The sequence below is a fragment of the Loxodonta africana genome, chromosome 19, assembly GCF_030014295.1.
Source record: "Loxodonta africana isolate mLoxAfr1 chromosome 19, mLoxAfr1.hap2, whole genome shotgun sequence".
NCBI lineage: Eukaryota > Metazoa > Chordata > Mammalia > Proboscidea > Elephantidae > Loxodonta > Loxodonta africana.
The window spans coordinates 26,310,844-26,588,910 of record NC_087360.1 but is presented as its reverse complement, the minus strand read 5'-3'; the positions used below and the strand labels follow the sequence as shown (position 1 = coordinate 26,588,910).

The following is a 278,067-nucleotide window of genomic DNA, read 5'->3' as shown; positions in this document are numbered from 1 at the left end:
GGAAAATCCAAGTTTGGTATCCAAGACAGCCTTCTCAGAACGGCAGGCTTCGACCCAACCCTCTCAGTCATCGTTTTACATCAGATAAAGGTGTAAGCTACAGTAAAGTAATTTCAACAAGTCGAAAGCATAAACATGATGTTGAACGAAAAGAAGGCAGACAAAAACAGTACCGGCTGCAATTCCATTTTTTAGGAAGTTATAGAACAGGCAAAACTAACGAGTGGTGATAGGGGTTAGGATGTTAGGATGATGGTTATTTCAGAGACCTGAGTGGCAGGGGCCACTGGTGAGGCTGGGAACGTTGTGTCTTCGCCGTTGTGGTGGCTGCACAGATGTGTTCACTTTGGAAAATTCATCAAACTGTACACCTATGATTTGTGAGGTTTTTTTGTATGTATACAATATTTATAGTTTTTTTTTTTTTTCTTTAAATCAAAATGGTCGAGTACAGCTGTCTCGAGAGCAGTTTTCCACAGAATACTTCAGGGTAGTGGTGTAGGGTGAGTAGTTCCCAAGCCTGGGAGTGCATCAGCATCATCCCTGAAAACTAGTTAAAAATACACACCCTAGTGTCTGGCACAGTAAAGGTTCAAAAATACTGACTGTTATCATTAGGGTGTTACAAAAACCCCTAATAGGTCACACAATCCACATCTGGGGGAGAGGCTTGTGGGAGGGGTCATGAAATATTATTGAGCACCTGCCTATGTCAGGCCCTGCTATCTGCCCTGAGGCTGCAAGGAGAGATGAGGTCAGTTCCTATCCTCAAGAAGTTTACAGGCTGCCCCAGGACAGGAACCATTCCCAAAGCCAGCTCTTCAGACATGGATTGGACTGGACAATGGGTTAGAGAGGTATGCTGGTGAGGAGTGAGCTTCTTGGATCAGGTGGACACTTGAGACTATGTTGGCATCTCTTCCCTGGAGGGGAAATGAGAGGGTAGAGGGGGTTAGAAGCTGGCGAAATTGACACGCAAAGAGAGAGTGGAGGGAGAGAGTAATTGGGCGTGTGTAGTAGTTAAGTGCTACGGCTGCTAACCCAAGGGTCAGCAGTTCAAATCTGCCAGGCGCTCCTTGGAAACTCTATGGGGCAGTTCTACTCTATCCTATAGGGTCGCTATGAGTCGGAATCGACTCGGCGGCACTGGGTTTGGTTTTTTTGTTTGTTTAGCAAGGTGTATATGGGTTTTTGTGTGAGAGACTGACTTGATAACTTTCACTTAAAGCACAATAAAAATTATATAAAAGAAAAAAAGACGTTTACAGGCAAGGAGGCTGCAAGAAACCAAACAGCTATGGTACAGGATACTGAGGAAATACGTGGGTAGGCTCTGAACCAGAAATGGGATGGAAGGGGGTGGATACTGTATTAGTTATTTATGGCTGCGTAACAAATTGCCACAGACCGTGTGGCTTAAAACAACACGCATTTATTATCTCACAGTTTCTGCCAGTCAGGGTCTCCCACAGGCTGCAGTCAAGGCTTCAGCCAGGGCTGGGGTTTCATAGCCCAACTGAAGAAGGGTTCACTTCCAAGCTCAAGTGGCTGTTGGTAGAATTCAGTACTTTGAGGGTTGCTGGAATGAGGGTCTCAGTTCCTAGCTGGATTTTGGCCGTAGGCTGTCCGTAGTTCCTTGTCATGGGGACTTCTCCAATGTGGCAGCCTGCTTCATAAAAGCAGGCAAGCTGAGACAGCAGTAGGGGAAGTCTGCAGCAAGACAGAAGTCACAATCTTATGTAATCTAGTCCTGCCCATACTCAGAGAAAGTGGATCACACAAGGGCATAAACACAGAAGGAGGGGATCATTGGGCCACTTTGGAGTCCGCTGGCCACAGAGACTTAGAGAGCATGAGAAGGGCACACATGGACCGCAGGTCTGCAGCAGAGTAAAAGCTATCATGAGAGAAATGGCTACATTTGTTAGCCGCTTGCTCCATTTCAGGCACTGGACTCAGCATTTGATATATATAATCTTGGCTTTTTACAACAACTGTGTGAAGTAGAAACTATTACTACTATTCTACTTTATAGAGAGATTTAGAGAAGGTCACAGAGCTGGTAAGTGGATAGAGTGGGAATTAGAATTCCGCCCTGTCTGACTCCAGAGCCTGCCTTCATAACCTCTCCATGAAGTCCTTCTCAAGCCCCATGACACGAGCTTCAGGGTGTCAAGTCCAGGAGGAACTCTACGGCCAAGTGCTGCAAGCTTTGTCAGAACAGTAGATGCTTCCTTCTATTGCTTTAATTTTTCAGACAAATTTGATCTTCCACTAACATGGAAGGAACACAAAAAAGTGCCTGAAACTCCATTTTTTCCCCCACTGGTACCATACACATTGGGCATACAGGAAATACTATACTACCTGTATCTTGACAACTGGCAAAAGGAAACCATGTGTAGCAGCCTTGAATACTGAGAAAACTTAAAACTGGACTTCTGGCAAAAATATATGTATTGGCATGATGAACATAATCAATGTCACTGAATTGTATGTGTAAAAATTGTTGAAATGGAAAATGTTTTGTTATATATATTTTCACTACAATATAAAAAAAGTATTATTGGTTTCATATTTTCCTACAGATACAAAGGTATTCATATCACAGAGGTTTTGAGTGAAATAATATGACTGAAAAAAGCCAAAAACATCCAATAATATATCTAACTTCTCCAAGCATATCTCAGTTTCTTTATCTGTTAAAAGAGGCTGTTAATACCCCCTTCACTGACATTAAGATTAAATGAGATAATATAGATAATGCCAAGCACATAGTGGAAACCCTGGTGGCACAGTGGTTAAGTGCTACGGCTGCTAAGCAAAAGGTCGGCAGTTTGAATCTGCCAGGTGCTCCTTGAAAACTCTTTGGGGCAGTTCTACTCTGTCCTATATGGTCGCTATGAGTCAGAATCTACTCGACGGCACTGGCTTTGGGTTTTTTTGGTAAGCACATAGTAGGTACTCAAGAAACCTTAGTGGGGAGAGAAAGGAGGAAGGAAAGAAGAAAACAAGAGAAGTAGGAAAGGTAGGAAGGAAAGAATGAAGAAGAGTGTCAGAGTGTTAACCCATACACTTCTTCCATCTTTATTTTCCCTACTTTGCCTGATGAGATTAATGAGGAATATGAGCTTCCAAAGAAGACATCCTTGGCTGAACTAACATGTGTCCCACTGAAATTAAAAAGCCGTTTTAAGAAGAGAAACCTCAAACTATACACTGGTCACATACAGATACAGAGGAATTTCTTGGGCCTTTACCCTCTTCTAGATTAAATGAAAAATAACAACAGCAAATTTACTTTAAGAACAAATATTTGGGTTGGCTAAAGAGGGAAGTATTTATGGTACTGACAAGTAACCGTAATTATAAATCTAGGAATTAAAAAAAAAACCCAAACCTGTTGCCGTTGATTCCGACCCATGGCGACACCATGTAATACAGAGTAGATCTACCCCATGGGGTTTTCTTGGCTGTAATCTTTAGGGAAGTAGATCACCAGGCCTTTCTTAAGTGGTGCCTCTCGGTGGGTTCATACTGCCAACCTCAGGTTAGTACTCTAGCACAAATCATTTGCACTACCAAGGAACCATAACTAGGGGAAAAAATTGTCAGTAGTTGAAGCTAGAAAATTAGCATAGGAATATCTGAGTCCGAGTCCTGCCTGGCTCAGACACTCTGAGTCACCCAGATGAATCAGTGTGCCTTCCTTTGCATTTCCAATCTTCCAGCAAGCTTATGTTAAGGGAGCACTCGTTGTTGTGGGTCACTGTTGTGTGGCCTGCTCACTGTTCATTTCCTCAATTTTTCCACCGACGGCAACTTGATTACTCCCACTTTAGTCCACGTGGATTGGGGCTGAATGCTGACCCAAAGTTTAGAGGTAAGCAATTTTATTAGTTATTTTTTTACCGCTAGACTTTTCTCATTCTTGTTTTGCTTTAGCCATTTTGAGTTGGGCTTCTGCCCTAACACAACTACTAGATGGCCAGTCCTTCTCATGTCTAGTCAACCAGCCTTTTCTAAAGATTATGACATCTACTGAGGCAAGAGGAATGAGGTTACTAATTGCTCTAGTGCATGACCAGAAAGAATTGCTGGTATTACAAGTCACTACATAGGGATAGGGAGATGCCAGCTTGGAGACAAACCAAGTACATCTCGGGTGCCCACCAACTGGTATTGTTTAACTAGACCAAGAGGTTCTGGTAAGGTGCAGATGTGAACGTGGGAAATGGATTGGTCATGGAGTCTGTAGACCTGGGTATGGGTCCCAGTTATATCCCCTACTCACTGGGCAACCTTGGACAAGTTGCTTAGCTTTTCTGAGCCTCCATTTCCTTATCTTCAAAATGGGAATGGTTGCTCAATCTACTGTGTTGACTCAGCAAACACTTTTCCAGCATCTGTTATGTGTCAGGAAACCCTGGTAGCATAGTGGTTAAGAGCTACAGCTGCTAACCAAAAGGTTGGCAGTTCAAATCCACCAGGCGCACCTTGGAAACTCTATGGGGCAGTTCTACTCTGTCCTGCAGGGTTGCTATTAGTTGCAATTGACTCTACAGTAGTGGGTTTGGTTTTGGGGGGGGGGGTTATTATGTGCCAGGTGTCATCAATAAAGCAATAAAAGGCTTAGTTCCAGCTTTTAAGGTGCTCACAGTCTTGTCAGAAATATGCATGCAACATGAATGACAACATGGTCTGAGAAATGGTCTTCAAGGTCGTAAGAGGAAAAAGCATCCCAAATGCTGTAATCCGGATAGACTTTCGAGGAACTTTGCTGGTGCAGTGGTTAAGCACTTGGCTGCTCACTAAAAGATCAGCTGTTTGAACCCACCAGGTGCTCCACAGGAGAAAGACATGCCAGTCTTCTTCCATAAAGATTACAGCCTTGGAAATCCTATGGTGTAGTTCTACTCTGTCCAACAGGGTTCCTGTGTATTGGGATCAACTGGACAGCAACAGGTTTGGGTTTGGTGGATAGACTTTCTGAAAGGGATGCTGTTTAATATGAGTTTTGAGAAAACATAGGAACAGATATATTGGAAGAGCATAGCAGGCAAAGAGCACAGTTGGGCAAAGACCCAGAAATCTAAAAGAGGGTAGACCATTTGGAAAATTGCAATTAGATATGTCTGGCTGAAGCCCAGATTTTGGAAGGCTTTGTACCACACTGAGTAGTTTGGACTTCCTCCTGTTTATGTTGAGGAAGGCATGGATGATTTGAATAGAGCCAAGAAATTTTAGGAAGATAAATCTAGACATACACAGAACACTCAACAGCATCCAAGTATACTTCCTTTTCCAATGCACATGGAACATTCTCTAGAATAGACCACATATTAGGACATAAAGCAAGCTGTAACAGGATCCAAAACATGAAAATATTACAAAGCATCTTCTCTGACTATAAAGCCATAAAACTAGAAGTCAGTAACAGAAAAATCAGGGAAAAGAAATCAAACACATGCAAACTGAACAACACTTTGCTAAAAAATGACTGGATTATGGAAGAAATTAAGGATAGAATAAAGAAATTCATACAGTCCAATGAGAATGAAAACACTTCCTATCAGAACCTTTGGGATACAGCCAAAGCAGTGCTCAGAGGTCAACTTATATCAATAAATGCACACATACAAGTGGGATTCATACCAGATATGCAGGGATGGTTCAACATTAGAGAAATAATCAATGTAATCCATCGCATAAATGAAACAAAAGGCAAGAACTGCATGATCTTATGAATTGATGCAGAAAGGCATTTGACAAAGTCCGACACCCATCCATGATAAAAACTCTCAGCAAAATAGGAATAGAAGGAAAATTCCTCAACATAATAAAGGGCATTTATACAAAGCTAACAGCCAACATCGCCCAAAATGGAGAGACACTGAAAGCATTCCCCTTGAGAACAGGAACCAGGCAAGGATGCCCTTTATCACTACTCTTATTCAACATTGTGCTGGAGGTCCTAGCCAGAGCAATTAGGCTAGATAAAGAAATAAAGGGCATCCAGACTGGTAACGAAGAAGTAAAAGTATCTCTATTTGCAGATGGCATGATCTTATACACAGAAAACCTTAAAGAATTCTCCCCAAAACTACTGAAACTAATAGAAGAGTTCAGCAGAGTATCAGGATACAAGATAAACATTAAAAAATTGATTGGATTTGTCTACACCAACAAAAAGAATATCGAGGAGGAAATCACCAAATCAATACCATGTACAATAGCCCCTAAGAAGATAAAATACTTAGGAATAAATCTAACCAGAGATGTAAAAGACCTACACAAAGAAAACTATGAGACACTACTGCAAGAAACCAAAAGAGACCTACATAAGTGGAAAAACATACCTTGCTAGTGGGTAGGAAGACTTAACCTTGTAAAAATGTCTATTCTACCCGAAGTGTTCTATAGATACAATGCAATCTTGACCCAAATACCAGTGACATTTTTTAATGAGATAGAGAAACAAATCACCAACTTCATATGTAAGGGAAAGAGGCCCCAGATAAGTAAAGCATTACTGAAAAAGAAAAACGAAGTGGGAGGCCTCACTCTACCTGATTTTAGAACATACTATACCGCCAGAGTGGTCAAAACAGCCCGGTACAGGTACAACAATAGATACATAGACCGATGGAACAGAATTGAGAATCTAGACATAAATCCATCTACATATGAGCAGTTGATATTTGACAAAGGCCCAAAGTCAGTTAAATGGGGAAAAGACAGTCTCTTTAACAAATGGTGCTGACATAACTGGATATCCATCTGCAAAAAAATGAAACAAGACCCATACCTCACACCATGCACAAAAACCAACTCAAAATGGATCAAAGACCTAAATACAAAATCTGAAACGATAAAGATCAAGGAAGAAAAAATAGAGAAAACACTAGGAGCCCTAATACATGGCATAAACAGTATACAAAACATTACTAACGATGCACAAACACCAGAAGAGAAACTAGATAACCGGGAGCTCCTAAAAAATCAAATACCTATGCTCATTAAAGAGTTCACCAAAAGAGTAAAAAGATTAGCTACAGATTGGGAAAAAGTTTTTAGCTATGACATTTCCAATCAGCATTCGATCTCTAAAACCTACATGATACTGCAAAAACTCAACAGCAAAAAGACAAATAACCCAATTAAAAAACGGACAAAGTATACCAACAGGCACTTTACCAAAGAAGACATTCAGACTGCTGACAGATACATGAGGAAATGCTCAAGATCATTAGCTACCAGAGAAATGCAAATTAAAACTACAATGAGATTCCATCTCACCCCAACAAGGCTGGCATTAATCCAAAAAGCACAAAATAATAAATGTTGGAGAGGTTGTGGAGAGACTGGAATACTTCTACACTGCTGGTGGGAATGTAAATTGTTACAGCCACTTTGGAAATCAATTTGGCACTTCCTTAAAAAGCTAGAAATAGAACTACCGTATGACACAGCAAGTCCACTCCTTGGAATATACCCTAAAGAAACAAGAACCTTCACATGAACAGATACATGCACACCCATGTTCATTGCAGCACTGTTCACAGTAGCAAAAAGATGGAAGCAACCAAGGTGCCCATCAATGTATGAATGGATTAATTATGATATATTCACACGATGGAATACTATGCAACGATTAAGAACAATGATGAATCTGTGAAATATTTCATAACATGAAGGAATCTGGAAGGCATTATGCTGAGTGAAATTAGCTGCAAAAGGACAGATACTGTATGAGACCACTATTACGAGAACTCTAGATAAAGTTTAAACACAGAAGAAGATATTCTTTGATGGTTACAAGGGCAGGGAGGGAGGGAGAGGTGTATTCACTAGCTACGTAGTAGACAAAAATTTTTTTAGGTGAAGGGAAGGGCAACACATAACACAGTGTTAGTAAAAAAAAAAATTTTTTTTTTTTTTTACAACTGGACTAAACAGAAAGCAAAGAAGTTTCCTGAAACAACCAAATGCTTCGAAGGCCAGCGTAGCAGGAATGGGGGCCTGGAGACCATGGTTTCAGCGGACATCTAGGTCAACTGGCATAACAAAATGTATTAAGAAAACACTCTGCATTCCACATTGGTGAGAGGTGTCTGGGGTCTTAAATGCTAGCAAGTGACCATCTAAGATGCATAAATTGGTCTCGACCTATCTGGAGCAAAGGAGAATGAAGAACACCAAAGACATAAGGTAAATATGAGCCCAGGAGACAGAAAGTGCCACATTAACCAGAGACTCCATCAGCCTGAGACCGGAAGAACTAGATGGTGCCCGGCTACCACCAATCACTACCCTGGTAGGGAACATAACAGAGAATCCCTGATGGAGCAGGAGAACAATGGGATGCAGATCTTAAATTCTCGTAAAAATACCAGGCACAATGGTCTGGCAGAGATCGGAGGGACACTGATGGTCATGGTCCTTGGACCCTTTGATAGCCCAAGATTGGAACCGTTCCCGAAACCAACTCTACAGACAGGTATTGGCTTGGACTATAAGATAGACAACGATACTGGTGAGGAGTGAACTTCGTGGCTCAAGTAGACACATGAAACTATGTGGGTGACTCCTGTGTGGTGGTGAGATGAGAAGGAAGAGGGGACAGGAGCTGACTGAATGGATGAAGGGAATACAGGGTGGAGAGGAGGAATGTGCTGTCTCATTACGGGGAGAGCAGCTGGGAGTACACAGTGGGGTGTGCATGGTTTTTTGTACGAGAGACTGACTTGATTTGTAAACTTTCACCTAAAGCACAATAAATAAATTAAAAAAAAAGATAAATCTAGCAGCCATGGGAGTGGAGAGTATGGACGGTAGCAAAAGTAGAGGTAGGCCCCTCTGTTGCAGTTATCTGTTGCTGTATAACAAATTACTTCAAACTTACTGGCTTACAAAGATTATTTTTCATGATTGTGTGAATTGGCTGGGCTCAGCTGAGCAGTTCTTCTGCTCTACAGTCTGTCAACTGGGGTTATCATTTGGTAACATTCAATTAGATGCTGGAACATCCAAGGTAGCTTCACTCATATGTCTGGTGGCTCAGCTAGGGTGGATGGAACAGCAAGCAGATGGCTGGAAATCTCTTACCATGTGGTCTCTCATTATTCAGTTATCTAGTCCAGTGGTTTTCAAGTGGGGGCAATTTTGCCCTCCAGGGGACACTTGAGAATCTGGAGGCATTTTTTGCCTGTTATAGCTGGAAAGGAGGTGCTTCTGGTATCTAGTGGGTAGAGGCCAGGAATGTTGCTAAACATCCTACAACACACAGTGTGGCCCCCCACAACAAAGAACTCTCTGGCCCAAAATGTCAATAAGTGCCAAGGTCGAGAAACCCTGGACTAACCCAAGCTTCTTTACATGGCAGCTGGGTCCCAAGAGAGCAAAAGTGGAAGCTGCAGATCTCTAAGGGCTAGGCCTAGAAATCACACAGCAGCACTTATACCACATTCTGTAGGTCAAAGCAAGTCACAAGGCCAGCTCAGGCTCAAGGAAAGGGAAAATAGACTCTACTAGCCATGGGCAACCACTAATCTACTCTCTGTCTATACAGGGTTTTGGTGGCCATTTTTATAGGCAATCTACCCCAGCAAGGGAGACCACACAGTGAGAGAGGTCTGTGTGAGAGATGAGAGTGGTTTGAGCTCAGGCCGTGGCAAAGTATCCTCATGAGAAAACGAAACAACGGCAATGAAATCTCTTTGCAACTGGGGTGGTGTTACATAAATATACTAATTTCATAATCCATGTGGTCCCCAGCCAAGAGCTGCTGTCCCAGCAGTTTTCATATTAAGCCAGGCTCTCTCTGAATAGGCCTCCAATCCATGTCTGTCCAGTCCTTTTGCCCTCTGTCGAGTTCATCAAAGCTTCTGCTGACTCAAGAAGAATTTAGAGAATGATCATTGCAGTGAAAGTTTCAAATCATCCCCCAAGGCCCCTAAAAACAAAACATCTGCTTGTCATTCTCCTATCCCTGTCAGTTTTTAGTGAGAAAACAGTGTTAAATGACGATAAGGATAAACAACTAAAAAACCAGGTCTCCTGGCTTCCAAGAAGGGAGGTTTAATTTGAAGACAGCTAATTATCCACCCGTTATAACTTTCAAATAATGGTTGTCTTGTCATCCAACCCTGGCCTGTGAATGACAGTTGGAAAGATGGAAAAAAAGTGTCTAAGTTAACATATTTTAGAAATCAGACAACAGAGAATCCCCAAGTCAAAGGAAGAATCTTAGAGAACATGTAGTCCAAACCTCTAATTTTATGGACATGGAAACTGAGGCCCAGAGGGCAGATGGGACTTGCCCAGAGTCTCCCAGCAGCTGGCAGGTGACAGAGTGGGTATGGTGACCGAAGTATCCCTGCTGGCTCCAGCCTAAAGCCCCACCCAGGGAGATGAAAGGGTGGTTCTGTCTGCCCCACGCAGCCTGGAGACTCAGCACTCAGACCACCCATCAAAGTGGCAATTGAAGTGCCTGGGTCTCTCCGTAATCATCAGTATGGGATAATGGAGCCACAGAACAAGGAGGTGGAAGCAATTCTTTGAGGGCTGGGACAGGGTTTAAATTGCAGAGGGAGCAGGGCATGGAGAAATCTTCAAGATCAAACATTTTTTATTTGAAAAAAAAAAATTGAAAGCATCTTGTATTTTTCATGTAGGATCTGAGAGAAAGGCTTTCAAAAGATACTCCCAGAAAGGAAGACAATGCTTAGGCGACACTACACTGAACTTCCGTTAAGGGTGATGGAAAAATTCAGGAACGGTTGATGGTTGAACAACATAAGGAGCATAATTAATGTCACTGAACTGCATATGTGAAGATTGTTGAAACAGAAGATGTTTTGTTACCTCTATAAACCAAACCCATTGCCGTCGAATTGATCCTGACTCATAGCGACCCTATAGGACAGAGTAGAACTGCTCCATAGGGTTTCCAAGGCTGTAATGCTTATGAAAGCAGATTGTCACATCTTTCTCCCATGGAGTAACTGATGGGTTTGAACCATTAATATTTCAGTTAACAACCAAGCGCTTAACTGCTGTGCCACCAGGGCTCCTGTTAACTACATATTTACCACAATTTAAAAAAAAAAAGACACCCTCAGCTTATCCTGGTGATAGGAAAGGGTTGATGCTTGATGTTTTTATCCATTAAAGTGAGATTTCAATCCAGTGAAATATTGCCAGCTCTTTAACTTTTCTTGGGAAGGCATTGGAAGAAGGAACTGAGAAGATAGCCTTTTTAACTCCCTGGGTGTCTCCTCCCTGGGCCACATCATATAGGTCCCCAGGGTACTCTAGAATATAATCTCTCTGACCTGCTAATTCCTCCGTGGGCCTTCACACCTCAGGGCACTAGCCCATGCTGCTTCTTCTGTCTGAAATGCCCCCATGCTCCCTTTGTCAAGGTAAAGTCTCCTCTTCATCACACCTTTCCCCAGGTGAAAATACATAGGCGCCAAGCTAGCTCCCTGCACTTTCCCCAAGTAGCACTGATCACAGCTTATCATTTTGTATTTGTTGTGTGATAATTTAATCAATGACTGCATCCCTACAGTGTTTTGACAAGTTAGGGACCTCAGCACCAACCCTATACTCTGTCCCTACCTTGGTGCCTGGCACCTAAGACTGTTGTTGCTAGTTGCAGTCAAATTGGTTCCAAATCATGGTGATCCCGTATATAACAGAACAAAATGTTGCCTAGTCCTGCACCATCTTCATGATCACTGGTATGCTCAAGTCCATTGTTGCAGCCACCGTGTATTTTGAGTGCCTTCCTACCTAGAGGGCTTATCTTCCAGCACTATACCAAACAATATTCTGTTGTGGTCCACAGGGTTTCCATTGGTTAATTTTCGGAAGTAGTTCACCAGACCTCTTTTCCTTGTGTGTCTTAATCTGAAAGCTTGTTGAAACCTGTCTACCATGGGTAACACTTCTGGTATTTGAAATACCAGTGGAATAACCTCCAGTATCACAGCAACGCACAATTCACCATAGCATGACAAACTGAGGCACCTAAGAAGGGCACAGTAACTTTTTGCTGAACGAATGAATCAATCAAAGCTCTAAAATAATCTAGACCAACTCTCCCAATTTTAAGTAAAGAAACCAAGCCCCAGAGATGGACAATGACTTGCTCAGTGTAACACAGCTGAAGCACTTAATAGCTCCTTGCTAATTATTCACTTCCCTAAAATAAATATCCTGGAGCCTGGGATTGGGCCATTTTAAGGAGGTACGAAACTGAGGGACTGAGCTGTTTTCTATGCCCCAGACAATCCTAGCCCCTCTCTTTACTGTACCCTCTCTTCCCTTGTATCTAGAAAACATAGCCCAGTGTGGGACTGTAGGGCTGTGGGGCTGTGGGGCAGTCAGTGGTCAGAACAAAGTGGGTAACACATGGGGTCAGAGAGAAAGACGTTTTCAGCTTCAGGTAGCTGGGGCTATCAGGGAAAGCCTCCTGGAGTAAATGCCAAGGTTTGGGAGGCTAGAAGTGAGGTAGGGAAGGAGATAGAGTCCAATTTCCTTCTGGCGGCCCCAACGCCCTCATCAAGTCCCAATGTCCTCAACTCCTCAATGTTCTCATCAACTCCCCAATGTCCTTGTCAAATCTCTATGTCCTCCTCAACTCCCCAATGTCCTCATCAACTCCCCGACATCCTCTTCAGCTCCCCAACGTCCTTATCAGCTCTCTGTAGCCAAAAGCGGGGCCTGTTTAAACCATTCATCTTAGGAGTCATGTTGACCCAGACACAAGCTTGGCTGTAGAGTCTCTTTTCCCCTTTCACTTTAGAAGGCAACTTGGGCTGTTTTTGTGACATCACCCATCACCAGCAGCCCTTTGTCCCCTCCATTGAATTATTCATCCTCCAAGACGAATTATTTAATTTTCAATTTTGTATAGCAAATGCCAGGCAGACAGGTGGAAATGGAGTTGGGACCTTGGGCATGGAGCCACAGGCCTCCCAGGTCCTCTGAAGCACAGGCTACCAGGGCCGAGAAATTATGCAGAACTCTGCAGGGGGCTCACTCTGGAATGCACTTGACTTAGGATAAAGTTGGCACAAGATCATGGTGCCCCTGAAGTGGTCAGGCACTGCTATCCTCCAGCTTCAGACCTCTTGTTTTTCTAGGCTCTGGCTGTGGCTCTCCTGACTGGCTCTGGTATAGGGCTGCATGGCATGTCCAGAATGGGCTCAAGCTGCACTCAGCAGAGGGACTTGGGTTTGAATCTGAGTCTAGAATTCAAGTGACCTTGGTAAATCTGTAGAGTGGGTCAGACATTTCTGTTACCACCTCAGAGCCTCTTGGCCTCACTTTTTACTCCAGCCATTGCCACCAGTGATCAGTGCTTTCAGCTCTACTTGACAGCACCTACCCTCTCCTACTCCATGCCACAGGGGTATGGGGTATCTGCTAGGCTTGGTACACACTAATGTGCAACCTGAAAAGTGGGATGTTAATGCCCTATGGGGCAATCCTTGGCCAATGGGACGGAGCTGATGGAAAAGTGCTTCCGCCTTTATTTCTCAGTGTGGACACTTACCAAATATATTTCCTTAGGTATCTCAGAAGGTCCCGAAAGACTGAGCCACCAGTCACTCATATCAGGGTCACTCACCACCCATCCTTGTCCTGATTCTGACTCCTTGCCTAGCCTTCTTCACCCTTGCTCCCTGGGACCACTTCCTAAATAAACTACCCACATATAAGCCTTTGTCTCGGAATCTGCTTTTGAGAGAGCCCGCGATAAGTCAAAGGCTTTAGCTGATCTGAGATTTAGATTTAAGTCCTTGTATATTTCAGACAGCGTGTGCCTTTAAATCGGCCCCTTGCCTGTTGATCAGAGCTGGGTCCAGAGGACACCGTATCCAAGGGCTGAAAGTCAAGACTCAGGAACCCAGGGAGGCTCAGGTCTTCCCTGGCAGGAGGCAACAGCCTGACAGCTGCCGTGCCTTGGGTGGGCGAACAGCAGGAGTGTCCCAAGATGAACTGCTGCCCAGAGAAGCTGTCAGGGGCTGACTGCAGGCCTAGAGAGCTTTATCAAGATGTCACTAGCCAAGCTGGGAAGGCTGCCTCCAGGCGAGTCTCTGTGATTCTGACTGATGTGTCTGGACACTGACATGTCCCTGACTCCAAAGGGACATCAAGTGTTCACCTGGGGTGGCCTACTGGTGACAAGGCACAAAGCAGCTTTTGCAGAGATAATGAGAGGAGGCTGGAGAATGGGCTGTCTCCTGTCTCCAGCAGTCTTGCCTTTCTCCACCCATAATAGACATATGCCACTATTCTGATTCCTGCTCCCCTGGGCTTGGTTTCCTCTGCCAACACCCGCTAGCAATCCCTGATGCTGTTCCCATGAATGCCTCATTTTTTCACCCCTCTTGCCCATACCCATGCACCCAATGTGTCCCCTTCCTGATAGGACCCTAGGTCACTTCCCCTGGGCTCAAGATTTGCTCCTTGCTGAATGCCAATGAGGCCAGCGGGCCCAATACTTCTTGCCTTTTGACAATTCTGTAGCTCCCCAGCAGAAAACCACAGCCGTGCCAAGAGAACACAATGTCAGCCCAGTTCGTACATAGTTGGCAATAGCTCAGTTCATGCCAGGCATTATCTTGGGGATCTGGAGCAATAAATGGTTATTGATTAGCCCCAATCTGACTGTATCACTCCCCAGCTTGATATTTTTCAGTGACTCCTGATGGCAGTTCAAGGTCCCACTTGGGGCATTCAAGCCTCTTAAATGCTGTCTCATCTCACCCATGACTTCCCACCACTGAGCTAATTGCAGCTCCGTGACCATCCCGTGCTCTCTCCAGCTCAGATACGTGTGCCCAACTAGTCCTAGTGCGTAGGATGCTTTTCCCATCCTGTTCTCCTTTTGCCTGGTTAAATTTGAATCATCTTTTATATCTCAGCTCAGTGCCACCTCCTCCAGGAAGCCTTCTTTACCTTCTCAAATGACTAAAGTTCCTCCTGAAAGCTCCCAAGTTGCATAACTCTTAGCATGATGCCTCGTACCTGTCCATTTGCGTATTTGTTTCCCGCAGCAGGCAATGAACTCCCACACATTCAGGCACCCTCTCTAGTTCACTGTCATATCCTTAGTGCCAAGCACGGTGTCTGGTATAAAGATGCTCACTAAGTATTTACTGATTAAATACTTAAAAAAAAAAAAATTTTTTTTTTTTAGGAGACTTCAAATTGTCAAAACATTCAGGTTAAGGGTATATTCAGAGGAAATCAAATCTCAGGTTTTATATAATATATAAAAGTAGAAAGAGAATGAATTCACATGCTAATATGGTACATTAATATTATCAAGTTATATTAACATGTCAAATATATATTTGTATAGACAAATATTTTAAAGTATACATAACCACAAATTCAAAAAATATTGTTAGAAACAGAAAGAAAATAAATAAGCAAAACCCTAACAACACAAGCATTGTGTGTTTTCCTCCAGTCCTTGCCAACTCTATTTTCCCCAGTTGCAGCTCGTGTTATTTCTACCCTTTCACTTAACATTACATCATCAACATTTTTTTCATGCTGGAATCATGGCCTTTGGAGCCAAAAGGAATTTTAGAAACAATCCCATCTGTATTAGTTAGGGTTTTCCAAAGAAACAAAACAAGTATATATATATATATATGCACACACACACCCAGAGAGAGACACACATATACATACACGTACACCCACACCCACACACGTACACCCACACCCGTACACGTACACCCACACCCACACCCACACACCACACTGGACGAAAGAAAGGAGAGAGAGAAATTTATTTTAAGGCATTGGCCCAGGCAATTGTGGGGACTGGCAAGTGCAAAACCTGCAGGTCAGTCAGTGGGCTAGAAACTCTGGCAGGATATCTATGTTACAGTCTTGAGGCCAAATCTGCTCTGCTCTTGGAAACCTCAGTTTTTGCTCTTAAGGTTTTCGGCTGATTGGATGAGGCCAACCCACATCACCTAGAGTAATCTCCTTTATTTAGAGTTAACTGATGGTAAATGGAAACCCAGGCAGTTGTACTCTGTCCTACACAGTCGCTATGAGTCTGAATTGACTCAACAGCAGTGGGTTTTTTTTTTGTTGTTGTTGTTGGTAAATGTTAATCACATCAACAAAATACCTTCAAAGCAAAACCTAGACTAGTGGTTGACTGAACACCTGGGCACCATAACCTAGCCAAATTGACATATGAAATTCACCATCATGTCATCCATCTGCTTCATTTTCAGAGACAAGAAAACTGAGGCTCAAAGTTATCCAGCAAAAATGACAACTGTGGTCTTTTATCGACTCGACAGCACTGGGCTGGGCTGGGTGGTCTTTTAGCTTCCTGAGACCCACAGCCTTTGAGATCTCCTCACTCTCCCCACTTTTGGCTCTAAGCAGGTAAACACTTTGAAATTGACTCTGATGGCAACGGGTTTGGTTTGGTTTCTTGGCTTCCAGTGGAGCTCGCACACCTGCTGGTGGAGGGTATATTACACCAGTACAGCCACTTGGCAAACTTGTTGGGAGTATTTACCAAAGCTGAGCATCCATCTACCCTACCCTGTCCAAGGTACTGCCATCAGAAATGAGTGCTGACTTCCACCAAAAGACATGTACAAAAACGTTCACAGCAGCCTTATTTCTCCTAACCAAAACCAAACCCAGCGCTGTCGAGTCGATTCCAACTCATAGCAACCCTGTAGGACAGAGTAGAACTGCCCCATACAGTTTCCAAGGAGTGCCTGGCAGATTTGCACCACCGACCCTTTGGTTAGCAGCCGTAGCACTTAACCACTATGCCACCAGGGTTTCCAGCCTTATTTATAATAGTAGCTGAAAATTAGACACAGCACCATAAAGCATGTTGAAATGGCAAATGTTTTGTTATATGTAAGGTCCCTGGGTGGTGCAAATGGTTTGCGCTAGGCTTTACTAACCTGAAGCTTGCCAGTTTGAGCCTACCCGGTGGCACTGCAGAAGAAATGCCTGCTTCTGTAAAGATTACAGCCAGGAAAACCCTATGGAGTAATTCTACTCTGTAATATATGGCAACTCCATGAGTCATAATTTGATGGCAACAGGTTTTGTTACACATATATTTACCACACACGCACAAATTATACAAACCAGACTGGCATACCTAAGTCTTGTTTTTAATAAATATCACATTCTGGCATCACAAAACACAAGATATACACCTATGAAATTGATAGTTCCAATCAGGTACAATGAATGCTATGAGATCATTTTCATTTTCAGGGATTATATAAACATTCAATTAAATTTTATTTCTATATACAGCATATGTGTATATTTTTAAACTATTTTAAAGGCTGAAATAAACTCCAACATGCATACTCAAAAGAAAAAAAAAATGAGCACAACCCAAATGTACACCCAGATCTGCCCTGGATAAATAAATGTGGTATATTCATACAATAAAATACTACATAATGGTAAAAAGCAATGAACCTCTGCTACCTGCCAAACTGTGGCTGAGTCTCATGGACATAATGTTGAGTAAAAGAAGCTAGACATTAAAGAGAGTGTACTATATGATTCTATTTGTATAAAGTTCAAGATAGGACAGAATAATCTACAGTAATAAAAGAATATTGGTTTTGGAAGTAGGTATTGGCTTGTAAAGGGGGTTAAGTGCTTGGCTGCTAACCAAAAGGTTGGTGATTCAAACCTACCAGCCACTCCAAAGCTGGAGAAAGATGTGGCAGTCTGCTTCCTAAAGATTAAAAAAAAAAAAAAAGATTACAGGCTTGGAAACCCTATGGGGTGGTTCTATCCTGTCCTAGAGGGTCATTGTGAGTCAGAATCAACTCTCCAGCAACAGGTTACTGGTTTGTAGGTGGCACGAGAGAGATTTGGAGGCTGATGGTATCTTGACAGAGGTGTTGGTTACCCAAATGTGCATATACATAAAAATTCATCAAGCTGTACACTTAAGATTTGTGTGCTTTATGTGAGCAAATTTAAAAAAAAAAAAAAAGGAAAAATGTTCCCTGAACTAGTGAAATCTGAGGAAGGTCTATCATCTTGCTTATTGTATTATACCGATCAATTTCCATTTTTTTTAATGCATTATAGTTATGTGAGATGTAATGGGTACAAGGAACCTTCCTGTATGACTTTCACAACTTCTTGAGAGTCTGTAATTATTTCAAAACATAATACAAAAATTTTAAATGTATATTACAGTCCAATTCTTTGATTTTAAAATATTAGAGTTAAAACATATTACTCTCTGGATCACACTCCTCCCCACCTTTAGCTAAATTTATGGGTAAAATAATTTTTTTTTTCTAAAAGATTTTAGATCCTTCTTCCCTTTTTTCCTTATTCCTTCCTTCCCTCCCTCACTCTCATCCTTCTTACTGCCTTTCTCCCTTCTTCCTTTCCTTCTTTTCTTTTCTTTTCCTGAGTGTCTTAGCTATCTAGTACTACTATAACAGAAATACCACAAGCGGATGGCTTTGACAAACAGAAATTTATTCTCTTGTAATTTAGGAGACTAGAAGTCTGAATTCAGGGCGCCAGCTCTAGGCGAAAGCTTTCCAGCCTTGTAGATTATGGAGGAAGGTCCTTGTCTCTTTTCAACATCTGTGGGCCCAGTGTTCCTTGGAGATCTACATGTGTCTTGGTATCGATCTTCCCCTGGATCTAGGAGGTTCTCAGCACAGGGACCCTGGGTGCAAAGGATGCACTCTGCTCCTGGTTCTTCTTTCTTGGTGGTGGTCAGGTCCCTTTCTCTACTTGTTTTTCTCTCCTTTTATGTCTTGTAAGATAAAAGGTGATGCAGGCTACACTCCAGGAAAACTTCCCTTACATCAGATCAGAGCTGTGACCTGAGTAAGGGTATTGCTTCTCACCCTAATCCGAATTAATATGACCTTTAACCTCATTAACATAACAAACAGATTCCTCCCAAATGAGACCTAATCACAGACATGGTGGCTAGGATTTATAACACATCACAAAATGGATGATAATCAGATCACAAAATGGAGGACAACCACACAATACAGGGAATCATGGCCTAGCCAAGTTGATACATACTGGGGGGTGGGGAGGGAGGCAGGACACAGTTCAATCCATAACACTGAGTATCATTGCATCTGGCCTATTTATTCCTGTTTTCTGCCCCAGTCTGTGTCATTCTATCTCAGCGAATGCTGAGATGTCTGAGAGTACATTTCAGTACACCTCAGTGCCTGAGTACATTTCCACCACAGTACCTGTATGGTCTTCCTACCTACAGCTTGGTAAGTTCGAGAGCTAGGAAGCCTAAAATTCTTAATTCCACACTCCTCCCTGCTCCAACCCCTTGTGACCTACGTCCAAGCCTCTAATTCGTAAGTCTGGGTTTACCTGTTTGGAAAATGTATTGAATCATAGATGCCTCCCTCACCAGGGTGTTGAACTTTAATTACTGTTTGCAATGTTGCCTAAGATGTCAAGATGAAAGGCAGTTATAAAAGTCCATGTTATTGGCATTAGTAATAAAGCTGAGGAATTTGTTTGCAGGTTTGCAAGGTTGTCATAACTGGGAAAGGGGAAAAAAAGGTTGATTTTATGTGGAAAAACCTTGCCCAAAAAAGCAACCACAGATCCTGGTTGGTATAAATAGCAAGAACATGTTGTACCTCAAAGTGCTTTGCAAATTTCACATTCTTCCATGACCCTGAAAAGATAGAACCCACACTTAAAAAATTGAAAACAAGGAGTTACTTGAGTTTCCAAAACCAAACCCATGGCCCTTGAATCCATTCCGACTCATAGAGACCCTGTAGGACAGAGGAGAACTGCCCCATAGGATTTCCAAAGCTATAAATCTTTACAGAAGCAGATTGCCACATCTTTCTCCCGTGGAGCTGCTGGTAGGTTTGAACCACCAACCTTTCGATTAGCAACCAAGTGCTTTAACCACAGTGCCACCAGGGCTCCTCTATTGGGGGTTATAAGGTAGAAAATTCAGGGACCGATATTTGGCTGAGACCATTTTTGGTTGGTTCTCTTCACAATTTACCAGAAAAATGCAGTTAAGCCTCAGGGCTCTTTAATTTTTACCGTCAACAATTTGCTTTTGCTTTCTGCATTCTGATCACATTTCTACCAATCTAACAGCCAACAAAGACTTTTAGCAACCCACCATTTTCTTTGAGTACTTTATAAGGAGAGGTTAGAATAATAATAAAAAAAAGGCTGAAACACAGTTCATGCCCTCAAAGCATTTACAATCAAGCCAGAGGGTAAATAGGAGCGAGTGGCCTATATTTAGAATTTATTTCATAGTGCCCTGTTATTAATAATAACTGCCCCCTTTGGAGTGTCCAAATCCCTTTGAAATGCATTACTTCATTTGATCTACCGACAATGCTGGAATTACAAGCTCTGATTTGAGGGTAAGGAGACTGAAGCTCAGACAGAAGTGACTTTTTGAAGGCCACACAGCCTGCAAGTGATGGTGTTGGGACTTAAACTTAGTCTTGAGAGTGAAATGATCTCCTGGAATCTAGATGTAGCGTTCTTCCTGCTGTGCTGCCTTGCCTGGTAGCTACTCAAAGGCTAGCCCTGAGACACCACAAAAAAAATAAATAAATAAAATCAAAGGCTAGCCTGGACTTTTGTCCCAGGTTCAAGGTCAGCCTAGGCCAAAGGTTGATGCCACTTGGTATCTAATCAAAGAGCAGGTATAGTGTAGAGGTTAAAGGTATGGGCCTTGGACTCAGAGGATTGAGTTTCATTCTTGGCTCTTAATCTTTCTGTGGATTGGGGAAAATGACTTTACTTGGATGAGCCCCAGTTTCCTTATCTATTAGATGGAGATGGAATAGTGGTGTTTCCTCCTTTGTTAGGTTCTATTAAAAGAGGTAGTCGTTCAAACAGAACAAGGAGATACTGCGTGGTTTAAAGTCGGGAAAGGTTTGCATCAGGGTTGGATCCTTTTACCATACTTATTCAATCTGTATGGTGAGGAAATAGTCCAAGAACCTAGACTATGGGGCACCAGGATTGGAGGAAGACTCGTTAACAACTTTCGATATGCACATGACACAAACTTCCTTGCTGAAAGTGAAGAAGACTTGAAGAATTTACTGATGAAGATCAAGGACCACAGCCTTCAGTATGGATTACACCTCAACATAAAGAAAACAAAAATCCTCACAACTGGACTAATAAACAACATCATGATAAATGGAGAAAAGATTGACGTCAAAGGATTCCATTTTACTTGGATTGACAATCAACACCTGTGGAAGCAGCCATCAAGAAATCAAAGGACACATTGCATTAGGCAAATCTGCTGCAAAAGACCTTTTTAAAGTGTTAAAAAGCAAAGAAAAAACCCAGCGCTGTCGAGTCGATTCCGACTCATAGCAACCCTATAGGACAGAGTAGAACTGCCCCATAGGGTTTCCAAGGAGCTCCTGGCAGATTCATCTTGAAAAATAAGATGTGCCTGACCCAAGCCAGGGTGTTTTCAATTGCCTCATATGCATGCGAAAGCCAGACACTGAATAAGGAAGACCAAAGAAGAATTGATGCCTTTGAATTGTGGTGTTGGCAAAGAATATTGAATATGCCATGAACTGCCAAAAGAATGAACAAATCTGTCTTGGAAGAAGTGTAGCCAGAATAGTCCTTAGAAGCAAGGACGGCAAGGTTTTGTCTCACATACTTTGGACATGTTATCAGAAGGAATCAGTCTCTGGAGAAGGACACTATGCTCAGAAAGAAGAGGGTCAGTGAAAAAGAGGAAGACCCTCATCAAGATGGATTGACACAGTGGCTGCGACAATGGGCTCAACCATAACAACCATCATGAGGATGGCGCAGGACCAAGCAGTACTTCATTCTATTGTACATCGGGTTGCTGTGAGTTGGAACCAGCTAGATGACAGCACCTAACAACAACAATTAAAAGAGATAATCTATGCAGAGCACTTAGCCCAGCACCCCGGGCATAAGATAGGCTTCGCTAAAGGTTAAGTGAGGTCTTAGCAGACAAACGAATGGTAAGTGCATCTTAATTTCTTAAAGGAACCATCTTGGGCCAAGAACTCAAAGGAAATAAAAAACGAAAGAATTTATTTTGAGATAATTGTTGATATACATGAAGTTGTAAGAAGTGATACAGACAGAGTCCATGTACACTTTACCCTGTTTGCCCCAACGGTAACATCTTGCATAGCTATAGTACAATATCACAACCAGGATGCATCGACGCAGTGAACCTACCATATCAGTTTTATATACACTCGTGTAAACTTACGGGGTGTGTGTTTGTGTGTGTGTGTGTTTAGTTCTATGCAATTTTTCTCATGTGCAGATTGGGTTGACCATCACCATAGTCAAGATACAGAATAGTTCTATCACAAGGATTCCTGGTGCAACTCTTACGTAATCACAGTCACATCTCTCCCCAATTCCTAATCCCTGGCAACCATAATCTGCCCTCCTTCTCTATAATTTTGTCATTTCAAGGATGTTATATTAATGCAATCATGCAGTATTAACCTTTTGAGATGGGCTTTTTTCATTCCTATTTTAAAAAATTTTGGTGAACATATACACACCAAAACACTCACTAGCAAAATTTTCACCTTTACAATTCAATGACATTCATTATATGTGCCACCATTATCACTATTCTTTTCCAAAATATTGTAAACTCAATATCCCCAAACAAAAACTCTCCTTTCCCCTCCTTCCCACCCCTGGTAACCAATGATAGTAATTGTTTTCTATATATTTGCTTACTTCACATGAGTGAGATCATATAGTATTTGTTCTTTTGAGACTGATTTATTTCACTCAGCATAATGCTTTCAAGGTACATCCACGTTTGGCAGGCATCAGAACGTTGTTTCTCTTTACAGCTTCTTAATATTCCATTGTATATATATGCCCCATTTTTTTAATCCAGTCATCTGTTGATGGACATTTCAGTGGTTTTTTCATTCCTTTTTATTGCTGAGTAGTATTCCGTGGTGAGGATGTACTACAGTTTTTTCACATTCACCCATTGAGGGACATCTGAGTTGTTTCCAGTTTTTGGCTATTATGGATAAACATGCTGTAAGCTTTTGTGTACGAGTTTTGTATAAACATAAATTTTCATTTCTTTGAGATAAATGTCCAAGAGCACAATTACTGGGTTGTTTCTTATGGTAAATGCATGTTTAGTTTACAAGAAACTGCCATACTTTTTCCCAGAGGGTCTGTGCTGTTTTACATTCTCACCGGCAATGTCTGAGTGATCCAGTTTCCGCACATCCTTACCAGCATTTGATATTATCACTATTTTTTATTTTAGTCATTCTGATAGGTGTGTAGTAATATCTCATTGTGGTTTTAGTTTGAATTTCCCTAATGGTTATGATGCTGAACATCTTTTTCATGTGTTTATCTGTCATCTATACAGCCTCTTCAGTGAAATGTCCATTCATGTCTTTCGGCCTTTTGTAATTGTTTGGTTTTTTAAGCTGAGTTTTGAGAGTTCTTTATATATACCAGATACAAGTCCTTTGCTGAATATGTATTTTGCAATCTTTTTTCCCAGTTTCTATCTTGCCTTGTCATCTTCTTCACAGGGTCTTTTACAGAGCAAGAGTTTTTAATTTTGATGAGGTCCAATTTATCAGTTTTTCTTCTTATGCATTGCATTTTGAGTATCAAGTCTAAAAATTCTTCACCTAGCCCTGGATCTCAAATATTTTCTCCTATTTTTTTTTTCCTGAATGTTTTAAAGTTTAACATTTTTAATTTAAGTTCCTGATGCATTTTGAGTTGATTTTTGTAATAAGGCATGAGCTTTAGGTCAAAGTTCATTTTTTTTTTTTTCTGCCTAGGGAAAAAATTGCTCCAGCACTATTTGTTGAAAAGCCATCTTTCCTACATTGAATTGCTTTTGCACCTTTGTCAAAAATCATTTGCCTTACTTGCATGGGTCTATTACTGGGTCAAGAACCTAAAGGAATTTTGACTAAAATATTAAACTTGGGAGAACAACAACAAAAAAACCCTCAAGAAATCAACCCATACAGAAAATGAATGAAGATTAACATGTGAAACATTTAGCAAATAATCTAAGGCTCTGCGTAATTAAATGTGAAACTGTAAAGAATTAACTGTAAATACTCTAATCACTCAAACATTGGCTCAGCAAAATAGTCCATAGCAGCAGGGTATACTGAAATAGGCCCTCCTTTGGTATCAGGGAGATCTGCTTTTAGATTATGATCCCATTATTTATCATTGGAATGACATTGGGCAGTGAGTTAACTAACCTCCTGGACCCTCATCTTCTCCATTGTTCAGTGGAGATCATATTACCTGACTCTTAGGATTAGCATGTGAACCAACGGGACGGGAGCCTACAAAATGACTGGCTGAGCTTGGTTCACAGAAGCCACAGCAAGGGCAGATCCAAGGGATGATTTGGAGGTTTTACCCCATGTTCTCCATCAGCCCCCTCTGAAGCATCCAAAACAAACATCTGCTCTAAGTGAAAAGTGTGCTTGCTATGCAAACATGCCTTACAAGTGTAGCTTCAAGACAAGTTCCCTAGCCCTCCTCTTCCAACCAAGCTACTGCCCTTAAACCCTTTCCTTAGAGAAATTCCAGAGATGCTACAGGTCTACAATATAGGTTGCGCAACTTTCATTCTCAGCGTCGGAGCCTTATGGCTTTTACTCCAGGACTGGCATTAAAGGGTCATTTCAACCTTGTATGGCCTGCAACTCAACCTGCAAATGTGGTTCATAATTTTCTTCTATGGACATCAGCTTTTCCCTAGGATGGAGAAGAAATTCAGTGACCTCCTAAGATGGCTTAGGAGAAACAACAAATAACAAAATGCAGAATACCTGGCAGATTTCCTCGTACCTAACATGTGCCCTGGTGGTGTATCGGTTAAGAGCTTGGCTGATAACTAAAAGGTTGGTGGTTTGAACTCATCCAGATGCTCAAAGGGAGAAAGACCTGGTGATCTGCTCCTGTAAAGATTATGGCCTAGAAAACCTCTGGGGAAGTTCTACTCTATCATATGGGGTCACTATGAGTCAAAATTGACTTGATGCCACCTATCAACATTATGTGTGTTAAGCACTGTTGAGTAGGGCTTAGCAAACTATGGCGCATCCTCCTCCCCATCCGGTTCTTGTATGGCTTGAGAACTCAGAACAGTTTTTACATTTTAAAGGGTTGTAAAAACACAGAGGGTAGACTCAAGGCAACTGATTTGGTTTTTAAAAAATAAATAAAGAAAGATGTGCCACAGTGGCCATATGTGACCTTCAAAGCCTAAAACATTTACTATCTGACACTTTACAAAAAAAGTATACTGACTGATTTTTTACAAGCTAAAACAGGCTCAGAGAAGGGGGAAGGGGTGTCATATACCTGAAGTCACACAACAAGGAAATGGTCGAACTATGCCTCCATTAGCTTATCCAAATATAGACTGGGCTCTGTATCAGTTTCCTAGGGCTACCATAAAAATGTACCACAATCTGGGTACCTCAGAACAACAGGAATGTATTGCTCACAGTTCTGGAGGCTAGACGTTCTTAATCAAGGTGTCAGCAGAGCCATGCTTTCTCTGAAGGCTCTAGGGGCAGATCCTCCCTTGCCTCTTCCCAGTTTCTGGTGGTTCCTGGCAATCTTCCGTGTTCCTTGCCTTGCAGGTGCATCATTTCAGTCTCTGCTCCATCTTCCCTCTGTGTTTGTCTCTGTCTCTTCTCTTTTTATAAGGACACCAGTTATATTGGATTAGGGTCCACTGTATTCCAGTATAACATCATATTAACTAATAATGTCTTCAAAGACCCTATTTCCAGACAAGGTCAGAGTCACAGGTGCCTCAGTTTAGGACTTCAGGGTATCTTTTGGGGGGAGACATTCAACCCATAATAGAGTCCTTTATGTATAAGGGTATAAATGTTACAAAATCATGCAATAATACTAGGAAAATAAAATCCCACTTCTTGAGTTAATGCAATCTGTATAATTTATTCCACTTATCTGACACCAAATGCATTGATCAATTCAAATGAATTTATTATCAGTTCTGTTACTCTCTGTACCACTTCCAACTGCACATGCAGTACTTCTCCCTCTCAACCTAACCACCTGGAGCTAGGTCAGACCTCACAGCTTAAAGGGTACTGTCCTTCACACAGCCAAGTTTGCCCAAGACCTTAGTTGCCAACATCAAGTTCTGGGGTCCCTGTGACACCCCCACACCCTCTGATCTGCTGGTTACAAATTCAAAGTTTCTCTCTACCATCCCAGGATACCAGTTGTAAGCTCAGGGGTCCTCAGGATAGCCCACTTTTGACCTGCTGTCTCCCACTACTCCCTCGAGTTAGATAATTAGTTAGAATGATTCACAGAACTCACAGAAGGAGCTGTACTTATGATTACAATCTCATTATAGCAAAAAGGATACAAATGAAGAGACACAAAGGGACTTCCATGTATCAAGGGTTGTGCCACCTTTCCAGGTTCACTGATATCTATCAGTAACTGGAAAGCCCCCATGTCCAGAGTCTTTATTAAGGCCTCATTATGTAAGCATTAGGTTGGGCTGATATCCTGTGGTGGGTCTTTCTAGCCTACCCAGACTCCACCCAAGAGTCATCTCATTAGCATAAACCCTCAGGTATAATCTGGAACCCTTATAGATAAAAGACACTAACATCACTGGAGAAATTCCAAGGTTTTAGAGATTACCTCTTTGAAATCAAGGGCAAAGACCAGATTCTCTGGAGAAAGTTAGATCCTTTACCCCATAGGTAGTTAGTGCAGGGCTTCCCAAAGTAGTTTTCAAGGAACCTAGATCCCAGGAGTTTCCCAGAAACATATCGTCAGCTCAAATGCTGTTGTTGTTAGGTGTTGTCGAGTTGGTTCCAACTCATAGTGACCTAATGTAAAACAGCATGAAACACTGCCCAGTCCTGTGCCATCCTTACAATCCTTGTTATGAGCCCATTGTTGTAGCCACTGTGTCAATCCATCTTGATGAGGGTCTTCCTCTTTTTCACTGACCCTCTATTTTACCAACCATGATGTCCTTCTTCAGGGACTGTTCCCTCCTGGTAACATGTCTGAAGTATGTGAGACGAAGTCTTGCCATCCTTGCTTCTAAGGAGCATTTTCGTTGTACTTCTTCCAAGACAGATTTGTTTGTTCTTTTGGCAGTCCATGGTATATTCAATATTCTTTGCCAAACTCACAAATCAAAGGCATCAATTCTTCTTCGATGGCACTGGAGTTTTTTTTTTTTTTTTTTTTTTCTTCCTTATTCATTGTCCAGCTTTCACAGGCACAGGAGGTGTTTGAAAACACCGTGGCTTGGATCAGGCACACCTTAGTTTTCAAGGTGACATCTTTGCTTTTTAACACTTTAAAGAAGTCTTTTGCAGCAGCTTTGCCCAATGCAATGTGTCTTTTGATTTCTTGACAGTTGCTTCCATGGGTATGGATTGTGGATTCAAGTAAAATGAAATCCTTGACAACTTCAATCTTTCCTCTTTTTATCATGATGTTGCTTATTGGTCCAGTCGTGACATTTTTTGCTTTCTTTATGTTGAGGTGTAATCCATACTGAAGGCTGTGGTCCTTGATCTTCATCAGTAAGTGCTTCAAGTCCTCTTCACTTTCAGCAAGGAAGGCTGTGTCATCTGCATAACACAGGTTGTTAAAGAGTCTTCCTCCAATCCTGATGCCCTGTTCTTCCTGTAGTCCAACTTCTCAGATTATTTGCTCAGCGTACAGATTGAACAGGTATGTTGAAATGATACAACCCTGAAGCACACTTTTCCTGACTTTAAACCACGCAGTATCCCTTTGTTCTGTTCAAATGACTGCTTCTTGTTCTATGTACAGGTTCCTCATGACCACAATTAAGTGTTCTGGAATTCCCATTCTTCACAATGTTATCCATAATTTCGTACGATCCAGACAGTCAAATGCCTTTAGGGTAAGTATCTCTCTGGTATTCTCTGCTTTTCAGCCAGGATCCATCTGACATCAGCAATGATATCCCTCATTCCACATCCTCTTCTGAATCTGGCTTGAATTTCTGGCAGTTTCCAGTCAATGTACTTGCTCCAGCCACTTTTGAAAGATCTTCAGCAAAATTTTACTTGCATGTGGTGTTAATGATATTGTTCGATAATTTCTGCATTTGTTTGGATCACCTTTCTTTGGAATAGGCATAAATACAGATCTCTTCCAGTTTGTTGGTCAGGTAGCTGTCTTCCAAGTTTCTTGGCATAAATGACCAGGCACTTCCAGTTCTTCATCATTTGTTGAAATATCTCAATTGGTATTCCGTCAGTTCTTGGAGCCTTGTTTTTCACCAATGCACTCAGTGCAATTTGGACTTCTTCCTTCAATACCATGGGCTCCTGATTACATGCTACCTCCTGAAATGCTTAAATATTGACCAGTTCTTTTTGGTATAGTGACTGTGTACTCCTTCCATCTTCTTTTGATGCTTCCTGCATCGTTTAATATTTTTCCTGTAGAATCCTTCAGTATTGTTAACTCAAGGCTTGAATTTTTTCTTCAGTTCTTTCAGCTTGAGAAATGCCAAACATGTTCTTCCCTTTTGGTTGTCTAACTCCAGGTCTTTTTGCATGTCAGTATAATACTTAACTTTGTCTTCTTGAGCTGACCTTTGAAATCTTCTGTTCAGCTCTTTTACTTCATCATTTCTTCCATTTGCTTTAGCAACTCTATGTTCAAGAGCAAGTTTCAGAGTGTCTTCTGACATCCATTTTGGTCTTTTCCTTCTTTCTTATCTTTTTAATGATTGCTTTCTCCATGTATGATGTTCTTGATGTCATTCCATAACTGGTCTTTGGTCATTAGCGTTCAATGTGTCAAAATATTCTTGAGGTCTCTAACTTCAGGTGGGATATACTCAAGGTCGAAGCCCTGGTGGCGCAGTTGTTAAAAGCATGACTGCTAACCAAAAAGGTCAGCAGTTCGAATCTACCAGCAGCTCCTTGGAAACCCTATAGGGCAGTTCAACTCTGTTCTATAGTGTCACTATGAGTTGGAACGGACTGAATGGCAACTTGTTTATAGTCAAGGTTGTACTTCGGCTTTCATCAAATTGTTCTAATTTTTTTTCAGCTTCAGTTTGAACTTGCATATGAGCAATTGATGGTCTGTTTCACAGTCAGCCCCTGGCCTTCTTCTAACTGATGATATTGAGCTTTTGCATTATCTCTTTCTATGGACGTGGTCGATTTGATTCTTGTGTATTCCATCTGGTGAGATCCACGTGTATAGTTGCCGTTTATGTTATTAAGAAAAGATATTTGCAATGAAGAAGTTGTTGGTCTTGCAAAATTCTGTCATGCAATCTCCAGCATCGTTTCTATCACCAAGGCCATATTTCCCAACTGCCGATCCTTCTTCTTTGTTTCCAACTTTTGCGTTCCAATCACCAGTAATTATCAATGCATCCTGATTACATGTCTGATCAATTTCAGACTGCAAAAGTAGGTAAATATCTTCAGTTTCTTCATCTTTGGCGTTAATGGTTGGTGTGTGAATTTGAGTAATAGACGTATTAACTGGTCTTCCTTGTAGGCATATGGATATTATCCTATCACGGACAGCGCTGTACTTCAGGATAGATCTTGAAATGCTTTTTTTGATGATGAATGCAACATCATTCCTTTTCAAGTTGTCACTGTCGGCATAGTGGACAATCTGACTGTCTGATTAAAAATGGCCAATACTAGTCCATTTCAGCTCCCTAATTTTAATGCCTAGGGTATCGATGTTTATGCATTCCATTTCATTTTTGATGATTTCCAATTTTCCTAGATTCATATTTTGTACTTTCCAAGTTCCAATGACTAATGAATATTTACAGGTGTTTCTTCTCATTTTGAGTTGTGCCTCATCAGCAAATGAAGGTCCTGAAAGCTTGACTCCACCCACATCATTAAGGTCGACTCTGCTTGAGGGGGTAGTTCTTTCCCAGTCGTTTTCTGAGTGCCTTCCAACCTGAGGGGCTCATCTTCAGGCACTGTATCAGCTCAAATGAGTTCTGGAAACTGCAAACTACATAACCTCCTCCTGGATGGTCACTTTGTACAACAGCATATCGAGGTTCTCAGAACTCCTGCAAAGAAGAAAAAGCAGTTATCTCTGTTGAATTCAGCATGTCCCAAATTTATTCAGCTGGGGAAATTTTTTGATAATAGCTATGTAATATCATTACTCAGAAACATTTGGGAAACTCGGAAGTTATAGGCCAATCACTTGGATTTGAAAACTGGTTCGGCCACTTCTTTGCTGCAGGACCCTGATCAAGTCACCCAGCCTCTCAGAGCCTCATTGGTAGAATATAAGGCTCACTTCCATCTATATCTCTGACCCCCTGGTTCCTGCCCTTACGGCTGCATTTCCCCAGGAGCAGTCATTTGCACCCTTCTTTCCACTGAGCTGGGGGTAGAGGATGTTGGGGCTTTATTTTTCTCTTTGGTTAGATATAATTCTGCAGTTGGCCAGAGAGACTGGGGCCTTCAGGTCACGCTGCCTACCCGATGAAAGTGATGGAGTGGATCAGATTCTAGAAGATTCTACCTTAAAAAGTTAAGAATGTAGGACCCAGGGAGACAAATGGAATATGTCCAATAAAAGGACTCATCAATATCCAGAGACTTGTTGGGGCAGGGTTGATTACTTCCTAGGGGTGCTGTTGAAGGAATTTGTAATATTAAAAGAATGCAACAGTTATGGCATCTAGCCTGCATTCTATGATTAACGCAGTATTAAATCATAGAATTTCAGCAAGATTCTCCTCTTAAGAATTTGAGCTTGTCTCACAGAAAGATGCCCAAATAAACTTATACTTGTTTTTTGCCTCTGGGTTTTTGCATGTGCTGTTCCCTCTCCCTGAGTCACTTTTTTCCTTGCTTTTTTTTTTTAATTGTGGTGAAAATAAACAGACCAAAACATTCGCCGGTACAACAACTTCCACATTTACAATTCAAGGATATTGGTTACATTTTTCATGTTGTGCCACCACTGTTGTATCCTTTTCAAAAAACATTTCACCACCATGAACATAAACTCAATGCCCCCCAAACAAAAAATCCCCCTTTTCCCCCTCACTTCCACCACTGCCAACCACAAATAATTTTTGGTTTCTGTGTATTTACTTGAGGGAGAAAGATGTGGCAGTCTACTTTCATAAAGATTACAGCCTTGGAAACCCTATGGGGCAGTTCTACTCTGTCGTATACTGTCGTTACGGGTTTTATTATGGGTTTAGTTTGGTTATATATTTACTTATTTCATATAAGTGAGATCATACATTATTTATTCTTTTGCAGCTGGCTTATTTTGCTCAGCACAATGTTTTCAAGGTTATCCATGTTGTACCATGTATCAGAGCTTCATTTCTCTTTGCAGTTGCATAGTATTCCATTGTATGGATATACCACCTTTTGTTTATCAATTCATCTGTTGGATGGACATTTTGGTTGTTTTCACCTTTTGGCTATTGTGAAAAGTGTTGCAAAGAACATTGATGTACAAGATTCCTTTGCTTTTTAACATGGGAAACTCCTACCCTTCCTCCCAGTCTCTGCATTAATATTACCTCCTACTACAACCTTTCTTGGGTCCCAGTAAGTCCTGGATGGATTTTCCTACATAACTGCTGCCATAAATCCTGTATCTCCTCCATCAGGGCACTTACCTGGACTTCCGTTGGCCTTGTCTCACCAATTAAACTGTAAGCCCCAGTAGGGCAGGGACTGGGTCTGTCTTGTTCACCCTTGTATTGGCAGTGCTTGGCATGGTGTTCAACAATGGGGATGCTCAACAAACATCTTCAGACTAAATGCATGATTGACTGAGTGTGTGCTTCTCTTTGGACTCCTTAGTTCTCAGAGACATCGAGGACACCCAGGCAGCTTGGCAGGCCCCGAAGGGGTTTGGTAGGGCTGAGGGTGGAACCCAGATCCTAGGACACTAGGCAATGTGCTCTTTTTTTGTACCCCTTGACCACTTCTTAAATAACTTAATCCCTCCCTACAGACCTTCCACTGCCTCATTCTATTCTTTATTGTCGTCACTGCAGAGCTTAGGACTGTTTTGAAGAATTACTTTACAACAAATGGAATCTCGAGGTACAGGGAAATTTATCTAACTCTCAAGAGTAGGAGAAATGCGTGCCTTTGGTGACTTTGGACCTTGGATTTAAATAAGCCTACTAATTCTCTTCCCTTGCTGGGTCTTGCCTGCTTCATATTCAGCAAAGGAGAAAGCAGCCTGTGTCACCATGATTTATGCCTTGCTGTTTGCTCTCTTCCTCCAGAACATTAAACACCCTGAGCGGAGGGGGAAGAAAAGGTAATCTCAGGATGCCTGGCTGCCAGACTGGTGTCTGGGGCGAGCTCTGCTCTAGTGGGAAACAGGAGGAGGTTGAAAAAAAAAAAAAAAAAGACCCACGGGGCCTCCACATAAAAGAAACAAGGCAGTCTCTGTTTGCTCTGACCTCTGCAAAACCCATCTGCCTCTGAGCTGAGAGAACTGGGCACTTGATTTATTTGTATACTGGGTGCCATTAGGCATCAGTTTCCCCAGCTATCAAAGGATGATCTGGGTGCTTGACCTCCCCACAGCCTCATGGATCTGGAGCTAGTTTGGTGTAGTGGCTTTGCATGGAGAAAGGCAGCGTGGTACAGTGGCTAACCATGGGATTCCACTCTGGGTGGGTTCAGACTCCAGCTCCACTCCTTCTCCTTGTGTGGCCCCGGGCAAGTTCCTTGCCTCTCCAAGCCTCATTTGCACAATGGAGTTAATCACCAGGACCTTCCTCATTGGGTCGCTGGCTATGTTCTAAAGCACAGGCCATCCTAGCAGTACTGGTCACAGCCAGCACTTTACTGGGGCTTGATGTCCCTCTACCTGAGTTCCCTGCTTTGGGTCTCCCCTGTGGGGGCAGGGCGTCCCCACCAGCACTTGGATGCTCTCAGCAGAAGGGAGGAGGAGTTATTTTCAGTGGGTTCAGCTTCTATTTGTGGCTGGTGAGTTGGCCCAAGCTCCAAAAAAGTTTGGACAGAGCAAGCTGGGCACTGAGAGGAGTGTGTTGTCTTACATCCATCGGGGAGTGTGCGGAGAGGAAGAGAGGGAGGAAATGGAAGGTGTGAGGGAGAAGGACCCCTCCCCACAACCCCTCTCCATCCACCCTTTCCTTCCAAACCTCTTCTTGCTAATTTCATCTCCTCTGCCTTCCCTGCGGGAATTTCGAGGGTGGATTTAGTCAGTAACACAAAGCGATCCATCGATTCAGTTAACACATTTATTCCCATCGACAGTACTGATTTTCTCAGGCTGAGGTGGGATTTGGATCCCCAGCAGACTTGCCGGGGAATTTGTCAAGGGCAGGCCACCACAGGCTCAAGTGGCAGTCAAACCACTGAACACCTGAGCCGGGTTTTCAAAGTGAAGAGGAGGCTCCATCACTCCCCTGCTGGACCCTGGGGCAGGGCCTCAGCCAGACTCCCCCACTCCCCATGTGGCCTTGGGCCTCGTTTGCAAAATGGGGGGGGGTGCCCGGGAGACCTTTGGAACTCTGGAGTCCCTTCCAGTTGCAGTTCAGTGATTCTCTGATGTGATAAACAAGTGAGGCTGGGTTCTTTAATCAGAAGATGGTTGGAAGGATTGGGAGTCTCCAGGGAGAGGATAACATCCAACCCTGTCATTTGCTGGATGAGAAAACTGAGGCCCTGAGGGTGGGGTCAGGTCAGGCAGTGAGTCAGCAGCTCAGCTGGGTCAGGAATCCAGACCTCCTGCCTCCCACTGCAGCCGGCCTTCCCTGACGCTGAACTGCCTGGGACCTCTCCCAGGGCGGAGGACTGGGACTCATGTTGACTGAGCGCCTATTGTGCATGTGTTAACTCATGTAATCCCACAATAATCCATTTTTCAGATGAAGACCATCCACATAGGAAGGGATGTAGCAGTTCTGCCTGATTTAAAAGCCCCATCGCTATTTGAATGTTTCCAAAATCCAGTAATTTGGGCACCACCTGCATGAATTTTTGACATATCTGCTTTGTACTAATATTTATTTCATATCTTTCTTTACATCCATTCATCATTGCCCTCATACCTGCTACAGTATGAATGGACCTTGAAAACATTATGCTGAATGAAATAAGTCAGTCACAAAAGGACAAATATTGTATGCTCTGTTAAAGAGGCAATTTAATAACAGGCATCTTACTTTGATTTTAAGGTTCTTCTTTTCCAAGAATCCAAATATATTAACCATAAAAAACAAAAAATCCGTGGCCGTCGAGTCGAATCCGACTCATAGCGACCCTATAGGACAGAGTAGAACTGCCCCATAGAGTTTCCAGGGAGCGGCTGGTGGATTCCAACTGCTGACCTTTTGGTTAACAGGAGAACTCAACCACTGTGCCATCAGGGATCCAATCAGAAACTGCTGTATGGTAATGTAAATTTGTTTTATCTGGCTAGAAAATGGTAGTTACCAAATCAACTAAACCAAGCCCACTGTCCCCATAGGAGAGAGTAGAACTGCCACATAGGGCTTCCAAGGCTATAAATCTTTACACAAGCAGGCTGCAACCTCTTCCTCCTTGGAGCCGCTGGTAGATTTGAATCACTGACCTTTTGGTTAGGATTGAGTGATTTAACCATGGTGCCACCAGAGTTCCATTAGTTATCAAACCACAGTCTCCTAATTTAAATCTCAGAAAGCCTCTTGACAGCAGATGGGTAGAGGGCCAAATTAGCAGCCAGCCTGGAAAACCAAACCTGTTGTCCATCTGGTCAATTTTGACTCATCGTTACCCTATAAGACAGAGTAGAACTGCCCCATAGGGTTTTCAAGGCAGTAAATCTTTACAGAAACTGACTGCCACATTGTTCTCCCTCGTGGAACAGCTGGTGGGTTTGAATTGCCAACCTTTCATTAGCAAGCAGCTGAGAGCTTAACCATTGCACCATCAGGGCTCCTAGCCAGACCATCAGTTACCTGACATCAATTGATAGTAAAAGGGGAAGGCAGGGTTCAATCGTGAAGACTAGCAAATGGTTGATCTTCTATGTTTCTCTCTCCTCATCTCTTCAGGGAGCCCTTGGTACAGTGGTTAGATTTCAGCTGCTAACCAACCAAAAGTTTAGCAGTTTGAATCCACCAGCTGCTCTTTGGAAACCCTATGGGGCAGCTCTACTCTGTCCAGTAGGGTTGCTATGAGTCAGAATCAGCTCGAAGGCAATGGATTTTTTTTCTTCTCTTTAAAAGCCCAATCCTAACTAGTTTCTTCTAGCCATTTTTTTTTTTCCTGGAATCAAAAGGGCCTCCCCGTATGCATACAGAATAACTGCTCAGTATAAAATTTGTGGAAACCCTGGTAGCATAGTGGTTAAGAGCTATGGCTGCTAAACAGAAGTTCAGCAGTTCGAATCTACCAGGCTCTCCTTGGAAACTGGGGCAGTTCTACTCTGTCCTATAGGGTCACTATGAGTCGGAATCGACTCGACAGCAACAGGTTTGATAAAACTTATGTTCAAATTTCAGTGAGTTTTGATTATTTTTAACAGGTCTCACTTAAATGAAATAACAAGAACAGACAAGTGTATAGAGACCAAAGTTCATTAGTAGTTATCAGGGGTGGGAGGGGGAGGAAAGGGAGAACCACTGTTTAGAAAGCAGTGAGTTTCTGTTTATTGTGATGGGAAATGTGGCAATGAGTATAGATGATGGAAACACAAGATGCTTAATGTAATTGACATCCCTAAATTGTACACCTGAAAAATGTTGAATTGACAAATGCGGTGTTACATATATTTTACAACAATAAAGAAAATCGATTTATCATTTTTGCTAAATAAATTTAGCCTCATTGTAGACAATGATATCTGTGAGGTTGAGTTTGACCTGTTTGCTATATTTTTCCAAACATATTAAACATAACTATTTAAATAAAAAGCATTTGTCCAAGTACCAACTAAAAATGCTTTTGTGGTTGAGAAACCCCAAGGAATGTTCTATACCAGTGGTTCTCAGACTTTTTGGTTTCTTAAACATTATTGAGGACCTTAAAGAGCTGTTGTTTATGTAGGCTATATCCATTGATATTGACCTAGTTAAGAATTAAAACTGAGAAAATATTAAATTATTTATTAATTTATAAAAAATATTATTAAAAAGTAATATGATAAACCAATCACCCGTTAATATGAATAACATATTCTTATAAAAAATAATTCCCTTAAAAAAAAATTAGTGGGCAGAATGGCTTTGCTGTACACTTTTTCAAGTCTCTTTAAAGTCTGGCTTGAGAGAAGAATCCTGCATTCTCATACCTGCCTCTGCATTTAGTCTGTGGTGATTTGTTTTGTTTGAAGTACATGAAAATGCAGCTTTACACCATTCAGATAATTGTGGGTATTCTTCTTTGCTAATACAACAGAACTTGACAAGTGGTAGTTTCTTAAAGGTTGCTTGCAATGTGAGATCTGAAACCATATCAGCAAATTTTTTGTACTCAAACCAAAAAAACCAAACCCACTGCCGTCAAGTCGGTTCCGACTCGTAGAGACCCTATAGGACAGAGTAGAACCGCCCCATAGAGTTTCCAAGGAGCGCTTGGCAGATTTGAACTGCCAACCTATTGGTTAGGAGCCATAACACTTAACAACTACGCCACCAGGGTTTCCTTTTTGTACTCAGTTATACCAAAATCCATTTGTCTGTTTTGCATTTTGAATGGATTTTTCATTCATGCATGATTTGGCAACATCATACATTGGTCATTTGGAAAATATTGGTTCACTGGGTTATGCAGATCTTCTAAATGTTGACACATTTCATTACACAATTAAAAAAAAGAAAACTCACTTCGTTAAATATTACAACCCATCTCAGCAGAAAAGACTTTAGGTATTAGGAAGCTGTCAAGTTCATGGTGGGGCATTCAAATTTTCCAAAACTATTATTGAGCTCGAATTTTATCATTGGCAACAAATGCTGTCAGTTGTTTTGCTTGAACTGACATGCTCACTTCATACATTTCTGAGAAAATGCCTGTCAGATGCACAAGTCCAAATACCTGTAGTTTGTGAGTTGATCATTCTTTCAGGTAAAAACAGTCCTCCCTGAAAAAAGAGGCTAGTTCAGCTTACAATTCAAAACAGTTTTTCAAGTGCTTTTCCTTGAGACAACCATTCTATTTCTTTAGGCAACAAAAAGTGTTTTACACGTGGAGTGTAACTATTTAACAGGCATGGGATTTCATTTTGGAGTGATAAAAATGTTTTGGAACTGGATAGAGATGGTGGTTGCCTAACATTCTGGATGTTCTAAATGCCACTAAATTGTTCACTTTAAAATCGTTAATTTTATGTAATGTGAATTTTACCTCAATAAAAATAAATGACCGTCACACTGAAGCTGAAACCTCACTGATGGATGGATGTCTGGACCAAATTACCGTCCTTCCACCCAAGCTCTGTATCCCAGCCCTTTTATCTCCCCAGAGTCCCTCACTCTTCTACCTGCTTTGTTTAAAAACTCACATTTTTACATTATAAAAAAAGGCCTTCTTGGGGATCTTCATTACCAGATCAATATAGACTATAAGCTTATACTAAGTTCAGTGTAGCATTGGAAGCAGAATGGACAGGCCAAGGGAACAGAATGGAGAGTCTGGAAGCAAATAACAATGCTTGAAAATATTTACAATGTAATAATGGTGACAATACCGGTGGTGGAAAGGATGAAGTGTTCAATAAAAGGTACTAGTGCATTGCAGTGGATACTTGGTCAAATAGCTAGGGAAGAAAATTACTTATGACATTAAACCGAAATTAATTCCTAGTGAGTCAAAGAATTGTAGAAAATGAAACCAGAAGTATACTTGAAGGAGATATGTGAATATGTAGTCTGAAGTAAAGAATACTTGTCTAAGTACACTTTCATTGCAAAAGCCACAAAGGGAAAGGTTCACAATTGGGACTATGCAAAAATCTTAAAACATGCATGTCCAAAATTCTGAAAACGAAATGAACTTTATCCAAATGATCAAACGTACCAATCCTGGGGGAGACGGGCAGCACGTACCTCTGATGTGATAATTAATGGAGTGTTCCTACCAAAATGTTTGACCATGAGGAACAATTAGACAAACCCAAACTGAGGAGCATTATGCAAAACAATTGACCTGTCCTCTTCAAAGATATCAGTGTCATGAAAGACGAAAACGACCAGCGAACTGTTCTAGAATAAAGGAGATGAAAGAGTCATGATCATTAAATACAATGCATGATCCTCAACTGGATCTTGAGTTGGAGGTGAAGGGAGGAAGCAGTTGATAATGAAAGACGTTATTAGGGCAACTGGGGAAACTGAAATGTGGGTTGTATCATGGATTGAGTTGTACACCTCAAAAATATGTGTTGAAATCCTAACCACTGTACCTGTAAATATGACCCTGTTTGGAAATAGAGTAGTTTCTTTCGTTAAGTTAATAAGATCGTACCAGTGTAGAAAAAACCAATAGCAGTGTAGGGTGGGTCCTAAACCTAATGACGTCAGAGTCACAAAAAGAACAGAATAAATACAGAGGTACACACAGAGGCAAGAGGGAGACAGGCAACCGAGATATCTGTATCTATAAGCCCAGAAATGCCAAGGATTTTTGGTAGCCACTAGAAGCTGAACTAGACAAGGAAGACCTCTTACCCCCAAGAACTCTGCTCTGATTTCAGACTTCGAGTATCCTAAACTGTGAGAAAATAAATTTGTGTTCTTTAAAGCCAAAAAAAAAAAAAAAAAGAATAAACACTACCTTATGAATAATTTCCATTTTACCACAAAAACCAAAACCAAACCCAGTGCTACCGAGTCGATTCCAACTCATAGTGACCCTACAGGACAGAGTAGAACTGCCCCATAATTTCCAAGGAGCGCCTGGCAGATTCCAACTGCCGACCCTTTGGTTAGCAGCCGTAGCACTTAACCACTATGCCGCCAGGGTTTCCCATTTTACCACACAGAATAGTAAAAAGACTTATATTCAAGGACCTAAAATTAAACAAATTTTACCAATTTATCAAGAACATTCTTACATGAAATTGACATTTTGTTTACTAATAGTGTGTAGCTGTGAAGAATACAATGGCTACTGGTACACATGGTACCATTGACTTGATTTTTTATGCTATTGTTGTTAACTGCCGTGGAGTTGATGCTGACTCATGGCGACCCCATGTGGGCAGAGTAGAACTGTTCCACGGGGTTTCCAAGGCTGAGACCTTTCAGCAGCAGATTGCCAGACCTGTCTTCTGAGGAGCCTCTGGGTGAATTTGAACCACCCAGCCTTTTGGCTAGTAGTCAAGTGTTTAACCATTTGTACCACCCAGGGATTCCACTAATTTGTGCTAAGTTAGCAGTAATTTCACCACCACTCCTTTTGCACCATTGGTGCAAACATCAACACAGTGAAAAAGGCAAATATTTTTGTAGCATTATTATGAAAATAGTTTTGATCCATATGGTTCCACTGAAAGAACTTCAGGCCCCCCCAAGGACCTGTAAACCACACTTTGAGAACCACTGCCATATGATGAATTGGAGTTGAGCTGACACACTCCAGCAGTCGGGGAGCAGTGTGGTGTCTGGAAAATCTGGGGAGATTTTGAATCACATAAACTTGGATCAAATTCTACTTTCTGTCTGATCCTGGGCAAGCTGTTCCTCAATGTCTGAGAGACACAGTGACCCCTGTCTGCTAATGGTTTGGGAGACAGAGGTGACACTAAAGGGTTGTGAGAGTTTGGGAATAATCCATAAAAGGGCTCGCTGGATGGAGAAAATGACTTTTATCATTAAGCAGCAGAACCTAGTGTTGGGAAGGCTGCATATTTGGGGGCTGAGGGACTCCAGCCTTCCAGGGGCCCTGTGTGATCTCAGGAAGCCTCCATCCCTCCATCAGTTGGTATTTCCATCTGTTCCAGGCTACTTCAAAGAGCCCCTGAGCGGCCGAAAGAACATTTTTGCCTCAAAGATAGCAGGGGGTGCAGTGGCTAAAAGGGAGTGGGGTAGGAAGGTCAGGTGGGTAGAGGGGCCCCCTTATATGAGAAATGCCATGTCCAACTTGCCAGGCCCTAAGGATGGTGGAAAGAAGCCCTCACTGAGCCTGCTTTGGTTTCCTCATTCTGTCCTTAACTCACTGCACAAAGTTTAGGGCTTTGTCTTGAGCAAGAGCCCACAAAGACCAAATGATACCAACCATTGGTTCAGTTTTTCATATGGTACAAAATGTTTTCAAACTCATTCCCTCAAAGAACACTCACACATGTGTGTGAGGTGAGCAGGACAGTGATGACTGATCCCAAAGGGCAGATGAGAAAACTAAGGCACAGCGAAGAGAATAACCATGCGGAGGCACCAACACCCAATTTTTTTTTTTTTAATTGTGCTTGAGGTGTAAGTTTACAGCTCAAGTTAATTTCTCATACAAAAATGTATACACATATTGTTATGTGATCCTAGTTGCAATCCCTATAATGTGACAGCACACCCCCCTTTCCACCCCAGGTTTCCTGTGTCCATTCAAGCAGCTTTTATACATTTCTGCACTCTCATCATACCTCCCAACAGAAGCTGCCCATTTAGTCTTGTGTATCTACTTGAACTAAGAAGCACACTCTTCATGATTATCATTTTATGTTTTATAGTCCAGTCTAATCTTTGTGTGAAGAGTTGGCTTCAGGAATGGTTTTATTTCTGAGTTAACAGAGAGCCCGGGGCCATGTCTTCTGGGGCTGGGTTCCTCTAGTCTCAGTCAGACCATTAAGTTTGGTCTTTTTATATGAATTTGAGTTCTGCACCACACTTTTCTCCTGCTTTGTCAGGTACTCTCTGTTGTGTTCCCTGTCAGGGCAGTCACTGGTAGTAACCAGGCACCATCTAGTTCTTCTGGTCTCAGGCTGATGGAGTCTTTGTTTTATGTGGCCCTTGTATCTCTCAGGCTGATATATTCCTTGTATCTTTAGTGTTCCTCATTCTCCTGTGCTCCAAGTGGGTTGGTAAAACAATTGATGCATCTTAGATGACCGCTCACAAGCTCTGAAGACCCCAGACGCCATTCACCAAAGTGGGACGCAGAACACTTTCTTAATAAACTTTTTTATGTCAACTGACCCAGACGTGCCCCTGAAATCGTGGTCCCTAGACCCCTGCCCCTGCTACTGTGTCCCTCAAAGTGTTTGGTTGTGTTCAGGAAACTTCCTAGCATTCGGTTTAGTCCAGTTGTGCTGACTTTCCCTGTATTGTGTGTTGACCTTCCCTTCACCTAAGATAATTCTTGTCTACTACCTAATTTAGCGAATTCCCCTCTCCCTCCCTCTCCACCCTCAAAACCATCAAAGAACATTTTCTTCTGTGTTTAAACCCTTTCTTGAGTTCTTATAATGGTGGTCTCATACAATATTTGTCTTTTTGTGACCGACTAATTTTACTCAGTGTAATGCTTTCCAAATTCATCCACGTTGTAAGATGCTTTGAGGATTCATCATTGTTCTTTATTGTTGCATAGTATCCATTGTGCGAATATACCATAATTTGCTTATCCATTTGTCTGTTGATGGGCACCTAGGTTGTTTCCATCTTTGTGCTATTGTGAACAGTGCTGCAATCAACATGGGTACGCATATAGCTGTTATTTCTCTAGGATATATTCCAAGGAGTGGGATTGCTGGATCATATGATACTTCTATTTCTAGCTTTCTAAGGAAGTGCCAAATCAGTTTCCAAAGTGGTTGTACCATTCTACATTCCCACCAACAATGTAAAGTGTTCCAGTATCTCCACAACCTCTCCAGAGTTTATTATTTTGTGTTTTTTGGATTAATGCTAGCCTTGTCGGAGTGAGATGGTATCTCATTGTAGTTCTGATTTGTGTCACCCTAATGGCTAACGATTGTGAGCATTTCTCATGTATCTATTAGCCACCCCAATGTCTTCTTTGGTGAAGTGCCTATTCATATACTTTACCCATTTTTTAATTGGGTTATTCATCTTTTTGATGTTGAGATTTTGAGGATTATAGAGATTAGACCCTGAGCAGATACGTCATAGCCAATTTTTTTTCCCAGTCTGTATGTTGTCTTTTTACTCTTTTGGTGAAGTCTTTTGATGAGCATTAAGTGTTTGATTTTTAGGAGCTCCTAGTTACCTAGTTTTTCTTCTGGTGTTTGTGCACCGTTAGTTATGGTTTGTATTCTGTTTATGCCATGTATTAGGGCTCCTAGCGTAGCCCCTATTTTTTCTTTCATGATATTTTTCGTTTTAGGTTTTCCATTTAGGTCTTTGATTCATTTTGAGTTAGTTTTTGTACATGGTGTGAGGTATGGGTCTCATTTCATTTTTTTGCAGATGGATATCCAGTTATGCCCTCACCATTTGTTAGTTTGTTAGACTGTCTTTTCCCCATTTAATGAACTTTGGGCTTTTGTGAAATAACAGCTGCTCATAGGTGTATAAATTTACATCTGGATTCTCAATTCTGTTCCATTGGTCTGTATATCTGTTGTTATACCAGTACGAGGCTGTTTTGACTACCATGGCGGTACAATAGGTTCTAAAATCAGGTAGCGTGAGGCCTTCCACTTTGTTCTTCTTCAGTAATGGTTTACTTATCCAGGGCCTCTTCCTTTTCCATATGAAGTTGGTTATTTGTTTCTCCTTCTAGTTAAAAAATGTGGTTGGAATTCAAATCATGATTGCATTGTATCTGTAGATCGCTTTGGGTAGAATTGACAATTTTACAATGTTGAGTTTTCCTATCCATAAGCAAGGTACGTTTTTCCACTTATATAGGTCTCTTTTGGTTTCTTGCAGTAGTGTTTTATAGTTTTCTTTGTATAGGTCTTTTGTGTTTCTAGTTAGATATAACCCTAAGTATTTGATCTTCTTGGTATTGCTTTGGTGATTTCGACTAATTTCCGTATGTTTACCTTGCATTCTGATACTTTGCTGAACTCTTCTATTAATAGTTCCAGTAGTTTTCTTGTGGATCCTTTGGGGTTTTCTGTGTAAAGACCATATCATCTGCAAATAGGGATACTTTTACTTCTTCCTTGCCAATATGGGTACCCTTTAATTCTTTTTCATGCCTTCTGGGCTAGGACCTCTAGCACAATGTTGAATAAGAGTGGTGATAAAGGGCATCCTTGTCTGGTTCCCATTCTCAAGTGGAATGCTTTCAGATTTTCAGTTTTAGGATGATGTTGGCTGTTGGCTTTGTATTAAAAAAAAAAATTTTTTTTTTTTTTTCTGTAAATGCCCTTTATTATGTTGAGGAATTTCCCTTCTGTTCCTATTTTGCTGAGAGTTTTTATCATGAATGGGTGTTGAACTTTGTCAAATGCTTTTTCTACATTGATAAGATCACCTGGTTCTTATTTTTTGTTTTATTTATGTGATGGATTACTTTGATTGTTTTTCTAATGCTGAACCATCCCTGCATACCTGGTATGAATCCCACTTGATCATGGTGAATTATTTTTTTGATGTGTTGCTGAATTCTATTGGCTAGAATTTTGTGGAGAATTTTTGCATTTAAGTATATGAGGGATATTGGCCTGTACTTTTCTTTTTTTGTGGTGTCTTTACCTGGTTTTGGTATCAGAGTTATGCTGCCTTCTTAAAATATGCTGAGGAATATTCCATCCTTGTCTATGCTCTGAAATCACTTTAGTAGTAGTGGTGTTAACTCTTCTCTGAAAGTCTGGTAGAATTCTCCAGTGAAGCCATCAAGGCCAGGTTTTTTTTTGTTGTTGTTGTTGGGAGTTTTTAAATTACCTCTTCAATCTCTCTCTCTCTTTTTTTTTTTAAGATTTATTTAGTCATTCTACCTCTGTTTGTGTTAGCCTAGGTAGGTAGTGTGTGTGTTGAAGTCTCCTACTATTTTTGTGGAGCTCTCTATTCTCTTTTCAATGCTGTTAGAGTTTGTTTTATGTATTTTGGAGCGCTGTCGTTGAGTAGGTAAATATTTATTTTGGCTATGTCCTCCTGGGGTGCTGACCCTTTAATCATTACATAGTGTCCTTCCTTATCCTTTGTGGTGGATTTTGCTTTAAAGTCTATTTTGTGAGAGATTAATAGTGCCACTCCTGCTATTTTTTGATTATTGTTTGCTTGATATAATTTTTTCCATCCTTTGAGTTTTAGTTTGTGTCTTTGAGTCTAAGGTGTGTCTCTAATAGGCAGCATATACACGAATCATGTTTTTTTAATCCATTCTGCCACCCTCTGTCTCTTCATTGGTGCATTTAGTCTATTTACATTCAGCGTAATTATTGATAGGTAGGGAGTTTAGTGCTGTTATTTTGATGTGTTTTTTTGTGTTGTTGATAGTTTCTTTGTTTCACTTAATTTTCTGTGCTGAATCATTTTTCTTTATGTATTTTCTTTTTCATTGCTGTTGATTTTGTACTTGCTGAGTCTTTTTGTTCTTCTTGTTTTTTTTTTATTTTGATGTGTAGGATTAGTAGTTTCCTTTGTGGTTACCTTAATATTTACCCCTATTTCTCTAACTTTAAACCAATCTTTTATTTCTTGATATACCTTGACTTTCTGTCCACATGAAAATTCTATGACTACACTTTATAGTCCGTCTTTTTTGTTTTATGTTGTCATCTTTTACGTATTGATGTCTCTTTTTCTCTACTTTCAGTGTTTTAGCTTTGATATATATATATATATATATATATTTTTTTTTTCTTTTTGACTATCCTTTCTGGGTTGACATCTGGTTGTTCTGTCCTGTGTTCTAGCCTTGGGTTGTTATCTGTTGTTATTGATTTTCTAACTTGAGGACTCACTTTAGTATTTCTTGTAATTTTGGTTTGATTTTTCCAAATTCCCTTAATTCTCATCTGGAGATGCCCTAATTTTGCCATTATATTTGAGAGACAGTTTTGCTGGATATATAATTCTTGGCTGGCAATATTTTTCCTTGAAGGCTTTATATACGTCATCCCATTGCCTTCTTGCCTGCGTGGTTTCTGCTGAGTAGTCAGAGTTTAGTCTTATTGACTCTTCTTTGTACATGACTTTTCATTTATCCCTAGCTGCTCTTAAAATTCTCTCTTCATCTTTGGTTTTGGCAAGTTTGATTATAATATGTGTTGGTGACTTTCTTTTGGGATCTACCCTGTGTGGGGTTTGATGAGCTTCTTGAATAGATATCTTCTTGTCTTTCATGACATCAGTGAAGTTTTCTGCCAACAAATCTGCAACAATTCTCTGTGTATTTTCTGTTATCCCTACCCTGTTCTGGTACTCCAAGCACTCGTAGGATAGAGTCCCACATAATTTTCAGGGTTTCTTCATTTTTTTAAATTCTTTTACCTGATTTTTCCTCAAATAAGTTGGTGTCAAGTGGTTTTTCTTCAATCTCACTAATTCTGACTTCCATTGCCTCAATTCTGCTCCTGTGATTTTCTATTGAGTTGTCCAATTCTGAAATATTATTGTTAATCTTTTGAATTTCTGTTTGCTGTCTTTCTGTGGGTTCTTACAACCTGTTAAATTTGTTGTTATGCTCTTGTATAACCTTCTTAATTTCCTCTATTGCTTTTTCTGTGTGTTCCTTGGCTTGGTCTGCATTTTGCCTGATCTCCTTCCTGATCTCTTGAAGAGCTCTGTTTATTAATCTTTTGAATTCTGCCTCTGGTAATTCCAAGCTTTTATCTTCCCCTGGGAGGTTTCTTGGTTCTTTGATTTGGTTGTTTGCTGAAGGCATCATGGTCTACATCTTTATGTGATTTGATATTGACTGTTGTCTCTGAGCCATCAATAAGTTATTATGTATTTTTTATTTTATGTTTGCTTACTGTGTCCTAGCTTCTTGTTTTGTTTTGTTTTGATATGCCCAAAAAGGATACTTTGATTATTGGATTCTTTGATGCTTTCACATCCTGTCACCAGGTGCTTAGAGCTGTTACTAGGTATGTAAGCCCAGGAGTCTGTTTACTTTTCTTGTGTGGATTCGGCTCAGGTGTCCAGGTTGTCGGTCCCAAGTGTATGGTGCAGGCTCTCACGTACAGTCCTGAACAGGTAGGGCTATGTAGGGGTGATTAGAGTAGGCACAGTTATCTGGCTGCAGTAGGGGGTTATGTGCTGAGCAAGGTAGGGGGCCAATGGCTGTCCCTGAGTGCCTGGGTGGGAGGCACGTCCCTGTTCCCTAGAGCGCATAGGTCAGTGGGTTTTGCAGCTGGACTTTGGGCACCTAATGGTGTTGGTTGTAAGGACTGGGAGGCACTACTTATTCTTGGACCCCTGTCACAGGTGGCTAGATGGCATGGGTGGAGTCACCAGTCCTCAGGCCCCTGATGTGGGTAGGTCAGAACCCTGCTTAATGGCCACGGCGGTGTCAAATGTCATGAATCTGCCACTCCCCCTTAGCTGTTGCAGTGGAAAATAAGCTTCAGGTATATACTCTGTAGTATTGTGATAACAAGGGTCTATGCTGTCGAAATGGGCCATACAGGTCTAGGCCAGAGTGAAAGGTGTTCAAAGTCTGTGGATTCCTTATGCCTGTGCCTAGGCAAAGGGGCCTTGCCTGCACTGAGTTCCCGGTTTTGGGGAGCTGGCAGATTATTTTTTCCTGTTTGTTAATTTGTTCCCTCTCCAAAGCTGGGAGAAAGGCTTGGGGCACAGGACAGGTCCCACTTCTGACCCAGTGGGTGGAGCCTTGACTGAAGCCAGACTGGGGCTGGAACAGAGTGGGGAGAGGGTATGTAAATGGGAGAGAGGTATTTCCCAGAAAGGGGAAGGGTTTTTTTGATCCTGCATGATAGTTTAGGCACTGCACTTACCTTTTGCAAATTCAGCACCGCTTCTCCCTGGTTCTGGAGGCTTGAGCAGACTCTCCACCGCTCAGCCTCTCCTGGTGTAGATATGTCCCCAGCACTACTGCCTGCCTCAGCCTGTGCAGGTGGCCTATCCAGCCTGCAGGGTGCTGGCCAGGTCAGGTCTGACAAATCCTCGCTGCTTCTGAACTGTTTCTCCCTCCCCGTGCCGCTCAGTCTGACTCCTCAACTTTGTCTTTGATGTTCAGGGCTCCTAGATTGTCATATATAGTTGATTCTCTTGTTTTTTTCTGGTCTTTGTTGTAATAGGGACCACAGGAAATGTCTGACTGCTCCACCATCTTGGCCCCACCTCCCACCAAGACCCAAATTTATGTCTTCGGATTCCTAGGCTAGCTTTCTTTCCATTGTGTCTTCTTAGGCCCTTCTCCTTGAAGTGAATTTTCAAGGCCATGAAACGGTTTTCTCTTTCTCATTTAAAGATAATTTACTGAAGACTGCCTAAAAGGTGAGTAGTTGAGCAAGGATGGGGATGAGGTGTAGTATGAGTTTTACAAGGATGCTTTCAGAATCACATCATCTGGGTTTCAATCCTGACCTTTAAACCTCTACATGTATAAAATGGAGGCAGATTAACAATACCTGCTCACAGGGTTATTTTGAGGATTACAATAGATATTCAAGTGAAGCACTTACATACTGCCCTATAAAGTTCAGTCCACATTAGCTCCTACAAAAGGGCGGCACAGAAAAATTCCTTCCATGTCTCAAATACTTAAGGATTCAGTTTAAAGTTTCTTAGCCCAAGTCAAAAAGAAGCCTCTGGCTGGTGCAAATAGTTATGCCCTTGACTACTAACCTAAAGGTTGGTAGTTCGAACCCACCAGGAGGCATCTCAGAAGACAGGCCTGGCAATCTTCCAAAAGGTCACAACCATGAAAACTCTATGGAGCAATTTTACTCTGCATACAAGAATTGCCGTTTGTCAGAATCAAGTTGATGGTAACTAACAACAACAATAAAGTCCAGATTAAAAGGCAAAGAGTAATATTCTATCTAAAAATAGGTCAAAATGAAATGCTACCACACATGTGAATTCCAGGGAGTCATGGTATTGGCTGAGCTGATGCCCATTGCTCGTTGGCTGAACTCTTCCTCCCACGGCACCTCATTAGGAGCTAGCCAACCTATGTATGGGCTGTTCTGGAGTCAGGTGTTAGTTTAGGTCCAATCAGCAAATACCTACTCATGAGATCCCAGCCTTCACCCTTTCCTTGAAGGAAGGACTTTGTTGTTGTTAGGTGCCATGGAGTCAGTTCTAACTCATACCGACCCCATGTATGACAAAATGAAACACTGCCTGGTCCTTCACCATCCTCACAATCCTTGCTATGTTTGAGCCCATTGTTGCAGCCGCTGTGTCAATCAATCCCTTTGAGGATCTTCCTCTTTTTTGCTGATCCTCTACTTTACCAAGCATGATGTTCTTCTCCCAGGAACAGCCCCTCCTAATAACATGTACAAAGTACCTGAGATGAAGTCTCGCCATACTTGCTTCTAAGGAGCATTCTGGCTGCACTTCTTCCAAGACAGATTTTTTTTTTTTTATTCTCGCAGTCCACAGTATGTTTCAATTTTCTTCATCAACACATTAGTTGAAAAGCATCAATTATTCTTCAGTCTTCCTATTTGTTGTTCAGCTTTCACATGCATATGAGGAGATTGGAAACATCATGGCTTGGGTCAGGAGCACCTTAGTCCTCAAAGTGACATCTTTGCTTTTTAACACTTGAAAGAGGCCTTTTGCAGCATATTTGCCCAATGCAAAATATTTTTTGCTTTCTTGACTGCAGCTTCCATGGGTGTTGATTGTGGATTCAAGTAAACTGAAATCCTTGACAATGTCAATCTTTTCTCCATTTACGGAAATGTTGCTTATTAGTCCAGTTGTATGCACTTTTGTCTTCTTTATGTTGAGGCATAGAAGGAAGGCTACCAAACCAAAAACCAAATCCATTGCCTTGGAGTCAATTTCTACTCATAGTAGACCCTATTGGACAGAGTAGAACTGCCCCATAATGTTTCCCAGGAGCAGCTGGTGGATTTGAACTGCCAACCTTTTGGTTAGTAGCCATAGGTCTTAACCACTCCACCACCAGGGCTCCAGAAAGAAGGGCTAGGGAGGGCAGTTTCCACCCAGAGGGGGCTGTGGCTGATGGGGAGCTTAGTTTATCAGACAATAGAAAAACATGTGAGGAAAACCAGTTTTTTGTTTAAGTCATTATTCTATGTACTATTACATCTCCCATTCTATAATGGTTTTATAATTGTGTAATAGGAAGGAGAAATTAGGATGGCAAGTATAAACAAAGGTGCAAAGTTGAGGCAGGAAAACCGCCATAAATATGCGAACCTTTGGGGCCAAGAAGAGGCCACCAGTTGAGCTTCAAATTTTGCCCTGGGCTTTCTGGAAACCAGGGTGGAAAGAAAGACACAATCAGTTGCATAACACTAGCTGTCAGAAAGAAGGGAAACACCAGTTTCTAGGGAGTAAAACAAAACCTGTAACTTTAAGCTGTAAATGATTTTCTTACTTGGGTCTTTACTTTAGCCACTGTGCCATGTGGTAGGCAGTAAACCCTAGCGTGTGAGAGCTCAGTTTGTGTTGTCAGTTGGACTTGGGTTTGAATTTTGTTTTAGTGCAGCTTATTCTGAACTTTAGTTTCTTCAACTGTAAAATGGAGATAATAACAATGTCTACCTATTAAAGTTGTGAAGATTCAATTAGGTGAAGTGTATAAAGTGCGTATCACATTCTTTGAACATTGTAGGGCCTAAATAAATATTACCTATTAAGTCAGTCCTATCTTTTTATTGGGTTGCCATGAGTCAGAATCGACTAAACGGTAATGGGTTTGGTTTTTCAATTATTAGTCAGTTAATCAAAAATTTGACTTCCTACTATATGTAATGCATAGGTCCAGGCACTGGGGATATAATAATGAACAAGACAAATGAGATTCTTCAAGTATCTTTTACACTTAAGTGTAATAGACAATAAACATGAAAACTAATAAATAATTTCAGAGACTGCCGGGGAAGAAACAATACAATAATAAATACAGGCATAGATTTCGTCTGACTGATTCTCTCAGCCATTTTCCAGAAAGTCGAAGATAAAATGTTAAAAAGCATCTCAGAGGAGGTGAATCTGCTAGGGATTAAGGTAATACAGTCCCCGTATGCAGACTTCTACCGGCTAGCACAGATGGATTCCAATTTTTTTTTTTGTTTTAAAGCTCATTTCTTTCTGCTGAGCTTTTAATTAAGAGCTGAGGTTGAGGCAGTTTGAAATTGTATTTCGAGTAGAATCTTGAGTGACTTTACGCGTATTATATTAATGCATTGCGTTAAATTAGCTTTATCCTCATCAAAACTGCGGGTGAAAGACACTATTGTTCTGTTTTACTGGTAAGTAGAGTGAGGCGTTGTCTTGCCCAGGCTAAAGAATCAAGAAAAGATGCCCCCTAAAATTCTGTAGGATCAGGTTTGATTTTCTTGTTTTGATTTGTCGCCTCTCCGCTCGTTTCCCTCCTGTCCAGTCCTTCTTGCCCGCCTCTTCCCTGCCGGGGGCAGTCCCCTGGCCCGTAGCTCCGCCCACCTCCCGGGGCGTGGCCCACGGGACCTCGCCCCGCCCCGCCCGTGGCGGCCCACCCCCTTTTTCCCTGCCGCCGGCTGAGGTTCTAAGCGTGCGCGCGCGCCCCCGCTCGCGGCCCGGCTCCGCGTCGGGAGCGCGCTCTGTGTGGCCGCTGCCGCCATGTTGTTGTGGTTGTGAGAAGGCGGCGGCAGCGGCGGCGGCGGCGGCGGAGGAGCAGCCGGACGAGAAGCTCCAGCGGCCCAGGCGCTGCCCCCGCCGGCCCTGGCGGGGAGCCTCGTGGGGTGGCGGAGGAGGCCGTGCGGTGGCTGGCTTCGCCATGTCCTGCCGCCCGGTAAGAAGCCCACCCCCCTGTCTCCTCAGGGAGTGAGGAGGAGCTGGAGGAGGGGCGGGCCTAGGCCCGGGGGCTGTCACCTTCTGAGGAGGCGGTGGCTCGCGGGGTCCTGGGGGCGGGTGCGGTGTCCAGAGAGGGGCGTCCCGGGCGGCCGCCGCTGCCGCCAGAGGGAGGTGCGGGGAGTGGGAGCGCAGCGGCCGGGCTCCGCCGGACCTTCGGCGCGGAGGAGGCGGGGTCCCGGGCCTGGGAGGCTTTCCCGGACCTGGCGGGGACCGGCCAGTGGGGCCGAGGGTGTGGGGCGCACCCTGCCCGCACCCCCCGAGCGCCTGGCAAATGCCCGAGGACCCTGGGAAGGTGCGTGTGCGCCCCTCTCCCCCGGCCGGGTCGCGGGGGTTCACTGTGGCGAGGAGTCGGGGGCCGGCGGCCCCGGGACGAGCGGTGCGGGCCCAGGCCTTGTGGGAAGGAGGAGTGGCTCGCTGACTGGGCCGCAGGACATCTTGGGTGGGAAGGATGGTGCGGGGCCTTTGAGGAAGCTCGGGGAACACTGGGCAAAGAATTTCGCAGAAGGTTACAGTGTTATTTCTCAAGCAGAAACTGTGCTTCTTCAGGTATTGCATCTCGTGTGTTGTTGGGCGTACTTTGGGCTGGAAAACTTACCTCAAAATTGTAGGTTAAATATATAGCTACTTTTATCAGCGGTTCTGGGGTCTCATAATCTCGCTTGTCAGCTGTGCATAGGAGCCGCTGCTAGGTATTGATGTTCAGGTGTCTTTTCCAGACTGAGGCCAAGATTGTTACTGTTCTAGTGTGTTGCCATCCACTTTGTTATCTGACATTTTTTTTTTTTTCACAGCCGAAACCAAAAAACCAAATAAGTGTCCATACTTTTCTTGTTGAGGTTTAACTTTTCTCATAATGTGAATGGTGGTGCCATTGGAGGCCGGGGTTAAATGATACGAGGTGATTTTTTTTTTTTTTTGAATGTAAAATGTTTGTGATTTATCCATGGGGGTTTTGACGGGGACCTTCCCCTTTCAGATTCAAGGCTGTTTCAGTAGGGCAAGACACATGATCTGTGTTGTTTTTGCACCGAGACCAAGTAAGCTGTGTTGGAGGCATGCAGAAAGTCTTCCCTTCTAGGGCCCCTGACTATATTTGGAGGGTGCTAGAATTTTTAGATTGGCTGCCTTTGAAGGCCCTTTTCAGCTCGCGTTACCTCCCTCGTTTTCAAATGACCTGGAGCAGTTCAAATAACCAGCATGGTGGTGCAGCTCCACTTGTAGTTAGTTAATGACAAGCCATAGGAGAACCCAACTTTCTTAGCTCCTAGGTTCTTTAGGTCAGTGGTAGATTCTTGAGAATAGTGATTGCCAGCTAAAGGCCAGTCATTGGAAATATTATGAATATCTACAATGCTGATTTCTGGGACCCATGCAGGACCCAACCAAACCAAAACCAAACCCGTTGCTGTTGAGTCGATTCCAAATCATAGTGACCCTATAGGACAGAGTAGAACTACCCCCATGGGGTCTCCACGGAGCGGCTGGTGGATGCAAACTACCTACCTTTTGGTTTAGCAGCCGAAGTTTTAACCACCGCACCACCAGGGCTCCATACAGAACCTAGTGAATTCAAATCTCAGGGTGGGGCCTGGGAATCCAGCCTAACAAAGCTCCCTAATGATTTCGGTCAGCCAGGTTCGTGAACTGTGTTAGGTCACCTTTGATATTCCAAACAATTCCCATTAATTACTTCTGAGAGTGTTTTAATTGTTTATAGATCGTTAAGAATTTGGGAAGTACGAAAGAAAGGAAAGCCTGAGAAACTTGAAAATTGAGCATCTCTTAAACTATAATGGATGTAAGTAGGGGAACAAGTTTGTTGCCAAAAGTTATTTGTGCAAAAGTCTTGAGGAACACACTTGATAAAATTAGATGCTCCTTGACTTGGAGGTAGTATATTCAGAGATATATCACAGAATCCACAGGAAAATAGCAGAGAGGGAAAGATAGTAAGTCTGCTTCTGATTCACAAAGGGTTCCATCAAAGGTGCTTCCCCAAATCCCAGCATCTGTGTTCTCTAACCATCTGACTCAGGTTCTAGAAAAGTGCAAGACAGGGTGGACGAGTGAGCAGTCATTTGAAACTAGGGTTACTGTACCAGGAAGATTTACTCCAGATTGTGAAAGTTCTTGAAATTTTCCCCAGGCCTTGAGTGAAGTCAGTTTTTAAATCTGCTGTTGTCCTGGTTAACACCGTCTGTGGTAAAATGGAATGCTGAGTTACCAAGGGAGTATTCATGTTTCAGAGGGGTGTGGTGAGGGTTGTTAAAAGTTTGGAAGCGGCTGAAGAAAGTGTTGTTACAGTTGTGTAGTGTAGTGAAGGAGTATGGTAAATACGCTGTTAAATCATGGAGTAGTCTTTTTAGAGAACTGCATCCAGCTATCCAGTACAAGAGACAGAAAGAATGCCATATCTGTTTTGTTCCTGGGTGTTCCCAGTACCTACCAAAGTTCCCAGTGTATACTAGGTCTTCAGGTATTTGTTGACTAATGAATAGTATTGAGACGGAGAAAAGAACAGTTATGGTGATTGATAATAGCGTGAGTTATTAAAAGCTGGTTTACACCTTGCATTGGATAAAAGGGCCAGTTTTCAATACATGGGATTTAGAACTTTTGAGATTCTTTCAAGAGATTCTGTTTTCTAAAGTCTGTTATCGCACACTGTCCTCTCCGATAGTTTTTTTTGTGTTAAATGTGTCTTAGTTTTATATATGTAGTGACTTTTTTTTAAGATAACACTTTATTAAATGCAGAAGCAGTACGGAATAATGAGAAGCTCTGCTCTGGCAGGTAGACTTAGATTCTGATTCCATCTGTGTCATTAACTATGTGAGTACTGTTGGGAATGTCACTTAACTTCTCTGGGCTTCACTTTCCTCGTATGCACCATTAAGGGCCTATACTCTCCAGCCTGATTCTGTAAATCTTTAATAATTTGTAATTATGTTTTTTGGTACTCATCTCATAGGTAGATGTACCTTTTTTGTTAAAACACACACACACACATTCCGACTTGAGTTCTGCTTTTAGATTATGAATTTTAAACATTGTCCAAAAGTGCTCTGGAAATGAAGTGCATGTTGCAAGTACTGTGCAGAAACAACATGCTTATGCTGTTGTAATTCACATAGTGTTGAAATCAAATTGAGTTTCACATAGGGAACTTCATAATTTGGTGTGAAGCCACAAGACTAAGAATGGGTTGGAGGAAGTTTGTGCAATAGATGTGTCTTACAGACCACCCAATTCTGTAATTATACATGGTGAATTTATATGTACTTTTTTTTTTTTTTTATAATCAGTGAAACTTCAATTTAAGACACAGTATGAGATCAAGTCCATACTGAATTGACTACGATTCCTGGTAATTTTTAGATGCTACCAAAATTGATGACATTCATTGCTATTTTTAATGCAAATTTTATGATATCAATACCGATACGCTTATATCATCACTTAAAAAATTTTTTTTTGTTGCGTTTTAAGTGGAAGTTTACACGGCAAATTAGGTTCCCATTTAACAGTTTTTATACAAATTGTTCTGGTGCCATTGGTTACAATTTTCACAATGTGTCGGCATTCTCATTATTTCCATTCTGTTTGTTCTGTTTCCATTGATGTAGGTTTCCTTCGCCTCCTGGCCTTCTCATCTTTGCTTTTGGGCAAATGTTGGCCATTTGATCCCATATAGTTGATTGATTGTTTAAGGGAGCACATTACTCACAGGTGATATTGTTTAGTTTATAAGCCAATTTCTTATCTGGCTGAAAGGTAACCTCCAGAAATAACTTCAGTTCCAAGTTCAAAGGGTGTCTTAGGATGGTAGTTGTGGGGGTTCCTCTAGACTCTATCGGTGCAATAGGTGTGGTCTTTTTTTTTGGAATTTGAATTTTGTTAATTTTTCTTCCATTTTATCCAGGACCTTTTATTGTGTCCCTTGTTGGAACGGTTGGTAGAGGTAGCCAGGCACCATTTAGTTTTTCTAGTCTCAGGTTTGAAGAGTTTGTGGTTAGTGTGGGGTATTAGTCCTGTGGACTAGTTTCTTCTTTCAGCCTTTGATTTCCTTCATTCTCTATGTTCCATATGAGTAGAGACCTATAGTTGTATCCTAGATGGCTGCACGAGCTCTTAAGACCCCAGACACTACTCACCAAACTAGGATGTAGAACATTATCTTCATGAACTATGTTGTCCCCTAAGACTATGGTCCTCAACCTTTTAATCCAGTAAACCAGTCCTGTGAGTTGTTGGGATGTGTCTAGGAAGCCTTTGTAATTGTGGCCCGTATGTGCTTTGTAAGGAGCCCCGGTGGCTCAGTGGTTAAAAACAGCTCTGCTGCTAACCGAAAGGTCAGAGGTTTGAACCCATCAGGCGCGCTGTGGGAGAAGGATGTGGCAGCCTGCTTCTGTAAAGATTTGTAGGCTCGGAAAACCTGTGGGGCAGATCTGCCTTGTCCTGTATGGTTGCTGTGAATCATTGCTATGAGTTGAAATCAGCTCGATGGCAATGGGTTTGGATGTGCTTTGTTATATATATGGATATATATGCAGCACACACAAATGTGTGTATACATATGCCTATGGATACACCCATACATGCACGTGTGTTTACTTGCATATGCCTTCCTATACACGTATATGCATCCATATCTACCTACGTAACCACACATATTTTTTGGTTGTTGTTACTGTTGTTGCAAAATTGTATGTGTTATAGCATTTAATGGAATTGCCCCTTTTTCTTGGGTACTTTTTAATGTCTTTATTTACCTTGGTCAAGTTGTGCTGACTTCACCCATATTTGATATTGCCTTTCCCATCATCATTGCCAACTCTGTATCTTGAAACTTAATATGGCTTTTAAGTTCATTTTTGTACCAGGTGTTGAAAGTGAAAATTGTAACGTGAACATGGAAAGACTAGTAAGTTCTGGGTTCAAGCCTGGGTTGTGTTCCTCATTAGCCATGTTTCTGTCAAACCACATAACCCATCTGAGCTTCAGTTCCCTCATTAGTAAAATAAGGAAGAGCTACTTTCTCACTTATCTCACGGGCCGTCAGGTAGAATCAGATAAAACGGTGTGTATGAAAGTCAATCTTAAAATGTGAGGAGATGGTTTAAGACTTCTATTTTATTTTCTCGAAGAGTCAGATGTGTGGAATAGAGTTAAACCTAATACATGCTGTCAAATACAAAATTTGCTAATGCCAATGATACGGCAGCTGAAGAGGTTTCTACTTCTGTGCTATGCCCGCAGAGACCTTTTAGCACTTGCATCCCATCTGCCAGTAGGAATAGTCACAGTGTTGCAGGAACTTCAGAGGGATCTGAGATGCCTCACATTTGTGCCAAGGTCTGCGCTTGGAATAGACTTGTTAGTTTATTCACTCATTTTGTTATTTTGGAGTGGTGGGGGAAGGTGATAGGGTAAGGAGTTTAGCACATCGCTGTGTTAAATTTCAGGACTTTCTCTTTTTTAAATGGCAGGTGGCACCATAATAGGGTAATGAAATCGACATAGTATAGGTCATCAATTCATTACATACGGTAAAAGTAAGTATTAATTTGCGAAACTTTTGTATGCTGAAGTGTTGTGTGTGGTTGAGTCTATTCCAACTGATAGCAGCCCTGTGGGATGGAGTAGAACTGTCCCATGGGGCTTCCTAGCTATAATTTTTATGGGAGCGGATTGCCAGGTCTTTTCTCCTGTGGAGCCACTGGTGGATTCAAAGCGCTGACCTTTCGGTTAGCAGCTGAGCACTTAACCATTGCACCACCGGGGCTCCTTTGATTATTTGTAGTGGGTTGCAGTGTAAAATGTATTTTTTCTTATGGGTTATGTTAAAACTTTGAAAGCACTTGTTTAGGGACATGGTACCTGGGCTTTACAGCTAGGAATACTGTCTGTGAGATATATCAGATGCCTTTGAGTCTATTCCATTCAAACTCATGGCAACCCCATATATCTCAGAATAGAACTGTGCTTCAGAGGGTTTTCAATGGCTGATTTTTTGGAAGTTGATGGCCAGGTCTTTCTTCCAAGGTGCCTCTGTGTGGACTCCAACCTTCTGGTTAGCAGCTGAGCAAGTTAACCAGTTGCACCACCCTGGGATTCATGTCTTAAGATAAAAACGAAAACCAAACCCGTTGCTGTGAAGTTGATTTCGATTCATAATGACCTGTATGACAGTAGAACTGCTCTATAGGGTTTCCAAGTCTGTAATCTTTACGAAAGCAGACTGCCGCATCTTTCTCCCACGGAACGCCTGGTAGGTTTGAACCACCAACCTTTCAGCTGGCAGCTGAGTGCTTACCCACTGTGCCACCACGAGGAAATTGTGAGCTTGGGTTTGCATTAAAACTGCCCTGTTAAGGGTGAAATACCTCATAATTGTGTTATAAATTGTTGATTTAATGAATAAAGTTAGGACATAAACTTGTGCTATGTGTTTCAACACTTTTTCCTTTTGAGATGGACTACTTGGTAACCACAGAGGTATTGTCTTGGTGCTGACTGCTACAGAGCATTGTATCGAATATGATCAGACGTGGACCTATTATGTGCCTACTTACGTCTTCGTATAGCAGTGTTCAGAATGGTTCTCCTTATGAGAGATAGCAACATGCATTTTTTTTTTTAATAATTTTTATTGAGCTTTAAGTGAACGTTTACAACTCAAGTCAGTCTGTCACATATAAGCTTATATACACCTTACTCCATCCTCCCACTTACTCTCCTCCTAATGAGTCAGCCCTTCCAGTCTCTCCTTTCGTGACAGTTTTGCCAGTTTCTATCCCTCTCTACCCTCCTATCTCCCCTCCAGACAGGAGATACCAACACAGTCTCAAGTGTCCACCTGATACAAGTAGCTCACTCTTCATCAGCATCTTTCTCCTACCCATTGTCCAGTCCCTTCCAAGTCTGATGAGTTGTCTTTGGGAATGGTTCCTGTCCTGGGCCAACTGAAGGTTTGGGGACCATGACTGCCGGGATTCCTCTAGTCTCAGTCAGACCGTTAAGTCTGGTCTTTTTATGAGAATTTGGGGTCTGCATCCCACTGATCTCCTCCTCCATCAGGGGTTCTCTGTTGTGCTCCCTGTCAGGGCAGTCATCGGTTGTGGCCGGGCACCATCTAGTTCTTCTGGTCTCAGGATGATGTAAGTCTTTGGTTCATGTGACCCTTTCTGTCTCTTGGGCTCATAGTTATTGTGTGACCTTGGTGTTCTTCATTCTCCTTTGATCCAGGTGGGTTGAGACCAATTGATGCATCTTAGATGGCCGCTTGTTAGCATTTAAGACCCCAGACGCCACATTTCAAAGTGGGATGCAGGATGTTTTCGTAATAGAATTATTTTGCCAATTGACTTAGAAGTCCCCTTAAGCCATAGTCCCCAAACCCCCGCCCTTGCTCCGCTGACCATTGAAGCATTCATTTTATCCCGGAAACTTCTTTGCTTTTGGTCCAGTCCAGTTGAGCTGACCTGCCATGTATTGAGTGTTGTCCTTCCTTTCACCTAGTAGTTCTTATCTACTAACTAATCAGTAAATAACCCTCTCCCACCCTCCCTCCCTCCCCCCAACCACAAAAGTACGTGTTCTTCTCAGTTTATACTATTTCTCAAGATCTTATAATAGTGGTCTATACAATATTTGTTCTTTTGCCTCTGACTAATTTTGCTCATGCATTTCTGATTTTATTTCTCTGAGGTCTAATTTCTTTAGTAGCGAATACTTTTGCAGTTTAGTTGCAAAGAGAAATTTATTTAGCTCTCTGAATTATTCATAGATTGATAATCTGGCAAAATGTAAGGAAATTATAAGTGTATTGATAAATTTTGACATAATTGGAAAGAATTGGTATAAAGCCAAGATAGTTAACTTGAAATAAGATAGTTTTTATTTCTTTGTTCCATGCCTATCATTCTTATATAAGATTATCCAAATTCGTAATTGTAGTTAGACCAGTTCCTCAAACGACATGGGGTAGAATCTGTAAAGATTTTTGGTAGTACAACAGGGCAGTAACTAAGTACTTTTAACTTAATCAGCATTTAAAGATTCAAAACGTAAATGTTTATTGCTGACTATAAAAACTATAATACGTGTTCAATGTAATAAGGAAAATAAAACAGTTGAGACATCCCGGGAGAATAAAATAAAGATGACGTGTAACACCAACTAATGTTTTGGTTTATAGCCGCTTTTTTTTCTTAAACATAATCTACTGAGGTACTTAAAAAAGAACAACTTTCCATGTCAAATCTATGTTTCCTTAATGGATATTTAGTGTTCTGTGATATAGATGCATCATGGTTTACAGCAATTCCCTGTTAATTTTCATTGCCAATTTTTCTCTTAAAACAATGCGATGATAAGCTCATTCATACATTTTTATACAGTTGTGCTATTATATCTTTAGGTTAAGTTCCTAAAAGTGGACTTGTTCGGGTCAAAGGGTAGGTGTATTTTAAGTTTGGATATACTCAAGCTATCCTATAGACAGGTTGTCTTCTTTTAAACTCTCGTTAACAGCATACCCACCGACTGCTGTCGAGTTGATTGTGACTCATAGCGACCTCATAGGGTTTCCGAGGCTGTAAATCTCTGTGGAAGCAGACTGCCACATCTTTCTCTCACAGAGCCACTGGTGGTTTCGAACTGCCTACCTTTTTGGTAAGCAGTCGATCACTTTAACTACATTGCCACCAGGGCTCCTTCATTAACAGCATACACCAACACCCAGTGCCCTTGAGTCGATTCTGACTCATAGCGACCCTATAGGACGGAGTAGAACTGTCCCATAGAGTTTCCAAGGAGCGCCTGGCGGATTCGAACTGCCGACCCTTTGGTTAGCAGCCATAGCACTTAACCATTACGCCACCAGGGTTTCCATTAACAGCATATTAGTGTCCAATTCCACGTATTTTTGCTGGTGATTTACTATCTTTTAGCTTGTTGGGAGTTTAAAATAGTTTGGGAATAGCTTTTCTTTTGTTCTTTTTTCAGCATCAGGACTTACCTCTATAGCTTGACCCTGTGTAAGGGGCAGTTGAAATGAAAACAGAGTGACAGGGAGTTAGGTCACTGGTCTCCAGACTTTTTTTTTTCCATAATTTTTTTGTTGTTGTTGAGAATATACACAGCAAAGCACCAATTCAACAGTTTCTACATGTACCCTTTGGTGACACTGATTACATTCTTCAAGTTGTATAACCATTCTCACCCTCCTTTTCTGAGTTGTTTCTTCCCCGTTAACATAAATTCACTGCTTGCTAAGGTTCTTATCTAATCTTTCATGTTGCTGTTCTCAGTTTGATCCTGTATAGATAATTCTTAAAGCGCATGCTGCTCAAGGCAGGCATTTTTTACTAGTTAAGCTAAACTATTGTTTGGTTTTGAAAAGACTTCAGGGGATATTTTTGGTTTAAGGTTTAAAGATTATCTCAGGGCAGTAGTTTCAGGGGTTCATCCACTCATTATGGCTCCAGGAAGTCTGAAGTCTATGGGAATTTGAATTCTGTTCTGCATTTTCTCCCTTTTGATCAAGATTCTTCTATGGAATCTTTGATCGAAATGTTCTGTAATGGTAGCCTGGCACCATCCAGTTCTTGTGGTCTCATGTCCAAGGCAGTTAACCACACATTCCATATCCTCCTCCTCCTCTCCATATTCCTGACTCCTGACTCTCCATCTTCCTCTGCTGTTCCAGGCAAATAGAGACTGATTGTTTTGCCTTGGGTGGCAGTTTGCAAGCTTTTAAGACCCATCGAACTGGGAGGTAAAAGGGAAACACTATACATGTTATTAGGCCAATTACCTGGGATGTCCCATGAAACCATGATCCTAAACCTCCAAACCAAGAAATGAAATCTCATGAGGTTTTTGGCTGTACATAAGCAGCCTCAGCCTCTACTCTTTTTTTTTTTTTTTTGTCGTTATTGTGAATATATTTATCACACAGCTTTTGCCAGTTGGACTTTTCACAGGTGTACAACTTACTGACAGCAATTAACATTAATAGGCTGTGCAGTCCTACTCTTACTCAACATGATTGTCTTAGTTATCTAGTGCTGCTGTAACAGGAATACCACAGGTGGATGGCTTTAAGAAACAAATTTATTTTCTCACAGTTTAGGAGGCTGGAAGTCCGAATTCAGGTGCCAGCTGTAGGGGAAGCAGACTGCCACATCTTTCTTCCATGGAGAGCCTATCTCTCTGTCAGTTCTAGAGGAAGAGCCTTGTCTCATCAGCTTCTGTTTCCTGGTTCCTTGGAGATCTCCATGTGGCTTGGCACAAGTCTTCCCCCATCTCTGCCTGCTACCTTGCTTGTTTAATAATCTCTCTCTTTTTTTTTTATGTATCTGAAAAGAGATTGACTCAAGATACATAACAAAGACAGCCCAGCACATATTTTTTGAGGACACGATTCAATCCATAGCAGTGATATTTCCATAATCGTTAACCCCTCCTTTTCCCCATCCCTACTACCCCTGGAGTGGAGTTTTTTTTTTTTTTTTTTTTTTTTTACCCACCCGTGGTAAGCACTAATAAACTTTGTCCTCTCTACACTTGTTTTTTCTTGTCTTTTTGTATGCGAGGTCATATATTTGTCATATATTTGTGATTTTGTGATTGACCCATTTCACTAAGCATAATGTCTTCCAGCTCCATCAACACTGCAGCATGTATCCAGCTGTCATTTTTCCTACTGGCTGAGTAGTATTCCATTGCAGATGTGTACAAATATTTTGTTTATCCATTCATCTGTTGGTGGACGTTTAGGTGGTTTCCATGTTTTGGATATTGTGAATAGTGCTGTTTCCACGTTTTGGATATTGTGAATAGCGCTCCAGTGAACATTGGTGTACAAGTCTCTGTTTGAGTCTCTGCTTTTAAGTCTTTTGGGTATATACCTAGAAGTGGAATTTCTGGGTCATATGGTAGTTCAATTTTTAGTTTTTTGAGGAGCCGTGACATTGTTTTCTACACTGGCTCTACCATTTTGCATTCCGGTCTCCAAACTTTTTGATTGCTCACCTCATCAGTAAAAAGTTTTGAGCATTTACCCTCAATCTTTAGGTATGTATTTAATTTACAAGCAGTTTGGATAGGTAGCTGCTGTGGAGTTGACTGTGACTTACGGCGACCCTATGTACAACAAAATAAAATGTTGCCCGGTTCTGCATCAGCCTCATAATTGCCAGCACATTCGAGTCCATTGTTGCGGTTACTGTGCCAGCCCACCTCACGAAGGTCTACCTTGCCCTTGCCTACCCTCTGCTTCACCAAACATGGTATCTCTAGTAATTGGTGTTTCCTGATGATGTGTCCAAAGCAAGTGAGTCAGTAATCTGTTGTGATTCACAAGGTTTTCATTGGCTAATTTTTGGAAGTAGATTGCCAAGCCTTTCTTCTTAATCTTAGTCTGGAAGGTCTGCTGAAACCTGTTCACCATGGGTGACCCTGCTAGTCATTTGAAATACCAGTGACATAGCTTCCAGCATTACAGCAACACACAAGTCACTGCAGTAGGACAAACTGACAGGTAGGTGGTGGAATATACACATAACTGATTATTATGTATCTTATATAAACAAAGAAAATTTAACAAGGATGAGAATTAAAGATAAAGTTCAGATATTTTCTCCTTTATCTCAAGTGGAGCATTTTAGTTCTAAGGTATATTATACTCTGCTTTGGAAACTACTGCTTTAACTCTTAAGATTTGATATTGGGCTTTTATCGATGATTGTTTTGGTGTATTTCATTAGCTCTGCAGATAATCTAGTTTAGTTGGATCGTGATAGTCTTTAAAGTGTCCCATGCTGTTGAGAGTCACATCTGCAATAAGGGGAAATATAAACCTTGCATGTAAAGCATCAGTTTGATACTTTTGGTTACTGTTGAGGTAGCTAAACCTGAAAAGGGTGTATATCATACAATAGGAAACAGTCTAAATAATTAGTTTACTACTTCTAGATAGGAAGAACTGATTTTGTGTAGAATATATTTAAAAAAACAAACAAACCATGCTTTATGGAAAGCAGTTGGGTTATAATATAGCCCCTGGTGGCGTAGTGGTTAAGTGCTACAACTGCTAACCAGAAGGTCGGCAGTTTGAATCCACCAGGTACCCCTTGGAAACTGTATGGGATAGTTCTACTTTGTCCAGTGGGGTCACTAAGAGTTGGAATCGTCTCGATGGCAAGGTTTTTTTTTTTGTTTTTTTAAATGTAAGGCAGTTTGGTTATAATGTAGCACTAATTTCTAACAGTCTTAGTGACTGTGAGTGAAAGTATGAATAATTACTACTTGATTTCCTTTGCTTGCAAAGTGCCACAATTAACCTGTCCCTCTAACGCCATTTGGAAGAGCCTATAACATTTTTAAAATGCATTTTTGGCCCTAAACTTCCTATGATGACTCTTAGATTAAGAGGTAACTTTTTCTTAAGTTTGAGTAAGTTCTTTTTGATTTGACTCCCCACCCTCCTTTTTCATCCTCCCCTTCTTGTCTGTTGTGAAGTGAAGGAACAATGCTTTTTGCACTAGGACAGTGAGTCTCTGCTTTCTCCCCACATCATAGGGAACTTAATTTTAGTTACTTCATATGGGTCATTGTCAGAGAAAGATTATATTAAAATCTTAGAGATTGCAAAAAGCTAAGCAACTTGAGTGATTATTTTAGCCAATTAAAAGAAATAATTTATATCGAAGATGATTGCTGTATACAGTGCTTTGGACAAAAGATCAGGAATTCCTTTTAACCTTAGGTGGCATAATTTAGAAGGTGGTTTCCTCGACATCTTGGAGCTCTGGTGATGCTGTGGTTAAGAGCTAGGCTGCTAACCAAAAGGTCGGCAGTTCGAGTCCATCAGTCGCCCCTTGGAAACACTATGGGGCAGTTCTGCTCTGTCCTATAGGGTTGCTAGGAGTCGGAATCAGCTTGACCGCAGTGGGTTTGTTTTTTTTTTGGTTTGGTTCCCATACCTCTTAGATCTTCACAAGGATTTGAGACCATCATTTAATCAGGGATGATACGACTCCCTAGAGGTCACATGCCTAGTGGTTAATATCATATTTAAAGAGAAAGATTGTAAGCCCTTTGAAAGTAGACTGATGGCTGTTTTTTCTCCCTCTTTCCCTAGCACTTAATATCTGCCTGATACAGAGTAAGCTATCAGTATTTATGAGCACTTCCTATCTGCCTGATACAGAGTAAGCATCAGTATTTATGGACTGTTTAAACTCTTACATATTTATTTACACTTGTAAATAATAGCCTTATAGAACCAACGATTATTTTCTGTAGTTAGATTGTTCCTTCATTTTGTGCACAGAAAATATTTTAATAGCAAACCCAATGCTGTTGAGTCGATTCTGACTTATTTTAATAGAAGAGGTCATTAATTTTAGATCAACTTTCCAGATATCTCTTTACCTTCTCTTAAGGATATCAATATTTTTAAGGTGACTAAAAAATTAGTTTTGATGTAATTCCTTTTACTATGTGTATTCCTCCTCCTGACAACACTTGGTCTTTGTATATGTGTGTGTATTTATTTATATAATGGACCGCTATTTAAAAAGAAAACATTCATTAGTTGGTCTTTGGATATATAATGGTTCTTGAAACATGAACGTCACGGTTTGCCATGGGGTGAACAAAAAGGAGCAAGTATGATTTCCTTCACTTGTCTCATTCTGTCTAGTTCCCTGTACATATGGTTTTGACTCACTTAGAAAATACTGAAGAAAACTAGTCTTCCAAAGAACCGAATGCTGTCTCCCTTGTTTTGCTGTACTTGCAATCTTCTTTAGTACTAGTACGTGAACTAATATACTTTTGTACATAGGACAGTCTCTGAAAGGGCATGAATGGAAACGTTAATAGTGGTTAATTTCTGGATGGTGGGATAATATGACTATTTTCTGCTTCATAGCCTTTTGTAGTTTCTCCGTTTTCTATTATAAGCATATATTACTTCTATAATAAGGACAAATAGCTCTTTTAAAGTGTATTTTAATGACTTCAGTTTTCATTGGGAATCTTAATGAAGGTTTAAGTCACAGTCATCAGTGAGAGAGTAGATAGTTGACTGGCTCCTGTTCATGAGCCTCGTGGCAGCTGGAGGAAGTGGTATGAGAAGAATAGGCCAGGCAAGCTGTTTTGAACTTCCCATTGTAAGCTCTACTATAACTGAAGACTGACTAGGCTTTAATCACCGTTAAACGCAAGAGGACCTCCAAATAGTCTTCTCTTTCTAGTGAGCTGATTGAGAACTATGAAGGAATGATGGCTTTAAAAAAAGAATTGGGTTCCATGAAATCTGTAAATACAGGACTCAGCCTGCACTCCCAGTTCTGCTGACTTGCCACGTGGACTTACTTGAGCAAGTTCTGTAGCCTTTTTTTTTTTTTTAATTATATCAAATGGAGTTTTAGCAGCTGAGATGTGATGTGGATTCTGTACATGTAATATGAACTGGAAGATATTTAGGCAAATGATTTTTATTATGACAGTATAGTCAGTGAGTTTTGGTGTTAATACACAGTTCGGAGTTGAGCCACACCATAAGGGTCTATAGTCATCTGGTAATATTTTAGGAATATATGTAACATATTCTTTAGAGCTTAAATAAATGGTTAGAGCCTTTTTTTTTTTTTTTTTAGTGATTGAGTGGATTGTGTTTTTGTTGTTAATGTGTAGAACTATTTTAGATATTTTGGATTATTAGACCCTTATAGGATAAATGATTCCCAAAATACTTCTCCCAGTCTCTAGGCTGTGTTTTCACTTTTTTGATAAAGTTCTTTGATGCACAAAATACTTAATTTTTATGAGGTCTCATTTATCTGTTTTGCCTTTTGCTTCATGCTTTTGTTGTCATATCTAATATTCCATCTCAAAAAACTAGGTCCCACAGCCTCACCTCTACTTTTTCTTCTAAGGATTTTATAGTTTTAGTTTTTACATTTACGTCGTTGACCCATTTTCATTTTTTTTACTTGATCCATTTTGAATTGTTTTTTGTGTATGGTGTGAGCCATGGATCCTGATTTATTGTTCTGCATGTCAAAATTCAGTTTTCCCAGCACCATTTATTGAAGAGACTATTCCTTCCCTATTGGATGGACTTAGCACCCTTCTCAAAAATTAGTTGACCACAGATGTATGGATTTATTTCTGGACTCTCAATTTTATTCCACTGGTCCACATGCCTATTTTTATACCAGTACCGCGCTGTTTTAATTACTGCGACAGCTATGGTCTTTTTAGATTAATTTTAGTGGAATAGGCCACATTCCAAGGGGCAGAGGAATGAGTGGGAGATGAGACAGCACGTATAGAACCAGTGCTGTTCAATAGTACTTCCTGTGATGATGGAAATGTTCTACATCTGTGCTGTCCAGTACATATTTGAGTATTTGAAATTTGGCGAGTGTGACTAAGGAAGTAAATTTTTAAAAATTTTAATTAAATTTAGATAGTCTTGTGTGACTGGTGGCCACCACGTTGGACAACACAATTTTTAAAGTCTCTTAGAATGAAAGTGGTATACATTAGCAGTAGGAGGAGCTTATGGGATAAAATAGAATCATTTTTTAATTTAAAAAATTTGTTGCAGTGTTATCAAAATATTATTAAAATTATATATTCTAGTGTAAACCAGATTTTTACATTTAACCTGTTATAATCTTGTAGTATAAACTATAAATCATCAGAGTTATTTTTAATTAATAGGCACACAAATATGTCCTCAATGGATAAATTTGTTCATAAAACTCCTTAGTGCATAATTTCATATTTTATGTTTTTAATAGCTCTTGAATTGTGAATTGCTTTCTTTTCTTCTCCTGGAGTCCCAGGGTGGTGCAAACAGTTAACGCACGCAGCTGCTAACTTAAAGGCTGAAGGTTCAAGTCCACCTAGAGGCTCCTTGGAAGAAAGGCATGGTGATCTACTTTAGAAAAACCAGCCACTGAAAACCGTAGGGAGCACAGTTCTACTCTGACATACATGGAGTTGCCATGGGTCGAAATGGAGTTGCTGTGAGTCGAAATCAACTTGAAGGCAACTGTAGTGGTTTTGTTTCTGTAGTAGAATTGTTACGTGATTGGTTCTGAAAAATTTAATTAAAAATGTTTGGGAAAAGTTCTAGCATTGCAGACTCTTCTTTCTTTCCTTCCTTCCCCCCAGCATGACTGGTGGTATTCATCTTGGTAGCCAGAGTTTCAGGAATCCTGGTGATGCAGTGGTTAAGTGCTCAGTTGCTAACCAAAAGTTCAGCAGTTCAAGCCCACCAGCTGCTCAACGGGAGAAAGATGTGGCGGTGTGCTTCTGTAAAGATTACAGCCTTGGAGACCCTACGGGGTAGTTCTACCCTGTGCTGTAGGGTCGCTATGAGTTGGAAGTGACTTGATGGCACACAGCAGCAACAAACCAGAGTTTCATATGAACCAGACATTAAGGGTTGATTAAACCGAGAACCAAATCCTTTGCCGTTGAGTTGATTCTGACTCATAGTGACCCTATAGGACAGAGTAGAACCGCCCCCACAGGGTTTCCAAGGGGCGGCTAGTGAATTTGAACTGCTGACTGTTTGGTTAGCAGCTGAGCTCTTAACCTTTGTGGCACCAGAACCCCAAGGATCGATTAGCTACTTTAATTACATTATCCTCTTTGTTCATATGTAGTGAACTTTTTTTTTTTTTCCCTAGCAATATGAGGCCGACAAAAAGAAATGACACCTTTTTATGTTAGAAAAGAGACTGTCGGGTATTTTTGCAAGTTAATGTTTTGAGTTTCCAGTTGTGACCCTGCAGAGGTCTATAGAGATCACAGGTTGTTTGGAATTTTAGAGAATAGTAGTATGTCTTTGTGTTTCTTTTGGTGTTCTAGAATCTTAGCTTAAACCTTTCAGATTTAAATATATGATTGAGGCATTTGTTTGGTGTACAGAGCTACAGAGCTTAGCAGTGTACATTTCTTTTGAGTTGAAATATTCAGAAAATGAAAAGTTGAGTGTTTGGAGCCAAGGGGTATTATGTGTCAAATATGTTCATTTGGTAAATGGATATCACATTTGTAGGCTATCATGTTGTAATTATTTCACAGGGAAATATCTACTTGGAAATGCCCAGTCTTGCCACTAATGGGGATTGCAAATTAACAGTTGATCTTCTATATGTGGTTGCTTTATATGGATAGGAAACCGTGGTGGCGTAGTGGTTAAGAGGTACGGCTGCTAACTGAAAGGTTGGCAGTTTGAGTTCACCAGACCTTCCTCGGAAATCCTATGGGGTAGTTCTACTCTGTCCTATAGGGTTGCTATGAGTTGGAATCGACTCAGTGGCAACGGGTTTGGTTTGGTCAGTTTATATGAATAAGATTTAGGACTCTGCCTTCATTTCCTAGGGCTGCCATGACAAATCACCACAAAGTGCGTGGGTTTAAAGAACAGGAATTTATTGTCTCACAGTTCTGGAGACTGGAAGTTCAAATCAGGATCTTGGCCGTGTCAATTCCATCTGAGGGTTCTGCAAGAGGAGCTGCCCCATGCTTTTCCTACCTTCTGGTGGCTGCTGGCAGTCTTTAGTGTACCTTTTCTGCTTGTAGTGTATCTTTACATGGTGCCTTCCCCTGTGTGTGTGACTCTCTCTGTGTCTGCTCTCCCCTTTTATAAGACACTGCTCTGAAGGAGGAGTCCTGGTGGCGCAGTGGTCAAGCGTTTGGCTGCTATCCAAATGGTTGGCAGTTCAGATCCACCAGCCACTCCTTGAAAACCCTATGGGGCAGTTCTGCTCTGTCCTGTAGGATCACTGTGAGTCAGAATCAAGTCCACAGCAATGGGCTTGTGTTTTTCTTGTTTTTGGTTTACTCTGAAGGATTTAGGACTAGGGCCCACCCTATTCCAGTATGACCTAACTGATAATGTTTTCGAAGAAAGACCTTATTTTCCAAACAAGATCACATTCACAGATACAGGGGTCAGGACTTCAGCATATCTTTTTGGGGCACACAGTTCACCCCATAACAGGCTCTTGGCTTTTCCTGAAACTACAGTGTTGGTGATCCAAGTATAGAATTCCAGAATAGGGTGGCCAAAATTAACAGTATGGGACTATGAAGGTAGCAACTGTTGAACCAGTAATGCAAATAGAATTTCAAATACCTGTATCAGTTGCATACTTAATCTTCAGTGCTACTTTGCGAATGAGGTAGGGCAGACTATATTATTACTCTCAATTTACCAAAAAAAACAAAAACAGAAATAAACCCAAAAACCAAACCCATTGCTGTTGAGTCATTCTGACTCATAGTGACCTTAAAGGACAGAGTAGAACTGCCCCTAGGGTTTCCAAGGAGCACCTGGTGGATTCAAACTGTCAACCTTTTGGTTAGCAGCCGTAGTTCTTAACCACTATGCCACACATGAGTAAAATTTCATAGCTTTCAAGACTTGTCTGAGGTTACATTGCTAGAAGATTGGGCTCAAGCAAAAGTAGAACTTGAGCTCAGACAGGGGCAGATTATCCAATCTGTAGTGAGCAGTTTCACATTTTTTCATGACATCAAAGATTCTATTCTAGGCATGGCTGGCATTTGTCTCTCTCCCAACCCCACAGCACCTTCCTGCAGAATCTAAGACTTTTTTTTACATTTACGGTCCCTGACAGGAGTGAATGACTCAGCAAGCAAGGTAAGCACAGTTTTACTTGTGCTTACTCTGGAGTGAAATTGTTCTCTTTGCTTATTGGATAATCTGCCCCTGAACCCAGATCTTCTGATATCAAGTTTGGTGCTCTTTCCAGTGTTATATTTTAGCATGATGGATAAGAGCTGAATCTTGAGTTTGAATTGTCACTCTGCTGCTAACCTCCCTGTGATCTTAGGCAGGCTGCTTAGGAAAATGCCTAATTTTCTCATTTTTAAAGTGGGGATAACAACAATGCCTGTCTCGTAGGACTGGGGATTCAGCAAATGCTTGTAACAGTAGTTAGCCAACAGTAAGTGCTCCATACATGCTAGTTGTGGTTGTTGCAGTTGTTACTACAGTGATAATGACAACACAACAACACTGCTTTTTCCACTGAGGATCAGTGTTAAGAGTAGAATGAAGGTAAACATAAAAAGGAAGAATGGTCGAAGATGACAGATTTCGAGCCTAGGAGAATAATTAGCAGGAGTGTTGATTTTAGGAAGAAGATGGGAGTTGTATGTGTGAATGTTTTGTTTTTAAATGTAGAAGCATTTGGACATCTAAGTATATAAAGTGTGTTAGGCTGTTGGAGCATCAGGACAGGGCTGACAAGCAGGACCAGTGCTGGAGATGAATTTTGTAATCACCATTACAGATGATATATGGAAAATTTACATTGTGCCAAGATTTAAACAACACCAGGTTGTTGTTGCCTTGTGTTCCATAGGTCCTTAGAGCTATCTGTTACATGACATTGCAGTGAAAAGCTCATCATAACGTTTTCGAGTTTTAGTAATACAGAAAATAATACAGAGAGCACATATCCTACTATCAATAATAGGTAGACGTCCTTAAAATTCATTTATTAGGGGATGCTTCTTTAGCACTTTTATCATGTGTATAACACTTAAGAGTTAGGGGTGATAACTCCCAGTGTAAGTTAGAGGGTTCTGCCATTTAGTGCTTGGGTCCTTTTGTGTGGATTAAGGTGCTGTCTCTGTATAAGATAACGTTCTTTTGTATATTCTAAATTAAACATAAGTTTTTAAAATTTACTTCTTGGGGAATATCTTGCCTTTAATAAATAGCTGCTATATTTATTAATATAATAAATATATAGAATTATGTTTTACACATTCTAAGTGTTTTTGAATGTACGTCTTTATTGTATACTTACAGCTTTTCATCTTGAGTATTAAAGCAGCTTTTATGGGTTTTGATGCATATTTTAAATTTATACACTAAAAACCTGCATAAGCATGTTTTAAATTATGATAAGGTTCTTAAACCTATTAATTAATCTGTATATATTAGCTCATTTTTTAAAAACCATTATTTATCCTTTTACTGACAAACCTTAAACAAGCTCTAGAGCATCTGAAAGTCCAGATTCATACTGAGCATTGGCTTACTTGGCAGTTTGTTAAAAAAATTGTGATAAAAATGTACATACCAAAACATACGCCTATTCAGTAATTTCTGTATGTATAATTCAGTGACCTTGATTATATTCTTTAAGTTGTGTAACCATTCTTGGTATCCTTTTCCAAATTATTCCACCACATTAACATACATGCAGTGTACCCTAAACAAAAAATCCCTCTTTCCTCCTCCCTCCCACCCCTGGTAAAAACTAATAATGTTTGGTTTCTATATTATAGTCATCTTGGTACCTGCAGGGGATTGGTTTCCAAAGCTTCCTTCTCACCTCCGATACCAAAATCAGAGGATGCTCAAGTCGGGCATATAAAATGACTTAGTAACCTATGCAATCCTTCCGTGTACTTTAAGTCATCTCTAGATTACTTCTAATACCTAATACAATGTAAATGCTATGTAAATAGTTGTTATACAGTACTGTATTGTTTAGGGAATAATGATGAGACTCAAGGTGAACAATGCGCAAACATTGAGTGCAGGATTGAGTGCTGGAGAGAGACTGAGGATCTGTGAAATGGGAGGAGGCTACAGCAGGATAAGCCTGCACATCATTTCGTTTATGTGGATTCAGCATAGTGCGTGCTTGGCACACAGCCAATTGAAGTTTTACTTTTTGGAACTTTCTTTTTTTTCCAAATATTTTCGATCCGCCATTGGTTGAATAGGTTGATGCAGGACCCGTGGATATAAAGGGCCGACTGTATTTGTCTGTTTCTTTTAAGTACGATCATACGGTATTTGTCTTTTTGCTCAGTGTGAGTGTTTTCTAGGTTCATCCTTGTGGCATGCATCAGGACTTCATTTCTCTTTATGGCTGAGTAATATTCCATTGTGTGTATATAACACATTTTATTTATCTTTTCATCATTTGATGAACATTTCGGTTGTTTCCACCGTTTGGCAATTGTGAATAGTGCTGCAGTGGACATTGGTGTATACAGGTCTCTTTGAGTCACTGCTTTTAGGTCTTTTGGTTACATACCTAAGAGTGAAATGGCTGAGTCATATGGTCATTCTGTGTTCAACTTTTTGAGGAACTACCAAACTTTTCTACAGTGGGGGTACCATTTTACATTCCTACCAGCAACGAAAGAGGGTTCCAGTTTCTCTATAACCTCGCAAACGTGTTATTTACCATTTTTTCGGATCATTTCCATTCATTCTAATGGGCATGAGGTGGTATCTCATTGTGGTTTTGATTTGGATCTCCGTAATGGCTGATGTATAGGAGTCCTGGTGGCGTAGTGGGTAAACCGATTGAATGCTAACTGAAAGGTCAGTGGTTTGAAACCACCTGCGGCCCCACCAGAAAAAGATTTGGTGGTCTGCTTCTGTAAAGATTTATAGCCTTGTGAACCCTATGGGGTCGCTATGAGTCAGAATCAACTCTATGGCAGTGGGTTAATGGCCAATGAAGGAACCCTGGCGATCCAGTGGTTCAGTGGTTGGCTGCTATCCAGCAGATTGGTGGTTTGAACCATACCTGGCAGCTCTGCAAGAGAAAGATGTGGTGATCTGTTCCTGTAAAGATTATAGCCTAGAAGACCCTCTGGGGCAGTTCTGCTTTGTCATAGGTATTCACTGTTAGAATCAACTTGATGGCACACAACAACAACAATGGCTGATGATGTTGAGCATCTTTTCACGTGCTTGTTGGCTGTCTTGGCAGTTTGAAAGTTTATAGGAAAAATTTGGTGTCTTCTAAAGAGATCACTACCATAGTAAATATTTATTTATCTCACTTTGTATCTCTGAATGCATTACTACTGTTTTTTTCCCACTGATTTACGTTTATTAGTAATAATACATTCTATTCCTCAGTTTTGCAGTTGTTTCTTTTTTTGTCTTGGTTTGTTTAGAAACATGTTTATTTTCTGAAGTCATTTAAGGAAAACAACAGTTTTTAGTCTGTGAAACAAGAAGAAAAATTGTGACATTTAAAAAATATTTAATATATACCCATTCAGCAATTTCTGTACGTACATCTCAATGACATTGGTTACATACTTCATACTGTTTAATCATTCTCACTATCTCTAGTCATAATTGTTTCTCCATAAACTTAGACTCTCTGCCTCTTAAAGTTCTCACCTGTGCTTTAGAGTAATTGCTGTCAATTTGATCTCAAGGCAAACATTCTTTATTACTTGAGCTAAACTGTTGATTAAAGTTGACTTCATGGGATATTTTTGGTTCAAGGTTTAATGATTATTTCTGGGCAGTAGATTTGGGGCTACTACTGTATATTATTTTATTCAGACGTAGGAGCTTTCGCATTCCTGCTCTGTGGAACTACAACATTGCAGCTATATCTATCGCCAACCTTCAATCCCAACAATGTTTTACCTTCCCAAGCTGAGAAATAATAGTTGTTAGTGGGTTCCTCTAAAAAGGTGCAGTAGAACATATTTTACCTTTCAGAGATATTTATTTACTAGACCTTCCAAGAATTCTTGGGTATCTCAAGTTCTAATAAATAAATAACCTAAAAGCTAATTAATAACCTCAAAATTCTTCAGTTTATTTACCCAATATATAGAAAAATTAGAATGACTTTTCCCTCTGCAGAGGCCTTGTTGTTGATAGGTGTTGTCGAGTTGGTTCTGACTTATACCGAACCTGTGTACAGCAGAATGAAACACTGGTCCTATACCATGCTTACAATCATTGCTGTGTTTGAGCCCATTATTGCAGCCACTGTGTCAGTCCAGCTTGTCAAGGGTCTTCTTTTTTTTTGCTGACCTTCTTTCTACCTTACCAAGCATGATGTCCTTCTCCAGGGACTGGTCCCTCCTGATAACATGTGCAAAGTATGTAAGAAGTCTTGCCATCCTTGGCATAAAAACTCTTAAATGTATCCATTTGCAGAAAATCTACTCGAACATAATTATTGTAAGATTTTACAGGACATTTTCAAACATTTACATGTGAGAGAATTTTTTTTTTAAATAATATTTTGTTTTAGGTGAAATTTTTCATAACACATTAGGTTTCTGTTTAACAATTTTCATGCAGATTGTTCCCCACCATAGGGTTGTTATGAGTTGGAATCAACTGGACGGCACTGGGTTTGGTTTTTGGTTTTATTGGTTACAGTTTTTACAGTGTGTCAGCATTATTTCCATTCTGTTTGTTCTGTTTCCATTGATCTAGCCTTCTCATCTTTGCTTTTGGGTAAATGTTGACAGTTTGGTGTCATAAAGTTAATTTTTGAAGGGAGCACTTTACTCATGGGTGATATTGTTTATTTTATAAGCCAATCTCTTATTTGGCTGAAAGGTGACCTGCAGAAATGGCTTCAAATCTCAGTTCAGAGGATATCTAGGGTGATAGCCATGGGGTTTCCACTAGTTTCTATTGGTCCAGTAGTCTGGCCTTTTTTTAGGAATTTGAGTTTTGTTCTACATTTTTCTCTCATTCTCTCCAGGATCTTCTGTTGTGTCCCTGGTCAGAACGGTCAGTAGTGGTAGCTGGGCACCATCTAGGTCTTCTGGTGTCAGGTTAGAGGAGGCTGTGTTTGTATGAGCTGTTGTTAGTCCCGTGGACTGGTTTCTACTTTGAGCCTTTGATTTCCTTCATTTTCTTTTGCTCCGTATAAGTAGACAGTTGTATCTTAGATGGCCACTCTCAGGCTTTTAAGACCCCAGATGCTACTCACCAGTCTAGAACGTAGAACATTATTTTTGTGAACTATGTTATGCCAATTGACTAAGTTGTCTCATGAGACTGTGGTCCCAAGCCTTTTGATCCAGGAAAGCAATCCCTTCAGTTTGGATATGGCTAGGAAGCCTCTGTAACTGTAACACAGAGGTTTGTTATTTATGTGGGTACATACGCGGCACGCACAAACGTGTATATACAGATGCCTGCAGATAACACCTGTACTTGCACATTCATTTACTTGCTTATGCCTTTCTGTGCACATACATGCATCCATATCTACCCATGTAACTGCACACATATTTTTGATTGTTTTTACTGTTGTTGCAAAATTATATGTGTTAAGCATTTACTGAAATTGTCCCTTTTTCTTGTGTGCTTCATAGTGTCTTTATTTACCTTGGTCAAGTTGTGCTGACTATCTGTATTTGGTTTTGTCTTTCCCGTCACTAGAAGTATCAGGTGTGTACTGTCTACAAAGTGAGTCCCCTTTCCTTGACCTTGCATCCCTGGTAACCATCAAAGAACTTTGCTTTCTGTACTTACCTATTCTTGATTTTTTGTAATAGTAGGTCCATACAGTATTTGTCTTTTTGTATTGTCTTATTTAACTCAGCATAACATCCTCCTGCAGGAGCTCTGGTGGTGCAGTGGTTAAAATGCCTCGCTGCTAACCGAAAGGTTGATGGTTTGAACCCACTAGTTGCTCTGTGGGAGAAAGATGTGGCAATCTGCTTCCTTAAAGATTTATTATATGGGCGGTTCTACTCTGTCCTATAGTGTGGCTATGAGTCGGAATTGACTCGATAGCAGTGGGTTTGGAATGTCTTCCAGATTCATCCATGTTAGAAGATGTCGACTCCTCATTACTCTTTATAGTCCTATAGTATTCCATTGGATATATGTACCACAGTTTGTTAATCCATTCATCTGTTGATGGGTACATAGGTTGTTTTCACCTTTTTGCTATTGTGAATAATGCAGCAGTGAACATACGTGTGCATATGTCTATTCATGATACTGCTATTATATGTCTAGGATATATACAGAGGAGTGGGATTGCTGGATTATAAGGTATTTCTATTTCTAGCTTTTTGAAGGAAGTGCCATACTGTTTTCCATAGTGGTTGTGCCATTTTACCATCCTACCAGCAATGTGGAAACCCTGGTGGTGTAGTGGTTAAGTACTATGGCTGCAAAGCAAAGGGTAGGCAGTTTGAATCCGCCAGGCGCTCCTTGGCAACTCTGTGGGGCGGTTCGACTCTGTCCTGTAGGGTCGCTATGAGTCAGAATTGACCTGACGGCACTGGGTTCGGTTTTGGTTTGGTACCAGCAATGTATAAGAGTTCTAGTCTCCCACAACCTCGCCAGCATTTGTTGTTTTGTTTTTTTTGATCATTGCCATTTTTGCAGGGGTGGGATGGTGTCATTGTAGTTTTGATTTGTATCTCTTTAATGGCCAGTGAAGGAGTCCTGGTGGTGCAGTGGTTAAAGCGATTGACTGCTAACCGAAAGGTTAGCAATTTGAAACCACCAGCTGCTCCGCAGGAGAAAGATGTGGCAGTCTGCTTCCTTAGAGATTTAGATTTACAGCCTTGGAAACCCTATGGGTCCCTACAAGCCGGAATTGACTTGATGGCAGTGGGTTAATGGCTAATGACTGCGAACATCTTTTCATGTATTTTTTGGTCACCTGACTGTCCTCTTTGAGAAAATGTCTGTTCATGTCCTTTGTCCATTTTTTGATTGGATTGTTTGTCTTTTTGTTGTGAATTGTTGAAGTTTTCTATGTATTTTAGAGATTAGACCCTTATCAGATATGTTGTTGCCAAAGATTTTTCCCATTCTGTAGGTTCTCTTTTTACTCTCTTGGTAAAAGCTTTTGATGATTACAAGTATTTTAGGAGATTTCAGTTATCTAATTTATCTCCAGTCATTCCTGCATTTTTAGTTTTGTTTGATATACTATTTATGCTGAAAATTAGGTCCTCTAGTTTTGGGCCGATATTATCTTCCAGGAATTTTATAGTTTTAGCTTTAACATTTAGGTCTTTGATCCATTTTGAGTTAGTTTTGTGCATGGTGTGAGATACGGATCCTGTTTCTTTTTTCTGCATGTGGGTATCCAGTTTTGGCAGCAGCATTTGCTGAAGACTGTTCCTTCCCCATTGAATGGACTTTGATCATTTGTCAAAGATCAGCTGCCTGTAGGTGGATGGATTTACTTCTGGCTTCTCAGCTCTGTTCCGTTGGCCTATGCATCTGTCCTTGAACCAGTACCAGGCTGTTTTGATTACCGTGGCTGTATAGTAAGTTTTGAGATCAGAGAGTGTGAGGCCTCCTACTTTGTTGTTCTTCAATTTTGCTTTAGCTCTTTGGGGCCTCCTTCCTTTCCATATGAAGCTGGAGATTAGTTTTTCTCTTTCATTAAAGAGTGTTGTTTGGATTTGGATCAAGATCGCATTGTATCTATAGATTGCTTTTGGTAGTATTGACATTTTCACAATATCAAGTCTTCCAATCCATGCACATGGAATGGTTTTCTATTTATGTAGATCTCTCTTACAGTTTTCCTTGTATAAGTCTTTTATGTCCCTAGTTAGGTTTATTCTTAGGTATTTGATCCTTTTGAGGGCTTATTGCAAATGGTATTGTTCTCTTGATATCCTTTTCAGATCTTCCTTGTTGGTGTAAAGGAACTCATCGGATTTTTGTATGTTGATCTTGATACTCTGCCACTTTGCTGAATCCTTCTGTTAGCTCCAATAATTTTCTTGTGGAGTCTCTGGGGTTTTCTATATATAGGATCATGTCATCTGTGAATAAGGATAGTTTTACTTCTTCCTTTCCACTTTGGATACCCTTTGTTTTCCTTTCCTGCCTTATTGCTCTACTAGGACTTCCAGTACAATATTGAGTAAGTGTGGTGATAAAGGGCATTTTGGTCTCGTTCCTGTTCTCGAGGGGAATCCTCTCAATCTTTCTCCATTGAGAATAATGTTGGCTCTTGGTTTTGCATATATGCCTTTCATTATGTTGAGGAATTTCCCTTCTGTTCCTATTTTGCTAAGAGTTTTCATCAGGAAAGGGTATTGGATTTTATCAAAAGCTTTTTCTGTGTCAATTGAAATGATCCTGTGATTTTTTTCCTTTTTTTATTTATGTGGTGAATTACGTTGATAGATTTTGTGATATTGAACCATCTTGCATCCCTGGTATGAATCCCACTTGATCGTGGTGTATAATTTTTTTGACATGGTATTGAATTCTGTTGGCTAGAATTTTGTTAAGAATTTTTGTGTCTATATTCATGAGGGCTATCTCTGTAATTTTCTTTTTTGTGATGTCTTTGCCTGGCTTTGATATCAGGGTTATGCTGGCTTCATAGAATGTATTAGCGAGTATTCCCTCCTTTTCTGTGTTCTGGGATAGTCAACTCTTCTCTGAATGTTTAGTAGAAGCCATCTGGGTTAGGGCTTTTTTTGTTGTTGGGAGGTTATTATTTTTTTTAAGTGACATCATCAGTTTCTTTTTTTTTTCTGAGTTTGTTCAGATTTTCTACCTCTGTTTATGTTAGTTTTTTTTTTCTTTTTGTGTTAGTTTAGGTAGGTAGTGTGTTTCTAGAAATTTGTCCATTTCTTCTAAGTTTTCAAATTCATTAGAGTGCAGTTTTTCATAATATATTGTTATCCTTTTATCTCAGTTGGTTCTGTTTTAATGTCACCCATCTCATTTCTTATTTTGGATATTTGCATATTCTTGTTTCTTTCCTTTGTCAAATTGGCCAGTGGTTTGTTAATGTTATTGATCCTCTCGAAGAACCAACTTCTAGCCTTCTTGATTCTATTTTTCTGTTTTCCATTTCATTTGTTTCTGCTCTGATCTTTATTGTTTCCTTTTTTCTGGTGATGGTGGGCTTCTTTTGCTGCCCCTTTTCTATTTGTTCGAGCTGTAGGGTTAAACTCTTGTATTTTGGCTCTTCTTTTTTGATGTGTGTTTATTGGTATAAATTCTCCTCTGAGCACTGCTTTTGCTATGTCCCATAAGTTTTGGTATGTTGGGTTTTTGTTCTCATTTGTTTCTAAAAATTTTTAAATTTCATTTTTAATTTCTTCTATTACCCAATGGATCCCTTGCTGGCGCAGGGGTTGAACTCTGCTGCTGACTAAGGTCGGCAGTTTGAATCCACCAGCTACTCTTTGGAAACCCTGTGGGGTAGTTCTGCTCTATCCTGTAGGGTCGCTGTGAGTTGGAATCGACAAGACAGCCATGGTTTTTCCGATTTATTACCCTACAGTTTTTAAGTAAGGTGTTATTCAGTTTTCATGTATTTAATTTTTTCCCCTTACTGTTTCTGTTATTAATTTTTTACTTTTACAGTGTTATGATCAGAAAGATGCTTTGTTTATTTTGATACTTTTGAATTTATTGAGGCTTGCTCTGTGCCCTGAAATGTGGTCTGTTCTGGAGAGTTTCCATGTGTGTTGGATAAGAAAATGTACTGTGCTGTTGTTGGGTGGTATATTCTGTGTATGTCTATGAGGTCAAGTTGGTTGACTGCGTTATTTAGATCTTCTGTATCTTCGTTGCTTTTCTTTCTGCTTGTTCTGTCCGTCATTGAAAGTGGCGTGTTCAAGTCTCCTACTATTATTGTAGAACTGTCTGTCTTTTCAGTTGTATTAGAGTTTGTTTTAGGTATTTTGGAGTGCTGTCATTGGGTGTGTAAGTATTTATTTTGGTTATGTCCTCCCGGTGGGTTGACCCTTTAATCTTTATATAATGCCCTTCTCTGTCTCTTATAATGGAGTTTGACTTAAAGTCTATTTTATCTAAGATTATTATTGGTACTCCTGCTCTCTTTTGGCTACTGTTTGCTTGATATGTTTTTTTCCCCCCATCCTTCAATTTTTAACCTACTTATGCTTTGTTTCTAAGGTGTGTCTCTTGTAGGGAACGTATCGACGGGTCATGTTTTTAATCTATTCTGTCACTCTGTCTCTTTCCTGGTGCATGTAAACCATTTACATTCAGTGTAATTATAGGTATGAATTTACTGGTGCCATTTTGTAATGCTGTTTTTGAGTGGTGTTAACAGTTTCTTTGTTCCACTTAATTTTCTGTGCTGAGTTCTTTTTATGAATTTTTTTGTTTGTGTGTCCTTCGTTGTTGTTGGTTTTGTGCTTACTGAATCTTTTTGATTTTCTTCTTTGTTTTGATACGTAGATTTATTTATTTTCTTTGTGGTTACTCTGAAATTTTACCTTCATCTTCCTACATTTTTTTTCCTACATTTAAAACAGTCTTTTATATCTTGATATCACCTTGACTTCTCCCCCGTATAGAAATTCTGTAAGAGAACCTTTTAGCATTGTAGTATTCATCCCTTCTCTTATTAAAACCCGTGAGTGGCTTGCTTGGGTATATATCTCTATGTTGCTTGGATATATGTCTCTTTTTTTTTTTTTGATAATTACTGTTAGAGAGTCTTTTTAAATGCAGTGTTTGGCTAACGTTACAACTCTACAGAAATATGGTTGCCTGATAAACCCAACAGAAAGCATATGGGAAGCAGCCCAGAAGTTGACTCACCAAGGAGTAATGACACTTTGAAGGGAAGGCCTATCCTGGGATCATATTTCAAAGCTTCATGGTATGATTACATCAATAAAAGGCAGCCTTACTTGAATCTCCTGGGAATAATGGTGCATAGATAAGAAGGACTTATGTAGTTAGTAGGATGCAAGCAAGACTTTTTTTCCTAACAATTTTGTGAAATTTGGGGGTGGGGAACAAGTTGAGGATTCAGAATGGTGATGATCTCTGTGGGGCTGTAGTGTTCTGTACTTCTCTGGGCCTGGATTAGAAAAGGCTTAGAGTGACTAAGGGTTAACTGAAGAAGCTCAATGCAGTATCAGTTTTGTAGAGTTAAGGGAACACTTAGCTTACTAGTAAGCACGTATCATGTTTATGTTAGACATTGTAGCTACTGTTTTCTACTTGAACAGACGAGAAGAAACCAAAGCCAGACTGGAATCAGTTCATTTTGAGAAACAGTTGCCTTGCCTACTAGCATTGCACATTTTAGGAGTTAAAAAGGCAATAAAACAAAAAGCAGACAAACCCATTGTGGTCAAGTCGATTCCAACTCATAGCGATCCTGTAGGACAAAGTAGAACTGCCCCATATGGTTTCCAAGGAGTGCCTGGTAGAATCCAACTGCCAACCTTTTGGTTAGCAGCCTTAGAGCTTAACCACTACGCCACCAAGGTTTCCTGGCTAGCGTATAGTACTGTGGAATTAGCTACTAACTGATTTTATTTGTGGATTAGAGTACAGTTCCATTTCTAAATCCAGTTTTATTTCCTTAGATTTTTTTAGGTGGCAAAAGTAATCTTTTTTTAATCACTATCAAGGATCGCTTAACTCTTGGCTCCATTTGGAAATAGGAGTATGCCTTCTTCATGCTGTTAAAGGTTGTCTCAGAGATAAGAAGAAAATGCCTGAGTGATCTGAAAATATTTTTCAGAGATCAGGCTAAGTGAATATGCCACAATGATAGATTGATTGCCCCATCTTGATTATTGTAGAACTCTGTATTTTTCAATAAAAATTGTTACACATGGTAGTCCTTAGATACTGAATATTACAGAGAATTGGTTTTAGCTATTTTGATATGTTCTTTTTAGCATAATGTTTAGGAATGGGAAATTAGTTTTCAAAGTGCTGTCATCTAATATGGGCTTTCTCCAGAATGCTGTTCTCAAAAATTAAAAAGTGCTTTTCTTTGTTTTAGAAATATGCTACTGTTTGATATTTTTGGGGGATAATTTGAGATTACAATTTTTTTCCCCATTGTTTCATTGGACTGAGAGAAAAAAAAATTGTTTCTCTTACGTTGTGCTTTTTTCCTCCCTTTTTGAGATGGAGTACTTCGACATTGGCCCATTGTTTTTGAATTGGCCTTATATGTGCTACTTCTACTTCATCTTCTAAATGATTAACAGTTATTAACTTTAGCTAGCTTTATGACTTGGGAAAGTTACTTTATCTCTCTGTGCCTTAGTTTCCCCCTTTGTAAAATGGGGATAATAATACTGCCTACCTTGTAGGGTTGTTGTAGGATTAAATGACTAATAAATATGGAGTACTTGGAACAGTGCCAGGCACATAGTAAATGCTCTATGTGTGTTTGCTATTAAAATTATTATAATAAGGACCTAGACTTCTTCCCCACACCATTGCAGCAGCTAATTTTTCTTATTTGTACCCTATCAGTTTATTTTATTAAAAAAAAAATTTATTGTGCATTAGTTGAAAACATATAGCAAATTAGTTTCCCTACAATGTGCCTGCCCTCCCCCCATTTCTGCTGTAGATTGGTTCCCTGTTTCCTTTTGTCCTGAATTGCTACCTCTTCCTGAGTTCCCATCTCTGCTTTTGGGCAAATGTTGCCCTTTTGATCTCGTATAATAGGTTGTTCTAAGGAACATGTTCCTCTTGGGTGGTGGTGTTTATTTTAGGAGCCTTGTGGTGCAGTGGTTAAGAGCTATGGCTGCTAACCAAAAGGTTGCCAGTTCAAATCCATCACCCTCTACGTGGAAACCCCATGTTCAACTCAACAACAGTGGGTTTGGCTTTTGGTTTGGTTTTTGATCTGTGGTTTGGCTGATGGGTGGTCTCTGGTAATGGCTTCAGTTGCAGTTCAAGAAGGGTATCTTCACGCTGTGGTCTCAGAGGCTCCTCCAGTCTCTATCAGACCAGTAAGTCTGGTGTTTTTTGTGAATTTGATTTTATGTTCTGCAGTTTTTTTCCAGCTTTGTCAGGGACCTTCTGTTGTGGACCCTCTGTTGTGATCCCAGCCAGAGTGGTTGGTAGTGATAGCTGGGCACCGTCTAGTTCTTCTGGTTTCAGGGTTGTGTAGTAGGCTGTGGTTCATGTGGTCTATTAGTCCTTTGAAATAATTGTTCCTTTGGCTCTTTGGTTTTCTTAGTTCTCTTTTGCTCCGGATGTTAAGAGACTGATTGTTGTATCTTAGATGGCTGCTCACAAGCTACTCACCAAAGTAGGATGCAGAACTTGGTTTTCATAAACTACGTTGTGCCAATTGATGTAGTTGTCCCCTGAGTCTATGGTCCTTTGCTCTTCAGCCTAGGAACTTCGTCCCACAAGGTGTTTGGTTCTTGCAACTCTTAATTTTTATCATTGTTTTGTAAACAGTGTGACCCTCAAAATCTAACAGAACTTTGCATTAAGTAATAATAATCAGTTCTTTACCATAAATAACCATAAACTTGCTACTTTGTTAAACAATAAAGTGTCATTTTATTGCCTCAGCTCAAGTTTGAAAGATAGTAGAAAGTCGGCCCTTTGTGTATGTTTTACAGGTGCTTGATATATCTGGGAAACATTGGTGGTATAGTGGTTAAGAGCTACAGCTGCTAACCAAAACATTGGCAGTTCAAATCCACAAGGCACTCCTTGGAAACTCTATGGGGCAGTTCTGCCCTGTCCTGTAGGGTCGATATGAGTTGGAATCGACTCACCAGCAGTGGTTTTTTTTTTTTTTAAAGATATAACTGAAAGTAGGTCATTGTTTGAATTAAGTTCTGAGTGTACATGTGAATCTAGTGCACTTATGTAGAACCAAAACAGCTTGCATGGGACTGGAAGTACTAGAAAGATAAAAAATTATGGTTTGTAGCAAGATGTGTCAGTTAAACTGAGTGATAGATGAGTGAAGAATTTGGGATTGCTGGTTTTTATTTATAACACTTAATTGTTTTGAAGTGATTGACTCTGAAAGTCATTAAAAACCTAGATATGCTAGGAGATTTCAGATTCCTTTCCACTTAAAAAACCTCTATTTAAGAAGAAAGCAATTCCGCAGAGATATTTAGGTACCTGAGTGCTGTAGGAATTTTAGCCATTGCTGATGGGTTTATATGAGCACTGATAATATGAGTTTCTCACTGTATTTTAGTTTCAGATTTATGTCATTATTAAATGAATTTAAAAAATGAGATTGTCCTGTTTCCTGCTAAACTATCATATATATATAAGCCCTTTAAATTTACCTTTATGCCTCTTTTCCTTTTTTCCCCCGTGATAGAAAAAAAAAAAAAAAAGGTGATAGAACTTTTCTGTAATTACGTCAGTCGTTGAGTGCCAGGGACTAGGTTACGTTACTTTTTACATTTAGCGTTATATGGGGGGGGGGGGGGGCGGGGAGCACTGCTGTCAAGTCGATTCTGACTCATGTTTGGGGGATTATTGCAAATTCCCAGATCGTGTTGTTAAACAAGATTTTTTGAACATTAGGGATTCTCCTCCCTTAATTATGCTAAAGGATAGGGTATCCATTGGATTTTCTTTTGAGGTCCTTGCATTTACTGTATTTTTACGCAAATAGCATATGCCTTCCGTTTGTTTGCCAGCTGCGCCCTTCCCCTGTGCAGTATTTTCATGGGCAGCACTATTCCAGTTTTTTTAACATGTTGCTGTAAGTGTGGTATGCTAATTTTTTTACAGCAGCATGTAAAAAAATTAGCATATTGGTGTTTATGAAATACCTCATGGGGGGAGGGCACAGCTGGCAAACACACTTAGAAGGTTGCGTTATTTGTGTAAAAATAACAGTAATTCATGAAATCAAAATAATTTAAATTATAAAAAATAAATTCATGTGATTCTGACTCAGGGTGACGCCACATGTGTCAGAGTAGAACTGTGCTCCACAGGGTTTCAGTGGCTGATTTTTCAGACATAAATTGCCAGGCCTTTCTTCTGAGGTGGGTCCTGAACCTCCAGCCTTTCAGTTACCAGCTGATTGCTTTAGCCATTTCCACTACCCAGCGACTCCAAAGTAATTTATATATAAAAAAAAAAGCTGTATAGATAGTGGCAAATCATTTCTTTTGGTTTGTTCAGCAAAGTTTCTCGTTCTCCAGTTTCTGTTGGCTTACAGGTATACCAGGCTGGCCCAGTTTTGTGCCTGCCTCTCTTTTTTTTTTTTTCTCTTGTAGTTCTGATTTGCATAAAGGTTTGGCATTTGACAAAAAGGGCCATTTGGAGTGCTTCACTGGTGTTGATACACAGATGACAGTAACACGCTGTTAGTTTGTTATTCGGCTTGTGACTCTAGGACTGCCTCCAGTGCTTTTCCCCCAGCCGTGAAGGCAGCAGGCATTGGAGAGAATGAGGCCAAACTAGTAGAGGAAATGAGATAATGAGATGGATCCGGTGGCACTGAGCCTCTGAGGCTCTGGTGCCTCGAGTTCCTTCTTTGTTTCGGTGTACTACCTTAGTATCCTGTGAGCCAGTAAATTCTGATTATGTTTAAATTAACTTGACTTGGGTTTCTTTCACTTAACAACTGAGAGTTCTGACTAATATATGCATACTATTTTTACCGTGACTTCGTAAGTGTTTAAAAATAGTTTGGACTGCAGTCTCAGGGTAAACATCTAATATACATAGTCTCATTAAAGGTACACTTAGCTTATATATGAATTAACATTCTGAATCAGTGGAGTGAAAAGAAATGAGATTTTCTAAAGTATTTTCCATTTGTCAATTGGATGGGTAGAGAATGGATCATTATTCTTTTTGAATCATTTATACCTATATCGGGTAGAAGTTTCCTTTAAAGAGACCATCGCCAGAGTAACTAGAAGAGTCAGATTATAATCATTAGGTATATATAAGCTCTTTTTTGTGTTCTCACGAAGTAGCTGTGGTAACCATATAAAAGGGGCAGAAAGAGTGGGGGAGGAGAAAAACTGAGTAAAAAGTAGGACAGACGAGGAAATGAAGAGGTATGAGTGTTAAGTAATTGCTCTAAGTTCCACCGATTGCCAACTTCTGGGTTAGGTGCTAGACTCCTGTGAAATGAAGTGGTGATAGAGATGAAGAAACGTCTTGATTTGTTTTCTTTAGGTTGATGTGGTTAATAAGGTATTAAGAGCAGCTACCTTGTATTGCTTTTTAATAAGCTGTTGGCATTATATTGTCTTGCAAAATCTGGTTCTTTCATTACTTGACCGGAATTGGTTGGGTGTAGCATTAGTTGGGAATGAAAGGTGAGTACTCAAAACTCTCTTTCAGAATTGTTGTTTTAGAAGTCTTTGATTGATTGATGAGGCTAATGTGTAGGAGCTGCAGTGAACATGAATAACTTTTAAATATTCCAGTCCCAAAATAAACTTGACCATTGGCAGGAGTGTGGTAAGATAAGTATCTGAGACGTCTGTGCTACACTTCCCAGTTTTTAGCCCAACCTGTTTTAGCTGGCTTGACCTATGTAAGTTGAAACTTCCTCTAATGCTTCACCATGGGTTAAATGCAGTTCATGGAGCGCCATCCAAAGGGTCTTATTTATACAGACCCTAATGACCATCCTCAAAGTTTACAGTAAAATTATCTGTATTCCAAAACATGGTTTCACCAGTTAATAATGGCATGATTTTGGGCAAGTCATTAACTTCTCAGAACCCTACTATAACTAAAAATTATGAAAAATACTGTTTTACCCACAGCATATGTGTATACCTTTGACTTTCTTGCAACCAAATAGAAAAGAAAAAATTAGTTTTATTTAGGTATAATTTGTCTAAAATAAAATATACTCATTTTATTTTAACTGTATAGTATGAATTTATAAATGTGTGGTTATATAACCACCCTTATTTCCATCATTGCAAGAAATTCCCTGGTGCTCCTTTGTATGCACTCAACTATTTATGAATAGAGCTCTTATGAATATATGCATACTGGTCTTTGTGTGGACCATATGTTTTCATTTGTCTTGATTAAATACCTGGGAATGGAATTGCAGGGCGGTAAGGTAAATAAATGAGAAGAAACAGCTGCAAACATCCATTGATAATCGTAACCTGGAATGTACGAAGTACAAATCTAGGAAAATTGGAAATCGTCAAAAAGGAAATGGAACGCATAAACATCTATATCCTAGGTATTAGTGAGCTGAAATGGACTGGCATTGGCCATTTTGAATTAGATAATCATATAGTCTACTATGCTGGGAATGACAGCTTGAAGAGGAATGGTGTTGCATTCATCGCCAGGAAGATCATTTCAAGATATATCCTGAAGTACAACGCTGTAAGTGATAGGATAATATCCATATGCCTACAAGGAAGGCCAGTTAATAATTACGCACCAACCACTAGGGCCAAAGATGAAGAAATAGAAGACTTTTATCAGCTGCTGCGGTCTAAAATTGATCGAACACACAATCAAGATGCCTTGATAATTACTGGTGATTGGAATGCGAAAGCTGGAAACAAAGAGGAAGGATCAGTAGTTGGAAAATATGGCCTTGGTGATAGAAACAATGCCGGAGATCGAATGATAGAATTTTGCAAGACCAACAACTTCTTCATTGCAAATAGCTTCTTTCACCAACATAAACGGCTACCATACACATGGACCTAGCCAGATGGAACACACAGAAATCAAGTTGACTACATCTGTGGAAAGAGACAATGGAAAAGCTCAATATCATCAGTTGGAACAAGGCCAGGGGCTGACTGTAGAACAGACCATCAATTGCTCATATGCAAGTTCAAGCTGAAACTGAGGAAAATCAGAGCAAGTCCATGAGAGCCAAAATATGACCTTGAGTATATCCCACCTGAATTCAGAGACCATCTGAAGAGCAGATTTGAGGCATCGAATGCTGGTAACCAAAGACCAGACGAATTGTGGAATGACATCAAGGACATCATCCATGAAGAAAACAAGAGGTCATTGAAAAGACAGGAAAGAAAGAAAAGACCAAGATGGATGTCAGAGGAGACTCTGAAACTTGCTCTAGAACATCGAGCAGCTTAAGCAAAAGCAAGAATTGATGAAGTAGAGGGACTGAACAGAAGATTTCAAAGGGAGCTCTGAAAAGACAAAGTAAAGTATTATAATGACATGTACAAAGAGCTGGAGATGGAAGACCAAAAGGGAAGAACACGCTTGGTGTTTCTCAAGCTGAAAGAACTGAAGAAAAAATTCAAGCCTCGAGTTGCAATAGTGAAGGATTCTATGGGGAAAATATTAAACGTCGCAGGAAGCGTCAAAAGAAGATGGAAGGACTACACAGAGGCATTATACCAAAAAGAATTAGTCGATGTTCAACCATTTCAAGAGGTGGCATATGATCAGGAACCGATGGTACTGAAGGAAGAAGTCCAAGCTGCTCTGAAGGCATTCGCAAAAAACAAGGCTCCAGGAATTGATGGAATATCAACTGAGATGTTTCAACAAATAGATGCAGCGCTGGAGGTGCTCACTCGTCTATGCTAAGAAATATGGAAGACAGCTTCCTGGCCAACTGACTGGAACAGATCCATATTTATGCCTATTCCCAAGAAAAGTGATCCAACCGAATGTGGAAATTATAGAACAATATCATTAATATCACACGCAAGCAAAATTTTGCTGAAGATCATTCAAAAATGGCTGTAGCAGTATATGGACAGGGAACTGCCAGAAATTCAGGCTGGTTTCAGAAGAGGACATGGAACCAGGGATATCATTGCTGATGTCAGATGGATCCTGGCTGAAAGCAGAGAATACCAGAAGGATGTTTACCTGTGTTTTATTGACTATGCAAAGGCATTCCACTGTGTGGATCATAACAAACTATGGATATTTTCAATTGCATCGTATGCCTGTGAAAGCTGGACAATGAGTAAGGAAGACTGAAGAAGAATTGATGCCTTTGAATTTTGGTTGCAAAATTATGGATAACGTTGCGAAGAATGGGACCTCCAGAACACTTAATTGTGCTCATGAGGAACCTTTACATCGATCAAGAGGCAGTCGTTCGGACAGAACAAGGGGATACTGATTGGTTTAAAGTCAGGAAAGGTGTGCTTCACAGCTGTATTCTTTCACCATACCTATTCAGTGTGTATGCTGAGCAAATAATCTGAGAAGCTGGACTATATGAAGAAGAACCGGGTGTCAGGATTGGAGGAAGACTCATTAACAGCCTGTGTTAGGCAGATGACACAACCTTGTTTGCTGAAAGTGAAGAGAACTTGAAGCACTTACTTTGAAGATCAAAGACTACAGCCTTTAGTATGGATTGCACCTCAATATAAAGAAAACAAAAATCCTCACAACTGGACCAATGAGCAACATCATGATAAACAGAGAAAAGATTGAAGTTGTCAAGGATTTCGTTTTACTTGGATCCACAATCAACAGCCATGGAAGCAGCAGTCAAGAAATCAAAAGACACATTGCATTGGGTAAATCTGCTGCAAAGGATCTCTTTAAAGTGTTAAAGAGCACAGATGTCACCTTGAAGACTAATGTGGGCCTGACCTAAGCCATGGTATTTTCAATTGCATCATATGCCTGTGAAAGCTGGACAATGCATAAGGAAGACTGAAGAAGAATTGATGCCTTTGAATTTTGGTGTTGGCGAAGAATATTGAATATAACATGGACTGCCAAAAGAATGAACAAATCTGTCTCAGAAGAAGTACAACCAGATTGCTCCTCAGAAGCAAGGATGGCGAGACTGTGTCTTACATACTTTGGACGTGTTGTCAGGAGGGATCAGTCCCTGGAGAAGGACATCATGCTTGGCAGAGTACATGGTCAGCGGAAAAGAGGAAGACCCTCAACGGGGTGGATTGACAACAGTGGCTGCAACGATGAGCTGAAGCATAACAACGATTGAAAGGATGGCTCAGGATTGGGCAGTGTTTCGTTCTGTTGTGCATAGGGTTGTTATGAGTCGGAACCGCCTCGACAGTACCTCACAAGAACAACTACAATATAAATATTTGTTATAACTTCGTAAGAAATTGCTGTATTCTTTTTGGAAGTAGCTATACCATTTTGCATTCCCACCAGCAATGTACAAGAATTCCAGGTGCTCCACACCCTTGTCAACACTTAGTATTGTCAATCTTTATCAACTTTTAGCCATTCTGATAGGTCTGTAGTGATAGTCTAATGGGTCTGTAGTGGCTTTAATTTGTAATTTCCAGATGACTAATGATGAACATCTTTTCATAAAATGTTTTCGGCACTCTTGTTGAAAATCAGTTGGCCATAAATGTATGGGTTTATTTCTGAACTCTCAATGCAATTCTCTTGGTCTATATGCCTGTCCAAATTCAGGATGTAGTTCCAGGGGAAGGCTTTCTGTCTCTCTGTCAGCTCTAGAGAAAGGTCATTGTCATCAGCCTTCCCTGGTTGAGGAGCTTCTCAGCATAGGGATCCTGGGTCCAAAGGATGCACTGTTTTCCTGGCTCTTGTTTCTTTGTGATATGAAGTCCCCATCTCTCTCTGCTCGCTTTTCTCTTTTATATATCAACAGAGATTGGCTCAAGACACAATCTAATCTTGTTTGAGTCCTGTCTCATTAACATAACTACCACTAATCCCATCTCATCAACATCATAGAGATACAGTTTATAACACATAGGAAGATCACATCAGATGACAAAATGGTGGATGACCACGCAATACTGGGAATTATGGCCTAGCCAAATTGATACACACATTTTTGGGGGACACAATTCAATCCATTACAATGCCTGTCCTTGTACTGGTACCACACTGTTTTGATTACTGTTGCTTTGCAGTGTATTTTGAAATCCAAAAATGTGAGAATCTTCCTACTTTGTTCTCTTTCAAGATTGTTTTAGCTGTTTGGGGCCCCTTGCATTTCCATATGAATTTGAGAATCAGCTTTTCCATTTCTGCAAAAAAGGTTGTTGGAATTTTGATAGGTATTGTGCTGAATCTGTAGATCATTTTGGGTGATACATCTTAACACTGTTAAGTCACTCAGTCCATTAACATGAGGTGTCTTTCTGTTTATTTAGGTTTTCTTTAATTTCTTTCAGCAGTGCTTTATAGTTTTCATTATAGAAGTCTTTCATCTTCCCTGGTTAAATTTATTCCTAGGTATTTTATTCTTTTGGACACTATTGTAAATGGGATTGTTCTCTTGATTTCCTTTTCAGATTTTTCATTGCTGGTGTATAGAGTTACAGCTGATTAGGGTATGTTGATCTTGTACCCTACTACATTGCTGAATTCTTGTATTAACTCCAGTTGCTTCCTTGTGGGTTCTTTGGGATTTTTTTATATATGGGATTATGTTGTCTGTGAATAGAGATAATTTTTTTAATATTTATATTGTGCTGAATAGAGATAATTTTACTTTTTCCTTTCATATTTGGATGCCTTTTGTTTGTTTTTCTTTTCCTGATTGCTCTGGCTAGAACTTCCAGTACAATGTTGAATAGCAGTGGTGAAGGCAGGCATCCTTGTCTTTTTCTGACCTTAAAGGGAAAGTTTTCAGTCTTTTACTTTCGATATGATGTTCATTTTGGGTTTTTCATAAATGTCCTTTATCATGTTGAGGAATTTCCCTTCTATTCCATTGTTGGCTGAGTTTTTTTTATTATGAAAGAGTATTGAATTTTATCAAGTGCCTTTTCTGCAGCGATTGAGATGATCATGTGGTTCTTTTCCTCTGTTCTGTCAATGTGTTGTATTACACTGATTTTCTTATGTTGAACACACTTGCATTCTTGGGATAAACTCCACTTGATCATGGTGTATAATTATTTTAATGTGCTGTTGGATTCAGTTTGCTAGCATTCTGTTGAGGATTTTTGTATCTGTATTCATAACAGATATTGGTCTGTAGTTTTCTTTTTTTGTGGTGTCATCATCTGGCTTTGGTATCAGGGTAATGCTGGCCTCATAAAATGAGTTAGGAAGTATTCCCTTAGTATTCCCTCCTTTCTGTTCTATGGAAGAGTTGAGCAGGATTGGTGTTAATTTTTCTTTAAATGTTTGGTAGAATTTACTAGTAAAGGCATCGGGTACTGTACTTCTTTTATTGGGAAGTTTTTGATTACTGATTCAGTCTCTCCAGTTGTTATAGATCTGTTGGGATTTCCTATTTCTTCTTGAGCCATTTTAAGTCGTTTATGTGTTTCTGTCCCAGTGTGCCGAAAGTGGTTTGCTCTTGACTACTAACCTAAAGGTTGGTGGTTTGAACCCACCCAACAGTACCGCGGAAGGACAGGCCTAGCTATCTGCTTTTGTTAACAGCTGTGAAAATCCTACGGTATAGTTCTACTCTCTGTAACACATGGGGTTGCCATGAGTCAGTATTGATTCAACAGCAACTAACAATAACAACCTAAAGGCTGGTGGTTCAAACCCACCCAGTGGTACTTTGGAAGAAAGGCCTGGTGATCTGCTTGCATAAAGATTACAGCCAAGAAAACTCTATAGAGCAGTTGTACTCTGGAACACATGGGGTCACTTTGAGTTGAAATTGACTCGACAGCAAGAGGTTTGGTTTTTGGTTTTTATGTGTTTCTAGGAATTTGTGCATTTCATCTAAGATATCTACTTTGTTCGTGTACAGTTTTCATAGTACTTTCTTATTAAAAAAACTCTATAATCCCTCTTATTTGTATATGGTCAGTAGTATTGTCCCCACTTTAATTTCTAATTTTATTTATATCCTCTTTTTTTCCTTGTCAATCTGGTTAGGGGCTTGTCAGTTTGGTTAGGGGCTTGTCAGTTTTGTTGATCTTTTCAAAGAACCAACTTTCGATTTTACTGTTTTTCTATTTGTTTCATTTATCTCTGCTCTGATATTTATTGTCTAATATTTATTATTTCTTTCCTGTGGTAGATTTGTGCTTAGTTTGCCTTTCTTTTTCACGTTCCTTAAGGTGTAAAGTTAGGTTATTGATTTGAGTTCTTTCTTTAATGTAGGCATTTATAGCTGTACATTTCCTTTGCTGCATCCCTCGATTATCTTTTAAAGAGGAAAGCATATTTTGTATCTATCCCTGTATTTCAAGGCTTTTTTGTTTATTCATTTGTTTTTGTTTGTTAGGATAGGCCTAGAGAGGAGCCTTTTTACTGGAGGGTTAGTTTAGCCCTAATTGTAAGGTCTGTACTGAATGCATTGAGTGTTCAATAAGATCTCTTGACTTTGGCTGGGTTAGAACCAGAACACTAGTGTAAACTCTGGTAGTTGTTATGTTTATAGTTCCAGAGTTCCCAATAGTTGTTCTTTGCCCGTCCTTATGGAATCTCATCCTATGCATGTGCAACTTAATATTTAGCAAAGATTCCAGGGTACCCTACAAATTGTAGCTGCCTCAGCCTCCTGAAACTCATATTTGAATATCTGCTCTGTTGGATTTCTCCTTCCCGGCCTGCTGTCCAGAAAGTGCCTCTAGGCAAAAAGCTTGGGTTCAGCTATTTTGTTTCACTTTTCTCAGGGATTACAATTCTGTGCTGTCTTATTGTCTACCATCTAAGAACAGTTGTTTCATATATTTTGTCCAATTTTCTATGTGTTTCTACAGTGGGAGGGCTAGACTAGTACCAGCTACTCAAGTATGGCCAGGCTTATCATTTATACATCTAAGACTCTGCCATGATAAATCTAATACAGTTTATGAATAAATTAATATATTGCATTTTGCAGTTAGATTTTTACATCATCTGTCCTAGCTTAGCCAATATTCATGTTTTAATAACTATTCAATACAGGATTTTATGTAAAGTAAGAAATGTTTTGCCTTCATAATGGGTTTGTAAACAGTACCCTGGATCTATTGCTTTACTCGTTAATGTCTACAATTGATTGCTGGAACTTTCTCACTGGCCACTGTCACAACAATGGCATTAAGCTATAATGGCACTAATTAATTATGGATTGGTCTGTTATTATTTTATAATATTCCAGAATCCTTAGTGTAAAGGATTTTGTATTGACTTCCACCAACTGGCATGCAAGTAATTGAGTTTATAAGAGGACTTGCCCCCTTTTTTTGTTTTTCACTGCACACAATCTGAAAGTCAATTTTTTTAAAATTATTTTTGTTAAAAATATACTCAGCAGGACATACAATTCACCAATTTCTACATCTGCAGTTCACTGACAGTGATTATAGTCCTCAAATTGTGCAACCATTGTCACCCTCCTTTTCGCAATAATTCCTCCCTCATTAACATAAGCTCACTGTCCCCTAAGCTTCCTGTCTAGCCTCTTGAGTTGCTGTTGTCGTTTTGATTCCATAGCGATAGTTCTTTAAAAGAGGACCATGCTCAAGGCAGACATTCTTTATTAATTAAACTATTGTTTGGTTTGGAAACCCTGGTGGTGTAGTGGTTAAGTGCTGTGGCTGCTAACCCAACGGTTGGTAGTTTGAGTCCACCAGGCACTCCTTGGAAGTTCTATGGGGCAGTTCTGCTCTGTCCTATAGGGTCGCTATGAGTCGGAATTGACTCTACGGCAATGGGTTTGGTTTTTTTGGATTGTTTGGTTTAAAGAAGACTTCAGGGGATATTTTTGGTTTAAGGTTTAAGATGATCTCAGGGCAATAATTTATGGAGGGGGGTAGGGGATTCAATCAGCTTCAGTGGCTCCAGAAAGGAGGTCTTGCCTCTTAAAGAGGATAGTGGTGGTGGTTCAGTGGCAGAACCCTATACCAGAGTTTGAGTCCTGGCTAATACACTTCAAGTGCAGCTACCACTCATCTGTCAGCGGAGGTTTGTCTGTTCCTGTGATGCTGAACAGGTTTCAGTGAAGCTTCCAGACTAAGACAAACCAGGAAGAAAGGCCTGGTGATCTATTTTGGAAAATCAGCCAGTGAAAACTGTATGGATCACAGTGATTGATCCTGTTGTGTATGGGGTTTCCATGACTTGGGAGCCAACTCCACAGCAGCTAAAAACAAGCGTCTTAAAATCTACTTTAACATTGGAAGAGGAAAGGTGATTGTAAATGACTCATTTTCATAGGAAGGGGATGTTAAGTTTGGATACTTATTGTTCAAAGAAAAAATGTGTTGCCAAAGGTATCTCTTATACTTGGGTCATTGTTTAAGACTACAGATTTCAGTTTTGTTTTCTTAGCAATATTATCCCTTCCTTCCTGTCCGTTTCTTGGAGTTGCTGTAACAGAAATACCACAAGTGACTGGCTTTAATGAATGGAAATTTATTTTCTCACAGTTTGGGAGGCTAGAAGTCCGAATTCAGGGCCCCAGCTCTAGGGCGAGGCTTTCTCTCTCTGTCCGCTCTGGAGCAGTGCCCTTGTTTCTTCTGTTGCTTTGCAACCTTCGTGTGGGTGTACCTTCCCTTCCATCTGTGTTTCCTTCTCTGTGCCTACTCCGCTCTTTTTATATCTCAAAGGTGATTGGCTTAAAACATACTGTACACTGATACGGTCTCAATACATCGAAGAAAGTCCTATTCCCAAATGAGATTGTGTTCATAGGTATAGGGGTTTAGGATTTATAACACATGATTTTGGGGGACACAATTCAGTCCATACCACTTCCTGTCCCCCAAGAGAAGACACTTCGTATAAGATTTTTAAAATTGAGCTGGGATTTACATTGAAAATTGCAATACACACTTAGGTTTTATAATGGTAATGTAATATTCATCTGTCTGCTATATTGAACCATTCTTGTCATCAAAGCCTTGTATTTCACTTGAACAAGTCTTTGTGCCAAATTTGGCACAAGGAGTAGTGCTAGCGTTTCAGTATCGTAGTGCTAGCCTTTTAGGAGTAGGGCTAGCATATTAAATATTTAAATACTAAATATTGACAAACGATGGCAAATCATTATCCTCATTTTATTGTCATCATTACTACTGCTAGGTAAACGATATTGTGCATTTATTTTATACCTGTGTTTTGCTTTCCTTTTATACCTTTTATGTCTTGATAATAAGTCGTTTCGTGGGTACATTGTCGTGTCATGTCATATATGGGTAAGTAAGATCTTTGTGTAGCTTGAAGATCTTATGAGTAAATAGTATTTGCTAAGAAATGGGAGGAAACTCTGGTGGCATAGTGGTTAAGAGCTATGGCTGCTAACCGAAAGGTCGGCAGTTCAAATCCACCACATGCTCCTTAGAAAACCTATGGGGCAGTTTTCCTCCGTCCTATAGGGTCACTGTGAGTTGGAATCGACTCCATGGCAACAAGTATACGCGTATAACAAATGGGACTTGAATAGTAGGCAGGGGTTCGTTGCTACAGTGAAGTCAATTATTTGTTTTGAAATTGTAAAGCATTTTTCCCCTCAGAAATCATCAACTGTTGCTAATGCAGAGTGTCTAAGCATTGAATTCAGAAAAGATTAGTAACTGGTGGTGTTATCTACCACGAGATGAACCTGGCTGGGAAGTGTTGAGGAACATGAACTCTACTTGTACTTTCTTAGAACTGCCTTTAGACCTGCCTAGTTCTTTCTTAAACCATTCGCACAGTGTATGCTAAAATAAGGCTTACTTCTTGTGGTACTGAAACATGAGACTAGCTATCTCTAAATTGATTATCTGATTGAAAACAGCGTCCATGAATTCTGTTAATTCTGAACTTTTTATTTATTTTGATAGCAAATAAGAGCTCTCTGAAGCTTTCCCTCTGCCTTGGAACATCTTTCTCTTTATTATCTTTGCCTATTTTCTTTGCAGGACTTGGCTTAGGTTTATTAATATAATAAATATTTACCAAATGTCACCTATTTACTGGGCAGCGTTATGTCCTGGGAAGCCCTGGTGGTGTAGTGGTTAAGAGCTGTGGCTGCTAACCAAAAGGTCAGCGGTTTGAATCCACCAGGTGCTCCTTGGAAACCCTTTGGGGCAGTTCTACTCTGTCCTGTAAGGTCGCTGTGAATTGGAATCGACTCCATGGCAAGGGGCATGGTTTGGTTTTGGTTATGTCCTAAGGACCTCTGGTGGCACAGTGGTTAAGCACTTGGCTGCTAACACATAACACCTGCTCTGTGGGAAAAAGATTTACAGGCTTGGAACCCCTATGGGGCAGTTCTACCCTGATAGAGTTGCTATGAGTCAGAATCGACTTGATGGCAGTGAGTTGGGTTATACCGTAGGCCCTGTGGATGCAGTGATAAGCAAGATATGTGGTCTCTGTCCTCATTAAATTTGTAGCCTGTGAAGGAAGAGGAATAGGAGCTGAGGAATTACGCATGTATAAGTTGCTTTTTTGAGTCAAGTGGGCAAAATATGATGAATGCTTAAAATAGTTTTCTGCTCTCTTTTTGATACAGCAGGGGTTTTACCAGTATCTGGAAACTCTCAGTCAACTCAATTTAAAATGAATATGTTGTTGTTAGATGCTTTTGAGTTGATTCCGACTCATAGTGACCCTGTAGGACACGGTAGAACTGCCTCAAGGAGAGGCTGGTGGGTTTGAACTGTCGACCTTTTGGTTAGCAGCTGAGCTCTTAACCACTATGCTACCAGGGCTCCAAAATGAATATGTCATGTCATATATTAAGAGTAAAGGGAATGTTAATAAAAAAATAAATGATGCTACTGGTTCAGGATTTTAAAAGGTAGAGGTACAAAATACTATTTGCCTTTAAGACTACAAAGAAAGGATTGCCTGTTTGTCAGATCAGTTGAATTATTTCTTTCCTTTCCACGGGGACATTTTAGTACAAGGCTAAAATCTAAAATAGCTCTTAATGTTTTGGGAAAAATATCATATGACTGCATAGTTTTGTTGGTAGTTACTGGATCATTAATTAAGTTACCTCATTTTATGCTTCCTGCTTTTTCTTATTAAAAAAAAAGTTTTCTTAATACTAGAAGTATATATACTTAAACTAAAGGACATTTGGTCTTGACACATCTCATGAAGTGATTTAAAAATGTCCTATTTTATATACAGTGAATGCAGAAACTAACCAAGAAAGGAAAAAGGGGAATTTTCTCAAGAGGTTAATAAAATTGTCTTAAAACAATGATAGGCCCAGTAAGACATTTGGCTCTTGGAATTTAATAAGTAGTTTTGGACTGTAGGAAGTATTTCTCTGGAATAAACTAGACGTATTAGTATAATATATATTTACAGTGTATTTCAGATATCTGATTTTATTAGGTTACTGGCTAATGACTTTGTTGTTAGGTGCCATGGAGTAGACTCTGACTCATAGCGATGCTGTGTACAACAGAATGAAACGCTGCCCGGTCTTGTGCCATTCTCAAAATTGTTGCTGTGTTCGAGCCCATTGTTAGAGCCACTGTGTCAATCCATGTCATTGAAGGTCTTCCTTTTTTTTGTTGACCCTCTCCTTTACCAAGAATGATGTCCTTCTCTAGGGACTGGTCCCTCTTGATAACATGTCTAAAGTAAGTGAGATGAAGTCTCACTTTTATTATGAGACCTATTAGATTTTTGCAAATTTTGCTTATTAAGTGACTCATTTCTGCTAATTAAGCCAACTATAATAGACCTCAGAGAAGAACATTTTGCTGGAGTCTTTACTGTATAAAACTAAGCCCATCTGGAAACTTCCAGAACCCACCCAGTGCCTGGAAACTTACAGCTAAGATTAAGTCGCTAGCACAACAATGTGCCTAAGCTTAGGTGTGGATATGGGACTTTAGTAACTGTATCTTGCTAAATTTGTATGTGTATTTGGTTTTGATACCTTAAAGATTACTGGTGTGTTTAGAATATTTGATTGTCATTATATGTGTTATATTTTGCATCTATATAACAAAAAGGAAATGGCTGATAGTTACTTTTTTGAATGATAGGACAAGAATCTTGGAGGCAAAGAACTTTGTTAGAACCAGCGTCGTAAGATCTCTTATGGCTAAAGCATATTATATGTATATATGTATATACATACACACACACACACACACACACACACCCCAAAATACCAAACCCGATGCTGTCAAGTTGATTCCGACTCATAGCGACCCTATAGAACAGACTAGAACTGCCCCATAAGGTTTTCAGGGAGCAGCTGGTAGAGTGGAACTGCCGACATTTTGGTTAGCAGCCAAGCTCTTAACCACTGTGATACCAGGGCTCTTCTTAAGGATAAAGCATATACATATTCATTGTATGAATATGCCACATTTTGTTTATCCATTCATCAGCTGATAGACATTTGGGTTTCTGTTTTTTTGTTGTTATGAATAATGCTGCTGTGAATATTGTTTTTTAATTATTTTTGTTGTTGAGAATATAAACAGCAGAACATAAACCAGTCCAAAACATTTTTCCATGTACAATTCAGTGACATTGATTACATTCTCTGAGTTGTGCGACCATTTTCATCCTCATTTTCTGAGTTGTTCTTCCCTCATTGACATAAACTCACTGCCCGCCAATCTTTCCTATCTGATCTTTCCAGTTGCTGTCGTCAGTTTCATCCCATATAGATAGATCTTAAAAGAGCACAGTGCTCAGGGCAGACATTCTTTAGTAGTTAAGCTAAACTATTGTTTGGTTTAGAAGACTTAAGGGGATATTTTTGGTTTAAAGATTATCTTCGGGCAGTAGTTTCAGGGATTCATCTAGCCTCCATAACTCCAGGAAGTCTAGAGTCCATGAGAGTTGAAATTCTGTTTTGCATTTTCTCCCTTTTGAGCAGGTTTCTTTTATAGAATGTTCAGTAATGGTAGACAGACAACATCCAGTTCTTCTATTCTCACGGCAAAGGAAGCAGTTGTTGGTGGAGGCAGTTAGCCACACATTCCATTTCCTCCTCTTCTTCCTGACTCTCTTTCTTCCTCTCTTGCTCTAGGTGAATAGAGACCATTTGCTGTATCTTGCTCTGAACATTTATGTATATATCTTTTGTGGACATATGCTTTTGAATCTCTTCATCTAGGTGGGTCATATGATAACTGTATGCTGTATAATTATAATCCCCCCCAGATTACTTCATTGAAAGTACTGTTTTTATTGTGGTAAAAATATTTATAACAAAACAATTGCCAGGTCAACAATTTTTACATGTATTATTCTGTAACATTGATTGTGTTTCTCATGTTTTTAGCTATTATCACTAACCATCCTTTTCTGAATTACCCTACCACCGTGAATGTAGTTTATGGTCAGCACTCTCTGTATAGGTAGCTCTCCTTTCCCTCTTCCCCTCTCTAGTTACAACTTTTTGTGGAGATGCCAAACTGTGGCAGCTCTATTTTACATTCTCACTGGCAATACCTGAGGGTTCCAATTTCTCCACATCCTTGACAACACATTTTGTTACTTGTCGTTTTGATTGAAACGTTCCTAGTGGGTGTGGAGTGGTATCTTATTGTGGTTTTGATTTGTATATCCCTAAAAAAAAAAAAATTATGGGTTGCCATGAGTCACAACAGGTTTGGTTTTGCAATCACTAGTGAGAGCCCTGGTGGCACAGCGGTTAAGAGCTCGGCCGCTAACCCAGAGGTCGACAGTTCGAATCCACCAGCTGCTTCTGTGGGAAACCCTAAGAGGCAGTTTTACTCTGTCCTGTGGGATAGCTATGAGTTGGAGTTGTCTTGACAGCAATGGGTTTGGGTTCGTTTAATCACTGATGATCCCTGGGTAGAATAAACAGTTCAGCTCTCAGCTACTAGCTGCGTGGTTGACAGTTTGAACCTATCCAGAGGTGCCTGAGAAAACAGGCCTGGTGATCTGTGTCTGTAAGGACACAGCTTTGAAAAGCCTGTGAAGCAGTTCTTCTTTGCACACATGGGGTTGCCATGATTGGAAGGGACTGTACTACAGCAGCTAACAAACACAACCCCTAATGGCAGTCCCGGGGTGGTACAGATGGTTAATGCACTCTGGCTGCTAACTGAAAAGTTGGAGGTTCACATTCACCCAGAGGCACCCTTGAAAGAAAGACCTGGCAATCTATTTCCAAAAGTTAGGCATTGAAAATCCTGTGGAGTACAGTTCTATTCTGACACAGGAGGTTGCCATGAATTGCAATCAGCTTGATGGCAACTGATCTGATTTAGTCAGTAATGATGTTGAACATCTTTTTATATGATTGTTGGCCGTTCGTATATCTTCTTTAGAGAAATGTCTGTTCATATGCTTTGTCTGTTTTTTAATTGGGTTATTTGCCTTTTTTATTGTTGAGTGGTAAGAGTTCTTTATATATTATGGGTACAAGTTCCTTATGAGATTCATAATTTGCAAATTTTTTTTCTCCTTCCATGGGTTTTATTTTCATTTTCTGATAGTATTCTTCAAAGCACAAAATTTTTAGATTTTGATGCAATCCTGTTTATTTTTTCTTTAGTCACTTAAGCTTTTGGTTTCACATCTACAAAGCCATTGCTTACTCCAAGGTCATAAAGATTTACTCCTATATTTTGTTGTAAAGATTTTATAATTTTCGGGCTTACATTTAGGTCTGTGATCCATTTTGAGTTAATTTTTGCTTTGTTCTTTTAAGTATTGTTTTGGCTATTCTGGGTCCTTTGCTCTCCGTATGAATTTTTGAATCAGCTTCTTAATATATACAAAAAAGGCAGCTAGTGTGTTGGTAGAGATTGTGTTGAATCTATAGATAAATTTATAGGTAATATTGCCGTCTTAACATTGTATTTTGATTCATGAACATGAATGTCTTTCCATTTATTTAAGTTTTTCTTAATTTCTTTCAACAGTGTTTTATAATTTTGATTTTTTGGTTTTAAGTTCTTTTTTCATTTCCTCTTCTAGATTTTGAAGTATATTAGAAGGTATTTAATTCATCTTTAGTAGTATGAATTTAAATTTGTCAGAAGAGAAAATTTGAGTTTTGCTGGCTATCTTAGTTATGTAGTGCTGCTATAACAGAAATACCACAAGTGGATGGCTTTAACAAAGAGAAATTTATTCTCTTTTAGTCAAGGAGGCTACAAGTCTGAATTCAGGGTCTAGACTGTAAAGATTCCTTCCTTGCTGAAACCCTGAGCATTCTTTAGTTCCTTGACAAACTTCACATAGCATCTGTCTTCTGCCTTTCATACCAATGTGTGTAATCTGCTTTTTATAACTCAAAAGTGATTAGGTTGTAAATAAGATTATATTCTCAGGTATAGGGGTTAGGATTCCAATGCATATTTTGAGGTGACGCAATTTAATGCATGTCGTTATTGTTAGGTGCCACCCAGTCTGTTCCGACCATGGCGACCCTGTGTACAACAAAACGAAACACTGCCCTGTCCTGTGCCATCCTCACAGTCGTTGCTATGCTTGAGCATATCGTTGTAGCCACTGTGTCAGTCCACCTGGTCGAGGGTCTACCTCTCTTTTGCTGACCCTCTCCTTTATTAAACATGATGTCCTTCTACAGGGTCTGGTCCCTTCTGACAACCTGTCCAAAGTACGTGAGTTGAAGTTCCGCCATCCATGCTTCTAAGGAGCATTCTGCTGTACTTCTTCCGAGACGGATTTGTTCATTCTTAGGCAGTCTATGGTGTATTCAGTATTCTTTGCCGGCACCATAATTCAGAGGTGTCAGTTCCACTTCAGTCTGTCTTGTTCATTGTCAGAGCTTTCCCATGCATGTGAGACAGTTGATAATACCATGGGTTGGGTCAGGCGCACCTTAGTCCTCAAAGTGACATCTTTGCTTTTTTTTTAAAACACTTTAAAGAAGTCTTTTGAAGCAGATTTCCCCAACGCAGTGCATCGTTTGATTTCTTGACTGCAGCTTCCATGGGCTTTGATTGTGGATCCAAGTAAAATGAGATGCTTGACAACTTCAATCTTTTCTCCATTTGTCATGATGTTGCTTATTGGTCCACTCGGGAGGGTTTTTGTTTTCTTTATGTTGAGGTATAATCCGTACTGAAGGCTGTATGTAGCCTTCGATCTTCGTCAGTAAGCGCTTCAGGTCTTCTTCATTTTCTGCAAGCAAGGTTATGTCATCTGCATATCGCACGTTGTTAATGAGTCTTCCTCCACTCCGGATGCCGTGTTCTTATATAGTCCAGTTTCTTGGATTATTTGCTTAGCATACAGATCAAATAAGTGTGGTGAAAAGATAAAACCCTGACACACAGCTTTCCTGATTTTAAACCATGCATTATCTCCTTGTTCTGTTCGAATGACTTCCTCTTGGTCTATGTACAGGTTCCTCATGAGCACAATTAAGTGTTCTGGAATTACTGTTCTTCACAGTGTTATCCATAATTTGTTATGATCCACACAGTCGAATGCCTTTGTGAAGTCAGTAAAACACAGGTAAACATCTTTCTGGTATTCTCTGCTCTCAGTCAGGATCCATTTGACATCAGCAGTGATATCCCTCATTCCACGTCCTCTTCTGAACCTGGCTTGAATTTCTGGCAGTTCCGTGTTGATATACTGCTACAACCACTGTTCAGTTATCTTCAGCAGAATTTTACTTGTGTGTGATATTAACGATTTTGTTTTATAATTTCCGCATCCTGTTGGATCGCCTTTCTTTGGAATGGACACAAATAAGGACGTCTTCCAGTCAGTTACAGTCTTAGGCTGGGTTCTCTAGAGAAGCAAAACCAGTAAAGCCTATAAATATACATATATAGAGATTTATATCAAGGAAATGGCTCATGCAGTTTAGAGGCTGAAATTTCCCAAGTCTGTGAGTCAGGATAGAGGCCTCTCCTGATTCACATAGCCACGGGGGCTGCCTAATCCAAGATCTGTAGGAGGTCAGACATCAGGGCTCTTGCTCACAGTCTTCGAAGATACGAGAATCCCAGGATTGGCAGGCAAGACAGCAGGTAAACTGCTAGCTCAAGTCCAGGAACCAAGAGACCAGACAAACAGGAGCCATCTGCAGGATCCAGAGTGAGCAAAAGCCTGTGAGCCTTGCCAGGAAGTCCACTTATATTCAATGCAGGCCACACCCCCAGGGAAACTCCCTTTCAACTGATTGAACTGCTCACAGCAGATCCCATCATGGAGGTGATGACATTTTATCAGACCTCATCGTGGAAATAATCACATCATCATCATATGACTTCCAGACTACATCATAACTGCCAAACCGCCCAGCCAAGTTGACACACAGCCTTAATGATCACACTAACCTTTCCAAAGCAGCATGCAATGTGATCCATGCCATATGCACAGAAACTCTTTGTGTGAAATGATAGTAATGCTTCATGGATGAGACTCGTTAAAGGAGAAGAATATTAAATCAATTCCATGTTTGCATTGACAGGTGAATAAATTCTACTTTAAAATATTTAAGTGTTAAACGGTAAAACCCCTATGAAGCATCATTTTCAATTCTGATCTTTTTTCATCCTCTCTCAAGATAATCACTATAATAAAAAAAAAAAAAAATCACTATAATAAGTTTTGTTTTTTCTTCCTGGCTTTTTCCCCCTATACCTGTGTGCGTATATATGCTCACAAATAATACATAGCATTCCTTTTTCTTTCTTCTCTTTTTTATATTCTGTACATTTCTCTCTGTTTTACATTCTTCTCAGCAGCATGTCTTGGAGACGTTTGTTTAAATATTACATAGCATTCCATAATATGAACATAATTTCATATAATTTATTCATCTGTTTTCCTACTGATGAGTATTTCGTTTTTTTTCCAGTTTTCTACTCTTATGGAGCCCTGGTTGCGTAGAGGTTAAGAGCTCAGCTGCTAATCAAAAGGTCGGCAGTTCAAATTCACCAGCCCCTCCTTGGAAACCCTATGGGGCAGTTGTGCTCTGTCCTGTAGGGTCGCTATGAGTCAGAACTGACTTGACGGCAGAGGGTTTGGTCTTTGGTTTTGGTTGTCTTAAGTAGATTTGTTGAGTCATGTGTCATGTAAGCAATAATTTTAATATACTGCCAAAATGCTCTTCAAAGTAGCTGTAATAATTTAATCACTGTAAAAAATGTATGCAGGTACTCATTTCTCCATGCCAATGCTGGACTTAAAATTAACTTTTTGCCAGTGTCTTGGATGGAGAATAGTTATCTTTATTTTAATTTGCATTTTTCTGATTATAAGGTTGAGCATGTTTTCATCTGTTTGTTGAATATTAGTATTTCTTCCTCTGTGCCTTGCTGTTAGTTATCTTTTGTTTATTTTTTTTCTCCCTTATAGATTATAAAACCAACCAAATCAAACCCACTGCTGTCGAGTCGATTCCGACTCATAGCGACCCTACAGGACAGAGTAGAACTGCCCCATAGAGTTTCCAAGGAGCGCCTGCCTGATTCAAACTGCTGACCTCTTGGTTAGCAGCCGTAGCACTTAACCACTACGCCACCAGGGTTTCCTATATAAAAAAAAAAAAATACATTATAGGATATTTTAAATCTATTTTTAGGACAGTGCATTATTGTTGTCTCTCGTCTGTTTAAATACTTAGACATGTCATTTTTAAAGGATCTCTTAACATTTAAAGAGAAGGTCCATATTTTTACTGAAATGCTGTTAACATTGGGAAAGTGTTTGAGGCTAGGGAGGGTGTGCAAAGGGTAGAGCAGGTGTGGGCCAAGTGATTCTGGGAGGCACATAAGTTGCATTCCATACAAATAGCCTTTTAATCTCTGTTTTTTCAGTTAAATCAGTTTCAGTGAATATGCTTCCTGGTATTTGATTTCCCAGTCATTTTTCAGAGCCTGAATTTTATGTGTGTATGTTATGCATATGTACATGTATTTATTTACTTTCTAAGTCAACTTCATTAAGGTGTAATTTGTATATAACAGTTCCTTTAATGTGTTTTGACCCATGTATGTAGCCGTAAAACCACCACCCCAATCAAGATATAGAATATTTCCATCACCACATAAAAATTCCTAGTGCCCATTTGCAGTCACTTTTCCCTCCAGGCAGACACTGATCTATTAATTTGCCTATTAGTTTTCCCTATTAGATTAGAATTTAATATAAATGGTCATTCCCAGGCCTTTTATGATTATATTCAGTTTATCATTAAGAAAGTGAGCTTAAAATTGGTTAAGTAATGTTGGTTTAAGATCTTGCATTTCCCTGGAGTTGAAGGTTGTTGCCGAATGGTGACTTGGTAACTTTGCTTCATTGTTCAATTAAAAAAAAAAAAACAAACAAAAACCGTTTTTTTTTTGCGTGTGTGTTAAATTCTGCAATGGAAATACTGACACAGCAAGGTTAACAGTACTTGAATCTCTGAAATGAGATCTAGCCCAGTGGAAGGAAGATGGCAGTAGCTGATCTACCCCTATCTATTTACATTCTTAACTCTTAAATGTTAGTTTCACGGTACTGTTAACCATTATACATTGATTTTGGTTTATATTGTCCTTACACACAGACATTGCTTTTAGGTAAAGGACAGCATCCAGAGTGATACACTATTTAGTTTTTGCCAAACCTATCTTTTTAAAATAATTTTTCCTTTTTCACAGTCCCCAGAAAGTAGGGGAATATCCCTCTATATTTCGTTTTTTTCAAGCAGGTTACCTGAGACTAAGACAGTAGAGGAGAATTAGTCTAAGCTGATTCCTAGCCCTTTTGTAAGGCAGGCGTTACAGATTCATCAAAGTTACACGTTAACCGGTGGGAACTCCTGACGGCCAGCTTTCGTATTTCTCTGTGTGTACGCTGAGCTCACTGCACACCTCCTACTCAGAGTGCTGCAGTGGTTATTCTCTTAAAAAAAAAAAAAAAATCCATCTCAAGCGTAGACCGATGTTAACCAGGGTTGTAGGAGCTGGTTACAAATTTGAACACCAGCGTAATCTGTTTCAGTCAATTGCATTGTAGGTTTGAGATTTGAAGTGAATGATTCTCTGTTCTTTTTTTAGTTATAAAAATGAAATGTAATATAATAAAGTGTGGTAACCTTAAAGTTTGACTTTTTGCGTATGTATAGACCCAGCTAACCACACCCAGATTAAGATAAAATATTTATAACTTATTACTTCCTCCTCCTCTGGTTTCTTCCTCCTGCCCTCTCCCAATCAATACATACTCCTAAGAGAAAATCACTATTTTGACTTCTATCACCATTTGTTTTGTTTTGCCTTTTTTTTTTTAAATCACCATTTTAGTTCTTTGATACCAAACATCCTTTTTTTTGTTGTTGTTAACTTAATAACGCACTTGGAATGGCATGGCCAACCTGTTAGTGAAACTAGAATCAGAAGACTGGAAAGCATGGAAGTGAATGAAGAGAATTACGTAGCTCAGTGGTTAACAGTAGCGTTGTTCCAGCTTAGTTTCATGTAGTCTTCCTCGTGGTCAGAATGTACTTTACCTGAGACTACAGTACAACTTCTTTTTCCACTTGGATTTTTTTCCCCAAATAAATATAAAATAATGAAGTTAATATAATGAATGTCCATGAACCTACTACCTAATTTAATCTTCTGTCATATTTGTTGCAGATTAAAAAAAATAACCTTTTACTTTGATATAATTTCAAATTTAACATAAAAGTTACAGAAATAGTGTGACTTCTAGTGCCCTTCACCAATTGTTTACATTTTGTTTCTATTTGCCTTACCGTTCTCTCTCTCCCTCTTTCTCTTTCCTCTCCCTCTCCTTTTTTTCCCCCTGAACCACTTGAGAGTAAGTTGGAGGCACTGTGTTCCTTAGATGGATTTGCATCTCTTTCTGTTCTGTAGCCTAGTGTTGTAATTTGAACTAAGCTGAGAAAAGATTTCTTAACTGTGTAATGTTCCCCTTGTCTAATTTTGTTATAGTATTTACCCTAAATCCATAATAAATTTTTGGGACAGTCAAGTTATTTGGATATTCTTGCGACCCTGTGGGACACAGTAGAACTGCCCCATATGGTTTCCAAGGCTGTAAATTTATACGGAAACAGATCGTCACATCTTTCTCTTGGGGGCGCAGCTGGTAAGTTTGAACCGTTGACCTTTTGGTTAGCAGCCAAGCTCTTAACCACTGTACCACCAGGGCTGCTTAATACACTAATCACATGGACCAAATTGTCTTATCTGGTGAGCCTTTTGCTTCCTCGCCTCTTGTATTCTATTTTGCTGGTGTCCTAACAACACAAACTTAAAGTCCAGTAATGCAGGGCAAGTAGACTTCCTTCCTGCCCTGGAGCCTCTTCCTGTACTAGATGCCAGCTCTGAGGATGGTGAGCTGAGATTTAATGGAAAACCTGATTTCCTGACTTTCTTTCATTAGATTAGATCTTCTCGGCGCTATAAGGGTAGAAAACTGTGCTTGACTTGAGGATATTTAATAAGTGAGTGATTTCTTGCTTTGTCAACATCATAGAAAATGCCCGTGGTTTTAATATTACAACTTAAATAGTAGTAATCTATTTTTTATAGAACACAATTTAGTGATGCCAGGTTTTTGATCCAATAGCCATTTATTTGCTCTGGTAAATTTTCCGTATTCCAGAAAATTTTCTTCACAGTTTTCTAAGTGAGTTAATTTCTTTAAATAGAATAATAATAATAAAAAAAAAAAACCCAATAGAATATGCAAATTTTAATATTGAAAAATATGGTCCTCTCTCATCTTTTCCATTTGAATTTTATGAAGCTTACGTTTTTGGTACTGTTGATCTGGTGAAAAGGCTTCCTGGAAAATGTGATCTGGTTTTTGGATTTAGAGGCTTATATTTTACCCTTTTTCCTAAATCTTCTGTTAAGTACCCCCTTCTGTAGCTGATAAAGCTTCTTCTTGGTACTGGATTAAGCTTCATTATTATATGTTGTTGTTGTTGTTAGGTGCCATTGAGTTGGTTCCGACTCATAGCAACCTTATGTATGACAGAATGAAACACTGCCCAGTCCTGCATCATCCTCACAGTCCTTGTTATGCTTAAGCCCGTTGTTGCAGGCACTGTGTCAGTCCATCTCACTGAGGGTCTTTCTCTTTTTCGCCGACCCTCTGCTTTACCAAGCATGATGTCCTTCTCCAGGGACTGATCTCTCCTGACAGCATGTCCAAAGTATGTGAAACATAAGTCTCGCCATCCTCGCTTCTAAGGAGCATTCTGGTTGTACCCAGTATCATATACTATCTTATTTTCTAGTCATTCATACTAAAGTTCTAGCTTTACTGTGTTTTGTCTTGTATCTCATTAGGATTTGCAGTTTTAAGATCCTTATCAGCAGGGCTGAATCTTATTTCTCAGGAGAACGCTGATACGGCTAAATGGCTATAAAAATCACTTAGTTCTTTGAGTGCCTACTGAAGGTCAAGACATCCTCTTCTGGACACTTTCTTTGCCACACACTGTCTTTGATCACAGCAATCTTGAGACTTAGGAGCTGCTTGTTCTTTCCCTTTTTGTGCTGTTCACTTTCTTCTCTCATAAAACTTTAAAGATTGGTTTTGTAAAACACTAGTTTTTAGAATATAAAATTTGGCGAATAGTAGCACTACATATGATTCTTGTCTCAATGAAGTAAATGTCAAGATACATTTAAAGTCATTTCGTGGAGGAATAAGTGTCTAAAAGCTTTTTTTTTTTTTTAAATGATGGTTCTTAATTGGCATCATTCTGTACTGAGTTGATGCTTCCATAGGTCAGACCTTTCTGAGATCTGAGTCTCTGATATGGTACCATATATACACTTCTGGATGTACTAAGGACAAAAAAAATTTGTATTGGTTTGTGAGCCCAGAGATGAATTTTTCTTGGTCATTAGAGTGAAGATGTTTGTAAATTCTTTTCCTCTTTTTCCATAGAATCCTGCTCAGGACTGACTATGTAATTTTCAGGGTCCCTTGTTAAAAAATTAGTATTTCAAGATGCTGACAGCAGAACATTAAACCAAGCATGAAGCTTTATGCAACTGCACAGGTCATATTCCCAGAAGCTGTTTCTGTCATCATTAATGTGTTAGTTCTTCAACAGGTGGTTTAGAAAAACCGTTTATGTATGTTTTCTAATTTGGTGCAGAATTGTATATTTTACTGTTTTTATTTGGAGGAAGTGTGTCCAAATTAGAATTTCAGATATCCTTATACTGTTTTACAATGTTGGTTTCATTTTCTAACTGAAGATTTGGTTAGGGAATGTATGGTTCAGACTTCTTGTTACAAGTTTAAATAAAGTAAAAAACGTAAAATACTATGGGTCTGGAAGATGGGAAGAGATTTAATTGGAGTTGCTAATTTGTGTTATTCAGATTATCAATGTCTCATAGACTTTTGAAATTGATGATCCTGAGTTGTGACTTCAAGTCTTGTGGTTATCTCACTCCTGAGATAATCAGTGGCATCACTAGGGTTGATGTTACCCAGTGTGGTAACTCAAGGTGTTAGAAACCCCCCCACCATGGGTAGAGCAGCCCACCCAGCCCCGCCCCTCTCGGCCCTGCCCCATGACAGCTCCGCACAGCTCTTCCCTTCTCCCATTGGCCAAGGCAGAGACCCTCTTCTCTGCCTTCACTCTGACTGACGACTGAGGGGGGTGTGTGTGTGGTGTGGTGGTGGTGACGAGTTACTGCACTGGATGACATCAGCCCTAGTGATGCCACTGGCAGCACCTCCCCTGGAGGTCACCTGCAGCTGTAGACCCTGGGGTCATTTTGGTGTCAGTGGGTGCAGTCTGTATACCCCTCTATTCCGCCCAGTGATGCCACTGGAGATAATCTCTATAAACTTTTCAGGAATAATAAAACGAGGTTAGCTAAAACTAGTTTTCACAGAAACTATGTGCCAGTTCCCATAAAACTAAGTTGCTCTTTGCAAACTCACTCGATTTCTGAAGGTATGATTTTTTTTTTATAAAACTGCTTAAAGTTTTCAAGGTAGTCATTATTCTGGGATGACTTTCTCTGTGTATAAAGGTATTACTTGACTATACAGTAAGAATGACAATTGATGTAGACTTCAGTAGCAGTTGTCAATATTAATAATAAAAATATTACTTTTAACTGGTAAGAAGTTTGATGAGAGCAGAAACTAGAACCTTTTTCTTTTTCCAAACAGAGACGTGAAACATTCTTTAAGGTCCAACCTTTCTTCTGTTTCTTCTTTAAAAAATTGTTGTTTCCAAGAGACTAGTGAGGGGTTAAACAGCAGTTTCCTTCACAAGAGGTGCTAGGTGACTGACTACTGCCATCATACAACACGTATGCCCTTGATTATTTCATGGACCTGTTCCTTTGGAGGCTAGTTAACTTCATAGAAATTTTGGTACCTTCAAGGAACCTCAGACTTAATCCAAAAGCACCTTTTGGTTATCGGGGAGACCAGAAGTTTATATGTATTCCCCCAGAAAGAGAGAGATTGAAACAGATGCTCTGGTGGGAGAATAGTGCATATGATCAGATTGTACAGTCTTTTGAGACTACTATATTGCTACTTTAACTTTAAAATTCCTAAAATAGTATCCTATAGCAGAGGTTGCACTCTTAAAGTTTAAATAGAATTTACATAGTGAAATGCACAAATACAGGCGTGCAAATTGAGTTTTGACAAATGTTTACACTTGTATATAACTACTGCCTGAATCATTATATAGAACATTAGAAAGTTCTCCCATGCTCCCTTTTAGTTAGTTCCCCCATAGTCCCTAGACTATTGTTCTAATTACTATCACTATTGACTAGTTTTTATCTCTCCCTTAACATCATATAAATGGAATCATACGATACTTACTTTTTTGTAGCATGCTCTGTGATTCAACATAATGCTTTTGAGATTCATCCATGTGAGTTTCAGTAGCTTATTCATTTTTATTGCTGAATAGCATTCTGTTGTAGAAACATAGCACAACACAATATGTTTATCTGACCACTTCTTTTTGGACATTGTAGGTTGTTTCAAGCTTTGGGCTTTTATGAATAAAGTTACTGTTAATATTTGTATGGGGAGGCCCTGGTGGTACAGTGGTTAAAGTGCTCGGCTGTGAACCAAAAGGTTGGTGGTTCAAACCCACCAGCCACTCCGTGGGAGAAGGATGTGGCCGTCCGCTTCTGTAAAGATTGCAGCCTTGGAAACTCTATGGGGCAATTTCACTCTGTCCTGTATGGTTGCTATGAGTTGGAATTGACTTGACAGCAATGGTTTTTTTTTTTTCAATTTTTAATAGTTGTGTACAAATGTTTTTGTAATCATGTGTTTTCATCTCTCCTAGGGTTAATACCAGCAGTGGAATTGCTGGGTCATAGGATAGATGTATATTTAACTTCATAAGCAGCTGCCAAACTGTTCTGCAAAGTGGTAATACCCGTTTACACTTCTGTGAGCCACAAAGGAATTGCAGTTACTCAAATTCTCACCGTTTGCTGTTGCCAGCCTCTTTAGTTTAGCTATTTCAGTGAGTGAGAACAGAGTATCTCGTTGTGGTTCCATTTGCATCCCTGTGATGATGATGAACATCTTTTCATGTGCTTATTGGTCATTTGGAAACCCTGGTGGCATAGTGGTTAAGTGCTAGGGCTGCTGACCAAAACGTCGACAGTTCAAATCTACCAGGGGCTCCTTGGAAACTCTGTGGGGCAGTTCTGCTCTGTCCTGTAGGGTTACTATGAGTCAGAATCGGCGACGAGTTTGGTTTTTTTCCTTATTGGTCATTTATGTATCTTTTATGATGCTTCTTTTAAAGTCCTTTTGCCCATTAATTTTTTTTCTTTTAGTGAATTTTTGCAAGTTCTTCATGTACTTTGGACACTAGATCTTTATCAGATGATACATATTTGGGAATATTTCTCCCACTCCATGACTTTTTTTTTTCCATTTTCTTAATGGTGTCTTTTGATAAGCAGAGGTTTTTGTATAGTATTTTTGGAAGTTGGAACCACAAATATATAATATTCTTACATAAAACCAATAAATATTTTGCCTTTTAAAAGCCAAAAGCCTGTTGCCATTGAGTTGATTCTGACTCATGGCGACCACATATATTACAGAGTCAAACTGCTCCAGGGTTTTCTTGGCTGTAATGTTTACAGAGACAGATTGCCAGGTCTTTCTTCCACACTTCCGCTGGATGAATTTGAACTACCCACCTTTAGGTTAGTAGTTGAGCACAAACTGTTCACGCCACTCAGGAAACTTGACTCTTGAATGTCTTTCTCAGTATATTGGCCCTTCCCTGACAGCTCTGTCTACACGATGTGTGTATTTTTCCTGTTAACCTCTGCCACTTTTTCAGTTTCTAAAGGTTTTTAAGTTTGTAGCATTTTCCTCCCCTTCATGGAAATTTTAGTGAGATCTTCGGGGGAAATGTATTGGGTGAGGTGAGATTGTCAGGGAAGGAAGGAATTAGTGTATTAGGAGTATTCTAGATGCTCTACTTGGAATCAGTGTTCTGTAACTTTAAAGGATTATTCATTCTCCTGTGTCAGAGTTACTGTTATGACCTGAGAACATCATAAGAGTTATGTGCATTTTCTTAATTTCTTGCCTCCTTTTCCTCCATGTAAGAGCTCCTGGGTGGTGTGCATGCTTAAACACTCAACTGCTAACTGAAAGGTTGGCGGTTCAAACCCACCCAGAGGCACTTTGTCTCTAGGATATATTCCAAGGAATGGGATTGCTGGATCATATGGTAGTTCTATTTCTAGCTTTTTAAGGAAGCGCCAAATCGATTTCCAAAGTGATTGTACCATTTTACATTCCGACCAGCAGTGTATAAATGTTCTAGTCTTTCCACAGCCTCTCCAACATTGATTATTTTGTGTTTTTTGGATTAATGCCAGCCTTGTTGGAGTGAGATGGAATCTCTTTGTAGTTCTGATTTGCTTTTCTCTAATGGCTAATGATTGTGAGCATTTCGTCGTTTATCTGTTAGCTACCTGAATGTCGTCTTTAGTGAAGTGTCTGTTCATATTCTTTGCCCACTTTTTAATTGGGTTATTTGTCTTTTTGTAGATGAGTTTTTGCAGTATCATGTAGGTGTTAGAGATCAGATGCTGATTGGAAATGTCATAGCTAAAAACTTTTTCCCAGTCTGTAGGTAATCTTTTTACTCTTTTGGTGAAGTCTTTTGATGAGCATAGGTGTTTGATTTTTAGGAGCTCCCAGTTATCTAGTTTCTGTTCTGGTGTTTGTGCATTGTTAGTAATGTTCTGTATACTGTTTATGCCATGTATTAGGGCTCCTGGTGTTGTCCCTATTTTTTCTTCCATGATCTTTATCGTTTTAGATTTTTATTTAGGTCTTTGATCCATTTTGAGTTAGTTTTTGTGCACAGTGTGAGGTATGGGTCTTGTTTCACATTTTTGCAGATGGATATCCAGTTATGCCAGTACCACGTATTAAAGAGACTGTCTTTTTCCCATTTTTAACTGGCTTTGGGCCTTTGTCAAATATCAGCTGCTCGTACGTGGATGGGTTTATGTTTGGATTCTCAATTCTGTTCCATTGGCCTATGTATCTGTCATTGTACCAGTACTAGGCTGTTTTGACTACTGTGGCAGCGTAATAGGTTCTAAAATCAGGTAGACTGAGGCCTTCCATTTGTTCTTCTTTTTCAGTAATGCTTTACTTATCCGGGGCCTCTTGCCCTTCCATATGAAGTTGGTGATTTGTTTCTCCACTAGAGGCACTTTGGAAAAAAGTCCTGGTGATCTGCTTCTGAAAGGTCACAGCCTTGAAAATCCTACAGGCACAGCTCTACTCTGCAGCTCATGGGGCAGCCATGAGTTAGAATTGATTTAATGGCAGTTGGTTTGGTTTGGCTTTTTCCCCCCATGTAAGAAAGAACTAGAAGCTATACAGTGTTTGGTGGATTTTTTGGTCATATCTTAAGATACTTATCCCTTAATGTAACTGGGGTAAGTATATTAAAATATGATCCCTATCAGCCCCAAGAACTTGTCATTATTTTAGGTAAGAATTTAACCTTTCCCTCTCTCTAACTTACTAATTAATTTTGCAGTGTTTTGTTCTAGAAGGTACAGTTTTTACTGTATTCTTACCCTCTAAGAATGGGGGCAGTGGTGGTTCAGTGGTAGAATTCTTGCCTTCTGTGCAGGAGACCCAGGTTTGATTTCTGGCTAAGTCACCTTATGTGCAGCTACTACCTGTTGTTTTCCAATGGAGGCTTGAGTATTGCTCTGATGCTGAACAGGTTTTGGTGGAGTGTCCAGACAGAGATGGACTAGGAAGAAGGGCCTGGTGATCTTCTAAAAATCAGCCAGTGAAAACCCTATGGATCACAACACTCTGATCTGCAACTGATCATGGGGACTCAGGACCAGGCAAGGTTTCATTCCATTTTCATAGGTTCACCATGAGCTGGGGGCAGACTTGATGGTAGCTAACAACAGCAGCAGCAGCAACCCTCCAAGGAGACAGGAAGTGGATAGGGAGATACCAGACTGAGTTGGAGGTGAATGGTATTTGTGTTGTTCCAAACAAATCGTATATCCTGAGAACATCTAGCCTCTGGTATGCAGAGACAGTATGACTTTTGGAAGCTAGGCATCATTTTTTCTTTACTTCTTTGGCCTTTTAAAATTTCACATACTACTATGCTTTCTTGCCTTTAATGTTGATTTGGTTATTTCCCCACTCCCAACCAAAAAAAACCTGTTCCCCTTTTCCAGAATGGATTGAAGCCTTTTAATAGCATTCCTTTGCTCCAAAAATTACACCGTCACAAATTTGTTGTTTATCATTCCCGTTTTTTTCTTTCTCCTCCCAAGTTGTCGTTTCTAAAATTACTTTTTAAGTGGTAATTGTCACTAGCACGTAGCTTTCAAATGCTGTTGGAAGCTAGAGTGAAAAATTGTGACAAAGCTTCTGAGTGAAATATCACCCAGGAAGAGATAGTAAGGCTAAGAATAAGTTTGAGGAAGATTTAAAAAAAAAATGTGATGAGAAAGAAGGGTGGCTCATGAAGTATGTTGGGATGGAATTCCAAGTAAAGTAGAACCCAGGTCAGGCAGGTGAAAGAAAAAGAGAAGAGCTGTAATTCTCCTCAGTACTGTGCTGATCGGGTATGACATCTACTGCTGGTCCAAGACTGCAGAGGAAGAAGTGGTGACCTTGACCTTTTTCTGGACTTTCTGGTTGCCTTTCAGATATAACTGAAATGTATGGTCAATTTGTTCATGATAATGTAAAGTTCAAAAATGCTGTATTTCAGGGTCCAATGGATTAGTATGGGTTCCATTAATTAAAAAAAAGCTCAATATGCAAAATTATATGATTATTTGAAATAATATAAAATATATAAACATGTAATTAAAAATACTTTGGTGAAATCAGAATCAGGCACACAGTCAGAAAAGTACATAAAACACAAATGTGCAGCATAAGGAATGATTATAAAATCCACACTTACGTCACTACCATCCAGATGAAGTAGAACATTGCCAGCACCCCAGAAAGCTGCCCTGCTCTGTGTTCTTTCTTATTCATAGACCCCTTCCACTCTCTTAGAAGTAACTAACCATTATCTTTAGCCTTTATGGCAATCACTGCCAGGCCTTTATTTATATTATTACTTATATACACATCGTGTTATGGGTTGACTTGTGTCCTCCAGAAATATGTATTCAAGTCTTCGTTTGCATACTGTGGATGTGATTCTGTTTGGAAATAGGGTTTTTCTTTTGTTATATTAATGAAGTCATATCAGAGTAGGGTAGGTCCTAAACCTAAATCGCTTAGGAGTTATAAAAAGAGCAGAATAGACAGAAACACACAGAATGAAGACAGATGCTATGTGAAGACCTGTCTATAAGCCAAAGATTGCTGGCAAAAACAAGGAACTAGAAGAGTTGTTAGGTGCCCTCGAGTCAGTTCCAACTCATAGCAGCCCCATATACAACAGAATGAAACACTGCCTGCTCCTGTGCCATCCTCACAGTCGTTGTTATGTTTGAGCACATTGTTGCAGCCGTGGTGTCAGTCCATCTCATCGAGGATCTTCCTCTTTTTTCTTGACCCTCAACTTTACCAAACTGATGTCTTTCTCTAGGGACTGGTCCCTCCTGATAGCATGTCCAAAGTATGTGAGACGCATTGAACACTAGTGACCGAGGAGCAGACGAGTTGTGGAATGACATCAAGGACATCATCCATGAAGAAAACAAGAGGTCATTGAAAAGACAGGAAAAGAAAAGATCAAGATGGATGTCAGAGGAGACTCTGAAACTTGCTCTCCAACATTGAGCAGCTAAAGCAAAAGGAGGAATTGATGAAGTAAAAGAACTGAACAGAAGATTTCAAAGGGCGGCTTGAGAAGACAAAGTAAAGTATTATAATGACATGTGCAAAGAGCTGGAGATGGAAGACCAAAAGGGAAGAACACGCTTGGCGTTTCTCAAGCTGAAAGAACTGAAGAAAAAATTCAAGCCTCGAGTTGCAATAGTGAAGGATTCTATGGGGAAAATATTAAACGACGCAAGCAGCATCAAAAGAAGATGGAAGGACTACAGAGAGTCATTATACCAAAAAGAATTAGTCGATGTTCAACCATTTCAAGAGGTGGCATATGATCAGGAACCGATGGTAATGAAGGAAGAAGTCCAAGCTGCTCTGAAGGCATTTGCAAAAAACAAGGCTCCAGGAATTGATGGAATATCACTTGAGATGTTTCAACAAGCAGATGCAGCGCTGGAGGTGCTCACTTGTCTATGCCAAGAAATATGGAAGACAGCTTCCTGGCCAACTGACTGGAAGAGATCCATCTTTCTGCCTATTTCCAAGAAAGGTGATCCAGCCAAATGTGGAAACTATAGAACAATATCATTAATACCACACGCAAGCAAAATTTTGCTTAAGATCATTCAAAAATGGCTGCAGCAGTATATGGACAGGGAACTGCCAGAAATTCAGGCTGGTTTCAGAAGAGGACATGGAACCAGGGATATCATTGCTGATGTCAGATGGATCCTGGCTGAAAGCAGAGAATACCAGAAGGATGTTTACTTGTGTTTTATTGACTATGCAAAGGCATTTGACTGTGTGGATCATAACAAACTATGGGTAACACTGCAAAGAATGGGAATTCCAGAACACTTAATTGTGCTCATGAGGAACCTTTACATAGATCAAGAGGCAGTCATTCGGATGGAACAAGGGGATACTGATTGGTTTAAAGTCAGGAAAGGTCTGCTTCGCGGTTGTATTCTTTCGCCATACCTATTCAGTGTGTATGCTGAGCAAATAATCTGAGAAGCTGGACTATACGAAGAAGAACGGGGCATCAGGGTTGGAGGAAGACTCATTAACAACCTGCGTTATGCAGATGACACAACCTTGTTTGCTGAAAGTGAAGAGAACTTGAAGCACTTACTTTGAAGATTAAAGGCCCCAGCCTTCAGTATGGATTGCACCTCAACATAAAGAAAACAAAAATCCTCACAACTGGACCAATGAGCAACATCATGATAAACAGAGAAAAAATTGAAGTTGTCAAGGATTTCATTTTACTTGGATCCACAATCAACAGCCATGGAAGCAGCAGTCAAGAAATCAAAAGACGCGTTGCATTGGGTAAATCTGCTGCAAAGGACCTCTTCAAAGTGTTGAAGAGCAAAGACGTCACCCTGAAGACTAAGGTGCACCTGACCCAAGGCATGGTATTTTCAGTCGCATCATACGCATGTGAAAGCTGGACAGTGAATAAGGAAGACTGAAGAAGAATTGACACCTTAGAATTGTGATGTTGGCAAAGAATATTGAATATACCATGGACTACCAAAAGAATGAACAAATCTGTCTTGGAAGAAGCACAGCCAGAATGCTCGTTAGAGGCAAGATTGGCGAGACTGTGTCTTACATACTTTGGATGTGTTGTCAGGAGGGATCAGTCCCTGGAGAAGGACATCATGCTTGGCAGAGTACAGGGTCATCGGAAAAGAGGAAGACCCTCACCGAGGTGGATTGACACAGTGGCTGCAACAATGAGCTCAAGCATAACAACGACTGTAAGGATGGCTCAGGACCGGGCAGTGTTTTGTTCTGTTGTGCATAGGGTCGCTATGAGTCGGGACCAACTCGACGGCACCTAACAATAACAATGGCTAATGATCGTGAGCATTTCCTCATGTATCTGTTAGTTGCCTAAATGTCTCCTTTGGTAAGTGCCTGTTCATATCCTTTGCCCACTTTTTAATGGGGTTTTTTGTCTTTTTGTGGTTGAAATTTTGCAGTATCTTATAGATTTTAGAGGTCAGACCTTGGTTGGATATGTCGTAGTCCAGTTTTTTTTCCCCCAGTTTGTAGGTTGTCTTTATACTCTTTTGGTGAAGCCTTTTGATGAGCATGAGTGTTTGTTTGTTTTTTTTTTTTTTTTAAATCATGCTTTAAGTTAAAGTTTACAGATCAAGTCAGTCTCTCACACAAAAACTTATATACACCTTGCTACGTACTCCCAATTGCTCTCCCGCTAATGAGACAGCCTGCTTCCTCCCTCCACCCTCTCTTTTCGTGTCCATTTTGCTAACTTCTAACCCCCTCCACCCTCTCATCTCCCCTCCAGGCAGGAGATGCCAACATAGTCTCAAGTGTCCACCTGATCCAAGAAGCTCAGTCCTCACCAGCATCCGTCTCCAACCCGTTGTGCAGTCCAATCCATGTCTGAAGAGTTGGCTTTGGGAATGGTTCCTGTCTTGGGCTAACAGAAGGTCTGGGGACCATGACCTCCAGGGTCATTCTCGTCTCAGTCAGACCATTAAGTCTGGTCTTTTTACAGGAATTTGGGGTCTGCGTCCCACTGTTCTCCTGCTCCCTCAGGGGTTCTCTGTTGTGTTCCCTGTCAGGGTAGTTATCTGTTGTAGCCAGGCACCATTTAGTTCTTCTAGTCTCAGGCTAATACAGTCTCTGGTTTATGTGGCCCTTTCTGCCTCTTGGGCTTGTAATTACCTTGTGTCTTTGGTGTTCATCATTCTCTTTGGATGCAGGTGGGTTGAAACCAATTGATGCATCTTAGATGGCCGCTTGCTAGCGCTTAAGACCCCAGACACCACTCTGCAAAGTGGGATGCACAATGTTGAAAGAAAACATTTTTATTTCATTCCTAAATAATCCAGTTACTAATGTGTGCCTGTTGAATACTGCACAAATTCTAAAACCTTGGTATCAGATCAGCTATTGCTACCTTCATTTCCTGTTTCACACTCTTTTATATGGTATTTACTTTTTATCATAGCAGCTGTTAAAAACTCAGCTTCTTAAAGAAATGAGGTCATTGAAAGGGATGTTTTGTGAGCTAATATGCAAACTGAATTATCTCACATGGCAGTTTGTGTGGTCCATTAGATGTCAATTATTGCTGTGTTTCCACTGAAAATTTAAATAATCCTGTCGTGTCCTCTGAGTGCACTGTGGTACTCCAAGGTGTCTTAGTGCACAACTAACTAATGGTTCTAGTGGAAGAGAAATTCTGATTGCCCCCCTACTTGGGGTATGTGGTGAGAGGAATGGGCTATGATTCGGTCAGCCTGGGTCACTCACCTACTCCTTTGTTTAGAAGGGTATAATATTCCATTGTATGGATATATTGTTGTACCTATTTGTAATCGTTTAAAAGTTATAAACCAGATGTAAACTAACATCTTGTATATATACTTGCATATCTTTGACTTTTTTGTAGCATAGATTCTAGTAAATTTTACCTAACAATTAAAAAGGAAAAAAATACATTCGCTTGTGGATTTGAAAACATGATTGTGCTTTCAAAAGTATTTGGGTAATTGATGCCAAAAAGAATTTATAAAGATTTTAAAAATGGTGAAGTAATAAACTGTATAGCCTTGAAAAACAGTATGTCATACAAAGTAATATCTTATGATGGGGACAGGTCTGTGGAACAAAGGCAAGCAATGGCTATGCTTTAACTTTAGGAAAGCTTTTAATGACCTCTGGTGGCACTTTCATCCATAAGGGATGAAAATGTACCTTATTGCAAAATGGTGCAAAACAGATTAGAGGGTCATTCTCAGTGTTGTTGGTGGTTTGTTGTCAGATGAGAGAGAGATAACAAATAGTTTTATAAAGGGTTAGGATTGGGTTCTTTACTATATAATGTTCTCAGGAGTGATGTAGGTGATGAAATAGGGAGTATGCTCATTAACTTCACAGATGACTTGTCAGCTGCTTGGAGGATAGAATTGGAGTTCAGAACTATCTGGACAAGTGAGAAGAAGTTGTAAAGAATAAAGATTTTTAGGAACAATTGTCAAATGGTATACTTCAGACAAAAGGAAAATATAACACCGATGTGGATAATGCAACGCTGATGAAAATCTCTAGTTTTATGGGAGAATGAAAGAGAATAAAGCCTATGTGGTTCTTTGAAAAATATAGTAGGATATGCATTCTCAATATACAAGGACCTCTTACTTGGATTCTATTTATGAGTAGTATCCTCAACATCAAATATTAACTTACTTCATCCAGTGTAGAAGCAGTATGGTATAGAGGTTTACAGTGTAAACTGTGGAGCCAGAATGCCTGGGTTTTTCATTCTGTCTTCCTCATTTACCTGATACAACCTTGGGAAAGTTACTTTTCCGTGTATGCTTTTTTCAGCTGTAAAAGGAAACAGTAATAATTGCTACCTTGTAGGACTGTCGTGAAGATTAAATGAGTTAATACGTATAATACATTAAAAACAATGCCTGACACATATGTTAAGTGCTCAATTTTTTTTTGTAGGACTGTCGTGAAGATTAAATGAGTTAATACGTATAATACATTAAAAACAATGCCTGACACATAGGTTAAGTGCTCAATAAAAGGTAACTGCTAATAATAATATGGAGTCCTTGGGTGGTGTAAACGGTTAATGCGATTGACTGCTAATGGAAAGGTTGGAAATTCGAGTCCATCCAGAGGCACTTCAGAAGAAAGGCCTGGCAGTATACTTCTGAAAAGTCAGCCATTGAAAACCCTATGGAACACAGTTATACTCTGGCACACATGGCGTTGCCATGAGTTGGAATTGACTTGATGGCAACTGGTGTTTTAATAATAATATAACATAGCACCTGGTCACACAGGAGGCTCATTAATGTTAAGTTAAGCTTGTATGTTTTTTGATTGATTGGATTTTCTCTCCTGTTCTTGCTGTCACATATCTATGCTTGTTATACTCTCATATTCAATGTCCTTTTTTTGAAGCAATATTTTTATCTTTACAAAAACCACCCTTATTTTATACAAAGCAGCGTTACGAGTTTTAATACCACTTCAGGAGCTTTCACAACTTTTGTACAACTACTGAAATAAAGATGAGGACTGATATTACAGCTGCTACCAAGTTCCCATTTGCTTTAAGGGCTTTTACTTGTTAGTGAAATGACAGTTTACAGTTAATTACGGCATATATTATCTATTATTAGCTTAACGCTGGAACGTTGAAGTAGAAAACCCTTTAGTTTTCTCATGCATTGTAAAGAAAATTAACTGTCAACCTATATTTGTTTTTTTAACTGCTTATGAGAAGAAGCAATTTGTGGTTAAAAGCTCAACTGCTAACCAGAAGGTCGGGAGTTTGAATCCACCAGTCACTCCATGGAAACCTATGAGGCAGTTTTACTCCGTCCTATAGGGTCTGTATGAGTTGGAATGGACTCAATGGCAACGGGGGCAATGAGAAGAACTTTTATTAACTATCCCCAAACTCTTAACAAAGGATAAATATTATTTCATTGATTAATCAAACATTTTGAGTAGTTTTTGAAGGAATTTAAATGGTGGGGGGAAGTATTCATGGGGGGGGACTTTGATAAAAGAGAAGAAATGCCAAATCATGTGTACTTGTCAAAACAGAGTAAAAGTTTGGTGTCTTGGAATACTAGAAGAGCTCTGGGGATCTGGTTGGTAGAGAGAAGACAGTCTGGGTATAGGAAATGCCATAAATGATGCGGAATTTCGAATGCGCATAGAATGTCCTAGAGGAGGAAAGTAAGATCCTCATTTTGGGAAGACCTTGTTGTTCAGAGGGAAGCATTAGATTTCATCAAGTATCACGGTAGTACCTCTAGAGTTAACTGAGATGCGTAGAGACTAATGGTTAGTAATTGGCCGGGCTCACCCAGTTAAGTGGTTTTAGCCTTAAATGCTTATGACTTAAATTTTTGCTTCAGGAAAATCACATATTACTTCATTATTTGGAACTTAAGGTTTGTAATGATAATGGAAACTTGATCTTTAAATCTTTGAATCTTGAGGTTTCATTCTGTATAAGGTAGGTGGAAGCATTACATTATGGTAGGGATTAGAATGTTGAGATTTGAAACAGACACGGGAGTACTTGAAACATTTATTCAATGGGTAGGTAATAAAAGGCTCTGGTTAATTTCTCTTATTCAACTGAAATTATATTTATTTTGTTGGAAAACTAGTTGTTTAGCATGTTTCTTTTCCTTGTCAGAATTATTATCCACTGAGCATTGATTTGAAGACATTAACGCAATAACCTTATGTTCTAAAATTATCTCCATTTTACACATGAGGAGACTGCATGAACTTTGAAAGTGACTAGACATTTGAAGGCAGAATTTACATTCAAAACTGCCTCATTCCAGAACCTTTCTCATAATATATAAGCTATATTTTAACACCTGTCATCAGATAGTACAGGGCCCTTAGATTCAAATGTTGAGTAAGAGAATGACCTATCTAGGATATCATAACCTGTCGAGTGGGACAGGTGATGTTAAAAGAGGAACTGACCAAAAATCAGCGAGTTCAGTTGTAAGACTTCTGTAGTTATTTTGTTTTTAGGTAATTAAAGTCTAAAAAACATTTAATTGACAAACGTTTCAGGATGGGTTTGCTAGACCAAGTGGTGATGACACTTGTGGCATGGAATAGAAAGATGGAAATTGGGTATTTCAAAGAAAGCAGTGGGAATTGGTGTCAGATTTGGTTATTGGAAGTAGAGTCAAAGAGTTCTATAGTTTATAGCCTGAGAGACCTAGAATAATTACGATTCTCAACGGAGTATTTTAAGAAAGGAGATATGGTAGGGAATGAGGGAGGAAAGCAGATGATGAATTCTGTTTAGGATATGTAGAGTTGAATGTACTTGATGGGCAGCCCAGAGGATGTCTGTTACTTTGTGGTCCTATGATAGCAATAGCAGTCAGGGTTGGGGAAAGATGCAGGGGAGCTCTCTGGAAGTAGCCATCCTGTGTTGGGGGAAAAACTAGATACTGTTGCATATGGTCAGACCTGCTTGTGATTGGTTTTATGAGAAAAATGAGAGAACAAAACAACCTGAGAAAGTGACAGTTATGTAGCAATGTTTGTGTGTGGAGGTTTTGCATTAGCATATAGAGCAGTATGATCTAGACATTTCATTAATACGTTACCATCATGATTGTTTGAAGTATGGGAATGTATCTTAAAATCAATGGCACATTATAGTTGAGTTGGCAAGGTTTTCTCTTTATTAGTGGTGTGTTGATTAATGGTATGTCTTGAAATTGATGGCATCTCAGATTCAATAAAATGCAGAAGGTTGTTTTCCAGTGTTTATTAGCATAAATATGTAGCTTTTTTGTCTATGTTCCATTTCAGTCATCTCAGATATCACCAGTGGTATGTGTAACACAACATGGAAACATTAGTAATAGAGTACTCCCATTGAAAAACTAATTATATGCTATAGAATATGCTCTTTCCTCCCTTATTGACATGGTTAGGTTTCAAAGACCAGGTTGTTATATGAAAAATGGCATTATGTGAAAATGGAGGATGAACACATCAGATCACAAAAGTGGAAGATGACTACATTGTTTCATAACTGCAAAATTACTTCATTATATACCTGCCAAATTACTTTATTATATAACTGCCAAATTACGTCATTACATAATTGACAAATTACATCATTGCATAACTGCCAAACCACTGAGAATTGTGGCCCAGCCACGGTGACACATAACTTTAACCCTCTCAGCCAGCGTTACTCTTACTTCATACCTCAGCATTTATTACTGCCAGATGTACGTTGTTAATGGGCAAAATAGTTGGCTAGTAGATTTTTTACTATCGTCAGAAATGCCAAATGTCGAATAACAAAATAGTCGATAAGTGAGGAGAAGGGTGTATAGGGTTTAAGTTAGAGGCAAGGAAACTGTTGAGGATGTGAATCACTGGTAGCATTGTGTTCAAGAGCTATGGCTGCTGACCAAAAGGCGGGTAGTTCAAATCTACCAGGTTCTACTCCGTCCTATAGGGTCACTATGATTCCAACGCGATGGCAGTGGGCAAATCTCTAGAAAAGAAAAACTGCAAGCTCTTCCCAAGGTCCTTATAGATCCTTGTATTTTAGAATATTTAAGTGCCCTAACTAAAAACAGAAGTCATACAGAATGTATTATCCAGTCATAGGGTTGAAGTTTATCATGGAGCTTGGACAAGCACATTATTCCTTCCTCCTCTTTCAGAAGTTACCTCCTTTGACAAACTGTTTTCATGTTGAGAAATGCATGAAACCTCTAAGTGGCTCAGCTTGTCCTTGGAGGTGTGATACTATCCTTAATAGTAGTTGTGTTCACATGCTTACTGGAGACGTGAGAATTTCAATATTTGTGTATTCTTTTTTTTTTATTGTGTTCTAGGTGAAAGTTTACAGCTCATGGTAATTTCTCATACAAAAATTTATACACATTGTTACATGATCCTAGTTGCAATCCCTATAATGTGACAGTACACTGCCCCTTTCCACCCCACCATTTCCCGTGTCTGTTCAGCCAACTACGAGTCGGAATCGACTCGACGGCACTGGGTTTCGTTTTGGTTTGGTTCAGCCAGCAACTATCCCTTTCTTACTTCTCATCCTGCCTCCAGGCGGGAGCTGCCCATTTAGCCTTGTGTATCTAATTGAACCAAGAACACACTCTTCACAAGTATTATTTTATGTTTTGTAATTCAGTCTAATCTTTGTCTGAAGAGTTGGTTTCAGGAATGGTTTTAGTTTGGGTTAACAGAGAATCCAGGGGCCGTGTCTTCTGGGGTTCCTCTAGTCTCAATCAGACCGTTAAGTCTGGTCTTTTTATGTGAATTTGAGTTCTGCATCCACTTTTCTCCTGCTCTGTCAGGGACTCTCTGCTGTGTTTGTTGCCTGTTAGGGCAGTCATTGGTGGTAGCCTGGCATCAGCTATTTCTCCTGGTTTCAGGCTGATGGAATCTCTGGTTTATGCAATACTAGTGTATTTTATTTTTTTCAGTGTTGAATAGTACTTAAGTCTTTGATATGTAAACAGTATACTGAGAATACTCTATAAAGTGTATGGAATAGGTTCATATTAATTTGTATGTTAGTGAATTTTTTCATCTTGTTTAAGAGAATATTTCACCAACATTTTAATTTATTTAGCATGAATATAAGTAATTTAGCCAGTATGCGTAAAAAAAAAAAAAGCCATGCAAATTTTCTGAGCAATGGATTAAACAAAATGACAGCATAAATTTTTTTGAAATGGGAGGTTTGATTTTTATCTTCAGTGTGAACGAACAGCTTACCTGGATTTTTCTGAGTTCTTGATTTAAGTGCAGTTATTTACAAGTATATGGGGAGAAATCCATTTTAATTAATAGCTTACTCCTTATTAGCCCTGATTTAACTTATTACTTTTGCTCTTCTTAGGTAAAAAATGTTGCTACATTCTGCATTTTGACTTTTGCTAAAAAAGTTTCTTTTCTTCCTGTATATTTTTGGATGGCAGTTGCATGTATCCCTCTGCTTACGTGAGATAAATATTACTAGCTTAAAAGGGTGGGTCTTTTCCTGGGGCTCTGTTGAACTGTATGGTCTTAGAAGAATTCTTATGAAGGTGGTGTTCTGGTCAAGACAATTTCTAGTCTTTCGGCGATTTAATAATTGAGGAGGACTGCTTCAGAGAGCAGGTACGTGAGCTCTCCATTTAAACAGAGCCCACATTGTGGTGTGGTTATTGGAGGTTATTGGGTTTTTATTGGCTTGTTTTTGAAAATATGAGTAGCCCCCTACCTAATTGCCAGAATATAAATTTTAACCAGGCCAGGAGAAGAGTGAGTTCTTTTCATTTCACATAGCCTCTACTATTTGAATTTTGCTGTCTTCCCAAATGTACCTGTGGGCTGGCTGGAGGTGGACAGTTTTTAATTGTAATGACAAAGGTTAAAAATTTCCATCTGTTTCTCTTCTTTTCTCTGTTAAGTTGCATACTTAAACGGTGGGTCTGCAGTTTGATCAGCTTTTCTGGACCTCGTGTCCATTTTGATGCCTGTTTACTCCGCATAAAATTGAGTGGAAAGAACCAGGACATTGAAGAGTCTGTTTACAGCTAGAGGAGAGGAACATTAGCATTCCTAATAGAATATTAATATACTGATAAACAAGCAGATTAACTGGGTTTGGGATATCTTTAATTGAATAAACACTGATAACTATTTTTCTAGCATAGTTTACCATCCAGTTTTTTTTAATTGATGTTTAACATCTCAAGTACCTAGGCAAATTAGAAAAACCTCTCTTATAAATGGGCGTACTCTTGAGTCTCTAGGGGAAGCTAACCTTTAAGTCAAGTTGCTTGTCTTTCTAGAAAAGAAACCACTTAGGCAGCCATGGAGGGGAGGAATGTAAAAAAGGTAGGGTTTGAAGATTCTGTTCTTCTTCCTTTAGGGCCAAACCTATTGCTGTCCAGTCAGTTTCACTCAGTGACCCTGTAGGACAGAGTAAAAGTGTCACAAAGGATTTCCAAGGTTGTAAATCTTTAGGGAACTGACTGCCACATCGTTTTCTCCTGTGGAGTGGCTGAAGGTTAGCAGCCCTGTTACCCCAGGACTCCTGCCTTTAGGGCAGGATTCATATGATTAGCAGTATAAGTTAGGCAGATTTCAAAATGACGTTGGTACATATCATTGGCAAAATGACACCTGCCTAATTCTTTAGTTGCCTTTTTAAAAAAAAAAAACCCACATTTTTGGTCTTTGCTACCTATCTCATTAATTTTTTTTCTTAAAACTTATTAAAGAAACTTTTTGAGAACCTATTATAAAACTGCTTATCTTCACAGGAATTGGTCATTTTTGTTCTTTTGTCCAAGAAAATTAAAAAAAAAATTTTTTTTTGGACAGGAGGCAGGAGGGACAAGTCTGCAATTTAGTGTTATTTATGATATAATTGTATGATGTGTTAAGAGGGGCAAAAGCGATTACAATTTATAATTAGGAAATCTAAGTTTCCATGAGGAAGCATGAATTTCTAGAGATTGCATCCTTTTTCTTTTTAAATAGGAATCTTGATTTATGCGGTGTGGATGAGAACTGTGATTTGAAGTAAGGGGGAGAAAGGCGGGGGCGGTCTTGGAGATGGTTACCAAAGTTAACTTCTTTCCTTTCTGTCAGAGGTTAATATGGACCAAATAGCACAATATTAATGAGTGTGTAGGGTTTTGCCTTCTGCTGATTTCCTTAAGGTAGACCTTGGAAATAGTCAAAGGAGCAAAACTTAGGAAACTTTTTCCTGATGCTAAAGCTAGCCTTTCTGATCTTGCCATAGCAATTATAAATATTGAACTACCTTTGGCACTTAGATAAAACCATCCTGCTTGGCATTTAATTAAATTATTTTCTGGTGATTGAAAGCCTGGTTTTCCTGTCACGTTTCCTTAAAAACGGAGACTTAAATGTTTATCTTGTCCTTTGTTAAATTATAGGAATTTTCCTTTCTTAGGAGACAGGGAACATTTCTTTATATCAAATGCTAAGCCTAAATGCGGCCTTATAGAATGAGGTCTTACATTCTTAATTTCAGTGGTAAAATGATGCCTACCTCGTGAACTTTCATGGAAGACACAGTGTCAAGAAAATAACATTATAAATTACTTAGTAGAAATTCCTTACAGTCCTACTAATGATTTAATATTTCTGAGTTAATAGTGTGAAATGAATGTGTTCTACATAGAAGTGATTCTAAAGAACGAGTCAAAACATATGTAATAAAATACCTATATTTGTCCTTATCTTAAAATTATTTAATTTCTATCTTTTTTTAGCAGATTGTGATCTTTGGTTTTAATCTCCTCTGGTGGTAAAGACATGTATGATTTATTGCCCCCCCATTTTTTTTCATCCCTGTATAAGAATCAAATTTAAAAGGAAAATTTGTATAAGGTAAGTGATTTAAAAAGATATCAATCAAATTTGCTGAAGTTGGTTTTTGGTCACAGGCAATCTTTTCAGAGAACATAGTCAGGGCTTCCTCTTGCCTAGCTCTTTGAGATGTGAAAAACAATAAGGTCCATTTGAAATACAACCAAATCTTAGTATCTGAAAATACTAGAACACCAGTTACTTTGCTTTTGACTTCTCACTTGTCTGGGTCCCCATTTGGAAAAGCATTTAGTGGCTGAGGACAAATGGTCTTAAGCATTGATCACTAACTGACTGTTTCAAATTCTGTTATAGAACCTCCTTTGGGGAAAGTATTCAGAAAGGAAAGGAAACATACAGGCTTTCCCACATTTTTTAAAAACCAATATGTGTAAACAAAAAATGAACCATGCTGTGTACCACTAATGTAGCCACAAGATTGGTCTTTTGGTCATTATCTATTGAAACAGAGCTTTGTTTTTACTTGTTACATGAACACTGTCATAAATGCTGTTGATCAAAGAGACATATATATGTATTACCAGTAAAGGCTGTTTGAAACAGAAATGTGATTATAACCTGGAGTTCAATGGAAGGCTCTGACAACTTGCTAGGAGGATCCCCCGCCCAGGAAAGGATAGTTGTTTTTGCTTAGGGAGTGATAACAGTTCAGCTACTTATCTGTACCCCGCAGCAGGCTGATCATGAAATTGCTCTGGAACCTCAAAAACTCACAGAACTGGTATTTCTAAAGAGGTGGATCTTTTTATTTTTAATTAAAATTTTAATCCTCTTGCATGGAGATCTCACTGAGCCAGGACAGACTCAATTTTATATTTACTCTATTACTTTATCTTTGTTCAAAGCGTGGTCATAGGTAGGAAGAAAGTCACACTGTGGGCATTCAGCTTTATGAGAGAATAGCACCGTTGACCCTAGAGTGGCAGCCAGGAGCTTTGCTTTGTTCACTGCAGTTTCACCAGTGCCTAGAATAGTGATTATCACTCAAAAATATTTGTTAAAGGGATGAACCTTCATCGCAGTGAACTTTTATGATAGATGGGTGTTGCATACTTTTGAATTCTCTCCTTGTTTCTGCTTTTATTTGTAGTTGACTTCAGCTGCAAATGATTTAGAAAACCTGAGGCTTAGGCCTCTGTGTAGCGAACAAGACTAAGCCACCGTAGTTTTACTCAGCTTATGAATGCCTGGGTTTTGGTTAAAATCATCTGCCTACCATCCGACCCAGCAGGCCATAGAATCCTAATTTGGGAAGGTCATATCATCCATTTGATACCTGAAAAGTGAATAGATATAAATGAGGAAGCACTTAGAAGTTGAAAAAGGTATCCAAAGTAGTGACAATGAAGAATCCACTTCTTAAAATTTTACATCTCTGAATTGTTTTGTATTGCTTCCACACAGTAATCTTGCCTTGAGTCTGTTGCTTAATATTCAGGGCATGTGCAAGGAAAGCCATTTGTTTTCAGGTTAGTGAAAAAGAAGATTTCTTTAGAATTGTTTGCCTGCTTAAAGTTTTGAACTCTTAATGATCCTGCATTTGAAAGCAAGACAAAAAAAAACAGAAACAAAAACATCAAACCCATGGCCATCAAGTCGATTCAGACTCATAGCGACCCTATGGGACAGAATAGAACTGCCCCATATGGTTTCCAAGGAGCAGCTGATGGATTTGAACCACTGTCCTTTTGGTTAGCAGACTGAGCTCTGAACCCATGTGCCACCAGAGCTCAGGACTGTGTAAAAAGCATACTGCTTTTTTTTTTTATTGTGTTTTTATTGTGTTTATTGTGTTTTTAATTCCTACACAGATTGTTCAGTGACAAGAAGTTTATTTTTAAACTTAGACATAATTATGAGTTTTTAAGTAAACTATATTTGAAAAAGAAAAAACAATCCCCATTCTTCAAACTAGGATTTGAACCAGTGAAATTTAGATATACAAAATGGACTTAAGCCACCCAGCAAGCCACTGCAGAAAGCCATGAGATTCTTTGGCCTTGCCCAAATCACATCTCTTGCCACAAACTTTCTCCCCAAACTTTCAGTAACTGAAAAAAAGCAAATCTGTTTACCAAAGTAAGTATCCCGGTCCCTTACCTCCGCTCTCTGAGGAACTTTATAATGCAAAACAAACAGATGAACAGTAAGATTGATAACGAGAACTAGGCAAATTCAGGAAGGAGCCCTGGTGGTACAGTGGTTCAGCGCTTAGCTAGTAACCTAAAGGTCAGTGGTTCGAACCCACCAGCTGCTCCAGGGGAGAAAGATGTAGCACTTTGCCTTCTTACAGATGATAGCCTTGGAATCTCTATGGGGCAGTTGTACTTGGTTCTGTAAGATCGCTGTGAGTCACAGTCTACTCGAGGGCAGTGAGTTTAGTTTTTTTTTTGGTAGGCAAATTCAGAAAGGTTTCTTCTGCTTGTTCCCCAACAGCCCAAACAAAGTTTTCTCCTCACTGCTGACAGTGATAGGATAATATCTATATATGCCTACAAAGAAGAGCAGTTAATATGACTGTTACTCAAATTTATATACCAACCACTAAGACCAAAGATGAAGAAATTGAAGGTTTTTACCAACTTCTGCAGTCTGAAATTGATCGAACATGCAATAAGAATGCACTGATAATTACTGGTGATTGGAATGAAAAAGTTGGAAAGAAGAGGAAGGATCGGTAGTTGGAAAATATGGCCTTGGTAATAGAAACAATGCCAGAGATGCATGATTGAATTTTGCAAGACCAGTGACATCTTCATTGCAAATACCTTTCTTCACCGGCATAAATGGTGACAATATACATGGACTCTCCAGATGGAGTACACAGTAATCAAATCAACTACATTTGTGGAAAGAGATGATGGAAAAGCTCAATATTATCAGTAAGAACAAGGCCAGGAGCCAACTGTGGATCAGACCATCAGTTACTATTACGCAAGCTCAAGTTGAAACTGAAGAATATTAGAACAAGTTGACCAGAGCCAAAGTATCACTTGAGTATATCCCACCTGAATTTAGAGACGTTTTCAAGAATAGATTTGATGCGTTGAACACTAATGATCAAATACCAGACGTATTGTGGAATGACATCAAGGACATCATACATGAAGAAAGCAAGAGGTCATTAAAAAGACAGGAGAGGCAGAAAAGACCTAAGTGGATGTCAGGAGAGACTCTGAAACTTGCTTTTGAATGTTGAGTAGTAGGCGCTCCTTGGAAACTCTGTGCGGCAGTTCTACTCTGTCCTGTAGGGTTGCTATGAGTTGGAACCAACTCAATGGCAATGGGCTTATGGATGAGTTTTGTGCAGTCATTTTGATGTCCTTTTTGGGTGGTGTTGACAGTTTCTTTTTTCCGCTTACTTTTTTGTGCTGAGTAGTTTGTCATTAGATATTGTCTTTTCCTCTTATTCATTGGTGTTGAGTTTGTTGTTGCTTTTTCTTTATGTTTTTCCTGTATTTTATTTTGATGTGTAGGATCGTTAGTCTCCTTTGTGGTTACCTTACTCTTTACCCCTGTTTTGTAAGTTTAAACCAAACTTTTGTCGCTTTATATTGACTTCATCTCCATAGGAAAGATCTATGACTACATTTTTTGTCTTTCTTTATTAATTTAATGTTATCGTCTTTTGCATAATGACATCCCTGTTTCCCTGTTTTGAGTGTTTTTTACCTTAATTTGTTTTTGTGATTTCCCTATCTGAGTTGATACCCGGTTGCTCTTTCCCGTGCTGTAGTCATCGGTTGTTACCTGATGTTACTGATTTTCTAACCAGAGGACTCGCTTTAGTATTTCTTGTAATTCTGGTTTGGTTTTTACAAATTTCCTAAACTTCTGTTTATCTGGAAATGTCCTAATATCACCTTCATATTTGAGAGACAGTTTTGCTGATACGTAATTCTTGGCTGGCAATTTTTTTTCAAGGCTTTATATATGTCATCCCATTGCTTTCTTACCTGCATGTTTTTTTTTCTGAGTAGCCAAGCTTAGTCTTATTGATTCCCCTTTGTAGGTGACTTTTTGTTTATCCCTAGCCACTCTTAAAATTCTCTGTTTATCTTTGGTTTGGCCAGTTGTGGGGTTTGATGAGCATCTTGGATGGCTGTCTTCTCGTCTTTCACAATATGAGGGAAGTTTTCTGCTAACAAATCTTCAACAATTCCTTATTTTCTGTTCTCCCTCCCTGTTTTGGTACTCCAATTACTCGTAGGTTATTTCTCTTGATAAAGTCCCACAGGATTCTTAGGGTTTCTTCATTTTTTAAAAATTCTTTTATCTGGTTTTTCTTCGAATATATTGATGTCAAGTGTTTTATCTTCAGTCTTACTAATTCTGACTTCCATTGCCTCAGTTCTGCTCCTCTGACTTCCTATTAAGTTGTCTAATTCTGAAATTTTATTGTTAATCTTCTGGATTTCTGTCTCTATTAAGTTTGGCTTTGTGCTCTTGAATAACCTTCTTAATTTCCACAACTGCTTTATCTGTGTGTTCCTTGGCTTGTTCTGTGTTTTGCCTCATCTCCTTCCTGATCTCTTGAAGAGTTCTGTATATTAATCCTTTGTATTCTACATCTGGTAAGTCCAGGAAAATATCCTCATCCAGAAGATTCTTTGATTCTTTGTTCTGGGAGCTTGTTGAAGCAATCATGGTCGTCGTCTTTATGTGACTTGGTAGTAACTGCTGTTTCCGAGCTATCTATAAGTTATTGCATTTATTTTATTTTGCTTACTGTATCCTAGCTTCTTTTTTTGTTTTGTTTTGATATACCCAAATAGGCTGCTCAAGTGACCTAGTTTGATTATTGGCACCTTTGAAGCTGTGTCTTCCTGTCACCAGATGGCTAGAGCTGTTACCAGGTACATGAGCCCAGGAGTCCATTCACTTGTCTTGTGTGGATTCAGCTCAGGTGTCCAGGTGGTTGGTCTCCAAGAATATGTTACAGGTTCTCACCTACAGTCTTAGAGGAGCAGGGGTGACTGGTATAGGCACATGTATCTGGCTGCAGCAGGGGTTTATGCTTTGACCAAGGCATGGGTCTGACAGCTGTCCCCTGAGTGCCTCGAGGAAGGTGCATACCTCTTACCTAGAGCTCACAGGTGGGTGAACTCTGAAGCTAGATCATGGGCAGCCAATGCTTTTGCACCACTTATTCTTGGACCTGTGTTGTGGGTGGCTAGGTGGTGTGCATGGAACCACCAGTTTTCAGGCCCTTGATGTTGGTAGGTAAGGACCCTGCTTAATAGGTAGAGCGGTGTAAAACGTCGAAAACCTGCCTCACCACCACAGAGCTAAAACAGTCAAAGTCAAACCTCAGGCACATACATACTTGCACTGAGCCAACGAGGGCCTAAGCTGCTGAAGTGGGTCCACACAGGTCCATAAAAAGTGAAAAGTATTTAGAGTTCACTGTCTGCTTGTGCCCTGGCAGAGTAGCCGCTTCTGCCCTGAGTTCCCAGCTTAGGGGAGTCGGCAGATTATTTTTTCCCCATTTGTTAATTTGTTCTTTCTCCAAGGCTGGGAGAGTAGCTCAGGGCGCACAGCTGGACCTGTTTCAGGCTCAGCAAAAGTGACCGCCACTGAAGCCAGCTCGGGGACTGGAACAGAGGGAGGAGGGATCAGATAAATAGGAGTGGGTTCTTTCAAGGGGGGTGCTCTTTGGTGTGCATGGTAAATTAGAAGCAAATACTTAACCTCTGCCGAGTGTACTATTCCTCACTGATTTAAGAGGTGCGATTAGACTCTGTGCTGCTTGCTCGCTGTCTCTCGCTGAGGAAACTGCGTGCTGAATGGTACCGCCAGCCCTGCTGTGGTCGCACAGTGGGATCAGACCTGCGCTGCTCTCTCTCTTTCTGAGGAAACGCGTCCCAAACTCTACCACCAGCCCCACCACGGTTGTGCCAGGGGATTGGGCATGTGGGGTGCTGGTTCTTGCTGAGTCAGGTCTGGCAGCTCCTCACTGCTTCTGAACTGTCCCTTCCTTCCCCAGCTGCTCAGTCTGATTTCCTAACCTTGGCTTTGATGTTTAGGGCTCCATGTTTGTCATTTATATAATCAGTTCACTCATTTTTTCAGGTCATTGTTGTAAGAGGGACCACCAGAAGCATCTGACTACTCTGCCATCTTGGCCCTGTCTCCTGCTCACTAGCTCTTAAGACCCCAGACGCCACTCACCAAAGTGGGATGCAGAACGTTTTCTTAATGAACTTTATTTATTATGCCAATTGACCTAGATGCCCCCTGAAACCATGATTCTCAGACCCCTGCCCCTGCTACCCTGTCCCTTGAAGTGTTTGGTTGTGTTCAGGAAACTTCTTAGCTTTTCGTGTAGTCCAGTTATGCTGACTTCCACTGTACTGTCCTTTGCTTCACCTAAGACAATTCTTGTCTACTATCTAGTTAGCGAATACCTCTCTCTGTCCTTCCCCACTATTGTAATCGTCAAAGAATGTTTTCTTCTGTGTTTAAACCTTTTCTTGGGTTCTTACAATAGTGGTCTCATACAGTATCTGTCCTTTTGTGACTGACTAATTTCACTCAGCGTAATGCCTTCCAGATTCATCCATGTTGTCATAGATTGAATTGCGTCCCCCCAAAAATGTGTCAACTTGGTTAGGCCATGATTCCCAGTATTGTTTGGTTGTCCTCCATTTTGTGATTGTAATTTATGTTAAGAAGACTAGGGTGGGATTGTAACACCACCCTTACTCAGTTCACCTCCCTGATCCCGTGTAAAGGGGGTTTCTCTGGGGTGTGGCGTGCACCACCTTTTATCTCTCAAGAGATGAAAGGGAAGCAAGCAGAGAGCTGGGGACCTCCTACCACCAAGAAAGAAATACTGGGAGCAGAGCGAGTCTTTTAAGCCCGGGGTTCCTGCTCAGAGAAGCTCCTAGTCCAGGGCAAGATTGACAAGAAAGACCTTCCCCAGAGCCGACACAGAGAGAAAGCCTTTCCTTGGAGCTGAAACCCTGAATTTGGACGTTTAGCCTACTTTACTGTGAGGAAATAAACTTCTCTTTGTTAAAACCATCCACTTGTGGTATTTCTGTTATAGCAGCACTGGATAACTAAGACATATGAGATGTTTCGTGGATTCATTGTTGTATGTATATATCATAATTTGTGTATCCATTTGTCTGTTGACAGGCACCTAGGTGGTTTCCACCTTTTTGCTTTTGTGAACAGTGCTGCAGTGAACGTGGATGTGCATATATATTTTTTGGTGTGAGGGCTCTTAATTCTCTAGGATATATTCCAAGGAGTGGGATTGCTGGACCCTGTGGAACTTCTATTTTTAGCTTTTTAAGGAAGTGCCAAATCGATTTCCAAAGTCATTGTACCATTTTACATTCTCACCAGCAGTGTATAAGTGTTCCAGTCTCTCCACAACCTCTCCAACATTTATTATTTTGTATTTTTTGGATTAATGGTAGTGTTGTTGGTGTGAGATGGTATCTTATTGTAGTTTTGATTTGCATTTCTCTCATGGCTAATGATCGTGAGCGTTTCCTTATGTATCTGTTAGCTGCCTGAATGTCTTCTTTGGTGAAGTGGCTGTTCATAGCCCTTTGCCCATTTTTTAATTGGGTTATTTTGTTGTTGTTGAGGTTTTGCAGTATCTTGTAGATTTTAGAGATTAGATGCTGATCGAATTTGTCATAGTAAAAATGTTTTTCCCAGTTTGTAGGTTGTCTTTTTATGCTTTTGGTGAAGTCTTTTGATGAGCATAAGTGTTTGATTTTTAGGAGCTCCCAGCTATCTAGTTTCTCTTCTGGTGTTTGCATCATTAGTAATGTTTTGTATTCTGTTTATGTCGTGTATTAGGGCTCCTTGCATTGTCTCTATTTTTCCTTCCATGATCTTTATCATTTTATATTTAGGTCTTTCATCCATTTTGAGTTATTTTTTATGCATGGCGTGACAAGGAAGACATTTATAGCTGCCATTTATTGAGTACTTCCCATGTGGTAAAATCCATTGGTGTCAAGTCAGTCCCGACTCATATTGACCTTATACTACAGAGTAGAGCTGCCCCATAGGGCTTCCAAGGAGTGGCTGGTGGATTTGAACTGCTGACCTTTCGGTTAGCAGCCTGAGCTTTTAACCACTGTGCCACCAGGGCTTCTCCATGTGGTAGGATGACCAAAAAAAGAGAGGGGGAAAAATCCCAAACTCGTTGCTGTTGAATCAATTCTGTGTCATAGCAACCCTATATGGGGCAGAGTAGCATTGCCCCTTAGGGTTTCCAAGGCTATAAGTCTTTTACAGAAGGAGGCTGCCATACTTTTCTTCTGTGGAGCAGCTGGTGGGTTCAAACCACAGACCTTTCTGTTAGCAGCTGAGCGCTTAACCACTGTGCCTCCCGGGCTCCTTGGTAGGCACAGATATTAGCTTTAATTCCCCAACGACTTGGCAGGAAAGGTCTAATTAGTATCGTATTACAGGTAAGGAAATCAAGACTCAAACAGATGAAGTTATCATTTGAGATCACATTAAGTGAACTCCTTCGGACCTTTTCAGCTTTAAAATTCTAGGATTCCTTAGAGAGAAAATCCACCCTTAAATGTACACAGCCTTTGGGGTTCCTATTCTCCTTTTAGAAATTTCATTGTTTGGAATCCAGTCATGGAATGCAAAATGTGGAAAGGACCTTAGAAATCATTGATGGTAGGTTTTTCATTTCTTAACGAAGGACGCTAAGGCCTAAAGAGCACACAGTTGTGATTTATTTTCTCTTTCAAGTTTGGCTTTAATGCTATAATTACAAAATGTGATTTCACCTGTGATTACAAAATGTGATTCCGTGTATGGGAAGGTGGACCAGGAAATGGAATTTAGTCAGGGCCCCAAAAGCCTCCTATAGATGACCTTAGTTGTATATGTAAATATTGTCTGTCCAAATAAGCAGAGTTTCCAAAAATTGAAGTTTAGTAAAGGACATTCCTTTTCCTTGGAAAGGTATAATATGAAAGTTGTGAAACTTTTCCACCTAGAGCCATTGAACCACTGAAAAGTGAAAGAGTCATACATAATTAAAAAAAAAGTTTAGTTCTTAGCATGTTCTTAAAATAAGGAACAAATGTAGACATTTGATTAAATTTTTAAAATTACTATAAACACTAAAAACAGGAAATAAAATTTTCTATAAATATAAACTTTCTACAAATGCAATAAGTAATCATTTATTATGGCTCTGTTGTTTTGAAGTTAAAATGTAGCCTTTAGCCATGAAAGTGCTCTCTTGGTGCCCCCCCCCATCTCCATTCATATTTGGAAGCCTGACCTAAGTCTTAGTTTTTCCTTGTGAATTTGGTTTGTCAAAAATAAACAACTCAGAACACCATTAACAGATTGCCGTGCAGGTTTAATAGACAGCTTTAAAGTTGGGCAGCATGTTATGATTGAATGAATTAGCACTCTGGTTAAGATTTTGAAAGTGCTATATATACAATTTTATCAGGAATTTGGAACAGAATATTTTTGATTGGTTGATGATTGTCAGAATACATAAATCTTATAAGAGACATGTGTGCTTAAACATTATCAAAGTAAAAATAGGAACCTTTACTAAGACAATCATAAGATCAGTGAGCCATGGTTGCAAGACTTCTGGAATTTCGGAAACAGGACGTGTTAATTACTTTTCGATTGTTTTTGAAAGAATAAATTTCAAGTGTTTCAGTGAGCCTGATCACCTAAAAAATTATATGAACCTAGACAATGTTAACTATAATAGTTCAAGGCATAGCTATATATTATTTATCATTATACGGCACATAGGTTTCTAACGTTTAATAAGATCACCTTTAGTGTCGTGGGTAAGAGAACTGTTTTCTTAAAGCAAAACTTATTTCATAGGTTCAATCTGATTAGTTTTTGTAGTTTAGATTCTTTTATTTTATAAATGGTCCAAGTTGGTGTGCCACTTTGCCCTTGTTTAAGCAGATGTGCCAGGTGACAGACAGTTGATCACATAAATTGTTATATGTAGGTCAGAGTAGCTTTCCATTCTTTCTGGCCCTCTCAGGGCTTCCATACCCTTCTTCCTAGTTATTATCTAATTATCTTCTGGAAAGGAACTTTGAGTATATTGTATTAGGTTTCCCCTCTAATGAAGCTGTACGGTGATATCCAATCTTATAGTGCTTAATATTCAAGTATGTTGATTTTTACTCTCTTTGGGGGTTTCTCTTACAATAGATCGAATCCTGTCCATAGTATAATATGTGATGGTAAAATTTTTACCTCTTATTTCAGGTAACTTTAGATGGTTTATTTTTTAGCCTTCCTCTTGGAGGTGGAATTGAAGGGTATCCGTAGTTAATCCCTCCTGCTCCCTACCCCATCCCCAATATACTGTTAAAGGGAAATAAAAGAAAGGCCACTGACTGTTTATTAGTATTTAATGTGTTTAACCATTCCTTGGAACTAGGCCTTTGACATAACCACGTTATATTCTACCTCTTCGAATGAGTAAATTTTCAATGTCACCCAAACAGTTCTTACTCTGAGGTGTGAATGACCTACTGGTGTCATGGGAAGGTTGCTTGCTCCAGAGAGCTCTTTTCAGTCTTACCTCTAAATGGCCTTTATCTGGCAAGTATTCATAGGAGACATGGGCAGGTTTTTTTTCCTCTGTGTTGATACACTTGTTTATAACCAAGCAAGCAGATGTTTGATTGTAGTTATTGGGAAGAAGAGTCCTTGCTGGCATTAAAACAAACCTGCCTGAATCTTTTTGTTGACTCTCCTTATTGTTTGGCTCATCCTTGGGATTTTATAGACACCTGTGGAAACTTTATACAAATACTTCTGTAGCATGGATGTCTCATATCTTTGAGAATAAAGTAAGTTATCAAGTAATTTCTAAAACATGCCAGATGATACTTATAGTAAATAATAATGATTTACTTGAGTTAAATCTCTCAACTAGTTATATTCTTACTATTACACTTGGCCTGCCTCTTGAATTTAATCCCATTTCCCCCCTAAATTACCTGCTGGACACACATCTACTTGGGAGGCCACCTTTAAAGCCAGTGTATATCATAGCTTGTATAACTTCTTAGAAGCTAAGCATCATTTCTTAAACATATCATCCTTCTTCCAGTCACAGAGGTTTTAAATGTTTGCAGTTATCTTTGACAAATTTGCTTTTCTTCCCCCAACCTGCTCTCATTGTCAATCAGTTACCAAGACCAGGCAAGTAATACTTCAACTTACTTCAGTCTTTTCATCTGCAGTTTCACTATCTTTGGGATATTGGGCCTTTAGGACTTCGTATCTGAACTACTACTCCAGTAACATCATAAGTGACTTTCTGCTCCAAACCATCTTATTGCTGCTGTATACTGTTTAGCACCACCACTTTTATGTTACTATTCTCCTGCTCGTATAACTTGGTTTTATGTCATTGAATGGAGTCTAGACTCCTTGGCCTAGCATTCAAGGCTCACAGTTGTGTCCTAACTGCCTTTCTTGCCTTCTCTTCCTAAACACTCTCTCGACCTTCTGACGATTCTATTTTTCTCCAAAAATGTACTTTCTTCCTCCTGTGGTATTATGTAATAGCCGTGCACTTTTGAACCACTCCCGTTCTCTTCCTTTTCTTTATTATAAACCCCACCTAGTCTGTAAGACCCGGCTTAAATTCTATCTCTCCTGTGAAGCTGCCTGTCCTCTGAGCTCTGAATACACATACATGCCTGTTACTAGTCATTGGACGTTAACCTGATAGTACTTTGACACTTCTTGAGTTACGATGAGCTTTATCTCATCACTTTTTTGCTATATAACACTTTTTAAGTGGAGTGTGTTTACATTTACTATTTTAGCCGGGTCTTCTTTTTACAGGTGAGGATAATAAGATCCAGTAACCGGTCTTTAAGAAATGTTTCCAATGGCTCCTTTACTATCCTCAAGGGAAATTCATAGATAATATAATGTACCTACAGACAGAATTTTAAAAAATTAATATAGTACTGTGACTGTAATATAAAGGAAATATTAAAGGAAAGTAATTTGCAGTATTATTATTTCAATATGCAAATACTCAGGCAAAATTATACTAGAAAGCAAGAAAAAGCCCTACAGATTTACAGACCTCCCAGCTTTCACTGCTGTTCTGTGCTGTACCTAGTTAAGCAATTTAAGAGCATGACAGATCTTGACACTTAATACAGTTAATATGTAAAGCAACAAATATGAGTAGCTTTTTATCTTTTCTGTGTAGTGTGTGGTTAATATGGCTTGAGTTACAAAATTTAAATTTAAAATTATTGGGAGACAAAAATACTACTTGTTAAATGATTGAAACACTTTTTTTTATTGCATGTCTAGCTTCACTTTTGGAATCCCTGGGTGGTGCACATGGTTAACGCTTTTGACTGCTAACTGAAAGGTTGGAGTACACCCAGAGGTGCCTTGGAAGAAAGCCCTGGTGACCTACTTTTGAAAAATCAGCCGTTGAAAACCCACACAGTCCTAGGGGTTAGGGTTTACAACATATGTTTTTGGGAATTCAATCTATAACATGTACCTTCATATTATTTAAACCACCAGTCCCAAAAGATGAGTTGTGTCTGCAAATATTGAGAGAAATCGTTACAGAGAATCAGGTTGATCAGGTTTTTTATCTCTATAAAGGTGAGACTGTTGGCTAGTTGTGACAAGAATTGTGTTTTGACTATAATCCCCCCGTTGTAAAAATATTTTTGATGAAAATATACGCAGCAGAACACATACCCATTTAGCAATTTCTGTATGCACAATTTACTGACATTGATTACATTCTTCACATTGTGTCACCTTTTTCACTATCTCTACTCATTATTTCACCATCAATCACTTAGACTCACTGCCTCCTAAATTTCTCATCTGTGCTTTAGAGTTACCGTTTTCAATTTAATCTCATATATATATATATATATAATTTTTTTTTTAAAGTGCAGTGCTCAAGGCAAACATTCTTTACTAATTCAGCTGAGCTGTTATTTAATTTTGGGGCCTAGTGGCACAGTGGTTGAGAGCTACGGCTGCTAACCAAGAAAGGTCAGCAGTTCGAATCTACCAGCTGCTCCTTGGAACCCTATGGAGAAGTTCTGCTCTGTCCTGTAGGGTCGCCATGAGTTGAAATTGACTCAGAGCAATGGTTTTGGTTTTTTGTTGTTGTCGTTTAGTTTAGAGATGACTTCAACAGATAGTTTTGGTTCAGGGTTCAAAGATTTTCTTAGGGCAACAGATTTGAGAGTTCTCCTTTAGTCTCAATGGGTCTGGATTCAAAAAAAAAAAAACCGAAATTCTGTTCTCCACCCCCTCCTCCCCAACATCAGTATTCATCTATTGAGTCCTCGACCAAAACATTCAGTAGTGGTAACTGGGCACCATCCAGTTCTTCTGGTCTCATGGCAAAAGAGGCAGTAGTTCGTGGTGGCAGCTAGACGTGCAGTCAGTTCCTTCTTCGATTCCTGGATCATCTTCCTCTGCTGCTCCAGGTGAATAAGGACCGTTGTATTTTGGATGGCCACTGGCAAGCTTTTAAGACCTCAGGCACTACTCACTTAACTAGGGGTTGGGGGTGGTGTTAAGGACAGATAGTTTAAAAACAGTGTTAAGCCACTTGACTGGACAGTCCCACAAAGCCACGACCCTAAATCTTTGAACCAACAGTACTAATCTCATGAGGTGCTTGGTTGCATCTAACCTCCTTTTTTTCTAAAACATAAAAAGATAAGATCCCTTTGTAGAACCCAGCTATGTATACAAAACACCTTAAAGTACAAAGGCCAGGCCTGGAGGGGCTGCGATCTTAGTTTTTTAAAGTACTTGTTCCTGTAATGGCAAAGATTTCCCTATGAAGCCATAAGACATGATGCTTGATTGATTGCAAAAAGCCCTTAAATAGGAGTATCTGTAGATTGCTGGAAAGCTTCATTCTGTACGGTTGTACAATTTCCGAAGGTATGCTGAGACCAAACTGGGACCGTTCAGCACAATTAAACATTCTGAAATTTATGGTTGACTAAGTAGTTACATTGTAATAATTTTAAAAATTTGATGTCTCATTCTTAAGAATTAATGACATTCTAACTTATAGAGAAGAGTCCTGTGGAGATAACTAAGTGGTTTAACTTGATTCTTAGGATATTTGTCATTGTAAAACTTCTGGTTTTTCTTTTGCAGATTGCCTTGAGAAACCTTCTAGTACAAAAAGTTTGTGGGACAAACTTCATTTGGTAAGTTTGCTTTTACTTTTCTACCACTCTCTCTGTGCTGTTTTGAGACAGGGAAAAACTAATTTATAGGTTGATTTCTGAGATGTTTGTTCGTTTTCATATTTATTTAGATGAGCTTTTTTAATATTCATTTCAGTATCTCTAAATACGGTGTATTTGAATTTTTCATTGGGTCTCAGGCTAGGTTACTTTTTTCCATATATAATTATGCTGTAATGTAATACACTATGCCTGAAAACTTGCGTTTAAATAGTTATTTTATGAGTTGCAGTCCTAATCTCTTATTTAAAATAAGCAATCCTCATCAACCTGGAGTTCTTCTAAATTTAAACTCTTTATTTTTATATTGAGTTTTCTTAAACTGGTATGTAGCTACATGAAAATTGAGACCTCTTACTACTAGAGGTAGTAGTATTAATATAAATTTTAACTAGAAAGCAAGCTCTGAAAAATTTATTAGACCTGGTGCCATTGTGGAAATTAATCCTTGTCCTGTCTTAGTATGTTTTCCAAGATCCATATATATCTCTTATCCATACCCATTGCTGTTGAGTTGATTCCAACTCATAGAGACCCTATAAGGACAGAGTAGAACTGCCCCATGGAGTTTCCAAGGAGTGCCTGGTGGATTTGAACTGCCGACCTTTTGGTTAGCAGCTGTAGCTCTTAACCAGTATGTTATCAGGGTTTCCGTATATCTCTTTCAACATACTATATCTTCACTACTGTCTCTTGTTTCTACCATCTGTTAATTTAGGGAGTTATAATCCACTTTTAGTGAAAAGGGAAGTCGTTGCTTTAGTCTTAAATTTCTAAATCCAGATGATTCCCTTGTTCAGGAACCTTTAGCTTGACATTGCCTCCAGAATAAGGATCAGGCTCCTTAGTGTGGCATTTAGAGCTCATTACAAGTGGGCTTTAAATTCATCTCCTGCAACTAGTCATTCATTTTCCCCAGGCACCTCATGCACCTCTTGTTCTAGCTACAGTCACCTACTTATTATTTCTCAAATACTTTCTTTTTTTTTTTCTGCACGTGCCATGCTTGTTCCCCATTGTCTCTGTAGCTCAAAATCTGTCTGGTCCAGCTATTCAAAGCATGAGTCTTCCACGAAGCCTTCATTGAGTTTCCAGATCAGAATCAGTTTCCTTTGTCTTTTACATTACTGTAGAATTAATACTTACACATCTCTTAACACACTCTCTTAGTTGTATTTGTTTGTCACCTCCATAGGATTGTGGACTCCTTGAAGGCAAGAATCATCCTCATATTTTAATTTCCAGTTCACACAAACACTCCTTGATTCTTGGGATACCAGTGTCATCTCACTATAAATCCATTTTGACTAGGCTTTTTTGTTTCGTTTTTTCTTTTTAAGAACAAGGGAGGAGAATAGATTCTTTGGGGTTCCAGGAGGGATTAGTTATCATAATGAAGTTGATCCATGGTACCTGTTTTTTTTTTTGTTGTTGTTGATTTTGTATTTGCTGAGTCTTTATGTTTTTTCATTTTGATGTGTACAATTGTTAGTTTCCCTTGTGGTTACCTTAATATTTACTCCTATTTTTCTAAGTTTAAACCAATCTTTTGTTTTTTTTATATCACCGTGACTTCCTCTCCGTATGAAAGATCTATGGTTACACTTTTTAGTCCCTCTTTTTTGTTTTAATGTCATCTTTTACATACTGACATCTCTGTTTCCCTCTTTTTGGCATTTTAGCTTTAATTTATTTTTGTGATTTCCCTATCTGGGTTTATATCTGGTTGCTCTGTCCCGTGATCTAGTGTTGGGTTGTTATTTGATGTTATTGATTTCCTAACCAGAGGACTCCCTTTAGCATTTCTTGTAATTTTGGTTTGGTTTTTGCAGATTCCCTAAACTTCTGTTTATCTGGAAGTGCCCTAATTTTGCCATCAAATTTGAGAGACAGTTTTGCTGGATATATAGTTCTCAGCTAGCAGTTTTTTTCCTTCAAGGCTTTATATATGTCATCCCATTGTCTTCTTGCCTGCATGGTTTCTTCTGAGTATTCAAGCTTAGTCTTGTTGACTCTCCTTTTTGTTTATTCCTAGCCACTTTTAAAAATTCTCTATCTTTTGTTTTGGCCAAGTTTGGTTATAATATGTCTTGGTGACTTTGTTTTGGGATCTACCTTGTGTGGGGTTCAATGAGCATCTTGGATAGATATCTTCTCATCTTTCATGATATCAGGGAAGTTTTCTGCTAACAAATCTTCAACAATTCTTTCTGTATTTTCTGTTATCCCCCTGCCCCGTTCTGGTACTCCAGTCACTTGTAGATTATTCTTCTTGATAGAGCCCCACATAATTCTTAGGGTTTCTTCATTTTTTAAAATTCTTTTATCTGATTTTTCCTCAAATAAGTTGGTATCAAGTGTTTTATCTTCAGCCTCACTAATTCTGACTTCCATTGCCTCAATTCTGCTCCCGTGACTTTCTGTTGAGTTGTCTAATTCTGAAATTTTACTGTTAATCTTCTGAATTTCTCTTTACTGTCTCTCTCTGGATTCTTGCAGCCTGTTAAATTTGTCACTGTGTTCTTCTTTAATCTTCTTAAATTCCTCTGTTGCTTTGTCTGTGTGTTCCACGTTTTGCCAGATCTCCTTCTTGATCTCTTGAGGAGTTCTGTATATTAATCTTTTGTATTCTGTCTCAGGTAATTCCAAGAAATTCTCTTCCTCCAGAAGATTTCTTGATTCTTTGTTTTGGGAGCTTGCTGAAGCCATCATGGCCTGCCTCTTTGTGTGATTTGATATTAACCGTTGTCTCTGAGCCATCAATAAGTTACTGTATTTATTTATTTTATCTTTGCTCACGGTCTCCTAGCTTCTTGTTTTGATATATGCCCAACTAGGCTGCTCATGTGGGCTGGTTTGATTATTGGCACCCTTGAAGCTGTAATGTCTTGTCATCAGTTGGTTAGATCTGTTACTAGGTGTGTGAGCTCAGGAGTCTGTTTAATTTCTTGCATGGTTTTAGCTCAGGTGTACAGGTTGTCATTCACCAAGTGTGTGGTGCAGGCTCTCACCTACAGTCCTAGACGGGCAGGGGTGATTGGAGTAGGTACAGGTACCTGGCTGCAGCAGGGGGTCACACGTTGAGCAAGGCAGGGGGCTGATGGCTGCCCCTGAGTGTCTGGGAGGAAAACGTGTCCCTGTTCCCTGGAGTGCATAGGTGGGTGGGTTTTGCATCTGGACTGTGGGCACCCAGTGCTGTTGGCTGTAAGGACTGGGTGGCACCACTTATTCTTGGACCCCTGTTGCAGGTGGCTAGGTGGTGGGAGTGGAGCCACCAATCCTCAGGCCCCTGATGTGGGTAGGTGAGGACCCTGCTTAATGGGCAGAACAGTGTCAGATGTCATGAACCTACCATTTTACCATATAGCTGATAGAGTGAAGTTAGGCTTCAGGTATATACCCTGTTGTACTGTGCTAATGAGGGCCTACACTGTTGAAATGGGCCCATGGGGGTCTGTGCAGGGGTGTAAGGCATTCACAGTCCATGGACCCCTCATGTCCGTGCCTAGGCAAAGGAACTGTGCCTGCCTTGGGTTCCCAGCTTAGGGGAGCTGGCAGATTATTTTTTCCTGTTTGTTAATTTGTTCCCTCTCCAAGGGCGCATTACAGGTCCTACTTCCGGCGGCAGCTGGCAGTTGCTGAAGCTGGCCTGGGATGCAGTGCAGAGTGGGGAGGGAGCAGGTAACTGGGAGATAGGTTCTTCCCAAATGGGGTGTTTTTTGATCCATGTAGGTTAGACACATATCTTTTTGTTTTGCTGATTGAGTGCTGGCTTTCACTGGTTCTGGGGGCTTGAGTAGCCTCTCTGCTGCTTGGTCTCTCCTGATGTGGAAAACGCGTCCTGAATACCACTGGTTGCCTCACCGCGCATGCTGGCCTATTCAGCCTGCAGGGTGCCAGTTCCCGCCAGGCCAGGTCTGGCAACTCCTTGCTGCTTCTGAAACGTCTCTCCCTTCCCCTGCCACTCAGTCCGATTCCTCAACTTTGCCTTTGATGTTTAGGGCTCCTAGATTTTGATGTATAATTGATTCACTTGTTTTTTCAGGTCTTCATTGTAAGAGGGACTGGCAGTGACTGAATACCCTTCCATCTTAGCCCCATCTACTTTTAAGAAAAATATATTGAAGGATTATATATATGTAATCTGTATTCTCTTAGTCTGAGTTGGTCAGTATGTCACTTGGTTAATTTATTCTTGTTTGCAAGTGTGGGTTTTAGTTTTTTAGTAAAGAATTGAGTACTTTCTCCTTAACGGATACCCAAAAAGTGAGATACTTGTTCAGTGTTACTGTTAATGGCTGTGGAGTCAGTTCTGACCAATGGCGACCCCATGCGTTACAGAGTGGAACTGCTCTATAGGGTTTTCTTCGCTATACTCTTAACAGAAACAGATTGCCAGGCCTTTATTCCACAGTAGAGTAAATGATGCTGTACCTTTGTAAAGATTTCTCACAAGTCACATCCATGGCGTGGTCCTAATGATGCAGCTTAGAGAAGTCTGTAGGTCCCAGCTGTCAAATCCTCAAGCATATATTAAAATAAGAGAAATCATTTGACATTGACGTTGGAATAGGAATCTCTTCCTTCAGTTTACCATTGCTGCTAAAAGCAACCCATTGCCACTGAGTTCATTCCGACTCGTATTTTTAACCCTCACAGTATGATTTCATCTTGATTATATCTGCAAAGACCTTGTTTCCAAATAAAAGTCAAATTCTAAGGTAACAGGGGTCAGGACTTGAATATATCTTTTTGAAGGACACTGTTTAACCCACTACACTATAACATTCATGCATTTAAAGTATGCAACTGAATGGCTTTTAGTCTTTACATAGAGTTGTGTAACCATCATCACTGTGGTGCAAATGGTTAGTGCACTTGGCTGCTAACTCAAAGTTTGGAGGTTTGAGTTTACTCAGAGGCGACTTGGAAGAAAGGCCTGCCCATTTACTTCCGAAAATACCTGTGTAGTACAGTTCTACTCTGATACACATGGAGTCGGCATCAGTTGAAATCGACTCTACAATAACTGGTACTATTCCACAGTTTGTTTAACCATCAGTTGACATTTGGGTTTTTTCCACCTTTTGGCTATTATGAATAATTCTGCTATAGACATTTGTGTACAAGTATTTTTATGGCCACATATTTTCATTTCTCTTCGGTATATCCCGACAAGTCCTGGTCAAGCGCTAGGCTGCTAACTGAAAGGTCGGTGGTTCGAATCCACCAGCTGCTCCATGGGAGAAAGATGTGGCAGTCTGCATCTGTGAGGATTATATTCTTGGAAACCCTATGGGGCAGTTCTGTTGTGTCCTACAGGGTCACTCTGAGTCAGAATCAAGTCTATGACTTGGTTTAGGTTTTTGGGGGTATATACCAGGGAGGACTAATCTTTCCCTTGTGTCTTTGGTCTTCTTCATTCTCCCCTGCTCCAGCCAGGATGGGGCCAGTAGATGTACCTTAGATGACCGCTTGCAGGCTTTTGAGGACCCGAGTCGCTACTCAACCACAGTCGAATGTAGAACATTCTCTTTGAAGACTATGTTATACCAGTTGAGCAAGATGTCCCCCGAGACCATGGTCCCCAGGCTTCAGCCCAGTAGCTCGGTCTGTCAGGGCGTTTGGATGTGTCTGTGAAACTTCTATGACTTTGCCCTGGTCAAGTTGTGCTGACTTGCCCAGTATTGTGTATTGTCTTACCCTTAACAAAAGTAACCACTTATCTACTATCTGGTTAATATTTTTCCATCCCTATCCATCCCCTCCCTCATAACCATCAAAGATTGTTTCTTTCCTTGTGGAAACATTTTCATGTGTTTTTATAATAGTGGTCTCATACAGTATTTGTTATTTCATTATTGACACTTCACTCAGCATAATGCCCTCCAGATTCATCCATGTTGTGAGATGTTTTGCATCATTGTTCTTTATCGTTGTGTAGTATTCCATTGTGTGTATGTATTGTAGTTTGTTTATCCATTCATCTGTTGATGGGCTCTTAGGTTGTTTCCATCATTTTGCTATTGTGAATACTGCTGCAGTGAACATGGGTGTGCATATGTCCGTTCATGTGACAGATCTTATCTCTCTAGGACATCTTAGGAGTGGGATTGCTGGATCATATGTTATTTCTATTCCTAGCTTTTTAAGGAAGTACCATATTGTTTTCCAAAGTGGTTGTACCATTTTACATTCCCGCCAACAGTGCATAAGAGTTCCAGTCTCCTTGGGGATTCTTCCCTTTTCATATTAAGTTTATGATTAGTTTTTCCACCTCGTTAAATAATGCTGTTGGTATTTAGGTCAGAATTACATTATAATTGTAAATTGCTTTGGGTAAAATTGACATTTTTACAATGTTGAGTCTGCCTATCCATGAGCATGAAATGTTTTCCATTTATGTAGGTCTCTTGGTTTCTTGCAGTAGTGTTTTGTAGTTTTGTTTGTATAGGTTTTTTACGTCCTGGTTATATTTATTTCAAAATATTTTATTTTTTTTTTAGGGGCTGTTATAAATGGTATTGGTTTCCTAGTTTCCTTTTCATAGTTCTCTTTATTGGTGTGTAGGAATCCAACTGATATTTATATGTTTGTCCTTTTTCTATTTATATTTTTTGTCCTGCTACTCTGCCAAATCTATTAGTCCCACTAGCTTTCTTGTAGAGTCTTTAGGGTTCTCTATGTCCAGTATTGTATCATCTGCATATAGGGATAGTTTTACTTGTTGGTGTTAGGTGCCGTCGAGTTGGTTCTGACTCATAGTGACTCTGTGTACCACAGAATGAAACACTGCCTGGTCTTGCACCACCCTTACAATCATTGCTATGCTTAAGCCCATTGTTGCAGCCACTGCATCAATCCATTTTGTTGAGGCTCTTCCTCTTTTTTGCTGTCGCTGTACTTTGCCATGCATGATGTCCTTCTCCAAGGACTGATCCCTCCTGACAACATGTCCAAAGTATGTAAGACGTGGTCTTGCCATCCTTGCTTCTAAGAAGCATTCTGGTTGTATTTCTTCGAAGACAGATTTGTTTGTTCTTTTGAAGTCCATGGTATATTCAATATTTTCTCCAACAGTACAATTCAAAGATGTCAGTTCTTCTTCGGCCTTTCTTATTCATTGTCCAGCTTTCACATGCATATAATGTGATTGAAAATACCATGGCTTGGGTCAGACATACCTTAGTATTCAAGGTGACACCTTTGCTTTTATTCCTTACCAATTGGATACCCTTTATTTCTTTTTCTTGCCATATTGCTGTGGGTAAGACTTCCAGCACAGTGTTAAATAGGAGTGGCATCCTTGTCATGGTTTGGTACTCGGGACATGTTTTCAGCCTGTCTCCATTAAGAATGATGCTGGCTGTTGGTTTTGTATAAATGCTCTTTATTATGTTGAGGAATTTCCCTTCTGTACCTATTTTATTGAGAGTTTTTACCAGGAATGGGCGTTGGTCTTTATCAAATGCCTTTTCTGCATCAATTGAAATGATCATTTGATTTTTATCTTTTTTTTATGTGGTGGATTACGTTGATTGATTTTCTAATGTTGAATTATCCTTGCATACCTGGTATGAATCCTATTTGGTCGTGGTGGTGTTTTTTTATTTTTTGATATGGTGCTGAATTCTGTTGGCAAGAATTTTTGCGTCTATATTCGTGAGAGATACTGGTTTGTAATTTTCTTTCTTTTTTTTTAATGGTGCCTTTGCGTGGTTTTGGTGTCATGGTTATGCTGGCTTCATAGAATGAATTTGGAGGCATCCGTTTTTTTGCTGTGTTCTGAAATAGTTTGAGTAGTATTGGTATGAGCTCATCTTACCTTTTCAATCTCTTTTCTTGTTATGGGTCTTTTCAGATTTTCCACCTCAGTTCTTGTTAGTTTAGGTAGGTAATGTGTTTCTGGAAATTTATCCACGTCCTCTAGGGTTTCAAATTTTTTGGAGAACAGTTTTTCACTGTACTCTGTTATGATCCCTTTTATTTCTGTTGAGTGAGTTGTAGTGGCCCCCATCTCATTTCCTATTTGGGTTATTTGCATTCTCTCCTGTTCTTTTGTCAGTTTGGCCAGTGGTTTGTCAATCCTTTCAAAGGACCAACTTTTGGTTTTGTTGATTCTTTCTCTTGTTTTCTCTATTTCACCTATTTCTGGTCTCATTTGTATTATTTCCTTTCTGGTGGATGTGGGATTCTTTTGCTGTTCTGTTTCTATTTGAGTTGTAAATCTATTGCTTTGACTTCATTCTTTCATAATATTTTATTTAAAATTACTGTTTAAATAGCTTATATGATTTTCTCCTAGAATCTCCCATTATACAGTTTAGCATATGACTGAAATGTCTTAACCATCAAGAAGGTAGATTGGCTGCAGTAAAACCATAAGTGAGTTGTCTTTGAAGCAGTATTTGGAGAAGGGCCTTTCTTTTTCTTACATTCATATTGTTTCAGTTAATAAATTCAATGGGTAGATAAGGTGACACATATCATTAAAAGGTACCTGTTGCTAATTACTGTCCAGTTTGTTCTGAGTTATGGTAACCCATGTGTCACAGAATGAAATATTGCCCAGACCTGTGCCATCCTCTGGATCACTTGTATGTTTGCGTCCATTGTTGTGGCCACTGTGTATTTTGAGCGCATTCTAACGTGGGGGGCACATCCTTCAGCACTATATAGGGCAATATTCTGCTAAAACCTGTGTGCCATGAGTGACCCTGCTGGTGTTTGAGATACTGGTGGTATAGCTTCCAGTATCATAGCAACACAGAAGCCACCATAGTAAGACAAACTGACAAAACAAGTTGGTGGAAAGGTACCTAACTTACCTTAAATATAAAGTTACTTTTAAAATTCACTGGCTCCTCAACATTTCATAATTTTTATATCATTCATGGATTTACCCATATTCTGATAGTGGGCTGGAACATTAATGTATCCTAATTTATTGATGTGTGTTCTCAGTGGACAACAGAACCTGTGATGTAGAGAAATGATTACACATAAAATCTTTTTAATTCTAGCAATGAGATATTTGCTAAGACTTTGAGAGAATTCAGGGTTAAAATCTTTGCAAGAATTTGAAATTTTCTTGGAGGGTAGTTTCTGGTTTTATTGATTCTATTGTTTTTCTAGTCTCTATTTCATTTATTTCTGGTCTGATCTTTATTATTTCCTTTCTGCTGGTGGCTGTGGGCTTCTTTTACTGTTTGTTTGAGTTGTATAGTTAATGTTTTGATTTTTTGTCCGTTTCTTGTTTTCTGATGTGTGTATCTGTTGCTATAAATTGACCTCTTAGCACTGCCTTTGCTGTGTCCCAAAGGTTTTGGTATGATGTGTTTTTATTCTCATTTGATTCTAGAAATTTTTCGATTTTATCTTTGATTTCTTCTTTTACCCAGTGGTTTCTCAGCGAGGTTTTAATTCAGTTTCCATGCATTGGTATTTTTCTATTGCGTTTTCTGTTACGAATTCCTACTTTTATGGCATTGTTATCAGAGAAGATGCTGTGTATTATCTCAGTGTTCTGGATTTTTTTAAGGGTTGCTTTGTAGCCTAAGATATGGTCTATTCTGAAGAACATTCCACGTGCGTTGGAAAAGAATGTGTACTTTGCTGCTGTTGAGCGGGGTGTTCTATATATGTCTATGAGGTTAAGTTAGTTGATTGTGGCCTTTAGATCTTGTGTATCTTTGTTGATTTTCTTTTTAGGTGTTTGGTCCTTTACTGAGAGCGGCATGGTGAAGTCTTCTGCTATTATTGTGGAGCTGTCGATCTCTCTTTTCTGTGCTGCTGGAGTTTGTTTTATGTATTTGGGAGGCCTGTCATTGGGTGCATAGATATTTATTATGGTTATGTCTTCATGGTGGGTTGTCCCTTTAATCATTATGTAATGTCCTTCTTTGTCTTTTCTCATGGATTTTGCTTTAAAGTCTCTTTTATCTGAGATTAATACTGCTACTCCTACTCTTTTTTTGGTTGCTGTTTGCCTGATACATTTTTTCCATCCTTTGATTTTTAATATATTTATGCCTTTGTGTCTTAAGGCTTGTGTGTTGTAGACAGCATATTGATGGGTCCTGTTTTTTATCCATTCTGTTGCTCTCTGTCTCTTTATGGGTATATAAGCTGTTTACATTCAGTGTGATTATCTACAGCTGTGAGTTTATTGCTGTCATTTTGTCGTTGGACATTTGGATTGTTTCCACTTTTTGGCTATCATGAATAATGCTGCTACAAACATTTTTGTACATGTTTTTGTGTGGACATTTGTATTTAATTCTCTTGGCTATATATTTAGGAGTGGAATTGATGGGTCATATGGTGACTCTTTTTTAAGTTTATTAGGGACTACCAGACTCCTTCCATAAAGGCTGTACCATTCCTAACAGCAATATATAAGGGTTCCAGGTTCTTCACATTCCACGTACATTTTTTTACATTAATGTCTTCTTCATTGGAATTGCATTTTTAGTTATCTGACAGCTTTTAACAGCTTTGCAAAACATACCAAAATTCACTCTATTTAAGTTGTTTAAGAGATAGTAGTTTTTGAATGTGTATGTAATGTTGTCATTAGAAATTTAAAATTGTAACACCATTTGTATCACATTAGGACAGCTCTTTTTTTTTTTTTTTTTTAATCTAGTAGGTGTTTCTTTAAAGTGATCTTTAAAAAGTATCTCTGCAACAACACCTAACTTTTTTAATAAGGTCATGCCCTCAGGAATAATCTTGTTTCTTTGCCCTCTCCTCTCTCTCCTCTCCTTTTTAATTAATTCCAACAGGTGGCCACTTTGCACACCCTTACCACATCATATTAAACAGCAGTTCTCTGTTATTCTCTATCTCTATACCCTGCTTTATTTTCATCATAACACTTAATCAGCTACCTGGTATTATATTGTATTATTTGTTTCTCGTTGGGGAAAGACAGTAAAATTGAGCTCCATGACTCTGTTCACAGCTGTCTTCCCAAAAACCTAGAATGGTGCCTGTAATATAAAACCTGTTGCCATCAAGTTGATTCTGACTCATAGCAACCCTATAGGACAGAGTAGAACTGCCCTGTAGGGTTTAGGGTTTCCAAGGAGCGGCTGGTAGATTCAAACTGCTGACCTTTTGATTATCAGCCAAGCTCTTAACCACTGCACCACCAGGCCTGTAATATAAACCAAACCCGCTGTTGTTGAGTCGATTCTGACTCATAGTGACCCTATAGGACAGAGCTGAACTGCCACATAGAGTTTCCAAGGAGTACCTGGTGGATTTGAACTGCCAACCTTTTGGTTAGCAGCCGTAGCTCTTAACCACGACGCCACCAGGGTTTCCCGGCCTGTAATGTAAAAAAAAAAAATGTAGTAGGTATTAAATAAATATTTATTGAAATGAGTGAATAAATAAGATCATTTTAGGCTAATTTGGGTTCTTGAGCTAGGCCTGATCTCAAAGGTCTGATTTGGGTTTGGAGAATGATGACTCTTACTTGGTTTATATCTGACCCATCTGGTTCTTCTTTATCTCTGTAGCCTCTAAACACTGGAGTGCTCCAACCCCCTGTCTTTGGTCTTAGCTTCTCAGTCTCTATTCTTGCTCCCTAGTTGTGGGTATGATGCTATCCATGCACTATCTTATACATTTATGTTAATATCTCTAGCATTGATCTCCAGGCTGCTTTAGTGTACTTTCTACTTGGCATGGTCAATTGGATATCTAATAGGCATCTTAAACATAACATGCCTTAAAATATGAATCCCTGTTCTCCCTCTCCTACCTCTGCAGGGGGTAGACAACTTATTTTTATCATGTACTTCTCTCATCAGTAAATGGAAAATCTATTCTTTCTGTTGCTCAGGCCAAAAAGCTTGACTTCTTGCTTTTTTCTTAGCACAAGCCCTGTGGGCTGTATCTTCAAAATATATCCAGAACCCAGCAACCTCTAACCATATCCATCATTACCACTTTGGGCTAAAACACTATGTTATCTCTTGTCTGGATTATTGCAGTAGCCTTCTAACTAATTTCCCCGCTTCCTCCTTCCCTCTTCACCTCTGACAGTCTATTCCCCCACTAAACAGTCAGAGTGACCCTTTAAAATGAATCATCTCATCCAACTCTTAGGCTCACAGCCCCCAAGGGCTCCCTGCTCAATTACAGAGGCCTTGAGGATGCCATCTCAGTTACAGAGGTCTTGAGGTTGGTGGTTTGAACCTGCCAGCTGCTCTGCAGGACAAAGATGTGGCAGCCTGCTTCCATAAAGATTTACAGCCCTGGAAACCCTGTGGGGCAGTTATGCTCTGTCCTGTAGGGTCACTATGAGTTGGAATGACTTGAGGGCAATGGGCTTGGTTTGGTTTTATAAAGATGTCACATGATCTGGGCCTTACTGCTACTTTGGTGTCCTTTCTTCCCTCACTTATACTGCTCTTAGTGTATTTTGAATATTGAAGCCCAGGCTTCCTAAAATAGTCCGTATTTATATAAGTTTAGAAAACCAAAAATGTTAGCTTTGCATGAGACTAGCCTAATCTATTTATAAAAAAATGAAAAACTTAACAAAGATAATAGTGTTATTAATACCCTCCGAGTTTCTAGTTAGGCGTTGTTCCGTACAACCTCTCCCTGATTTTTTCTTTCCCTCCTTTTTTTCCTTCCCTCTTTTCTTTTTTCTCTGCCCTCTCTTCGGCTTCTCTCCCACACCCTTCTTGGCCCCCTTGCCCACCCCATCCCTTGGGCTTCTCTCCCACACACCCCTTTCCAGTTCCTTCCCTCTCCCCCTTTCATCTCTCCTTTCTCCTTCCTCCCTTTCATCTTTTGTGAAAAAATGGCATGGAGGTGGTGTCTGATGCCTTCTAACTTCACAAGGGTAAAGGAGAATCAGTATCAACAGCTCAAGGCTGATTCCCATGAGGCGGAGGTCAGACATGCCTCCTCTCTCCACCATCTTTACCAGTTCTGACACCAGCTGGGCCTCCCAACAACTCTCTACTTCTCTGCCAGGTATAATAATTGCTTGCAACAGCCATACAGAACTCTCAGACCATACTCATGGGCTTTATTAGGGAAGTTGTTGTTGTTGTTAGGTGCCGTTGAGTTGGTTCCGACTAATAGTGACCCTATGCACAACAGAACGAAACACTGCTTGGTGGTGGTGGTGGTTGTTGTTAGGTGCCGTTGAGTTGGCTCTGACTCATAGTGACCCTGTGCACAGCAGAACGAAACACTGCGTGGTCCTGAGCCATCCTCAAAATCCTTGTTATGCTTGAGTTCGTTGTTGCAGCCACTGTGTCAGTCCACCTCATTGAGGGTCTTCTTTTCTGCTGACCCTATACCCTGCCAAGCATGATGTCCTTCTCCAGGGACTGATCCCTCCTGACAACATGTCCAAAGTATGTAAGACGCAGTCTCACCATCCTTCCTTCTAAGGAGCATTCTGGTTGTGCTTCTTCTAAGACAGATTTGTTCGTTCTTTTGGCAGTCCATGGCATATTCAATATTCTTTGCCAACACCACGATTCAAAGGCATCAGTAATTCTTCGGTCTTCTTTATTCATTGTCCAGGTTTCACATGCATATGATGCGACTGAAAATACCATGGCTTGGGCCAGGTGACATCTTTGTTCTTCAACACTTTAAAGAGGTCTTTCGCAGCAGATTTGCCCAATGCAATGGGTCTTTTGATTTCTTGACTGCTGCTTCCATGGCTGCTGATTGTGGGTCCAAGTAAAATTAAATCCTTGATGATGTCAATCTTTTCTTCATTTATCATGATTTTGCTCATTGGTCCAGTTGTGAGGATTTTTCTTTTCTTTATGTTGAGGTGTAATCCATACTGAAGACTGTGGTCTTTGATCTTCATTAGTGCTTCAAGTCCTCTTCACTTTCAGCAAGCAAGGTTGTGTCATTTGCATAACACAAGTTATTACTGAGTCTTTCTCCAATCCTAATGACCCGTTCTTCTTCATATAGTCCAGCTTCTCAGATTATTTGCTCAGCATACAGATTGAATAAAAATAGGTATGGTGAAAGAACACAACCGTGAAGCACACCTTTCCTGACTTTAAACCAATCAGTATCCCCTTGTTCTGTCCGAACAGCTGCCTCTTGATCTATGTAAAGGTTCCTCATGAGCACAATTAAGTGTTCTGGAATTCCCATTCATCACAGTGTTATCCATAGTTTGTTATGATCCACACAGTCGAATGCTTTTGCATAGTCAATAAGACACAGGTAAACATCCTTCTGGTATTCTCTGCTTTCAGCCAGGCTCCATCTGACATCAGCAGTGACGTCCCTGGTTCCACACCCTCTTCTGAAACTGGCCTGAATTTCTGGCAGTTCCCTGTCGATATACTGCTGCAGACGTTTTTGAATATCTTCAGCAAAATTTTGCTTGCGTGTGATATTAATGATATTGTTCTATAATTTCCACATTGGGTTGGATCACCTTTCTTGGGAATAGGCATAAATATGGATCTGTTCCGGTCAGTTGGCCAGGAAGCTGTCTTCCATATTTCTTAGCATAGACAAGTGAGCACCTCCAGCGCTGCATCTGTTTGTTGATATTCCATCAATTCCTGGAGCCTTGTTTTTTGTGAATGCCTTCAGAGCAGCTTGGACTTCTTCCTTCATTACCATCAGTTCCTGATCATATGCCATCTCTTGAAATGGTTGAACATCAACTAGTTCTTTTTGGTATAATGACTCTGTGTATCCCTTCCACCTTCTTTTGATGCTTCCTGCATCATTTATTATTTTCCCCATGGGATCCTTCACTGTTGCAACTCGAGGCTTGAATTTTTTCTTCAGTTCTTTCAGCTTGAGAAACGCCGAACGTGTTCTTCTCTTTTGGTTTTCCATCTCCAGCTCTTTGCACATGTCATTATAATACTTTGTCTTCTCGAGACGCCCTTTAAAATCTTCTGTTCAGTTCTTTTACTTCATGTTTTCTTTCTTTCCTGTCTTTTCAGTGACTTCTTTCTTCATGTGTGATGTCCTTGATGTCATTCCGCAACTCGTCTGGTCTTTGGTCACTAGTGTTCAGTGCGTCAAATCTATTCTTCAGATGGTCTCTAAATTCAGGTGGCATGTACTGAAAGTCATATTTTGATTCTCGTGGCCTTGCTCTGATTTTCTTCAGTTTCACCTTGAACTTGCATATGAGCAGTTGATGGTCTCTTCCACAGTTGGCCCCTGGGCTTGTTCTGACTGATGATATCGAGCTTTTCCTTTGTCGCTTTCCACAGATGTAGTCCATTTGAATTCTGTGTGTTCCATCTGGTGAGGTCCATGTGTATAGTCCCCATTTATGTTGGTGAAAGAAGGTATTTGCAATGAAATTCTATTATTCGATCTCCGGCATTGTTTCTATCACCAAGGCCGTATTTTCCAACTACTGATCCTTCTTCTTTGTTTCCAACTTTCGCGTTCCAATCGCCAGTAATTGTCAGTGCATCTTGATTGCATGTTCAATCAATTTCAGAGTGCAGCAGCTGATAAAAATCTTCTATTTCTTCATCTTTGGTCCTAGTGTTTGGTGCATATGTTTGAATTAATAGTCATATTAACTGGTCTTCCTTGTAGGTGTATGGATATTATCCTATCACTGTCAGTGTTGTACTTCAGGATAGACCTTAAAACATTCTTTTTGACGATGAGTGCAACACCATTCCTCTTCAAGTTGTCATTCCCAGCATAGTAGACTATATGATTGTCCAATTCAAAATGGCCAATACCAGTCCACTTCAGCTCACTAGTGCCTAGGATATCGATGTTTATGCGTTCCATTTCATCTTTGGCGATTTCCAACTTTCGTAGATTCATACTTCGTGCATTCCAGGTTCCGATTATTAATGGATGTTTGCAGCTGTTTCTTCTCATTTTGAGTTGTGCCACATCAGCAAATGAAGGTCCTGAAAGCTTTACTCCATCCACGTCATTAAGGTCGACTCTACTTTGAGGAGGCAGCTCTTCCCCAGTCACCTTTGGAGTGCCTTCCAACCTGGGGGGCTTATCTTCCAGCACTATACCAGACAATGTTCTGCTGCTATTCATAAGGTTTTCACTGGCTAATGCTTTTCAGAAGTAGACTGCCAGGTCCTTCTTCCTAGTCTTAGTCTGGAAGCTCAGCTGAAACCTGTTCTCCATGGGCAGCCCTGTTGGTATCTGAATTCTGGTGGCATAGTTTCCAGCATCACAGCAACACACAAACCCCCACGGTACAACAAACTGACAGACACGTTGGGGATTAAGGAAGTAACAGGTTACAGTTCAGGCTGAGGAACACTCAAATATACAGTTCTTCCATCAGGACAGCCTCTTCCCAGCCATGCTTTGCAGCCACAGCTCTCTGTGGCCCTCAGTCTCTGCCCAAAGGCACTCAGCTTTCTCGCTTTGTGGGCCAGGAAGCCCACTGCATCGTGTCCTGCAGGTCTCTCCGGCTGGTTTCTCCTTTCTTGGTGGTGGTGGGCTCTTTTCTCCTGCCTCTGGGATGGCTCATTTCAAGCCCATCATGATGGCAGAACTGACCAGTTCCTTTGGTGGCCTACAATTACCCTTTCACACAGTTCTGCCCCATCACCTGCGTGGGAGTTATAAGTCCATGGCTAGAAAGACTACATACAAACAGTCCATTACACTACATCTTTTTTGCCATTTCTTCTCAACCTATCTCTTTTTTCTTTCTTCCTACCCAACTCAAAGAAGATTCTCCTAAGGTCTTCCCTTTCAATATTTAGTTCAATCAAGAATTACTTGGTTATCTGAATTTATAATTATTGAGCTTTATTTTTGGAGCTCTACAGTATTTGTACTAGCACTTCAGTTTCTGAATTTAGCCTTACTTTCTTGAAGACTGAGTTATCGTGAATGTAGACAATGTAATACAAGAAAAATCTATTGATAGGCTGTAGGTATTTGTGTGGTAAAATCATGCTGTATGGTCTTAAGCCTTTTAGAAGTTACAGCTAGAACTTGGTGTTGTCCTTAAAAACCTACCAAATACTCTCAAACTGATTGTTAAAAACCAGGTAAAGGTATTAGCACAATTTATGTAAGTTTTCAGAACAGTATAGAATATTGGGGTAATAAGACATTTTTTTCTCATTTTGCTTGTTAAGTCAGTTTGGTCCCTACTGATAGGGATCCATTTTGAATTTACAGATAACTACAAAAACACCCTGAAATATTACAAGAATATAGTTTTGTATTTGCAGATTAATTTGAATTATTACTGCTTTATTATTTTCATCCAAGTTTTAAGACATTTATCATATTACTCTTAACATCAGTAATGTGAGCCTTTAATGCATTTTTTGCAGAAAGAATTAAGACCAGGAGGATTTTACAAAGGCACCATAGAGTTTGGATTTAACAAGTGAGAATTAGTCAGTTGATGGTAAACTTTTTCCTGGCTCATTCTGGTTAGTTGTTTAGGTCCATGTGTATGCAGTCTCTTTAATTAGGGTATAGCCAGTTGGGGAAAAATTCTGTCCAATTTTGCCCCCCCCCCCCTTTTTTTTTTTCTTTTTAAGATCTCGGCATAAGGGAAAGAAGAGTCTTGCCAGACACTGAAGGGGTGGGGATCTCTCCTCCTATTCTGGGCCTCCTGTCATGGTAAGTACAAGGAAATGACCAAAAAAAAAAAAAAAATGGAGTTGGATTCTAACCTGACAGTTAAATGGACACTAATAAGTCTGTAAAACCAACCAGTTACCACCAAGTTGATCCTGACTCATGGTGCCCCTTGTGTCTCAGAGGTGTGCTCCATAGGGTTTTCAGTAGCTGATTTTTTTGGAAGTAGATCAGCAGGCATTTTTTCTGAGGTACCTTTAGATGGACTGGAACCTCCAACCTTTTGTTTAGCAGCCAACCTTGTTAACTGTTTGTAGCACCCAGGGACTTCCAACCAAATTCATAGTTATTCAGTTTTTTTTTTTTTTTTTTTTTGGTAAGAAATTGTTTTACTTTCCCCTGAACTCTTGTCTTGTCCCCTTCTTTCTTTTATTGTTTGGGTAATAATAATTACAGAGTGTTCCAGTGTATGGAGCAATTTCATTTCTGTTACATTAATCCTGTGAGGTGAATGTTTCTTATTTTTCAATCAGCTAGTCAAGTGGAGTCAAGGATAAAATTTTAAATTCATTGTCTTTTATTCCAGGTTACTTCGGAAGTAGGATGTAGTAAAAACTTTTTTTTTCTTTTTTGGGGTGTGTGTTTGTAGGGGGTTGTGATATGGTCATCTGTATGTTCTTTCTGAGTTTACCTTTCTGGACAGAAGCAGGTCCCTTCCTTTCCTGTTCCCTCTCTTTAAGACAGCATTTTTATTCCACAGAAGATGGTACCAGCTCTGCATACCCTGTTTCCTATGCCTACATCTTGACCAAAAAAAGCATATAATGGCCATTTCAGTGACTTGTGGGCCATTTATGGGCCAGCCCAGGCAGAGAATGTGGCCAAGTGAGCTAGCCACATTTTCATCAGTCCTGAGGATACATAATCAGTGCTCCAGGGCCTTTAAAAAAGAAAAGATGCTCTGTGATATTGCCCTGCTTCTACCTTGTGATGTTTCCTAGATCCAAACTCTATTTCATGCTGGTGCACAAAGAAGGAATTGAAAAAGCCATGTTAATTTCAAGCTTCATTAGGGATATGGGTGGAAAATGCTTTTCAGAATTAAAAACAAAAGAAAACTAGTTGTGTAGAAATATCATATTAAAAGGGAGGTGAGGGGAAAGGTAACTGCTCCCGTCTTAAAGCTGAGTCAGTTTTTTCTTAGTTTGTGACATCACAACTTTCTGATGTATACTATACCCAAATATTGATGAACTTTTAATACTATTTCTCTAGACTATATTTGATTTTATTGATTTTTCTACAGAGTTTTTATGCATTGAAAAAGTTTTCACCTAATATGTATATGGCCTGTATGCCAGTGCTAATGAGGGTTTGCACTGCGTCACACACCACATAGATGGTAACATTGTGGTCCTCTTCCCAGAGCTGCTACAGTCTGTGATGCCCAGCAGGCAGTCCTTCCTCCTCTGTTCCCTCTGTGCTGTGCTCTGGAGATCCTCTGGATGCAGTAGTGAAGGGGAGCAGTGTGGTCATGCATCTTGTTTTTTTTAATCATAAAAAAGCACCATAACAAGTTTTTACAAATCTCATGTACAATTCCACCACCAAAGCCCATGAGTTGTATCCCTTTTTAACTAGTCAGTATCCATATATATAAATATGTTTTATATAGTTGGAATCATAACGTAATTTTCTATTTTGTTTATTTCACTAAATTTTCCATGTTGATTCATTAGATTATTATTATTTTTTTTTAAATAATTGTGTTTTCAGTGAAGGTTTACACACCAGTTTAGGCTTCCATTCAACAATTTCTGTACAAGTTATTCAGTGATATTGGTTACATTCTTCACAGTGTGTGACCATTCTCATTATTTCCATTTTGGTTCTGTTTCTATTAATTCAGTTTCCCTGCCCTCTTACATTCTCATTTTTGTTTTAAAGTAATTTTTTACTGTTTGGCTTCACTTAGGTGATTTTTTAAAGGAGCACAGTACTTAGGGGTGGTATTCATTATTTTTTGAGCCAGTCTGTTATTTCGCTATAAGGTGACCACAGGGGTTAGTTTTGCTTCAAGGTTTGAAGAGTATCTCGGGACAAGTAGTTGCAGGGAGTCCTCCAGTCTCAACCTCTCGGATTCATTAGATTCCTAATGTTCATTTTACTAGCTATATAACATTTTTCAGGAGGTCCCTGGGTGGTGCAAACGGTTGGCGCTGGAATACTGCCCTAAAAGTTGGCGTTCGAACCTGCCCAGCAGCATAGCGGAAGAAAGGCTTGGTGATCTGCTTCCGTAAATATTACAGCTAAGAAAATCATACGGAACACTTCTGCTCTATAATACATGGGGTTGTCATGAGTCGAGACTGATTCAATGGCAGTGGGTTTGGTTTTTTTGTTTTATAACATTTTTTAACTTGTTGAACCATTGATTTAAGCAACTATATACTGTATTGTTTTAGCATTTAGGTTGTATATCCTTAATCCATACATTTTGCATGGAGAATTCAGGAGTATCGAACTTACTTTTTATTTCTCATGCATTTAGGTTGTATATCCTTAATCCATACATTTTGCATAGAGAATTCAGGAGTATCGAACTTACTTTTTGCACTGTACTAATTTGAGAGTAACATCTTCCCCTCCCTCTTATACTCCTAAACATTCGTTTTTTTTTTTAATTGTGGTGAAAATACACATACCAGAACATTTGACAGCATAACTACTTCCATATTTATAATTCAATGACACCGATTACATTTTTCATGTCGTGCCACCGTTATTGTTATCCTTTTTCAAGCCATTCTGCCACTATTAGCATAAACTCAGTACCCTCTAAGCAAAAAATGCCCCTTTCCCCTTCCTTCCTCTTTCCCTCCCCTGGGATCTTTGATGTCTATATATTTGCTTATTTCATGTAAGCGAAATCATACAGTATTTGTCATTTTGCGACTGATTTATTTCACTTAGCATAACATTTTCAAGGTTCATCCATGTTGTGGCATGCATCCGAACTTCATTTCTCTTTATGACTGCATAGTACACTACATTTTGTTCATCCATTCATCTGTTGATGGATATTTTGGCTATTGTGAAAAGTGCTGCAGTGAATATTGGTGTACAGGTTTTTGTTTATGTTCCTGCCTTCACTTCTTCTGGGAATCAACCTAAGATTGGCATTGCTGGGTCATATGGTAGTTCTAGGTTCAACTTTTTGAGGAGCCAGCTAAGTGTTTTCCACAGTGGTTGCACCATTTTACATGCCCACCAGCAATGGATGAGGGTTTCAGTTTTTCCACAACGTTGCCAACACTTGTTGTTTTCCCAAAAGTTTTTATATGAGATTGGAGTGTGGTTTTTTCAAGTGTATGAGAAAGCTGGGCAGTGAGTAAGGAAGACCAAAGAAGAATTGAAGCATTTGAATTACGGTGTTGGCAAAGAATATTTAATATAGTGTGGACTCCAGAAGAATGAACAAATCTATCTTGACAGAGGTACAGGCAGAATGCTCCTTAGAAGTGAGGATGGTGAGATTTCGTCTCATGTACTTTGGGCACGTTATCGGGAGTGACCAATTCCTGGAGAAAGGGCAGCATGCTTGGTAAAGTAGAGGGTCATTGAAAAAAAGAACCTTCAACAAGATGTATTGACACAGTGGCTTCAACGGTGGGCTCAAACATAGCAACAGTTGTGAAGATGGCATAAGACCTGGCAACATTGTGTTCTGTTGTACATAAGGTCGGTCTGAGTTGGAACTAACTCAGTGGCACCTGTCATGGATTGAATTATGTCTCCCCAAAAATGTGTGTATCAGTTTGGCTGGGCCATGAGTCCTGGTATAGTATGATTTTCCTATATGTTGTAAATCCTGCTTCTATGATGTTAATAAGGGGGGATGGGTGGCAGTCCTGTTACTGAGGCAGAAGTCAACCTACAAGATTGGATTATATTTTGAGGCAATCTCTTGAGATAAAAAAGAGAGAGGCGAGGGATAGGGGCGGGGGGCTCATACCACCGAGAAAGCAGTGCTGGGAGCAGAGCACGTCTTTTGGACCTGGGATCCCTGCATGGAGAAGCTCCTTATCCGGGGGAGATTGATGAGAAGGCTGCTGGAGAGGGAAAGCCTTCCCCTGGAGCTGATGCCGTGAATTTGGACTTTCAGCCTACTTTACTGTGAAGAAATAAATTTCTCTTTGTTAAAGCCATCCGCTTGTGGTATTTCTGGTATAGCAGCACTAGGGGACTAAGACAGCACCTAACAACAAGCATTAAGAAAATGTATTTGAATGTTTTATAAAGGAAAATTTCAAGCATATACAAAGAGAATAGTACAATGAACACTGACACTATCAATCAGCTACATTAATCATCACTTCTTAGCCACTCTTATTTCATCTTCTAGTCCCCCACCCTCCTGGGATTATTTTGTAGCAAATCCCAAGAATTCTGTCAAAGGGAAAGAATTTCTGATAGCCATAAATAGCAGCCTTAAGAATAGCTACTGGAATTGACGGTGGAGCTTCACTTACTTTCACTTTCACATTTCCTTACATTTTGTCAAGTATTCTTACATGCATTTTACTTGTAGGGGCAGGTAGGGTTTCTTATCCTGGACTACTATATATGAATTTATTTAATAAGAGTTTTGACTAGTTGGCAGTCTCTGCTTTCCCATGTTCTTTAAATGTTTGTTTAATGTTGATTTCCTCTCTGACGTATATACTTACTTTCCTTACCTGTATAGCTTAGCCAATAGCAGAAATGAACCTGGAACTGTGGTGATGGGTCCCTTTTCAGGATTTTATAGGTTACCCCACTGACCTTTCAGAGCTAGATGGAGACTGAGAAGTGCCAGATTCTACAATGCTAAGTGTTCCTCAGGAATACCAGGAAATTGACCGTGGGGAATATACCCTCTCTAAAAAAAAAAAATTTTTTTTTTTTAATACTAATAGTGGAGATAGAAAACGAAAAAAGAAGAACACGCTCGGCACTTCTCAAGCCAAAAGAACTGAAGAAAAAATTCAAGCCTCGAGTTGCAACACTGAAGGATTCTACAGGGAATATATTAAACGATGAAGGAAGCATCAAAAGAAGATGGCAAGAATACACATAGTCATAGTCAGTATACCAAAAGGAATTGGTCGACATCCAACCATTTCAGGAGGTAACGTATGATCAGAAACTGATGATACTGAAGGAAGAAGTCCAAGCTGCACTGAAGGCATTGGTGAAAAACAAGGTTCTGGGAATTAACAAAATACCAACTGAGATGTTTCAACAATTGGATGCAGTGCTGGAAGTGCTCACTTGCCTATGCCAAGAAATTTGGAAGATAGCTACCTGGCCAACCATCTGGAAGAGATCTGTATTTATGCCTATTCCCAAGAAAGGTGATCCAACTGAGCGCAGAAATTATCGAACAGTATCATTAATAGCGCATACCAGCAAAATTTTGCTGACGACTACTCAAAAACGGCTGCAGGAGTATATCGACAGGGAACTGCCAGAAGCTCAAGCTGGATTTAGAAGAGGACGTGGAACCAGGTATATCAGTGCTGATGTCAGATGGATCCTGGCTGAAAGCAGAGAATACCAGAAAGGTGTTTACCTGTGTTTTGTTGACTGTGCTAAGGCATTCATCTGTGTGGATCGTAACAAATTATGGATAACATTGCAGAGAATGGGAATTCTGGAACATTTAATTGTGGTCATGAGGAATCTGTACGTAGATCAAGATGCAGTTGTTCCAGCAGAACAAGGGGATACTGCTTGGTTTAAAGTCAGGAAAGGTGTGCTTCACGGTTGTATTCTTTCACCATACCTATTTAGTCTGTATGCTGAGCAAATAATCTGAGAAGCTGAACTATATGAAGAAGAATGGGGCATCAGGTTGGAGGAAAACTCATTAACAACCTGCATTATGCAGATGACACGACCTTGCTTACTGAAAGTGAAGAGGACTTGAAGCACTTACTGATGAAAATCAAAGACCACAACCTTCAGTATGCATTACACCCCACCATAAAACAAAAATCCTCACAACTGGGCCAGTAAGCAACATCATGACGAACAGAGAAAAGATTGAGGTTGTCCAGGATTTCATTTTACTTGCATCCGCAATTAACACCTGTGGAAGCAGCATCAAGAAATGAAAAGACCCATTGCATTGGGTAAATCTGCTGCAAAAGACCTCTTTAAAGTGCTGAAAAGCAAAGATGTCACCTTGAAGATTAAGGTGCGCCTGATCCAAGCCATGGTGTTTCTATCACCTCATATGCATGTGAAAGCTGGACAGTGAATAAGGAAGACTGAGGAACAGTTGACGCCTTTGAATTGTGGTGTTGATGAATATTGAATATACCATGGACTACCTGGTGGCATAGTGGGTAAGTGCTACGGCTGCTAACCAAAAGATTGGCAGTTCAAATCTGCCAGGCACTCCTTGGAAACTCTATGGGGCAGTTCTACTCTGTCCTATGGGGTCGCTGTAAGTCAGAATCAACTTGAAGGCAACAGATTTACGGGCTACCAAAAGAACAAACAAATCTGTCTTGAAAGAAGTACAGCCAGAATGCTCCTTAGAAGCAAGTATGACGAGACTATGTGGCACATACTTTGGACATGTTATCAGGAGGGATGAGTCACTGGAGAAGGACATCATGCTTGGTAAAGTAGAGGGTCAGGGAAAAAGAAGAAGACCTTCAGTGAGGTGGATTGACACAGTGGGCACAAGCAGAGCAACAATTTTGAGGATGGCGCAGGCCCGGGCAGTGTTTTGTTCTGTCGTGCATAGGGTCACTATGGGTTGAAATGGACTCAAGGGTACCTAACAACAACAATACTAATCAGGTACTGTTTAGAGTTGGGGAGAAATTTGTTTCCAAACTTCTTATCGGGCCAGCACTTTTCAGTTTTTTTTTTTTCTCCTCTATTAACGCCTTCCAGTCTCTATGCTATCATCTATAGCAAAACTAGGCCTCTTTTTTTAAACCGATGAAACTCATAGAAATGATAATTTAAGCAGTTAAGTCAGCTCATGTTTAGCGAAATAATGTTTTTTGAATCATCATTCTCTTAAAAAATCAATGAGTAGTTGGTTCAAATGTTAAGTTATGAGGATTAAATGAATTTTTATGTGTAAAGGGAGAAAATCAGTTCTGTAGCCTACCTTATAGGTAATGTGAAGTGACAGTATTTTTTTTTAAAGAGCGTTTATTTGATATGACTCTGAAAGGTGAATACTTCATGATTTTGTACCCCTGACCTAACTCTCAGTTATGTTATTTTGAAAATCATTAGTGCTATTTTCAGTTTTAAGTAACTACGATAGTTTCATAGGTTGGCTGGATTAGCACCCAAGTGAGTGTGCCAGCAAGAATGAATAAGTAAATGGCTTCTCTGTTTTTTTAACCTGTTACATTATTTCAATTCTGTACTATTAAAAGGTTATAGAAAACTAGGTGAAACAACAACAACAGTAACAAAAAAGAAATAATAGGTGGCTCCATAAAATGATCTTGACAAGAATAAAAATTTAGGCCATATAGTCATAAAGGTTAAAAAGCTAGGTGATGTGGTGCTGAGAAGGCATGTTTTAAGTATATATTTATGTAAGAATTTTCAAAAGCCAGTTTCTCATGTTTCATAGCTTTTTTTTTTTTTTTTTTTTTTTTTACCTATCCACATTGGGTTATGAGGAAAATCTCCCTAAATTCAAAGTCGCTCACATTTTTTTCTCTTTAGTTTTCCTTCAGTGTAAATACTGAGTGTTCTTTAAGTCAAGAATTACCTCTTAAGAATGAATATAGGGTTGGTTAAAAAAAAAAAAAAAAGACAAAAGCCAGCACTTATGATAGAAATATGGGTTCCTTTCAAATGTGACTATGTCCCTTATTATTCCCTTACCTGCTTATTAACCTTAGAGGAAATAAGTAGAAAGGAATAAAACAAAACAGATTGACACAAACATTTCATCTAACAAATTGTTGTTTATAGAGATGAAACGATTTACAGACCTGTTTTACATCCTAGGCACTTACACTTTTGGATGCCCTAAGACACATCATATCAACCTTATTAAAATACACCAACTTCATTAAAATTTTTTTTACCTAAAAAACCTGAGATTTTTGTAATTTCGCTTTTGAAATTATTTGATGATTGGCAGGTATAATTTCTTGACGGTCGTGGTTAGTACCTAGGGAGGTAACAAAATCTAGATGCTAACCGTCAGATAATTTCAGAAACAAAGTTATAAACATTTCAAATGTAGTAAAAGCTTTTATTAAAAAATAGATCGATGGCTTGTTTTCAAATGTCATGAAAGTCTGTATTGAGTAACAGGGGCCCTGGTAGTGCAGTGGTTAAATGCTTGGTTGCTAACTGAAAGATTGGTGGTTCACACTCACCAGCCATTCCATGGGAGAAGGATATGACAGTCTGCTTCAGTAAAGATTTATAACCTTCACAATAGCAAATAAATGGAAACACACCAAAATATTCATCAATGGATGAATGGATAAGCAAACTGTGGTACATACATAGAATGGAATACTACACAACCATAAAGAACAATGGTGAGTCCAGAAAACATAGCATGGATGGACCTGGAGAGCATAATGCTAAGTGAAATAAGTCAAGCATATAAAGACATATATTGCATGATCCCTCTAAGAAGACAAGAATAGATACAGAGAGACCACTGTTCATTGATGGTTACCAGCGGTTGGGATGGGGAAAGTACAGTTTGTACAGGAAAAACTACTTATTTTTGGCGAAGGGAAAGGTGGCACTGATTGTGGATGTAGTGAGCATAGCACAACCAAAGTAATAATGAGCATTTGAGCACACATGGATGGGTATAGGCAAATTGGTATACGGGTAGGCACAGATACGTTCGTAGGTGAGAATGGATAGAAACAGAATCAAAACCATTGCCATTAAGTCGATTCTGACTCATAGTCACCCTACAGGACACAGTAGAACTGCCCTATAGGGTTTCCAAGGAGTGGTTGGTGGATTTGAACTGCTGACCTTTATGGTTAGCAGATGTAGCCCTTAACCACTGGCCCACCAGGGATAGTATCTATAAAAACCAAAAAACCTGACCCGTTCCCATCCAGTCGATTCCGACTCACATCAATCCTATAGGACAGAATAGAATTGCCCCATAGGGTTTTCAGGGAATGGCTGGTGGTTTCGAACTACTGACCTTTTGGTTAGCAGCTTAGCTCTTGACCACTGTGCCACCAGGTCTCCTGGAAATATCTTTGTTTTTGTTCAGTGCCATGGAAAAAAAAAGCTGGTTTCAATTCATAGTGACCCTACGTACAACAGAATGAAGCACTGCCCAGTCCTGTGCCATTCTCACAATCGTTGTTATGCTTGAGTGCATTGTTGTAGCTGGTGTGCCAGTCCATCTTGTTGATGGTCTTCCTGTTTTTTTGCTGACCCTCTACTGTACTAAGCATGATGTCCTTTTCCAGGGCTTGATATCCTCCTGATAGTAGTCCAAAGAATGTGAGACATAGTCTCGCCATCTTTGTTTCTAAGGAGTGTTCTGGTTGTACTTCTTGGAAGAAAGATTTGTTTGTTCTTTTGGTAGTCCATTCAATATTCTTCACCATCACCACAATTCATTGGAATCAGTTCACCTTCAGTCTTCCTTATTCATTATCCAGCATTTGCATGCATATGAGGTGATTGAGAACAGCATGGCTTGGATCAGGTGCACCTCAGTCTTCAAGGTGACATCTTTGCTTTTCAGCACTTTAAAGAGATCTTTTGCGGCTGATTTACCCAGTGCAGTGAGTCTTTTGATTCTTGACTGCTGTTTCCATGGGTGTTGTTTGTGGGTCCAAGTAAAATGAAATCTTTGACAACCTCAGTCCTTTCTCTGTTTATCATGATGTTGCTTATTGGTCCAATTGTGAGGATTTTTGTTTTCTTTTTTAAAATTTTTACTGTGTTTTAAGTAAAAGTTTACATATCAAGTCAGTCTCTTATACAAAAATTTATATACACCTTGCTATATACTCCTAATTGTTCTCCCTGTAATGAGACAGCACACTCTCTCCATTCTCTCTTTTTTGTCCATTCCACCAGCTTCTGACCCCCTCTGCCCTCTCATCTCCCCTCCAGATAGGAGATGCCAACACAGTCTCACGTGTCTGCTTGATCCAAGAAGCTCATTCTTGACCAGCATCATTTTCTATCCAGTTGTCCAGTCCAATCCCTGTCTGAAGAGTTGGCTTTGGGAATGGTTCTTGTTTTGGGCTAACAGAAGGTCTGGGGACCATGACCACTGGGATCCTTCTAGTCTCAGTCAGATCATTAAGTCTGTTTTTTTTTACAAGAATTTGGGGTCTGTATCCCACTGCTCTCCTACTCTCTCGGGGGTTCTCTGTTGTGTTCCCTGTCAGGGCAGTCATTGGTTGTAGCCGGCACCATCTAGTTCTTTTGGTCTCAGGCTGATGTAGTCTCTGCTTTATGTGGCCCTTTCTGCCTCTTGGGCTCATAATTACCCTGTGTCTTTGGTGTTCTTCATTCTCCTCTGCTCCAGGTGGGTTGAGACCCATTGATGCATCTTAGATGGCTGCTTGCTAGCCACTGTCCAAAGTGGGATGCAGAATGTTTTCTTAATAGATCTTATTATGCCAATTGACTTAGATGTCCCCTGGAACCATGGTCCCCAAACCCCTGCCCCTGCTATGCTGAGCTTTGAAGTATTCAGTTTATTAAGGAAACTTCTTTGCTTTTGGTTTAGTCCAGTTGTGCTGACCTCTCCTGTATTGTGTTGTCTTTCCCTTCACCTGAAATAGTTCTTATCTACTATCTAATTAGTGAATACCCGTCTCCCTCTGTCCATCCCTTCCCTGGATTTTTGTTTTCTTAATGTTGAGGTGTAATGCATACTGAAGGCTGTGGTCTTTGATCTTCATCAGTAGGTGCCTCAAATCCTCTTCACATTCAGCAAGCAAGGTTGTGTCATCTGCGTAACATAGGTTGTTAATGAGTCTTCCTCCAATCCTGTTACCCCGTTCTTCTTCCTATAGTCCAACTTCTCAGATTATTTGCTCAGCATATAGATTGAATAGGTATGGCAAAAGGATACAACCCTGATGCATACGTTTCCTGGCTTTAAACTACACAGTATCCCCTTGTTCTGTTTAAACAAGTGCATCTTGAACTATGTACAAGTTCCTCATGAGCTCAATTAAGTATTCCAGAATTCCCATTCTTCGAAATATTTTTTTTCACAGTTCTTCAAAATTTTTCATTCTTTGAAATATTATCTAATTTTTTACGATCCATACAGTCGAATGCCTTTGCATAGTCAATAAAACACATAGGTATCTATAGATAACATGTAAATACAAATGTGTGGGTGTAGTCACAATGTTCAGTGAAGACACAAATAGGGATAGTCCTCAGACATAACCAAACTCTTGCGAGCATTGGCTTTCTGGATTTGAAGGCTTAGGACCATAGTCTCATAGTCAGTTGGTATAACATAATTCACAAAAATCATGATCTGCATCCTAGTAAAGTGAGTAGCATCTGACGTCTTAAAAGCTTGTGAGCGGCCATCTAAGATATAACTATGGGTCTCAGTTCACCAGACATGAAACAGTAAGAAGGCAACCAAAATCACCAGGCAGAAACAAGTCTACAAGAGCCACAACTTCATCTACCCTGAGACCAGAAGAACTAGATGGTGCACAGCTACCATTACTAACCATTCTGACCCAGGGCCACGATAGTTGGTCCTGGATAGGATGGGAGAAAAATATGGAGCAGCACTCAAATTCTTATTTGAGGGGGAGGGGAAAAAAGGGCCAGACAAGCTGGAACAATAGTGAATAGAGGACCTTGAGACTATCGCCCAAGACATGCTTTAAACCTAGAACTGAACCTATCCAGAGATCACCTTTAACAAAATAGCTGAGTGGCACACAAAATAAACGATATTACCTGTAAGACTGGTGCCTTACTTAAACCATCAGTATGAGGCCAAAAGGTCAACAGTTTCTCAAAAGCGAAGATGAGAAGATAAAGGAGCAGGGCAACTGTAATACTAGAAAGGGAACAAACAGAACGCAGTTAAAGAAAATGCTGACACATTGTGATAAATGTAAGTAATGTCACTGAACAATTTGTGTGGAAATTTTCAGATGAGAACCTAACTTGCTGTGTAAACTTTCACCAAAAACTCAATATTATTTGAAAAAAAAAAAAAAAGATTAGAGCCTTGGAAGCCCTGTGGGGCAGTTCTACTTTGTCTTATAGAGTCACTGTGAGTCAAAATCAACTTGATGACAACGGGTTTGGTTTTGGTTTGAGGGAGGTGGGTAGTTGCTATTCAGATCTCTGTATGGCTTTTTCTGTTACAGATTGACACTAAGAGATTGATGTTAGGGAAAGGCTGACTTTTCAAATGGAACAGCTTTAATAGGTATTTCGTATTGGAGTATAGTAGAGCAATAGTTCTTAATCTTTTGGTCATAGAACCTCTTTTTATGTTCTTAAATTATTGAGCTTCCCAAAGAGCTTTTGTTTATGTGGGTTATTTCTCTCTGTATTTACCACATTAGAAATTAAAGCTGAGGTCTATAAAATGTTTTAAATTCATTAAAAATAACAATAACCAATTATATGCAAGTATAAATAGCATTTTTGATGAAAATATGCTATTTTTCCTCATTCTAAAATAGTGAAAAGAATAATACTGTTTTACACTTTTGCAGATATCTTTAATGTTTGGCGTAATAGATGATAGCTGGATTCATGTATCTACTTCTGCATTCAATTTGTTACGATATGTTGTTTTGATTGATAATGTATGAAGAAAATTCAGCCTCACAGAGATATGTAGTTAGAAAAGGAAAGGGTATTTTTTAATAGTTTTTCCAGATAATTGTATTTTCTTTTAGTAGTACACCAAAACTCAACAAGTGGTAGTCCTTTAATGGTAGTTGAAATGTGGAATCTGAAGCTGTTATCAATGAACTTTTTGTTCTCTGTTATATTACATCCAATTGATCTATCTTGTACTTTGAATGGAAATTTTATTTATGAATGATTTTATGACATCATGAATTGGCCATTTGGAAAATAATGGGTTCCTTTGAGTAATGCAGATCTTCCAAATGCTGACATATTTTATTATATAATTAAAAAAAAATCACATTTGGTAATATCACCACTAATCTTTTCAGACAAGTCTTAAGTATTGGAAGGTTGTCAAGTTTATGATGGCAGATAACAGGTTTTCCAAAATTCTTATTTTTGCATAAAAGACTTACCATTAACAATAAATACTCACTATTTATTGTCAGTATCTGGAGATAAGGTATGCCAAATGCCTAAATTACTGTAGTTTGTCTCTCAGTTCTTTTAATTACCTGAAAAACGCACTGCTAGTCTCTTCCAACTCATAGTAACCCCATAGAGTTTCCAAGGTTGTGAACCTCCATGGAAGCAGACTGCCACATCATTCTCCCACAGAGCCACTCACTGGTGGTTTTGGACTGCCAACCTTTCCATTAGCAGGCAACTGCTTTAACTGCTGCCCCTCCAAGGCTCCCTTTTTTAATTAAAATGGTGTTTAATGAAAAAAAAGTGTCTAGCTTGTGACTGAAACGGTTGCACAAGTGCTTTACCTTGAAACAACCATAGTATTTCAGCATGCAGCATATTTTTCTGTGTGTTGTAAAAAATAATTTATTTTTTGTAGTTGTCGAAAATGTATGCAGGAGAACATACCCTAACTCTACAGTTTCAGCATGTACAATTCAGTGATACTGATTACGTTCTTCTAATTTTTTTTTAATTGTGCAACCATTCTCACCCATCTTTTCTGAGTTGTTCCTGTCCCATTAACATAAACTTACTGTCCCCAAAGTTTCCTGTCTAATCTTTTGAGTTACTATTTTCAGTTTGATCTGATAGAGATAAATCTTAAAACAGCATAATGCTCAAGGCAGATGTTCTTTACTAGTTAAGCTAAACTATTATTTGTTTTTAAGAAGACTTCAGGGGATATTTTTGGTTTAAGATTTAAAGATTATCTCATGGCAGTAGTTTCAGTGGTTCATCCTGCCTCCGTGGCTCCAGGAAGTCCGGATTCTATGAGAATTTGAAATTCTGTTCTGCATATTCCTCCTTTTGATTAGAACTCGTCTATATTGTTGTTAGGTGCCGTTGAGTGAATTCTGACTCATGGTGACCCCACATAGAATAGAACGAAACACTGCCGGGACCTGTACCATCCCGACAATCGTTGTCATGCTTGAGCCTATTGTTGTAGGCACTGTGTCAGTCCATCTCATTGAGGGTCTTCCTCTTTTTTGCTGACTCTCTACTCTACCAAGCATGATGTCCTTCTCCAGAGATTGGTCCCTCCTGATAACATGTCCAAAATATGTGAGATGAAGTCTCACCATCCTTGCTTCTAATGAGCATTCTGTATTTGTTTGTTCTTCTGGCAGCCCATGGTATATTCAGTATTCTTCACTAACACTAAGGAAACCCTGGTGGCGCAGCAGTTAAGTGCTATGGTTGCTAACCAAAGAGTCGGCAGTTCGAATCTGCCAGGAGCTCCTTAGAAACTCTTTGGGGCAGTTCTACTCTGTCCTATAGGGTCGCTATGAGTCGGAATTGACTCAACGGCACTGGGTTTGGGTTGGTTTTTGGTCACTAACACTGTAATTCAGAGGCATCAATTCTCCTTCAGTCTTGTCCAGCTTTCACATGCATATGAGGCTGTTGAAAATACCATGGCTTGCATCAGGCGCATCTTAGTCCTCAGAGTGACATCTTTGCTCTTTAACACTTTAAAGAGATCCTTCGTAACAGATTTGCCCAATGCCGTGCATCTTTTTGAGTTCTTGACTGCCGCTGCCATGGGCGTTGATTGTGGATCCAAGTAAGATGAAATCCTTGACAACTTCAGTCTTTTCGCCATTTATCATGATGTTGCTTATTGGCCCAGTTGTAACGATTTTTATTTTCTTTATGTTGAGGTGTAATCCATACTGAAGGCTGTGGTCCTTGATCTTCATCCGGTGTTTCAAGTCCTCTTCACTTTCAGCAAGCAAGATTGTGTCATCTACATATCACATGGTTGTTAATGAGCCTTCCTCCAATCCTGATTTTGAGTTCTTCTTCATGTAGTCCAGCTTCTCGGATTATTTGCTCAGCATACAGATTGAATAAGTATGATGAAATGCTCACAACCCTGATGCACACCTTTTCTGATTTTAAACCACACAGTATCCACTTGTTCTATTCGAACGACTGCCAGTTAGTCTAAGTACTAGTTCCCCATGAGCAACATTTAAGTGTTCTGGAATTCCCATTCATCGCAGTGTTATCCATAATTTGTTATGATCCACACAGTCGGATGCCTTTGTGTAGTCAGTGAAACACAGGTAAACATCTTTCTGGTATTCTTTGCTTTTAGTCATGATCCATCTAATATCAGCAGTGATATCCCTTGTTCCATATCCTTTTCTGGATCCAGCTTGAATTTCTGGCGGTTCCCTGTTGATGTACTGCTGCAACTGCTTTGAATGATCTTCAACAAAATTTACTTGTGTGTGATATTAATGATACTGTTCAATAATTTCCACATTCTCTTGGATCATCTTTCTTTGGAATGGGTACAAATATGGATCTCTTCTAGTCGGTTGGCCAGGTAGCTGTCTGCCAAATTTCTTGGCATAGATAAGTTAGTACTTCCAGAGCTACATACTTTTGTTGAAGCATCTCGGTATTCTGTCGATTCCTGGAGCCATGTTTTTTTCCAATGCCTTCAGTGCAGCTTGGACCTTCAGCACCATGGGTTCTTGATCATATGCTACCTCCTGAAATGGTTGAATGTTGACCAATTCTTTTTGGCACGGTGACTCTGTGTATTACTTCCATCTTCTTTTGATGGTTCCTGCATTGTTGAGTATTTTCCCTGTAGAATCCTTCAGTATTGCAACTCGAGGCTTGAATTTTTTCTTCAGTTCTTTCAGCTTGAGAAATGCTAAGCATGTTCTTCCCTTTTGGTTTTTTGTCTCCAGGTGTTTGCACATTTCATTATAGTACTTGAGCTACCCTTTGAAATCTTCCGTTCAGCTCTTTTAGTTCCTCATTTCTTCCTTTCACCTTAGCTACTCTACTTTCTTTAGTGAAATGAGCACCAGTGCCTTGATGGTGCTAAGGCACTAGCAGTTTTACCCACCAATTCTTTTTGCACCACTAGTGCACATGTCCACACAGTGAAAGAGCAGATAATGTTGTATTACTATGAAAATGGTTTTGACTCACAGCGCCTGTTTCAGGGTCTCAGAATCTGTGGACCTTACTTTGAAAACCACAGTAGTAGAGTATTACTATTTTATGGTTAAGATTGCTGTTGGATTAAACCTTAAGTGCTATCTATAGGTAGGATTTTTGTCTCCTTTAGGAAGTTTACGGAATTGTTGGGATTGTGGTAAGTAGCATATGCAGAAATGGCCAGTCAGTAGAGTTTATAACTCTTAGTACTGTCAGTTGAATATGATGTGGCTGTTGTTCTTTTATCAATTTCTGTGTAAGCAGGTTCCATCATAATTTACTGTCAGGCTTTCTGGTAGATTACAATTATTTTCCTGTACTGTGGAAGTTTATAATGTAAAAAGATTACTTCTTATATAAATTATACTTCTATTCAGGTGCTGTTTCAGTTGGAATTTATTTCTTCCTCTTTTGAAATCGTCTTAACATGAAGTAGATCTTTTGTAACATCAGGCAGATTAAACTAGCAGTAGTGGTTTGCACATGTTTTCACTTTGAGAAATTGAATTTTTAAGATTACATTTCCTTAAAAACTTTTAAAAATCTGTTATGGAAATTTTATGTAATTTCACATCAAAGTAAACATAATGGTGTATAATGAACTCCACACATACCTAGTTTCATCAATTATCAATTCATGGACAGTCATTTTTCATTTATACCCCCATTCACTTCTTCCTTACTCTCCCTTGATTATTTTGAAGCAAATGCCAGACATCACATATTTCATTCTCAAATAGTTCAATGTGTATCTCTCAAAAATAAGAATTTAAGATTTTGAAAAGAGAAAAAAAGACTATATTTGTTTTTTTTTTTTTTTGAAGAACTGTACTGATAACACATGAGTGCCTGATAGAACCATTCTTAACCTCTTTGACATTTTTTGCACCTGTGTGTTCTCTGACTAAGCAGTTGCCGTCAAGTCAGCCCCCACTCGTGGCAGCCCCATGTGTGTCAGGGCAGAATTATGCTCCGTAGGATTTTCAGCGGCTAAGACTTCAGAAGTAAGCTTCCATACCTTTCTTTGCAGGCACCTATGAGTGGACTCAAACCTCCAATCTTTTGGTTTGCAGCCGAACGGGTTCACCATGTGCACCACCCAGGGACTCTGTTCCCTGATTAGAGATGCCTGATAATATGGGATGCAACACTTTTGGGAATGAATATTTTCTCCTTGAGCTTTTCTTTCTGATCACCTTGCTCATTGGTTTCTTGTTGTGATTTTGCTGATATGAATGAATGAACATAAGTAAATGTGAATGAGTAGGAGCTTGGAAATTATTTAAAGGTTTTGGGTTTTTCAGGATGAAGAGACTCGGCATAGCCTTGAGTGCATCCAGGCAAATCAGATCTTTCCCAGGAAGCAGCTGATCCGGGAGGATGAGAATCTTCAGGTAATTATAGGGTCTTGATTGTACAATAAGTGTTCAACATCATAGTTACAATGAAGCAAATGGATTGAAATAATAAAGCCGCCATATATGGCACTGGGTTTTTTTTTTTTTTATATATAATATATATTTTTTCTTAAACCATACATATAGTAGAAATGCATAATGGAAGACATCCCTTATTTTAGAAAGTCCTATTTCCTGAGAATCCACCATTTGAAATGGCCTCCCCTGTGTCATTCCTTTAGTAAATTTTGAATAATTAGGTATATTTCAATTCAGTGGATGTGAACCCATCCTCTTTCAGTTTCTTACCCACTTACACACTGTGTTTTAAAAGCTTGGGTAACAAGATTTACCACCCATTCGTTTGACCTGTGTTTGAAGACTGCTTTACTGCTTCAGAGCTCTGAAGGGTTTCTTCTTCCATTTTGAAGGTTCCTTTCCTTGAACTTCATGGAGAGAGCACAGAGTATGTGGGCCGTGCTGAGGATGCCATCATTGCCCTTTCTAATTACAGACTTCACATCAAGTTCAAGGAGTCTCTTGTAAATGTAAGCGATTACCAACTGTTCTCCTGCTAAGGTAGATGGAGAAAGGAAGTAAAAAATTTGATGTTACTGTTCTCAAAGAGAAGCAAGTCATACAGGGTTGGGTATTAAAGCATTGTATTCTCTTCTTTTTTTCTCAATTTTATCATTTAAGGGGTACTACTTGATTTAAAATGATGGATGTAGTTGTCTGTTGGTATGTAAGATGTCCATTGTTTAGTAACACTGGTTGGTTTGTACTAGGTAATGCTGTATCATTAAGCTTTATAAGGGTCCAAAGACTGTACAGAATTTTTTGTCTCAGCATTTAGTAGTTACCATCCACCTAGGTGAGATGATATCCTGGGCCTTAATGTCAAATAATGGGATGTACTTTGAGCTCAAAGCCAACTTTCATTATAGGGTGCAGTTGCTCTAATGGCTCCTTAGTGGTGTAAATATAGATGTTAAGTACAATGTTTATTTGCATAATGGACTATATATTACTGAAGGAAAGGGAGACTTAATTCTCCAGAGTGCCTTTATGCTTTTCAGTTATGAGGGCACTCTCAGTCAACTGGCTCTTGCAGTGCACTGCTGTCATTAATAGTCTCCAATGAAACCACAAAGGCCCACAAAGGACAGTTCATGTGCTTCCACCAAATGAATGCCGCCTTCTTCAGTTGCCAGTATTGTGGCTTTCTGAGCTTGAGTCCTAGCATAGAAAAGTATGTTATGATACCTTATGACAGCTTAGGACTCCATTCAGATTGTATGTTTTTAGGATCCTTTTGGGATTCTTTGAAATCTGTCACTTATGTTCATTTTACTAAGCAGTTCAAAAGTTACCCAGATTTTCTCAGTCACATTATTTCATTTGTCAAAAGATTCAAGTGATTGCAGTTTTCTTTGCAGTTGGTCTTTGTTAAGCATTTATGTGCAGGAGCCATTCTGGCCAGAATTCCCTTTAACTTCTATATTGGGCTGTGATCATACGTCTGTCCTGTTCAGCTGAGTCAGGCAGCTATTACATTAGTTTTCTCTCCACCAGTTAAAAATACACAACAGATTCATCAAGAAAGGGGGCATACTGTTCTTTTATACCATGTAGCTGGGTCCAGTAGGGTCCATTTGGAATTGAGTGATGGTGATCAGTGTGAAAGGGTGGAAACTCCTGTAAAATCCATAGCCACTGTGGAAGTAATGAAAGTACTAATTAGTCAAGCTGCCCAATTTAATTTTGTGTTCTTTCAACGTTTAAATGGCTGGAATCAATGAAATTATAATTAAATTGCATGTGTTGATGATAAAGTTTCATATGCTTGCATTTCTCTATTTCTCAGCTCATCAGTTTATGACCATGTATTTCAGAAACTTATTTTTAGATCTATTTGGGAGTAAGGTCTGTTGGAAAGGAAGCATGAATTTGATCATGTCATTCACCAGCTCAATTAGGCTTTTCAGTGTTTCTTTATTACTTCTAAGGTGAAGATCAAATTACTTAGCATGGCGTCAAGATTGTTTGTGGTCCTTGGTGCCTGCCAGCTATTTTGTCTGCTTCTTTGTATTTCCTTTTCTCTCCTTAGTACTAGTAAAACCAGCCTCCTTGGAATATTCAGCCATACCTCACATATCTGTATTCTCCCCTCTCCTGCCCAGTGGACTTCTCTTCATTTTTCAAAACCCCGTTCAGGTGGTAACACCCTCTGTGAAGTCTTTCTCAGCCCCAGTTTCCTCCCTGACAGTTAATTACACCCTCCTCTGGCTTCTTCTATATCTTAAACATACCTTTACAAGATTTACTAGGTATGTTGTAATTTTTTAGTTGTTTGTATCTTCAGGATCCAGCATGTGTCCTGGTGTCATGATACTCAGTAAATATTAAGTGAATTGTAGTTAATGTTGGTTAGAAATGAGCATTAGGTTATTTTCCCCATTTTGAGCTGAAAGTTCTTTTTTTTCTTCTCAAATAAGTTGGTTTAATTCCAAGTAGTACAGAATTCAGGGCATAACAAAGACTGAAGAGCAGACTTTGGTAGGATTCTGGACTGGGTTTACTCTGACCTCACAGCCAACATAGGAATGACTGAATGAGAAGAGTTAAAGAGAAGATAAACCATTATATGATTCTTTCTTTTTTTTATAAAAGTTTATTCTTAAATGTACAATAGGCTCTAAGATGATGCTTCATTCTAGCAACAGATGTTATAGGAGGGAATCCAGGTGTTTAAACAGGAATGGCAATCAAGAGTCATCATTGCCTCAGTCACAAAGAATAACTTACTTTTTTGCCAGGTTTTTTGATTCCACCTGTGATCAGGGTAATGCCCTATGACCTTCGCTTTTAGCTCCTTGGGTTTCTTACGCTCCATTTTTTTGTTTCTGTTTGAAAGCCTTCTCTTCCACATCCATTTCCTTGGCCTGCTTCGTGAGCTGTGTCAGGGGCTTTTTCTTGTTACCTTTGTGGCCAGACATGGTGCCTACCCAGAGCTCACTTTAATGTATTGCTGTGTGAATAGGCCTGTGTACTATACATCATCATTGTCTTGAGTGGCAGCTATATGACTAGATCTACTGGAATTGCTGGTCCCCTTTATGATTGAAATAATAATGTTTACAGAAACTTACTGTACCTCTTACTTTTGACCCATTTCCTCATATAAAAGTGTTTTCTCACTATTTATTGTAACCCTCTAAGATACAGAGCCTGCATGTCACTTGAATAAAATAAGAAGCTCAAGATAATGGCTTTGCACAGAAAAATGGTTGTGCAAAAGTATTTTGGCGTTGCAGTGACTTTAAATATTTTAGATGGAGAGAGACTAGAACTTGTCTGTAAAGGAAGTTAATGTCATCACAGTTAGTACTAAAGATCTTGAAACCTGAGGTTACTCCAGGAAACAGTGGCTCCTCCTGCAACAGGTCCTGGGTGGAGGGAGGTAAAAGAGTTGATGTTGCTGTCCCTCTCTCCCTCCTGCCCTCCCTTAGCGGATAAGTATTTCTATAAAACTTGTGGGATTGACCAAGAGGCCCCCTTTAAGGGTTATTATATCTAAGTCAAACACATTTAAACCATTGAAGCCCAAATGTGCTAGTATGTATTGTGGCATGCCCCGATTTGCATCATTTTGTATGCTTAAATCAACTCATTTAGCAGTGTGGAAAATGACTTACTCTCCAGTTTTAAATAGCAACCTGATGGCATATATTTTCTTTTAATTTCACAGCACATTGAGTAAAATGTGTGTGTGAGGTCAGATACCATATGCATTGTTACTGTAATCCACACACATTCACTGAATATCAAGTTTCCAATTCCTAGGGTAAAGAAGCTCTGTAGTAGAGTTCATTTGTAGCATTTAAAGTGTGGATTGTTCCCATTCTGTGCTGTCCCCAAACTATATTTTTATGTATATACGGGTATATTTATTTGATGCTTTGATAACTTATAAACAAGTAAGCGTTCATGTGGAATCCATGAAAGTTTAAAACAATTTTTGTTGTGTAATTTAATAGACTGCCTCTCAATCTGCTTCTGAAATCCCAGTAAGTAGCATGAAAATCCTAGATGGATGCCGCGCCTGTGCTTGGAACAAGTTGGTCTTGGGCGTCAGATGCTTACCTTGCAAAGCAGCAAATTGTGTCCTTTCTGCATGAGTCCCTCCCCACTTACCGAAGTGCCAGTGGTACCCTGTAATGAGAACAGTTTGATGGGAGTGGGGTGAGGGCTAAAGCCCCACAGTCTATACATAAGCGGATGGAATTATGACCTTCAAAAAATGTATGCTGAGTTTGAGTCAGGAATAATTTGTAAAATCAAGGTTCGTATTTACGAGGGCATCAAAACTCCCATTTCCAGGCCAGCCTGTTAATGCCTCTTAGGAAAAAGATGGAAGTATAGCACCTGGAAAAACCTTTCCTTAGAATTTCTTCACATTCCCCTGTTGTCTAACTGTAGTATAGCAAAATCTTCATTCCCCATGCCTGAGGAGGAGGTTATTGTTAACACTTAACACACTTTGCCAGTGTTCACACATGCCAGCAGAGACCTCTGAAACCAGTGCTGGAAGGGTAGCTTGTAAATATCGAAGGTTATCAATAGGAGAGTTGGGGTCTTTGTGAAGGTCTTCCTCCTCTGACTGGCTTTTAAATGAAAAGATTTAGTGTTCAGGTTTCCCCCAGTTGATTTTAGATTTTAAGTTTAGACTCATCACTTGCCGTACTTTCGCTGTGTTTACTGTCAGTTTTACTTCAAATGTGTGTATGAGATCAGTACTTCCCATTCAGCCTACTAAAAGGGCATTTGTTCTTAAAAAGATAGAAATTATCCCACTCTTAAATTCTGGTGCTTAAAAACTCACACTCACCTCAGGCACACCCAGAATGAATTCAGGAGGTAAGTGTAGTAGGGTGTGGTGACATAAAATTCCCTCTGCAGTGTGACAGTAGCTGTGGGCCTTTAATAGCTATGCATGTCTATTAAACCGTCTAGCTGCTGCTCCTCTGCCTTTCTGGATTGATGCTCTTACAGATCTTGGTGCCCACGATGTGACTTTCGGCCTTCTGAGGAGTTGGTTAACAGCATTGAATGTGTTTGATGCATTATTTGAGCATGAGCTTGGTGGAATTTTGGATTTCATAATAGGAAATGCATTGTAAAAGGAGGAGGAATTACCTGGCAGGTAGAAGGTAGAGGAGAAAGGAGCAAAAAGAAAATGAGTTGCTATAAGACATTGCATCAGTGAGCTAGAGAGGATTTGAAAGTGATTTCAAGATTTCTTGCTATTCTTCTTTGTGTAGGATTGCCCCTCAGGAATCTTGAGGTGAATGTACTCTGTTTTTCTCTTGAACTTCCCTAGTGGAAGAGGCCATTTAACTGTGAAAGAAAAGCTAAAGTAGAGCTCAGACAGAAAGGAAGGGCAATCTTAGAGGAAGGAAGAAAGACCCCATATATGGTGGGAGGAGTCTGGACTAGAAGACAGACATGGATTCTGATTCTTACTTTGCCACCAGTTTATAATGAAGCTGAGTTAACCTTCTTAGGCTGTAAAATGAGGGAATTGAACTAGCTCTTGAATGTATAATTCTTTGCTTATGAGATTGAATATTGGGTATGTCTAGTAATAGAAGTGGTTATAAGATCCTTTTCATATGTAAGGAAAGTTAAACTAAAAGCAAGGGAGGGGGCCTTGAGAAAGTAGAAAAACTTGGAATATTTTGGTTGATGTATGAAGAGGAAAAGAAGGCCAATTCTGCCATTTTAAAAAAGGAGGCAAGCTCTGGAGGGAGCATGTTAGACCCTTGCATAGGGAGAAAATTGGGGTAGAAGGTAGAAGAAAAAGGGGAGATGCTCATTTAATATAAAATCAGGTTTTTCTCATTTATGTCCTCCTATTCTTGTCACTTACGAAACTTTCCTGCATGTGACAGTGTGCATGAGTATTTAAAGTCTGTTGTTATCCATAGATGGACCTGAGCACTCATGGTTGTTTTTGGTGACTTGCTAGTATTTGCACTCTGAGTTCAATGCATCGAACCAACATTTTAATTCTCCTTCCTTAAATTTGTGATATTAAAATACATGAAAAATTGTATGTTGAATGCATTTCAGGTAGCAAATATTTTGTGTGCTCTGCGGTGTTTAATTTATTTAAGAGCCCTGGTGGCACAGTGGTTAAGCGCAAGAAAAGTTGGTGGTTTGAACCCACCAGCTGCCCTGCAAGAGAAAGTTGTGGAAGTCTGCTTCCGTAAAGATTACAGCCTTGGAAACCCTGCGGGGCAGTTCTACTCTGTCCTACAGGGCACTGTGAATCGGAATCAAAGGCAACGGAAGTATTTTATTATTCTTATTCAGGAAGTTTGGGCACAACTACTGGGCTGTGGTCCAGTAGTAGGATATAAAGCTTATCTATTCTCTGTTGTAAAGCAGCACAGACTGGCCCACTCCCACCTGGCAGCTGCTAATAGCATTAGCCGGTTTCCAAGTTTTTTTTTTTTAGCTGTTAGGAAGGGCAGTTGAAGCAGACCTGGGATGCAGATAACTTCTGGGAGAACAGCCCCTCCATGTGAATTTTTAAAGCTCACTGTCATTCCAACCCAGCTTCTTCCTAAACTGTGATCATATGAGGTTCAGAAAGCAGAGGCTAGGGGCAGGCAAGGGATTATGAGGAGTTTGGAGGCACTTGCCCAACCAAGGAAGCCAGGAAGCATATATAGGAATAGATCTTTAACTGGCAAAATTTCTAAAGATTAGTACTAGAACTCAGACCTCTTAATTGCTAGTCTGGCTGTTGCCTTTTTTCGGGGGAGAAGGGTGGAAGGGGAATGATAGTTAGAATGGGTACATTTAAAAACACAAAAAAGTCTGTTACAGAAGACTGGCCTGAGAACAAATCACTGTCATTTTCTAATTTCCTTTATAATTTATCCCTACTGATATGTCCTCCCCCGCCCTCCGCCTTTTTTTAGATGTATAGGTCTTGAAAGGATTTTTAGCCATATCAGCTTCAGTTTCTCACAGCACCTTGGTGATAAGACTTAAACAAAAACATATATCCCGAAACTTCTTTTTTCTGAAAACACAGGCAAGATTTCTTAGTCTTTCTCTTACTCCCAGTCCTATTAAAATTGTGAGGGAACTCTGTAGACTGTAGATTTAGAAGCAAGAAGACTTTAAGTCCTGAAGTAGAAACTCCTAGCCACTTATTTGAGTAAAGCTATTTAGCTTTCTTCGCTTCTTTAATCCCCGGCCCAGTTTCTGTTTCTTTGTCCAGAACTTGCAGCTTTGGGCTTCTTTTTGATCTCTACGTCCCCTGTTCAGGTAGTTCTCTGCTGATTCTGACAGCTGCATGGTGGGGCAGGGATTGCAGGAAGCCTGTTCCTGAAACTGGCTCAGCTAACACAAGGGTCACCTTGCATAGGCAGCATTCTCTTGTTTTTATCTGTGTTGGAGGAGACTGCCTCCTCCTCCTCATTCTCCTCATGCTAAACACAAATTGTTGAAATGCTTCTTGCAACTCCCAGAGCCACATTTTGGCTAGGCTTGATACAGTGTTAAGAGGCAAGTTGTCTACCCCTTTTCCAAGGAATGGGAGTATCCACTGTTATTTTTTCAGGCTCTCTTTTGAAGGTTTGGAAAGAGCTTTTTGAAGCCTGCCAGGGTTTGAGTCAGGATGGGCTGAGGACCAGAGGGAGGATCTTGGTATCACTCAGAAGATTTTTAATCCCATTCAGATGCTTTGCGTCCTGTCTGTCTCCCTTTTCTAGTCCTCCAGTGTTGTACATAATCCTATGTTCAAAAGAGCACGCTGACCAGATTGGCAGGGAGGGAACCTTTCCAGCCTGTCCTACCTGAAGCCCCACTTTGTAAACAGAGTTCCTCAACTGGTCTTTTGAATCAAGCCAAACCTAGCCAGTTAATGGACCTTTGACAACTGGTGTGGCCCATTGCCTCCTTCTTGAGACCTGTGGGTCTATTCTGCTGAGCAGCAAGCCTGACCAGCAGCTATTCTTCAGTCTTATTTTCTGTGTAACCTGCAGGCAGTTTAGTTAGACCTCTAGCCTCTTACAAGAGGTTCTTTTGCTGACATTAAGCCACTTAGTCATTTGGGGCAAGAAGCAGGTATGGTCCCACTTATACCCTGATCTGCAGTTCTTTTCCATAAGCAGGACAGGGTTACCACCTTGGTTCCCTTCAGCTTCTGTGTCAGTGCAAATCACAACCACTTATAGTGTTTAAAGTAGTACTTTGATTGATGAGCTTGTGCGCCTGATACCTGAGAGAAAGTGTTCACCTTTTTGCCAGAGGTGGTGCTGCCTCTTTGTTTGTTGTCTTCGTGCTGTGACATGACTTGAAGTCTTTGATTTAGGGATAGAGAATGGGAAGCCCTAATTCACTCAGTAGTAAATCACTTGAGTACTATTGATCCAGATAAATTTTCGGTTCTGTCTGCTTCTTTCTCTTGTAGAGAGCTTTCTAATCAATCTTTTTGGACATGTTGAAGAACTGCAGGGTCAATGTCTTTTGGATTAAGGAGACTTTATTTTTTTTAATTGCAGATTCCATTACAGCTTATAGAAAGTGTTGAATGCCGAGATATATTTCAACTTCATTTGACTTGCAAAGACTGCAAAGTTATCAGGTATGTAGTGTATGTATGCTGCTGTTTAGTGTGGAAAATATTTTTTGAAGAATGAAGACATGGTTTGATAATTTAGAAAAACAGCTTTTGAGCATCACCCTTGTTAGAAATATTTTCTGAATAATTAGTGCCTGAAATAATCTAGAATACTTTGCTATGTCGAAGGGTATTTTTTACTTTTTATTTGGAAATAATTTCGAATTTACAAAAATAAAAACAGTACAAAGAACACCACAATACTATTTATACAAATTCATGGATAACATTTTACCCGATTTGCTTTATCATTTGTGGGGGAGTGTCTCTTTTTCTGAAAGATTTAAGGGTAAGTTACATAACCATGGCTCTTCACTCCTCAATACTTCAGTGTGCATTTCCTAAGAGCAGGGAGGGATATTTTCTTACATAATCATTGTATCATTATCATCTTCACAATTTTACATTGATAATAATTTTATCCAATCCACATTCCAGTTTTGTTGGCTGACCCAGTAGTGTTGTTTATCGCACCCCTTTTGTCCCCCACGTCATTCAGCACAGGTCCAGTCTTTGTCCCATCTGCATTTGGACGCCGTGACTCCCTAGCTTCCTTCAATCTGGAACACTCGTATTTTTTTGCAGAATACAACCGTCCTCCCCTCCTTTGGTTTTAATAGAATGTCCATCATTTTGTGTTTATCTGGTGTTTCTTCATGAGTAAGTTGAGGTTATGCGTTCTCAGCTGGAATACTGTATATAGGATGTTGTGTCTTTTTCAGTGTGTAATTGTTACATCTGGAGGCAAAGAATGTCCCTCATTGCTGATGTTCATTTTAATCCCTGTGTCAGGGTGTCACCCGATTTCTGTATAATTTCTACATTTTTCTCCCTTGCAACTAGTAAGTGGTCTATGGGAGGCACTTTAAGACAATGCAAATGTCCCGTTTCTAATGAAAATTTCTCCCTAGATTTTGCATCCATTGATGATCCGCATCTGATCTGATCTTTAATAGTTGCAAGCTGATGACTGAAATGCATTTTTAAATTTAGTAGCTCTGTTTACTTTAGGGTCCCTGGTGGTGCAGTCGTTAAGCGTTTGGCTGCTAACCAAAAGGTTGACAGTTCGAATCCACCTGTATGGTCGCTATGAGTCGAAATCGACTTGACAGCAATGAGTTTGGTTTTGTTTTTTGTATTTTCTTTATTCCTTTGACCTGTTCTGGAATGCCAGGAAGCATGGTGTGTTGGCATACTGACCAGACACAGTGATTGGGGTGAGAGAGAGGTTTAAGGTGATCCCTTCAACCTTTCCAAGGTAAATAAGTTGCTTTTTAGCCATTGAGATTTGGCTTGCTTTTGATAGATACTGGCTGTAACTCACAGTTTAAAAATCCTGATTAATAATTACTTAATTTTTAACACTTTCTACATTTGAAAAGGTAAAGCATTTAAACAGATTCCTCAGTAAATCAGTTTATGCTACAGTAATTATTTTAACCCCTTAGTTATATGTACTGAAAATTAAAATTGATAAAACAGAGTTGCTTTACAGCTGAAAGTTTCAACATAATATTTTGTATCTAAAGTTGTTGATTTTTTCTAAGTGCTAAATAGACACATTTTGAAATTATTCCCTAATTGGCCAAAAGCAGTGCTATGTTTATTTTTTAGTTTAGCCTAATACATCACAACAACAACAACAAAAACCACTTCTCTAAATGTATTTCTTGAGAGGGCCAGCCATAAGGCTGTGACGGAAGGGGTGGAATGAAGCTCTGTTCGTGAAACAGAATAATGATCATTTTACTATTATTTTTTAAATTGTAGTAAAATATATATATATATAATAAAACAGTTGCCAGTTTCGTTCTATTTTATTTTAATAATTGTCTTTAATCAGTCTCAGAAGAGATTTCATTAGTCTATAAATAAATAAATTTTCCACATGTCCATCTTCTTTTTGGCATTTTGCACTCAGGTAGAATTTGTTGAACTCGCTTTTATGTAAATGGTAACAAGTGTGTGATTGCCTCTGGTGCTTTCTCAGCTGTAGTTGCCACTTCAGTATGAGTAGGCACCTTTGAAATCGTGTCTTCACATAGATTTCATTGTCAACTCTCTGCTGATTGACGTTTATACTTGTTTGGCTTTACAAAGGTGTCAGTTCTCAACCTTTGAGCAGTGTCAAGAGTGGCTTAAGCGATTAAACAATGCAATCCGACCACCTTCTAAGATAGAAGATCTGTTCTCATTTGCATACCACGCTTGGTGCATGGAGGTCTATGCTAGTGAAAAAGAGCAACATGGAGACCTGTGCAGACCAGGTAGGTCTTCCTTAAATGTACACCTAGGGGCTTATTGAGCTACTGTTTGAGGTACCTTTAACATGAAGTGGGACTCCTAAGCATTCATGCATTTAATCAGTGTATAGTTTCTGGAGCACCTGGCAGTACCATCTCTCTTGTAAGTTCAGTGGAAATGCTTCCTACCTCTCGGGAAGGGAAGAACGATAGATCTGACATCATAATCCCTTGGGCCTAAAAATAGCTATAATAAGGTTTGATGGGGGTTGGGGAAGCTTGGTGTCCCTGGGTGGTGCAAATAGTGCACTTGGCTGCTAACCAAAAGTTTGAAGGCACCTCAGAAGAAATGCTTGGTGATCTACTTCTGCAAAATCAGCCACTGGAAACACTGGAGAACATAGTTCCACTCTGACACACCTGGGGCCGCCTTGACAGCAACTGGCTTGACTGGTATGGAAGCCTTATGGAAGGAAGCCATGAGTTTTTTTTTAATATACGTTTGAGAAGACGTTACATTTGAAGTAGCTTTTGAGTAAGCTTTGAAGGTTAAATAGGTGTTCATTGGTTAGAGAATAGGGAAAAAAAATCTTCAGAGTGAGTAGCATGAACAAAGGTACAGAGGTATAAGGGTAGGCTGCAGAATAGTGGACTACGAAATGGCCTTTTGCTGTCTTGGCATTTTCAAGTCAGATTACCTATTGTCACCCCTTTCATCCCATAGATGAAGAAACAAAGACTCAGAGAGGCCAGGTGACTTCCCCAAGGATAAATGGGAAGCTGAACATGTTCTGGAACCCAGACTTCCAGAATCATCGTATAGCCTTTGTTTCATACACTTATCTTTCTCCCTCAGAAATGGCTTTGACTAAGTCCATGTTATTTAAAGTTTATACTGCTTTAAATAGAACTTTGAAACTTTACTCGTTCAATACTAGCTAGTGTGTCAGACTTGGAAGCAGAGCCTTGAATTCCTAAGCAGTGAAAAGGTGTGAGCCTCCTTCCAATGCAGATTATTCTGGAGACTTTTTTTCTTTAGACTTCACTTTTAACCTTGAGTCTTCGATCTTATAGATCTGCCCTGGGTCAGTTGAAACACTTGAGACTAATCTAGTTGAGCTTGTATCACTTTGTTTCTCAATTAGTTTTGTTCAGTCACTTCTGCTGATTGAAGCTGTTGCTTCATATTCTTGTTCGTGTAATATACAAACGTAAGCATTACCTTATTTTCAAAGATGCTAGATCCTCACAACCTCACCAGGTAGGCAGGATAGGCTGGTATCTCTGTTTTGGGAGCCAAAATAATGGAGGCTCAGAGGTAAAGCCTACTGACAAGCCCACTGCTAGCTAGTGACAGAGCTCGGATTTAAACCCAGCTCTCAGTTATTGAGAGCTGTGTGGGGTGCTTCGAATACAGAGCTGAACAACAGAGGCACCTGGTTTTGAGGAGACACAGGAAAAGCCTCAGAATCTAAGCTTCCCACAGGCCTGTTCAAGCAGTGGAAGCCAAAGGCATCCACAAGAGACCACACCAACCTTAGAAGCTTATGATAATGTGCTTCAGCTGTCTTGCACTTCACTCCCTTAACCTTTGCATATTGTTTTCTTTTTAAAAAATCTTTATTGAGATGCTGTGGCATTTATTTATTTATTGTGCTTTAAGTGAAGGTTCACAGCTCAAGTTAGTTTCTCGTACAAAAATTATACACACATTGTTCTGTGACCCCAGTTGCTATCCCTATAATATGTCAGCATACTCCTCCTCTCCACCCCGGATTTCCTATGTCCATTCAACCAGCTCCTGTCACTTTCTGCCTTTTCATCTCACCTCCAGGCAGGAGATGCCCATTCAGTCTCATGCATCTACTTGCACCAAGAAGCACACTCTTCATGAGTGTCATTTTAGGTCTTAATAGTCCAGTCTAATCTTTGTCTGAAGATTTGGCTTTGGAAATGATTTTAGTTCTGAGTTAACAAAGAGCCTGGGGCCATATCTTCTGGGGTTCCTCCAGTCTCAGTCAGACCATTAAGCCTGGTATTTTTACTAGAATTTGAGTTCTGCACCCCGCTTTTCTCCTGCTCTGTCAGGGAATGTCTGTTGTGTTCCCTGTCAGGCAGTCATTGGGGGTAGCTGTGCACCATCTAGTTCTTCTGATCTCAGGCTGATGGAGTCCGTGGTTTATGTGGCCCTTTTTGTTTCTTGGGCTAATATTTTCCTTGTGTCTTTGGTGTTCTTCATTCTCCTTGGCTCGGTGGGTTGGGACCAGTTGATTCATCTTAGATGCCTGCCTGCTACCTTTTGAGACCCCAGATGCCATTCTCCAAAGTGGGATGCAGAACCTTTTCTTAATACATTTTGTTATGCCAGTCGACCTAGATGTCCCCTGAAACCGTGGTCCCTAGCCCCCCATGCCTGCTACTCTGGCCTTCGAAGTGTTTGGTTGTATTCAGGAAACAGCTTTTGGTTTAGTCCAGTTTTGCTGACCTCTCCTGTGTTATGTGTTGTCTTTCCCTTCACCTAAAATAGCTTTTGTGTACTGTCTAAATAGTGAATACCCTCCTCTCTCCCTCCCCACCCTTGTAACCATCAAAGAATATTTTTTCTGTGTTTAAACTTTTTCTTGAGTTCTTATAATAATGGTCTCATACAATATTTGTTCTTCTTCAACTGGTTAATTTCACTTAGCATAATGCCTTCCAGATTCCTCCGTGTTATGAGATATTTCACGGATTCATCATTGTTCTTAATTGTTGCATAGTATTCCATTATGTGAATATACCATAATTTGTTTATCCATCCATTTGTTGATAGGCACCTTGGTTGCTTCCATCTTTTTGCTGTTGTAAACAGTGCTGGAGTGAACATGGGTGTGCATATATCTGTTTGTGTAAAGGCCCTTATTTCTCTAGGATATATTTCAAGGAGTGGGATTGCTATATCGTGTGGTAGTTCTATTTTTATCTTTTTAAGGAAGCACCAAACCGATTTCCAAAGTGGTTATACCATTTTATGTTCCCATCAGCAATGTATAAGTGTTCCAGTCTCTCCACAACCTCTGCATCACATTATTTTGTTTTTTTGGATTAATGCTAGCTTTGTGGGGATGAGATGGTATCTCATAGTAGTTTTGATTTGCATTTCTCTAATGGCTAATGATCTTGAGCATTTCCTCATGTATCTGTTAGCTGCCTGAATGTCTTTTTTAGTGAAGTGCCTCTTCATCTTCTTTGCCTGTTTTTTAATTGGGTTATTTGTCTTTCCATTATTGAGTTTTTACAGTATCATGCAGATTTTAGAGATCAGATGCTGATCAAAATTGTCGTAGCCAAAAACTTTTTCCCGGTCTATAGGTAATCTTTTATCTTTTGGTGAAGTCTTTGGATAAGCATAAGTGCTTGATTTTTAGGAGCTCCCAGTTATCTAGTTTCTCTTCTGGCGTTTATGCATCATTAGTAATGTTTTGTATATTATTTATGCCATGTATTAAGGCTCCTAGCATTGTCCCTATTTTTTCTTTCATGACCTTTATCATTTTAGATTTTATATTTAGGTCTTTGATCCATTTTGAGTTAGTTTTTGTGCATGGTGTGAGGTATGGGTCTTCTTTGATTGTTCTCTTGCAGATGGATATCCAGTTATGCCAGCACCATTTGTGAAAGAGACTGTCTTTTTCTCATTTAACAGACTTTGGGCCTTTGTCAAATATCAACTGCTCACAGGTGGATCAATTTATGTCTGGATTCTCAATTCTGTTCCACTGGTCTATGTATCTGTTGTTATACCAGTACCAGCCTGTTTTGACTGCTGTGGTGGTATAATAAGTTCTAAAATCAGGTAGTGTGAGGCCTCCCGCTTTGTTCTTCTTCTTCAGTAATGCTTTTACTTATCCAAGGCCTCTTCCCTTTCCATATGAAGTTGGTGATTTCTTTCTCTGTCTCATTAAAAAATGTGGTTGGAATTTGGATTGGAATTGCCTTGTATCTATAGATCACTTTGGGTAGAGTTGACATTTTCCCAGTGTTGAGTCTTCCTATCCATGAGTAAGTTATGCTTTTCCACTTATGTAGGTCTCTCTTGGTTTCTTGCCGTAGTGTCTTGTAGTTTTCTTTGTATCGGTCTTATATGTCCCCGAGTTGATTTATTTCTAAGTATTTTATCTTCTTGGGGGCTATTGTAAATGGTATTGATATGATGTTTTCTTCTTTGAAGTTCTCTTTGGTGGTGTAGAGGAGTCCAACTGATTTTTGTATGTTTCTCTTGTATCCTGATACTTTGCTGAAATCTCCTTTTAGTTGCAGTAGTTTTCTTGTGGATTCTTTGGGGTTTTCTTTGTATAAGATCATATCATTTACAAATAAGGATACTTTTACTTCTTCATTACCAATTTGGATGCCCTTTGTTTCTTTTTTCTAGCCTAATTGCTCTGGCTAGGACCTCTAGCCCAGTGTTAAATAAGAGTGTGATAAAGGGCATCCTTGTTTGGTTCCCATCCCCAGGGGGAATGCTTTCAGACTCTCTCCATTTGGGATGATGTTGGCTGTTGGCTTTCTATAAATGGCCTTTTTTATGTTGAGGAGTTTCCCTTCAAATCCTATTTTATTGAGAGTTTTTATCATGAATAGGTGTTGGACTTTGTCAAATGCCTTTTTGCATCAATTGATAAGATCATGTGGTTCTTGTCTTTTATTTATGTGATGGATTACATTGATTGTTTTTCTAATGTTGAACCATCCTTGCATACCTGGTATGAATCCCACTTGGTTATGGCGAATTATTTTTTTGATATGTTGTTGAATTCTCTTGGCTAGAATTTTATTGAAGATTTTTGCATCTGTGTTCATGAGGGATATCGGTCCGTAATTTTCTTTTTTTTTTTTTGTAGTGTGTTTACCTGGTTTTGGTATCAGGATTATGCTGGCTTCATAGAATGAGTTTGAGAGTATTCCATCCTTTTCCATGCTCTGGAACACTTTTTAGTGGTGGTGTTAACTCTTCTCTGAAGGTTTGGTAGAATTCTCCAGTGAAACTTTCAGGGCCAGGGTTTTTTTTTTTGTTAGGAGTTTTTTTTAATTACGTTTTCAATGTCTTCTTTAGTTGTAGGTTTATTTAGTTGTTCTACCTCTTGTTTGTGTTAGCTTAGGTAGGTGGTGTGTTTCTAGAAATTTGTCCGTTTCCTCTGTTTTCATATTTGTTGGAGTACAGTTTTTCATGGTATTCTGTCTTGATTCTTTTTTTTTTCTTTAAATTTTTATTGTGCTTTAAGTGAAAGTTTACAAATCAAGTCAGTCTCTCACGTAAAAACATATACACGTTGCTACGTACTCCCAATTACTCTCCCCCTAATGAGACAGTCCACTCTCTCCCTCCACTCTCTCTTTTTGTGTCTGTTTCGCCAGTTTCTAACCCCCTCTACCCTCTCATCTCCCATCCAGGCAGGAGATGCCAACATAGTCTCAAGTGTCCACCTAATCCAAGAAGCTCACTCATCACCAGCTCCCTCTCCAACCCCTTGTCCAGTCTCCTACTACTGTTGTGGAGCTGTCTGTTTCTCTTTTCAGTGCTGTTAGATTTTGTTTTATGTATTTTGAAGCCCTGTCATTGGGTGTGTAAATGTTTATCATGATTACGTCCTCCCGGTGTATATCGATCCTTTAATCATTATGTAGTGTCCTTCCTTATCCTGCGTGGTAGATTTTGCTTCAAAGTCTATTTTGTCAGAGGTTAATATTGTCACTCCTGCTCTTTTTTGATTGTTGTTTGCTTGATATATTTTTTTCCATTCTTCGCGTTTTAGTTTGTGCCTTTAAGTCTAAGATGTGTCTCTTGTAGGCAGCATATAGACGGATTGTGTTTTTTTTATCCATTCTGCCACACTCTGTCTCCTTATCGGTACATTTAGTCCATTTACATTCAGCTTAATTATTGGTAGGATGAGTTTTAGTGCTGTCATTTTGATGTATTTGTGTGTGTGTGTTGACAGTGTCTTTGTTTCACTTAATTTTCTGTGCTGAATCATTTTTCTTTACATATTTTCTTGTCATTGTTGTTGATTTTGTATTTACTGAGTTTTTATGTTTTTCGTTTTGATGTGTAGGATTGTTAGTTCCCTTTGTGGTTGGTTACCTTAATATTTACGTCTTTTTTTCTAAGTTTAAACTAACCTTTTATTTCTTGATACCACCTTGATTTCCTCCCCATATGAAAGATCTATGACTGTATTACTTAGTCCCTCTTTTGTTTTAATGTTGTCATCTTTTACATATTGACGTCTCTGTTTCCCTATTTTCTGTGTTTTAGCTTTGATTTAGTTTTGTGATATCCCTATCTGGGTTGATATCTGGTTGTTTTGCCCTGTGTTCTAGTCTTGGGTTGTTATCCGATGTTACTGATTTTGTAACCAGAGGACTCCCTTTAGTATTTCTTGTAATTTTGTTTTGGATTTTACAGATTCCCCAAACTTCTGTTTATCTGGAAATGCCCTAATTTTGCCATTGTATTTGAGACACAGTTTTGCTGAATATGTAATTCTTGGCTTGTGATTTTTTTCCATCAAGGCTTTGTATATGTCATCCCATTGCCTTCTTGCCCATGGCATTTATTTTCTTTGTTTATACCTCTTTTTCAAGTATGTGTGTGTGTGTAAAATTTACATACAATGAAATATATACATCTTAAGTATTTATTTGCGGAGTATTTTTTTTAACCGTTGCATCTTACTTATTACATTTTCAGTCTCTGTCGTATCCTAGGATAATGAACTTAAATTGATTTGTTTAAAACTCTGAACTCCAAGAGGCATTTCCTAGTTTTGGGTGCCAAGGTTTAGTCAGCAGAGCTTGGTTTCTTCTATTCTGTTCTTTCAGAACCACAAACGGAAAATTCCTCATCTTTTTAGATGACTTCATTATTCCCTTGGTACTTTATATTGTTTCTTTTAGATTTGAGCCATCTCTTAGGATATTCCTAAGATATTCCAGGTCAGAACCTCACTCTTGTATTTTAATTATGTGTGGCTTTGTCCTAAGCTGGAAACGGTGGTGGTGTAGTGGTTGAAAGCTACAGCTGCTTTGCAAAAGGTCAGTAGTTCAGATCTACCAAGCGCTCCTTGGAAACTCTGTGGGGGGCAGTTCTACTCTGTCTTACAGGGTCGCTATGAGTCGGAATCAACTCAACGGCAATGAGTTTGGCTTTGTCCTAAGCTAGGAGGCTTCGATCTCCTTCTGGATGATGTCTGGGATTTTTTTTTTTTGGCCATTGTGCTATATAAACATCTGCAGTGTTCTGTCTTTTTTGGGTTTTTGACGCACAGTGGCTTGAAGGGGGTAAAGTACTGATTAAGGGGTTAGAAAACCTGAATCCAAACCTGTACCCTGCCAGTTAATTGAAAAAATAACACCAAACAAGCCATTTATCGTCTCTTTAGTTTTCGTTGTTTTTCAACCTGGGACATGGATGTTTTTTCAGGATACCTGACTCAGGTATTCTGAAGATCAAATCTGTTAATGTTCAAGAGTTCAATTCAGTAAATGAGTGTCTCCTACGTGCCATACTGGGAAAACACTTCGTAAATAATGGAAACATGAGGTGAAGCCACCAGAACTGATCAGTTATAACTTAACTCTGTGAGTAAAGGTAGCATTTTGTTTGTTCCCAAGATACACAGTCCACACTGAAGTTATCTGCCATCACCCACATGTACTCTTACTGTGCTTCAGTGACTTGAGTGTGTGTGTATGTATGGCTTTTTCTTTTCATATATTTTCACTGTAGAGAACTGAGCAAAGCTTGCTCTTAGTAAGAATACTATTGTGGCATTTTTAAAGCCAGTCAACCTGGTTCTTCTGTCTCCACCCAACTTTGCTCACCAAATATGGGCATTACCAGACGAGGGTGAGGCAGTATTTAAGGTATTTCAAAGTGATGCCTGTGTATAATCTGCCCCAACGCATGAGATCACAAGCAGAGACTCTCGGTGATGGAAGTTAGTTTAGTCTTTTAGCAATTAGTAAAGCCAGAGCTTTTTATGGATTCTCCTCTGCATCGTCAGTTAAGAGTAGGATGTGCTAGAGAGGCGGGAAATAGGAAAATTGCATCATCAGCTTGAAATTCATGTGAACCTGTCATAGTTAAGCCAGCCATACTGTGGCTACAGTTTTAGCTCTTAATCTACTTTGGAAGAAGTCTCAACACTGCTCTTGGAGTTCACCTGCAAAACTTGCAAAAGCTTTTGCAAAACTCTTGACTTCTCCTTTTAGCCTCATTTTGAACTCTGAAAGAGGAATGGGCTTAAAGTTCTCCGAATGCTTAACCTCCTGCCCTTCATTTCAGCTGGCTTCTTGGTGATCTCTGTATACTTGAACATTAATCTGGAGTCCTTAGAGAGAAATTCTTGAGGGGCATCCAGCAGTAGATCTGTTTTTATTTCTTCCTGGGATTCACTTTTCTGGCTAAACAAACATTAAGGCTTCTAACACAATTTAACAAAAGCCAGTTGAATTGCTCATCTATGTAAGGCCTGCTGCTAGATTTTTTCAAACTGCAGGTTTGATTCACTAGTGGGTCATGAAATCAAATTTTTAAGAAATGAAAGAATAGAAAATATCAAGGTGCATCACCTTACATAGTAAGGGGTGGGTATTGTTTTTGTGAAACTTTTTTTTTTCTTGTAAATGTGTGTATTGAATGTGATGTAAAATAAAATACTTACTGTTTACTTTGATTCAAAGTTTATAAAGCCATTGCTTTAGAGGATCCAAAGATAATTAAAACTCCTTGTCCTCAAGGAGCTTGAAATAACAGCTTTTCTATACTCGCTACTTAGTATATATTTCTCTGTGTGTAGCTCAGAATTTCATACTCTGCATGGTAGTTGTAAGTCCTTCTTTGGGCGTTGGTTCCATGTAGTAAATTGCCAGTGGTTTATTTTAAACCACAGGATCTTTTTTAGGGTATCTGTGTATTTACTCTAAGATACAAGTATCAGTGTAAAAGATCATTAAGTACGTTTACCTTTTCCAAAGACTTGGAACTTGTATATCTGGGCAAGAAAAATCTCCTCTTTAATTAATGAACTTGGAGTTGCTATAGTTCTACAGCTTTTAGATTGGGATGATGGATGAAGACTCCCTGCCTAGCATTCTTGATGGTCAATTAAAAAAACAACCCAAATCTGTTGTGGTCGAGTCGGTTCTGACTCATAGTTCTTGCAATTTGTAGACAGATGGCACACCAATTCAAATAGCCTTTTTCCCATTTGGAAGCCTGCTACATTGCCTCTAAAACTTCCCCAAATGGGATAGATTCAACAGATTATTTCCTTTCTGCATCTCTGCACCTCATGTTTTTATAGCTCTACTTCAGGAAACATGTAATACCTAGCTTAATCTCAAGAAAAACAGTTCAGATAGGAAGGTAGTTTTACAGAGTTGTCCTTCATTCAAGTAATTGTTGTTCTCTATTCCCCGAAGCTCATCTCCCTGGGAGAGCAAAGCTTATACTTTGATCACCAAAGCAGTCTGTTTTGTGCTTTTATTTGGTACCATTGTTTCCTCACAGCCTCTACCCGTATCTGTTTTACAATCTGTAACACTGTGTCTTAGAGATGCTGCTTAAATTTTCTTTCCTTTTTTTAAGTAACTGTCCTAAGACTGTGTTTTCAAGGAAGAAAATTATTTCAGATATACCAGTATTTAAGTGTTCTATATGTTAGGTTCATTTCTGCCTTCATTGCTGGCTTAATAACAAGAAATCTAAATTCATTAGGCAAACGTAGCCAGATTATACTTGTTTGGGTAGATGTTCTTACAAATGCTCAGTGCTTTACTTAGCAGTGCTGGTTTCCTGAGATTTCTGGGTATTGGCAGTTAGAGTTCCATGATCTCTTATCTGCAATTCTGAAATTCAAAAGGTTCTGAAAACCAAAAGGTTGACATGAAGCTATTTATTGTCTTTATTTATCCCACTTACTATGAATTAGCCATACATTTCACTGAAGAAACATTAATATTTGATTAAGGAGTCCGTGTTGAGAACGTTGGAGCCCCAGTGGTGCAGTGGTTAAGAGTTACTACTGCTAACCAACAGGTCAGCATTTCAAATTCACCGGCCGCTCCTTGGTAACCCTGTGGGGCAGTTTCACTCTGTCTTACAGGGTCGCTATGAGCGGAATCAACTCAACAGCAACAGGTTTGGTTTGGTTGGTAGTGTTAATCTAATAATTGTCATGTACGTACCATTTTACCTTACTAAAATCCAAAAAACTATTTGAGTTCTGAAGTCTGGCCGAAGAATTTTAAATGCAGGGTTGTGAGTCTATAGTGCTCTTTATGATGAACCTGTCAGTGATTTTATTTACTGGTCTGAGTGTGGAATAAGGAAAATAGCCAGTGTAGTGACAAGAGTGTTGGTTTTGGGGCCACACAGACCTGGCCGTAACGGCCTCTGTCAGTCTCAGTTTTGTCATCTGTAACATGAGGTCAGTAACGCTATTCTCAGAGTTGATAATGGATATTAGATGAGGAAACATAATTTTTGATCAAAATTAATATCTTTCCGCTTTCTTCTTAACCTGAGAGGGATTTTTTTTAAAGCTAAGTATATGTTATTTTGTTATCTGTACAATACCTACCTTTTAAAAATAACCGAGCAGGATAACTATGCTTTTATTCAACCTTTTTTTGTAAAATGGTATTCATTTTTGCCTTTCTGCTGTCTGTCTTTGGCCCCTAGGGGAGCACGTAACGTCAAGGTTTAAAAACGAAGTGGAGCGGATGGGTTTTGATATGAACAATGCCTGGAGGATTTCCAACATCAATGAGAAGTACAAGTGAGTTGTCTGAGTCCCTGTGGACTGTGTTTCACAGCCAAATGCCTTTGAAGAAACACCAGCTCTCATGTCACAGAGCATTTGAACTTAGGCTTTTATTTCAATTGGAGTTTTATTTCTTAAGCCTAAATGCATAATCTTCAGAGTACTTCTTGAACGTTTTGTTCCCATTGCTATCAGTGGAGTGGAAAGTAATCCTTATTTAATAGCATCCTGGGAACCAGTGCATACCCCTTCCCCCCCAATCTCTGTTCTGCCTGGCACAGGTATGTCTAGGTAATATTGTGTTTACCTGTAGGCTGGCAGTTTCCATTGTTCTAATCACCACTTGGCATCACATTTAAGATAAGATTAGTGGTCTAAGCAGAGATAAAACATTTAGGAACTAGTTGTTATGATTATAATTTTAGTCCAGATCCTATGAAATAGGCATAAATATTATTCTGTTCTTTAATGGGTTTGATCTGAAACTAAGTTTACAGTTATGACCATTTAATCATTAAGTATTAATTTAATCATTATTAAATAGTAAACATTACCTGTTTCCTTAAAAAGTGTAAGTGCTTTGGTGGAGACAGGCAGTTAACTAATGTGATTTAGGTGATTCAAGTTCTATAGAACAAAAGAAAATTGTCCAGGAGATTTAAATTGATATATCCTTCTCTTAAATTTCCTTGCAGAATTTGGAGGCATTAATCGTTCTGTTGCCCTTTGATTCGCCTCAGATAGCCCTTTTATTGGTCTGTTTGTGACTAGCCATCAGATCATCTCATTTTCTATTGGAAAAAACTACAGCTCATTACTGCACATAGCCCTTAACATGGCCCTTGGCCAAGGAGCTGAGAACACAGGGTATTCTGAAGAGTCGGAGCTATAGACTGGTCCTACCTTTGCTCTTCTTAGTGAGCAGAGCAGAGAATGGGGTGTGGTGCGGAACAGACAAGAAGGGGAGCTTCTGAGACCCTGAGGCTGCCACAGGCTTTGCTGCTGTGTAATCTACCTTTCTTACTCTGGAAACTACTTGAATGTAATGATGAACAGCAATGACTATAATGATCAGAAAATTGCATGGAGTCAAAAACCTGAATTAAGCTAAGTTTGTTGAAAAAATGTTTGAGTTCAAAAACCATTGTTTCTCAAAATTCCTAATTCATATGGATTTTAAAAATTAACTTCTTATCTTGAAGTTCACTAGTTCCACCTCAAAACAAGTCTTCAGGATATTGAAAAATTCTTCCCACTACAAAGGAAGAATGAGAGACAATTTGTTCTCAGCTTAAAATAAAGTAAAAGGAATGAAACTTATGGTTAGAGTATTAACCTTGATCACTGTGTCCCAGGTTATATTTAGAAGTTTGTGGGGAGCTGTTGGGAAGTTTGTATAGTTACTGTTGGTCATAGCTATTCTTCTGGTTCAGTGGCTTTTAAATTCCTGTTACTTAATGTTTTGGAAATTGACAACAGGAGGCACATATATAGTAAAGAATGATTAAAAACAAAACAAAAATCACCCCAACTCTTAAGCCGGTTTATGTATTTTTGCCTCTTCCCTAATGCATAGGATAGGCGAGGGCATGGGGGTGGTGGTGGTGTTGTATGTGGGTTAAAGGCCTTATTGCCTTCATTATTGAAATGAATTAGGTCACCTGTAGAGAGACATTGTTCTGTAAGTAAAGAGCCCATCAGAAGTACTGCTTTCCAGGGCACCAGCTTGATCCACACAACTACCATCTTCCCTAACTAAAAGAGAGCTGTTTTTTTTTTTTTAACTGAGTATAATCTGTTCTATAGAAATTATGGTTAACAGCTTGTTCACATTACTAACTTGGCTCAGTGGGACTGTGATTGTGTATGTGGATGGGCTGGCCTGTGGTACTATTTCTGCATACCCATGGCTTCACCTAGTACTTATAATTAGGATACTTTGTTTGGTTCACATCCTGGAAACTTGGAATTGTGGGCTCTTGACCTTCTTTATACGTTTCTTTTTGACAAAGCCTGAAAGACTCAGTGTCCAATAAAGGTTACATAAACTCGCACTTGTATAATTGAATCAGGCACTCGTGTAGTTAGAAATGACCTCTATAGATTTGTCACAACACAGAGTTGCAATAAAGAGACTTCCACTTAGCTCCTCTTTTTCATTGATTGTTAAGACTACCACATCCCCAGAAGGCAGCATCAAGTGGAACAGCAGAGATAGTATCACTTGATATATACATAAATAAAAACTTAAGGCAGCCCATCCTACTGAAGAGGCCAAGACTCAAATAAGGGTCCTCATTGCCTTTTAACTTGCTCTATGGTAGCTTGATCAGTGTCTTTATACTGATTCACTTAGTGTCTTCCCCCTCTTCTCATTTTCTCCTTCCCCTACCTTTCCTTTCCCTTCCTCCCTCCCTCTTTCCCTCCTCACCTCTCTTTACCTCTCCCCCTTTCTCATCTTCCCTGTTAGGCTATGTGGTAGCTATCCACAGGAACTCATAGTGCCCGCCTGGATCACTGATAAAGAATTAGAAAGTGTAGCAAGCTTCAGGTCATGGAAGCGCATCCCTGCTGTCGTCTACAGGTAAGTAAGCCTGGTCATGCCACTGCTACGGCTAACCTGGGAAGGGAGGGGAGGGTTTAGAGAGCCTCCTAGGCAAGTCTGTGCTTCCTTATTTCAAAAGCTGCCCCTCCAGTAACACACGGGTACTTCCTGCACCCAGAATACTAGTAGTTTTGGAGGTGGGATGAAAAAGATGAACAGAAGTTTGCAGGAAGGAAGGTAAAGGTCAGAAGATAAAGGGCCAAGTGTAAAAAGCAGTACCCTAAAATACTGGAATGTGCTCTGGCCTTGGGAGGAAGATGAGGATTTTTATCCCAACTCTACCCAGCTGTGATTTTGAACAAATTGCTTCAGGTTGCCAAGATGTGGTTGGAAATGAGCATCTAATCATATGGGAGATGTGAAACTTCTTTGAAATAGTTGTCCTGCTCACCCCTTTGTGATACTGTGTGGTATCACAGAAAGAGTGCAAGGATGTTAACTTCTGTCAGGTAGCGTTTAGCAGAGACAGCTTCTTAAGGAGGAACTGAGTTTAGACCTTGGCTTTAATGGAATGATGGGACGTTAATTAGCAGTTAGCAGAGGGATTGAGGAGATGGCACATAGAAAGGGAGAATGGCAAAGCAGGTGGATCCTGTTCCAGGGAAAGCCTGCCAATGTGCTTGTTGGAGCATGAGTTCTCTGATTTGGGGAAGCATCAGATGTCTAGAAAGATAGAAATTTGCCATTCTTTTTGGAAGGCCTGACGTTCACTTTCCTGTATACGAGACATTCTTTTTTTTTTTTTTTTAATTTTGCTTTAAGTGAAAGTTTACACAGTTCAAGTTAGTTTCTCATACAAAAATTTATGCACACATTGTTATGTGACACTAGTTGCTCTCCCTATAATGTGACAGCACACCCCTCCTTTCCACCCTGTATTTCCCGTGTCCTTTCAACCAGCTTCTCTCCCTTTCTGCCTTCTCATCTCGCCTCCAGACAGGAGCTGCCCATTTAGTCTCATGTATTTACTTGAGCTAAGAAGCCCACCCTTCACAAGAACCATTTAGCGTCTTATGGTCCGGTCTAATTTTTGTCTGAAGAGTTGGCTTCAGGAGTGGTTTTAGTTTTGGGCTAACAGAAAGTCTGGGGACCATGTCTCTTGGGTCCCGCCAGTCTCAGTCAGATCATTAAGTTTGGTAGGAGATATTCTTGAGGGAAATGGTTTTCAGGACAATTACTTTAGCCAAAGGGAGAGAGATTAAAGGTAAGGAGACCCACTGGCAATCTAGATGTGATGCCATGAGGATTTTATCATGGGAATCAGACCCTACAGTAAAGGAGGTGAGAAATAACAAAATGAAACTCCAAGATATGAGCTTTGGGAGACCAGGAAGAGATGGTTCAATTGATATAAAAAAAAAAATTGGTAGAAAAGTGGCCAGACTTGATATTTCAGGATGCTTCTAAGTATTCTGTAAGAAGACGATGTACTTACTGCATTTAGATTCTGATGTTAGCAGGGGCTTTGGATTGTGAGAGACGAGTCCTAGGCAGTGAGAACTGAAGTACAGTATGGAGTTGAGTCAACCCAGACTGTCTTTGTGGTTGAAACTTTGACCGTGGAAGAGCAGTTCTGAGAGGGAATGTCTAGAGAAGGATGCAGGGGCTTGGCTAGATAGAAGATTTCGAAGCTGAGAGGCAGGAAGGCCAAGGGAAACAAGTTTCTTGAAGGGGGTAATAGCATGGTGAAGAGGGTTCAAGACTTCTCTGACACTCCTTGCTGTGATACCTTTAGCGAGTCCTCTAACTGACCTGTTTCCTAATTAGTAAAACGGGAACAGTAAGTAGTTCCTACTTTGTAGATATGTGGTGGCATCTAAATGAGTGCCTGTAAACACTAGACTTCTCTAAGCAATATCTTCAGTAGATTGTATCTCTAAGGGCTGCTTTTATAATCCAGTGAACATCTCCGTTTTCACAAAATCATGTTAAATTTTTAAGAAGTTATTCCCTCTTATTCTGGAACTGTTTCAGATGTCATCTCCTTGTAATGTTCACATTCTTCACTTCTTTTTCCCAGTTTGCCAACTTTTAGTAAGTTTGGGCCAAACCTGTGGCTTATGCCAGGAGGCATCACAGTGAAATATTGAGGTTGTGTGCAGGCAAGGGGTTTATCTCCTTGTGGAACTCCCGCTGATGTAACCAGCTTGTTCATTTATTCCACTGAAGGCAAATCCTGATTGCCACCCTGAGATTGGAAAGTATTTGCCTCTGGCCCAGCAGAATCTATTAAAAAAATTTTTTTTAATTTAAATAAATGTATATGTTTTTTCATTGATATCGGTACAGCATTATCACTAGTAATGTTCAGCCAGCATTTTAATTTGCATCTGACCACTCTTTTTTTTCCTCTTATTACCTAAAGGTTTTTTTTTTTTTTAATTGTGCTTTAGGTGAAACTTTACAGAGAAAATTAGTTTCTCATTCAACAACTTATGCACAAATTGTTTTCTGAAATTGGCTGCAATCCCTGCTATGTGTCAACACCCCAGTTCCCTGTTTCCATCTGTTCATTTTTCCTGTCCCTTTCTGCCTTCTCATCATTGCTTTTGGGCAAGTGTTACCCTTTTTGTTTTGTATACATGATTGAACTAAGAAGCATGTTACTCATGTGTATGATTGTTTTATAGACCTGGCTAATCTTTGGCTGAAGGGTGAACTTCAGGAGTGGCTTCAGTTCTGAGTTAAAAGGGTATTGAGGGGCCATAGTCTCAGGGGTTCTTCCAGTCTGTGTCAGACCAGTAAGTCTGGTCTTTCTTTGTACGTGTGTGTGAATTTGAATTTTGTTCTGCATTTTTCTCCTGCTCTATCTGGGACCCTCTATTATGATCCCTGTCAGAGCGGTTGGTGGTGATAGCCGGGCACCATCTAGTTCTTCTCGGCTCGGAGTGGTGGAGGCTGTGGTACTTGTGGTCCATTAGTCCGTTGGGCTAATATTTCCTTTATGTCTTTGGTTTTCTTCACTCTCCTTTGCTCCGGGCAGGATGGGACCAGTAGGTGTATCTTAGGTAGCCGCTCGCAAGTTTTTAAGACTTCGGATACTACTCACCAAAGTTAGATGTAGAACATTTTCTTTATGAACTTTGTTATGCCATTTGACCCAGATGACTCCTGTGACCATGATCCCCAGCCTTCAGGCGCAGTAACTCAGTCCCTCAGGGTGTTTGGATGTGTCTGTGAAGCTTCTGTGACTTTGCCTTGGTCAAGTTGTGCTGACTTCCCCAGTATTGTGTACTTTCTTACCCTTCACCAAAGTTACCACTTCTCTAGTCTAGTTAACGACTCCCCTCCCCAGCTCTCCCTTCCTTTGTAACCATCAAAGATTGTTTCTTTCTGTGTATAAACCTCTTGAGTTTTTATAATATTGGTCTCATACAGTGTTTGCCCTTTTGTGATTGACTTATTTCACAGATTCATTCATGCTGTGAGATATTTTAACAGATTCATTATTGTTCTTTATCTTTGCATAGTATTCTATTTTGTGTCTGTACCACAGTTTGTTTATCCATTCATCTGTTGATGGGCACTTAGGTTGTTTCCATCTTTTTTGCTATTGTGAATAATGCTGCAGTGAACATGGATGTGCATATGTCTATTCGTGTGACGGCTCTTATTTCTATAGGATATCTTCCTAGGAGTGGGATGGCTGGATTGTATGGTATTTCTATTTCTAGCCTTTTAAGGAAACACCATATTGTTTTCTGTAGTGGCTGTACCATTTTACATTCCCACCAGCAGTGCATAAAAGTTCCAGTCTCCCAGCAATGAGATGGTATCATGATGTAGTTTTGATTTGCATTTCTCTAATGATTAGTGATTATGAGCATTTCCTCATGTGTCTTTTAGCTGCCTGGGTGTCTTCTTTGGTGAAGTGTTTGTTCGTACCCTTTGCCAATTTTTTAATTGAATTATTTGTCTTTTTGTTGTTGAGGTGTTACAGTATCTTACAGATTTTAGAGATTAGACCCTTGTCGGATTTGTTGTAGCCAAGAATTTTTTCCCAGTCTGTAGGTTCTCTTTGTACTCTTTTGCTAAAGCCTTTTGATGAGCTTAAGTGTTTAATTTTTTTTTTTTTATAACTTTTATTAAGCTTCAAGTGAACGTTTACAAATCCAATCAGTCTGTCACATATAAGTTTACATACATCTCACTCCCTACTCCCACTTGCTCTCCCCCTCTTGAGTCAGCTCTTTCAGTCTCTCCTTTCTTGACAATTTTGCCGGCTTCCCTCTCTGTCTATCCTCCCATCCCCCCTCCAGACAAGAGTTGCCAACACAATCTCAAGTGTCCACCTGATATAATTAGCTCACTCTTCATCAGCGTCTCTCTCCCACCCGCTGACCAGTCCGTTTCATTTCTGATGAGTTGCCTTCGGGGATGGTTCCTGTCCTGTGTCAACAGAAGGTCTGGGGAGCATGGCCGCCGGGATTCCTCCAGTCTCAGTCAGACCATTAGGTTTGGTCTTTTTATGAGAATTTGGGGTCTGTATCCCACTGATCTCCTGCTCCCTCAGGGGTCCTCTGTTGTGCTCCCTGTCAGGGCAGTCATCGATTGTGGCCGGGCACCAACTAGTTCTTCTGGTCTCAGGATGATGTAGGTCTCTGGTTCATGTGGCCCTTTCTGTCTCTTGGGCTCTTAGTTGTCGTGTGGCCTTGGTGTTCTTCATTTTCCTTTGCTCCAGGTGGGTTGAGACCAATTGCTGCATCTTAGATGGCCGCTTGTTAGCATTTAAGACCCCAGACGCCACATTTCAAAGTGGGATGCAGAATGATTTCATAATAGAATTATTTTGCCAATTGACTTAGAAGTCCCGGCAAACCATGTTCCCCAGACCCCCGCGCTTTTTCCGCTGACCTTTGAAGCATTCATTTTATCCCGGAAACTGCTTTTGGTCCAGTCCAATTGAGCTGACCTTCCATGTATTGAGTGTTGTCTTTCCCTTCACCTAAAGCAGTTCTTATCTACTGATTAATCAATAAAAAACCCTCTCCCACCCTCCCTCCCTCCCCCCCTCGTAACCACAAAAGTATGTGTTCTTCTCAGGTTTACTATTTCTCAAGATCTTATAATAGTGGTCTTATACAATATTTGTCCTTTTGCCTCTGACTAATTTCGCTCAGCATAATGCCTTCCAGGTTCCTCCATGTTATGAAATGTTTCAGAGATTCGTCACTGTTCTTTATCGATGCGTAGTATTCCATTGTGTGAATATACCACAATTTATTTACCCATTCATCCGTTGATGGACACCTTGGTTGCTTCCAACTTTTTGCTATTGTAAACAGAGCTGCAATAAACATGGGTGTGCATATATCTGTTTGTGTGAAGGCTCTTGTATCTCTAGGGTATATTCCCAGGAGTGGGATTTCTGGGTTGTATGGTAGTTCTATTTCTAACTGTTTAAGATAACGCCAGATAGATTTCCAAAGTGGTTGTACCATTTTACATTTCCACCAGCAGTGTATGAGAGTTCCAATCTCTCCGCAGCCTCTCCAACATTTATTATTTTGTGTTTTTTGGATTAATGCCAGCCTTGCTGGTGTGAGATGGAATCTCATCGTAGTTTTAATTTGCATTTCTCTAATGGCTAATGATCGAGAGCATTTTCTCATGTATCTGTTAGCTGCCTGAATATCTTCTTTAGTGAAATGTGTGTTCATATCCTTTACCCACTTCTTGATTGGGTTGTTTGTCTTTTTGTGGTTGAGTTTTGACAGAATCATGTAGATTTTAGAGATGAGGCGCTGGTCGGAGATGTCATAGCTGAAAATTCTTTCCCAATCTGTAGGTGGTCTTTTTACTCTTTTGGAGAAGTCTTTAGATGAGCATAAGTGTTTGATTTTTAGGAGCTCCCAGTTATCTGGTTTCTTTTCATCATTTTTCGTAATGTTTTGTATTCTGTTTATGCCTTGTATTAGGGCTCCTAGGGTTGTCCCAATTTTTTCTTCCATGATCTTTATCGTTTTAGTCTTTATGTTTAGGTCTTTGATCCACTTGGAGTTAGTTTTTGTGCATGGTGTGAGGTATGGGTCCTGTTTCATTTTTTTGCAAATGGATATCCAGTTATGCCAGCACCATTTGTTAAAAAGGCTATCTTTTCCCCAGTTAATTGACACTGGTCCTTTGTCAAATATCAGCTGCTCATACGTGGATGGATCTATGTCTGGGTTCTCAATTCTGTTCCATTGGTCTATGTGTCTGTTGTTGTACCAATACCAGGCTGTTTTGACTACTGTGGCTGTATAATAGGTTCTGAAGTCAGGTAAGGTGAGGCCTCCCACTTTCTTCTTCTTTTTCAGTAGTGCTTTGCTTATCCGGGGCTTCTTTCCCTTCCATATGAAATTGGTGATTTGTTTCTCTATTCCCTTAAAATATGACATTGGAATTTGGATCGGAAGTGCGTTAAATGTATAGATGGCTTTTGGTAGAATAGACATTTTTACTATGTTAAGTCTTCCTATCCATGAGCAGGGTATGTTTTTCCACTTAAGTATGTCCTTTTGAATTTCTTGTAGTAGAGCTTTGTAGTTTTCTTTGTATAGGTCTTTTACATCCTTGGTAAGATTTATTCCTAAGTATCTTATCTTCTTGGGGGCTACTGTGAATGGTATTGATTTGGTTATTTCCTCTTCGGTGTTCTTTTTGTTGATGTAGAGGAATCCAAGTGATTTTTGTATGTTTATTTTATAACCTGAGACTCTGCCAAACTCTTCTATTAGTTTCAGTAGTTTTCTGGAGGATTCCTTAGGGTTTTCTGTGTATATAATCATGTCATCTGCAAATAGTGATAACTTTACTTCTTCGTTGCCAATCCGGATACCTTTTATTTCTTTGTCTAGCCTAATTGCCCTGGCTAAGACTTCCAACACGATGTTGAATAAGAGCGGGGATAAAGGGCATCCTTGTCTGGTTCCCGTTCTCAAGGGAAATGCTTTCAGGTTCTCTCCATTTAGAGTGATATTGGCTGTTGGCTTTGCATAGATGCCCTTTATTATGTTGAGGAATTTTCCTTCAATTCCTATTTTGGTAAGAGTTTTTATCATGAATGGGTGTTGGACTTTTTCAAATGCCTTTTCTGCATCAATTGATAAGATCATGTGGTTTTTGACTTTTATTTATGTGATGGATTACATTAATGGTTTTTCTGATATTAAACCAGCCTTGCATAAAAAAAAACCTAGTATAAATCCCACTTGATCAGGGTGAATTATTTTTTGATGTGTTGTTGGATTCTATTGGCTAGAATTTTGTTGAGGATTTTTGCATCAATGTTCATGAGGGATATAGGTCTATAATTTTCTTTTTTTGTAATGTCTTTACCTGGTTTTGGTATCAGGGAGATGGTGGCTTCATAGAATGAGTAGGGTAGTATTCCGTCATTTTCTATGCTTTGGAATACCTTTAGTAGTAGTGGTGTTAACTCTTCTCTGAAAGTTTGGTAGAACTCTGCAGTGAAGCCATCCGGGCCAGTGCTTTTTTTTGTTGGGAGTTTTTTGATTACCGTTTCAATCTCTTTTTTTGTTATGGGTCTGTTTAGTTGTTCTACTTCTGAATGTGTTAGTTTAGGTAGGTAGTGTTTTTCCAGGAATTCATCCATTTCTTCTAGGTTTTCAAATTTGTTAGAGTACAATTTTTCATAATAATCTGAAATGATTCTTTTAATTTCATTTGGTTCTGTTGTGATGTGGTCCTTCTCGTTTCTTATTCGGGTTATTTGTTTCCTTTCCTGTATTTCTTTAGTCAGTCTAGCCAATGGTTTATCAATTTTGTTAATTTTTTCAAAGAACCAGCTTTTGGCTTTGTTAATTCTTTCAATTGTTTTTCTGTTCTCTAAGTCATTTAGTTCAGCTCTAATTTTTATTATTTGTTTTCTTCTGGTGCCTGATGGATTCTTTTGTTGCTCAGTTTCTATTTGTTCAAGTTGTAGGGACAGTTCTCTGCTTTTGGCTCTTTCTTCTTTTTGTATGTGTGCATTTATTGATATAAATTGGCCTCTGAGCACTGCTTTTGCTGTGTCCCAGAGGTTTTGATAGGAAGTATTTTCATTCTCGTTGCTTTCTGTGAATTTCCTTATTCCCTCCTTGATGTCTTCTATAACCCAGTCTTTTTTCAGGAGGGTATTGTTCATTTTCCAAGTATTTGATTTCTTTTCCCTAGTTTTTCTGTTATTGATCTCTAGTTTTATTGCCTTGTGGTCTGAGAAGATGCTTTGTAATATTTCGATGTTTTGGACTCTGCAAAGGTTTGTTTTATGACCTAGTATGTGGTCTATTCTAGAGAATGTTCTATGTGCGCTAGAAAAAAAAGTATATTTTGCAGCAGTTGGGTGGAGAGTTCTGTATAAGTCAATGAGGTCAAGTTGGTTGATTGTTGTAATTAGATCTTCCGTGTCTCTGTTGAGCTTCTTACTGGATGTCCTGTCCTTCTCCGAAAGTGGCGTGTTGAAGTCTCCTACTATAATTGTGGAGGTATCTATCACGCTTTTCAATTCTGTTAAAATTTGATTTATGTATCTTGCTGCCCTGTCATTGGGTGCATAAATATTTAATATGGTTATGTCTTACTGATCAATTGTCCCTTTTATCATTATATAGTGTCCTTCTTTATCCTTTGTGGTGGATTTAAGTCTAAAGTCTATTTTGTCAGAAATTAATATTGCTACTCCTCTTCTTTTTTGCTTATTGTTTGCTTGATATACTTTTTTCCATCCTTTGAGTTTTAGTTTGTTTGTGTCTCTAAGTCTAAGGTGTGTCTCTTGTAGGCAGCATATAGATGGATCGTGTTTCTTTATCCAGTCTGTGACTCTCTGTCTCTTTATTGGTGCATTTAGTCCATTTACATTCAGGGTAATTATAGATAAATAAGTTTTTAGTGCTGTCATTTTGATGCCTTTTTATGTGTGGTGTTGACAATTTCATTTTTCCACCTACTTTTTTGTGCTGAGGCGTTTTTCTTAGTAAATTGTGAGATCCTCATTTTCATAGTGCTTGACTTTATGTTAGTTGAGTCGTTACGTTTTTCTTGGTTTTTATCTTGAGTTATGGAGTTGTTGTACCTTTTTGTGGTTACCTTATTATTTACCCCTATTTTTCTAAGTAAAAACCTAACTTGTATTGTTCTATATCGCCTTGTATCACTCTCCATGTGGCAGTTCAATGCCTCCTGTATTTAGTCCCTCTTTTTGATTATTGTGATCTTTTACCTATTGACTTCCATGATTCCCTGTTAGGTGTATTTTTTTTTTAATTAATCTTAATTTGTTTGTTTTTGTGATTTCCCTATTTGAGTTGATATCAGGACGTTCTGTTTTGTGACCTTGTGTTGTGCTGATATCTGATATTATTGGTTCTCTGACCAAACAATATCCTTTAGTATTTCTTGTAGCTTTGGTTTGGTTTTTGCAAATTCTCTAAACTTGTGTTTGTCTGTAAATATCTTAATTTCGCCTTCATATTTCAGAGAGAGTTTTGCTGGATATATGATCCTTGGCTGGCAGTTTTTCTCCTTCAGTGTTCTGTATATGTCGTCCCATTCCCTTCTTGCCTGCATGGTTTCTGCTGAGTAGTCAGAACATATTCTTATTGATTCTCCCTTGAAGGAAACCTTTCTTTTCTCCCTGGCTGCTTTTAAAATTTTCTGTTTATCTTTGGTTTTGGTGAGTTTGATGATAATATGTCTTGGTGTTTTTCTTTTTGTATCAGTCTTAAATGGGGTTCGATGAGCATCTTGGATAGATATCCTTTCGTCTTTCATGATGTCAGGGAAGTTTTGTGTCAGGAGTTCTTCAACTATTTTCTATGTGTTTTCTGTCCCCCCTCCCTGTTCTGGGACTCCAATCACCCGCAGGTTATCCTTCTTGATAGGGTCCCACATAATTCTTAGGGTTTCTTCATTTTTTTTTAATTCTTTTATCTGAGTTTTTTTCAGCTATGTTGGTGTTGATTCCCTGGTCCTCCAGATGTCCCAGTCTGCATTCTAATTGCTTGAGTCTGCTCCTCTGACTTCCTAGTGTGTTGTCTAATTCTGTTATTTTATTGTTAATCTTTTGGATTTCGACATGTTGTCTCTCTATGGATTCTTGCAACTTATTAATTTTTCCACTATGTTCTTGAATAATCTTTTTGAGTTCTTCAACAGTTTTATCAGTGTGTTCCTTGGCTTTTTCTGCAGTTATCCTAATTTCATTTGTGATATCATTAAGCATTCTGTAAATTAGTTTTTTATATTCTGTATCTGATAATTCCAAGATTGTATCTTCATTTGGGAAAGATTTTGATTCTTTTGTTTGGGGGGTTGGAGAAGCTGTCATGGTCTGCTTCTTTAAGTGGTTTGATATGGATTGTTGTCTCCGAGCCATCACTGGGAAACTAGTTTTTCCAGAAAATCCGCTAAAAAAAAAATGCAGTCAGATCCCTATCAGAGTTCTCCCTCTGGCTCAGGCTATTCAGATGTTAATGAAGCCGCCTGGGGAGGGTGGGGAAGGGAACAGAGAGATAGGAGAGTAGCACCTCAGAATATAGCCAGAGTTGCTTGTCTTGCTTGGAATGACTATTATATCTGAGATTCCCACGGGCGCGTCGCCTATGTGTGCTGGCTGTGTGGAGATTGCCCCCGGGGGGTCTGGCCCGCTGGAGTCACGGTCAGATCCTCCACTTCCAGCCCCACGCCCAGCGTCAAGGCTCCCCTACTGGGACGATGCCCTCTCGACTCCAAAATCAGTTGCTGCCTCCCAGGGACTTCTCGTCCCTCCAGCCGCGTGGCCATGCCGCCCTCGAGAACCAGTTGGGCCTCCTCCCGGGGTTAGTTCAGATGGGTGGAGCAGGTCCCCGTGCTTGTGCCGTGACCAAGTGTCCCGGCTGGGATGCTGTTCTCCCCGCTCCAATACCAGTCGCTGCCTCCCAGGGACTTCTCCTACCGGCTGCGTCCCACGCTGCCCACGCGACCCGGCTGGTCCCCTTCCCGGGGTTAGTTCAGGGGGGTGGAGCAACTCTCCGTGTTTATGCTGTACCTGCATCCAGTCCAAATCCCTGCGGGACGGTTCCCCGGCTCGGACGCTGCTCTTTCTGCTCCAAGACCAGTCACTGCCTCCCAGGGACTTCTCCTACCGGCTGCGTCCCACACCGCCCGTGGAACTGGCTGGTCCCCCTCCCGGGGTTAGTTCAGGGGGGTGGAGCAGCTTTCTGTGCTTGTGCCGTACCTGACTGGTACGCTGGCTCCAGGCTCTGGAAACAATCGCTGCTTCCCCGTATTAGTTCGTTCTCCGTCTCTAAATCTGTGTTTGTTGTTCAGGGTTCGTAGATTGTTATGTATGTGATCGATTCACTTGTTTTTCCGTGTCTTTGTTGTAAGAGGGATCCGAGGTAGCAACTGCCTAGTCTGCCATCTTGGCTCCGCCCCCAAGTGTTTAATTTTTAAGAGCTCCCAGTTGTCTAGTTTATCTTCTGGTGTTTGTGCCTTGTTAGCTGTGGTTTGTATCCTGTTTGTGCCATATAATAGGACCCCTAGCATTGTCCCTTTTTTTTTTTTTCTTCCATGATCTTTATAGTTTTAGGTTTTATATTTAGGTCTTTGATCCATTTTGAATTAGTTTTTGTGTATGGTGTGAAGTGTGGGTCCTGTTTCATTTTTTTACAGTTGGTCATCCAGTTTTGCCAGTACCATTTGTTAAAAAGACTGTCTTTTCCCCATTTAATGGACTCAGCCTTTGTCAAAGATCACCTGATCGTAGGTGGTTGGATTTCTCAACCCTGTTCCATTGGTCTGTGTGTCTGTTGTTGTACAGTACCAGGCTGTTTTGACCACTGTAGCTGTATAGAAGGTTCTAAAATCAGGTAGTGTGAAGCCTCTTACTTCGTTCTCCTTTTTCAGTAATGCCTTACTTATCGGGGGCCTTTTTCCTTTTCATATAAAGTTAGTGATTAGTTTTTCCATCTTGTTGAAGAATGCTGTTGGTATTTGGGTTGGGATTGCATTATATCTGTAGATTGCTTTGGGTAGAATTAACATTTTCATAATCTTGAGTCTTCTGTCCATGAGCACAGTATGTTTTTCCATTTACGTAGGTCTTCTTTTGGTTTCTTACAGTAGTGTTTTTTTGTTTTTTTTCTTTTCTTTTTATTGTACTTGGGATGAAGGTTTACAGGACAAGCTAGTTTCTCATTAAATAGTTAGTACACATATTGTTTTATGACATTGGTTAACAACCCCATGACATGTCAGCATTCTCCTTCTTGACCTTGGGTTCCCTGTTACCAGCTTTTCTGTCCCCTCCTGCCTTCTAGTCCTTGCCCCTGGGCTAGGCTGCTGTGCCCCTTTAGTCTCATTTTGTTTTATGGGCCTGTCTAATCTTTGGATGAAGGGTGAACCTTAGGAGTGACTTCATTAGTGAGCTGAAAGGGTGTCCAGGGGCCATACTCTTGGGTTTCTCTGGTCTCTGTCAGGCCAGTAAGTCTGGTCTTTTTTTGTGAATTAGAATTTTGTTCTACATTTTTCCCCAGCTCTGTTCAGGACCCTGTATTGTGATCCCTGTCACAACAGTTAGTGGTGGTAACTGGGCACCATCTAGTTGTACTGGACTCAGTCTGGTGGAGGCTGTGATAGATGTGGTCCATTAGTCCTTTGGTCTAATCTTTCCTTTGTATCCTTAGTTTTCTTCATTCTCCCTTGCTCCTGAAAGGGTGAGACTAGTGGAGTATCTTAGATGGCCATTCACAGGCTTTACCAAAGTAGAATGTAGAACATTTTTTTAATAAACTATGTTATGCCAATTGAGGTAGATGTTCCTCGAGACCATGGTCCCCACAGCCCTCAGACCAGAAATTCAGTCCCTCATGGATTTGGGATGTGTCTATGGAGCTTGTATGACCTTGCCTTGTACAAGTTGTGCTCACTTCCCCAGTATTGTGTACTGTCTTACCCTTAACCAAAGTTACTACTTATTTATTGTCTACTTAGTGTTTTTCCTTCCCCACCCTTCCCATCCCTCGCAACCATCAAAGATTGTTTGTTTTTGTGTATAAACCTTTTCATGAGTTTTTACAGCAGTGGTCTCATAAACTATTTGTCCTTTGTGATTGACTTATTTCACTCAGCATAATGCCCTCCAGATTCATGCATGTTATGAGATGCTTTGCAGATTCATCATTGTTCTTTATCATTGTGTAATACTCCATTGTGTGTATGTACTGTAGTTTATCCATTCATCTGTTGATGGACATCTAGGTTGTTTCCGTCTTTTTGCTTTTGTAAACAATGCTGTGATGAACATGGATGTGCGTATGTGTATTTGTGTGACGACTAATTTCTCTAGGATACTGGATCATACGGTATTTCTATTTCTAGCTTTCTAAGGAAGTGCCATATTGTTTTCCAAAATAGCTACATCATTTTGTATTCCCACCAGCAGTGGATAAGAGTTCCAGTCTCCCCGTAGACTCTCCAACATTGGTTATTTCCTGTCCTTTTGATTTGTGTCAGTAATGCCAGGGTGAGATGGTATCTTGTTGTGGTTTTGATTTGCGTTTCTCTAATGGCTAGTTTTGAATGGCTAGTGATCGCAGGTATTTCCTCATGTGTCTTTGGCCGCTTGAATGTCTTCTTTGGTGAAGTGTCTTTTCATTTCCTTTGCCTATTTTTTAATTGGATTATTTGTCTTTTTGTTGTAGAGGTGTTGGATTTTCCTGTAGATTTTAAAGATAAGACCTTTGTCTGATTTGCACAGCCAAAAATTTTATCCCAGCCTATAGGTTCTCTTTTTACTCTTTTGGTGAAATCTTTTGATGAGCGAAAGTGGTTAATCCCAGTTACCTAGTTTATCTTCTGGAGCAGTTTGTGTGTTGTTGGTTATGGTTTGTATCTTGTTAATACTGTGTATTAGGGCCTCTAGCCCTGATCCTATTTTTTCTTCTATGAGCTTATAGTTTTTAGCTTTATATTTAGGTCTTTGATCCGTTTTGAATTAGTTTTTGTATATGGTGTGAGGTATGGGTCCTGTTTCATTTTTTTTGCAGACATCCAGTTTTGTCAGCACCATTTGTTAAAAAGACTGTCTTTTCCCCATTTGATGGACTTTGGGCCCTTGTTGAAGATCAGGTGACCATAGGTGCATGGATTTACACCTGGGTTCTCAATTCTGTTCCCACTGGCCAATGTATATGTCATTGTACCAGTACCAGGCTGTTTTGACTACTGTGGCTGTCTAGTAGGTTCTGAGGTCAGGTAGTATAAGTCCTCCTACTTTATTCTTCTTCTTCAACAGTGCTTTACTTATCTGGGGCTTCTTCCCTTTCCATGTAAAGTTAATGATTAGTTTTTCCATGTCTTTAAAAAATGTTGTTAGTATTTGGATCAGGATTGCATTGTATTTGTAAATAGCTTGGGGTAGAATTGTCATTTTGACAATGTTGAGTCTGTCAGTCCATGAGCATGGTATGTTTTTCCATTTATGTAGACCTCTTTTGGTTCCTTGCAGTAGTGTTTTATAGTTTTCTTTGTATGGGTCTTTTACATCCCTGGTTAGATGTATTCCTAAGTATTTTATTTTTTGGGGGGTGTTTATAAATAGTATTATTTTCTTAATTTCCTTTTTGAAGCTCTCTTTGTTGGTATATAGGAATCCAACTGATTTTTGTATGTTGATCTTGTAGATCTACTCTGGTGAATCTTTCTATTAATTTCAGTAGTTTTCTTGTGGAATCTTTGGGGTTCTCTATGTATAGGATCATATCATCTGCAAATATAGTTTTACTTCTTTCTTGCCAATTTGGATGCCCTTTCTTTCTTTTTCTTGCCTTATTGTTCTAGCTAGGACTTCCAGCACAACGTTAAATAGGAGTGGTGATAAAGGGCTTCCTTGTCTTGTTCCCATTCTCAGGGGGCGTGCTTTCAGCCTCACTCCATTGAGAATGATGTTAGCTGTTGGTTTTGTATAGATGCTCTTTAGTATGTCGAGGAGTTTCCCTTCTATTCTTATTTTGCTGAGAGTTTTTATTAGGAATTGGTGCTGGACTTTATTAAATGCCTTTTCTGCATTGACTGAGGTGGTCATGTGATTCTTTTGTTTATTTAAGTGATGAATTACACTGATTGATTTTCTAATGTTGAACCATCCTTGCATACCTGGTATGAATCCCACTTGGCTGCGATGTGTTATTTTTTTGATATGATGCTGAATTCTGTTGGCTTAAATTTTTGCATCTGTATTCATGAGAGATATTGGTCTGTAATTTTCTTTTTTTGTGGTGTCTTTACCTGGCTTTGGTATCAGGGTTATGCTGGCTTCATAGAATGAATTCAGAAGTATTCCTTCCTTTTTAACGCTCTTAAATAGTTTGAGTAGTACTGGTGTGAGCTCTTCCCTGGATGTTTGGTAGAATTCTCTAGTGAAGCCATCTGGGCCAGGGCTTTTTTTTTTTTGGTTGGGTTTTTTTTTTTTAATTACCTTTTCAGTCTTTTCTGTTGTTAAGGATCTGTTCAGTTTTTCTATCTCAGTTTGTTTTAGTTTAGGTAGGTAGCATATTTCTAGACATTTGTCTGTTTCCTCTAGGTTCTCAATTTTGTTGGAGTATAATTTTTCATAGTATTCTGTTGTGATCCTCTTTATTTCAGTTGAGCCTGTTGTAATGTCCCCCATCTCATTTCTTAGTTGGGTTATTTGCTTCCCCATTAAGTTTTCAATCTCAATTTTAACTACTTTTGTTTTCAGACATCCTAGAAAAGTAGGCCACCAGATTTACCTATCACTCAAGTGGTAAGGATGACAAAGGAATTAGAGAGTAGTGAAAGCTGAAGGGATTTATGAGTCTTATCAGTGATCATCCCAACTGGAATGGGGGAAAGCAGCCAGCTGCTGTGCTATGGCCAGCAGCTGTGTTAGATCAGCAGCCCCGGCAGGAAGCATTTGTGGGGCTTGTTGACTATGAGGATAAGGGAGAAGGACTCTCGTTTTCAAAGTAAGAAGCTTTAGGTGAAATTTCCCTTTTGGCAGAGAAGCCTAAGAGTACAGGATGAAGAAAAACTTGTTAGAATGTAATAAAAATGAACAGCTCTTTTTCCCTTCCAAAAACCATCTCCCTAAAGAAGGGCATGAACTGTAGATTTTTTTTCCCCTTTTTAGAGTACATACTTTATTTGCAATTTTTCAGAGAGAATCTGCTCTCAAAAGATTACGAATGAAAGTGTTGTGTGTAGCCCATGTACAAAGCAGGCTTACTAGGATTCACCTCTATCTCAGAGCATGTGTCATGTATCTCTGAGCTTCAAAGTGTTGCTGTTATTTGGGAACTTCTTCATACGGGGTATGTTGAAGAATGTTTTGGTTCTGTCCTGTTCTCCAAAAGAAGGACCTGCCACCACTCTGTGCTTTGCCTGCCTCGGTGGCAGGATGTCCCTGCATCTGACATGTATTTACTGAATTTAGTTGTCTGTTGACAGCAGCCATGATTCCTGAGGTTGCTAACAGCCGTTATATGACAGCATCACGCTGAACCAGCGCCTGATTAGTGCTTTCTCCTACTGTGATGAGAGAGCATTTAATTGGGTTTATTATCTAAGACAGCAAGATGGTGCAAAGGGTGCCCATCTGTAGTGCAATTCACAGCTCCCACTTTGTGGCTTGGGGTGATTATTAGAAACTCCTAGTCGTTTAAGGAGCTTGCCTAACTGGCTGAGCTGGGAATAGTTAAAACATTTCGATGTTTCTCTATAAAGCGGAAGCATTCAGTGTTTTAGTAGGGGGGCTCGTCCACTGAACATCTTAAGTTTTATGCCCTTTCCTGATCTGTTTGTTAAAATTATAGGAATGCTTTCCTTTAGTAATTTCCAGTTGCAGTTTTTTAGTTAGCTCTCATCCATGCAGTCTAAAGCATTTTAGAGGGCTGCAGAAAACATAGCTGCTTATTGCAAACTGCCCAGCTGAGATTTAGCTAGGAGCAGTGATTAAAGTGCTCAACTGCTAACTGAAAGGTCGGCGGTTTGAACCCACCAGCAACCCCTCAGGAGAAAAGACCTAGGATCTGCACCTGTAACGATTATTGTTGTTAGGTGCTGTCGAGTCACTCCAACTCAGCAACCCTGTGCAAGAGAATTAAACACTGCCTGGTCTCTGTAAAGATGGCATCCTAGGGAATCCTGTGGAAATACTGCTCAGTCTCCGTAAAGATTGTAGCCCAGGAAACCCTGTGGGAGAGTTCTCTGTCCTATAAGGTCGCTATGAGTCAGAATTGACTCTAAGGGACACAACATAATGCCAGTGGCCCTTAAAACCCAAGACCCAGGCTGAAGGGTGCCATCTACTGTTCCTCTCGGGCACTGCTAGGAACTGTTGCACAGAAGAAGGATGCTTTGGAAGCCCTGCCATCCTATTTGGTGAAGGTTTGGGGTCATTCCATGCAGTGGTTACCCAGCACCTATTATATGCTAGCAGGCATTTTAAGAATCAGTGAGGTTTTATTTCCAGTTTGGCTCCAATTGGCGGATGAGCCAGTTGAGCATGTTGGCAGTACACAAGTCCTTTTAGCTACTTTTCTTTCCCAATGAGGGAGAATTTCAAAACCACAAACAAGCTGGTAGCTCCAGTGGAATTTGATTATTGCGAAATTTAATTTATCGCTTATGAGCTTTAGGATTAAAAACAAACATCTTTCTCACATTGTCTCCTGAAAAAGACATATAGATTCAATAGCATATTTTATTTAACTTCTATCTATGCAGTACATACAGACCCTGGGTGGTGCAAATGGTAAACATGCTCAACTACTAACTGAAAAGTTGGAAGTTCAAGTCTACCCAGAGGTGCCTCAGAAGAAAGACCCAGTGATCTACTTCCAAAAAAAAAAAAAAAATCAGCCATTGAAGACCCTGTGGAGCACAGTTCTACTCTGACACAGAGGGGATCATCATGAGCTGGGGTTGACTTGATGGCAGCTAGTTTTTTTAATGCAGTATGTATGTGTTTGTGTGTGTGTGTGTTTGCACATGTATGTGTGTAGAAACAATTTTAAAGGGAGGTGAGAGATTTGACTGTTCTCCCTGGGATATAGAATAGATGGTTTGGGGACATTTTAATTTTTTGCTTAGTATCTTTTCCGCCAGTTTATTTTTACAGTGAACTGATTGCTTTTATAACTTAAAAAAAAAGCTTTATTGAGCTATAATTGACGTACCATACAATTCACCTCTTTAAAGCATACAATTCAGTGATTTTTAGTGTTTAGAATTGTGCCACCACCACCACAATCAATTTTAGTACATTTTCATCATCCCAAAAAGAAATTCCATTCCCATTAGCAGTCACTCCCAATTTTTGCAGCTCTAGGTAACCATTAATGTAATTTCTATCTCTAATATTTGCCTATCCTGGATAGTTCATATAAACAGAATCATATAATATGTGGTGTGGTCTTTTGTGACTGGTTTCTTTCACCTAGTATAACATTTTCAGGGTTCATCTGTTTTGTAGCACGTTATCTGAACTTTATTCCTTTTTATTACTAAATCATGCTACTTTTACAACTTTTTAATTGCAAAATTGCTTAATCTGGAAAAGCCTTTTTTTTTTTAAGTTTAAAGTTTTTTTTTTTTAAATTGCTATTGAAAGTATACACAGCAGGGTTATACACAAATTCAGCAATTTCTGCATGTACAATTCAGTGCCATTGATTACATTCCTCAAGTTGTGTAACCATTCTCGCCCTCCTTTTCCAAATTGTTCTTCTCCCACTAACATGAACTCACTGTCCTAGGGGACACCTTACGAGTTGCTGTTCAGTTTGATCCCATATAGATAGTTCTTCAAAAAAGCATGATGTTCAAGGCAAACATTCTTTACTAAATAAGCTGACTTATTGTTTGGTTTAAAGAAGACTTCAGGGGATATTTTTGGTTTAATGTTTACAAATTATCTCAGGATAACAGTTTTGGGAGTTTATACAGTCTCAGAAAGTCTAGATTCCATGAGAGTTTGGAAGTCTCTTCTGTATTTTTTCCCTTTTTGATCAGGATTCTTTTATAGAAAGATAATGGTAATGGTAGCCGGGCACCATCTTCTTCTGGTCTCATATAGCAAAGGAGGCATTTGTTCATGAGAGCCATTAGGCACACATTGTATTTCCTCCTCCTATTCCTGACTCTCCCACTTCTGCTGCTGCTTCAGGCAAATAGATACCAATTATACTGGATGGCTGCTTATAAGCATTTAAGACCTCAGGCATACTACATAATGATCTAGAAGGTAGAAGGTAGAATAGAAACACTAAAAATGCTGTTAGGCCAATTACTTGGGTTGTCAATGAAACCATTACCCTAAGCCTCTAAACCAAGAAACCAAACCCCACGAGGTCTTTGGTTGTGCATAAATAGCCTCTGCAGCTTCTCTCTTTCTCTTTTTTTTATTTCTTTGTAAAAAATATATATCACACAACATTTGCTAATTCAACTTTTTATAGGTGTACAACTTACTGACAATAATTACATTAATCGCCTGAAAAGCCTGAGTTTTAATAGCATCTTAAACTAGACCACGAGTATGATGTCTGGTTTTCATTCTTGTGAAAGGATCTGTCAGAACTTGGCTTACTGAGGTTTATGCTGCTCTTTTCTTTCTGTGAGCCTGAGGAAGGGTAGCTGGCTCATTGAGCTGTCACTGAGCTGACTTCCTATAGTAAGAGCAGTTTGTGACTTAGGAAATCTCAGGAGATTTTGTGAAGCAATTCACTGTAGGTCAGGTAAATGTTTCAGTACCAAGGGGGGATCTTGTTTTGAAAAGAACCCCAAGCCAGCCAGGAGGGCACAGTTGCTGCCATGGGCCCTCACAAGTCAATGAGGAAACACATCCTTGCTGTTTCAGCATCTCTTATGCCAGAGTATTCAGATTCTATATTAAAAAGGAGGGATAGATGCTTTGTTATTAGGTAGGAGAACTAGAGTAGTATTTATAAATTATTTCTAACCTGATTTTCTAAAAATAAATTTAAGCATTTATCTTTTTTTTTTATTGTGTTTTCGATGAAAGTTTACAAATCAAGTCAGTCTCTCATACAAAAATTCATAAACACCTTTCTGCATATTCCTAAGTGCTGTCCCCCTAATGAGACAGGGCATACCTTCTGTCCACCTTGTATTCCCTGTGTCTATTCAGCCAGCTTCTGGCCCCCTCTGCCTTCTTATCTCCCCTCTAGACAGGAGCTGCCCACATAGTCTGATGTGTCTACTTGAGCCAAGAAGCTCACTGCTCACCAGTATCATTTTCTTTCTTATGGTCCAGTCGAGTCCCTGCCTGAAGAGTTGGCTTTGGGAATGGTTCCATTCTTGGGCTAACAGAAGGTCTGGAGACCATGACCTCTGGGGTCCCTCTAGTCTCAGAGCATTAAGTCTGGTCTTCTTACGAGAATTTGAGGTCTGCATCCCACTGCTCACCTTCTCCATCAGAGATTCTCTGTTGTGTTCCCTGTCAGGGCAGTCATCAGTTGTAGGCAGATACCATCTAGATCTTCTGGTCTCAGGCTGATGTAGTCTCTGATTTATGTGGCCCTTTCTGTCTTTTGCGCTCATAATTGCCTGTGTCTTTGTTGTTCTTCATTCTCCTTTGCTCCAGGTGGGTTGAGACCAATGGATGCATCTTAGATGCCTGCTTGCTAACGTCTTAGACCCCAGACGCCACTTACGAAAGTGGGATGGAGAACATTTTCTTAATAGATTTTATTATGCCGGTTGACCTAGATGTTCCCTGAAACCATGGTCCCCCAGCCCCTTGACCCTGCTACTCTGGCCTTCGAAGTGTTCGGTTTATTCAGGAAACTGTTTTGCTTTGGCTTAGTCCAGTTGTGCTGTCTCCTGTGTTGTGTGTTGTCTTTTCCTTCACCTAAAATAGTTCTTGTCTACTATCTAATTAGTGAATACCCCTCTCCCTCCCTCCTTCCACACCCTCGTAACCATCAAAGAATGTTTTTCTCTGTGTTTAAACTATTCAAGTTCTTATAGTAATGGTCTCATATAATATTTGTCCTTTTGCAGCTGACTAATTTCACTCAGCATAATGCCTTCCAGATTCCTTAATGTTACAAGATGTTGCACAGGTTGCTCGTTGTTCTTTATCGATGGATAGTATTCCATTGTGTGAATATACCATAATTTATTTTTCCATTCATCTGTTGATGGTTACCTTGGTTGCTTCCATCTTTTTGTTAAGCATTTACCTTATGAATATTAATTAATTTTCTCCAAGAGAAAATTGGTAGCTTTACAAATGTCTCTATAAAACCAAACCTGTTGCCGTTGAGTCGATTCCAACTCATAGCGACCCTATAGGACAGAGTAGAACTGCCCCATAGGGTTTCCAGGGAGCAGCTGTTGGATTTGAACTGTGGACCTTTTGGTTAGCAGCTGTAGCTCTTAAGTACTGTGTCACCAGGGCTCCAAAGTCTTAATAATGGTATGATAATTCAGAAAGATCTGGATAGATTTTGTTATTTATTTTTGTTGATATTTAAGATTTCTATCCTCCTTAATACTTTTTTTTTTTTAATACTGAAAGAACTTGAAGCTAACCCAGCACTTATATGTAGTCAAGCTGTTAGGCATTTAAAATCCACTTCTCACATTTTGTGTGAGCAGAGAGCATCTGAATGGAGGCAAATGGGATGGGTACAGTTGTTGGCCTGTTGTTCCCTGTACAGGCACCAGAGCAATGGAGCGGTCATTGCCCGCTGTGGACAGCCAGAGGTCAGCTGGTGGGGGCCAGTGGGATGGGTACAGCTGTTGGCCTCTTGTTCCCCGTACAGGCACCAGAGCAATGGAGCGGTCATTGCCCGCTGTGGACAGCCAGAGGTCAGCTGGTGGGGCTGGCGGAATGCAGATGATGAGCACCTCGTGCAGTCAGTAGCCAAAGCGTGTGCCTCAGATTCCCGATCGGGTGGCAGCAAGCCGTCAACCAGGAACAGCTCTCGAGACTTTCCCAATGGAGGAGACCTTTCTGATGTGGAGTTTGGTAAGGAGCTTCCTGGACTATGGCAGCATTTTTTATCGCATCTAAGGACCGTTTCTTTTCCTTAGAAAACATAACATTTGTTTCATAAAAGAGATAGCGAAGCTCCATTGATTGGATTGTTTGAGGAGTCCTGGGTGCTGGCAAAGAACTGGAAGACCCTTTGTTTCAAACTTGTTTTAAGAGGGCATAGAGTGTTTGTTGTCTTTCTTGCCATCACGACAAGCATGGAGTATTTATTTGATAGAGTACTTGCAGTGTCTCCAGACCATGGGGAAAATATGAGGCTTCATTAAAGGACTACAGATATGGAAATGAGGAATAGGAGATTGGGCTACATGGACCCCATGTGTGGTCTGGGAGTTGGTTTTGGAGAATGAATCCTCATCAACTTTTATGAGAAGGCAAAATAGAAAATAAACTAAAGGGAGAAGTCTAGTGTATCAAGGGTTCTGGTTAGGTAGGTTTCATTTTATTAAGTTATTTTTGAATTATACAATATGCCTCCTGTAATATATTCTTATTTTACACAGTTCTGGGAGAGAAGGGTTCATTTTGTTTTTCTCCACCCTCCCCACAATGTCTCTAGATTCTTCTCTGTCAAATGCTTCAGGAGCAGAGAGTTTAGTCATCCAACCACAAAAGCTTTTAATCTTGGATGCGCGTTCCTACGCAGCAGCTGTGGCAAACCGAGCCAAAGGTGGAGGCTGTGAATGCCCAGGTGAGGTATACAGTGCTTCTGCCATTGGCACTCTGTCCTTGTGAGTCCATCTCGTGCCCAACTGATACCTAGTTCTCAATTTGAAACCATGGCAAGCCCTGTTCCTCAACCTACCTTGAAAAGCCAGAGCTTCTCTTTGGATTCTTCACATTGTCCTTTTCAGGGGAGAAATGGAGGAGGAGGAAGAGGAGGAGGGGCCATGAAACCAAATAATCTTCCTTCCTGTGCCAACCTTTAGGTCATAAGGAAAGAAACTCCTCTCCCATGAGAGCCTATTCATGTTTGGAAGCTTCTTTTTTAATGGCTCAATCTCTCAGCTTTCTAAAAGCTTCTTACTACCTTTGGCAGTGGGTGTGCTCATTACTGGCCTCACAGAGAACTCCTCACATGGCTTCTACTTAGAAAACCTGGAATGGAAATTGAAGCAGTAAATACAGAACTCTAGCAAAACACCTCTGTCCTGACCTCTAACCTCCCTACTGTTTGAAGGCTGGCTTTCCCCAAGGGGGACCCCTTTGGTGCCAGTTGTGTGCTGATGTAGGAAGCAAGGGCACCAAGCTGCCATTTCAGATGTGATCTAAGCTGGAACTTGAAAGCAGTTGTACCAAGGTGAAATTTAAATGCGTGAAGGCATTGTTCTGCCAAGTTCTTTTCCGGAGAAATAAAGAGATTCTAGAGCCACAAGTTAGATGAGACCCAGGGAGTAAATTCGGGATGAGATGGAAGTTTACAGGCTTTTCTTTTAAAAAATAACAGCTTTTATTTTATGTGAGTATATTCTTCAAAAATCCAACCTTCCTATTTTCACCTTTTTGCAAAGATAGTTACAACTCAAGCAATGATTTCCTTTTACAGTAAAGGACTGTGCTAATAGTCAAACATCAAAACATTGCGGTTTCATTAGTCAGGAGCTGCAGTGTGTTTGTTTTATAGCCAGTTTGCTTCTTTTAAATTTGGCCATGGGTGCTTTAAATTCAACATATTTGTATTCTCTTTATTGTTATTCTCTCCAGAGTATTACCCAAACTGTGAAGTTGTATTTATGGGGATGGCAAACATTCATTCAATTCGGAGGAGTTTTCAGTCCCTGCGGTTGCTGTGCACACAGATGCCAGATCCGGGAAAGTAAGACCTTGGCCTTAGCTTTAACTTTGCATTACTCTTTTTTATAAAATGAGTTGGGAGGCGTCTTGTCTTCTATTTCTTGGTAAACTTCCGTTATACTTTCAGTCTGTAGACATTCTTGTTCCTGTGTTAGTAATATGCCAGCACAGAAGAGGAACGGGGAGGAAAATCCAGCCCTTGGATAAGTTCTAAAATGTGCAGGATAGGACAAACCTCACCTCTCAAAGATGAGGCATTGCCTTCGTATTTTTCCTGGAACCTTTTCCTTTTATTCCACATTGTTTTTAGCCCCAAGTAATTTTAATTCTCTGATTTCTGACACCCTGTAGTGACACTTAACCTGCTGTGAGCTGGGATGTTTTACCATGGAGAGTCAAAATTCATCCATCACCTTCTAAAAAAGGTTAAACTTTTGTTTAAAGCTTGCCATTAGGCCAGTTCCTTTTACATCTGCTTCTGATTCTGCACTCCCCTGCCTTATTTACTAGGAACGTTATCATGATTTTTATTGCTTATTAAAAATGAATGGCTGGCATTTGCCGTGAAGAAGGTGAAACAACACCTGCTCCCCTCAAGGAAAAGGATTGGATACAAGATAAATGAGGACGAATGCCCCATAAAACAAATATGGACAGATAAATATTTAAAAGGCCTCTTTTTACTATTTCAGGGGGCTCAAGATGGTGCCAGCCAGAGAAGACAGAATTTTCTCTTTTCTGGTGTTTGTGCTGGAACCCATAGCTGTTTCCCCAGGTTCTGTTCAATAGATCTCATGGTCACATCATGCTGCATTCTTCATTTATTAAATCAGATGGCTTAGAGCTACTTGTACTGGCCCATTGTAGCAAATTATTAAATTCATCACAATAGCAATCTGCCCGAAGGGTGAGAAGCAATCGTCCTTTGGGAAAAGCCTCACCGAAGAAATGAGCGTGCTGTTCGTCGTCGGGCATTAGCCACTTGCATCTGCTACACTATTCCAGGACCCAGCTAGTAACACTCCCTAAAGGTGGGACATAGAAAAAATGGGCTGAGGACCCAGGTGATCTGCCACTAACTAACCATGTAACCTTGGCTTAATCACTGTGGGTCTCAGTTTTCCTATTTATAAAATGAAAGGGAAGGAATCAACACTTTACGTGATCCTTAAGACACTTTTCGTATACTAAAATTCGTTCTTTACAAAGCTGCTTTTTAAACGTAGGGTCAAAAAGATGTCATTAGCCGTGGCCTGGTCCAAATGAAAGTCTGGGTATTTTATTAAGGAAGAAGGTAATGCTTTGTATTTGGCAGCAAATCATAATGCAGTATTGGAACCTCCCTTGTGTGTAAAAAGAAGCTATGGCTGTGATGGAGCAGGCCTTAAGTAAGCCCCCCCAATATTTATTTGGGACTATAGAAGGCAAGGGAATATATGTTTCTACTCTAGTTTGGGAACAGTACAAGGGAGTGTGGAGTCTTTTAGCGCCTTCTCAGTTGGCAGATTTTGGAGTGCAGATTCCCTGTTATCCACGGATAACACCAACTGGTATGCAATGATAGTTCAGTCAGGTTTCAGAGAATCTTATACTTGTTCTCTTGTTTACCATTTCTCCAGGACAAAGGAAATAATTTAGTATTTGCTCCTCCTTAAGCCTTATCTTTCAGTTCCTTCCAAGACTACGTGAGGAATGAGAATAAACCGTTGACCAATCAGCAAAAAAAATATTTCTCAGGTACCTAGAAGGAGATAGAAAGTCTTACAACTGGACTTTTCCCCATGACAGGCTTAGAATTCATTAAAACATAGGAATCCTCATTGTCTTCTAGACACTGTGCTGGGGGTTCAGCTGTGACTGAGGCACAGTGTCAGCCTTGTGAGAATTCACAGTCTGGTTGGTAGACCGGACTCATCCAAACGATACCAGTGCTTACACACTGCATTCTGTTGTGTTTGCCTAGAAGGGCCCCCTACTTTAGCCTGTTCAAACAATTCATTAGTCATTTTCCAAGGTTAGTGGGCTTTCATAGCTGAGTCTTGGCAAAGCCTTCTCGGGGTCTCCTTGAAAGAGAATTTATTCCTCTGTCTGACTGAGTATTTGAAGTGCTGGACTTGTGGTCTTAACTACAAATTGAATAGCATTTGGGACAAATCAGAGCTTCTTTTTTGGGGTTGAGGGGAATTCATGACAGGACACAGGAAACAAATGTCAACACAGTTAAAAACTAGTGTTACCAGCTTATGCTTAATCCAAGGAGCAACCCTGTGATCTGATGTTTCTGAAGGTCTTTGGAAAAAGGCTTCTTTCTTCTAGATTCCTGCTGAATCCAGTCTGTGTTAAGACCAGTAATTCCATGTGGACATTGGTGTACTAATGCCTGAGTCTTAAATCATCAGTTTGGGACCATCCAGTTTTAGTCAATAGACACTTAAGACTTCAGCAGTTGTAAGTGTTAAGGTGTTGGTCGTAGGCGATGTTGTCTTTGTAGCATACTTGCATGTGGCATCCAGCTTACATTTCAGTACAGACATACTTGTATTTATGAGGTTTTTTCGTACCTTTTTTTGGGGGGGAGGGAATTTGTTGGACAGAGTTGCTGGTAGTTAAATATAAATATCTTCTCTTTCGCATGTCATAATTGACTGCATTTCCTGCAAGAGATGATTCCAGAAAGACTATTTTTTAAATAGTTGTTGGATTTTTTTATATACCTACTATGGACTGAAAGATATTAAACACTAATTTCCTCTGTAAAGCTATCCATACATATTTTTGGAACAAAAGGTAGTCCTGTTAATTACTGTTCCTGTTTCTAAAGCTCCCCTCTCTGTTTCATAGTAGGACTTGGTTCTCAGCCTTGGGCATGCTTTATAAGCACATAGAGATTTTGTTTGTTTTTGCAGTGTTACATTTGGAGGGGAGAAACTTGGGGAATTCCTTTTTAATTTGACGGGCACTGGGCATGATGCAGTACATCATAAAAGTCAGTATTTCCTTATCCTCTCCTGTTTTTATTTTCATAGCTGGCTCTCAGCTCTCGAAAGCACAAAGTGGCTCCACCACCTGGCTGTGCTTCTGAAATCAGCACTCCTGGTGGTGCATGCAGTGGACCGTGATCAGCGGCCGGTGCTAGCACACTGTTCCGACGGCTGGGACCGAACCCCCCAGATTGTGGCATTGGCCAAGCTCTTGCTAGATCCTTATTACCGAACCATAGAGGTGAGTGTGTTTGGTACTTGAAGATGTGTGGGAAGATAAGCCGGTGCCACACAGCCAGCCCCTTAGTTGGGACCTCTGAGAATTTTACGCCCAATTTTGAGGGTGGCGATTAGGTCGAGAGAAAGTGAAATTGCTTTGCTCTTCTACCTTGCGCCTCTTAAAATGAGGCAGATTGTAGGTAACAAAGCATTAAGGATATAGACGTGTTTTCCTCTGCAGCCTGTCTACGTATTTGAAAAAGTTTTGTCTACCCCAGGAAAACAGGGCCTCTGAAAAAGGGCCTTGGCATGCCTGTGGTAATGGGTCTAGATACCATTATGGAGTGTTCTGTGGTAAAAGAGCCCTCCTCTGAAATAACTATCTATTGGATTAAAAATGTAAGGAACACCATAAGGCACCATAAAATATATGTGAATATTTATAAAATGGGGTGGAAAAGGATTTTACAAACATGACTTTGTAAGCATAATACCAAAGGCAGAAATCAAAAAATAAAAAAGAAATTTTAGAAAAAAAAAATTAGTGTGGCTTTTATATGATGAGTGAAAGAATCTAAAAATGTGAACAGACTCAAGAAAGGGTCAGATAAATGCATAGTTAGTACCCTCTTCAATGATTATGGAATGGAGTTCAAGGAATTGTGAAAGTTTTGTAAGCATAAACTTAATGTCCTAACACGAATAGAATAGAACCATTGTAGAACCATTGGCCGTGGGCCCAGACAAGACACTACTGACAGGCTGTTAAAAGGGATTGCTGCCAGTCACACATGGCTCAGGACTTTCCTGTCACAAGCTGGGTAGATGAGCATAAACGGTCTCTCCTGGGTGCTTCCCTGCAGGGTTTCCAGGTTCTTGTGGAGATGGAATGGCTAGATTTTGGCCACAAGTTTGCTGACCGGTGTGGTCACGGGGAGAACTCGGATGATCTGAATGAGCGTTGCCCGGTGTTTCTGCAGTGGCTTGACTGCGTCCATCAGCTTCAGAGGCAATTTCCTTGCTCTTTTGAGTTCAATGAAGCATTCCTTGTGAGTTTCGGCTTCTGATTTCAGTTTTGGGGACCTCCTAAATTCGTGGGGATATCAGTGCAGATGTTAACAGGCCAATTTTCACATGAAACTGTGCAGGCTCTTTAGGATTTAATAGGTGGGCGATTCTTTTCCATTTTTTGTTAAAAAACAGCAACAACAACAAAACACGGGGTTGGTTTACTCAGTGCATCCAGGTATACTAGGTTTGCATAAAGTCCTTGAGTTCCTGTAAGCTTAGTCTTCAAAAGGGATCCTGCGGCTTTTGTGCCGTCAAGTTGATTCTAACTCCTAGTGACCCTAATATTGCAGAGTAGAACTGCCCCGTAGGGTTTCCTAGGCTGTAGGAACAGATTGGTAGGCCTTTTATCCCACGGAACTGCTGGTGGGTTTGAACTGCTGACCTTTTTCGGTTGGCAGCTGTGGGCTTAACCATTGCACCACCAGGGCCCCTCAAAAGGAATGCCAGAAACCCTAAATAGCAGTTAGAAAATAGAGGCAATCAGAATTTCCCTTCAGTCCATCCACCAACCCGCCCACATCTGTCTTGCACCCTCTGCTTCCCCTGCCCTTGGAGACAATGTCCTTCCCCTCTTTACACCCCTCCCTTTCCCCTAGTGGCAGCTGTCGTCCCTGTCATCTAGTCAGCTAGTGACTCCAGCATTCTCTCATCTGTCTCCTGCATTAGCAGTGTTTCCCTTTGTACCACATCATTGCCGTCAGCATACAAAGATGGTGTAGTGGCTCCTATCTCATCAAAACCCCCTAATGGCTCTGCGTCCCCCTCTGTCGTCCCGTTTCTCTGTTCCCCTTTACAGCAGAGCTCCTCAAGCCTCTGCTCTTGGTATCTCACATTTTTCTCTTAAACCCACCCGTCAGGCTTTCACCCACCACTTCCCCAAAGCTGCTCTTGCTAAGGTGACCAGTGACTTTCATGTTGGTAATGTGGTGATCACTTCTCATGCTTCACCTTCTTTGATCCATCCTTAGCGTTTGGCACAGTTTGACCCCCCGTTTTTTTTAAAAAATAACATATTTGTTGTCGATAGTAATGTATGCAGTAGAACATACACACCTCAGTGACTTCTCTGGGTGGGACTCAGTAACATTGGGCTATGCAGCCTTCCCACGCTCCTTTTCTGGATTGTTCCTTCCCTGTTAACAGACCCACTGCCCCCTAAGTCTCCTGTCAGATCTTTCAAGTTGCTGTTGTCAGTTTGATTTCATTTAGATAGATCTTGAAAGAGCACAATGCCCAAGGAAGACAGTTTTTACCAATTAAGCTAAACTGTTTACTCCCGTCTTTTTTAAAACCCTTTTTTCAGTTGACTCAGCACCTGCTGTGTCTTAGTTCCCCTCTTCCCTCACAGGCTGGTCCTTTCAATCCCTTCTCCTGGTTCCTCCTAACCTCCCCTGCTCTGAATATTGGAATGCCCCAGGGCTCAGTCTCCAGGCTTCTTCTCTCGAGGGGATCTCATCCAGTCTCATGGCTTTAATTGTTGACTATAAGTAGATGATTCCCAAATTGAGGCATCTCTAGCCCAGGCCTCTCCACTTAACTCCAGACTCATATAGCCCATTGTGACTACTTAATATGTTACTGAACATGGTATTTCAAACTTAACGTGTTCAAAACATAATTCTTTACTTCTATATCTCCCCACTTCCAAACCTAATCTTCCAGAAGTCTTCCACCTCACCAAATGGCAACACCATCCTTCCATCAAAAATCTTGGTGTCATCCTTAACTCTCCTGTTCCTTTCATACTCCACATTTAGTCTGTCGTAGATTCTGCAGCTCTGCTTTCAAAATACATCTACAAAATTGTCACGAAAGGAGAGACTGGAAGGGCTGACTCATTAGGGGGAGAGCAAGTGGGAGTACGGAGTAAGGTGTATATAAACTTATATGTGACAGTCTGACTTGATTTGTAAACGTTCACTTGAAGCTCAATAAAAGTTAATATTAAAAAAAAATATATATATATATATATCTAGAACCTGATTACTTACTGCCACCTCTTCTGTTACCACACTGGTCCAAGCCACCCTCATCTGCTGCCCCAATTCCAGAGAATCAATCCAGCAGCCAGAGGCATCCTTCTAAAGCATAAGACAGACCATGTTATTCCTCTTCACAAAACCTCCAGTGACTTTCCAGTTTACACAGAGCAAAAGCCAGAGAGTCCTTAAAGTGGCCTGAAGAGCCCTGCATTGAGGTGACCTCTCCAGCCTCATCTCCTATTTTTCCCCACCTTGTGTAATCTTCAGTTGCACTGGCCTCCTTGCTCTCCCTCGGAAATCACAGTCCATGCATGCCTACCTCAAGGGCAGTCACTGAGCTTGCTGTTGTCTCTGTCTGGAGCATCCCCCTCCCCCCAGATAGCCACAAGACCTGCTGTCTCACTTCCATCAGGTCTCTGCCTGTGAGGCCTTCCCGTACTATCCAGCACCTGCCCCTCTTACCCTGCCTTACTGTTCTCCATACCGCAGGTCACCCCCCCACCCCGCCACAACTCGGATAAGCTCCGTAGGGGCGGGAGTGCTGTCTGATTATTGCTGCATCTCCCATGGTAATGTCTGGGGCATGCAGGAGGCTCAGAATGATATTTGGGTAAATGGGCAGTTCTAGAAGTGTCCTCTGAGCTCACACTTGGGTTGCACACTGGCCTGTTCTTGTACCCGGTTCATGATGCTGTGTTGTTCATGAGGGTGGTGGTTAATGCAGGAGTTAACTCAGAGACTATTTGCCCGGAAGGTGAAGAGAAGCGGGGGATCTTTGTCCGAACATCTTTTGGCTCAGGAGTGATGGTGGGGTTGGCTTCTGGAATTGGTGTTGTGAGGAGGAGGCTATTATGTGGCTTAGTCAGCTCCCCCAGCCTTATGTGTTGTGAGTTCTCAAGGATGCCAGGGAGGGTGGCTGAGCTGGGCTGACCTTCCTCCGGAGAATGCGTACCCCATTGCTTGATTTTGCCTCACTGGACTTCGCAGGTGAAACTGGTGCAGCATACCTATTCATGCCTCTTTGGAACATTCCTGTGCAACAATGCCAAGGAGAGAGGGGAAAAGCACACTCAGGAACGGACCTGTTCTGTGTGGTCGCTTCTTCGGGCAGGCAACAAGGCTTTCAAAAACCTCCTGTATTCCTCTCAGTCAGAAGCCGTATGTATCCTTCAGCCTTTTCTCTGTGATCAGCAGCAGGAATTGGGGTGGGGGAACATATGGGAGCCTTTTTGAGTAGTGACTATCTTCTAAAGGGTATCTCTGTTACACTGTCTGGAGGGGCTGATCCTGGTTTTCCTTACCATTCTGTCCTGGGAACAGCCTATTCCTGGTGACCTCTAACCTGCTTCCGACCAGTCTTTGGTTAAATTAAGGTGGTCTGACTTAATACACATCTCTACCTTGCCACTCTGGGCATGAATCTTTTCTGATGCCTCCTGAAGAGCTTACTTTATTTCAAGAATGTTTTCCCTAATGGGTGGAAAAGGCACTTAAGTTATTCCTGGATGCCCCTGATAGCTCAGACAGAAGAAGCTGCCCCTAGGCCCCAGTGCCCCTCCATTGGCAAGAGATGATGCTCTCCACTGCAGGTTCTCGTCTCAGAGAGAGAAAACCATTTATGTGATTCTGTCTGGTCACATGAGGAGCTAGCAGGTCCTTTAAGACTTTGTTCTCCAAGGAACAGCTTCTGTTAAGGAGTGGAAAGTAGCCGCATACTTCTGTGTGTCAGTAGATGATAACATTCCCTTTATCAGAATGCATCTTAAACTCTAAGGAGTCAAAAGGAGGCTAATCAGAGGTCATATTGTTTTGCTGGACTAATAATATACTTCTCACTTATAAGTAGTCAGAGGAAAGATTTAAGCCAGCTGCTTCTCTCTCTCTTTCACTGTGCCTGCTGGTGAAGTGACAGCACTGGAGAAAATTCCCTCCTTGTCACATGATTAAACAGTCCTATAAGACAGGCTTGACAGTGTCTTCTGAAGCCAAGTTTTTGTACCAGGGTACAAATGGTAACAACAGTCGCCGTTTAACAGAATGACTCACTTTCTTAAGGAATGAATGCAACAAATTAAGCTAATGAAAGTCATTCAATAAAGGCGACCTAAGGAATAATTAAAAACGAGAGATGAGTTTTTAAAAATTCTTCAGATTTTCATGCTCGCAATAGGCTCTCAGGTGAAAAATGTTGCAAAACAAAATCTCTTATCCTGTACTCATAGGCCCTCTTGGGAGATAGACCTGTATCCACTGATGCCACTTCTCTTTGGAGATTGTGCTGGGCCTGTTGGGTGTTCCAGCTAGGTGCTTGTTCTTGATCCTCATTTCCAGATATTTCTAAAAGACTTGGTGTGAGGCACGTATAACCTGTGTCCTCCCTGTCCTCAGGTGCTGTACCCAGTGTGCCACGTGCGTAACCTGATGCTATGGAGTGCAGTGTACCTGCCCTGCCCGTCTCCATCCACCCCTGTGGACGACAGTTGTGCGCCATACCCAGCTCCAGGCAGCAGCCCTGATGATTCACCCCTGAGCCGGTGAGCCCAGGGTTGATGCCACAGGCTTCAAGTCCTGTGTTAGGATATGGCCGGGGGGATGTGATCATGATGTTGTCTGGCTTCAGAACATCTTCCGTAGATCTCTGAGGTTTTCTCAGGGAAAGGATAAAGATTGCTGGGCTCCAAGGCCATGAGAGCCTCATTTCCTGAAGGACCTACATCGCTCTGCTGCATATGTTGTGCAGTTTCTCAGCGATGGAACAAATTTTCTGGGTTCCTTTGTGACACCTGGCTTACGTCTTACCCTCTACTCTGCACTCCTGCCTCCCCCGCCATGATTTGTCCTTTTGGATTTGAAAGGCAGATGCTGTCAGATGATAGAAAGTTTGGCTTTGCCACTTGTGAATTAACTTTATTGAATTCAGGCTCATAGATACTAAAAATTTGAAATACTGTAATATCAAAAAAGGTCAGCAATGCTACTTTCCTTTGCCACTAATGGAGAAGTACACAGTATCATGAAGGATATTTTTTTAAAATATCATTCGACGTTACTTTATTTGTATGTATTGGGCATGTAGTGGGAGCAGTGTGAGAGAAACTCTACAGACTAGAAGAAGGACTCTTAAGGGCCCTTTGCCTCTCCAGCAATCTAAGCCTTATTTCAAAGATGCCATAGCTCATTGAGTAGCTGTAATGGACTCAATTATGAAACAACTGCCTCTTGGCACCTATTTTCTCCTTACTATGAATTGCTTCACAGATTCTCATTTCCCCAAAACTCCTTTCTTTTAGGCTACCAAAGACTAGATCATTTGACAATCTGACCACAGCCTGCGACAACACAGTGCCTCTGGCCAGCCGGCGCAGTAGTGACCCGAGCCTGAATGAGAAATGGCAGGAGCACCGGCGCTCACTAGAACTGAGCAGCCTGGCAGGTCCCGGGGAGGAGCCTCTGGATGCTGACAGCCTGGGGAAGCCAGCCAAAGTGTTAGGGGGCGCTGAGCTGTCTGTTGCAGCTGGAGTGGCCGAGGGGCAGATGGAGAACATTTTGCAAGAGGCCTCCAAAGAGGAGAGTGGGATAGAGGAGTCTGCCCGTAGAGGGGACCTTGAGATGCAAGAGGTCAAAGAGGAGGCTGTCTTAGAAAAGGAGAGCAGGAGGAAGATGCCCGAGGGCTCAGCCAGTGTAGTTGATAAAGAACCAGAGCTGGATATTGCTGCCCTGAGGAGCCATCCAGGCACTAACCTGTCTGTGTTCTCACAGGGTATTCCTGAACAGCAAGGTGGGCACAGTGTTCTCTCCAGTCCGCTCCAGGAGCCCTGCAGGGGAGAGGGCTCCCAGGAGATCCCTGTGGAGCAGCCTCAAATAGGAGATATCCCAGGGAATAGGGAGGAAGCAGTTCTTCCAGTCCCAGTAGATGCAGAAGTTGCCTATGGTACCTCACAGTCAAGTTCTCTGCTGCCCCCCCAAGTCCCATTTGAGGTCAGAGGACCAAATGTGGGCAGTTCCATGGAAATGTTAGTGGAAGACAAAGTGAAGCCAGAAAATGGGCCCCAAGGCCATCATAGACCTTGCCTGGTAAACAGTGGCAGTTTCAGTGGCAAGGACATACCTGGCCAAGCCGTGGAGCCCAGGGCTTCAGAGAGGAGTCTGGCTGAGAGGCCCCACGTGGGGCCTGAGGTACGCAGGACTTCCCCTGGCCACACTCGCAGTCCAACGCGTTCTCCTCGTGCCTTGCCTTTAGCCGGATGTAAAGAGGGGATTGTATGCAATGGTGCCCCAGAGACTGAAAACAAGGCCTCAGAGCAGCCCACAGAGCTTAGCATTCTCCCGAAGTACCCCACACCCAATGGGCACTGTGCCAACGGTGAGGCTGGTAGGAGCAAGGACTCCCTGAGCCGCCAGCTGTCTACTATGAGTTGCAGCTCCACCCACTTACACTCAAGGAACTTGCACCACAAGTGGCTACACAGCCACTCAGGGAGGCCATCTGTGACCAGCAGCCCTGACCAGCCTTCTCGCAGCCACCTGGATGATGATGGCATGCCTGTCTACACGGACACTATCCAACAGCGCCTGCGTCAGATTGAGTCGGGCCATCAGCAAGAAGTGGAGACCTTGAAGAAGCAAGTCCAGGAGCTGAGGAGTCGCCTGGAGAGCCAGTACCTGACCAGCTCCCTACGTTTCAATGGGGACTTTGGGGATGAAGTGGTGAGTATGCCATGGTACCTACATGGCTGCCCAGGGAGACAGGGCATGCTGAGGCTAGGTGCCCTTTGTGCCCAGCGTATGGTGATTGGTAAAGATTTGGAAAGGTCCAGAATAGCCCTGTTGAGAGAGGCTGAAGATGAGCCTTAGCCTTGTGAGTGGAAATGTACGTCTTGTCTTTTCCGCCTGGCTTTTTCCACGTATATCCTGTTTTAGGAAGGTAGGGTAAGGAAGGGAGTTAGCACTACATGGTTGGCCACATGTCTTTGGAGAGAGGATCGTATGTCTGAAGAAGAACTTGAACTCCTGGACAGAATGACATTGTAAGGCAGTGTCAGATATTCCTGCCAAATTATAGTGCCTGTCCTACCTTAGTAGCTAGTAAACTATTAGGGCCCCCCTCAAAAACAAAAGAAAAAACTTGGGCTAAAGCTGTGAAGGTTTAGTTCTTTTTTTAAACAAATGTTTAACACCTGGTGATGGGCGTAGACATGGAGAGAAGTGATTGGTTTGGAGCACTGTTGAGGAGTTAGCACTGATGGGTCTTGGTGAGTGGAAGTGGGGGCGTGCAGAGAGGAGGTCCTTAGGGGGCGGCACTCTTCTCACTGGGAGGGTCTAACTCAATGTGCTCAACTACAAGTGTGAACCTGCAGTGGTCAGCGTACATTAAAGGCGGGCACATTCAATGACTTGATTCAGTGTGACTTCTTGGCTTTCTTTCATATTAATGATGGTTTCTCATTTTCCTAAAGAATCCTTCAGAGAAAGGAAGGCATGCCCAAAGTACTCAGTTCTAACTAAGTGGCAGGGTAGGATTGACAGGCTGCTGGAACACAGCTTCAGCTGACATTTGGTGCTCTCAGCCCCTTCTGATCACTTCCCCTGCCTTACTTCCTGGAACCCTAAGGCCCATCTTTCCACCCCAGAGTCACCATACACGGCTTTGAACACGTGTCCCTTTAAACATGTGTATCATTCCGTTGGACATAGGGTCACTATGAGTCTGAAGTGTCTCGACGGCACCTAACAACAACAGTCCCTCTTCCAGCTGAGCTCAGCCTAGTCTCTGCACCTGTACGTCCTGATCCTCGATGGTTGTACATCTAACGACTTGGCAGCCCTCACACCCAGGCCCAGCAGTAGCCCCCATTGCTCCCTTCTGTGCCAAACCGTTTCTTCTTTTGGGAGGAGACCAGGTTCATTCTGTTCAGCTGTGTTTGTTTGCCAACAGACTTCAATCCCCGACTCGGAAAGCAATCTGGATCAGAACTGTTTGTCTCGCTGCAGCACAGAGATTTTCTCTGAAGCCAGCTGGGAGCAGGTGGATAAACAGGACACGGAGGTACAGGCTCAGCCCCTGCTCTGAGCACCATCCATGCAACCGTTTTGTGGTTCTTCTCCACCCCCACTCCTACCCCATGGCCAAGGAATAACCTTATAGCACAGTTAGCCATGAGCCTTGGACATCACAGCTCCTGTGAACCCCCATCACGCCTAGAATTCCTGAGCCAGGGACATTCAGTGTCCTCATTGCCTATATGAACTGGAGCCCTGCCAGCTCTTAGTGACCCATCGTGCTGCTGCCTGCTACTTTATCTGAGGGGAGTTTAGAGTTCCCTCAGGGAAAAGATTTGGACGCCTTTCTTGTACTGCTGATATCAGACCTGCTGGGTTGGTGCCACTGGAATCGGTGTGGTCCTTGTGACCATTGTTGTCCCCAGTGTGGTTCTGCTGGCACCAGCTGGACAGCCTGTCTCCTCTCTCTAACCTGGCCCCATCTGTTTTGCAGATGACCCGTTGGCTTCCTGACCACCTGGCTGCCCACTGCTATGCGTGTGACAGTGCCTTCTGGCTCGCCAGCAGGAAGCACCACTGCAGGTGCCCTTGAGGGGTGTGGTGGTGTGGGCCAGGGGTGTGGAGGCTGTGATTTGTCTGAGGCCGATATGGGGTTTACAGGACCTCCACTCATCTCTTGTGCCTCTGAAATTGGTGTTTGCAGAACTGCATTTGGGATCTTTGTTCCAGTTCAGAGTGATCACTATTAAATTTTGAAATGTGCAACTGATAGGCTTTTGTTTTGCTTCCTGAAATGGTGGAGCACCAGCTACTACCCAGACTACCATTTCTTGTTCCCAGAATAAAATTTCTTCCCATTCAGTATGGCTGCTGTGAACAAAATTAGTTTTCCTGCTGTGGGCAGGGAACTTCATTTTCCTACTCCTTACCCTGCTCGCTGGCCCCAAACTTGTTTTCCCTTGTGCTGATGTTGAGCAGATATAGCTGGGGGGAGTTGTAGGGACAGCTGAGGGCAGAGTCTTCCAGTCCTTAAGACTCCCCAACTTCTTCTTTCTCCCTTCTAGGTTGGGGTAGTGAGAGTTACTAGAAATGCTTTGCTCCAGCTGCTGGGTGACTGCCTGGTAGATGTTCAGTGTTCTTAGAATAGGAAATTTTGCTAAATCGTATCATAACTCACCTATATGAGTGAACCTAGATTGAAAATGTCTCTCTTTGTCCAGTATGATGCTTCTAAGGTCATATAACTCCCTCCCCTGCACCCCAGCCCAAGTGTCTTTGACCAGCTTCTCCTCTGAGCTCTTTCTCCCCTCCTTGCAGGGACACTGACCGTGTTGATCAAACGTGGTGAGCATTTGCAACAACCTGTCTGTCATGTCTGCATATCTACAATAACTTCAAACTAACGCTGTCCTTTCTCCCCCTTTCTCTGCACTCATTGGAATGAAAGTCTGGGACTGGAGAGCACAGGCAGGCAGGTGGGCTTGGAGGAACATCAGAGCAGCTGATTGAAGACACCTGTAGGACTGAGTCAGGCTGCAGTCATGTACTCCCTGTCTGACCAGAAGGGCAACCAAGCTGTCCTTGGCTTGTGACTAGAAAGGTGCTTCAGCAGGGGCTGGTCTTGTAGGGCAGCCAGTTGGGCTTTCAGAGCCATTTCTTTTTGTTCAGTCATTCATTGAGGTGCCAGGATGATGCTAGTGACTCCCAAGTCAAACAGCATCACTCCTTTTTTTTTTTTTAAGAGACGAGAACTGACCAGGGGCGCTGTTTCCAGAGAATCAGCATTAGCATGGAAGACATTCAGAGAAGACTTCATTTAGGGTCTTTAAGGGTCCCCTGGAAGAACTCAGATGGGAAAACTTAGGTAGTCAAATTCATGTCAGGCTCTTGAGCTGAACTCTAACAGGTATGATACAATAAATATAGACATTCAGAAGTAAATTTAGGTAATTTTTCTGTGTGGCTACAGGTTCTTGCTGACTCATGCTTCTTGGAAACATAGTTAATAAAGTACTCATTGCATGCTAGAAGACGAGATTTTGTGTGTTTGGTTTAGTTCTCTATCCTTCCTTTGCTACGTGTCCAGGTTTTTCCTTTTGTAGTATTCTTTTGTCCCCAAATGGCATTCAGTGTTCTCTCCTCCTATAAGTAGTCCTTAACCAGCAGTGGGATTGCATCCTGAGGAGTGCAGATGTTTAGCTGCCTTCCCTTCATCTTTGGTGGGATGTGTCAGGCTCCTTGGGGTCTCCCATTTTTGGGCTTAATGGGATTGATTTGTCCTTAAGGGCCCAGCAAAAGTGGAATCATAAGGTGGGCAGAAACTCATCCTCTGCCAGTTCCCTTTCCTGTTAGCTCTGAAGGACATCAGTCTGGGTGTGAAGGCCTCCAAGGGGAGGAGGGGAGGGAGGCCTTCAGGCAGAGCTCTGATTTTCCCTGGAGGTGCATGGGGCAGGGGAGCGAGCCATAATTAACTGACACCAATCTAATCAGGGGTGTGTGTGTGTGTGTGTGTGTCTGCGCACGTGTGTTCATCTGTGCTCATCCTTCCACTTCTCGTTTCACTCTCTGAGCATGTGTCACGGGCTGCTTGTCTTCTGGCTTTGCATGCTGCCAGCAGAGCAGTCCCAGATGGCAGCAGTCTATACTCCATGTTGCTGCCCCTGAGCTCCTGGGGAGTGGCCCTTGGACAAGACTCCGCAGCCTCCAGCTGGGCTGGGGGTAGTTGTTTCTCTCATCTGACAGGCCTAGAGGCAGTGCCACTTGACTCTGGCCTCTCAGTGATACAAGCTACAAAGAGGCCTTTGTCCAGTTGAGTGTGGCCACTGAGTCTCCTTGGGCCAAGACTTACCCATTGAGTTTGCACTGCTTCTGCCCTGGGCCCTTTGTTCTCACAGGTCTCTCTTGAGTGGCATCCCCCTGTGTCCTGGTAACCTTGAGCTGTAGTGGTGGGGCATCCAGGTATCCTTGGCTCCAAAGTGAAAGTGGCAAATGAATACACTGAGTAGGGATGAGTGCCCTGCCCAGCTTGTTCTGGGTTAGAGAAATGGAAGCGTTTGATCTTAGAGGAGTTTCCAGCACATCTGAATTACACACAAAAAAGTTCTGTCTTCTGAAGTTGGTTTCCCCACCTCATTCCTGCTCACTGAAATTAACGTTGTTTTGTTTCTTTTTCTCATCTCAAGGAATTGTGGGAATGTATTCTGCTCCAGTTGTTGTAACCAGAAGGTTCCAGTTCCCAGCCAGCAGCTCTTTGAACCCAGTCGAGTGTGCAAGTCTTGCTATAGCAGCCTGCATCCCTCGGGCTCCAGCATTGACCTTGAACTGGATAAGCCCATTGCTGCCACTTCAAACTGAAGCTTAAGTGACCTGGGGCAGAGGCCAAGCTGCTGTTCTCCGGACAGGCCCACACATCCTGGGCAGACTGAGAGGCCCGTGCACTTTGGATTGGGGGCATGGAACCACCTGTGCAGAGTGACAGAATTTTGGGATGTACCACTGGATTGTAGATTGATTTTTTTTTTTTCCTGTTCCCACTCTCCCTTTTCCATTCTCCCTCTGCCCTCAAAAAAGAAAAAACTCCCTGATTGTCTTAAATTTTTTTTTAATGGAAGGCCAGAGGTTGCCCAGCCACCTGTAACTGCCAAGCTGCCTGCTGTCAGGCTAAGCTGCGGGTTGACTTGGCTCCTTGGGGTGGGAGGAGGCTGGTCAGAGCCAGGAGTGGAGGCCCGAGACAGTGAGCACAGAAGAAAATCAGTGTTAATGTTTGTAACCATTGTTCATGTCATCACCAAGTTAGAGCTGGTCGGAAACCTTTGCTGCTGAGAGGCCAGAGGTGTCTTCCCCAAAAGCATGTCCCGGGTGCCTTCTCCCAACTGATAGAAAAGTAAATGGAGTAGTTGTTTGTGGGGAGGGACACGGAGTAAATGGAACCCCAAAGGCCCCCTTTGGGGAAGGAAAGTGTATGTCCTCTGAGGCAGGGGAGAGGGGCTAGGAATGGATGGCCAGCCCAGCTCCTTGGTAGCAAGGAGCGGACTTCTGTGTTCTCTCCCATGGGATTCTGTTCTTAACTTGACCCAGATTTTACAGGGCTCCCTTCACTTTCAGGGAGTCTGCCTCCCTGGGCTACGCTGTGTAGCACTTCCCACCCTTGGGCATAAGATACAAACTGGCTAAAGTGCTGTGGCCAAGCCCAAAGCCTGCCCTGAACCCAGGCATACCTGGAATCCCTTTCCGGAGCCTGGTCTCCCAAACAATCTCTCTTCCTTAGCCAGCACGGGAAATCCAGACTCAGGGTTCCAAAAATTCCCCATCCCCAAACCAATCATGGATTTCCCCAGTAAGGGGTAGTATCAGCCTTTTAGAGTGCAAGCCTCGGGAAATGGGAGCATGTGCTCATTACAATTGGCCTTCCTCCTCCCTCCCACCTTGGGGCAGCAGGAAGAGCTCAACCAGGCTCCCCCGCACTGGCCTGTTCCTGTGGTGCCTGCGTGAGCACTGTCTGGCCGTTGGCCAGCAGTGAGGGGTCATATGGTGAATCTGCAGGGTTGCATAGAGATGTGACATGGCCCATAGGAGATTCAGGGCATCTCTCCTCCGTAAGCTTTGATGTGGTCCAAAAAAGAGCTTCAGTCAAGACTGGGGTGGAGGTAGGTATGGGAAGGGTGGAGAGGAGCTTAGGTTTGTGCTTTGTAACCTTGGTGTCCATGTTTTGTGCCTGCCCTCCCTCTCAGGGGAAGGGCCATGCTTGGCTATGCTCAAGCTACTGACTGGTATCAGGATGGATTATGGCAAGGGGCAGGGGTAAGGTCAGGGAGCACTCAGTTGTGATCCTGCCCTGTACACCTCTTCCCGTTTGTTAGTAGTTCCCTGGTCTCAGGAAGGTGGCCTCTCTGTGTGCCTGGGGTTGGTTAACACATGGCCCGAAGCCTTCCCTGGAGCTGTCAGTCTAGGCAAAGTCAGGAGAAACTGAGCATGTCTCTGACTTCCCAGGACATCAGGTTCCTTGGAGTTTGAGTTTAGTGAAACAGGGTGTAGCTCTTCTCCATACTCTGAGTGGTCTGGCCATGCAGGTAGGGAGAAGTTGGTCTAATTAAGGATTGTGCAGTTCCTAGTGACAGGTGCCAAGAGGTTACGATACGGGTTTCTTGGTGTGATGTACAGTGTGAATAAGTGCTTGCAGCTCTTAGTCCTTTTTGGTCAATGAAGCACTTTTTTATTAATATTTTTCTTTGTATGTGAACAAGGAACCGTAACTCTCCATAGCTGTACATATAACCCTTTTCTCCTAAAGAGGAGTCAGTCATTGCTCCTATATTTTTCATTTTTTGTCAAAGCAAGAAGTAAATACTTTAGAACTGTTAAATATATAAATAAAGTGAATAAAGTTTAGTGTTGCACATGGTAGCATTTGCTAACACTTCCTGATTCTCTTCCCTGTGACTTATCCCCTCTTTGTCCCATTTCCCTCTTACCCAGGAGAAACTGGGTTGAGGTGCTGCTGGGAAACTGGCCCTTTGGCAAAGGAAAACTGCACGTTTCTTTTCAATTCTGGACCTTGGCAAAGAGCGGAAGCCCGAGCACTGAAAACACTTTCTTGATGATTTTGCTCCTAACATCGCCCAAGCTAAAAAAGACAAAACCATCAGGCGTCCAAACAATCAGCCCTTCTTCCTTGTGTGGAGAATTGACATCAGTAGTGATTTAAACTCCCTCTGGTCTCCAGGCTTTTTGTTTGCCTCTGCTGCTCTGATTCCGGGGCAGCCAGTCCTCAGGCCCCTTAGTTCCCTGCACCCAGGAGCATCAGCGGCATCCAGAGCGGCAGGTAGGTACAGGGCCTCTTGTGCAGAGTAGAAAGAGATGTGGTGGGGAGGACTAGAAAATGCGACTGCCTGGCCTTCTTGGACAATTGAAATTTGGGTGGGCAGAGAGAGAACTGGGGACAGACACTGAACTGGATGTGGTTAGATTCTGCACCTAACTAGAGGTTTCCCTTCCCATTCCATCCACACAGAAAGAGGAATCCCTGCTCCTTGGATTTGCAACCTCTGCTTCCAACCAAGCAAGGCCATAGTATCTAGTCACTTCTTGACTAGCTCTTGCTCGTCACACAGGTGGATTTTCTTTCCCGTGCATCACTGTTGGGACAGGCTTCCCATCTCAGGGGTCTGTGAGTGAGATATTTCATGCAGTTCCTCCCTAGGAAAGATTGGTGTTGAGTGGTATCCGACTCTGGGGTTACCAGCCCGTCATCTCTGTAGTGAGTTGGCTGGGCTCCAAACAGTGACCCTGTTCAGAGACTTCCTGAAGGCCTGAAGCCTTAGGGGTCAGGATCTCCAGAGTCACTTTCTGGACGTACTCTCTGTCTTAATAACAGCTGAGCCGGTTCCAGTCCGAAAGTTGTGTGGGATGTCTAGCGTCTAATTCGGAATTAACCTGCCTTCAGTCCACCAAGGAGACCTGTCTGTGTGTTCAGACTAAGTTGTGAAAAACTTGAGTGCCTGTCATAGCCCACGTGTGTCTACACCCAGCTCCTGTAGATCCTGCGATCTCGTGTTGGGGCGGTAGATGAGCAGCTGGGAGTAGGAAGATGAAGCTCACACGGGCCAGGATACTGGTGAGACTGACGGTGCATCTCCGTGGGCAGGGCTTATGCCCTGCTAGCTGGCCTGTGGAGGAGTTTGGTCTGAAACAGAGGGGTACTGGCAGTAACCTTGAGCTGCCAGGATGTCATCCTCAGCTCTCATTTCCTGGCCCACACTTAACACTTCCCCTCTTTCCATACTTTGGGCCCCTTAACTCCACTCTAAAAAATGGTACGGCACGCAAACTTCCAGGGCTGCCGTAATCCACTGGGGTTTCCTAGTGACGATGTATAAAAAATGTTCTCTTAAGTGATTTTGCTAATGTGCTTACTGTTAATTTTCATGTTAGAAAAGAATATTCTCAGAATTAAAAAGGTACTGTGGCAGACTTAAAAGAGAATGAATAAAACCACGCCAGAAGATCTGTTAATTTTCAGCTATTAAAAACTATCAAAATGGGAATTGAGGGCATATCCTAGAATCAGATTACAAGCGTTTGTCCTTCAAATAGCTGATATGCTTGGCCGCTTACACCCGAGGCTAGGAGGGCCCTGTACCTATTGAAGTTGTTAGCTCTAGCTCTGCCATCTATTGAATTTTTAAGAACGAGGGCTGATTGGAAGGTACTGTTGCAGGGTTTCATTTTTTTCTGTTCAAGTGACCTGTCCTCAGGGCTGCAGCTGCAGCCCTGATTGTAATAACTGAGAATGGCTACTGGCAGTAGAACAGGAGAGTTAAAAGTTGGGCCCTGGCTGTAGAGCAAAATGGCTGGCTCTTCAACAGGAGTCCCGGCTGTTTAATGTCCAGTCACATCTTCAAGGAAGTTGTTCTAAGTTGAGGTTACATGATTTCTCAAGGGCAGAACTGACTGCTAAACATGATGCCCACTGTCCCAGCACATAACCAAACTGAAGCTTTGTTCCTCTCGGGCGTGTGCAGAGTTCATCCACTGCACATTCCATACAGATACCAGCTGCCCCTGGCCCCTCCCTAGGGCCTGCAGGTCTCCCGAACCATGAGAGGTACAAGAAGAGGAAGAGGAGGGAATACTCTCTGAAATGTTTTTTTTTTAATGCTGCTCTTGTGTTTTATTTATCACATAGGGTCTTTTCAATCATATCCGAGTTCTTAGTCAACTTTTCTTAGTGCTCATAGCAGTTGCGTTGATATTTTAAGTGGAATTTTACATCGGCATTCAAATTGACCTTTAACCGCTTTCCAGTTGTTTTTTAAAAAAGAAAACCTGTGAGGCTGAGATGCAGTTTAAGACATAGATTGTGTTGCTGCTGACAGTTGTGCTGCCTGTTGTAATAGCACTTATTCTGTGGGAGCCTCAGTGACCGCTGAAAGAAGCTAAATAAACGTGTCGTTTTCACCCACAGTTTTTCAGCCCTTAGGTTTGGTTTGCCCCTTGGAGGTCACTGTGGTTCTCTATTCAGTGCTGTGATAGTGTCATGTGTGAGGGATGAATCAGCTCAGCCACTTAGTCCAGGAAAGAGGTGGCTTGGGAAGGAGGGGGCAGCAGGGAGTCTGAGGTCATCTAGTTCCATGGTTTTCAGACTGTGTGGGGGGACGATTGTGGGGTGATGGGCCCCAGGCCCAGCTGATTTGAGAAAGCTCTGGTACTTAAAAGTCTGAAAAACACTGAGTTAACCCAGTCTCCTTATTCACTGAGGAAACTGAGACTCAGGGAGGGGCATAGACTTATCCGGGGTTACCCTGTGAGTTACCAGCAAAGTTTTAATAAGAGACCTGCTCGCCTGATCCCCTCCCCTCAGTGCTCTTTGGAATACACAAAACAACCAGTTGCCTTCAAGTTGACAGCAACTCATGACGACCCCATATGTGTCAGAGTAGAACTGTGCTCCTTAGGGTTTCCAGTGGCAGATTTTTTGGAAGTAGATTGTCAGGCCTTTCTTCCAGGGCATCTCTTGGTGGACCCAAACCTCCAATCTTTTGGGTAGCAGCAGAATGAGTTAATCATTTCCAGGAACTCCAGACAGAAAACAACCTTATATAAATAGCAGTTTTATCCTGGTTCTCTTTCAGTTAGCCAAACCAGAAATTTGGAGAGGAGCTTAGTGGTTGCTATCAGAAGGCTTAAATTGTGAGCCCTCCTCTCCCTCCTAACCAAAATCAAAAGGTTTTGATAGTGTAGTCTAGTGTTTTTGTTTTCTTTACCTTTCCAAATGTAAAAACAAATGATAATGTTACTAGCCTGAATCGTCTAATTTCAAATTATAACATTATCGTAAGTCTGGGGGGGTGGAGGGGAGGGGAGCAATTTTGACTAATGCAAATGGGCTAGTTGTTGCAGACTGTCTCAACATCAGAATCCAATTTCAGAATTTTGTTTTGGTTAACAGTGTGGAGAAGAATTCCTGACTTACATAGATGTGTTGTTGTTTGCTGCCGTGAAGTTGGTTCTGACTCATAGTGACCGTATATGCAATGGAATGAAACACTGCCTGGTCCTGCACCATCCTCACAGTCGTAGCTGTGTTTGAGCTGATTGTTGCAGCCACTCTGTCAGTCCATCTCATTGAGGGTCTTCCTCATTTTCCCTGACCCTTTACTTTACCAAGCACGATGTCCTTCTCTAGGACTGGTCTGTCCTGATGACGCGTCCAAAGTACGTGACACAATGTCTCGCCATCTGTCACTTCTAAGGAGCATTGTGGCTGTACTTCTTCCAAGACACATAGATTTTGTTCATTCTTCTGGCAGTCCACGGTATAGTTAATATTCTTTGCCAGTACCATAATTCAAAGGAATTAGTTCTTCTTTGGCCTTTCTTACTCACTGTCCAGCTTTCACAAGCATATGAGACAATTGACTTAGTCCTCAAAATGACATCTTTGCTTTTTAGCACTTTAAAGAGGTCTTTTGCAGCAGATTTGCCCAATGCAGTTTGTCATCTGATTTCTTGACTGCTGCTTCCATGGGCATTGGTTATGGATTCGAATAGAATGAAATCCCTGACAACCTGAACCTTTTCTCCGTTTATCATGATGTTGCTTATTAGTCCAGTTGTGAGGATTTTTGTTTTCTTTATGTTGAGGTGCAATCCATACTGAAGCCTATGATCTTTGATCTTCATCAGTAAGGTTGTGTCATCTGCATAACGCAGGTTGTTAATGAGTCTTCCACCAATCCTGATGCCCTGTACTTCTTCATATAGTCCAGCTTCTCAGATTCTTTGCTCAGCGTGCAGATTGATTAAGTATGGTGAAAGGATGCAACCTTGACGTACACCCTTCTTGACTTTAAACCGATCAGTATCCCCTTGTTCTGTTTGAACAACTGCCTCTTGATCTATGTGTAGATTCCTCATGAGCACAATTAAGTGTTCTGGAATTTCCATTTTTCGCAGTTATTCATAATTTGTTAGGATCCACAGAGTCAAATGTCTTTGCATAGTCAGTAAAACATAGGTAAACATCTTTCTCATATTCTTTGCTTTCAGCTGAGATCCATCTAACATCAGCAGTTACATCCCTCATTATCTGGGAGTTCCCTGTCAGTGTACTGCTGCAACTGTTTTTAAATTATCTTTAGCAAAAATCTACTCACGTATGATATTGGTCCATAATTTTCACATTCTATTGTATCACCTTTCTTTGGGATTGACACAAGTATGGATCTCTTCCAGTCGGTTGGCCAGGTAGCTATCTTCCAAATTTCTTGGCATATATGAGTGAGTGCTTCCAGTGTTGCCAGTGTCGCATCCATTTGTTGAAACATCTAAATTGGTAGTCTGTCAGTTCCTGGAGCCTTTTTTTTTTGGCCAGTGCCTTCAGTGCAGCTTGGACCTCTTCCTTCAGTACCGTCAGTTCTTGATCATATGCTGCCACCTCAAATGGCTGAACATTGACCAGTTCTTTTTGGTACAGTGACTCTGTGTATTCCTTCCATCTTCTTTTGATGCTTCCTGCGTTGTTCAATATTTTACCCATAGAATCCTTCCATATTGCAATTTGAGGCTTAAATTTTTTTCTTCATTTCTCTCAGCTTGAGAAATGCTGAGTATGTCCTTCCCTTTGGTTTTCTAACTCCAGGTTTTTGCACATTTCATCATAACACTCAAGCTGCCCTTTGAAATCTGTTCAGCTCTTAGTTCATCATGTCGTCCTTTCACCTTAGCTACTCTATGTTCAAGAGCACGTTTCAGAGTCTTGTGACATCCATTTTGGTCTTTTCTTTCCTGTTTTTTAAATGATCTTTTTGCTTTCTTCATCTATGATGTCATCGTACAGCTCGTCTGGTCTTCAGTCGTTAGTGTTGAATGCGTCTAATCTATTCCTGAGACTGTCTCTAAATTCAGATGGGATATACTCAAGGTTGTACTTTGGCTGTCATGGACTTGTTTTAATTTCTTCAGCTTCAGCTTGATCTTGCATATGAGCAGTTGATGGTCTGTTCTGCAGGTGGTCCCTGGCCTTCTTCTGACTGATGATACTGAGGTTCTCCATCGTCTCTTTCCACAGATATAGTTGATTTGATTCCTGTGTGTTCTATCTGGTGAAGTCTGCTTGTATGGTCACTGTTTATGTTGTTGAAAAAAAGGTATTTGCAATGAATAAGTCATTGGTCTTGCAAAATTCTGTCATGCAATCTCCAGCATTGTTTCTGTCATGAAGGCTAAATTTTCTAACTTCTGGTCCTTCTGTTTTGTTTCCAACTTTCACACTCCAATCACCAGTGATTATAAGTGTATCTTGGTTGCATGGGTGATCGATATCAAATTGTAGAAGTTCATAGAACCTTCAGTTTCTTCATCTGTGGCCTTAGTAGTTGATGCATAAATCTGAATAATAGGCATATAAACTGGTGTTCCTTGTAGGCGTATGGATATTATCCTATCACTGACAGCATTGTACTTCAGGATAGATCTTGAAATGTTCTTTTTGATGATGAATGTGACACCATTCCTCTTCAATTTGTCATTCCTGGAATAGTAGACCATATGATTGTCTGATTCAGAATGGCCAGTGCCAGTCCATTTCAGCTCACTGATGCCTAGGATATCAATGTTTATGCAGCCCATTTCATTTTTGATGACTTCCAATTTTGCTAGGTTCATACTTTGTACATTCCATGTTCTGATTATCTGTGGATGTTTGCAGCTGCTTCTCATTGTGAGTCATGCCACATGAGCAAATGAAGGTCCCGAAAGCTTGACTCCGTCCACATCATTAAAGTGGACTCTACTTTGAGGAGGCAGCTCTTCCCCAGTCATATTTTGAGTGCCTTCCAATCTGAGGGGCTCATCTTCTGGTACTATGTCACACAGTGTTCCACTGCTGCTTATAAGGTTTTCACTGGCCGATTTTTTTAGACGTAGATCACCAGGTCCTTCTTTCTAGTCTATCTTAGTCTAGAAGTTTCGCTGAAACCTGTCCACCATGGATGACCCTGCTGGTATTTGAAATACTAGTGGTATAGCTTCCAGCATCACAGCAACATGCAAGCTACCACAGAGCAACAAACTGACAGACAAAATTCCTGACTTACATAAATGGTTGCAAATGATAATAGTCATAGCTCGCCTACAGTCTCTGGTTATTATTGACAAACCCGAAGTTGGAGCTTGGAAAAGAAAGACTAATTGAATAATATCCAACACCTTTCGTCCTTACGTTGCATATTATCAGGTAAGAAACATCTAAAGGTTATAATCACTAAAATTATGCAATGGTGAGAACTGCTAGGTATTGACTGTGGCTTGGTCTGATGATCACAGTCCCAGGCTAGGGCCCTCCCAATCAGTGACCCCCTTATATGACCCCAGAGAAGTCCCTACATGCACAGCAAGGAAGGCCTTACTATGAGGTCCCCAGGCACCCTAAGTTCATGCGTGTGTGTTAAACACTGAGTGTACATGTTAAAGATGGTTTTTAGTATTTAAAATGGCATTTGAAGCAAATGTTTGCAAAGGGCCCCTGAAGCGCTGCCACAAAAGCCAGTTAGGTGGAAAGAGCCTGGCTCTGGAGGCCACAGACCTCCAAAGGTTTGGAACCCCATCCCTGTGCTGGCCACTGCATTAACTGAAGGTGGGTTATGAATGCTCTCTGAGCCTTTTTCTCATTTGTGACAGAGCACTTGGCGTTTAAGAAGGGTTTGAAGGTTGTGTGCTTGGTAAACGCTCCTTCCTCCACCATTCCATAGGTGAGATGGGACTTCTGGCGGCACTGAATGGTCAGAGCCTGACAGCGCTTTGGCTCCACCACATACTAGAACGAGAAGACAAGTGACCCTGCCTTGGCTTCTTCCGCATAAAACCCATAAACCCAAACCCATTGCCGTCAAGTGGATTCCAACTCATAGCAACCCTATAGGGCAGAGTAGAACTGCCCCATAGGGTTTCCAAGGAGCGGCTAGTGGATTTGAACTGCCCACCTTTTGATTAACAGCTGAGCTCTTAACCACTGCAGCACCGGAGCTCTCTTCTTCCACATACAGGGATATAATTTTGACCTGGAAGTATTCTCCTTTGAGTCTTACACTGAATGGGAGACTTAAAAGTTCATCTGTGTATTTTATTAAAGAGTTAAAAAAAAAAAAATCTTTAAAAGCATGCAGGTATTCTGGTACATGGGTGCTTTAAAACTAAGTGGTAATCTTGTGTAAAAGCAATGAGAAGTGGGCTGAGCAAGAGTTTTTTTTTTTTTGCAACAGAAACTGCTTGTTGGGGTTGAGTCAGTACCTAAGAGCTCTAGAAGCCCTGCCATGGCAGAAATCCTGGGGGAGATCAGGGTGGCCCCACTTTACTGAGAACTGATGAATTATTTTTTTCTGACTAAAGACTGAGTAGTAAGATGTTGCGAGTCTCTGGGCGGTGCAAATGGGTAACACTTAGCTACTATCTTTAAGGTTGGAGGTTCAGGCCCACCCAGAGGCACCTTGGAAGAAAGGCCTGGCAGTCTACTTTCCAAAAATCAGCCATTGAAAACTCTAGGGAGCACAATTCTACTCTGACGCACAGGATTACCATGAGTCGGAATTGACTCAACAGCAGTAGGTGTAGTACGATGTTGCAGACCAGCTCTGCCAGGCTGAAGTGGGAGGTGCAGCCAGCTGTGCCTTACCTCAGTGCAGCATAAGTATGCGAGGCAAAGGCCTGGGCCCAGGCTGTGCGCTGTAGCGAGAAAGCCCCCATGAATATCCCAGAGCCCTAGTTGAGAAAGGGAAGTAGAGACCTTGCATTCACTTAGTCCTTCTTCCCATCTCCCAGTGCCAGAGGGGCCCGGAGTTGGTGAACATGTTTCAAGCTCGTCATCCAAGTTAAAAGCAGACGTGAGTTAGTGGTAAATAGCTCCCCTACTCTATTTTGCCAGTTAGAAGATCAGTCCCTAGAACAGAGGGTTCTTTCAAGTCGTCCAGAAGGTACCAGCAGGCATACTCTGTACTGGAGGCAGCTCCCATTTTTGAAGTCCCTACCAACAACAGATCAGCCTTTGGAAGGAGATGACTGTAACAGACCAACCAGCTACTGCTTCAGAGACTCCTGGATCAGTCTGGGAAGAGAGCCTGTATGCTGAGAAGATGAGGACCGGTTGAAATCTAGGCCAGTAATAGAACTGCCTTGCCTCAGTCATCTCCCTAAGGCGGGGGGTGCAGGTAATCAACTGGGAACCCCTGACCCCTGGAAGGGGATCTTGGTTCCAGTCAGAGTGGGAGGAGGGGGATTTGAACTCTCTCCACCCCTCTGATCTTGGAGCAGCATCCCCAGAGGAGCTCAGGGCCAGCACCACCCCCACCCCCACCTCCCCAGGAGGCAGGCATTCCTGTGGTTAATTCAGGGAGATGGGTAGCAGTGGGAGGCATTGGTGGTAGGAAGGACCTCAAAGCCTGCCTTCCCTCAGCTGCTGTGCCAACATCATGTAAGCTTGAGAGGATAGGGACAAATGTAACTGTCACCAGCAGGGCTGCTTTTCTTTCTGCAAAGCTGCCAGCTCCTCTTTCCCCCATGCCCCACTTTCTCTCCCAAAGGTACCCAAAAGTTAGAGACCCTGGTGCCCATGTAGGTTCAGGCCAGTGAGCAGGCCAGGTCTCATGCAGCCATCTCCCAGAGGTGGCTCTGCCATGGGCTGATTGTTAGGCTCAAGACACCAGTGCTGGGCAGCTGCAGGTAGGTTCTGTTTTCTCCTGGAAAGGAAACAAGCTCTTGCTTTTGTTGCTGAGTCTGAGTTGGCTGAAGTGGGAGGCAGACCAAGCCCCTGGTTGCTGAGCTCTGAGGGCTCTGCAGGAAGTGTTCTCCTGGTACTTCCTCGCCCCTCCTAGAAGTGTGGGCAGAAAAGGGGCTCAGGGACTGTAAGGGGACTTTGAACAAACCCCGTATGTGAAAGCTTCAGCTTATAGAAGGCATTATGGAGGCCATCTTCATAGAAGGTTCTACTACAGAATTTTGTCAGTAGTATTTTATATTTAAAAATAATTATTACACTGTTCACTATGAAAAACTTAATACATAAGTGTATATATAATTACAAGTAAAATTTCCACTTCCTAAAGGTAACTGGAGAGGGCAGTGGTTGGTCAGTGGTAGACTTCTCACCTTCCATGTTTTTTTTTTTCATGTGGGAGACCTGGGTCCAGTTCCTGGCAAGTGCCCTCATGCCCAGCCACTACCCATCTATCAGTGGAGGCTTTTGTGTTGCTATGATGCTGAATAGGCTTTAGTGAAGCTTCCAGACTGAGGTGGAAGAAAGGCCTGGCCATCTGCTGAAAATCAGCCAGTGGATCACAATGGTCTGATCCCATTGTGCATGGGGTTGCCATGAGTCTCGGGGGCTGACTCAACAGCAGCTAACAGAGGCAACTGACTTCTTTAGTGGGTTTTTGTTTTGCTTTGTTTTTCAAATGCTAGTCAACAAAGCTTTACTCATTTTGGGAGTCTGTAACAGATTAGTCAAACTATGGTACATGATTTTCAGTCAGAAATCCCTAATACTTTGGGGGCAATTGTTTTAACAGAAATGGCTCATTGAATGACAAAGATGGCATTAACCAGAAGATTTAGAATAGAAAGCCTGGGACTTTGTACCACATCCATCATGTCTTCAACCTCTTTTTTTTTCTTGCAACTTTGGTTACTTCCTTGTGCCTCCAGCCTGAAAAAGCAAGTTTTTGCTGTCTCTGCCTCAAGCAAGTGCCCCGGCTCTCCTTCCGTTTACTGTTAAAGTCCTCGGAAAAGAGGTCAACTCACTGCCCCTTCACTCCTCAGCCTGCTGCAGTCTGGCCTTTTCTCCCACTGCCCCACTGACACTGTTCTCACGTGTCCCCAAGGGCCATCCATATTCTCTAGCCCCAAAGCCTTCCTCCTCTTGACCACTCTGGGGTACTAAACGCTTGATTCACTCTCTCCTAAAACTCTTTGTTACTGTAACAACAATACAACCTTGGAAGCCTCCTGGTTCTGCTTTTGCAGCTGGTCTCCAGGTTTCTCTGCTTTACAGTCTTCCTTTCCCCACTTCCTAAATAATAGCACCCTTTGATTCAATTCTCTCTGCCCCCATCCACACATGCTTTCTTGGAGATGTACACATCTAAGTGTTTAAAATGGAGACTTTATTAACCGTACCCCAGTACCCAGTGCCCCATAGAGTTTCCAAGGAGCGCCTGACGGATTTGAACTGCCGACCTTTTGCTTAGCAGCCGTAGCACTTAACCACTATGCCACTTATTAGCCATAGTGCTATATAAATTTGTTCCTTGATTGAATAATGGGTGGGCTGCCAGGGCTGCTGTAAAGGCCTCCTCCCCTGGTGGTTTGGGGAAGAGGCTAAAGCGTCAGCTGTTGCTACCTGTACAGTCTGGTGGCGGAGCTATGGCCCCACCCTTTGCAACTGAGAAGGCCCTGCTTCCTGTGCAGTTTCCAGCATTTCTGCTGATTTCCAAGCTGCTCCAGGGATGATCGTTTTCTTTTCTTGGAAGACAAGAGATGTTGCTCCTTTGGCCTGTTTCCTGCTTGTAGAATTCCAAGAGGCAGACATTCTTCCCTTTCATTCTTTATCTCCTTCAATCTAAACTGATGGGTTTTCTGCTGTGGTAGTTGATTGGATCCATCAGTCACAGGTTTAATCTCTGTAACAAAAGATTGTGTAGCCATGTCCTTGGTGAACATTCTAGGACACGTGTCCCTTGTACAACTGAATTTTCCAAATCTTTAAGTTTTGTTTTCATTTTGCACAGTTGATTTTTAAGTCCATCTCTTTCCTCTCACATTTTACTATAAGCAGCAAGGAAAAACCATGCAGCCCCTTTAAGATCTTGCTTAGAAATCTCCTTGGCTAAATATCCAGGTTCATCACTTATATGTGCTAACTTCCACCAAACATTTGAACATAATTGAAACAAGTTCTTTGCCACTAGATAAAAAGCATCGCCCTTCCTCCAATGTCCATCACATATTCATCACTGCCTTTTAAAGCCTCACCAGAAGCATATTTAATGTCCACATTTCTATCAGCTTTCTCTTGCTGGCACCATATGTATTCTCTAAAACAAAAGACTTTGTCTATGCCTCTCCTCACTTCCTTCTGAGCCCTTGCCAGAATTGTCTTTGACATTTGTAATTCTACCAACAGTCTCTTCAAGGCAATCTAGGCTTTTGCTTAGGCACCTTAAAACTCTTCAGCCTCCACCCGTTTCCCAATTCCAAAACCACTTCCACATTGTAGGTATTTGTGAGAGCGGCACCACATTCCTGTTACCAAATTCTGTCTTAGTTATCTAGGGCTGCTATAACAGAAATACCACAAGTGGGTGGTATTAACAAACAGGAATTTATTTTCTTACCATTTAGGAGGCTAGAAGTCTGAATTCAGGGTGCCAGTTCTAGGGGAAGGCTTTCTCTCTTTGTTGCTCTGCAGGAAGGTCCTTGTCTCTTCTGAGCTTCTGCTCCTGGGCAGTCTTCATTTGGCTTGGCATCTCTCTTCCCCCGTCTCGCTTCTTTCGCTTGTTTAATCTCTTTTGTATCTCAAAAGAGATTGAAGACACACCCTACACTAATCCTGTCTCATTAACGTAACAAAGACAACTCATTCCCAAGTGGAATTATAACCACAGGCATAGAGGTTAGGATTTACAACACATATTTCTGGGGGACACAATTCAATCCCTAACAGAATTTATATATGTTTATTGTTGTTGTTGTTGGGTGCAGTTGAGTTGCTTCCAACTCATAGCAACCCTATGTACCACAGAATGAAACACCGCCCCATCCTTTGCCATGCTCACAATCGTTGTTATACTTAAGCCCATTGTTGCAGCCACTGTGTCAATCCATCTCGTTGAGGGTCTTCCTCTTTTTTGCTGAGCCTGCACTCTACCAAGTATAAAAAAAATGCATATATAGGTGTATCTATATGTATATACATGTATGTGTGTGCATGCGTATCTATTTATACACATAATAAAACACATAGAGGGCACAGTTATAGATACTTCTTAGACACAACCAAAAACCTCACAGGACTGATTTTCTGGGTTTTAAGGCTTAGGACCACAGTCTCTGGCACAGCTCAGTCAAATGGCATAATATAGTTCATGAAGTTTGGTGAGCAGTGTCTGGGGTCATAAAAGCTTGTGAGTGGCCACCTAAGATACAATTTTTGGTCTTTGCTTGTCCAGAGCAAAAGAGAAGGAAGGAAACCAAAGACTCAGAGAAGAAACTAGTCTATAGGTCTAATAGTCTACACGAACAATGGCCTCATTACCTTGAAAGCAGAAGAATTAGATGGTGCCCAGCTACCACTACCAACCATTCTAATCAGGGCCATAGTAGATGGATCCTGATAGAGTGGGAGAAAAATGTGGAACAGAACTCAAATTCTGAGACTAGAGGACTTCCTGAGAATATTGTCCTGAGACACGTTAAAAAAAAAAAAAAAAAATTATACTTTAGATGAAGGTTTACAGAACAAACTAGTTTCTCATTAAATAGTACACGTATTGTTTTATGACATTGGTTAACAACCCCACAACATGTCAACACTCTCCCTTCTCAACCTTGGCCTCCCTTTTACCAACTTCCTGTTCCCGCTTGCCTACTATTCTTTGCCCCTGGGCTGGTGTGCCCCTTTAGTCTTGTTTTGTCTTATGGGCCTGTCCAATCTTTGGCTGAAGGGTGAACCTCAGGAGTGACGACATTACTGAGCTGAAAGGGCGTCCGGGAGCCATATGCTCAGTGTTTCTCCAGTCTCTGTCAGACCAGCAAGTCTGGTCTTTCTTTTTGAGTTAGAATTTTGTTCCACATTTTTCTCCAGCTCTGTCCGGGGTCCTCTATTGTGATCCCTATCAGAGCAGTCAGTGGCGGTAGCCGGGCACCATCTAGTTGTACTGGACTTAGTCTGCTGGAGGCTATGGTAGATGTGGTCCATTAGTCCTTTGGACTAATCTTTCCCTTGTGTCTTTAGTTTTCTTCATTCTTCCTCGCTCCCGAAGGGGTGAGACCAGTGGAGTATCCTAGATGGCCTCTCACAGGTTTTTAAGTCCCTAGATGCTACTGAGACACATTTTAAACCTTGAACTGAAACTATCCCGAGTTCACCTTTTAGTTAAATATCAGACTGCCTCATTGCATTGCAATGAATTGCTTAATATGGCCCTTCTAGCTTTAGTCTTTGTGACTGACACACAATGATTGACTGGGACTATACAAATAAGGTATAAGGAACCCTAACGAAGGAATTGGTCAGTTTTGCCATCCCACTAGGCTTAAAATGAGCCATCCCAGAGGTGGGAGGAGAAGATCTCACCACCACCACCAGGAGTGGAGCACGTCCTTTGGACCTGGGATCCCTGCACTGAGAAGCTCTGGGAACTAGGAGACCGAGAATGCTGCAACACCAAAGACAGCGAGAAACAGCAGCAGAGAAATGGTGGCAGCAGAGGCAGGAGATGATGCAGTGGGCTTCATAGCCTATGGAGCAAGAAAGCTGAGTGCCTATGGGCAGGAGGCTTGCTGGCAGAGTAAGATGCCTGGGGCACTTACCGGTAGAGCTAAAAGAGCTTTGTAACACTTGACTGAGCAGGGCAGAGGCCGAGAGGTCAGAGAGAGGCATGCCGTGAGCACAGCTGAGAAGAGGCTGTCCTGATCGAAGAACTGTATCCTCAGCATTCCTGAACCTGAATTGTAACCCATTACTTTCCTAATAAACCCCGTAATCGTGAGCATTGTGAGTTCTGTGTGGCCATTGCAATGAATTGTTGAACTCAACAGAGAAGTAAAGAGTGCTGTGGGAGGGACAGTTGGTGTTAGAACTGGTAAAGATGGTGGTGAGAGGAGGCATATCTGACCTCTGCCTCATAGGAATCAGCCTTGGGCTGTTGATCTTGATTCTCCTTCCTCCTTGTGAAGTTAGAGGAGGTCAGACACCTCTGCCACACCATTTTTACACTCATAAAATAAGGAATATCATCCATGAGTACTATGCTCCTTTAAAAAAATCATCTATATGAGACCGAGGAAACCCTGGTGGTGTAGTGGTTAAGTGCTACAGCTGCTAACCAAGGGGTCGGCAGTTCCAATCCGCCAGGCGCTCCTTGGAAACTCTATGAGGCAGTTCTGCTGTGTTCTATAGGGTCACTATGAGTCAGAATCGACTCTACAGCACTGGGTTTTGGGTTTATGAGATCGAAGGGTCAACAATTACTCTAAAGCAAAGATGAGAAGGTAAGGAGACAGGGAAACTAGATTACTGGAAACAAAACAACCAGAATGGAAATAATAAGAACATGTATGCATTGTGAAAAATGTAATCAATGTCACTGAATAATTTGTGTAGAAATTGTTAAATGGGACCCTAATTTTCTGTGAAAACACAATGAAATAGTATTTTAAGAAAATCAGTTGATTAAATTAAACCAAAAGGATAATTCCATGCCTAGAAACTCCCCTCTGTTCTTTACTTCAATTTCAGTATTCTGTCTCTGATTCATCACCCCTTCCTTCCAGCAGCCTAGTACACACCAACTCTTTTCTGATCCTTGGGCCCTCTAATACCTAAACCTCAAGCATTGGACTACATGAGCAGGCTTCCCTTTCAGGCAGGTTTCCTCCTCTGGGCTAGGAAAATGCCATCTGGCATCCCCCTGGAATGCTGACAAGAGAGTCCCTGATAATAACAATAGTTCCTGTGAAGGGTATGGCGGTGATGGTGTTGTGGCAGGATGAATAATGGCCCTTCCAAAGATGCCTGTATCCTAATCCCCAGAACCTGTGAGTACGTTACCATACATGGTAAAAAGGGCTCTGTAAATGTGATTAAGTTAGGGATCTTGAGATAGGGAGAGGATCCTGGATTATCCAGGTGGGCCTAGTGTCACCACAAGGGTCCTTATAAGAGGGAAGCAGGAGGGTCAGACAGTAATAGAAGATGTGACAACAGAAGCAAGAGGCTGGGGTGATGCGAGGAAGGGGCCACAAGCCAATGAATGCAGGTGGCCTCTACAAGCTGAAAATGCTAAGGAAACTGATTCTCCTCTGAAGCCTCCAGAAGGAATACAGCCCTACTGACACCTTTGATTTTTGACTTCGGACCTCCAGAACTGTAAGAGAATAAATATGTGTGGTTTCAAGCCATTAAATTTGTGGTAATTTGTTACAGCAGCAACAGGAAACTAATACACCTGTTACGTCCAGTACCTTGGCAATGGTGGCTATTCTTTGGCCCTTATTTGAAATCTGAAAGCAAAGCATCTTGAGCAAGTGGGACAGCAGGATCCTCAGGTTTGATAACTAAAATAAAACGTGTGGTGGATGGATGTCACAGGCTGGCTTCCCCAGGAAGCAGATGAGACGGAGAGTATTGTGCGCCTGGGATTACCACCTGTGGAAGGGAAGACATTAGACCTGGGAAGAGGGAGAAGTCCAGCTGCTGTGCAGTCTCAGCTGAAGCCTTAACTGGTCTTGGAGAGAGGTTCTGAAGATGGAATGGCCCTCAAGTTGTCCCAAGTTAAGTGGGAGGGCCAGGCCTTTATACACCTGCTTCTGTCAGTTACTGATATGGGCCACTACAAGAAGCCAGGTGTCGCTTCAGATGTGGTGGCACTCATCACCAGAGGACTGTCTGCCAGCAGTGCTTCCAGCAGCTGCATAATAAGTCCTTCCTGCCTCAGAGGAGGGTCCGGAGGGTGCATCACAGCATCCACCAGAGCAAGACACCAAGGCAACTGATAATCACCATGCTCCAACCCCCAACGTCCTCATAAAGATATATAACCTGATTTGCTGCCGTGGCCTTCAGGCTTTCTAAGATGGTTCAGATGGAACACTGGTCTAGCTCAGGTGGTCCGATTTCCTGTCAGGAAGAGCACTAGCAGGAATTGCAACAGGTGTTATGGAAGTGCAGTCAGCATGCGACAGTCGGTGAACACCTAAAAGCTTCCTACCTGATATGCTAGATCCCATTTGTCAACAGTTCCGCTGTTGGGACTTTCATTGCCCTTTTTGTCCTTTAACCATTGCACCTCAATGCTATTCAGTTGCCTTTTTGCATACTGGAGCTTCAAGAAACCAAGGAGCAGCCCTTTGGCTGCTGTGTGATTGAAGAGCAATGTGAGGCTGGTAGAGTTGAAGGAAGCCTTGGTGAGAGGCTAACACCCCAATAACTGAGCACAAGAAAAGAGAACTCGAGAGACCCCGGTACCACCACACTATCACCTTCCCTCTTTGCAGACACCGGCCTGGGTGGAGTATCCACAATCCTCACCAGGGGCAGTGCCATGCCAGCATCTGTGGTGGAGCAAACCATTTATTTGTGCTGCTGTCTCAGTGCCACAGGCTACAGGAAAAGTGACACCAGGGTGCTAGATCACAGTAAAAAAGCTCAAGCCACTCTTATCAGTCAGCAGTTTCCCCTGCTACTGTCCATCATAACAACATGGGACTCACACAATTTTCTTGTGATGAGCTTTTGCCACTCCCCATTTTGCAAACAAAGAAGCCAAATGGCACCTTCGCCTGCACCCATTTCACTGAGTGGTGGGCAGAGATCAGGACCTAGGCTTTCCTCAGTGGTCACACAATCCCAGTTCATTTTTCCTTGAACTCTGGTGTCATCTCTGTTCCCTAGACCCTTCCTCTAAGGTAAGGAGGGTCAGCGTCCTCTCTCGTTTTGTCAACAACCCCATGCACCAACATCAGAACTTCTGCTCAGTCATCACCAGAAGGTCTTTAGATCTCAAGTCATAGATAACCGTGAGCCCTGTCCAGGCCCCTAGGCCCTTCTATCACTGGGGGAACGCAAAGACTTTGAAAAGCAAGGAACAGTCAGTCAGTCTCTGTGGCTTGGGCTAGGTGCCATGCCTAATAGACTTGAGAGCATTCAGTGTGATTATTTGTGGCCCAAGTAAACAAACCACTGTCTTCCAGATGCACTGTCGGTCATTTACTTCCGGCATTTAACTTCACAGGGCTCCAGGTTTGGGGCACCCACACAGCTAAGCTGAACATAGTTTAAATTTATTCCACGTGAGGCATCTTGCCGATCAATTTTCCTGTTTTCAGGAGTCTGGACAAGACTGGACGGGAAAAGGGGAGAAGGTGCTTGTGCTAACTAAGCACAGGGCCAATAGCGTCTCACCTCAGGGATTTTACTGGGACATCAGTCATAGCGAGGGGGCAACAGGATAGGCCAGGAGAGGGTGAAACAGGTACAGCTTTGCCACCTGATACACCAACTGAGAGACAAAAGGAAACCAAATGGCTGCGCAGATCAGAATGGGGGGAAGGAGGCTCTGAAGAGGACACTGTCCAGGGCACAGCACCTACTACCTCAGAAACGGCCCTCTGGCATCTTTCGCAGACCCTCCCTCTCGCAGAGGCCTGAGCTCCTCAGGGTGGAGTCTCCCTTGCCCTTCCAGTACTCAGACCATTCCACATGTGTAGAGCCAACTTCACGGGCACGCACCCTGTGCATTTGCGCAGGCTCCAGGCTCAGAAGGGCCTCATGCTTGGCTTAATTTTCCACTGTTGCTGCCTTGAAATTCTTACTGTATTAAACCAGGGGCCCCACATTTCCATGTTGCACTGGGCCCTGCAAATTCGGCAGCCAACCCTGCCCGTGTATGTGCGTTGTAATGTGAGACGGGGCAGGGCAGCCGTTCCTGCCTGTGGGAATGACCTCAGGTTCAACTAGGAAAATCCACTGCTTTTTAAATCAGAGGAAGAAAAAACAAAAAACGAGCTCACTTGCTTTGTTTCTATGAAATACACGATTTTATGTGCAGTTTTATATTTCTTCCTAGGTAATAATTTAGGAGGGAACCCTTGGGAATAGAATACAGAAATAACAAATTATGGGCCATTAACTATGGCTAATTGTTTCTTTATAGCTTAGAATATATGCATGTCTGAGTTGCTCTGGCATGCACAGGTCCGGGAAGGGAGGAGGCAGGTCTTCTGAAATGCAAACTAGGGCCCTGACTTGGAGGGAGGAGCAATTGAATAACTCCAGCCTGGCTCTGAAGCCAGAACTGCCACCAACACCTCACCTCCTGTAAGAGCATCTTCTGTCACCAGCCTGGGCAGTTAGCACCCACCTCCCTCTACCCCACCCTGACCCCCACTGAGATCTCCTTCAGCTCTTGCCAGCCTCACAGGTGTGGAGGTGGTCCTGGCACCTGCTGCAGCAGCCTTCAGGCATGTCTCTCACACGCTGGGGGGTAACTTACACTCATGCGCCTACGAGCTTGTCCGCTGCTCTGGCTCCAAACTGATGCAAATTCTCCTTCACGTCAGTCATACCTATTTTAAAAAATTGAACCAAAAGCCATGTTTTTGGACTTCTTGCAAAGAAAGATGCAGAAATGCACCAATGCCTATTATCACAGCCCCTTCGCATCCTAAAGAGCAGATGGATGAAGTGTGATGGCCGCTGAGTGGAAGTACCCCAAAAACCCAGTGCCGTTGAGTGGAAGTATGCTAGTATTATTTACTGTCAGAAGTAATATCAGAGACTCAATAAGCACAGTATACAGAAATCCAGGCAAAAATTCCTTGTTGCTGGAGACATTGCCAGTATCTATCCAAACTGATTGTTGAGGCTTTTAAAATGGATTTCTTGTTATTGTTAGTTGTTGTTGATTTGATTTCACTTTTTTTTTTTTTGCCTTTTAAGTGTGTAAGACAATAGAAGTTTTTTTATGCCTAATAATATCAGGATGCAGACTAAGAATATTACTATTCATTGCAGTAGTGATCTAGCCCATGTACTTATTCCTGATTGTAACCAACCAAACAAATCTGGTGTTTCTAAGCGTGTTACGGTGTGTAACCAAGTAGCCTGCTGTCTAATTCTACAGCACAGACTACCTTCTTGGATTAAGAAAAAATCTAAGGCTATTCTGTTATCTCACAGCACCTTGACTTAATGAAATCAGAGATCACCGTTGTGTTTCCATCCCTCTACCAGCTTCATCTGCCATTCGTTGCACAGTGATGGATAAATTTCTTAAAGATTCTCCAATTCAACTATACTGTAAGAATTAAAGCTCTTAGAAATTACCAACCCCACCTTGAGTGTTGGACCAATGGTCTTTCTTCTGACTCTTCATTTTACAATCACATTCAATTTTTAAAAAATATTCATAGACTTTTATAAAAGAAAAGGCCCTGGGGGCTTAATGTGCAGTAGTCTTTTTTTTTTTTTAAATAAATTTTTAACTTGGAATAGTTTTATACAGTATCCTTTTTGTGTGGTTTCTCATATGATGTAAAAAAAAAAAAATAAAAACTTTAGAACAGTTTTAGATTTACAGAAAATTTAAGCATATAGTACAGAGTTTGCTCACGTACCCCATACCCAGTTTCCCCTATTTTATCATCTAACATTCATATGGTATATTTGTAACCATTACTGAACAAACATTAATGTTATTATTATTATGCTAATAATATAATAAAATAATAATACATTATTATGTTAATATTAAGTACACAGTTTATTCAGATTTCCTTAGTTTTTACCTAATGCCCTTTTTCTGTTCCAGGATCTCATGCAGGATAGCACATTACATAATAGTTGTTTTGTCCCCTTAGGCTCCTCTTGGCTCTGTCTGTTTCTCAGACTTTCCTTGTTTTTGATAACCTTGATAGTTTTGGGGAGTAATGGTCAGGTATTTTCTATAATGTCCCTCAATTAGGATTTGCCTGATGTTTTTCTCATGATTAGACTGGGGTTAGGGGTTCTTGGGAGGAAGACCACAGAAGTAAAGTGCCTTTCTCCTCACATCGTATCAAGGGTACATACTAGCAACATGACTTATCACTATTTATATTGATGTTGATCATCTGGCTGAGGCAGTGTTGGTCAGGTTTCTCTGCTGTAAAGTTGCTCTTTTTCACCCCCTTCCAAACTGTACTCTTTGGAATCAAGTCACTCACTATGCACAACCCACACTTAAGAAGTTGGGAGTTGAACGTGGATGTGTCTGGAGGACATTCTGATGAGTGAAATAAGTCAGTCACAAAGGGACAAATATTGTATGAGACCACTACTGTAAAAACTCATGAAAAGGTTTACAAACAAAAAGAAACAATATTTGATGGTTACGAGAGAGGGGAGGGGTGGGGATGGAAAAACACTTTAGAGACAATAGATAAGTGGTAACTTGGTGAAGGGTAAGACAGTACACAATACTGGGGAAGCCAACACAACCTGTACAAGGCAAGGCCATGGTAGCACCACAGACACATCCAAACTCCCTGAGAGACCGAATCGTTGGGCTGAGGGCTGTGGGGACCATGGTCTCAGGGAATATCTACTCAATTCACATATAGAGTTTATAAAGAATATGTTCTACATTCTACTTCGGTGAGTAGCGTCTGGTGTCTTAAAAGACTGTGAGCGGCCATCTAGGATACTCCACTGGTCTCACCCCTTCGGGAGCAAGGAAGAATCAAGAAAACTAAAGACATAAGGGAAAGATTAGTCCAAAGGACTAACAGACCACATCTACCATGGCTTCCAGGAGACTGAGTCCAGTACAACTAGACGGTGCCTGGTACCACCACTGACTGCACTAATAGGGTTCACGATAGAGGATCCAGACAGGGCTGTAGAAAAATGTAGAACAAAATTCTAACTAAAAAAGAAAGACCAGACTTGCTGGCCTGACAGAGACTGGAGAAACCCTGGGCATATGGCCCCAGACACCCTTTCAGCTCAGTAATGAGGCCACTCTGGATGTTCACCCTTCAGCCAAAGATTGAACAGTCCCGTGGAACAAAACAAGACTAAAAGGGTGCACCAGCCCTGGGGCAGGGACTGGAAGGTAGGAGGGAACAGGACAGCTGGTAATAGGGAACCCAGGGTTGAGAAGGGAGAGTGTTGCCATGTCATAGGGTTGTTAACCAATGTCATACAACAATCTGTGTACTGTTTGATGAGAAAGTAATTTGTTCTGTAAATCTTCATCTAAAGTTCCATTAAAAAAAAAGAAGTTGGGAGTTATGCTCCACCTCATCAAGGACAGAGTACCTACACAGAATATTTGAAGTTCTTCTACACAAGAGACTTGTCTATTCTCCCCATTTATTTCTTTAATCATTTATTAATATCGCTATGGACTCATGGATATTTATTTTATATTTTGTGTGATAATGTTTTAGAGATGACATAATGTTTATTTGCATGCTTGGCGTTGTTAGGCTTTTACACTAATGGATGATAGTATTTCTATATGTAACTATCTCTTAATATTCTCTTGGCATAGTTTTTTGTTTTTTTTTAATAGTATGAACTTTTCTAGTTCTGATAGCAAATTTTGCTCCCTACTTTATTTTTGTTGCTCAGATTGTTCCAGCCTTGGCCATTGGGAGCTCTTTCAGTTGGCTCCTGTGTCCCTTTGACACATGCCATCATTGTGTGGGTGGGTTTTTTCTATTTTAATTTTTTTGGCACTTCCTTACTTTCTGGTACTATACGGTACTCCAGGCCCATCTTGTATATTTCTTTCCCGAGTTCTAGAATCAGCCATTTTCCCAGGAAGGCCTGGTTCCATTTATTAGAGAATGGTGCTAGAAACCACTGTCTGGGTGCTAGCATGCTCACTGCTACTGAAGTATCTTGTAGACTCGGTCAGCTGACAGAGTAAGGAAATATATGTGTACATACTAACCTGTATATATAAACCAAAAAAACCAAACCTGTTGCTATCGAATCGATTCCGACTCATAATAACCCTGTAGGACAGGGTAGAACTGCCCCATAGGGTTTCCAAGGAGTAGCTGGTAGATTTGAAGCACTGACCTTTTGGTTAGCTGCCGTAGCTCTCAACAACTGCACCACCAGGGCTCCACCTGTGTATGTACACATGTATAAATATTTCTATGTGTAACCATTTCTACAGTTTTTAAAAAAAATATTCACTTGCTGTAGTATAAAATTTTCTAATTCTGATAGAAAATTTAGTTCCCTAAATCATTATGGTCTTTTCTGAGGCCAAAATGTACATTATTCTCCATCAGTGTAGAAGCCTACCAGCACCCAAGCATGCAGATAAACTTTACGTCTGCACTAAAGGTCTAGAGTCTGTGGTTTGACTTTGGGGAAGAAAACAGCTGTTTCACGAGCCCCTTTTATTTCTTCCCCATTTCACCCCAAGAGGGAGCCATTTGGTACAATGAGTCATAGCAGTATGTACTGGGGACTACTGGGATTGTTAAGAGAAAGGTTTGTTGGTCTGGTATATGCTGCGCTTTGAAAAGCCTAGGTTCAGGTCTGTTCCTACAGGTTCCAGAATAGGTCCAGGAACCCAGGTCGGGGGTGGGGTAGGCAGTGGGGCAAGCATGGACCGAGAAAAAAGAGGATAATCGGGAGGAAAAATGGGTATCTGAGAATCCCCTGAGGACGACTTCTAGAGAGAGACCAAAAGGTAACCAAATGGAAAAGTAAAGAAGCGTTTTTCCACCATTTGGATTCTGCGAGTGCCAGAGTCTGGCTCTGAGCAAGGCTGTTTCTTTTCTGGGGATGAACAGCTCCTTTCAGAAGTGACAGGCGATATGGTAGGATTACAGTTTTGTAGTGCAATATGGTGGATAATGAGTCTCCAACTGAGTCTAAAAGTACAACTTGGACATAAAGGAATAATTTCTTCAGGTTTTTTTTCTGAGTACCTTTCAGATACTTTTAGCTTTCATGTCCATCATCTAGAAAAAACGCAGCCAACCCAATCACTGCTGGCACAAAGAATTCAGGAAAGATCATCAAAGACACATTGTGTTGGTTTGGAAAACAAGAAAACAAGAGGGAAAATCCCTGTTTCCATGATTGCGTGCTAACCTAGCAATAGTCTAAACACTTTAATAATTTACTGTACCTCATTTGACATTGATATAAGAGCGATCTACGTGACTTATCATTGCTTAGAAACTCTCGTTGGTTTCTCCTGGCTCTGTGTCCTTCCCAGACCTGTTCAGGCACGCCATCACCCGTACCTCAGACTTACTCCTTCTTATAGCTGGCTCCTGGCATATGGGACTGATCTGGGGTTCTCAGGAATGGGCTAAGCATCCACTCTAGTACTGCTTCCTAAAGTACCTGCTGTTCTGAACCAGGAGCTCTACAATTAGCAGATACTGACTGTGTGGACTGTTTTTGTTCTGAAGATTAAATTCCCTTACTATGACGTGTATGTTAATGCTATGATCTTATTTCCTACCCAGACAGTGCTCACTATTCATTGATCCAAAAATGATTGGTGTGCCAGTTTGTGCCAAATAAAGGATCAGGATATCTTCTTCTTCTTCAAAAAAGAATTACTCCTTTTCCTGTTCACTAATGAGGTTAAGGGTATTTTCACATGTTTATTGGTCATCGTGAATTTTTTAGTCTTATTTTTGCCCATTTTTCTATTGGGTTGTTTGCCTTTTTCTTATTGGTTTATAAAAACATTATATATTCGAGTTATCAAACCTGCTGTTGTCGAGTTGATTTTGACTCATAGCAATCCTACAGGACAGGGTGGAACTGCCCCATACAGTTTCCAAGGCTGAAAGGTTTACAAAAACAGATCGACACATCTTTCTTCCACAGAGCAGCTGGTGGGTTCAAACCACTGACCTTTTGGTTAACAGTCAAGCTCTTAACCACTGTGGCACCAGCGCTGCTTATGTTCGAGCTAGTAACCCATTGTTAAATTTAATGTAATCCCAGGCTATCATTTGCTTATTTTCTAATACTGTCTTTGTCAGTTACTAAGCTATTGCCTGTTAACCTTGAACCCACCCTTCTACATTCTGCTCTGTGATGCTGGGACTGAAACTCTGCGAAGCTACAATTCTTCTTACGCAGCTGGCCTCCTAATACGTACTGTCAATAGGGGGCACCAGAGACTAGAAGGCAGGAGGAGGGGAAGGTTGTTGCTCCTTCCCATTCGGCTTGCTGCCCCTGTCAGGATTGCCCCAGCATCAAATCCTTACTGTGCCGGTAACATTTGGTTCCAGTTTCAGCCTCTTGTAGCTCTCTCAGGAGTTTCATCATGCCCCTTGGAGGCACCAGCCAGGTAGTATTCCATGGTAGGCAGAATATCAGCCCTCCAAAAATGTCTATGTCCTAGTCTCCCAAACCTGTGAATACGCTACTTCACATGGCAAAAAAGACTTTGCCGATGTGATTAAGTTAAAGTCTTTGAGATGGGGGGATGATCCTGGGTTATCTGGGTTGCCCAATGTAAGCACAAATGTCCTTAAAAGTGGAAGAGGAAGTCAGGAGGGTCAGTGTCAGAGTGATGCAATGTAAGAAAGATTCAACCAGCCATTGCTGGCTTTGAAGATGGAGGAGGAAGCCACAAGCCAAGGAATGTGCACACCCTCTCAAAGGTGGAAAAGACAAGGAAACGGATACTCCCCTAGAGCCTCCACAAGGGAACACAGCCCTGCAGACACCTTGATTTTAGCTCTGTGAGAGCTGTGTTGAACTTCTAACCTATAGAACAGCAAGAGAATAATTTCGTGTTGTTTTAAGCCACTAGGTTTGTAATTTGTTAATGGTAGCAATAGAAAACTAATGCATACTTTACTGTTAGAGGTCTGTGTTCCAGCTCTTGAGTGGACCTTCCTTCAAGCTTCTCAGTTCCCATAACCCCAGACAATTCCCTTGTTTCCCTAGCCCTAGGGGTGTTGGCTATTTCCTACAGTTACTATCTCCATGATACCTCTGAATTCCCTTTCTGCTTTTTGAGCCTCCTATAGTGGGAATCTACTCGACAGCAACAGGTTTGGTTTGGTTTTTGGTATACCGGTTTAGAAAGAAGCCCTGATGATGCAGTGGTTAAAGCACTTGGCTGCTAACCAAAAAGTCGGCAGTCCAGCTCCTCTGCGGGAAAAATATGTGGCAGTCTGCTTCCATAAAGATTGCAGCCTTGGAAACAGTTCTGTTCTGTCCTGTAGGATTGCTGTGAGTCAGAATCGACTCAACAGCAGTGGGTTTTTTTTTTATCTGTTTAACCAACTCCCTATATTAAGTTTTTTTCTTAAAGTAACTAGTGTGGTTACTGTTTTCCTGATTCAACATTTGCCTTTTATTTATTGGATGCCTGTTATTTGTTTTCCTTGCCTAATTGTTCTGGCTACAACTTCCACTACAATGTTGACAGCAGTAGTGGAAGTGGGCATCTTTCTCTTGTTCCTGATCTTAGGGGGAATACTTTCTGTCTTCTATCATTTGAGTATGATGTTCACTGTGGGTTTTTCATAAATGCCCTTTGACACGTTGCGGAATTTCCTTTCTATTTCTAGTTTGATAAGTTCTTTTATCATGAAAAGCTGTTGGATTTTGTCAAATGCCTTTTCTCAGTCAGCCGAGTTGATCATACGGGCTTTTTCCTTTCGTTCTGCTAATATGTTATCTTGATTGGTTTATGTTGAACAACCCTTGCATTCCTGGGATAAATCACACTTGGTCATGGTGTATTATCCTTTTAATATGCTATTGGATTTCACTCACTAGTAGGATTTTTGCGCCTGTACTCATACAGGATATTGGTCTATAATTTTCTTTTATTCTGGTATCTCTATCTGTCTTTGGTATCAAGGTAATGCTAGCCTCATAGAATTAGTTAGGAAGTGTTCTCTCCTCCTCAGTTTTTTGGAAGTGTTTGAGAAAACTTTTTGCTAATACTTCTTTAAATGTTTGGTAGAATTCACCAGTCAAGTCGTTCGTTGGCCCTGGACTTTTCAGTTTTGGGTAGTTTTTTTATTACTAATTCAGTATCTTCCCTTGTTATAGGTCTGTTGAGATGTTCTATTTCTTCTTAAGTCATTTTGAGTAGTTTGTATGGTACTAGCAATTTATCCATTTCATAAAGGTTACCTAGTTTTTTTTTAACATACAATTGTGTATAGTATTGGCTTACATTCCTTTTAACTATTGTGAAGTCAGCTATGTTGCCACTTTCATTTCTATTGTAGTTGCTTGTGCTTTCTCTCTTTGTCAGTCCAGCTAGGGGTTTGCCAATTTTGTTGATATTTTCAAAGAACCAACTTATGGTTTTGTCGATTCTAATGCTTTTCTATTCTCTGTTTAGTTTTTCTCTAATCTTTATTCTTCTGGTTGGTTTGGGCTTCATTTGCTCTTCCTTTTCTAGTTTCTCAAGGTGCAAAGTTATTGATTTGGGCTCTTTCTTATTTTTTAGCGTAGGTGTTTATAGCTACAAACTTCCCTCTGAGTGCTGCCTTTGCTGAATCCCACAGGTTTTGGTATGTTGTGCTTTCTTTCTCATTTGTCTCTAAGTATTTCACAATTTCCCTTGTGATTTCTTCTTTGACCCACCGGTCATTTAAGAGTGTGTTGTTTAATTTCCACACTTTTGTGAAATATCCAGTTTTCTTTCTATTATTGATTTCTAGTTTCACTTCACTATGATCAGAGAAGATACTACATATGATTTCAATCTTTTTAAATTTGTTAAGGCTTGTTTTGTTACCTAACGGTTGATTTTATCCTGGAGAATGATCCACGTGCACGAGAGAAGAATGTATATCCTACTGTTGGATGAGATGTTCTATAAATGTCTCTTAGGTCTGTTTGGCTTATAATGTCATTCAGGTCCTCTATTTCCTGTTGATATTCTGTCTAGATGTACTATCCATTATTGAAAGTGGTGTGTTGAATTCTCCAACTATTTATTATTGTAGAATTGCCTTTTTTTTTTAAGAGCCCTGGTGGCGCAGTGGCTAAGTGCTCAGAGGCTAACCAAAAGGCCAGTGGTTTGAACCCCCACCCCCACCCCACTGCTCCATGGGAGAGAGATGTGGCAGTCTAGGAACTAGAGATTACAGCCTTGGAAACCCTATGGGGCAGTTCTACTCTGGCTTATACGGTTGCTATGAGTCGAAATTGACTCGATGGCAAAGGGTTTGGTTTTTTGTTTTGGCTGTTAGATGCATATACATTGATAATTGTTATCCCTTCTTGATGAATTAATCTTTTTATCATTACATAATATCCTTCTTTGTCTCTTATAACAGTTTTCACTTAAAGTCTATTTTGTCTGCTATTTAGATATTTTGTCTCTTTTGATTTCTATTTGCATGCAATCTGTTTTTTGTCCCTCCTTTCTCTTTCAAGCTATTTGTGTCATTTGAATTAAAATGGGTCTCATATAGTTGGGTTGTGTTTTTTAATCTAATCTGTGCCTTTTGAGTGGAGAGTTCATTTACACTTAAAGCAATTACCAATAAAGAACTTATTTTTGCCATTTTGATATTTGTTTTCTGTGTGTCTTAAACCTTTCTTGTCTCTTATTTCCTCAAATACTGCCCTTTTGTTCATTTAGTTGACTTTTTGTGGTGAATTGTTTTGATTCTCAGTTCCTTTTGTGTGTGTGTGTGTGTTTTTTTTTTTTTTTGAAAATTTCTTTGTGGTTACCATGGGAAGTCCCCATTATGTTTTCTAACTGGTTATTGCTAATACATAGGAAAGCTATCCGTATCTTATTTCTAACCCCTCATTCACTGTGTGCCAGGCACCACACTGGTGTCTTTATAACATTATCTCACAAACCAAAGTGACCGTTGGCATTTCTCATCACTTAAGGGCTTTAAGCAGGAGAATGGAATAATAAGATTTGTGCTTCAGAAAGGCAACTCTGGCTACAGTATGAAAAACAGTTTACTCTTTGATCTCATCCCGTACTTGTCAAAAATCTTACTGATCTTTTAAGACCTAGTTCAAATTTTCTCTCTTTCCATAAAGCACCCCCACTTCCAACATCTTAGCTGGAATTCCTCTCTACCTGGAGCTTCCTGTAGAACAGAGAACTACATAGACTGCAAGCTCCTTGAAACTGGGGAATGTGTTTTTCATCCTCACATGCGTCACAGGGCTAGGTCCACAGAAGGACTAATAAATGTTCACAGAATTTAAAACCATTTTAGTTGGACCCAAAAAACCCACCGCTGTTGAGTCGATTCTGACTCATAGCGACACTATAGGACAGAGTAGAACTGCTCCATAGAGTTTAGGAAGGAATAAGTGAGCCACTCAATACTCATTTGGGACTTAAGCCTTCTTTCAATACGGAGTTTATCCGCAAGCCTCAAGATGTCTATGACTCAGCAGCACAGAATGTTTTTCTCCAGATCTGAAAGGTCCTGACCTGCTTGCAGGGGCTGATATTGAATGGGATTGTCTGGGCAACAGGCCTTGAGGCCAGCCTGGTTCATTGTCACCAGGCTTTAATAATATCCAGCACCTCTGAAGCCCGAACACTTCTTTTCACCACACACGATACACTGAGAGCTTTGCCTACATTCAAGTAAAAAAAATGAGGGCTAGTGACCTGCTTTTTCTTTTCTTCTGAAAGGTTTACCCGTTAAATATGTTCTTTCTTATACTCATGCAATTTAGTATAATGGAAATAAGAAGCTTTTGTCGAATACCTGTTCTCCAGTGTGAAGATCAGTTCTCTTCATAATTTAAAATAACTTAGAGGGAAAAAAGGGTATAAACAAAAGATTTATTACTTACCCAAGAAAAGATCTGGAAAATTTCTGTGCCTTCTATAGGGTGCTTATCATACTATTCTTTCAATTTTCTTGTATGTTTAAACATTTTTATTAAAAAAGTTGGAAAAAATTATCCTGAAACATATGTCATACCATTTTCTCATATTAGGTGCTAAAGACCCCCACTAAGAAAGCAAGGGAATGCCAAGTCAAGGTCTCATGGCACCCCTGGCTCTGGAAAGGACAGTGTGTGAATTAGGGTGAGACAGCAGAAGATACTCAATCACTGCCCAAGCCACTTCCCATGCAGCCCCAAGGATGATCTGTTAGTGGAAAGATAAACAAATTCAAGGAGCAAATTATGACAATGTTACCTTGAAATGGAGCTTGGACTCTACTATGCTCATGGGTCCTCCTGCATTCATCTACTTGCCTGTTGGAATGGGGCCCCCACTACCCAGAGCTGGGGCTGAGAGGAAAAGATGTCCTGGTCTCTAAAGCTGTTGAGCCTGGAAAATGTAGGGGAGAGGGGAATTAAACAGTGGAATGTGAGGAAGATACCAGGGGAGCTGTCTAATAAATGGTAGCTAACATGAACGTGAACCGCATCCTACCCCTGGGTATTTTATTTCTCTTGTAGCCAGCATGCTAGGGAAGCAGGATAGTAGGGTGGATCAGAGCAGCGGTTCCTACTGTGTGTTTGGGGACCCTTAGGATTTTGGAGACTCTACCAGGGTATCACAAGGTCAAACTATTTTTAAAATAATAATATTAACACATGATTTGTCTTTTGCTAGTTTTCTTTTATAGTGGGGCATTTAATATTTGAACAAATTAAATGCAGAAGCAAGTTTGAGACTCCAACTGCCTTCTTCTAAGTCAGAAATTAAAGATATTTTCAAAGATGTGAAACAATGACACTCTTCTTGCTAATTTTTTTTAGAAAATGGTTAATTTTCATAAAAATGTTATTTATGTTAATGTGTAGTTATTGTTTTAAAATTAATTAATAAATATTTTTAAATGTCTCCATTTTAATTTATAATCTGGTAAAATTTGATAGTCTGTCAATTCCTGGAGCATTGTTTTTCTCCAGCCTTCAGTGCAGCTTGTATTTCCCTTTGGTACCATCAGTTCTAGATCATACGCTACCTCCTGAAATGGTTGAATGTCGACCAATTCTTTTTGGTACAGTGACTCTGTGTATTCCTTCCATCTTCTTCTTCTTCTTTTTTTTTTTAATAATTTTTATTGAGCTTTAAGTGAATGTTTACAAATCAAATCAGTCTGTCACATATAAGCTTATATACACCTTTCTCCATACTCCCACTTACTCTCCCCCTAATGAGTCAGCCGTTCCAGTCTCTCCTTGCGTGACAATTTTGCCCGTTTCTAACCCTCTCTACCCTCCTATCTCCCCTCCAGACAGAAGATGCCAACACAGTCTCAAGTGTCCACCTGGTACAAGTAGCTCACTCTTCATCAGCATCTCTCTCCAACCCATTGTCCAGTCCCTTCCATGTCTGACTTCCATCTTCTTTTGATGAGTCCTGTGCCATTCAATATTTTGCCCATAGAGCCCTTCAATATTGCAACTCAAGGCTTGTACCCATTACAAAGAGAGATGATCCAGCAGAAGGCAGAAATTATCAAACAATATCATTAATATCACATGCAAGTAAAATTTTGCTGACTATAATTTAAAAATGGTCGCAGCAGTACATCAACAGGGAACTGCCAGAAAGTCAAGTCAGATTGAGAAGAGGATGGGGAATCATTGCTGATGTCAGATGGGTCTTGGCTGAAAGCAGAGAATACTAGAAAGATGTTTACCTGGGTTTTATCGACTATGCAAAGACATTCAACTGTGTGGGTCATAACAAATTATGGATAACATTGTGAAGAATGGAAATTCCAGAACACTTAATTGTGCTCACGTGGAACTTGTACATAGACCAAGAAGCCGTTGTTTGAACTCAACAAGGGGATACCGCACGATTTAAAATCAGGAAAAGCGTGTGTTGGGGCTCTATCCTTTCACCATCCTTATTCAACCTGAGAAGCCAGACTATATGAAGAAGAATGTGGCATCAGGATTGGAGGAAGACTCATTAACAACCTGCGATACGCAGATGACACAGCCTTGCTTGCTTGAAAGCGAGGGGGACTTGAAGCACTTACTGATGAAGAACAAAGACTTCAGTATGGATTATACTTCAACATAAAAAAACAAAGATCCTCACAACTGGACCAGTAAGTAACGTCATGATAAACAGAGAAAAGATTGAAGTTGTCAAGGATTTCATTTTATTAGGATCCACTATTGACACCCGTGGAAGCAGCAGTCAAGAAATCAAAAGATGCATTGCACTGGCAAATCTGCTGCAAAAGACCTCTTTAAAGTGTTAAAAAGCAAAGATGTCACTTTGCGGACTAAGGTGCGCCTGACCCAAGCCATGGTATTTTCAGTTGCCACTGTTCTGATTTCTATCATCATAGATGAGTCTTGCGTGTTCTTGAACTTCATATTACACTTTCTCCTCACTTATCAACTATCTCATTATCCAACATTTCACATTTACTACAGTAGCAAAAAATCTACTATCTATTTTGCACATTAACAACATAGTCTGGTAGTAATGAATGCCAAGGTATGAGGTGACAGTAACGCTGGCTCTGATGGTTAAGGATATGTGTCGCCTTGGCTGGGCCATGATTTTCAGTGGTTTGGCAGTTACGTTAATGATATAATCTGGCAGTTTTGTAATGATGTAATTTGGCAGTTATGTAATGATGTAACTTGGCAGCTGTGTAATAATGTAGTCATCCTCCATTTTGTGATCTGATGTGGTCATCCTTTGTCTTAGTTATCTAGTGCTGCTATACCATAAATACCACAAGTGGATGGCTTTAACAAAGAGAAATTTATCTTCTCACAGTCTAGTAGGCCAGAAGACCAAATTCAGGGCATCAGCTCCAGGGGAAGGCTTTCTGTCTCTGTCAGCTCTGGAGGAAAGTCCTTCTAATCAGTCTTCCCCTGGACTAGGAGCTTCTGCATGCAGGGATCCCAGGTCCAAAGGATGCGCTCTGCTCCCGCCACTGCTTTCTTAGTGGTATGAGGTGTCCCCCTCTCTGCTCATTTCCCTTTCCTTTCATCTCTTGTAAGATAAAAGGTGGTACAGGCCACACCCCAGGGAAAATCCCTTTACACTGGGTCAGAGATGTGATCTTAGTAAGGGTGTTACAATCCACCCTAATTCTCTTTAACATAAAGTTACAATTACAAAATGGAGGACAACCACACAATACTGGGAGTCAAGGCCTAACCAAATTGACACATATTTTGGGGGAACACAATTCAATCCATGACATCCTCCATTTTTGCATAACACCAATTTCGCATAAAGACCTGGTCTTTGGAACCTAACTATGTTGATAAGTGAGGAGAAGGTGTAATGGAATCATACAGTATATATTCTTTTGTGTATCCTTTCTTTCTCTCAGCGTGTTTTTGAGATTCATCTGTCCTGCACATTTGTTCTGTATATCAGTAGTTCATTCATTTTTATTAAATTGTTTTATTCTATTTGGCTTTTGTCCAATTTTGGCTATAATGAATAAATAAAGCTGCTATGAACATTCTTACACACATCTTTTGGTGGACATATGAACTGTTTTTTTTTTCTTGAGTACATGCCTGGGTGAATTGCTGGCTCCTAGGTTTACTGGGTAGAGTAGGAACTCTGGTGGTGCAGTGGTTAAGAGCTTGGCTGCTAACCAAAAGATGAGCAGTTCAAATCCACCAGCCACTCCTTGGAAACCCAACGGGGCAGTTCTACTCTGTCCTATAGGGTTGCTATGAGTTGGAATCAACTAGAGAACAACAGGCTTGGTTTTTTCTTTTTTTTTTTTTGGTAGAGTAGGCTGTATAAGAAACTGCCAAATAATAATGTATGAGAATTCCAGTTACTCCATACCCTCAAAAACACTTGATAATGACAGGTTAAAAAATTTTACTCATTCTGCTGAATGTGCAGGGTATCTCTTTGTGGTTTTAATTTGCATTTCTTTGATGAGATACTATTTTGGGTGCCTTTAAATATGCTTATTGGCCATTTGAATATCTTCTTTTGTGAAATGCTTGTTTAGATCTTTTCTCATTTTTATTTATTTATTTAATTTATTGTGCTTTAAGTGAAAGTTCTTTCCTCCTTTTTTAATTGAATGTTTGTCTTATTGATTTGTAGGAGTTTTTGGTATGTTCTGTATGAGTTCTTTATCAGTGTGTAGTTTGCCTATTTACTCTGTTAATGATGTCCTTTGATGATCAGATGTTCTTAATTTTAATTAAGCCCATTTTTATCAATTTTTCTTTTATGGTTTAGTGTGCTTTCTGATCTAATTAAGAAATCTTTACCTACTCCAATATCAGAAAAATATTCTCTTACGTTTTTAGGCTAATATGATTGATTTAGCTTTTGTATTCAGGTTTATGATACACCTAAACAATTTTTTTGTGTATACTGTGAGTTAATTTTTGTGTATAGTTTGAGTTAAGGGTCAGGGTTCATTTTTTTCATATATATCTAATTGCTCAACATCATTTATTAAAAAGCCATCTTTCTACCGGTAAGGAGTGAGCTTCTTGGGTCAAGTAGACACAGGAGACTATATGGACAGCTCCTGTCTGGAGGCGTGATTAGAAGGTAGAAGGAGACAGGAGCTGGCTGAATGGACATGGGGAATATAGGGTGGAGGGGAGGAATGTTCTGTCTCATTAGGGGGAGAGCAGCTACAAGTACATAGCAAGGTGTACATAAATTTCTGTATGAGAGACTGACTTGATTTGAAAACTTTCACTTAAAGCACAATAAATAAAAAAAATTGAAACAAAACAAAACCATCTTTCCCCTACATAATTAGTGGCACCGTTGATATAAATCAAGAG

At 40.5% G+C, this 278,067-nt stretch overlaps 1 protein-coding gene across 8 annotated transcripts; it reads left to right on the top strand.

The window, feature by feature from the left end:
* Window positions 1–50,857: 50,857 nt before the first annotated feature.
* MTMR3 (myotubularin related protein 3) lies at window positions 50,858–253,652 on the top strand. 8 transcript variants are annotated; one of them, XM_010598748.3, is made up of 21 exons: window positions 50,859–50,936; window positions 142,776–142,828; window positions 160,399–160,480; window positions 178,075–178,164; window positions 178,599–178,715; window positions 186,750–186,832; window positions 188,969–189,135; window positions 199,841–199,937; window positions 202,393–202,506; window positions 224,304–224,509; window positions 225,096–225,227; window positions 226,241–226,352; window positions 229,357–229,552; window positions 230,394–230,579; window positions 233,571–233,741; window positions 234,972–235,117; window positions 235,874–237,290; window positions 238,519–238,629; window positions 239,077–239,165; window positions 239,901–239,927; window positions 241,766–247,410. In XM_010598748.3, exons 3-21 carry the CDS (start codon window positions 160,478–160,480, stop codon window positions 241,935–241,937), a joined length of 3,636 nt encoding a protein of 1,211 aa, XP_010597050.1. In that variant the 5' UTR covers window positions 50,859–50,936; window positions 142,776–142,828; window positions 160,399–160,477; the 3' UTR covers window positions 241,938–247,410. The 8 variants fall into 8 exon arrangements, with proteins under 8 accessions (XP_064128558.1, XP_064128557.1, XP_010597050.1 ...); XM_064272488.1 differs by lacking the exon at window positions 225,096–225,227 and having other exon boundaries at window positions 50,858–50,936; window positions 241,766–247,417; XM_064272487.1 differs by lacking the exon at window positions 202,393–202,506 and having other exon boundaries at window positions 50,858–50,936; window positions 241,766–247,416.
* The last annotated feature ends 24,415 nt before the right edge of the window (window positions 253,653–278,067 follow it).

Bases quoted from the DNA above. Each gene is read 5' to 3' on its own strand.
- MTMR3 (XM_010598748.3), top strand. The intron at 202,507-224,303 runs GTAAGTAAGCCT...TTCCCCGTACAG, and splicing joins ATCCCTGCTGTCGTCTACAG to GCACCAGAGCAATGGAGCGG. The intron at 230,580-233,570 runs GTGAGTTTCGGC...TGGACTTCGCAG, and splicing joins AGTTCAATGAAGCATTCCTT to GTGAAACTGGTGCAGCATAC.